The following is a 288,358-nucleotide window of genomic DNA, read 5'->3' as shown; positions in this document are numbered from 1 at the left end:
TTAGAACGGAATTCCCGAGTTTAGGTGAAGTTGGCTTGCGTCTAGTGAATGTATTAATGACGTAACTTCCGTCAGAGTGAGGGCATAAGGGTAAATCGATTAAAAAGCTAGGAAAACTTTTGTTTTTCAGCTGAGGATGGCAGATTTAACCACGCTTGAAAGCCTTTTGGAGATGGGCTTCGACCGGAACAGAGCGTGAGTGACCGTGAATTACTGTATTTGTACAGGTTTGTGGAGAATGATGTTGTGGTCGCTGTAGGTAAGGACCACCGCTTGTATGCTGGGCACTCTTTATTTTTCATTCTCAGTTGCATTCGGATTACAGCCTTTCAACTGTGTCTCAAAGATATAGCATTTCTCTTTAATCTAGTTCCGCCCATGTTACACTACAAGGACTGATCGAGCACAACAAAGGAGGAAAAAGAAAAGTCTTACACTATCCTGTCCTTTCAGGGAAAGGGCCGTGGCCAGCACCGGGAACCAGGGGATCGAACAAGCCATGGACTGGTGAGTCAGTAGCACACGAACAGAGTTAAAAATGCCCAAAGTAAAGGCAGTGTCAATGGAATGAATTTGGGAAGAGAACCCGTGTTTTCCTTAGGTTAATGGAGCATGAGAATGACCCAGACATTGATGAGCCGTATAAGCCTCCTGTTCTGGCAGAAACGGACGATGACCAGGCCGGCACGCAAGCGTCTACGCCGGGAGACACAGCTGGAGGTATGTGGCAGGGCGACCAAGTTATCCTTACAGCACACATTTAACTCTTTGGCTTAGTGACGAGATCTGTCGTTCACTTGAGTAAACGAATCCATTCGGGTTCGTTCAGTAAAAAGATTCGTTCAAACAAATCGTTCAACGAATCGTTCGCCCCCCTCATATCCCTCCCCGCCCAAATGAATCGTTCGGTTAGTGAACGGGAAGTGACGTTGCCGAACGAATCACCAAAGACCGCTTCGCAGTATAACTGAACGGGAAGTGACATTGCTTGGTCCCTCCCTCTCTTGCACACATTGACCACTCGTCGTAGTTTTAGAAATGAGTGACAGGCGATATCATTCTGCTTTCACAAACAGCCTCGTCTCCCTCCCGCTGCTGCAAAAGCGAGGGAGAACTTCCGCGTCGTCTGTCCTAGTTCAATGGGATTAAAGTCATGGCTCGTGCTTGCATTTCGATTTAGGACACGGTTAAACATTTTCCTTTTGTGGGGGGAGTGGGGGTTTGAGGTCGGGGGCGCATGGACTTTCTTTAGCATGGTCTTGATCACATATACAATGCTGCTGCTACCAGCCAACGCGGCATGCTTGCTGTCATGAAAATAAAAATAAGTCGAAAGTTTAACGACCAACCAACACATCATATTTACCTCTCGCTCTGTTGTATTTTAGTTTTTATGCCATCACTATTGTTTTTGGTCACTATTGTTAAAACTATAAAGTGTAAATAGCTAGTTGTCAAATGTTGCTGCTCTGATATAAAAATACTACATTTTGATATTTGACAGTTTAATTGCAAATCAGTATTAAGATGATCGTATTGAGTTTTTGCACTGGTATTAACAAATAAAATAATCCGGTCAGCTCCCCTGTCGTCCCCTCATCTCAGATCGTCAAATACTGACGAGAAATAATTGTTTGCTCTTTACGAAGTTGCCTTTCTACTCTCATTAGTCTGTTAAGAAAAATTGCGTTGTTTTTGGGCGCTTGAGTAGCACATGATGGACGGATGGACATAATTTATCAAACCAACTAACACCCGACACGAAAGAAAATAAAACAGTCGGAAAAATTGACATGTATATACAGTTTCATTGCAAATCAGTATTATGGTGATCATACTAAATATTTTTTCTGTGCACATATGAGGTAAATATCGCTGCCATGAAGCCGCCATACAATGACAGTTTTCTCCCCCCGCACTGCCGTCACGCGACCGCAGCTCAGCTTTTGCTTGCCTCGTAGCTACACACGAAAGTCTTTTAAACTACTGTAAATTTGATAGTATGTCATTATATGTAGTCCTGAGTCTGTTGAGAAAAGTAAGGCACTAAACCATGCTCGCTAGGTTTGTGTGGTGTTTTTGTCTGTTTGAGCAGCATTTGATAGGCTCCACATTAACAAATATGTGACAGCCATTTCCTTTCATTTTTTGACTCGTTCACCGCATTACTGCAAAGTCAAGTTAGCAGCAAGCTAGGTCAGGAACCGGAGCCTCCGGAGGACCGAGTCACTGAACGGGAAGTGACATAACTCAGTCTTGCCTTCCTGCCTGCACGCTGGCTGCTTATTGGCTACACGTGGAAGTGAGTGACAGACGCCCTGATTCTGTTTCCGCTCCCTCCCCTGCCCGCGATGAGGCTGGCGTCTGATTGGTCGCGTGCGATGTCAGAAGACGCTGCCGCTTGCTCAACGCCCTCCCACGCAGCGAACAAGCACCAACCTCATAGAACGAATCAGTGCAGATGGTGATTAGTTCGGTTTCGTTCACCCAAACAATGCGTTCAAAAAGAACGAATCGTTCGCGACCGATACAACACTACTTTGGCTGCCTTTGACGGCGCTAGAGGTGTAATCCATTTTGACTGGCGCAGGCGACCTTTCATTCATTCGCCTCTCCCAGTATAAATGGATTGGGCGTCTAGCACCGTCAATGGCACTAAAATTTTAGCATTCACAGCGAATACGCTGCCGCTTGCTCAACGCCCTCCCACGCAGCGAACAAGCACCAACCTCATAGAACGAATCAGTGCAGATGGTGATTAGTTCGGTTTCGTTCACCCAAACAATGCGTTCAAAAAGAACTAATCGTTCGCGACCGATACAACACTACTTTGGCTGCCTTTGACGGCGCTAGAGGTGTAATCCATTTTGACTGGCGCAGGCGAACTTTCATTCATTCGCCTCTCCTAGTATAAATGGATTGGGCGTCTAGCACCGTCAATGGCACTAAAATTTTAGCATTCACAGCGAATAAGGAGTATCAGATTTGGTCATATAATCAGATTCGATCCAGTATTCATGTGTTTTCGCTAACATTGCACTTTTCGGCTGCCATAATCTTCTCCGCTATGTGGAAATACTTCTTTTAAGAAACCAGTGATAGTGAAAAAGCATATTGTAATATTTGAAACAAAGCATTTCTAAAGTAGGCACAAGAGCGGCTAGATTTAATCCTAAAAAATATGATCAATTATTTACAGCGAAGTCATCCGAAAAAGTTAGTGCCAGCCTCTTTTAAGTGTTTTTCTTAATTTTTGACTGTTACGTCTTTTGTAAAACTGAGTTGTACAATAACTTTTGAGTTTGAACCATATGGGATTTATAAATATATATTTTTATTTAATGCATTTCTATAACCTGGGTGGCTGAAAAAATTTCTTGCAATACAGTCCTTTTTGTAAATCAAAATGAAAAGGACATACGTAATACTGTTTTTTTTTTTTTTTTTGCATTAGTTTTTATGGGCTTAAGTTTTTTGTTTTCAAATACCCCAAAAATAGTCACTTATCCTATAAAGGGGTTAATGAACAGTGTTGTTAATAACGGCGTTACAATATAACGGCGTTACTAACGGCGTTATTTTTTTCAGTAAGAGTAATCTAATTAATTACTTTTCTCATCTTGGCAACGCCGTTATCGTTACTGAGGCGGGAAAGGCGTGCGTTACTATGCGTTACTAAGTTGGTTGAATAAAAAAAAAGTCTGAGAGAAACGGACTCACGGGGACGAGAGCAGAGCAGGAGTGGGGAAGACGCCGTTGCAACCGCGATGCTAGGTGGCTCCAATAATACCTGACTGCTGCCATAGCCGACAAACTACACCCACATGACACGGTAGATATCATATTATAGAACTAGATGCAAATGACAGACACTGCTGCATTGCCAACATGTTTTAAGGACTACATGCGTTTGTAAACAGCCGCCATCTTAAAGCAGTAGACCTCTCAGGAAGGCCCTGATGTAGAGATCCTTCCTCGCGAACCTAAGTAATTTTTTTTTTAAATCTAAAATGCTCCTAAATCGGCAAAATCTTAACTTAAATCTATCTTTAAATGATTAAACAGTTTTTAAACTTACACATGTTTAAAGTAGACAGAAGGGAACTAATGCAATAACGGGAGAAATTTTAACAACTTTAACGATTGATTCACAACTTTAAATGACTTCCACACATAGCAAAGGTTACTAGCTAGTTATCGCAATAACCTTTTGTCTAGTTAAGTTGAGGGTAAAGAATTGGGCTAGGGCCAATTGTCCCCCAAACCCTTTAAGCTTCACATTGTGTGACCTGTTTTTTTTTTTTTTTTTTTTTTTTTTTTTTTGAGAAAAAAAAATATATATCACTAGTTACTTTGCCAAGTAACTAATTACTCTTACATTCAGGTAACTGAGTTACTAACGCAATTACTTTTTGGGAGAAGTAATTTGTAACTGTAATTAATTACTTTTTTAAAGTAAAATTAACAACACTGCATGGCACTAAATGCGTTAGTAGACAGCCGCCATCTTAAAGCAGTAGACTTTTTAGGACGGCTCTGTTGTAGAGAACCTTCCTAGCGAACCTAAGTAACTTTTTATCTAAAATACTTCTAAATCGGCAAAATCTTGACTTGAATCTATCTTTAAATGATGAAACAGTTTTAAAACTTTCATATGTCGAAAGTAGAGAGAAGGGAACAAATGCAATAATGGGAGCAATTTTAACAACTTTTAACAGTTGATTCAGGGTAAAGGGTAAATTAGGGTAAAGAATTGGGCTCGGGCCAATTGTACCAAAAACCTTCACAAAAAACTTCACATAGTGTGGCCAATTTTTTTTTTTTTTTTTTTTTTTTTTTTTTGAGGGGGAAAAAAAAAAAAGTAATTATCACCAATTACTTTGCCAAGTAACTAATTACTCTTACATTCAGGTAATTGAGTTACTAACGCAATTACTTTTTGGGAGAAGTAATTTGTAACTATAATTAATTACTTTTTTTCAGTAAGATTAACAACACTGTTAATGAAGCATCAACATTTCAACATTTTCCATGGATGCTATGTTTATACGTCATTGCATTGTAAAAGGTCCCCCTATTGTTGTCTTGCCTGTCCATTCACAATTCACATCTGTTCACTTAGTTGCAAGCAAAGAAGTCAGCCAGCATGGAGATGCCGAGAAAAAGCCCATGACAGAAGAGGAGAAACAACAGCAAGTCAAAAGGTCAGAGTGCACTCATGGGTCAACGTATGCTCAATGCCAATCACCATGGACGACTGCATAAGGTGTGTCAGAAAAACTCAGGCCCCGTTCCAAAATATAATTAAAAATCGCAACTACAAGTTTCGTTCTTCGGTGTGGCTAGCCCATCTTTCTAAGAGTCAACTGGAATGGCATGCCTTCAGTTTTAATCTTTTTAACTGATACATGCTTTCCGTCTGTAACAGGCTAGAGGAGCTGATGCGGCTGAAGCAGGCAGAGAGGAGAGAGCGGGAGCGTGCAGAGGAGCTGGAGAAGGAAAAACAGAGGAGGAAGCAGGGCCAGGAGCTGCAGCAGATTCGCAGTAAGCTGCAAGATGACGACATGAAGAAGCTGGCTGAGCTGCGAAAGAGAGAGAAGATGGAGGATAAGTTGGCCAGGTACGGTCCCCATTATCATCTTAGAAACAGGACTTGGTAATATTATGTTGTTTGACTGTGGTTTATCCCCACTAGGCAACGGGTTAAAGAAAAGATTGCACGAGACAGGGAGGAGAGAGCAAAAAAGGTATTTGATAATATCTAATGAAAGAATGTAGACGTGAATTTTGTCTTACCTTGCTGTTTTATAGTTCGGAGGCGGAGGAACTTCGAGCACAAGTACTACTCCAGTCCAGCCTGGTCCGCTGTCACCCACCAGTCAGGGACCGCCCCCCACTAAGAAAGAGTACGACGAGTCCAGGATACAGGTCAGGCCTTTATAAATACTGTATTTTTCAGATTGTAACTTCCACCAGCCAAAGAATGAAGAGGAAAAAACATGTGCAAGTTGTATTTATTGCGGGGGTGCTCTCGGCCAACTAGACTGTGAACAGCAGCAGGGTGGAACAGTTCGCGGGGTTGACAATGACAGGAAAAAAATCTTGCGACAAAAGTATTGTACTAAATCATAGCAAATGCACATGTAGATTTAAATACTGCATTATTTTTATACTGTATGCTTGGTGCAGCTGTTTAGAACCAGGAAGTGGCCAACTTGAGACAGCTTGGCCTGCTCAGAGCTTCCGATATAGGTAGGCATGGAGGAGAAAAAATTACTTGCGTAATAAGGCACAATGATTTCAAAACCTACTGTATGCAGAAAGATTTAAATTTTTAACGTGTTTCAATCAAATAAGCTAACTACACAGATAGACACACTTCGACCAGGGGATGCTCCCATTTTGTTCTCAATGTATGAAACAGTTTAAAATATTGGAAAATGACTTTAGTGCCTCTTTAATTGCACATTTGGGGTTTCATCTAGAGGTGCACGATAATTATCGGTCCGATAATAGGAATGATGACGTTATCCCAATAAAGCCAATAACATTATATATTATTATATTATTAAATTTGGCACTGTGTCGGCGGATTGGGATGTGTGCGTTTGTTTCCACTCCTGTTTTGCCAGTATGCAGTTTTGTTACTGTTCTAGAGGCCTTATTTTTCCATCACTGAGTGATGAACCTTACTATGACAATTAGCAAATGTTTGCATTTTACAGTGTTATGTTTACCAGTTATTGAGAGGCCTCTTGGTTATTGATTAGCTTGCTGTCCTATAAATGCCAGGTTAAGTTGTTTCATTGACCACGACGACAAAAGTCTCCTGTTGCACCAAATATTTTATCTGGTGACAAAGCACAATGCATGTTCGGTTTATGTTTGTTTTAGTTCTGTGCTTATTGTTCAGGGGAACACATCATCAATGATATTGACTGATTGATTGTGATTGACTCAAATTATATTTATTTGAAAAAAATAATATTGGCACTTTGTTATTCAAAAGTCAAAACTGTTGTTCTCTTTGTTTTGTTCATTATAATAATGTTCATGTCATCATGAAAATTCTGGTTAGGTCAAAGGCAAATCAATGCTGAATCCACCACTAGTATTTTTGACCTACAGGTGTTCAAAAACTCAGGTGAATATATATTATCAGCCTTAAGGAGCAGGAAGTTATCGATATCGGTTTCAAAAAATGGATATCGCGCACCCCTAGTTTCATCCATGCAAAAAATTCCTGGTTTTTATTTAATTAACCATCTCTTGTCATGCTGTTCACATCTGGACACCATTAGGCCAAAGACATTGCTTAAAACTCACGGTTTATAGAAATCACGGATCAAAAACCTGTTGCAATCATTCCCTATCCTTTAAAGGGAACCTCGAACTTAAAGACTTGTAGGTTCTAATGAGCCACGATTGTTCGCTTTTACTAAAATACGTTATTGGAAACATAAAATATTGTCATTAATTTAAAAATCTTCAATATTTAGTACATGTTTTGACCTACGGAGGGTGCCATGTTTTATGTGCGCAATGGAGGCGCGGGTAAATGACGTAGTTTGTCACTAGACGAACACTACCGGTTTACTGAAATTCCTTCTACGCGGCGACACAAACACATGCGCACATTGGTTAAAAGCATCGAGTACTTACTATGTGGTTTTATAGAGTCTTTTATTACGTTTTAATTGCCTCAAAATACTTTTTGCATGTGTTTCCCTCTCATACTTTTAAGCATTGTGTTCTCTTGTGGTAGCTGTAAAGCAGATTTTTGACTGGTGGCCACAATAGTCATGTAGCGTATTTAAACCACCATTATTTGATATTATTACATTTACCGTTAAGTATTTTCTTAAGGCATTTAGTATGTTTTGTTTGTATGCATCTGAACAAAACAAGCTGAAAGTGCACGGTAGTACTTTGGGTGTCAAATTCGCCTCTTGTCGCACATTTTAGCAGAACTTGTTTTTTTTCCCCCGCTACTCTCATCTCATTTCGCCTTTCCTGTTCATTTTGCTTTTGCTGCTCATTTTGTGAAATATTGACAGTGCTGTCATGCTCATTAATGTTCCTCTCAGGTTCAAATTGAAAGGGTTGAACAGATGACATGTTTCATACTCTGGAAGCCCGGCAGCGTAACCATGTGACGTCACTGCCCTGTGAAGTCAACAACAATGGCGACCTACTAGTTGAACTAATTTTACAAATTGTATAAAAATGAAAAAATCAGGAGGGGTTTCAGTACCAAATTATTGTAACTCATAATAGCGTTTATCTTTTAAGAACTACAAGGTCTTTTTATCCGTGGATCCCTTTTAGTGGCCCTGACAGGCATAAACCTTTTCATCAACATCATTGAGAGTTTTATGTTTGCTCTACACACTCAAAATATAATGTGCAATATTTAGTTTGCGCCCAGCCGTCGCACTTGTATTGTGCTCTGTGATGGAGCTGGTGTTTCTTTATTACTCAGGAGCAAAAGAGCATCAAAACACTACTGTGACTATTCATAAATGTCTTCTGCTCTTCTTCTCTCTGGCTCCGGACTCATCGTTGACTTTAATTTCTTTTCAAAAGTTTGTAGCAAGTTTATCTTTCCTCCCGTCCTTATCCCAAGCGCGGTAGTTGTCTAGTAGAGTCTCATATGCAAAACACTATAATATTCACTTTTCACTTTCCAAAGTACATTCAAACTCTGATAAAAATATCAACTCATGAAGGAAAATTTTCTTCTCTTAAGATGGCGCCTTGATGATGTCCTTTTTTCCATGTCAAATTAAAAAGTGAAGTTTGCACAAAATATTGATGGGGGTGCCACAGGCGCACAAATATTTTGACTGTGCAGAAAATAATAAATGAAAACAGCTGTCAATATATTGACATCAGTACTTTTAGATTCAAAATATCATCCACGGACCACGCATGATGGAAAAAAAAAAGTCAAATTTGACGTCAATGCTATCGACGAAAGTTTTTGCGTGTATGAACCGCTTTAGACAACAAGTTAACGTCCTACTTGTCGGTGTTAACAGGTGCGTCTACTTGATGGCTCCACTCTCACGGCTGTGTTCAAGGCCCAGGAGCCTCTGGCCGCAGTACGCGTCTACGTGCAGGTGAACGGCAACACGCCAGAGGGTCAGGACTTTACATTGCTGTCTCCTTACCCCCGTCACGTCTACACCGATCTGGATATGGAAAAGCCTCTCAAAGAGCTAGGTGAGAACCAATGACATGGATTCAGTTTGCTGTTCAGTTCACCTGCTGTTTCTTATCCATTTCCCCATAAATATTCTGTTTAGGGTTGGTGCCTTCAGCTGTGCTGGTTGTTACCAAAAAGTGAGTGACTTCAGGGGGTGCAATCTGCTCTGTGAGCCTACCTCACCACCGCCACTACATTTACTTAAGAAACAGACTTAACCGGACCCCACAGCTCTTTATGTCATTCTGTCAGTTTACTGGACTTAACAAAGGTTGAAGTTATGTCATTATCAGCTAAGGCTTCAACAAAAATGGTTGTGTGGCTGGTTGATTTCACTGGGTATGCTTTGAATGCAGTGACTAAAGATGTACATAGTAAATCTAGCTGTCCGATGCCAGGTGTCGATAAGGTCAACACAGAACACAATTACGTTTTAAAAGATTCTTCCATGTAAACTATCTTCACTTATTTAAAAGGGCCTTAAATTGAGTTCACAATATACTGTTTTGTGAGATTCTACTTTGCCAGTTTTTATAAGTCAGAATATACTGACAATTATGTCTGCACAATTTGACTTCAAGAATTGACTTTAAATAAAGCTGACTTGGAGAATTCCTGTGGTGTACTTTATCTTGGTGCTAATTGGACAAAAGGCGGCTGACACATCACATACACACAACTAAATATATTCTTGTACAAAACATAAAACAATAATATTGACATCAAATGCACCTCACCTTCAAATGGGATTTTTAACCCTATATAGGGCACTTATTGGCGATGCTAGTGTGTAGCACTTTCAATGGCACTGAAACGTGAGCATTCGCATCTAGACCTCCCAGTTCAAATTATTTGGATGTCTCGCGGTCAGTGGCAGGCAATGATACTTTGAAATTCAAACAAAAATTTTTTATTGAGGATTGTAACGAGTGTATTGCTGTTTTTGTTAATTTATATTTTTGAAATTTTGTTCATTTATAATTGTTTTTAATCATTTAAAAATATGTAAAAAATATATATATCACATTTTATGCCACACTTGTATACCAATTGTTAACATTGTGGCCTAAATGCCTTAATATGTGATGTCCACGTATGTGGAACCCAGGTCTTTATTGTTTTTTTGTTGTTGTTTTGTTTTAAATTACCGGTAAATGACTAAAAAATAGTCACTTGCCCCATAGAAGGTTAAAGATCCACGCACATATGCAGACCCATGAGACCTCTGAGACACTATAAACACTATGTACATCAGGGAACAAATGCTATGAAATCCCCTGTAAAAAAACTATTAAAACTTTCAAACCAAAATGAAAGTATATGGATATATACAAAAATACCTCTGCTTAAAACAAAGCGTCAAAGTCTAGCAAGCAATGCACTCGTGAGTTCTCTCGTTGCCTTACAAAACGGACGAGATGGTTTGTTTGTGTATGTGTGTGATGTGTGCCTGACCCCTTGCACTTTGTTGACAGTGATGAAAATCAGGAGGCAGGATGGAGAGGAAACGATACCGGGAGATCATTTGCAAGAACGTCCTCTGTTCACCGACTTGAAGGGGAATTGCTGTTATAGTCTTTTTTTTGAAGTCCTTGTCTACCACTCAGTTCTTTTTCAAAACTTTTAGCTGGGTGGATAGTATCCCTGGTTGTAGTTCCAGGTGTTTTGGTAGCCGTAACTGCTGTAATGCGGTTGCTGACAGAAGGAAAGGCAAATTACTACATAACAACAAAAATCAGTGTAAATCCAAAGGACAGATTTATTCATACCTGATACCAGCTGCTGTAGCCACTTGATTGGGCGCTTGTGTCCATGTTCATCTCCGGAGGAGGAGGCGGCACAGTGATTGGGACCTTAGGATCGGTGGCCGGAACTTCTGCTGAAGCGACATCTGATGATCCGTGATCGCCCTTTTTCGGCTTCTTTGAATCTTTGTCCCTGTAATTAGAGGAAGTGTGAACTTGAAACAAATAACTGGTTTAAGGTTCATCCTAAAATTTCACAAAAAAGCATAAAATCTAACATTTTATGTATTTTTCCTTATCCTCATTCTCAGAATAGTATGTGTTTCTTTTAGGGCTGTCAATTTTACCGCGTTGACGGGCGGTAATTATTTTTTTTAATTAATCACGTTAAAATATTTGACGGAATTAATGGAATGACCCGTTCATGCGTTGCCTCAAACAGTTTACAATGAGGCTGTCTCAGCACATTGAGAACGAAAAGGCAGAGAAATGTGAGTGGATACAGGCATTCATTGGACCGCGCCTTTTATTGGCTTAAGCAGCCACTACTAACAGTCATGGTTGCCCAATTTCCTATCATGCATTTCGGAGGACCAAGAGACGATCTTTTTCTTAACACGCTCAATTGAGCACAAGGCAGAACATATTGTACACCATTTGCAGCTATCGAATATTTTAGTAATCGAGTAATCGACTGAAAATTCTATCGAGTAATCGGATAAAACAAATATATTTTTAGGTGAACAGCAATTATAAATATATATGAGAAAACAAGACACTTCATCTAATCTTGAACCATTTTCAGTCAATGTCTTTATTTTCGATGTATATTGTTGAAAACAGCCAACAATTGCATCTCAGATGTAACTAGAATTTTAAAAATTTTTAAAAAGTAATTCAATGCTTTCACTGAAAAAACTTTTAGATCTTATTAAAAAAAAAAAAAATATATATATATATACGTATATATATCTTACCTAAAAATGCCGTTACGCTTGATAACACACATCACTTAAAAGTTAGGATTTTTTCCCACGTGTTTCAATTGAATTTCTATTTGTGTCAAGCCATTTTTAAGTTAGTCTAAACTGTAAGTCCTGATAGGATTTTGAGTTTTTGCAGTGTTCAAAATAAATGTATGATACAGGCTGTATTGGAGCACATTAGGGACCAGTGCTACTTGGTGTTTTATCCAGCAATGACTACTGAGCTAAAATTGGTAGTTAGCATTATTAAGTTTTTATTTTACACCCTCATCACTCCACAATGATATGTTATGTTAAAGCCTGTATGTAAGACACGTTAGCCACACATCAACAGTGGTCATAATTAATAGAAACATAGCCCTCCGCAGGGCTAACGTTACGTGAGCTAGTAGTGACAGTAACGTTAATCTTATTTATTAGCGCTTAGCGCACTTTATTAGCGCTTAGCGCTCTACTGCTTTAAGATGGCGGCTGTTTACTAACGCTGACCAGACGTCTGTCATTATGCATCGAGTTCAACAAACATGTGATCTCTATGAGACGCATCAGACGCTACCTGCTACAAACGTAGCATCGTGCAGGCTAGTATTTAGCAACGTCGGCGTCGTTTGTAGCGGCTGTCGGCTGCAGTAAGTTTTTTTTTTTTTTCCTTCTTCCTCTCCGCACGTGACATCAGCGCGTTGTCCCGCATTAAAAGTAGTCTGAGCAAAACGTGATGCTTAGAGCTGTCAAAATAAACGATTACTTGAGGTGAATAAAATTACTCTGATCAGTTTTTAAACTCGAGTTGCTCGAGTATTCGTTTCAGCTCTAACATATATATACAGTGGGGAGAACAAGTATTTGATACACTGACAATGGGAAAACCCACTGGCAGTGTATCAAATACTTGTTCTCCCCACTGTGTGTGTGTATATATATTTATATATATATATATATATATATATATATATTTTTTTTTTTTTTTTTAATGATTATTAAATTTATTAGGATCATGGAAGCTCCCACTTGGGGAAAATATATACATATATCCTGTATATACATAATATAATAAAAATATATGGAACCAGCACTGGCCTGCTTACTGTAATCCATGACTGCACTACTCTTAGTTTATATTATAAAGTATTATTGTGTATATACATATAGTAGTATACCATAAAATTAATACTATATATTTTAATTTTTGTTACTATGACTGTGTGTCTTTCATTCAGAATAATTGTGGTAATATTTCAGTTAAATTCAGTGTGCCCTCTGCTTTATCTTTTTTCAGGTTAAAACAAACAAAAGTTGAATTTGAATTGAAGTTGAATTGCGATTAATTAATTTTTAAGCTGTGATTAACTCAATTAAAAATTTTAATCGTTTGACAGCCCTAGTTTCTTTCCTTACCCATCTTCCGCTTCTCTTTTTGTTCCGCCCAGCTCTTTGAGCAGCTTCTGGTGTTCTTCATAGACGGACAGCACACTATGCACCACATAAAGGCAGATAGAAGGGCATTGTCAAGGTTAAAAGGAGAAAATATGTTTTTAGTGTGACTAATGAGAAACTGACTTCTTAATTGAGTTGCTGTATTCTTCCACAAACTGGAGGCCACGCTGCGAGAACTGGATTTTGGTTTGGGGTGCGAGAGGCGCCGCTAGAGCTTGCGTCACACATTGCTGCACCGCCTCTTCCGAGGACCACGTGTCAGCTGAGAGCTCCAACTCCAGCAGGTTCAGGTAGAGCTTGTCATTGTCCTGACAGTAAAAGCGAGAGAGCTTTACAATTTACTAAAAGTTGAAGACACCATTTTTAGGATAAACTCTTCATTTGGGTGATGCATGTGCAAAAGCTTATCCCAACTTGGCTTTCGGGGATAAGCGAGGACACCCTGGACTGGTCGCCAGCCATTCACAGGGTATATAGAAAATGTGAAAGGAAGCCCGACTTCCAGGAGAAATCTTTTACGAGATGTGCTGCACCTATATTTTATAATTGCTATACTGTATAAACAATCCTGATTGTTTAAGACTTGATGGACATCTGCACTGCTTGAGCTCTTTCATGAGGCTATTCCCTGAATTGAGGGACCAATTTTCCTACAGCTCAAGGAGACTTTTTTAAAAAGACTTTTTAATGCTGTTTGAAGTCAAATTTAAGACTGACTTGACAATAAACTGAAGGGCCGTTTACATGGTGACACTGCGACATCAATGATTGTGTTGCGGAATGGCCTCGCCTTTACATGGTGACGGCGAAAACGAAAAGCGAAGACACAAGCTTTTGATTCCGGCCTCCAAAGCGTAAGAATTCGATTGCGGGGATTGCTCCGCAACCATATGAATGGAACGCTCTCGCTCTGATGACATCAGCACTCACACACGTCACTTTGGGGATGTGCAGTCGCTTCTAGTAAACATTCAAAACAGCAAACATGGTGGAACGTCATCTTTAATTTAATGTTTTTATAACATTTTATCAAATATATTTGATGTTCGCGCTTCTGTGCTTTTAGAAGCAAAAGAAAAAAAACTCATGGACGCCATTGCTTGGAGTGGGCGGGTATGTTGTCTTCCGGGCTGAAGAGGTTGTTTTCAAGAAAGTGCATCAACTTATCACCATGTAAAACTCCACTGGCCCCTAGGGCCTGGCATGAATACTACACCATTTTCACGCAGGATTGTGACATAGTGAATGGAGATGGAACCATGTAAATGCAAACATGAAATGTGTCGTATTCTTGGAGCGTCACCATGTAAACGGCCCCTAAAACTGATATAATTAGAAGAAAAAAAAACAGGTCCAGTCATTAGTAAAAATGGAGCCATGTCAACAGCGCAGAGACGCAGGAAGTGACATCACTTAATCTATTTTAACTTCTGGTTTTGGAAAAGAGACAAACATCTACGGTAATTTACTGGAGCATTTTTCTTCGTATTTTTGGCTTCTAAAACGATGTTTGTCAACAATGCCATATTTTTAGGTTATATGGGATGAGAAAGTATACCGGTATGTGGGCTTCAAGGTCACATTCCACACTGTAATATCAGACTTTTGTGTGAATTTAAAAAATGGTGTAAAATGCACTTCTATGCATTCTTTCCTTATGGCTTGCTACCATCCCGCCAAATCATTTCTAAACAGAGTGATGCATCTGTCTTCCATTAAGACTAGAGTAAAAGACAAGGGATTTGCATTCACTTTTTTGTAATCAAATTATTTGAGTTAGTCACTCATTTTATCCATAGATTTAAAGGCTGAGAGGCTAAAGAAACATCTCATGTGCACTCACCGGACTGATCTCCAGGGCTTCCTGTAAAACATTTCGAGCTTTGTCAGGATTTCTGCCGAGCTTCAGCAGCAGCCGAGCAAGCTTGATGGAGTAGAAGGCGTGCAGAGTGGGCTTCTCTTTTGATTGGGTCACCGCCTCCCGCAGTAGGGCTTCAGACTGCTCTAGTTTGCCTGCCCTTCTCTCTAAAGCGGCTCTGCGGAGACAGACCACGACCAAACCCGGCACCTTTTCGTCCAGAGCCGCCAGCACTCGCCGAGCCGTGTCCAGGTCACCTGAAGGCCAATGTACAGTGCAGTGAGAATTAAAGGAAGATAAGCATAAACGACAGATCTAAAATTACAACAAAAGTTGCGCATGTAACTACGGTTCTATGGTTCTCGTATAACGACCCCTTGGTAGAACAGCAGCAGTCTTTAATGTCTTTTCTCTCACCGTGTCTTTCCTCGAAGGTGGCCCTTTGTAGGTGGATGTTAGGTGTGGTAGGCAGGTGGATTTCGCATGCTCGCTTGTAGACAGCCCGAACCTCATCCACACTGTTTTTCTCCAGGTAGCGAATGTACTGAATATCGTACAAAGCTCACGTGACGTGAAATCGGACACAACCATGAACTCTGCTCAAATTATGCAGAGCGTTTTGGCCACTGAGTGTATTTTCCTACCCTAGTCCAGAACTCCTCATATAGAGCACAGGTGATCAGACAGCGCTCAAAGAGAACGCGAACTCTGTGGTCATCCTGGGCAACCATGGCTTCCGCCATTCCTTGCTGAGCCTCCGTTACCTCTGCTGCCTCGTTGACATCTTTGTCTGTCTGGTTTGGATCTACACAGACGCAGTGTAAAATGAAATGTTAACAAATTCACATTTTGTTGGGGTGATGGTATCACCTTTGTTATTGTCTTGAGTGTCTTTGTTCAGTTGGGCGACCTCCCAGTCCAGATAGGCATGCCAGCCACGCAGCTGGATTTGATCCAGCGGCTTCACGTGGAAATAGGGACGTTTGATCTATAAATAATTTTTTGGAAAAAAGACTCAGTTGTGTGAGCAACATATAAACGAGGGAGCAAAATGAAATTTTGCTGGTCAAGCTCGTTACTCAATTTAAACCTACAATGAATCAATATAAATTCAGATTTAATTAACCCAGTTTATACACAATAAAATAGATGAGCTGGATTTATAAAGCGCAATTACCGTATTATCCGGACTATAAGTGGCTCTCGTCAAAAAATGGGTCAGACAAAGAAAAAACATTAAGTCATACCAGACAATAAGTCGAATTTTGAAGGAAAACGTACCACATGTCCGCAAGGAACTCAAAGGCAGTACTACTACTTGGGCAACTAAATAGCAGTCCAGATCAATTGAACAGTTGCCAAAACCACAGCATTGCCGCCGCGTTTCATGGAGTCACACACAACTAGTGCTACCATAAGCATCGTTTAGTTTAGCAAGCTACTACATTGCAGCACTTCAGCTCCAAAAAGGACACTTCGTCAGCTGTCTTAAACTTTTGTAGAATGTGCAGCCTTTTACTCACTGGTTTGGCTAAGCTGATCGATGGTCCCGTTAGCTTAGCTTAGTTGTAGCGAATTCCCATTCTCCGCAGTGGCTCTTAACTTCGGTTACTAGTTTCTAATGACCAAGGTTTCATCTATTTAGTGTCTAAAACATTCTGTATATCTTACATTCTCAGGCTACAAATCTTCCTTCACGTGGCTCCAGAGACCATTTAAGACTGTCCAGATTCATGTATCTACTTTTTTTCTTTTCTTTTTTTTTTTAGCTTAAAATCTATTTGAACACCTGTCAAAACCAATTAGGACGAACACAACTCCAGATTGTTCATATTTCCATTCAAAATAAACAACGTTCACAGACTTGTTTGCAGCAGCTATTGTTAGAGATGAACGTAAGAACTAGGAATGCACGAGAAATACACCGTAGTAAAGTACAGTACAGTAAGAAGCTATGATGAGGCCTAGCGGACTTGAGGCATGCAAAATTAACAAATTAAAATGAAAACATAAATAGAACTTCAATTGATTAAATCAAACTGCTCTAAATGGATAATTCTTTGTAATCAATTAGGATTTGGTTACATGTAAATGAAGCCAATACTATGAGAGCGCTAACATTTCTTGGCTTCTAAATCACAAGCCAAGGGCGCCCTGGTTATTGGTTACTGCATAGTTGGTCAGAATAACACTTCAGAACATGTAAAATTGTATATTTTAACATTATATAAGTCCCACCCGAGTATAAGCAGGCATGAAAATGGGTCAGGGGTTAAAAAGGTGAGAAGGGTGTGGAGGAAATATGTTCCCGTACACTGTACCACTAGGGCTGTCCCAAACGACAAATTTTCTCCTGATTAGTCAGCCGACTACTTTTACGGTTAGTCGACAAATCTAAAAAAATGCCCCCCCCCCCCTTTTTTTTTTTTTTTTTTTTTTTTTTTTTTACAAATTTTGCAATGAAATGTTTGATGACGCTTATTAATTTACAAAAACATTTTGGAACCCTTTAATTCTTTACTAAAGTACAAATAAACTTGTAAATAACAACAATAAATCACAAATAAACAATGAGGTCAAATGCTGATAGCATGAACTAGTGCAAAAGAATGGAATGTAAACAGATTCAGAACAGAGACTTTGCCTTTCGGCTTTCCAACATGATTCAAAACAATTCTTAAAAAAAATATCTAGCATTAATACTATAGTATACTATTATATAAAATAGTAATATAATAATTATCCATTGCCAATCAGATTTTTCATAAAGGGTGTCATTTTAAATCTATTCTTTGTGTAGAATCAGAATTCTGAAGTATGTGGGATTAACCCCAGAAATCGTTATTTATATGATGAACATGCCATGCTTTTATTTTGAAATGTTCACCGGAAGTACATTCGCTAAACTGCTAACCGTACGCTTTACACTCTGCAAAAAAGCTCTTTTTGTCATTGCATGTGGTGTCAGTAATCATTTTTTTTCATTTGCAAATGCCGTATACCAGCGATTTTTCATGTTTGAAGTGTCACCTTTTAACCACAAGTTTGCGTTTTGGAGAAGACTGCCAATGTTTTGTAGCAGGCTAAAATATAGGTTGTCTTTTTTCCCCATTAGCCTCAATGTAGCAATGCTAACATTTACAGTGTTTAAAATAGATGCGTTTACTTATTTTTTATGTCTGAACTTTAATTCTACGGTGTGTTAATGACCAATAAACATCTGTTAAAGGAACAGGAGTCTAATGTGCCATCAGCACGCATGCACAAACATATGTACGCACGTGCGCACGCGGCGATAAAACGCAGCCGTGAAAATTACCGGCCTCATTTTTATTTAGCGTGCAATAAATGAACTCATTGCATATCGCAACAGGCTTAGCAACTTCAATAAAACATGTCGTTAGTTAGTTAGATTGACTTACGATGTGCCAACTTGTAATTGTCTCCAGTCGTCTTCCAAAATTACAACTGTGTGACGCGCTTTAGGTGTTCATTCATGGCCGATGGGCAGCCAAGCTTGGCATTGAAGAGACAGTACACAACAGTGTACCCTCCTTTGTTCCGTTAAAATAAGTCACTGTTTTGATCACTCTGGTGCGCTTTTTTGGCTTTGTGCCGCTTTCCCCGCTTGCATACCAAGCCTCCGACATTAAAAAAAAATTCCCGACCTCCCCCTCTTAAAAATTTTCTCCTCGAATCTACACAATTCACGTAGGTCACCTTTTTGACTTCAAAATGGCGAATTTCACCGAAAGGTGAAAGCTTTTCATGCCTGATAAGTTGTAGTCTCAGCCAATGAATGAAAAAAGTGTCACTTATAGTCCGGAAAATACAGTAGGCCCACTATGTGTATGGAAAAGGCAGAAGTTACAAAAACAACTGTGCGCCTTAGCTGTGTACCTTTAATTAAATATTGGTTATCGATTATGTCTGACAAATGCCAAAAACTTCGAAGTTGTTTAAGTTTAGGCACTTCACGCCTGAACAGAGTATATTTAGTAAAGATACACGATAATATCGGTCACCGATAATTATCGGCCGATAATGGCAATTATGACGTCACACAGATAATCCAGATAATAAAAAAATTCAACCGATAATGCAATCCGATAATTATATACTTGATTTTGCCTCCAAATGTGCGCAACCGAAGAATTCAGCACGCCGCCTCCTCAACCCCTCCCCTCTCTGAAGCCCCTGAGGGAGTAGGGGTTGAGGAGGCGGAGTTACACAACAAGAAGTAGTTGAATATCATGGCGGCTGTTACTAAAAAAAACGACGCTCTCGCCATCTGCGAAACATGTACCGTAGAAGTTCCACGAGGCAGAAAGAAAGCGTCCTCATTCAAAACCACTAACCCAGCAGCCATTTAAAACTGCATCACAAAGATTTTTGGAACGAATACGAGGCTGCTGCTAGCAGGAATGCTAAGGCTATTGTAAACACAAGCTAAACTACGGGGCTTGTGACAATACAGAGTCGGGCTGTTTGGGAATGCAGCCCAAGGCGGGTGGTAAATTCGCATCTAAGGCTAAACACCGGCGCGACTGGATACCGATAGTCGGCAAGTAGCCGTCTTCCGACGGAGCCCGCCGCTCTGGCCGGTCCGGTAGGCCGCCGCCGCCTCGCCGTAGGCGGGCCGGGCTGAGCCAGGTGTTGTGCCGAAAAATAGCCTCCCCGCGTGAAATGTCCCCCCTGACGGGAACGCTTATTTATAACGCTTTATTAAGGTGAAAACATCAAATGTTTTCATGGACGCATTACAGTAATGGATTTACGACTGTAAAATCAGTTTTAAATAAATAAATTAGACAAAATACTAGTACTTTATTTTAGTAAAAAATCGTGGACTGCGTCACATAACCATCTTTGAACAGAAATGTATTAGTCTACAGGTTTTCACGACCATATCTCAATGACAATCACACAGGTATGACATTTATTAGTTCAAGCAGAGTAAAAAAATACATATTCACGGTACAAAAAAATCGTTTCCATGTCCATCGATTGGTAAGAAAAAGCTGTACGAGTGACGTCTCGGCACTCAAGAATGAAATAAATAAACAAACTAATCAAATAAACGCTCAATAAAGCGTTATAAATAAGCGTTCCCGTCAGGGGGGATGTTTCACGCGGGGCGGCTATTTTTCGGCACAACCTGTTGACAACACCGGTTCCCCGGCTTCGGGACCTCCGGCGAACACCCCGGTTTCTCGAGCGTTCCCCCGCTCGGCGTGCGAGCAGAGCCAGGACCCGAATACGCCGCGGCGAACCGGCCGGGGCGGGCGGATTATCCGGTACAAACGTAGCTGCCGCCGAGACGAGACACGTTTTTTTTTTTTTTTACCTAAATGACCTGAGAACCAAAACCCTGGATAAAAAAATAATGCAGTTTATACGACCACCATTCTTCATGAAAAAGCGATGTCCAGTAAGCAAGCTTATCATGACGGCACAGTGGTTAGATGATAATTTAAACATGGAGAAAACGAAGTCAGCCAGTCAATAATGCATTCAGTATGTAAAATGACGAGCGGTCAGATGACTTTGTAACGCTGCCTTTATTTTCGGCTTAACAAAACTTAGGCACAAAAGAACACGCACGCGGATGCGCATTTTCACAGTGTGCAACAAAGCATATAACATTAGCAATCACTTTTCAAATTATTTAACTTATTTCTCTGATCAATTACAGTCACAGTAGATAATCAAATTCTTAAATCAACATTCTGTAGCCACAAATATTATTCAAAATCTTTCCTCCTTCCAAGTTTTTTTTTTTTTTTTAGGATTAAGTATAATAATGTATTGCTTAAAACAAGGCTGTTAAGATTATTTTCAACTAGCTATTTTTCTTCCAAGAAATCTGAGAGAAATACACTTGAAGCGATGGCAGATAATATCACTTATTGCCAATACATTTACACTTAAAACTGACTAGTTTTAAGGAGGTGTGTTTGCAGTGTATTAATGTTAGGAATGGCTTACTTTTAAAGGCATTTTTGTGCGACTTAGGTATTTACTCTGTAAGTAATTGTTGCCAAAAGTTTACCATCACACAATGTCAGACAATCTGTCATTATTTAGATGTTCTAATTGACGACTTGTTCATATTTTATGTTGAAAAAAAGAGCAATAAATTATATTTTTGCACAGTAATATTTTCTTTTGTGTATACTTTAAAATTTTACATAAATCTTTTAATAGAATTATCGGCTTGACATTATCGGTTGGAATGAGGAGGAAATTATCGGTATCGGTTGAAAAATGTATTATCGTGCATCACTAATATTTAGAATAACATTTATTATTATTATGACTCACCGTATCCTCAAAATTCCATCTCTTGCGGACTTCAATTTCATTCTGCTGGTAAATTTTGTCTCTGCGGTTAAAAACTTGTTCTCTAATCCTCTGCATCAGCTCCTCCTAAAATAAAGTGGATATGAATACAACACTATTACCACTCATACTGATGATTTATTTTCCATGGTTGTACTATAAGTGCTGTGTAGTGAAAATCCCTCACAGAGTCTGTGCCCTCAGGTGTGGCGGGCTCTTCTTCGCCTGGCGGCCTCTCTTCTCCCTTATCCTTGGCCTGTTCGGTACGCTCCACTTTCTGACTCTCCCGGCAAAAGGCCCTCACCTCCTCATACTCCTCCAGAGAAAGTGCTTCTTTGGGCTCATTGCTGTTTAGATGTTTTTTTAACCTATGTCACAGTAATAAAAGTATTGTTTTTTTTTCTAGTTTTTTTTTTTTTTTTTTTTTTTTTTAAATCACAACTGTAAGCACCGGATCATTAGCATGTCTTACTTTTCGTAGTGGGCACTGTAGTGCTGCGTTGGAACTTTGAGGACTCTGTCTAGCACAGCTGTGACCTTCCTCATGTTGCCTTGCTCCTTCTCCCATTCGACATATAGATCCCACAGCCGGTCTGAGTGGAAGTCTAGACCTGCTGCAACAACTGCATCCTCAAAGACACTGAAAGTTGAAGATAGATAACCGTAAGACACATTTGGGTAAAAGACAAAGGTACGGTATCTCATCTAATAACACCCTCTGCTCTAATATAGGCTATACTTTGTCACAAAGTTGGTCATCTACTAAAAATTGACTTACGGCTGTGATTACTTTTACAATTACTAATATTGTAATTAGTATTGGTAGGCCTCTATCACAATGTACCATACCACACTACACACTTTCCTGTAAGCACATTTTTCTATTTTACAGCTCTGCATTTCTTTTATAGCACAAGAATCAAATAGTATATAGAGCATTTTTTGTAACGCTAAAATTAGTGTATTAAGAAGGTTAAATGCATTTGAAGTAGAGCTGCAGCTATCAATTATTTTAGTAGTCAAACGGTATAAAAAAAAGATCTATGTACAAAAAAAGAACAGTTGGCTAACTTACATAGCAAAAGTGCGCTAGCTTAAATGCTATAAAATGCTAACGTGTTTTTTTTTTTTTTTTTTTTTTTTTTTACAACGCTCTTAATAAATGGATCAGACACATATTTCCACACAAAATAGCTAAATATACCTATAAATTACGAATGCATTAAAAAAACAAAAAAAAAAAGCAGCTCAAACAAAAACTTATCTCATGTTGGTCTTAACAGGGTGCAGATGGATTCAGCCATGTGAAATTAGGTAGACGAGAGGGTTGTGTATCCACCCAAATCAATAAAACTAAATGCAAACACTTTCAAAACAAACCATCACAACGCCACTTTAAATTAACGAATACTCGAAGCAGTAAAATTGAATTTGAATCTTATTTTCTAACGGAATACTTGAGTTAATTGGTTAATCGTTTGCAACACTAATTTGAAGCATGTTAGATGTGCAAATCAATATATAAAACATGTTCTTATCATTTCTAATGCAGATTTTCATCTGAATGGTCCAAAACAGTTATACTGTTCTATTTAGCATTTTAATTACTGTAATTATTATAGTCATTTTGGTGACGTGTTTGTTCAAATTAAGTCGCAATCATAATAAATGGCTCATCCCCAACCAAACAGACACCCTGTTATCTTTGCAGTTCAAGAGGCCAAATCCAATTTTGAATGAGTATGTACCTGCGAATACGCTTGGGTGACTCGGGCAGGTTCATGTCCAGTGTCCCCAACAGCAAATTGATGTAGTGGATCCACAGATCAACACTCAGAGGTATTGACTGGAGACCCTGAACACACAACTAACACAAGGCACTCAAGTCAGCTCCATACCGTCATTAAAACAATACAAATAATATACAGTACTAACATGCTGCACATAAAAGTAACACTACAATAGTCCAGTATTCATGACAAGCTGGCTTCATAGGGTAATTTATTTCATTCTCTTTACCTCAGCTGCTTTGTCGTTGTTACCAGCACGGCGCTCCAGATCAGCAATTTTTTTCCAATAACCATAACAGAGTGGGTAGCGGTTGAGGAAGGCCATCAATGCTCTCTGTGATGCTGCCATGTGGCCCTGGAAGAAGTAACGTGTTGATGCTTCATGCAAATAGGTTGATGTGCCCTACTCTGCAACAGCAAAATATTTTTTTGTGTGAACTTAAAAGTTATCACCTCTTGCTCACAGTACTGCAACAGGTCAGTCCAACTTGTAAAATCGTGAGGGTTGTCACGTGCAGCATTCCATAGACGTTCAAAATCTGCTGGCAGATCGCCTCCCTCCTCTTCTGTGGCTGGAGGTAGCAAGGAGGAAGCAGCGTCTGGCTGCGCAGATGCCACAGTGGCTGAATCTGTGCAGTCGTTTTCATCTGACATCTCCGCCGACACTTCTGCAGCCTCCAAGGCTATGAAATGGCACATGATCGTTTTGAAAAAGTACTATTAAAAGTCTAATAATTGTTCAGAAAATTTCAGGTGTAAGCCTCCTCCAACCCATGTATGAAAAATCATCCTTATGCTGTTTTCACATTCCCATGAGTCATTTAAAATACACGACTTGGACATTTAGTATGTTATTATTTGGAAAGACGGACATGGAAATTCCACTGTTCCACTACAACGTTTTAGTAAGCAATAGTATTAAAGGTCACTTTGGGTAACTTATTTAGTTTTGAGAAATTTAGCGGATGTGCAATCAAGTTTTTTAAAAAAAGAAATCAAATTGAATGACGATATAACCAGAATGTAAGTGGTAGTGAGCTAAATGTAAAGATATCCAAGTGCTGTATCGTTGAACGTAAGATAAATGTATTGTCATTTTATTATTTTTCTCCTACACCAACACATAACGCAATTTATTTAGAGCAGGGCAGAACGACTGCTCTCTTGAGCGATACTAAAAGAAAGGAGTAAATGAAGCACTATTAGTGACAAGTGTATTTTTATTACATAAAATGGAAATATAGCCTAGCGTGGGCTAAACTCGGTTGTCCTCAAACCCACCGCCTTTGACGCGGATGATTATCTTTTGCTCATGTGGAGCTGACCATCACTCCAAACACTGTCCAACACGATGCGCAACATCACTTCTCGTGCATTTAGCATTGTTCAAAAGTACCTGAAAGCTGTGCGAGCTCCCCATTGCCGCTCATTTCGCCTTCAGCCGCCATGTTAGCGAACCACCGCTTGCGTCACTAAAGTGCGACGCATTTTGGTAACTTCGTTTTTACGTCACCATTGTACGCCGCCAATGACAGGTGATGCTGCTGCACGTTTCACAGTATTATTGGTAATACTACAAAGTCAAATATCTGAAGACCTACTAGCATATACAGCTGAGGCGCTTATAGTTGAATAAATTTGCTTTCAAATCCAGACAAGCTGTAACCAAATTCAATGTAAACCAAATCCAACAACAACAAAACCCAAAAACGGACTTCTTACACATTTGGTCATTTTTATTTTCACTTGGTCACATGATCTCTTAAAGTATGTCTGACAACGTAGAAAGCTAGTCTCCTTCACTTCTCTTTCCACTGTATCAAGTTGAATCCCCCCACCCAGAAAAAAAGCAGCAACATTTACAATCATAAAAACCAATTATTACAAAAGCAGATTTACACACTTCAACAGAGGACAAAAATCAATATTCCGGTGATCATTTAGTTTTGTGGACTGCAGCTGACGTTGGGACTGCCTATCAAAGGTCAAATTCAGAAAAGCACAAAGGATTAAACATTTTAGAGTTACATTTAAGAAAATTGGGCCCATAAAATTTGGAAATGTTGGATTCAAAATGGAAATCGAAACAACTCTAAAGGTTGCCAGAAGTGCATTAAAATTGACAGTACACAATGTGAATACAAACATGAAAAAAAAAAAATCTAACTTGTCAACAGGATGATCCACAAAGATCAGTGGTGCAGTAGCCTAAAGAACTCCTATCGCCAAGAAGCGGTTTAAGGGAGAAAAAAAAAAGCAGCTGATCAACATGATCACTTACTAGAGCGAACAGAATTCCTTCCTTACATACTATATTCATTCATTTTGAAGCGGCTAAGAATGCCAATTATATAAAAATGGCAAGGGACAGGATTACTTTCTTCTTGCTAGGTGAAAAATTTGGCTGAGGTTTAACATAATTTGTATTTGCTATGACAATTATATCCGCTCATGGGGCTCAGAATATGAGTTGATGTTTTACTTGTAATATCTACATACCATTCCTCACAAAAGGGGCACATGAGTATAGAGGCTTTGAGTTCACATAGGAGCATAGTGTGAGTACAGGTACTTGACATATGGGAGTGAAATGTGTATGTCTGGTTGGGTGCATTTATGTCCAAGTTTACACAGTGGGGAGTCCTGTTGCTCATTTCTCTTCTCTTCAGTCACTTGTTCCTACTGCTCCTTCTCTGCTGTCTTCATGGTTACTGTAACATTACAGTCCAGTCAGTGCCCGCATTCATGCCAGGCTTGCGGAGCGTCAAGACTGACGTGGCGGCATCGAAGTCAAACTCAAGCTGGCTTGTCTGACCATCTAAAAAAGGCAATGGTTAATGGAAACAGATTAGAAAAAAAAAAAAGACTGATCAAAATAGTGAGTGAAAACAGATGTGAGAGAGGGACTGACCCGCGGTCCTCAGGGTAGCCTTTCTGGGCTTACTAACTCCCAGTATGACAATGCGTTCAATGGTGGAGTGAGTTAAGAAGTGGGCCTCAGGGGAAAGGTTCCTGTGGGTCAGGACAATTTCATTAAAATGAATCTACCTAGGATAATGTTCTGAGCATATTTTTCATGATCAGTAGATTTGCTGGTATTATTTAGAATCTAATTCCCATTACGCATTGGAAACCCCATCTGTTCACCATTTAGGGAACTATGTTGTAGAGTGTTGAGGGGAAAAAAAGCACGCAAAATATTTTTCTCGAACTGACTGCAGGTAAAATTTAAAAAAACAACTTAACATTTCTTATATTAAAATCTGAATAGGATTTATGTTTACTGAAACTCACACAGAGGAGAGTTGGTTATTGGCAAAAGAAAGCCTTCTGTGAATGAACTCCTTATTCTCAAAGTTGAAAGTGTGCCCATCATCGATGTAGAGTTCTCCTTCTGCAGTTCTCTGTAGAAATGCAACATATCTCATCGTCACAGTCATGTCAGCATCAGGCAGAATTGGCTGTGTTAATGAGTTGACGTACCTGACGACTAAGGGCAACGTACAATGTGTAGGGGTCTTGTTCCATACAGCTGGAAGATCTGCGGACTCGAAGTTTTCTGGGAATAATGGAGCCACCACGCTGGAAAACTGGGATCTTGTAGTACAACAGAAAACACTTAGTGATTTCAAGTATAAAGGTTACACAGTAGCATAGTATGGGTGTGTGTGTGCGCCTTACAGAGCTCATAGTGACTGGAATGTAAAGGTTCTGGCCACCATCGTGCTTTTGGAATGTGTGGACATCAAACCACAACTGAGGAGTACACAACAGTTATTTCATCATGACTTGCACCACCAAGTCAATAAAGATTGTATGAGGGCATTAAAAAATAAATAAATAAACTGAATTGTTTTGTTGTACCTCATCTTTTCCTGGCAGGTATGCAGTTACACCAGTGGCTCCCTCCTCAGTGACTGGATGCACCAACAAGTCTCTACCTGCAGCAGAGCAGGTATGACTGAGCTTTCAGGTTTGATATGGAAAATATTTTAAAATTGCAACCGATTTATAAATTGAATGCCAAAATAAGGACAAAATTGAAGGCCTATATTAGTTTTTCACTTGAAAGAACTTACACGATGCAGTCAAACGGCTAACGAATGTGAATTGGGTTGCATAAAACTCGAGTGACTGTTGGAGGGCATTGTCTACCAACAGTACACCAGAGTTCAGTGCTTTGGGCACAGCCTTATAGCGCTCAGCAGGGATTAAATAGAACTGCAACAAAACATTTTTTGCCACTTCATCTCACCAATCAAGAACTCATCCTCCAGAGCGAATGTAGCTGGATCTTGAGGGTATTCCACCCATAGTGGTCTGCAACAGAAACAAGAAAATCAGCAGCAGTTTGAAACAGTTAATCCGCAATGGATTTAAAAAACAACAACAACAAAAAAAACCATGTGGGGAAGTATTTCTGCAAGTTCACTCAAATGAAACTATGAAGATAATGTATTTCGGTGGGATACAATTAAAACCCGACTGAATGCTCACCTCATGACAGGGTTTCCAGTGCGATATGTGTGGTAGAACTGCTGGTACCAATAGGGCAGGAGGCTATAGCGTTGGCGCACAGCTTCTCGGATCAAAGCGGTGTTTTCCGGACCAAAGAGCCATGGCTCCCGACGAGGCGTGTCCAAGTGGGCGTGGGCTCTAAAGAAGGGCTGGTAGGCTCCTGTCTGGTACCAACGCACCAGCAGCTCTGGGCTAGGAGACTTGAAGAAGCCCCCAACATCAGCTATAAAATAAGATGATGGGGAGAAGTTAAAGATCTTTTGACTCTTGCTGCAGTCAATGTGCAGCAAGTCTAATTTGTAAATTTGTTAAAGGATTGGAAAATTCTAAGTGACAAATGTGCAAAAAAATACCCCAAAACAAAAAAATAAAGGCTTTTGCTAGTGGATCAAATTTGATGTGATTTAATTCTGCGTAAAAATACTAATCCTTTGCAGTATATTAACTATTGAATTTTGACCCGAACAAAAACAATACAGGGATTAGTCATCATAAACAGGTACTGGATGAAAATATATGAAGAAGCTGTATAAAATACATTTATTTTAAGAATATCAAAGATGCTGATTGCATTAAAACTAATCATAATGAGAAAAATAAAACTGATGGCATATTTGAACTCAATGAGCAAAAAATATATATTCGGCCATTGAACTCACACCCCACACACTGGAGTATTTGTGTGTTGACGTGTGCCTTTCATTGGGGCGACTTAAGTGTTGAGAAATATCTTTAGAAGATGTCAGTGGACAGAGGTACATACCACCACAAAAAGCTATTCCAACTAGGCCCATACTCAAACACATGGGAATAGAAATTTTAAGGTGGCCCCATTCAGCAGCATTATCACCAGTCCACACAGCGCCTAAAGAAGCACAAAAACCCTTAGAATGCTTAGTCATGCTGCCATTGTAAGTTTGAAGGCTCACCATAGCGCTGTGATCCAGCAAAGAAGCCCCTAGTCAAGACAAAAGGTCTTTCAACCCCACCTGATCTCTGAACCAGGCCCTCTGCTGTGGCCATTTGCTACAACAAACACAGCAATTAGGAAAACAAATCAAATCCAAGCAAAGCACTTTTCACAAAGCAGATGATCTATAAGGTCATGTCCGAACGTTAACGCTGCACTCACCACATAAAAGGCATAAAGGTTGTGCAAGTCACGGTGCTCCCAGTCTCCATGCTTTGAGTCCTTGTGCATGGTGATCTCGGGCCCGTTGAACACTGAAGGTTCGTTCATGTCATTCCATGTGTACAAGTTCTCCATCGTTCCCTGGAGAGCAAAAGTGGTTCAGAAATGGTGGGCTATTTGAAGACCCGCCACAGTCAATCAATAAACTCTTATACTGAATCTAAAGCTGTACCATTGCTTACTACAAGTGACCTGACTGGTAAAGCAGTCGCTTGGCCATTTTTTGCTCGGTCTTGCAAGTAAACAGTAAGTGAGAACATTAACGTATTGCATAAAAACTGTTTGACAAAAGGTGAACTATTCTACCAAAAAATGGGCTTTGAACTGCTTATGACCACTCCCAGTTAAACATGTACCATCAACCTAAACAAAACAGAATTAATTAACTTCACATTAGCAACCATGAGTCTCACCTCATACTGGTCGAAGGCAAACATACTGGCCCACCAAGCTCTCATGTCTGCACGGCTGAAGTCTGGATAGCCGGCACTGCCTAACATCATTTAAATCCACAAAAAGAAACAGGATGTAATTTTCTGATGAATCCACATCAAACATTTTGTGTACTACAAGCTCATTTTCAATTTCAAACTATTTCTATATTGTGTCTTACCTGGCCAACACCAGCCCTCATAATCGCTGCCATCTTTAGTCTTTGTGTAGAAGCCTTGCGACTTGATTTCATTATGGATCTTGTAGCTGCTGTCCACTTTTATATGAGGGTCTACAATGGTTACCATCTATTATAAAAAAGAAGGGGAAATTCTTATTCGGTATAAAAAATCTGTTTGGATTCAATAATGCCTTGGGATGCCTGGGGTCTAATGCAAGACCATGGCACTTATTTTATAGTTCTGGGCCTGAACATGATATATGTAGAAAGAAAGAAAAATCCCCAAAATAGAAACAGTAGTTTGGCTGGGCCTGCGATTTGCAGTGAAGTGCGACATGTTATGTTTTTAAATTTTTTTCCCCACTCTAACCAGCAACAGACAGCTTTGTTTATTGTTAGGCTATAGTTATCCCAAAAACTGTTGATGTTCCGTTAACAGATGCCTATATAGCCTGTCATTCTCCATTTTAGTATTACTATTTTCACATGTTTTTTTTAAAGGTTTCTAATAAATAAATGAAAAATTCCCGCCAAAATGTGGCTTATACCCCAGTAGGACATGGTTTTTTTTTCTCTTCACTGTGCCTTCTTTGGCTGGTGCGACTTATACTCAACTCAGGTGTGAATTATATTTTGAAAAATAAGCTAGTTGTAAATTGGTTGTCTGATGGTTTTTGGCAGAATAATTTAGCAGATCGTCTTGCAAGGCCAAACATCTTTACCTTGCGCTTCTTATCCATGAGTCCCTGAAGCATTTCCTTGGGTGTGGGAAATTTGCTCGAATCCCAGGTAAAATAGCGTTTTCCATCTGTGTGCTCAATATCAAGCCAGATGAAATCATAGGGAATATCATGCTCATCAAAGCCTGCATCCACAGTCTTAATGTCTTCTTGATCATTGTAGTTCCAGCGGCACTGGTGGTAGGCCACTGCGGCCAGAGGAGGGAAGGCCTGGGTGCCTGACGAAGTTATAAAACATTGAGAAAGCCAGTCAGGATATGAAATGGGATCTACAGACAACTACTCCGCTATTATCGGCCATTAAAAACACACAAAAGTGAATATTAAAGCTCATCATCCTACCTGTCAGGGAGGCATACTGTGAAAAGACATCTTTTGGTGTGGGGCCAAGCATAATGAAAACATCAATTATGCCACTTTCTGAGAACCAACGCACATCTGTCTGTGGTGTCTCACTGGAGCCCTGCACGTAATCCAGCATTTTTCCAAACACAGTCTGAAGAGAACCAAGTAAATGTGGAAGGTTAAATTGGCTGGTAGCATATTGAAACCGAAACGTTAGTAAAATAATGAAATTATACATGGAAGAAAGCACAAACCTTCCCTGCAGTGTTGGAGCTAATGTCTACCCACGTTTCAGCAGCATTGAGCCAAAACATTCCTATTGTCCGTTGAGCATTGTGGGCCAACATGACAGGTACAGACCCATAAAGTGCCATAGGGTTATGCAGCTCATATTGGAACACATCCAGATTATACAGACGATATGGATCCCCATTCCTGAGATGAGGACACATCAAATATATGTAGCTCTGGCAAAAAGTACCACACTTAACAAGCATTTTTTGACCCAAGTAACTCCAGGCAAATTCATCAAAATTTTGTTTGCTACTTACTCTGTAGTTTTAAGCCGGAGAGAGTCTGCGTGTTCCGGGATGCCATAGACATGCTCAACCCCAGGCAATGAAAAGTCCAGCCCGACGGAAGTTGGGCCTGTGACACAAGAGTAACCAAATTAGAAGTATGACAGGAACGCAGGATTCTGTATTTAACATGACTCAAGAACTAGCGGACAAAGTGCTTCACAATGTAGCCCAAATCCCAAAGCACATAAATAGGCAAAGGCCACCACTATTCAGAAAATTAAATTAAGAAACTGATCCAAAAAATCCAAAACTGTAGCAGCAGACAGAACCGATTTTAGGAATTACCATTTGGCTTGCTGTCTGAGAATGATTTAAACATTTCATCCCACATCCCGTCTTCATCTTTCTCTTCCAATATAGCCTGTAAGGCAAGAGCAGAAAGAAGTGAAATATGATTAAAAGAATTTTCCTCGGAGGCAATCACAGCATGTACAGTACAATTGAATGTAAATGAGTAGGACCTCATTTTCCGGATCTGAGTCCTCAGCTTCTTGGTCTGCCTGTCTGCTCCATGGCGCAAGATTAAAAAACAGCATGAAAGAGGATATGGGGGAAAAAAAAAAAAAAAGATGTATCTTTGGAAAGGACATATTGTTTTGAGGGTATTAAAGAGCAAGTAACCTGTAGGTAAAGGGTGACACAGAGGATGACAACTGGCACCATACTCAAAGAGACAACGAGCGCTACAACAAAACCTCAAAAATAGCCTGCAAGTCCCTCGAATGACACTTAATATGTTGAGATTTCATTAAGGGAAATGTAAAAATATTCTATTTTTTTAAAACCCCCCTCTTGAAAAAGTCTTGCCACATTGAGTTGCGGCCATTCCTCAATCTGCAGCAGCCAGCATGCATGCAGGTGATACTTATGCTAATTCATCATCAAAAGGAGATGCAAATGCTGCAGGGGCAGAGTGCAATACAGGTGGGATAAAAGAAACATGTCCATCTCGGCAGTGTGTTCATTCTAGACTAATGCATTTTATAAAGCCAAGCAAGCAAGATGATATTTTTGTTTCCACTTACAAAGAAGTGCTATTTTGGAATAATCTTAGCAGTGATATTCACTTGCATTTTATCAAAGCTGCATGGGTTTGGGGTACGTGACATGGACAACGGCCACCTAAATCCCTGCTTGTTAATCCGTTACCAAGAGATCTTTTTTCCTTGCCCCCCCCCACTTTAATCATTTATATAATGTATGCATTTTATGTTTGATTTGGCTTAAACGTGTGCTATCGTCATTGATTTTGTTAATAAAGGAATCAAAAGGACAAATCTGTCAACATGACTAACTGGCTAGTCAAGAAAATTAACGAGCTTAGGCAAGTTTACTTCCTTCAGTTAAATGTCTAGTTACGTTGTAGGACAACTGCTGACACTGTGCATAGAACTATGTAGTACTGAATAGTTATTTGTTATATATATATATATATATATATATAAATAACTTGCCAGGCATAGGTCCCTCCCACAACCGCTATACTTTATTAGAACATCAGCACCTTCATCTACATCAATACAGTGAGCAGTTAGCTACCCAGCCATACCTACACCCTGAAATACATCTGGCACAATGTACAGAACTGCTAATTTTCCCCAAGTCTATGGAGGTAGATTTGTGTCTTTATCATTCAATCAAATAAAAAGTTGCTTCAATCAAACTATATACTGTATTTTCAATCGGAGAAAAAGTCACCTCAATCAAAAAAATGTTTGAATGCAAAAATAAATTCGAAACTCAAAAAAATGTATTCCAAAACTATTTTTCTTTGATTTTTTTTTTTTTTAAGTCATTTTTTTTTTTTTGATTGAAACAACTTTGATTGATGTAATTTTGCGTTTGGGCCACATTTTGGCTTGGACATTTGTGTCCATTATTCAATCAAAAAATAAGTTGCTTCAAACAAAAAAATATATATTTTCAAAAGAAAAATCACTTCAATCAAAAATTTAAAAAAGATCATAGAAAAAAAGGTTTGAATGTGAAAAAATATTTGAGACTCAGAAATTCGCATTTGAACACTTCATTTTTCATTGAAACTTTTCTTTGATTGAAGCAATCCTTTTTGTGCTTGAGCCATACTATGGCATTTGTGTCTAAATCATTCAATCCCAATAAAAGTTGCTTCAATCAAAAAACTTTTTAATCAAAGAAAAAAATCATTTGCAAAAATATATTTTTTTTTTATTATTTTTTTTAAATTTGAAATATTTATATTTTTTACCGAAGTGTCACTTTTTTTGAAAAGCAAAACGTTTTAAACTTTTTTTTTTTCCCCAAGTGGAAAAAGTTTTGAACACACGTTTTTTTTAAGTGGAAAAAGTTTTGAACGCACTTTTTTCCGATTGAATCATTTTGACACAAAGATTCAACTTCAACGCTACTTCCGACATGTTTGAGTGGCAGGTGACTACGCCAATGGCATAGAAGGATGAAGCAAGAATAATTGCCACCAGGGCTCCATCCAGCCATCGGACTCTGCTCCAGTCCAAGGCAAAAATAGGGCACCGGTACGGGGGTGTGACATCTGCATCTCACCGGAGTGCCAACGATGGTACGGTGCCCTGCTGCTTAATGTGATTAATGTGCCGCGACAGGGCAACGTACCGTCGCGGGTACTCCGGTGAGATGCCGATGTCACACCCCCATACTGGTGCCCTATTTTTGGCTTGGACTCTAGCAGAGTCCGATGGCTGGATGGAGCCCTGGTTGCCATTATTCTTGCTTGAAACTTTTATGCCATTGGCGTAGTCACCTGCCACTCAAACATGTCGGAAGTAGCATGGACGTTGAATCTTTGGGTCAACATGATTCAATCGAAAAAAAGTGCCTTCAAAACCTTTTCCACTTAAAAAAAAAAAAAAAACAGTTTAAAACTTTTTGCTTTTCAAAAAAGTGACACTTCAATAAAAAAATACATATATTTCAAATAAAATATTTTTTAAAATATGTTTTGCAAATGATTTTTTTCTTTGATTAAAAATAGTTTTTTTGATTGAATAGCAACTTTTAATGGGATTGAATGATTTAGACACAAATGTCCTACCCATAATATGGCTCAAACACAAAAAGGATTGCTTCAATCAAAGAAAAGTTTCAATGAAAAATGAAGTGTTCAAATGCGAATTTCTGAGTCTCAAATATTTTTTCACATTCAAACCTTTTTTACTACGATTGATTTTTTTTTTTCTTTTCAAATTTTTGATTGAAGTGATTTTCCTTTTGAAAATATATATATTTTTTGTTTGAAGCAACTTATTTTTTGATTGAATAATAAAGACGCAAATGTCCAAGGCAAAATGTGGTCCAAACGCAAAATTACATTACTTCAATCAAAAAAAAAATTTAATCAAAGAAAAATAGTTTTCAAATACATTTCCAGTTTCAAATTTATTTTTGCATTCAAACATTTTTTTTTTTTATTGAAGTGACTTTTTCTTCAATTGAAAATATACATTTTGATTGAAGCAACTTTTTATTTGGTTGAAGCAACTTTTTATTTGGTTGAATAATAAAGACACAAATCTACCTCCAAGTCCAATAAAGGAAAAGCATTTTATATATGAATTACATTAATGACTAGCAAACACACCGCACTCATTGCCATATGAGTTTGAAATGTGTTCAAATAATCTCCCCATCTAAAGCATTAGTACAATGAATATAATACACAACATTTTGAAAGTCTTTACCTAGAGAATACACCCTTGACATTATTCCACACACTAGCAAATTTGCTAGTTATTAAATAGGAGAAACTGGGGCGATAGGAAAAGAGGACAGAACGAGTCAGACAATTCTCAAAAATTCACTGAGAGAGGATGAGTGTAGTTTATAAATTAAAATAAAAAGAGTGTGTGTATGTGTGTATATATGTAAGCATGGTCCCTCACGTGTCCTTGCGTAGCCTTAAGTGCTCAAACGCCAAGAGGCCCCGCGAGTTTAGCGACAGCAACACATCTCGCCCCTCCATAATGTCCAATCGAAAGGGCCGCGCACTGACAATCACCCTCTGAGACTCTGCACCCAGAGACAGAACCACTCCGTTCTCATCCTGAGACAAGAGAGACAGGCTGGGGAAAAACAAGGCAATGCCAATATTAGGAGAGTTTATTTGATTGGGATCAAGAAAGCTAAAACAAGGACAATTGAAATGTACCTAATGTGGAAACAAGACATAAATATAGACACACATCAGGAATTCGCATGTAACATCTCTACAAGCCAAAATCACCCACTATGTACAAGAGGCAACCACCCGCAAGACACTTACGGCTCTGTAGGGGGCTCTTGGATGAGCACGTCTGGGACCTCATATCGAGGCTTCAACGGCTTCAGCTCATTAATCTTCACCCTCGTTATGTTTCCTTGAAGACGATAAAGCTCCAGCAGAAGACGCACCTACCAAAAAAAAAAACAAAAAAAAAAAACAGAAGAGTACAAAAACATTTAAATGCTTTTGAAGCCGTGGTGGGGGTGGGCCGCATCGAAGTCGAAAAGCCCCACATGTTGTGCCGCGGGGAAACTGCTTCATATCATGACTAATGAGAATTTTTCAACATTTATTTTTTCTAAAAAGAGCCATAACAAATATCTATTTAAAATATTTAATTAGCTTATACATCAAGGTCACAGTGTGTAAGTGGGACTCCACTGCTGCGAAATGAATGTTAAATTTAACTTGTGACTGAAAAACAAAAACAATTATTTAAATAAAAAATAATCAAATTCATTAGCCAGGCTAATGAAGTATTTCGAAACGTGACGGTCTCCATTTACGATGGAGTATTGAGGCAAAATAAAAATAAATACCGTAAATTTCGGACTATAAGGCGCACCTGACTATAAGCCGCCACCCATCAAATTTGACACGAAAAGGCATTTGTTCATAGATTAGACGCACCAGAATATAAATCCCAGCTTTCCTCACTGTATTATGGGATATTTACACCAAAAGGTATTAACCGGTCACACTTTATTTGACAGCCACGTCATAAGTCTGTCACAAGACCAAATGAATCACCATGAAGCTTCGAACCAATTGGCTGCAAAGCTTCAATGCTTCAAAAAACTTCATTTGGTCATCACTGCTCCCTTGAGGGAGACAATCAACCTCTGCTGCCACCTGCTGTCAACACTGTTGTTGTCCAACATGCTTCCTAGCATGCATTGCAGCGCTACAGATGTAAATAACAATTATAATTCATGTTCTGTGCTAATTATTTCTTCAGATACCGTTTCTGTCGTTTCATTAATTGCTAGTTATGATATTTGGTAACACTTTTTTTGACAGTGGCGCCATAAGACTGTCATAAGACCATCATACTTATGACATGACACTGCCATGAGCTTTAATGAATGCTTGTGACAGACGTCATTTTGTGCCATCCAGAAAATGTCTCACTTTTGAGATCCGAGCTGGACTTAAATAGAGTTAGAGACATAATTTGCCAGATGACACTTAATGGCATCTGTCACAAACATTCATTAATGCCCATAATAGCGTCATGTCATAATTATGGCGGTCTTATGACAGTCTTATAACGCAACTGTCAAAGTGTCACCTATAACCCAAATAAATCAACAAATAAGCTGCACTGGACTATAAGCCGCAGGATTCAAAAGTAGGGGGAAAAAGTAGCGGCTTATAGTCCGGAAATTACGGTAAATAAAATGACTATGAGATTAAATTTGCTTCAAGGGCAAAAAAGTTATTACGTAGGGGCAATTTAGCTGTAAGCATTAGCATAAATCATTCTATGGAAAATAATTTGATGTAGATGAGGTCAAGAGAAAAAAAGTCGAACTATTACTATGTGAATGAATGTTGATTTAATAATATGAGAATAAAAATCTTATTACTGCTTAGGACTTACATAGCTGAATACGCAGCTACGTACTTCACGTAGCGTGTTGCCGCCTCCATTAAAATCAAGAATATTGAAAGCATCTTGTGTTTTAGAATCGGTTTAACAAATAAGGAAATCCTTAATATTTTGCCTCATCTACATCAAATTATAATCAATAGAAGGATTTATACTAATGCTTTGTCATAGCTCCCAGCTACAGTACATGTACGTAAAATGCGTAACTGATTACAGCTACATTACTCCTACTTAATAATATGACAGTTTTTCCTCGTAGCAATAGAACGATTTACATCTAGACTTTTCTTTATTTGGCCCAAATACACACTACATTACCACAATAATAATAGTCCTTCTGTTAACTGACCCTCGTCCTTTGACAACGTCAATCTTTTCTAATTACTTCAAAGTACTCATCTGAAATTACTACCAGTGACATCAGCAACGAACAAATGCTATGCTAGGATGCGACGATTCGGGTGAAACGCGCCAAAAACAACCTAAACGTCATGTCAGCGTCAATATTAAGGTCGTTTTCTCAGGTTTAAACCAGAATTGCATTACCTTGAAATACCTTTCTGTGGATTTTTCGCCTGACTCTGCGGCAACATAGTTAGAGTCACGCTTGCAACAACCAATGTGATTTTCAAAATAAAGCGTGTAAAGTAACAATTTGTATTTGACGTGCCATTTCAGACGACTTCTGGCAAATAGTGCGTAAATAATGAGCTATAGATATTCATTTAGACGTACTGTTAAATTATACAAATTATAAATTAGAATGTATCTTTAAAAAAAAAAAAACATCTCATTTGCAATATGTGGCGGCTTTTATTTTGGTGTGGCGGTGCGCCACAGTGCTTTATATTTAGGGAAAACCCTGCATGAAACGTTTTAGATTTGATCCAGATAAGCTGCAGCCTGTACCGCAATCAAATTTAGTTGAACGTAAAAGCAATTTTCGTTTTGTAGTCTTTAGCCCAGAATATGGGTGGTTATCAAATTTTTGCATTATTCTTTTACCTAAGGAACCATTTATACAGAGCTGAAATTACAGAAGACACAAACATGTGCCTTCAGTGTTGGTTGGTAGCAACTACAATATGTTCCATTGCGTCAATACATTGTGGAAACTGTACATGTAACATTTTAGATTTGATCCAGATGCTACATATTGTGGAAACTGTACCTTGTTCTTGTCATTCTTGAGCTGCAAAGTGAGTCTTGTGCTGGTCAGCTCCATAGTCTCCAGGAGGGCTCGATATGGAGACTCGCCAGGAGTCAATGCACGCTGACGTCTGTTATTAAAATTCAAATGGAAGATTAAACCAACATTTTACCCAGGGGTAGGGATGTGTCATTAAACTAAGCGAGTAGCCTCTGGAAGCTCATTGAATGTATTAACTTACTTGCAGAAGGCACTCTGGTCACAGGTTTTAAAGTTGGCTCTGTCCACAGCCAGTGTCCCGCTGAGACAAACAACAAGCCAGAGCACAAGGGTAGGTGCCATCCTACAAGGGAAATTTAGATAAAGAATGAAGCTTCAAGTGGATTAAGTACTAATGTGAGTCACGTTGAAAGGGTTTTGTCTACAGCCCATAGGTTTAGCCACACATCTCCCAACCCTTCCTCCCCACAGTGGCTCCCAGTCCAATTGAAAGTCTATCCCTTCATTGAAAGCCATTTAAATAATTTTAGTGTTGTTTTCAGTAATAACAATTGAACATCGTTTCAGCATTGTGTATTAAAGTGTAGCCTTTCACAATAATTAGTACATCCAAGTTAGTAGCTTGGACTTAAAAAAAGGTTGCTACAATTCACTTTTCTTCTTGTACGGGCTGTTAAACGTTCCGAATCCCCATTCCATACTTGTATTACGGCATACGTTAAGCGCTGTGCAAATAGTTTCTATGAAAGCATCTATTTAAATAAACCATGTTTACTAAACCGGACTTTGTCCTCTTAGTAATAGTGTACGAGTGATATTGTCTTGAAAGCCTAAAGGAAATGTTCTACCCTGCTTAAAAAAAAATCTGACTACGACATACATTTTAATGTTCTACAGTTAATTTTAATATTTTAATGTTCTACAGTTAATTTTAATAGATCCTCTTTAGCCAGAATCCATAAATGATCGAATAATCTCATCGGACATTCATCAAATCACGTTAGCATCGACTTCAATACCATCGTTTTAGTTACAGCAGCAGATAAAGCTAGGTAGTCGTTCTTCGAACTTTTGTTCAACTATATTTAAAGAAAACAAACACAATGCAGCCAAAGACACAAAACGACAAACCACAACATAAAATAGAAATACGGGCACCTGACTGCCTTTATTATATATCTTCTTTGTCGCGCTAACAAGTTAGCAAGCTTCCTAGCAAGGTGCAGGTTGATGGACGAGACGCGAATTCAGTTGTGGGATTCTCGAATGGGTGTGAAGAATTATTTCTAGTTGTCAACCAACAAGTAGCACTATCCTCGGCTTCATGCGGGTGAAACCATGATGTAGCACAAGAAGATACATGATGAATGTCACGATGATACAGCGAGACCGTTAGTCTTACCTTTCAGTGAAGGCGGCCATCTTGATTCTGACCCTGGGCAACTCCGCCTCTTACACGGCAGAATAAACAGAAAAATGTGGGATTTTCAATCACAGTCTGAAACGTTCAAGTGTAATCGTACACGTAAAACGCGTAGGTCAAAAATGCAGCTGATTAAATTCTTATCAACACCGTCTTGCTTTCATTTCATTCATTCATCCATTGTTTCCGGATGAGGGAAGATTAACGTGGACGCGCCCGTATCCGCTCAGGCACAGACACGTCATCTCCAAAATCCAGAGCCAAGCTTTTTTACTATCTATTCGTCTTCAAAAAGACAAAGCATCATCGTGTGACATAACAGTACTACATAATATACGATATCGTTTATTAAAAAAAAATATATATATATATATATGATGAACTATTATATACTTAATTTAATCACTATAAATCTATTGTATTATTGTTTACTATTGTAATAATGTGACCTTCTTATAATAATGTCATTTCATTGGAATTATTAAAATTATTTTAAAAAAAAAAAAACCAAAAAAAAAAAAAAAAAAAAAAAAAAAATGAAGGTCCCAACCCCACTGACAGAGCAATAAATTCCACTAATACTGAAAAGGCATACCTGTGAAGTCAACCATTTTAGGTCATCAAGAGAATGGTAAGAGTGTGCAATAAAGTAATCAGAGCAAAGGGTGGCTACTTTAAAGATACTAGAATATTATACATGTTTTTAGCAGGGCTGTCAGTATACTTGCAGGGGCCCGGGGACAAGAGACCATTATAGCCTCCCGGCCCCTGCCACCTGCTTGTCACGACAACATACGCAGTACTTTTAACGCTTTGCAAGCAATTACAGTGTAAATTTTCAAATTATTTAATTTGAGATGGACGGTTAAATTTAACAGAACGTTATGTGATGTGACACAATATAAACAAACAATTTCCATTTATTGTCCCATGTAGGCTACAATACAATACAACTGAGAGTACTATGCCAGCCTACTAAGCAACAAAACAGTATAACTAAACATCCTGTGCCTGCCCCCTCCACATCCCTGGGGTTATCAAGCCCTCAAACAGTGATGCGCCTAGATTTTTTGACAGCAAAGTCATTTATAACATCAGTGAAATCCAGTTTTTTAAGCATGCTCACGCTCAATGGAGAGCATGGCTAGGTTGTTAAACCTGCCCTCAACCTAATGCAGTATTAGTGTTTGCTATAATACACAGTGGTTTGTAAACCAAAGATAAATCTAGCCGCCAGACCCGAGCCTGTTCAGCCTCACGCACCTGCTCCCCACAGACTAACATATACAGTATGCCTGATCTCCCATCACCTTCTCTCTCATCGGCTCAGCGCGAGCAGCATGTCTTGTCATACCCTTCATCCCCTCCATCATGTCTTGGCAGCTCAATAGGCTACAAGTGGCTGGTGACACTCGAATCGGCTTTGGTTAATGTGATTGCTAATGTAAACGTTCAGTGTTAACGGCTGTTGTTCACTTACCGACATCACCATCCACAGTCAACCCGAGCCCTAATTCTCTGGCTCCTTGTCCCCCTTTTAAAAACTTCATCATTTTTCTCGTTCACCTCTATGATCTTCATCTCTTTTTCTTTACTTTTCTGCGCACCCGATTTAGACGTCTTGCCATGTTTAGAGTTCCTAACAATGATAGATTTTAATTTCCCGCTTCAGGGCACATACGTAGTGTAGCCTTGAATGCGCAGAGCGGAGTCAAACCATTCTCTGTTAAGACAGAGGGGGTAGGGGGGCGTTGTGCAAAAAAAGGAAAAAATATATAAGTTTTTAAGTATATATCATGTAGTACATAATATTTAATCAGACAATGATTTAAATAAAAAGAAATGTATGAATGTAAAGAAAGAAATAATGAATTAAGGTCTTTTCAGGGGCTCCTATGGTCCTGAGGCCTGGGACAACATACCCGGTTGCCAACCTCTGTCGACGGGCTTGGTTTTAGTTATTTCACCGTTTTTGCTAAATACATAATTCCACACGTGTTCATAGTTTTATTACCTTCAGTGAGAATTTACACTGCAAATAGTCATGAAAATAAAGAAAACGCACAAATGAGAAGGTTTGTCCAAACGTTCTGCCTGTACTGTACTCATACCCAGTACTGTTTATATTAGTGTAGTTTACAGTCTACCCTGCCAATGATATTTAATTTAAACAAACACAATTGGCTGAGGACCCTAAGATGTCTCTTAAAAAATATTCATAACTTTCTATTTGATCAAAAACAATCCTTGTTTTTGTAAGGTGATTAAAAAGTTGAACAAGTTGAATCTATTACTGTTCTGAGTGCTTCTCATGCAATGGATTATTCAAGAGGTGGGCAATTGGTACCATTTATGGAGGGTCCCCCCCACTCCATAAATGGCCCCAATAAAAGGTTGTCAAGAGTCATCATGCCAAAATGTTAATCAATTGTTTCATTAAAAAAAAAAACAATTGTATTATTTGGGGAAAATGCTAGTGATGGAACTGTTATTATAACTAGAGATCTATTTATCTTCTATCCCGCTTGTCTTCACATGGTCACGGGATGCTGGAGCTGTGAACGGAAGCAGGGTGCACCTTACAGTGCCCTCCATAATTATTGGTACCCCTGGTTAAGATGTGTTTTTTATCTTCTAATATTTTTTTTTATTCAAATAATATGGGACCTTAACGGAAAAAAGAGAAAAATCCAACCTTCAATACAAGTGCATTTATTCAGGGGGGAAAAAATCCCACATAAAGAAATAATTTTTTGACATCAAATAATGTGTGTCACAATTATTAACACCCCTGGTGTTAATACTTTGTACAACCCCCTTTTGCCAACAAAACATCACCTAATCTTCTCCTATAATGTTTCACAAGCTTGATTTTGTGTCTGGTGAACCATTTCTGTGTAGATTTGGCCATGTGTTTAGGGTCATAGTCTTGCTGAAAGACCCAGTGACGACCCATCTTCAGCTTTCAGGCAGAGGGCAACAGATTTTGATTTAAAATGTCCTGGAATTTCAAAGCATTCATGATGCCATGCACCCTAACAAGGTTCCCAGGGGCTTTGGAAGCGAAACAGCCCCACAGCATTACTGACCCACTCCCATACTTCACAGTGGGTATGAGGTGCTTTTCAGCATGCGCATCTTTCGTGGCACGCCAGACCCACTTAGAGTGTTTGGTTCCAAAAAGCTCAATCTTGGTCTCATCTGACCGAAGCACACGGTCCCAGTTGAAGCCTGGGACAGTGTGCTCACGGTCTGTTGCCCTCTGCCCGAAAGCTGAAGATGGGTCGTCACTGGGTCTTTCAGCAAGACAATGACCCTAAACATATGGCCAAATCTACACAGAAATGGTTCACCAGACACAAAATCAAGCTCCTCCCATGGCCATCTCAGTACCCAGACCCAAAAGAGGGTTGTACAAAGTATTAACACCAGGGGTGCTAATAATTGTGACACACATTATTTGATGTCAAATAATCATTTCTTTATGTGGGATTTTTCCCCCACTGAATAAATGCACTTGTATTGAAGGTTGGATTTTTCTCTTTTTTTTCCATTAAGGTCCCATATTATTTGAATTTAAAAAATTATTAGAAGCTAAAAAACACATCTTAACCAGGGGTGCCAATAATTATGGAGGGCACTGTATACTGGTCAGCAGCCAATATTAAGGCATAGACAAACAGCCATTGATGCTCACTTTTACGCCCACCATGGACAATACAGTGTTCAAATAACCTACCATGCATGCTTTTGGGAGTTGGCTCAAAACCATAGCGTACCCACACAGCCACGGAAAGGTCATTGAAACCTTGTTCTCAGAGCTGTGCGCATGCCAGCTGTAATACTGTAATATTAAATCATGAGCAGTAATTAAAATACCATTATACTATACACATATTGATTGCCTATGATCAATGTACTAAAAATACTGTCAAAAGCATGCATTTTTTTTTCTATTTTTAAGAATAATCTGTTTGTATCTAATATTGAATTTTAAAAAATCCCAGTAGTGCACTTTACCCAAGATTACCTTTAAATGCAAATTGATAAAATGATCATTGTGCCCTACAACAACCGCCTTTCACCAGAGGTCAGCTGCGATAGCCTCCAGCACCCTGCGACCCTGGAAAGGATAAGTGGTGAAAATTGATGGATGGATAATTGAGCATTAATTCTGTAATAGAAATGTCATGGTTCTCAAGTATTGCAAATTAGTTTTGACAAGACACAAGTTGACTTAAGTTTTTTTTTTTTACACAATATAATTGATAACACTGTAACTACGATTATTCTGTACAATGAGCAGAATTGGGGAAGTGTTTCTGTGTTTCAGCATGCATTGTGCAGTCATAAGTTTCACTTCTTCGACTCCTTTTTGATCGCTAAAAGCTATAAAATTTTTGGTGTATGTGATATAAAATAATTCACTTCTTTAATTAAATAGACTATAAAGAGCATTGGGTAAAGTAGTTTTTGGCTCCTGTGGAGGGAGTTGAAAGTCTGTGTTGCCCAACGAGAGCCCCAAAACAGTTTTTGGAAACCTTTATTTAAAAAAAAAAAAAAAAAAAAAAGTACCTTCTTCAAGACTTTCTAGAAGGCTCTTTTGTCAGCTCTTCAAGAAAAACGGAATGAACAAGCTTAATGTCGCTATAATGGCAAGATCATCATCCAAGTCAGAATTAGAAAGAAGCCCTAATTATAACCTTGTCATAATGATGTCCCATGTCTCAAATGAAAATGCTTACGGGTCTGATTTCTTTTCCTGCTAGTTGGTAAAAACACAGGTTTGCCATTTGAACATTTTCAGACATCTGAGCAAAGTATGAACGATCAATTTTAAATTCAAACCAATGATCTATGAATGAGAGATTTTAATGAAATCTAAATGCTCCATTTGGTTGGATTAAGTGCATGTGAGTCACGGTTCAGTACACTTTTCTTTTTCACAGAAACAACTTTTTAGAAAAGTATAAAGATTAAAAATATAGTACAAAAGATATACACACATGCACAAAGCTACACTTAGGAAAGTAAATTCCAGTGACAGGAGTATTGCAGTTCACTTGTAGAGCAATGTAACACACATCTATTTTTCACTCTCTACTTATGTGCCAATGTTTCTCTCATAGCTGAAACCTCCAACAGAGGTGTCCCAGTCTGTCAATGTTCTTGTGCAGGACACTGTGAATCGGTGAGACGTATCGTGCCACATCACCGTCCCGAGAGAAATCTCTGTAGAAAAGACCCTTTTCGGGATTGAAGACAAATTTCTGAGGCATGGGACCATTGGCCCTCACATACTCCCACACTGCCAATAGCAGCAGCCTCACCTCAAAAGGTGCGAGGTGAGAGAAAGCCTCGTGAACATTAGCGAGCACAGGAGGTAGGAGTTGCCCCTCACCCATGCAGGACACCAGTACACAAGAGGCCCGGAGGTGCCAGGGAGAGTCTGTGGACGCGGCTTCACGAGAAGCCTCCCAGTGTGCCAGCAGGGTGGCCATTAGGCCTCTGAGCACAGCTGAGCAGTAACACAGAGCCGGCCGTCCTGCTGCTACTACCTGAAGCAGAGTGAAGAGCACGGGGTGGGCCTCAAAGCAGCGACGAATGTGAATGTCTCGTTCTACTGTGGTGCGGGCGTGCTCCTCTGGAGGCCAGGAAAGCTCCCCGTTAGCCACATCTGGACATACATTTTCCACCAATGTGGCAGCAACAACCTTGGCTGCCTCAGCATTAATAGGCGGTGGTTCGTCAGGATCGGAGGGTGATCGCGAGCCGTTGAGACCAGAAGAGCTACAACATTGGACCACGACAGTCAGAAATGTCTGGATGTTCTAAAAAAAAAATGAGGGAAAAAAATCGTTGGTGACACATTCATTTTGTACCATACAATTCAAAACAAGGTACGATTCTGATCTTTAAATCCTTTCCAGGTTTGCTTATGCACTGTAGAGTGTAGAAAAACTTACATTCAATTGAAAAAAGACGTAATTTGTGATTACAAAACGTGTTTAGCTAGCACAGGAGGTGGGAGCTGGCCCCTCACCCATGCAGGACAGTAGTACGCAGGAGGCCTGGAGAGCCACCATCATAGGTTCTGTGGGAAATTATCCAATTTTGTTGTTCAAAAGATATTTACTTGTAATTTTCAGAGTAAACCGGTACTTTTCCCCCCATGTTTTGAATCTTGAGGCTTCTAGTCCAGTGCGTCCTATTCATGGATTTTTATAGGCTAATGCACTGCATGTATATTGGTGTATGGATCTCATAATACAATGAGGACCCCTGCAAATTACAATCCAGGGCTGGCTTGGAGTTTGGCGATATATTGATATAAAAATTATACCGATGTATTTTTAAATGTGACATGGAATTAAAATACAGTGGTACCTCTACATACGATCACTTCGACACACGATCTTTTCGACATCCGACGTAAAATTTGAGCCGCCATTTGTTTCTACATCCGACGAGTTGCTCGAAATACGACGACATGACAGCACTGCAAACGAACGCACGGTGGATTTTCTTGTGTGAGAAATCAACACAGTTTTCAAAAAAAGTTGATACAGTTGGAGAAACAAGGAAAAAAGTGATGCTTACCTTTGAAATGAAGATGCAAGTTATAGAAAAATATGAGCTTGGGGTGCGCGTCCCTGAACTGGCTCAACAATACAGCTCCATGGTCCTCTTCCGACCACCGTTCGCCACTATTTATAAGTTAAGGTGACAATTATTATTGTGGTAACATTGCCAAGGAAATCGCCAGCTTCGTCACGTTTTTATCATTTATTTAAGAACTTATCCAACACAAAACGCCCATTGTCTTAAGCAGTTGACCGCTCTCAAGAAAACGAAAGTATTATCTCTACCGCACCGACCTATCTCACTGAGACGTCACCTTCGCGGTGCGTTCAGGGACAGTAAAAAGTGTCCGCCATATTAGAATCCGATTCGTTACATTATTTACAGGAATAATTATTAATTATTCTTCTTATTATTATATTATTCTGAATTATTTATTAATAACTTATTTGTTTTTCTATGTTTGCCATTTGTAACAGTGCCAGCAGTATTTATTAAGAATTTAGTGTATGTTTTTAGGCTTTGGAACGAATTAATGGAATTATAATGTATTCCTATGGGAAAATCCTGCTCGACATACGACCATTTCGACTTACAAACAAGGTCCTGGAACGAATTAAATTCGTATGTAGAGGTACCACTGTACATCGTATACAAGGTGCCCATATTGCCAAACAGTATTAGTATTTACAATTTATTATTTGCAAGACAGCATTATTTCATGAACCAGGTAAATAAAACTGTTGCTTATTTATGTATTTGACTTTGCCACTGTTCACTAAAATTGAAGGTTTCAATAAAATTATTTGTGACATGTAACATTTGGCTTTGACTTGGACTTAACATCTGCTCTCACTTTGCTAGAAAAATATTGGGATATATATTGTGTATATTGATATTCAGGGATATGATTTTTGGGCCTTAGATCAAATATTGTTTTCTTGTTTAATTTAGTAGGTGTGGATAATAATGTCAAGCGCTTCCACTGTACCCTAACGATGCCTGTCGCTGTGGTGTATGTGTGTAATATTTTTCTTTACCATAAAACTTTTTAAGTTAAGATTTTAATTTTTTTTGTCATAAACAATGACCACTAATGTTTTTTGTAGGTCCAAGTAGAAAAGTCTGTGGAAAAGTTTTGGTGGGAGTTGAATTTACCACTGAAAATGAATAGGACCATTAAAAATATGTGGGGAAGTTTTTGTTAAATTTTGGCAGAATCATATATGCCAAAAACAGGCTAAAGTGGAAATGTATATTTTAATGTCAAAATACCGTGAAACTGCAACCGGGAACACTCGGGGAACTCGAAAGAAAGCCTGTGTCGCATGAACTATTTGAATATTTTGAAGTTGGAACATTAATGCCAAAAAAGTGGACAGGAACATAAAAACTAAAATTATACGTGTAGAGCCTTTCATTGCAAAGCATCCCGACAATTATGAGCTGAACATGAGCAAAAATTTTTGAATGAGCAGCGACGTGCTGTGATTGATTTTCAACGCACCCAGGAAAACAAAAGTCGGACTTTTAAGTGATGAAAGCAGCCAGATCTGTTCGCATGGGACAGAGCTTGTGTGAAGTGTGGAGCGGTACAGCAATCGTGAGTTTTAACCCTGAAAAATAACCCACTACAATGCTGGAAAGGGCGGCATATTGTTTCCACGAAACGCAGTCTGCTTAAATACGAACATGTGGATTAGTTGATCTTCCTCAAGAAAAATTTGCCCTTCAAAAAAGATATGGTCAGTGATGAGCAATAAAAAATGAGGAAGCACGGGCATAAGTGAATGACTTTGCTGTGTATTAGGTTAAAGTAATGATTATTGACCTGTCTAAAATGCTATGTTTTTATTCCCCCGATTATACCAGTCGTAAAGCATAATTTATTATTTATTTATGATAACACTAGCAGGTTTAATTTTTTTTTCAAGAGCTGCTGCATATAATTAATATTTTTTGTTTGTAAGATGTTTACATTGAAAGTTTGCACTTAAATTACTTACCTCTTGTGTTAAAAACACCAGGAAATACAGTAATTGAATACTGCACTTTATTGTTGTCTGTGACTGGAGTTTTATTGTATTATCAGTCCCATCCAACAAAATGACGGTCATATAGTAAGCCTTATTTATTTTCTCATAAAAAATAAAACATAACATTGGTATCAAATTTTGTAAATTTTGCTATTAAAAAATATGGTCTTTTTTATATTTTTAAAATACTGTACGAACACACACAACAAATGTTTACTATCGTATCGTTTTCACTCTGTATCGAACCGTATCGTTCTTAAACTGTATCGAATCGCTGGGCCTTAAAAATGTATCGTTTTCACTCTGTATCGAACCGTATCGTTCTTAAACTGTATCGAATCGTATCGAATCGCTGGGCCTTAAAAATGTATTGTTTTTTAATCGAATCGTAACCTGTGTATCTAGATACATATCGAATCGGCTTCATGCCAGAGATTCCCAACCCTAATAAAAATACAGAGCTGAAACAAGAAAAACTATGCTGTTTGGTGGAAACGGTGCTTTTAAAAGTTGTGCTTCTATCATCAGAAATGACTTTACTCACCAGGGTGACCCCAGATGGGTCAGGCTGAGTTGTATTGGTACGCATCTTCAATCCTTTGCCAATCACCCCAGCATGAAACACAGACCACACGCTTCCCGAGAAGTTGACGGTCGTGCCAAACCGACAGTTGATGTCCAACAAAGAGGCTCCAATATCAGGGGATCCCGACTGGGATGCCACAGGCGCGCCAGACATGTCTGCAATCTGCCCTCCAAAGAGTCCAGCATTGCCTTTATGGAGCACTCCCTCCACTAGCTGCTGAAGCACAGCCTTGAGGATGAGGGGTGAGTATGCAGCAAAACGGGACAGCAACTGGACGGAACAGCTCACGGACTCAGCTGCCTGTCCTCCGTCTCTCCCGGCCTTGCCCACTTCCCCTCGCCTCCTAACAGCTATAAAGAAATGAGCGACAGCTGCACGAGAGAGCATAAGTAGGTGTGCCGGGGAGGAGGTGCGAGGCAGAGGACTGGCTGACAGAAGACGCACTGCAGCATGGGACACGGCTGGGTCCCCGTGGAGAAGCAGCGGGCTGAAATCATGGAGGTGCACGGACACCGAGGATCCCACCTGGACAGCCATGGTGGAGTGAGCATCCTGTGTTCCTTTTCTGTCTTCATCTTGACTCTGGATAACTATGGCCAGGTTTAGCAGCAGCTGCCGAAGTGGCCGGGATCCCAAGGTGTGTGTGTGGATCTGGGCAACACAGTGTGTCACAGCAGCAGGAATGAGCCCCGCCATACAGGACGAGAGGGTGTTATGGAGCTGCCAAGCCAGAGCCAATTCTTCTGGGTTGCGGGCCTGAGTGAGGAGCTGACAGAGAGCCTCGGTCGCCACACTCGGGCCACCGTACACAGACAGCAGGCAAAGTAACTGATGTAGCCAGAGGTGCCGCTTTCTCTCCAGCCTCAGCGTCTCGGCACACAGCTCACCAACATGCGTTTGCAGCTCCTCCAAGAACGGGATGACAATCTGCGGCTGGGGTGAAGCCGAGTGATGTGTATGTCCGTCTGCCCCGTCCGAGCGGTTGTACACCAACTTGTGGAGATGGAGAAGCAGCATTTGTAGGAGGCTGTCGCAACCTTCTCTGACACCTTCGTGAGGGGATGGCGTAGGACCGGATATGATGACTGAGGCCGGCGTTGCAGTGTCTGCTAGAAAGCGGAGGACTCGAGCTCCGCCTGATGGGCTTTGGCATATAAGGTGGACCGCGAGGCCCAGCATGTTATCCAGTTCGTCTCTGGGGAGCCCCTGCAACAAACTATGCAACTGAAGTAGGACAGGCGGACGCAGAAGCTCCACCAGCTCCGCAGACACGGCACCAAAAAGGTTTGGGGACATGGCAGCCAGTTGAAGGAGAAACGGTACCGCGGCTCGACGTAGCTGAGGGGAACCCTCCCACGAGGTTGAGGATGACGTAGGAGACATGGGGCTAGATGGGCTGAGGCTCTCCTGGAACATCCTGAGCAACTCTTTCCGGATGCTGTCCGAGTGGTGCGCTGCCAAGTGTCCTAAAATTCCCACCACTGAGCCGATCTTTGGCACTCGGCTGCCTTTGTCCACCCCGTTCACTACGAGTCCTTGGTCCTTGGCGCCATGGGAGCAGAAATCTTTGAGTCCGCATGCCAAGACTCGGCTGATAATGGTCCCTGGGAAGGCTGAGCCGATGTGAGCTACCACCCAGTCGAAATGCGGGGAATGTTGAACCGAGGTGTCCAACAATGCGTCGACGCAAGCATCAGGGCACCAAGCCAGCATGGCAGCCAAACATTGAGAGTAGGCTTCCATGAGGGAACGTGTGGCAGCACAGGACATCCAAAGCTGGAGAAGTTCATTGAGGCTGGAGGAGTGGGGGGCAACCCTTCGACCGGCATGCTTACTACTTAGCTGACCCAGTAAGTCCACAGCCCAGCTGGATACGAGCGGGGCCCAAGCTCGCGGGTTAAGGCGAATGAACTCTGTGAGTACGCCATGGACCTCCTATTGACGGATAAAAACCCAAATTCAGATTCAGAAAAATCTATTAATACAAAGATGGTTAGGGATAGATTAAAATCACTCTTTTTCGAGAGGGTTCAAGTACTTACATTTGAGAGTTCAAGTAACATTATTTGATAATGCATTATCTGACGTAATTTTAATCCCTACCCCCCAACCAAATATTGTTCAAATGCACAAAACACAACGTAAAATGCTAAAAATATGGTTGTTTGTGTTTAGCTCAACTCCCTGAGTCTGACCTATCTCCTACTCAGAAAGTATACAGTATTTTCAGGCTGGGGAGGTAAGCATCAGTATCAATCCCTGAAAGATGAGAATGGAAAAGTTCAACGATATCCTCCCACCTGAATGATGTCTTCCAGATTTGAGCTGAGCCCGGAATTGGCATCACCGTCAGTCTCGAGATTGTGCAGGAAGACGGAGACATGCTCATCATAGACGCCCCTCAGATGCTCCAACACGGCTCCTCGACAGGCCGGAACAGAGCGCAACAGTCGTATAGCGCAGCGTGCGTGTTCGCGGACACTGAGTTTGCGTCCTTGAACTGTGTCAACGCCACTGATGAATGACTTGATCTCCTGGGAAAGTTCCTGGCCACTTATGGGAGAAATAGGAAAAGAGAGTTAGGAAAGAATGAGGGCGTGTTTTTACAATGGTAATTATGATGCGCGGGAATTCATTTTTAGTACTACAAAACAGAAAACAAATTGTTACAAACTACTATTTTCCCTCGAGGTTCATGATCCCATTTCCTGGTTTTAAACATTTTTATAATCCATCACATGGTAGCATTAAAATGTTTCACTTCAGCACAGACCACAATTCCGAAAAGAACTTCTGAACACTCTCATCAAATATCAAAAGATGACCTCTTTTCTTTTTTTTTTTTTTTAAATCTGCCACCACAAAAATATTTTAATTGATAGGGACCATTATTCGATCATAAATAGGATATAAAGCTCCAATGCTAGTTTACTACTGTAGTTGTAACCCTGCTAACGCTTTATAGGGCAAGTGACTATTTTTAGGAAATAAAAAAATACATAACCCTATAATGACCTGGCGTGTTCTCCAAATACATGGACATATCTTTTTGAATCTTGAAGACCACAATATTATGATTTGGTACACAAGTCCATGTTTGGATTCTATTTTTGAATAATAATGGCGTTTGTTTTCATTATTATTATTATTATTTTTTTTTTTTATGAACAAATAAAATTATAAATTAATAATATGTTAATAAAACTAGAGGTGCAAGGAAATTATCGGTCTGATAATTATCCGTCCAATAATAGGAATTATGACATCATCCCAATAAATCCGATGACATTATTAATAGGCCGGATATTATATAATATTTTTGGGCACGGTGTCTGTGGATTGGGATGTGTACGTTTGTTTCCACTCCTGTTTTGTCAGTATGCAAAGTTTTGTTACTGTTCTAGAGGCCGTATTTTTCCATCACTGAGTGATAAACCTTACTATAGCAATTAGCAAATGTTTGAATTTTACAGTGTTATGTTTACAAGTTCGTGAGAGGCCTTTTGGTTATCGACAGGCTTGCTGTCCTTTAATTGCCAGGTTAAGAAAGTTGTTTCATGGACCAAGACCACAAAAGTATCATCTCCTGTTGCACCAAATGTTTTATCTGCTGACAAAGCACAATACCTGTTGGGTTTATGTTTCTTTTAAGTTCAGTGCTCATTGTTAAGCAGAACAAATCATCAATGACATTGACTGATTGTGATTGACTCAAATTATATTTATTTGAAAAAATAAATATGGGCAATTTATTTGAAGTCAAAGCTGTTGTTGTCTTTGTTTTGTTCATTATAATAATGTTCATGTCATCATGAAAATTCTGGTTAGGTCAAAGGCAAATCTATGCTGAATCCACCATTAGTATTTTGACCAACACGTGTTAAAAAAAAAAAAAAGAATATACATTTAAAAATTACATATATATTATCGGTTATCGTATCGGTATCGGCCTTGAGGAGCAGGAAGTTATCGATATCGGTTTACAAAAATTGATATCGTGCACCCCTAAATAAAACTGAGTAAAACAGTGTTAAAGCACCCAAGAACACTCTAAATTTAAAAAATAATTTCATAGTAATTAACTCAATGAATGACATAAACAACAATAGATGTACAATTCATTTTAAATGGGAAGACTGGCTGTAAATGCACCTCTTTCAATTCTATTTACGGCACTAGATGTTCAATCAATTTTGATCGGGAGGGCTGTCAGTGATTATTCATTGCTACACTCTCTGAGTAACGAATGGATTGGATGTCTACCTCTGTAAATGGCAGAGTTAAAGGTGATGACTTTCCCTTTCTACCCCCCATAGATGTGAATGGTTGTTAAGTTCATTTTTTTCCAAGTTTCTGTCAACTTTATCAGGTCAGCCCTTCCTTGCTGATTTTTCCGACAACAAAACCCCTTGTCAAATCGTATGGAAATATAGTTACAGTGATGCAATCATGGAATACAATTTCATTCATAATGTTCTTAATTTTGGCGAGTATTGGGAAGTTTACACAACGCGGCCCACATGCCAAATTTTGACTCACTCGTCACCGAGTGGTGCAGCGATAAGCTTTATAAGAAGTGGGAAAGAAATGTTTCATTGTCACAATTTTTTACTCGTTCATGTATTGCTTCCTTTCAACACGGTTGATTGTCGCTTACACATGTGCCGATTACCGGTTTCAAGGTATACCGTAGTATGAAAACGTCAAGGTTTAAAACCGCAAAACTTTTCAGTCATACAGTCTCAGGTATTAGTATTAGTTATTTTTTATTTCCCAAAAATGCAGGGCGAAATCCCTCGCTTGTATCTGTAAGGCTCAATCCTCCCCCACCGGTTGTTGCTCAGTGTCAGTGAGTCAGCTGTGCTACACTAGGGTAGGGGAGGTGAAACTCCTTAACTTTAACCCCCCTCGGAGAAAACGAAATCGCTGGTATGGGAATACCTCGGCTCCAGAAAAGTTACAGACGCCAGCAGCTTAGAGGAGGAGGATGTAAAACATCTGTGCGGAGGGTGGTTGCCGAGGAGGCAATACCTCGAATATGATTTCGCATTTATACAAAATTAAAGGTTAGTAAACACTGTCATGAACGTTTCCCACCAGTGGCCTATATTACGAAGCCGGTTTTCTGGCTTAGCAGGGTAACTTCGAGAGTAACTTTATCACGTGCGACGAAAGTTCGCGGCTATGCGAGACTACGAAAGGTGGATATGTTGGAACCGAGAAGTGTTGCCATGGCAACACACGCCACACGCCAAACCTGGTCGTGTCAGAGTTAGATCTTGCTTAACATCAGGATTCCAATTAACCACGCTCTATTTAAACAGCACTCCTCTGCGGACGTGTCCTCCTGACAATGACAGCGTACTTGGACGACCCATACGACATTGGCGCGCGGATTGTGAGGGGCTCTCTCCGGAGGGCACGGGTATTTCGGGACCGCCAGAATCCGCTGGCGTACCCGGACGATGTACTCCACGAAAGATATAGATTTTCAGCTGAGGGACTATGTTACCTGTGCCAGCTGATCGAGTCGGACATAACTAATGTAACCCGCCGAAGTCAAGCCCTCACAACCGCGCAGATTGTGTGTGCCTGTCCGTGCGCTCTTTCGCCAGGGACAATATATGTATTCCATCGGTGATGCTGAATATCTGCGTAAGAACACTGTATGCCGTGCGATTCGGAGTGGGGTATGGAAACGCTTCAAATTGATGCATTTATAATAATCATAGAAATATGTAGACTATTTAAACATTGAGAAAACTTGCGTTTTTTCTGCCAACTCGAGGAGATTAAATTAAATGTCAAATCCACTGATAGGACAGACGTACAAATATAAAAGATATAAATGTTTATTGAATATGCATCTTACAGTCTTGTTTAACTGTGAAAAATCGTTACAAAAGACGGGCTTTTATTTACGCAACAACGCATGGCATCCCCGCATTTTCTTCTTCTCCTGAGTCCTTACAAATATAACTTTTTTTTTTTTTTGTCGGGCTCGGGCCTGCAAATCAAGTTTATTGATCGGACTCGGGTCGGGTCGGACTGGATTTTTTAGGCCCAAACTAAAAAAAAGAACATACGTATTCAGTATAGTACAGTCAAGGGGACTAAACATACAATCATCCTGTTTCGTGTGGTGATGCGTGACAATTATTTCTTACTGTTAATGTACCAAATCTTATTTTATTGTCCTGACAGCAGGCTTTATTTCTTTTCATGGACATAAGTAAACTGGCATATTGACGCATTCACAAATCACACGATCTGTAAATTCGCTGTCAACAGACCCGTTGCGCTCTACTCGCCGAAGCGGTGTTGGATTTCGCGGTGAGGGTGGATTTTAATTCCTCATAATTCCGCATGATCATCGCGCATTCCTCCTCCGTGAAGTAAGGTGCCCGTGCCATCGTCACAAGTAGTGTTTGACTCTGGTCACCGCCCCCTTTTATGTGAATGCGCAGTAACTCTGACTGGGTTGACACAGGTTCGACTAATCAACCTCATAATCAGCGTCGTAGCACCGATTGACCACAAACTAGACAACCAGATTTTGTCAAAACCGGTTACCCGATGGTAAACTGGATTACTTCTGGGGAGGTTGAACTCGGTTCGTAGTATAGGCCACAGCTACGAGAGTTAACTCCAGCATGTTTAGTGCGTCTAGAATACACATGTGCTCATTATGGAAAATACTTTATTTTAGTTCTGATGATAATAATGTTGGGCTGTGGCTGTGGGTTTAGGCTCACCGAAAGGACAGCATTTATTTTAATTTTATTTAGAATATTTCAGGTATTTTTTTTGTTATTTTTCATTTATTTATTTGAACTTAACATTATACTTATGTTCCAATTTGCTAATATGTTTTGAAAAATAAAAATCCTGTTCAATGGATTTTTTTTTTAAACCCAGATATCTCAAAGTAACACATTTTAGAGCTGCAACTGGGATTTCGTAAAACCGTGATATTTTGGCTTAAGGTTATCATACGGTCAGAATATCAAACAGGCACATGCCTATTTGTCGCTACTCCTTGTTTATTACAATTGATCTGAGAATAAGCAAGATAGAGGCCTTTCCTGCCCACCACTGTAATGGCAGAATGAGTCATAAAACATCAGAACAGAAATCTTGGAGAATTTCAATGACACTCACTGACTAAAACCAAAACTAGCTCTACTTTTCGAGATTTTAAGGACCATATTTGATACTTGTGATAGAATGATTATATTAGTAACAATGGAATCATGCTTCCGCAGAGATTCTAATTATATCAATTCTGTTTACATTCTATAAATGCTATATATTTGGCAAATACCTACAATAAATCGTATATAAATTTAAGAAAGCCTTTAAATTACTTTTTTTAAATTGCCAATTATTCCATCCTCCCCTTTTCTAATTCTGGAGTGGCTCATCTGGATGTTTCTCTGCTATGAGATTGCCTCCAATGTTGGCAAGATTGAATATCTCTGCTGTTCATCCAACAAATGCATGTTTTTTACGAACACGGTCCCATTTAATACGGAAATTATGGACTTTCCGGCTGTAGAATGTAAGCTTCATTGACCTACCAAACACAAATAATGCTATGTTTAAAAAGACGTAGGAGTAGTAAGAAACCGCATTTGAGGACTATTTTGGTGAATGTGTCATTTGATAGTAAATATATGCAGTTTCAGTCAGGAGTGTGCCACAGTGAACCAGCCAGCCCCTTCCAAGCACCACTCCACTCACCTCAGGACAGTCAGCGGTGTGTGAGTGTGTGAGCTCTGCATCGCATTCGGCGGGCTCCCGTCAAACACCACAGGCATCGCTTGCTCGCGTAATATTTAAGTATAACATCAAAAAATACCCCGGGGCTTCGATGCTTCAATATGAGTAATTATTACACGCCAATCTTTTAATTCTCTATCAAATACTAAGAGGAAGAATATGCCGAAAGGGCGCTCCTTGGCCGGAAGTTTGTTCTTCTTCGACGGAGAAAAGGAAAACGATGATGACGTCAACTGAGATCGTCTGCGACATCTTGTGTCCATTTGAAGAAGCTGTGACACTTTTTAACATTGATAATACATACCTACATGCGAACGCCTTTAGAGCCAAACTGCTGTTTTTTCATAAACGTCAGGAATGCAGTAAATTAACCCTGCAACGGACGGCTATTCAAAAGTTGACACGAAAGACATTTAACCTTTTACAGTGCAAGTGATTATTTTTTGGTGATTTATTATTTTCATTGGCAGACATCTGCCATCTTTTGGTGCAAAGTACTTAGTGCAAAGTATTTACGTTGGCCAAACCGTGATTTTGGCATACAGTATGATATAACATAGTGTATATGTCACATGATACTGTACATACAATTTGCAATCCTTAACACCCTTCCGACCGTCGGGATCATATGGCGGAAGATTTTTGTCTTTATTATTCAATCAAAATATATATTTTCGATCAATATATATATTTTCAATAAAAAAGGTCACTTCAATCAAAAAATGTGTTTGAATGCAAAAATAAATTTGAAACAAAAAAATGCATTTGAAAACTATTTTCCTTTGATTTTTTTGATTGAAGTATTGTAGTTTTGCGTTTGGGGCCACATTTTGGCTAGGACATTTGTGTATTATTCAATCAAAAATAAGTTGCTTCAAACAAAAAAAATATTTACGTTTTTTTTTTTTTTTTTTTTTTTTTTTTGAAATGAATAATAAAGACACAAATCTACCTCCATAGGATCAGCAAATCATTGGCTGTCATTGACGGCGACAGACGTCAAAAACTATTGAATGATCACTGCCAAGTGCCAGTCCAAATTATTAGACATATATCGACGTGAATGGCACGGAAACATTCAACGCCAACGCTATTCAACGTCAGCCATCACTATTAAAACGGATTTGATTTATATTGCCGTCAACGGCAGTGAATGAGTTAAATGAAGACGAGACTCTTGATTAAAATTTCATCTCGTGTGGAAAAATTACAAATGATCTGTTTATTACTAAGATTTTGAAACGGATAAGAATAGCCAACTGCGCAAGACCACAAAACGCCAAAGGAATTCAAAATAAAATAACCACTAGGCATGCAAGGTAATAAATTTAAATCTGCTTTTGATAACTGATATTGAGCCTTAAATAATCATGCACGCACTCACAAAGATATACATGCATATATGTATGCACAGAGAAACAATGTTTTATTAATACTGTAGTCTCTTTTATACTGAAAGAGTCGGTCAGCTGATCTGTGACACCTGATCCCCGGCATTTCTCATCTCTCCCTCTCCTTTCTTCTTGCCGTGTGTTGTACTTACTGTAATTCACAATTTACAGTGAGTGATTTAGTATTCTGACAGTCCACAAAAAACTGTCGACAGACACTACCACGCAGTCAATTGAGGTAAGGACAACACGAAACAATATCACCCACTGACTTTAAAAAAAAAAAAAAATGTATGTTATCATTTTGCTAGTATGATGCTATGCGTAGGTTGCTGGTTCGTTGTGTTCGGAAATTTTTATGGGACTCTCCTAGTGTTGTTCTTTTCTTCTCAATTCCGATGGAGTTCATCCCAGTCAGTGATAGTCACGTTAATAAAAGCAATACTAATACAATTACCAGAAATAAGACGCACATTTAAAAGTGTCTTAAAACTAATGCTACGTAAAATACATTATTCCTTTGAAAAGGTACGTTGAGTTTTCATTAAAGTATGGAACAAAAAAAATGGCACAAAATATGGCCAATTAAGCATTTTTTGGAAGCTTCGAACCACTTGGGCTTCGAAAATAGGTTCATAACATGAAGCTTCCTTACCACTAAAACTGCAGCGGCTCTCAACGTCTCTTTCCTTCGAAGTTTCAAGTTTGATGCACACAGGAAAGCTGATTTTGATGTGCCATTTAGTCATATTGAGGAATAATTTCATTTCAGGGGAAGAATTTAGTGATCCATTTTACTAAGGATGTAGCCAATTTTAGCACAATTGGACAGCATCTAGAGGAAATGTGGAAGGAAAAAAAGTAAATATTTGTCAAAATATAGCTTCTGCGAATATTTCAAAAGGGTGACAATTGAAGTCAGTGTGCATCTCGCTTAATGCAACATTCTGATATCCTTGTTCACAAACATGACCATGAATGGAGTTCTTCACAGAAACTGCTGATAGTTACTTTCGCCTCAGATAATTATGAACTTTTATGACCACGAAATATCCCAGACACAGTCTGTCTAGTTTCTATATGTGTCAATGTATAACTGCCCATGCAGCAAGGTGTATGACCTGTTTTGAAAGAATTGCAAGAGAAGAACTAACCACCAAATTTTCCAAACACCTCCAAACTTGTATATCATTAACACATAATACTTTGCTTGTTGTGCATTTTTGTCAGTGCAGCTTGTCTGTAATTAAATGCACCCAGAAATTTCTGAAATTAAAACTGCGCAGTATTGGTCTCTTGCCTCCAGTCCTCATTTAACAATCCAGTCTAGCCATCTCACCTGAATTGAAAACGAACACGCGGAGGACCTGAAAGACTGCCTCCAACACAATTTACAAAGAGGAATGAATTACAAATAACTACTTATTAATGTGTGTTTTGTTTTATTAATAAGAGGAATGTGATGATGAATCGATAGAGGTGTTTCATTCAAGAAACAAAACAGTTACTGTTTCATACTTCATATGTCACGTGATTTGAAGCAAGCTCCTGAGAAGTGGTTCAATATAAATATACGTCACTGGTTTGGAGTACGTTTCGAAGATTGTTTCAAGCTGTTATCACTACTATACAGTATACTTAGAGTATACTCACAGTCTACTTTCTCAGAAACACCGATGCATGAATCCACACAGTATACACTGTATAGTTCCTTATTGAAAAAATTGAGAACACACAATTATGACATCTGGATCTTGGAATGATTGGAGAATATCAAAACACACCATTAACTCTAATACTGTAGTTACATTTACTGCATGGGACTGAGAAGGTCTATCAGCCAGCGCTGTGGCTACTATACGGACTTGTCCAAGGGCCTTATTGTCAGAAGAGTTTTCATACAATTTAGACTTTTGACACTTTTTTTTTTTTTTAGAATTTACGGAGAAAAACAGATATGGCATCCACACAGGTAAGAGAATCCTCTTCAGAATCATTCTGTATATAAAATTATGTAATTACAGTTAAAAATGTTGCTTTTTCGAGCAATTATTTGAATGTAAATGAGGACAAGGCACCCTCATCTACAAATGTACTGTGTTTTTTTGTATCGTTTCTAACTTGCTACTGTATTTTATAGTGTATTTTCATGGCCTACAAGTGTTTCATAAAAGATTAAGTTTAATTGTGACTAAATTCCTCAAGTAGAGCAATGGACATTATTAATACAGCTACTTTTAGATTTACAAATTCAGAAAAGTCGCAAGACTATTTGACTTCATATGATAATGACATGATGTGTCCATGTGACTATAATAACTGTTATACTGTTTGTACCTCCAACAAAGTATGATGAGAAACCAAAGCCTGGCGACCTGATAGAAATCTCCCGTGGCACCTACCAGCATTGGGCAATATACATTGGCAATGGCTATGTTGTTCATTTGGCCCCACCATGTGAGTTGTACATTACTAATTTTATGATTCAACTTTTATGATTGTAGTTATTCCTTTGGGGGAAGAAAACAGAGTTTGACCACATTGTTGTGAACTGAGTTTCCACTGTACCGCTGCTCTGACCGGTATATCATGTGTTCAATTTAAACCTGTAATGCAAATATTAACTTCTTCCGATGCACACGATAGCGGAGGTTCCGGGCGCGGGCATCAACAGCATGATGTCAGTCCTGGCAGACATGGCCATTGTGAAGAAGGAGGAACTGTGGGAGGTGATTGGCGAAAGTTTTTGGAAAATCAACAACATACTGGACGGCAAGTACGAGCCCCGCCCCGTCTCCATCATTGTGAGGGATGCCATAGAGCTTGTGGGCGAGGTTATGCCGTACTGCCTGATTCGTAGAAATTGCGAGCACTTTGTCACCCAGCTGCGTTACGGCAAGGGCCAGTCCCGACAGGTAAGTTGAAACATTTAAAATAAGAAATGCAGTGCATTCTAGAGGAAATAAAGCTGTGACCGACCGATTGATCTCTGCAGGTCCGTCAGGTGGGAGAAGCCGTCATGGTTGCAGGTGGACTGACTCTGGGTTTTTTGGGCATAGCAGCTCTGGCAGCAACTTTGTTCGGCGGCAACAAGGACAAGCACAAACAGTGACAAAAAAAAGGAAGACACTGCTGCTTGATTCAGTGACTCACCAGCAAAGCTTTAGTTATATTGTAAGTTGTCTTACAAACCATTCATGGATAAGCACACTGAGTTTTACAATGTTGCACTAATCAATGAGTGTTTGCAATTTAATTCAAATTAATCCCATCTGTACGGTTTTGATATATCTACTGTTTTACGAGATTTTCAAACCTTTTATCATTTTGTAAGTGGGTTTAGGATATTGATTTGATTGTTTATCGAATAAATTTTGGGTCAATTTCAGTGATAAGCCATGAAATGTTTAATTGACCTTTCGCAAACTCCGCCTCCTGAACGACCATAAAAAAATTTTTTTTAAATCACATCATAGAGACTTGTCAAGTGAGCATGATCCAAAACAACCTAATGATTCCACATTGGCTAATTTTACAAAAGGTCAATTGGTCAAATGTGGTGGTTTTTGCTGATTTGTAACATGAACAAACTATCACTTATTAATACAAGTGATACACATCATAATAATAGTGACATTTAAAACATTTCTACTGTCCAGTGTCTTTATTTTTCCTAAAGGAAAGGTTTTTCTTTCATTTTCTATCGAGAAATATCTACAAAAAAGACCATTTGTGAGCCATAGATCATTTAGAAAAAGTATTCATATAATTATTTTTTTGTTTCTTTAATGATTAAAAAAAAAAAAAAATTGCAAGTGTTTGGGAGAGGTATCTCTGCGTATTGTTTTTTTGTGTCTTCACAAATGAGCCTCTGAGATTGTCATTAAAATACCTGAATTTACATTTAACAAATTTACCGGTACATTAAAAAACATCAGGGGAATATATACATGAAAAAAACAAAGAAATATATACAATATATAAAAATTGTAAAATTATATATAAAAGAAATTAAAAGACTCAAAACAAAAATAGAAAAAAATACAGGAAATTAAAAAAATAAAAGATTTAAAAACCAAAATTAAAGATTTTTTAACTCACTGCTGTTCATTAAATGACCAAACAGCCGCTGCTCACACTGAAAAACAAATAAAGGGCAACCACGCCCAGAGTAAGTTTGGCTTTCCCCAAAATCCCCACACATAGTCCGTTTCACTTTCGCTTTGGAATACACACGCACGCGTACATAGTCCTTTCTAGTTTCCTTTTTTGGAAAACCCTCGGGGAATACACTTCAATGACATCAGGATTTTAAAATGTTTAAGAGAATATGAGAACAAACCAGTAACCATAAAAATATACAGGTAGGTTTATGGTGTGGGTCTGAAAAGGTCCTGCTGTCAGCAACAAACTACAAAGTTGTCAATAGGCCTGTTTGTCTGCAATGTGTGAATGGCGTACTGCACGCAGGCTATTTTTAGACCGTGACGTCGCATCATAAAGCGGAAGTAAAGCCGAAGTGGGACATTATAGACCTGCCCTCGCATAGACAACGTAATTTGTGCTACTTTTCTCCGGTCATCTTTCAAAAACAAACTTGCCGATCACGCATTGCTTTTTTGGAACTTGTAGAAACGACTCTAGACATTACGACACATGAAAGATGTTTTCTTCACACGTTTCCGGAAACCAAAAACTCGGGAGGAAAAAATGTGGCGACTGAATCAACTTGCGCGGACTTTAACACCAGCTCGGTGAATCCATTCACATTTCATATGCATTAAACATTATGTTGGGTTGGCATGGTCTTTCAGAGGACAAAGAGGTAAGCCATTTTTATATTTTTAACTTATTTTTTTAGCGTAACGTTGTGCCATACTGCTTCTGTCTGACAATGAATGACCTGAAAAGAATTACAATGGTATCTGACTGCCACTGTTACCATTTCTGTTATATATATATATAAAAAAACAACTTTAGTAAGGGGAAAGTGTAAATAAATTATAGAATTAAGATGTGTTATCAATGAAAAAAATTAAAAGTGTTCGTTGTCATTGTCAGTCGCATCGATAAAAAAGCTAAAACTATGCTTAGGTCGGCTCGTTTTTTTCGTCTTTTTCAGCCTTTGACACTCAAGCCATCTCTTTAACTGAACATTTTTATGTTCTTCCACATCTTTGCCAGTGAATTTGGCACCATGCACATCATTTTCGGAGAGAATTGGTAATTTTACCTCTGTAAACATCTCCTTCGTACACGATTTCCATTCATTCCTATTAGGGACAAATGGTGGCTTGTCCCTACTTAGCAACAGTAGCTAATGTCATGAATATTAATGAGCGGAAGTGACGTGTTGCTTGATGGCGTACCGCAAGCAACACAGTTTGTCCCTAATAGGAATGAATGGAAACCGTGTACGAAGGAGATGTTTTTTTACGATCGCTGATATTCTCCATAATTATTAAATATCAGCAGAGGTCCACTGGTTAAGACTATTCATGAAGCACTGTTAATTCAATCTCAGGAAAAATTCCATCAGCACTTAAAGTGAAGAAAATAAGTATTTGAACACCCTGCGATTTTGCAAGTTCTCCCACTTAGAAATTATGGACTGGCTTTAAATTTTCATGGTACGTACTTGTCCACTGTGAGAGACAATCTAAAGAAAAAAAAAACAGAAATCACTGTGTATGATTTTTTAACAATTTATTTGTATTATACGGCTGCAAACAAGTATTTGAACACATGTCTATTAGCTAGAATTGTGAGCCTCAAAGACCCGTTAGTCGGCTTTAAATAGTCCAACGAAAAAGTGGAGTGGAGGTAGACGTCATGACGTCATGGTTTAAAAACATGCATTGAACGGAAGGTTCCCCAGTTCAAACCAGCACATGTCCTGGCCCGTTTTATGTTTGCCAATGACCATTTGGATGATCTAGAGGAGTCATGGGAGAAAGTCATGTAGTCATATTAGCTCAGTACTTCTCAAATAGTGGGGCAGAGCGATGCCGGGGGGGCGCATGTGTCCTCGGGGAACATGCTTTTTTTTTTTTTTTTTTTTTTTTTTTGGCCGTACTGGAATAAAGTGTACTTGCACATCCACTCAGTGGGTGGCAGTGGCGCTCTCATTTTCAGAGTGCGTGCAGTATTTTTAAACTAAGGAAGAGCACTCAGCACACACAGAAAACATATGAAGAGCAGTGTGCCACCGCCGTTTTCGAAAGCAGTTTTCCGACCGGACTCACTCACGCAGCGACCCACTGTGTTGTCCGGTTCTCACGTCGCCGCTCGAGAAGTGCCATTTTCGGCTTGGGATCGTCACGACGACCGCCCTCACCTACGGTTCTACCTCGGCCGCCGAGAATGCGCTTTTTTCGTGCCGTTTGCCTTTTAGCTTTGACTTTTAATACAGTGGGTGATGAGGAAAGACCACTGTTTACTGTGTCTAAAAATAATTATAGCGGAATGCCAGAAGCCAAATCAATTAAGACGCCACTTAAAGACATTCGACCCCAATCTCATTGATAAGCCGCTTGACTGTTTTTCAGCGAAAACGTGCCGAATATTGCCAACAATCGTCCTGCTTTGTCAGTGTTATATCAGTAAACCAGTGAGCATTGTTAGCATGCTCATTGCAAAATGACTCCACACCATTGCAAAGGAGGTAATACTGAGTGTGAGCAGCAAAAATAAAAACTGTCCTTCTGTCCACGGACACTCTTTTTTTCCTTTATTCATTTTTGTTTTTTCGGTCAAATTTTTTGGCATATTGTCCTCATGAGTGAATGTTTCTAATCAATTTGAATTTGTTATCATTTATGGATTTTATTACATTTTATTTTTCTGTATCAAATGGTCAAAAATGTACCTTGAGTGTATTTTTACAGTTTGAATGTGACTTTTTTTTTTTTTTTTTCAAATTCAGGCAAATTGATGCACGTCAAGTCTTCTCTGTTACAAACAAAACAATGTCAATAAAGTTATACTTTATTATAAGTTGATCTATGTTACTTTTTTCTTTATTAGAAAAAAAGGACACAATGTTAGGCAGATGCGTATTTATAATAGTAATTTTATAGACAATACTATTTACAGTGGCGGCAGAGAGTTTGGGGGGGGCGCGAAACATTTACGTCTTGCTTGGGGGGGGCGTAACAGAAAATAATTGAGATGCACTGTAATACCTTAAAATTGAACTTTTTGGTCTTAATTCCACTCATAGTGTTTGAGGGAAGAAGAATGATGAGTACCATCCAAGAACCCCATTCCTACTGTGAAGCATGGGTGTGGTAGCATCATATGTTTCTTTAGGGGTGTTTTTCTGCACATGGGTCTGGACGACTGCACTGTATTAAGGAAAGGATGACCAGGGACATGTACTGTGAGATTTTGGAGAATCACCTCTTTCCCTCAGTTAGAGCATTGAAAATGGGTCATGACTGGGTCTTCCAACATGACAATGGCCTGAAGCAGACAGCCAGAATTACCAAGGAGTGGCTTCGTAAAAAGCATATCAAGGTTCTGGAGGGGCCTAGCCGGTCTCCAGACCCAAACCCAATAGAAAATCTTTGGAGGAGGCTCAAACTCCGTATTCCTCAGTGAAAGCTCAGAAACCTGATTGATCTAGAAAGGATTTGTGTGGAGCAGTGGTACAAAATCCTTCCTGCAGGCTGTGCAAACCTGGTGAAAAGTTACAGGAAACGTTTGACCTATGTAATTGTAATCAAAGGCGACTGTCCCACATTATTAACATTGATTTCCTCAGGTGTTCAAACACTTACAGGGGGGCAAATAAGTATTTAGTCAACCACCAATTGTGCAAGTTCTCCTACTTGAAGAGATTAGAGAGGCCTTTAATTGTCAACCTGGGTAAACCTCAACCACGAGAGACAGAATGTGGAGAGAAAAAACAGACAATCACATTGTTTGATTTTTAAAGAATTTATTTCCAAATTAGATTGAAAAATAAGTATTTGGTCACCAACAAACAAGCAAGCTATCTGGCTGTCAAAGAGGTCTAACTTCCTCTAATGAGGCTCCTCTCGTTACCTTTATTAATGGCACCTGTTTTAACTCATTATCAGTATAAAAGACACCTGTCCACAACCTCACTCAGTCACACTCCAAACTCCACTATGGCCAAGACCAAAGAGCTGTCGAAGTACACCAGAGACAACATTGTAGACCTGCACCAGGGTGGGAAGACTGAATCTGCAATAGGTAAAACGCTTGGTGTAAAGAAATGTACTGTGGGAGCAATTATTAGAAAATGGACAATAAACAAGACCACTGATAATCTACCTCGATCTGGGGCTCCATGCAAGATCTCACCTCGTGGCGTCAAAATGATAACAAGTACGGTGAGCAAAAATCCCAGAACCACACGGGGGGACCTAGTGAATGACCTACAGAGTGCTGGGACCACAGTAACAAAGGCTACTATCAGTAATACAATGCACCGCCAGGGACTCAAATCCTGCACTGCCAGACGTGTCCCCCTGCTGAAGCCAGTACACGTCCAGGCTAGAGAGCTGGAGGAGAAAGAATACTGAATTGCATCCGAAGAACACCATACCCACTGTGAAGCATGGGGGTGGAAACATCATGCTTTGGGGCTGTTTTTCTGCAAAGGGATCAGGATGACTGATCTGTGTAAAGGAAAGAATGAATGGGGCCATGTATGAGAGATTTTGAGTGAAAATCTCCTACCATCAGCAAGGGCATTGAAGATGAGAACTGGCTGGGTCTTTCAGCATGACAATGATCCCAAACACACAGCCAGGCCAACAGAGTGGCTTAGTAAGAAGCATTTTAAGGTCCTGGAGTGGCCTAGCCAGTCTCCAGATCTCAACCCCATATAAAATCTGTGGAGGGAGTTGAAAGTCCGTGTTGCCCAACGACAGCCCCAAAACATCACTGCTCTAGAGGAGATCTGCATGGAGTAGTGGGCCAAAATACCAGCAACAGTATGTGAAAAGCTTGTGAAGAGTTACAGAAAACGTTTGGCCTCCGTTATTGCCAACAAAGGGTAGATAACAAAGTATTGAGATGAACTTTTGGTATTGACCTAATATTTATTTTCCACCATGATTTGCAAAGAAATTATTTATGAAAAAAATCATCCACTTTGATTTCAGGTTTTTTTATTTTTAAGATTGTCTCTCACAGTGGACAAGAACCTACCATTAAAGTTTCAAACCCGCCCATCAATTCTAAGTCTGAGAACTTGAAAAATCGCAGGGCATCCAAATGCCGTATTTTCCACACTATATGGCGCACCCACAAGCCGACAGTGCCCCTTATAATCCGGCGCGCCTCACATATGAATCAATATTGAGCCGAAAGTTGTTTTTTTTGACAGATTTATGCAAATTTGCTAACAAAAACGGGCTTAATAAATTGCACCATTATAATAAGAAAACCACAAATAACACTTATAAATGCTCTGGTCAAATACAGTGCATACATTACAAAAAGTGTGACTGTGGAAAAGAAAAAGGTTCTCCTCCGCTATGTGATAAGTTACACTACATGTTTTACCTTACTGTTGTGTTGCTGTTTTGACGACGTTCCCTTTAACGTAGCACTGTCCAATGGATGGATAAAATAACCCCAGCCTCTACGATAGCGTTTATTCTATGCGCCTTATAATGCGGTGCACCTTATAAATGGAAAAAGTTTTAAAATATGTCATTCATTGAAGGTGCGCCTTATAGTGCGGAAAATACGGTACTTATTTTCCTCAAGGTATTTGCTGTGAAGCCCTTTGGAAAATTACTGTGATTTATGGCTATGTGAATAAAGCAAAAAATAAGCACATGTTTATTTTGTGAATTCCCTGTGTTGACAATTTTGCCATTAACTAGATGGCTGTGATTGACGATGATGGATGTCCAATCCACGGACATCTGTTGCCCTATGACAGCCAAAGAGTTAAGGAAAAAAACATTTTTATTCATACTTTCTCATACATGTAAATTGTTTTCTAAGTTTTCACTTTTTGAATTAGAATTCCAAAAATGAGTTTAAAATGGTGGATTGTGACGAGTTCAGTTGTCACATTCAGACATGTTTACGAATACCGACAGTAAATAAATCAAAGTAAGAATGATGATTCTAGTAGATCTAAAGAAATGTCGAACAACAAAAAGTGCAATTGGTGCATGACTGGCCAGTTAAGGCATTTTTTTTGTGTTGTACATAAGTTCAGTGCAAACTCATCAACCCCACACTCTAATGACAAATTTGGGTTCCATTTGTTTTTTTTAAAGATTTTATTTTATATATCAAGATTTGACACAATGTCTTGACCGGAACACTTTGAGGCATTGATATATTGATTTCAGAAAAGGCCACATGCTACATGACTTGGAATCTCCTTTTTTATTTCTTCTAACCAGTCAATCCCTCTAATGTATGATATTTATGGTCCCAGCAGCAACATCATACTGGCACTAAATCCAGCTGATGTTTTTTTTTTTTTTACAAATGTAAAAATCAAAAGGCAACATGAAATCTGACAGCGTTCCGTTGTATTCAAAATTGGAATGCGAGCCAATCGTCAAAGTAAGAGAGCACAAAAAAGTAAAAGACAATCAGATCTCCGTTACTAAGGAACAGAACCAGCACATTGGGTGCGCTGAAAATATAAGGCTCCATTTTTTTTTTTAAAAGGGAGAAAATCCAGAATTGTATAATTTCTAGGAGAAACACACATTTGTAACCTTCTTTCTGTGCTTTAGTTAAGGGCAAGGAATCCGTTTGACACAACTCTCCACTAATCAGGACTGTACTTGTACGGTACCCTGTCAAATTACCTCGGTTCCAGTGTTCCTGAAATTATTATTGGTCAAAGTGCATGCATTGACTGAATAAAACTGTACAGTGTGTTTGTGAGCTTACTTAAAATTCATAAACTCGGTCATATATAGTTTTTCAGTTTGAAAAAGTGTCATTATACGATGAGATGCTCCATTTTATATACATTTAGTTTACAACTCTTTTTTATTAAGAGCACATGGGAAGATTGTTTCACCGATGCCTGCTGCTTTTTTAAGCTTTTCTTCCCATTCAACCATCCACAATATTACAATGTCAGGCAACCTCATATTTCTGTGGGATGATCCACAAATAATTCAAAGCTATGTTGACCAAGTGAGTGACAGTTTGACCTTTGAGCTTTACGTGCAAAGAGGAGCCTCCGTCTTGTGGCCCTTGTTCAGTCAAATGCAGGTCCTGGTCCATAACTCTCGTGAAACGCATCATCAGTCAAGTTTGCGTGCACCCAGTTTGAGTGGACCTTTGGCTGCCTTGCGTTCTGCCCGTTTGGCCTCCAGCTCTTTCCTTCTCTCCTCTCGTTTTTTTTTGGACAGCTCGGCCTTGCTCAGACCTGTTTGCCAATAAGCAAATAGTTTTTAAAAACGTACTCTTTATAAACATATATATTAAAAACAAATAATAATAATAAATAAATAAAACACTCTCACACCTTGATTTCCGTCCAATGCCTCCCAACTGTCTTCAGTACCCCAATCTCCTGTTGCCTCTGTACCCCAGCCACCTGCAGGCTAAAAGCAGGAAAACATAACCCATATTACTATACACAGGAATTTTTGTGGATGTCTGTCTGTATGTATGTTATTCGGAAACTACAAACCCTAGCAAAAAGTATCATGGAATGACCAGTCTCGGACGAGCACTTACACAGACATTTTTTCATGTAGAACAAACTCAGATAAAAATGATGAAAGTTCAAAAGTGCAACTCTTTAGCATTCAGAAACACTAAAAGAAAAATGAAAAAACATTGCGGTGGTCAGTAAATGTGAATTTTATAGCGCAAGCGCAGGGAAATATATATGGAATCACTCCATTCTGAGGAAAAAAATATGGAATCATGAGAAACAAAGAAATAATCAAAACATATCCCTATTATTTAGTGCCACAACCTCTGGCTTTTATGACAGCTTGCAGTCTCTGAGGGATGGACTTGATGAGTATTCATCATCAATTTGGTGCCAACTCTCTTTGATTGCAGTTGACAGATCATCCTTGCAGGTCGGAGCCTTGCTGTGGACCTTTTTTTTTTCTCAATTTCCACCACAGGTTTTCAAAAGGGTGGAGATTTGGGCTATTTCCATGACATTGACTGGATGAGTCTCTCTCCAAGAAATGCTTTAAAAGTTTTAGCTCTATGACATGGTGCACTGTCATCTTGGAAAATTAGAAACATATTTTCAATTGAAGGGATAAGAAAGCGGTCTAAAATTTCAATGTAAACTTGTGCATTTATTCAAGATTTAACCACAAACATCTCCCCAATGCCTTTGCCTGACATGCAGCCCCATACAGTGCCTTGCAAAAGTATTCGGCCCCCTTGAATCTTGCAACCTTTCGCCACATTTCAGGCTTCAAACATAAAGATATGAAATTTAATTTTTTTGTCAAGAATCAACAACAAGTGGGACACGATCGTGAAGTGGAACAACATTTATTGGATAATTTAAACTTTTTTAACAAATAAAAAAACTGAAAAGTGGGGCGTGCAATACTATTCGGCCCCTTTACTTTCAGTGCAGCAAACTCACTCCAGAAGTTCAGTGAGGATCTCTGAATGATCCAATGTTGTCCTAAATGACCGATGATGATAAATAGAATCCACCTGTGTGTAATCAAGTCTCCGTATAAATGCACCTGCTCTGTGATAGTCTCAGGGTTCTGTTTAAAGTGCAGAGAGCATTATGAAAACCAAGGAACACGCCAGGCAGGTCCGAGATACTGTTGTGGAGAAGTTTAAAGCCGGATTTGGATACAAAAAGATTTCCCAAGCTTTAAACATCTCAAGGAGCACTGTGCAAGTCATCATATTGAAATGGAAGGAGCATCAGATCACTGCAAATCTACCAAGACCCGGCCGTCCTTCCAAACTTTCTTCTCAAACAAGGAGAAAGCTGATCAGAGATGCAGCCAAGAGGCCCATGATCACTCTGGATGAACTGCAGAGATCTACAGCTGAGGTGGGAGAGTCTGTCCATAGGACAACAATCAGTCGTACACTGCACAAATCTGGCCTTTATGGAAGAGTGGCAAGAAGAAAGATATCCATAAAAAGTCTCGTTTAAAGTTTGCCACAAGCCACCTGGGAGACACACCAAACATGTGGAAGAAGGTGCTCTGGTCAGATGAAACCAAAATTGAACTTTTTGGCCACAATGCAAAACGATATGTTTGGCGTAAAAGCAACACAGCTCATCACCCTGAACACACCATCCCCACTGTCAAACATGGTGGTGGCAGCATCATGGTTTGGGCCTGCTTTTCTTCAGCAGGGACAGGGAAGATGGTTAAAAATGACGGGAAGATGGATGCAGCCAAATACAGGAACATTCTGGAAGAAAACCTGTTGGTATCTGCACAAGACCTGAGACTGGGACGGAGATTTATCTTCCAACAGGACAATGATCCAAAACATAAAGCCAAATCTACAATGGAATGGTTCAAAAATAAACGTATCCAGGTGTTAGAATGGCCAAGTCAAAGTCCAGACCTGAATCCAATCGAGAATCTGTGGAAAGAGCTGAAGACTGCTGTTCACAAACACTCTCCATCCAACCTCACTGAGCTCGAGCTGTTTTGCAAGGAAGAATGGGCAAGAATGTCAGTCTCTCGATGTGCAAAACTGATAGAAACATACCCCAAGCGACTTGCAGCTGTAATTGGAGCAAAAGGTGGCGCTACAAAGTATTAACGCAAGGGGGCCGAATAATATTGCACGCCCCGCTTTTCAGTTTTTTATTTGTTAAAAAAGTTTAAATTATCCAATAAATTTTGTTACACTTCACGATTGTGTCCCACTTGTTGTTGATTCTTAACAAAAAATCAAAATTTTATATCTTTATGTTTGAAGCCTGAAATCTGGCGAAAGGTTACAAGGTTCAAGGGGGCCGAATACTTTTGCAAGGCACTGTATCATCAAGGACGGAGGGAATTTTGATGTTTTCTTCAGGCAGTCATCTTTGTAAATCTCACTGGAACAGTCCCAAACAAAAGTTCCAGCATCATCACCTTGTCCAAAGCAGATCCTTGACTCTTGACAAGACAAAAGACTAACATTAAGTTGCTGGGTCCACATGGCTGAATAGATCCTTTGGTTTGTTTCAGAACAATGATTTCACAATGCATTGTCCAGCGATTGTACACGATGTAAATCATTGATGACTTCAGAATAAAATAAACTAGTCTTGTACATTTGAACACTCACCGTGAGAGCCACCGTGTTTCTCTGTGCGACACAAGCGAAGAGGTCGCTCTGACTGGCACCTTTGCTGTCCCAGTTGTACTCGCTAGCCAAGCGGACCCCCTCGGGCAGTTGTCCGCTGACCACGTCTGTCTCGTCCTCGGCCCATTCGTTGCCCCAGCCCTCCTCGCCGGCGGAACTCTGGCCCTGGCCCTCTTTTTCATTCGACCAGCTGTCGTCAGCGTCCCAGCCTGAGCTACTCCAGTCTGAGCTCTGCTTTTTTACCGCCATGGTGGATAACGACCTTCCCACCTACATGTGTTGCAGGATACAGTCCGTGCGATTGAGTTTAAATTCAAAATGCTTACTGTTAAGGGAAAAGGGAACCTACTCCTTGTTCACCGGTGTTCTTTTTGGATGATGTTGTGCCTGACCAGTCAGTATTCCAGTCATCCTTTTCAGACCGCCCTCTCTCTGAATCCTTGTGGATGAGGAAGGGTGGCGCCAAAAGGTCAACAACAGAAACCTTCTAATAAAAGTATAAACATTTAAAAGAGCATTACCTCTAAACTCCCCCAATCCTCTTCGTCATCCCAGCGATCTCCTGGCTCCTCATCATTTTCTGTCCCTTCAGGAGTCTGCGAGTGATTCGCAGGGCTTGGAGCAGTAGAACTATATGTCAGGGAGTTGTGTGGACCTTTTTCTACAGAACCAAAAATGAAAAGAAAAAAAAAAATACTCAGGTTTTTGCTAATTTAGGTGTCATCCGCGCCTTACCGGGAGCTTCATCAGTGCTGCCTGGAGCCACGCTGGACGCGTTTGAAATCCCGCCACTCTCAGCTGCTCCACCCGCCACGGTCCCTGGCGTGTTGCGAATCAATTTGGACGTCAGCGAGGACATACCGGTCACAGCCCAGCCGGTCCAGCCGGAAGAGGTGCTGGGTGGTTGAGCACATGACCCAACATCCTTTTCTGAGTAACACAAGGATTTACAAGTTCATGATCTTTCTTAAAGGGAACCACAGACAGAAAGACCTGTAGTTCTTAAAAATGTTAGTATGAGTTATAATAATTTGATATTCAAACCCCTCTTAATGTTTTCGTTTTTATGACATTTGAAAAATTATTGTAACTAGTAGTTTGCCATTGTTTTTGATGAGACAATGCACTCTGGGTGGTGACGTCACTATGCAACGCTCCAGTGTCAATCGTCAACTACTTAAACATGTCGTCGGTTCTGCCCTTCCAATTTGAATCCGAGCGGAAAGTGATATATACACGTTTGCATCTAATATTTAGCCAAAATGATTTGGTTTAAAAAAAAAAAAAAAAAAAAAAAAGGCAGCAGTTTCATACCTATCTCTGCAAGCTTGGTGGGATCTTCTGAAACTGCTTCCAGTTTGGAGATAAAACTTTTGATGGCTTTGAATGTCTGATAGAGAGAAAGCATCAGAAGAGCACATTCAAAGAGCAAACAACATCTGAGACTGAACCATGCATGTTATCTTAAATGTGTACTAAAAGTGAAGAGAGTACCTGCTCCCTGACGCTCTTGTCGGGATCGACAGTGATAGCACAGAGCGTAGGCAAAATACGTGCAGCAATCTCTGTGAGGTTGTAGTAGTTGTGTGTTGCGGCGAAGCCGAGTACGCCAGCAGAACGCGACGCTGCGAAGGGGTCCTTTGTGGCTCGTGAGAAGGCAGATATCAGAACTCTCTGCCTGGTCTATGAAGATGAGGATTCATTATTATTATCATTATTATTGAGTGTCTTGAAATACATGGGAAAGACATCAATTTTAAATTGTTTGATCGCAAAACCTTTTGCAATGTAGACACTATTCTAATGAAAGAGTTTGGTAGCAACCTGTTGGTTCGTTTGTATTTTTAAACAGTGACACCTTTTTAAAACAATATATCGATTCTCGGGAGCATATCAATAACCTTTTGGACTACAAAGTATCGCTATATATCACCTTTTCAAAATTATATTGTCATTGTTTCTGTCCCCCAAAGGGTGATTTAAAAAAAAAAAATCTATAATATTTGACCCTTTGGCTACCAATGACAACAATCAACATCCAAGTCTTTGAATGCTCATCTTTCAGTGCCACTGACAGCGCTAGACATTCAATCCATTTTGACTGGGAGAAATAGCAGCAATCATTCAGTTAAAATGTGACTTTAATCATGTTAAAACGTGATATTCACCTACAGTCACTTCCTACTATGGCTTACCCCAGCATTGAGGTAGGAAGCGATCTTTCCCAGGCAGACAGTGGTGTTGCATCGGATTGGCCCCTGCTCATCCCTGGCCTGCAGTCTAGCAAAGTGGCGCATGAGCTCCTGGTTTAAGTTGGCCTCGTTCAGTTTGGGAGCCAGCAGCAACATAGACTGAGCAGAGGGAAGGTGGGAATTGCTGCTTAAGACAGACATGGATAAACCTCAAGTAAATATTTGGTTGCATTTTGACTGAGCACGTACCTTAACTGTCTGCTCTCTGATGGCTGGGTTGGTATCAGTAAAGCCGTGAACCACATGAGGGAAAATCTGTGAATTCACTGCTGCTTCGTTAAGATACTGAATGAACTGCTCCATCTAGAGACACAAATCAGGGTGAAAGACTATTAAAGGGTGGGTTATATTTAAAGAGCATATGACACGAGAAAAAAAGTCTAAAATGTCATTATTATGTGAATTAGAATCATATTTTGAGACGATTCGACTATATACAACAATTTAGCAAAGCACAGATGACGAGAAATTAGTCTTTTAATCTGCCGGTTAGCCGCGCCTACCATTATAGGGCTTTAGCGTCCCCAACAGGTGGATGACGTCAGCGGTAGACTTGGCTCATCGATTTTACTATTCAGCCCATTGAGGGGAAATTATTCAGAACGAGGAAAACGCGACGAAGAAAGCCGCAAAATGTCATTGTTTCGGTCTCTCTACTCCAATATTTTTACAGGATATTCTTTTTACCCAAGTATTTTTCCCCAATAGCTATGTAAATGGCTTGAGAAGGACCAGTCAGCCTGTTGAGGGGGAACTATTCACGACGAGGAAAACGCGACGAAGAGAGCAGCAAAATGTCATTGTTTCTGTCTCTTTACTTCAATATTTTTACAGGATACTCTTTTTATCCAAGTATTTTCCCCAATTGCTAAATAAATGGCATGGTCATGACAAATAACAGTCTTGTGCTGAATGGAATATGAAATAATAAAAATGCATTCATTCAGGACGACATGGCAAAATTACTCCATAATGGTCAAAACTGTCGACTTCACCTTTACTGTCGCACCTCCCGAACGATATTTTATGACACCTAAATCGGACATATGTCATTTCCCTTCCCCGGCTTCGGAGAATGTAAACAAACCAGAAGGCGTGACAGCTAGCCGACATGCTAACCCGAACCGAGTGATGTTTCAAAGTCTTCAAAGCGGAAAATCACACATAGCTATCCTGGATTATTTGACATGACGACCCGGTTGTCGAATGTCTTAGCGGATCGGCAAACCGCCCGGCGGAGAGCAATTTACAGTTCGTTCCCCGGAGGAGGGTGTCTGGAGCTAACGCAGCTAACGTGCTGCTGCTAATGCATTAGGAGAGCTTTTTACATGCCTATCAATGATCAAACGTAAGTAGTCCTTCATTTAAAGGAAGTTTGTAGAGTTTACTTTGTAATCGCTGTATTCGTATTTGACATAATACAAAACAAGATGTTTACTCACTTCCTCGTAAGTCCAATGGTCCCACAGTAAATATCCACGGTGAATGGGAACCTTTTGAAACTCCAAAAAGGCGCATACGCCTCTCCCTCATACAGAAGGATTTTTCTGCAGCCGTTTGGCTGGCATGATGCGAAAAATAAACGTATTAATCCGCAAAATCGGCTGAATCCTTCGTCCTCATACACAACAGTACACTGTAGCGTGAAGAGGCCGTCTTCTACCGTACACGTCACAGCGCCCTCCTCCTTAATGCAAGACCAAAGCCAGAAGTCACTCATTTTTCTGGCGCGGGATTCAAAAAACTAAATAAATATAGCGATCGCTTCCACACACATCCAAGCGGTCCATATCATTCAGGAGCATAAAATACCGCGTGTATTATGAAATAAACATGCTTTTTCGTGTCACAGGCACTTTAAGGCCACACTGACCAATTAAATAATTTTATATTAGCTCTTCAAAATAATCACGATTTAAGAGCCGATATATGCTTGAGAAGGGATGGGCATGGTGTAAATCAATGATCCCGAACCACCGGGCCGGGGAACGGGACCGGTACCGGTCCGTGTTTCATTAGCTACCTGGCCGTAGAGAAAAAAATTAATACTTTGTTCACGACCACAATCTGGCCTGTGCCTCTTGACACATCAATATGCCTGTCTACTCTATTAACTAATACGAGTAGAGATTTGTGTAGGTCGCCATCCAGTGGCTGGCAGTCTTTACTGGGATGTTTGCACACCAATAGACCCTACTCACATGACGTCACAACCACGCCTCCGCGCCATATTGTCCGTCAGCTCGTCGGGTTTAAGCATTACCGCTATGTAAATTCCTCCTATTATGGTGTGTTTTTCTGCTCGTTAACATTAATAATCAGAATGGTGAAGGCGTGTGTGGCGGTTGGTTGCAATAACAGAGAAGATAGACGGAGAGACTTGAAATTCTACCGTATTCCGAGAGAGCCGGAGAGGAGAGCGAGATGGACTGCTGCAATTCGACGAGAAAACTGGGCACCAAACGATCACTACAGATTATGTAGTAGTCATTTTATAACTGGTAAGATGCATTTAATATATATTTAGAGGGTTTTGGGCTGACAACCACAATTAAGATCATTGCGAGGCTAATCGTCGACAACATACAGTTTCAAATTCAAGATGCTTATTTCTTCCACCATCATTATTTTTTGAATAATATTTAGCTGGTACCAAGTGAAAGAAGTTAAACAGGTGTGTCCAAACCTTTTGCAAAGGGGGCCAGATTTGGTGTGGTAAAAATGCGGGGGGCTACCTTGGCTGATTTACATAGAACAATATATTTAAACAAATTTTAGCAAGCCCTTCTGTGTGTCACATTTGCTTTATAATTTTTTTAATTCATAATTTCAACAATCTCGTCTTTGTGGCGTTCTCTTTCGACACTCGGGCTCTTGCGAAATACTGCTGCTGTGAAATTTAACTAGCTTCAAGTTGCTATAATTTCTCTCTGCATATCTTCCCTGTAATGTTGTCGTAAATGTCAGCGTGTCTTGTTTGGTAATATTGCGTCACATCGAACTCTTTGAAAACAGCGACTGTCTCTTTGCAAATGAGGCAGACACAGTTGTTGCGTGTTTTATTGAAGAAATAGTCTAATATCCACCTATCCTTGAAGCGTCGGCCATCGCAGTCAACTTTTTTTTTAATTGATTGTCGCCATTTTAGAAAATTGGAAGTAAAGGGTCACACGGGGTAATGTTGGTTAGAGTGTTGCTCTTAAAGTTTTTCAAACTTTCGTGAGAATAGGCTGACTTTGTGTGGACAAGATAGTTGTAGATATCAGGGTAGCAGATGTCAGGCAGAGATGGCAAAGACAGGGGGTTGAAAAATATTGATTTAGGCATCAAATATGGATCTGGTGAATGGATAGACTGAAGCTTTTCCACATAACGCCTTTTATGCAACGCATCCAATGAGTTTACAGCGTCTGAAAGCACCGGAGCTTCCATGAATTGCACGACAAATTGAAACCATTGGAAATATGGATAAACACTGACGGACAATATGGCGGCCGGATACAGCGACACGTAATTCTGTGATGTTGGTGAGTAGGGTCTATAGCAGCCCAGCGTCAGTCAATGTAAACAGTAACATTAGTTTTATGGGGAAAATGCCACCTGCTGAGCCAGAAAAGGAGCCTATAACCAAGTCCATTCTGCATAATATGTGGCTAAAAGCTAGTAAATGAGGCAACAAAAGCGAATGCACTGAGAGCATCATGCCTCGTGGCGAACCGTATTGCTAAAGCCAAGAAACCTTTCACAATTGAAAAAGAACTCATTATTTATGCCTGCGACCAAAGTTATTTGCCGTCAAGTTTTAGGAGAGGCCGCTGTTAAAAAAGGTTTACTCAGCATATGGCAGTCCTTCGCAAATAGTGGGGTGGGCCCCCCCAGGAGGGCGCAGAGCGATGCCAGGGGGGCGCATGTGACCTCGGGGAAAAAACTTTTTGCCGTACTAGAATATAGTGAAATTAATCATCCACTCAGTGGATGGCAGTGGCCCTCTCATTTTCAGAGTGTGCATAGTATTTTTGGACCAAACAAGAGCACACAGCAAACAGCAGGAGATGATTTGAAGAACTTAGATGAGGAAATATGACGAAGCGTATGTGGCGTTACGAACAAAAATGTTGAAGAATAAGTATATTGTAAGTTGGTATGTATTACTTTTTTTATGTGAACAACGACAATGCTATGCAGAGGTGTACTTATAATAATTGTATATATATAAAAATGAAAAATAAATGAAATATAAAAAACCCTTTTACAGTGGCAGCAGAGTTGGGGGGCGCGAAAAGTTTGCGTCTCCCTGAGAGGGCGTAACTGAAAATAATTGAGAAGCACTGGCGTATGGTGAGTTACATTTTCCCCACAATTAATGTTCGTTTTCAGCCTCGTCATGTTATTTTATATTTATTGTAATTTTCCGCCACACATTGCCGGACCGTGAAAAAAAGGCCAACATTACACTGGTCCGTGGTGCAAAAAAGGTTGGAGAGCACTGCTGTAAATGACACATTTGGCTGTCAGAAAGTTTTTTTTGTGCAAATATCAGTCTTCTCCATCCTCTAATATGGCAATTCAGATGCAGTTTATACAAAAAATATATACAAGGTGTGTCAACGTTAAAAGCATTAATGACGTATTCAACGGATTAATCACACAATTTTATTACAATCCATACAAGCGCCTGTATTCATTTCGAATGGTTATCAGAAACGCAGGACATGGAGAGTGATCAGGTTTTCCCCAATTCTAGACATCAGAAAAACTAAATTTAGTTTCTTTTTAAATTAGTTAAAGACTACATAATATGCATGATCATTATATGGCTTTATCGAGGATGAGGAACCTTTTAGAAGTCGGAAAATACAAAGAAAAATGGTCCAGTGACTTTAGAAGATAAAATAAAAAAACAAAAAATAAATTGGGTTAAATAAAAGTATAATATGTGGGCTTTCAACAAGATTATTTCCACTTTGTTGCACATAATAAATGTCTTTTGGTCTTTCCCTTTAAGAAATATTCTCATTAAAAAGTAACTAGCCAGTGAAATTCCACTGTTCTGCGTATGAGAGATTTTTCCATTGGAAACTTGCCACGTATGAATACCTGCTGGAGCAGTCGTATCCTCATGGCCCGGTCTGTGGATGAAAACATCTTCACGATGACTGGGATGATCTTCTGCTGGTATTCTTCTGCAGATAGAAACTTCCCCACCTAGTTTACATTTTTAAGACATTTGAGGGCAAACGTTGGGTTGTGTTTTAAATGGGGTCTAAATATCAGTTCACCAAAGACTAATAGCTGGGAAAAGCATTTCTTAGAATGGAATTTAAGGTCTAGTAAAATTATTTTGATATCTTTCCAAATACATGGAATATGTTTGAAGATGAGTGCTGAAAATTTTAACAACAGAAATAATTTCATGATGAATTTCTGACTTATTAACAGATATTTGAAAGCGACAAAAGGACTAACCTTGAAAAGAGGCGTGAGGACCACAGCCCCAGCATTCCCAAACTCAAATGCAGTTAGCAGTTGAGGCAGGACCTTGTGTTTACAGAAGTCTTCCGGGAAAGAGTCCAGGTTGTCACTCAGATCCTGGAAGAATTGCTGCTTCTCGGCCGGCTCCTTGATCTGAGAAAAAGTTATTGCTCATGTTATCCCAAACGTTTTTAAAGAAGACATTCCAATTAACCGTAATCTAAAGATTGCTGTGAATTTCTTGAGCTGGCATCACTACAATCACTAGTCATTTTACAAATATATGAAACTTAATACTGAAACAAGTTATTGTTCAAAATGAATGGCTGCTTTAAATGAGCGTGCAGACCTGGATTTCCTCTAGGAACAGGTTGCTCTCGACAAAGCTGTTACTGAGGAACCCTCCGGGACTTCGGCAGTTCTGGAGGAAACGGGCTGGATTGGGGCGAGCTCGCGGGTTAGCAGCCACCAGCTCGCAGTAGTGAGGAACCAGGGCCTTGGGGATCTGTGACCACAAAGACGAGCATCCAGTAAATTACAGCACCAGAGGAGGGTATGACGGAGTCGTATTCTGCCCAGTACAATGAATGTGTCTGATGATGTTGGAGCTTTTACAATATTCGATAAAGGTGGAGCATATTTTCCCAATTTGTATCTGATATACATTTCATGTTGATTGTACACGGAAGTGTGTTTTTTGTATCCAGAACAAAGAAAAAGATTTGTGTGTGTGTTTGTTTATTTTCGTGCCTTATTGCCAATGATACATTGACATCGCAGCTATAAAAATGAAACCAAGAAATATAAAGTGTTATGACCACTACCACAACTCAGTAAATAATCCTTAATTACATTGAAGAGATCAGTTCAATAAAAAAACAAACACCTCAACATAGGTTTAAAAAAAACATACTTTTTAAAATCACAATATTTTGGAAATTACTGTGATTATAAAAATTATTTTACAGAATCTGTGAGAACTGCTTAAAATTTGAGATTTTACTAATACATGATTAAACAATGGAATTTGTATGATTTGGAAGCCCTGTTTTGTATGTGTGTGTTCATATAAACATTTTAGAAAAGTGGTCCTAAAACGATTTACAAAGCGTGAAGGACACAAACAACGTTTTCGTTGTAACAAAATGCAGTATTTCTTTTTTACATTTATTAGATTATTTTATTCAAGAATACATTAATTATTACGAAAACACGCAACACTAATAATAAGAAAAGAACAGTGTTGTTGGGACTAACCTTTCCTAGTGAACGAAGTGAAGCTGTTCTGCCGAGTGGCCCATTAAACACTTCCCAGATGAGACAGCCTAACCGCCACACCTCCGCACCCCTGCAAAAAAAAAAAAAAAAAAAAAAACATTAAAAAAACATCTTTGGACAAATAGAGGACTACCGTAATTGCCAGTTTGTCATAATTTTCTTGTTACGGTCGTGATGCTACCTCTGCCAAAATTTCCCCAAATTCCTCCGTACAATTACTCACCATTTCTCCCCACTGCTATTGGGCATCTCTGGTGGGTCGTACTTTTCCATATCTGGGTAAACGGCCTTCGGATCAGGAAGCTGGGCCCCGCTTGGGTCACCCTGTTCTGGGGCAACATGGTCTAGGGCCCCCAGCTTCCACTCTCCTGCTCGATCAACAAAGATGGCCCAGAGGCCCAGGTTGTTATGGAGCAAGTGACAATCATTCACCAGGAAACTTAGAGCTTTCTGGAAAAAAGCAAGAAAAAAAGTGGAGCCTAAATGAGTAAGCAATTGAAGAAGGGTGACACAGGTGATCCATAACTACATTGTATACATACATTTATGTATACATGTATGTGTCTAACGGTAATAGAAGAGAAATTCAGCAACAAGTTATGATGATAATGAGTTTGCCTTTTGTATCTTAAGAGTAGTTATTACTAGAGGTCGACCGACGGGACGATATATGGACTTTTTTCCAACATCAGCCGTTTAACAACAACAAAAAATAAGCTGAGAAAAAAAGGATTTTGATCAATTATCTGTGTGGGCAACTGCTGCCGCCGCTGAGTGCTAACTGACGGTAGGACCCTGGAATGACCCTGCTAAAGTAAGCTTCAGGCTTGCCTATTTTGCAAATATTGCCAGATTTTTTATGTTGCATGAGCGGATATGAGATGTTCCTTTAGCCTTTTAAGGTGTTTACGGAGTGATCCTTACATTCTAAAAGTAACTTCTAGCGTTAGCATAGCATTCCCGTTAGCATTAGCATGGCAAGCTCCCTCTTCAAGGGTGGCAAGGGCAGCACAGAAGATCATTGGCTGTCCTCTCCCTTCCCTGATGCTCATCTGACCAAAGCACATGGTCCCAGTTGAAGCCTGGGAGTCTGGGACTGTGTGTATTTTTGTGTGAGACCAAGATTGAGCTTTTTGGCAACAAACACTCTCAGTGGGTCTGGCGTGCCACGAAAGATGCGCATGCTGAAAAGCACCTCATACCCACTGTGAAGTATGGGGGTGGGTCAGTGATGCTGTGGGGCTGTTTCGCTTCCAAAGGCCCTGGGGACCTTGTTAGGGTGCATGGCATCATGAATGCTTTGAAATATCAGGACATTTTAAATCAAAATATGTTGCCCTCTGCCTGAAAGCTGAAGATGGGTCGTCACTGGGTCTTTCAGCAAGACAATGACCCTAAACATATGGCTAAATCTACACAGAAATGGTTCACCAGACACAAAATCAAGCTCCCCCCATGGCCATCTCAGTCCCCAGACCTTGTTTTGTTGGCAAAAGGGGGTTGTACAAACTATTAACATCAGGAGTGCTAATAATTGTGACACACATTATTTGATGTCAAATATTTTTTTCTTTATGTGGGATTTTTTCCCTACTGAATGAATGCACTTGTATTGAAGGTTGGATTTTTCTCTTTTTTCCATTAAGGTCCCATATCATTTGTATAAAAAAAATATTGGAAGCTAAAAAAACACATCTTTTTTAGGGGTGCCAATAATTATGGGGGGCACTGTATGTATTTTGTATTTTTCGTTTGAAAATGTAGGGTGAGGAAAAAGAAAATCATGAAAAATCAAATCAATTGTTTCTTCTTGAAAAAAAGAAATGTAACAGGGATTTTATTTGTAGACCATAATGCCCAGCGCTGCTTCATTGTAACATAAATAATGAGGTAACTCACCACTATCTGGTGCAGACCCCAGGAGACCTCAAGTTCACCAGGATTTCCCTTCAAGTGAACGGCCAGGGGAGTCACTGGTTCAGTTACCAGGTAAAGGCTCTTCTCCGTCTGGAATGAGATTACCACTAGACAAATCTCAACCAAAAAAAAAAAACTAACTAATCAAAATAAAAAATATTCTACCAAAAGAAATGAAAAGGTTTGACGGCTCTTTGTGTGCAGTTTCACGACAACATACATAAATCATTTACCTTCAAAGGGGAGACCAGCCCCATGTATCTGACTGCAGGATATGCCTAATCAAGTACGACTTTTAGTTACCATGATGACCTGTGGGCTGGCCTGTTTTGAGTTACACTTCAGAAAAGTGACCAGAAGACTCATAAAGATCATAAAACCATTACTTGTACTCCCACATGGGAGGAGCATTTCATCATTAGCAACAGCATTAAACTTTTATTAGTATGCGGATTTGTGCATGTGGCAGACAAATACCAAACCTTTATTTTATTGTTACCTTTCACATGTAATACAATATTTGTCAGTTATCAGAAGCGAACACTGATAACGATGTTAGATATCCAAACTTTATCTGTACATCCAACAACAGTGGGACTTTGCTTATACACAGGGGTGCACATAAGTGGTCCACATGCGCGCATGCGTACTGGACGTATACAAACGCGCTGGCCTTCAACGGCTTCCATACGCTTTTGCGTACCGATGGCTGACCACTCTATTTGCGGCGGACACGAGATAATCACTTCTCAAAATGTCGGAGGCAAGCCCCACTGAGTAATTATTTCCGTGTTCCTCCACCCCCGTCAAAGGACAGACGGACGACAGAGACGTCACCGGAGCTACCGAAAAAAGGACTTTTGCTGAAAAGCGGCTGCAGGAGGTACCATGGCTAGAAGCAAATGATGCTCGCACGGATATGTGGTGCAAAATTTGCCGTGAGAATCCCATTGTCGCTGATAGGAGCCTAGTCAAAGAATTTCAGCCATCCAAACTTTGAAAAGCACGAAAAAAACAGAGCACGTGGCAATTAAGGAAATTATCGATGTCAGGCAGCACCCCACTCGCCCTATGGACAAGTGTCGGAATAAAGTTAATGAAGAGCAGCGCCATGCACTGACAAACGTGTTTTTGCTCGCATTTCACAAAGCTAAACATGCACGTTCAATGAGCTCTTATGAGGAGGAGGACATCCCACTTTTACAAAGGCTTGGAGTTAATGTAGGAGCCGCATAATGTCCTTTTTATTTTGAATTAGTACTGCTTTTATGTTTATTTATTTACATTTCACTTCAAAGTAATGGCAATTTTGTTGTGCCAGTTGATGTTAATCAGGCATTAATTGTTAATATAATTAATTAAAGGTATTTGGCTCTAACTAAAGCTTGTCATAATTTTATCGCATCAGGCGGGTCGGCTCTCAAGCTCAATGAGGACCAAGTCACATCTCCAGGTCCTCCTCTGAGAACCTAGGCAAAAAAAATATGTGCACCCCTGCTTATACATATGCATGCTAGGGCTGTTCCAAATGATTATTTTTCTCCCGATTAAAATGAGAGAATTATTTAAACGTGTTAATTATTTTGACATTACCGTGTTAATTAGGAGTAATTAATCATTTTCTAAATTCGGATTAATTAATGACAAAGTCGCGCGCTTATTAATTAGACAACGCTTATGGTGATATACTGTACTTGTATGGCACTTTTCCACCTTTCAAGGTGCTCAAAGCGCTTTACACTACATTGCCATCTACCTACTGGCTTATGCAGGAAATTTGTAACAAAGCAAAAAAACTAGATGGGGTTGGGATTTCTTGAACTACTACTAATTGTGATGTACTGTATTGTAACTAAATGGTGCCAACATGATCTACAACTTTACGATCAATGCACTATAGTGATACTCACCTCTATCTGAATGCACGAAAAAGATTTTTAAAGATTATTAAAAAAGGTTCAAGTTTACTCCCTTGCCAACATGCCAAGAGTCAAATGGAATCCATCACACTACATTAAGAGGTACCTTAAAGTGCCTGTGACAGCAAAACGCATGTTTAGTTCTTATTTCACGCTGTATTTTATGCTCCCGAATGAAATGGACCGCTTGGTTGTGTGTGGAAGCGATCGTTTTATTTATTCAATTTTTTAAATCCTGCACCATGAAAATGAGTGACTTCCGGCTCCAGTGTTAGGTTTAGGACGAATGCGAATGTGACGTCACCCGGGTCAGCATCTCACAATACAGCATTGCTTTATAGCATGCAGATGGACTGCAGATTCATCTGATTTTGCGGATTAGTTTGTTTATTTTTTGCATCACGCCCGCCAAATGTGCTGCAGAGTTTTGCTGCTGTACCAGGGAGAGGCATGTGAGCCTTTTTGGGTTTCAAAAAAAGTTCCCGTTCACCCCGTGATTGGCCAAAACAAGTCCGACAACTGTGAGACCATTGGACCTACAAGGAAGTGAGTAAACATTGTGTTTTGTATAATGTCAAATACTAGGATCATGGCAAACGTTTTAATACGAAGGTGGCTTGCATTTTGTGGCTGACAATGCTCCTTGTCCACTGAGAATGCCACTCGGCCGACGACCGGTGGCTTGTCGCACCCCCCCTCGGTCCTCTTCGTGTGCCCACTGGTAGAGCACTATACAGCGATCCCTCGCTACTTCGTGCCCTCAGTCTATCGCGGATCTGTGTCACTGTCGCTCCCTTTGCTCTCTGATTCCCCAGGCAAGCACTGCACGCATTGGAGTTGCTTATTGAAGTTAATGATGGTGACAGATGATTGCGTCGCACATGTCAATCATCGTTTAACAGCCAATAAATGTTAACAAGTTTGATCTCTGTGTGCATAAGCCGAACTAACTTCGGTGGCATAAAATATCGTTCGGGAGGTGCAAGTCGACAGTTTTGACCATTATGGAGTAATTTTAACATGTCGCACTGAATAAATGCATTTTTAATATTTCATATTCCATTTAGCACAGTACTTCTCAAATAGTGAGGCGCGCCCCCCTGGGGGGGTGCAGAGCGATGCCGGGGGGGCACATGTGACCTCGGGGAACATGCTTTTTTTTTTTTTTTTTTTTGCCGTACTGGAATAAAGTGTACTTGCACATCCACTCAGTAGGTGGCAGTGGCGCTCTCATTTTCAGAGTGCGCGCAGTATTTTTGAACTAAGGAAGAGCACTCAGCACACACAGAAAACAGATATGAAGAGCAGTGTGCCACCGCTGTTTTCGAAAGCCGTTTTCCGACCGGACTCACGCAGCGACCCACTGTCTTGTCCAGTTCTCACGTCGCCGCCCGAGAAGTGCCATTTTCGGCTTGGGATCGTCACGACGACCGCCCTTACCTACGGTTCTACCTCGGCCGCCGAGAATGCGCTTTTTTTCGTGCTGTTTGCCTTTTAGCTTTGACTTTTAATATAGTGGGTGATGAGGAAAGACCACTGTTTACGGTGTCTAAAAATAATTATAGCGGACAGCCAGAAGCCAAATCAATTAAGACGCCACTTAAAGACATTAGACCCCAATCTCATTGATAAGCCGCTTGATTGTTTTTCAGTGAAAACGTGCCGAATATTGCCAACAATCGTCCTGCTTTGTCAGTGTTATATCAGTAATCCAGTGAGCATTGTTAGCATGCTCATTGCAAATAACTCCACACCATTGCAAAGGAGGTAAATACTGTGAGCAGCAAAAATAAAAACTGTCCTGTCCAAAGACACTCTTTTTTCCTTTATTGAGTTTTGTTTTTTCGGTCAAATTTTTTGGGATATTGTCCTCATGAGTGAATGTTTCTAATCAATTTTAATTTGTTATTGTTTACTGATTTTATTACATTTTATTTTTCTGTATCAAATGGTCAAAAATGTACCTTGAGTGTATTTTTTACAGTTTGGATGTGACTTTTTTTTTTAATTCAGGCAAATTGATGCACGTCAAGTCTTCTCTGTTACAAACAAAACAATTTTAATAAAGTTATACTTTATTATAAGTTGATCTATGTTACTTTTTTTCTTTATTAGAGAAAAAAGGACACAATGTTAGGCAGATGCGTATTTATAATGGTAAATTTATAGACAAATGATACTATTTACAGTGGCGGCAGAGAGTTTGGGGGGGGGGGGGGGCGAAACATTTACGTCTTCCTTGGGGGGGGCGTGACAGAAAATAATTGAGAAGCACTGATTTAGCACAAGACCATACCATTTATTTAGCAATTGGGGAAAATACTTACGTAGATAAATATCCTGTAATAATATTGGAGTAGAGGGATTGACACAATGACATTTTGCTGCTCTTTGTCGCATTTTCCTCGTTCTGAATAATTTCCCTCTCAATGGGCTGAATTCTAAATTAGATTAAATCGTAACCCTGCCGATGTCATCCTCTAGCTGGGGATGCTAGAACACTATAATGACAGGCTGAGGCTAAACGGCAGATAAAAAGACTAATTTATCGGCATCTGCGCTTTGCCAAATTGTTGTACTCGAGTCGTCTCATATTCACAGGCACTCTAACTTGCTTGGTCGATTTTTTGCTTCGTATAGAAAAAATTTTACTGTAGCTATTTTCTTTAAACGTGTAGCAATTAAAGGTGGTGTTAAATGGCATTTGAATTTATTTCAATGGGGAAAATAGATGTGACCTATAAAAGTAACTCCTGTTATGATCTTGGTCACAGATCAAATTAAACTAAGTAAAAGTACCACAGTCCAATAATAATAAAATATATATATATATATTTGCATGGGATTTTTGCATCATTTCCTAAAATGGCCCAATTGATTGTCATCACATGTGGTAAATATGACCCTTTTAATGTTCACTCACCTCCAAGCCATCAACATATGCCAAGATGTTGGGGTGGCGAAGGGTTTTCATACGCTTGAAGGCCGCCTTTGCCAGCTGAGTCTGCTGCTCCAATCCTTGAACCACCTCGTGCACGAACACCGACACCGGATCTCCATTGGACTGAGGATGGTGTGAAATTAATAAGAACTCCCATTAAGTGAGGCGTACTTGGGTAAAAGTTCAAGATGAAGCTTAACCCTTGAGAGTCGAAGGACGCGCCGGCGCGTCCTCAGCGCACGTCGTCTTTGAAGCGCCCTCACGTTTTAATTACGTCACCCACATGCCGTTGGTTGGTCTCGTTTTAAAGTGCGGAAGTTGCGGTTTACTCTCGTTATTATTTGAAGTCAATCGACCAACTAGAACGTGAGATATTGTCATTTAAGTTTTATAGTTTTATTGTCCTCTCAAAAAAACATTAAAACGCTGCATGGATCATTTGTTTATGTCTATATTTCCATCATTTCTAGTCCTTTTTCAAAACGGAAGCTCCATGAAAAAAACACAAATCAAACGAACCCTTTCGAAGTCACAGTGGAAGCACAAAATGCGTTTTTTATTTATTTATTTATTTTTATAAATATAACTGCGGTGCGAGGTTCAACCGAACGAGAGGGAGGAGGAGTGTTCTGAAGCAGCGAGGTGGCGAGCGACAGCCAGTTGGATACTGCTGGATCGAGCAGCGACTTTGTGTGACTTTGACAATGAACGGAAAACTAAATTTAGCGCAAGCAATTGTGCTTCTGATCAACTTGAGGAAGAGGATGGTCCAAATTCGTCATCATCGTCTTCTTCGGAAGAGTCCTCGAGTGAAGATAGTGACGGATTTGAACACGTGGGTGACGCCATCGACGAGCAGAGGTAAACCAACTCACTCTTTTTTTTCATGCTGAAAACGTTTCTTTTGAAAGTTTCTTTTGATATTGCAAGACAAAGTTAATTTTGATGCAATATAAGTGTGTGTTTGTGTATATAATAATAAAATGTGCATATCAGATCAAAGTCGTACGTGCACTGTGGGTATCCCAGGCAGGAATTTATAATTTGTGGTGTTCTTCTTTCTATATGAAGATTAGGGATGTAGCACATATTCAGCTATGGTATTCTTTCTATTGTCATACATATAGATTTCCATTATTATTTATTGCTGTATATATTTTTATTTTATACTTTATTATTTTCATAAATACTGACTTATTTTCATGTACATTTATAGTGACAATGAAAGCAAAGTGAAATGAAAATGGAAGGGTGGAAAGACGACCGACACCCCATGGAAGTGTGAGCTGTGTGATGTAGCCGTGTCTAATTCCAGGACGAAACTGCTTTTTGGAGTGGCATGACTGAAAAAAATTTAACTTGTTTATTGTAAATATTTTTGAAAATGCTTTTTTCCCGCCAATGTTATATATATATATTTTTCCCACATCAATCTTCTCAATTTGTGTATATAAATGTGTGTTCAAGAAGCTTGATTGTGTGTACATAGTTTTCATCAGGCGATTGGCCGCAATACCTAAACTCATAAAGAGATGGCCTCTAAACACTTTTTGTGTTAGATGGTATATATTTTTTCACTGTTCTTCACTGTTAGGTCTGCTGTATATAACCTGTTTTGACTGGAGCATGTATAAAGGCAAAAAACGCCTATGGCTATACCTGTTGTTTATGTTGAATTGTCAAATATAAGACTATTTATTCTAAATTTTTTTGGTTGAATGTTCATCCTAACATGTTGAATAAATATTACAAAGTTTCAAAACGGTTCGTTACGCATGTTTGGTTGTCAATTGGACATCAATATTAAAAATTTTGACAAAACGATTTTGGAATTTTTGGTCTTTTTGGGCCCAAAATGATGATTTATAATTGATCAGTGAAGGAAACAACAATTTGGACATGAAGTTCAAGGTGTCACAAAAAAAGGGTCCAAACCAGGCCATCGTAAACAATTCTTTCTTTGAAATATAAAGGCAACTTCAAAGGCATGCAAAATCAGACAAAATAGGCCCAGACCTTAAAGGGTTAAATGCCTTGATATCTCTACAGATCAAATTTATTTGACCTTACTTAAACTTTACCAGCATTGATCAAATGAATGTTTGTGTTTCTTAAACAGCAAGTTTTATTCTTTTAGAGATTTCTTTAAAAGGTAGCATTGAAATATTTAATGAAATATTTAACCCTTTATATGGCACTCATTTAACTCATTGGCTGCCTCAGACGGCACTATATGTCCATTCCATTGTGACTGGGAGAGACTAGCAGCAATAAATGGGTTGGAAATCTAGCGCCATCAACACTAAAAGACGAGCATTCAAAGCCATTCTTCCTTGTTTAAATTAATTGGATTTCTGTCATTGTCAGCAAATTAAATACTGTTGTTGTTGTTTTTTTATCAACTAGTGTTATCGGGGGCCAAAACCAGAGTGTATTTCAGTTTTTATTCAATTTCTTCTAATTAAATACATATGTTAATACGTATACATGTATGTAATAACTTTATTCGAAATAATAATCACCAGATCTCAACCCCGTTGAGCTGTAATGCCAGTATGGTGTGTCGCAACCTAATGTGAGTACCGACAGGATGTGAGTCTATGAAATTGTGCTTGTATGAGATTATGAACACGTTTTCAAATAATGTAAACAGCTGAGTACATCCCTTTACATTTCCACAGGTATTTAATTATATCTTTTCATGGGACCACACTAGGCATGCAAAATGTGTTACTTTGAGATATCAGGCTTAATAAAAAAATAATAAAAATAAAAAATATCATTGAACAGGATTTTTACTTTTCAAAACAAGTATAATGTTTAGTTGGAATAAATTAGAAAATAATAATAACAAAAAATACCTGAAATATTCTAAAGAATAAAATAAAATAAATGCTGTCCTTTAGGTGAGCCTAAACCCACAGCCCAACATTATTACCATCAGAACAAAAATAATTGAATTATTTTCCATAATAAGCATATGTGCATGACTCCTATCGTGTTTACATTATACACACACTCTTTCTCAACACAGACAGTTGCCAGAGAGAGAGAGAAAAAAAAACGTGCTTTACCACTGCTAGACACACTAAACACTCTGGAGTTAACTCTCATAGCTGGTGGGAAGCGTTCATGACAGTGTTTACTAACCTTTAATTTTGGATAAATGCGAAATCATAATGGAGGTATTGCCCCTCAGCAGCCACCCTTCGCACAAATGTTTTACATGTCAGTTGGGCCTCCTCCTCAAAGCCAAGGCCATCTGTAACTTTTCTGTAGCCGAAGTATTCCTACACCAGCAATTTAGTTTTTCTTCGATGGGGGAAAAAGTTTAGGAGTTTCATCTCCAGCCATTGCGTAGCACAGCTGACTCACCGACACTGACAAACAACTGCTGGGGGAGGATTGAGCCTTACCGCTTAAGTGAGGGATATCTCCATGCATTTTTGGGACATAAAACATAGCTTCTCCCTACAGACAGTAGGACTGAAAATTTGGGGGTTTTGAAATCTTGACGTTTTCATACCACAGTATACCTTGAAACCAGTAATCGGCACATGTCTAGACCACACTGTAGATATGACTCTTACACAAGTAATCAGAGTAGGCTATAGCTTACATAGCAGCGTAACTGTATTGTTCCCTCAAAATAACTAAAAATTTAGCCATTATTTTTAAGACTAGTCTAATAATCGAGTATTGATAAACTTAAAAAAAAAAAAAAAAAATCCCCGTAACACATCACATACCGGAACTTGTCGTAAAAAGGTCGCAAATCAACGCATGCACGGTTAGCTTGTGCATGTACTACGCATGCGCTTCTCACATCCTGTCGGTACTCATATTGGGTTGCAACATGGTGATCCAGAAATACCCAACAAGCCAATCCAATTTATGGAAAGGGCATCTGTGAGTGTGAGGTGAAATTTCTCCTAATTACCTTAACAAATTAATTGTTAGAATGGCAAAGCGTTGATATGTTGTATTAGCTGCAAATGGAGTATTCTTTGCCAAAAGGAAAATTGGAAGACAAAATTATTTCAAACTTTTGAACGGTTAAGCATGTGGACATCAGGTTTTAAGGGAGTATAAATTGTTGTTTTATTCATTTATTTATTTACTTTTAAGTACCATTAATAGCAGGGGTGAAAGTGGGCGGGAACGGTCAGGAACGCGGTTCCGGTATAAGATTCAGGGCCGGAATGCTGTTCTGGTATACGGTGCTTTGATTCCGAAAATATGCCGGCAACTGTCAAAACGCTATGTAAAAAAAATAATACAAAGCTGCCACACATGCATTTCATCTCCAAGAAGAAAACAATCTACCAACATCAGATTTACATACACAAGTGTGAACAACAAGCATAATAAAGTGCTTGTGTAGCGTACTCCGTTTCCATCGATATTTATCATTTATTTTATTCCATGGACGGCATGGAGGTTTCCCCAGCTGCTGCAGTTATCGGAGTCTGACGATGACGAGTCACGTCAATGTGCGAATGCAATGGATCAAATCTTTAAGAGCAAGGAAAGAGTTGAGGAGGCTTATTTATCATATTTAGTTTTATTTGCTCTGATGGGGAGGTTCAGAACATCTTAGCTGTCAATGTGCACTTTGGACTTATATTTGTTCAATTATTTTAGGCTACTTATTAATTTTTGTGCGATCCTCAAAATATATTCCATTTCACTCTGTATAATAGGAGTCATTTGTACTTATTTTTCTGAATGTATGTTACTTATATCTTTATTATTAAAAACCCAACAAAAAGTAAATGTTTACATTATCTTCAATTTTAATATACTAGTACATCCTATGTTCTTAAGTGGTTAAAATTCAGATTTGGCATTTAGTATGTGAGGAAATGAGGGAAAATAAAAATTAGGAGATGGAGGTTGGTGTTATAGCTGTTTTTGTTAACTCTTATTTTGCAAATCATTGAAAAAATACAATTTTGAATGAAAATCAGTTTTTGTATACGTTATAGAAATAACTGACCAAAACAGTTTTCTTTGCATTTCAGTAGTTTTCAGTAGGAACATAAAAGGTTAATAAAAGTGTTTTCGTCTTGGTCTCACGTCACAATAATGTGAAAAACATGGTCCAGAGGACCGTTTAAATAGCAATTATAATCGAATCTGGTAATGTATTGGTCAATTCATGTATCATAACTCTGTTTCCGACATTATGGCGTCACGTGAGCAGCGACGATGACAACAACGGGACACCGGATGACACCGACAGTACAAAACCCCTAGCTCGGTGATTACGAACTAGACCGTTGGCTTTGTTCGGAGAAAATCGTTCACCAAGATAAACATAAATAGAAAAGCACAGCGAGAAAAGTGTAACAATCGTGTCTTTTTTTTTTTTTTTTTTTTTTTTTTACAATCGTGTCTTTTAATGCGGATAACACTGTGTGACGTGGCGACAAATACGTGTGCCGGAGCACGGTGGCGTTTCGTCAAACGCTGTTGACACAATATGACGTCGAAAACTGAACATTAACGAATGACAAACCCCAAATAGCGAAACAATATGTGTCCCTCAACAATAATTCGTCAATTAAAGAAAGTGTGCGCCAATAGGCCAAAACTAGCCGAGCGTTAGCGGTGTATAGGCGGAGGTTTGCATCTTTTTTACCTTTCGTTTCCCTTTGTGTAACGACCATATTCCAGACTTCTCTTGGCTGTCGGGAATAATTTCATAAGCGAAGTCTTTAACGGGATCCCTGGCAAAAAAGGACCACATTTCCGATTGAAACCTCTCAACTCATCAAACAAACATAGTCACTACCACAGGAAGAAGCTTGGAAACTGAACGGGTGGTAAATACATCCGTAGAAACACGACACGAACTTTGGTTCCGCGGATTAAAATACAATACGACCTCATGATAAAATACAGTACATGTATTTGATTATTGAATACAAAATAATTCATGTAAAATGACATATCGTGATACGTTATATCCCAAAAGGTTATCGATATGCTCTTGCAGCGAATCTATATATCGTCGGGGCGCTTACAGGTCACTTTTTGTTCATTTTAGGGCATTTACAGGTCACTTTATGTTGAGTTTGAGTCATTGCCTATTTATTTGGGGAGAATCTTGGGTCACATCCTGTTCCGCAACCCAAAATAAACCAGAAGTGACCCATAAGTGCACCAAAAGCAACAGGAAGGGAACCATAAATGCCCCCAAATCAACACGAAGTGACCAAAAGTCAACAGAAAATGGCCTGAAATGCACCAAAATAAACTAATTGGTTGCCATGACCACCATAGACCTCAATTACGTTTGAAGTGAGAGGGTTGGCAGCGATTGTGTTGTGTGACATGTTTTCTGGAACAGCAAAAGAAAAAAAAAAAAGCTTGTGCGACAAAAAAAGGGCAAAAATGGATCAAATCTTTAAGAGCAACGAAAGAGTTGAGGAGGCTTATTTTATTTATCATATTTAGTTTTATTTGCTCTGATGGGGAGGTTCAGAACATCTTAGCTGTCAATGTGCACTATGGATTTATATTTATTCATTTATGTACGGTTACTTATTCATTTCCTTATGATTAAAAAAAAAAAAAAAAAGGTCAATGCGCGATCTTCAAAATATATTCCATTCCACTCTGCATAATATAAGTCATTTTTACTTATTTTTCTGAACGTATGTTACTTATATCTTTATTATTTTAAAAAAATTTAAAAAATAAAATAAAAAATAAGAGTAAACGTTAAGTAGTTAAAATTGAGATTTGGCATTTCGTATGTGAGGAAATGAGGGAGCTCCTGGCTAGACTGAAGGAGATTGTCTCCTTCATAATTAATGTGTACTTCCCAAGTGAAGGTCAACAACAGCTGGGTGGATGGTCCAAGGAATGTCCTGTTTGAGCTGTCTGTCCTGCCTCCGCACCCAGCCCAAGGTAGTACAGTTGACCGTCATGCCGACTGTCCGGTCCTCTGCATGGTTTGCTCACTCTGAGGCAATCCTGGTGACCAATTCATGCCCAATTCATGCCCCCTCTGTTCCAGGAGAAGTTTTCCAGAGCCACCTGGAGTTTCCGTTCTATGGACTTGTCTGTTATGGTGACCGGGGGACTGAATTGAGCATTTGCCCTCTGCCAACAGCCCACCAACTCCACCCTGACATCCTTGACCAGCTGGTTGATGCTGTAGTTCCTCCTATCCACCCCATCCTCCAACAGCCTCTTTTCCTGCAGGTAGATGCCATGCCTCAGGACACCCCGGAGAATAGGGAGTTCAGTTTGTATCATCGCTTCTCCTGGACCTGTCACATCAGCCAGGTCTTGGGACCCATCTCAATAGGAGTTATCAATAAAAAGGTTCGACAGTTCAATTCAAATATGTTCGGGTACAAAGTGTTCTCTTAATGATCTGTGATGGCCGGCAGCATGTCTTGGCATGTTAGAAGAGTAAAAGTTTTATTGGAAACTAAATAAGTTTAATTTAAAGGACCATTTTTTTATTTTTAAAGGGACCATTTTAAACTGTAGTAAAATCTGGTTTTAAATGGAGATAAATCTTGCATAAAAAATTACATATCTGAAAAAACAGGGTTTAGGCGGAAATGGTCAAAAAATGCAAAAAACGCCCCCCCAAAAATGCTGTTTTTTCAATCAAAAAAGGGTGTAGGTAAATTAAGTCAAAACTATTTTTTTGCTTTTGATTATGATCAAGTATATCATAAGACAACTTGAAAACATAGGGCCCCCTCTCATTACTCAACTTTTTATTTCTTGACACACCCTAAGATCTTGCATGGAGCCCCAGATAGAGGGAGATTATCAGTGGTCTTGTATGTCTTCCATTTTCTAATAATTGCTCCCACAGTTCTTTTCTTTACACCATGCGTTTTACCTATTGCAGATTGTCTTCCCAGCCTGGTGCAGGTCTACAATTTTGTCTCTGGTGTCCTTCGACAGCTCTTTGGTCATGGTCATAGTGGAGTTGGAGTGTGACTGACTGAGGTTGTGGACAGGTGTCTTATACCGATGAGGTAAAACAGGTGCCATTAATAGAGGTAACGAGTGGAGCCTCGTTAGACCTCGTTAGAAGTTAGACCTCTTTGACAGCCAGAAATCTTGCTTTTTTGTAGGTGACGAAATACTTTTTTCCACTCTAATTTGGAAATAAATTTTTCAAAAAACATTGTTTCTCATGGTTGAGGTTTACCCATGTGACAATTACAGGCCTCTCTAATCTTTTCAAGTAGGAGAACTTGCACAATTGATGGTTGACTAAATACTTAATTGCCCCACTATACATTATATCCTCTGGTTGTCTTCTATTTTTGTGTAGCAATTTATTTTTTTCATTAATAAAAAATCTTGATTCTATTATTTACACTTCCCCTCACTAGTTTATTTTTTAAAACAAGATTCGGATACCATTTTAATTATTTTCAGGTCATTCACTGTCAGACAGAAGCAGCACGGCAAAACTCCACGCTAAAAAATGTAAAAATATCTAAATGGCTTACCTCTTCATACTTTGAAGGACCATGGCTCCCAACAAAATGTTTACTGCATATGAAATTTGAATGGCTTCACCTTGCTGGCGTTAAACTGGTGTTTTGGACGTCTGCATTGAAGTTCCATAGCAGCAGTGTTTGATCGGCATGCTCTCTTTTGAAAGCTTACCGGAGAAAACCAGCAGAAATATGGTTTGTATGCGAGGGCGCGTCTATAATGCCCCACTTCCGCGTTACGATGGAGACGTCACGGTCTAAAAATAGCATTCATGCGTTATGCTATTATCGATACATTTGTTAAGAAAATCATTCAAGAATATTCTACAAAACTACTAATAGGAAAAACAAGCTATTTGCAGCCTTCTATTGTGATTTTATCACTAGTAGATGTCCAGTCCATTTGAACTGGGACGTGGCAGCGAATGAACAAATGTTCATTCGTCTATGGCGGTCAATGGTAACCAATGAGCTTAATTTGAGAGCGTTTCAGGGTCACGTCTTGCTGATTTTGGGGCATTTATGTGTCACTTCCTGTTGACATTTGGTTACAGAACAGGAATTAACCCAGTACTCTTCCCAAATGAATAGACTGACTCAAACCCAACAGGTAAAGACCTGCAAATGTCCTCAAATTAACAAAGTGGCCTGTAAATGCCCCAAAAATCTGAAAGACTGTGTGCAAATGCTTTGGTTTCAAATGAACGAAAGTTCATTTACCCAGACACTATTATAGTGGAAGATTTGGTAGCAACTTTTTGGTTCCTTTAAAAAAAAAAAAAAAAAAAAAAAAAAAAAAAAGACATCTTTTAAATACATTTTGTCACACCCAGACATCAAACCATTTGAACTGGGAAGGCTGGCATTGAGTGATCATCCATTGACAATAAATGTCCAATCCATTTTGACTAGGAGGGGTTGACATTACGGGGATGATGTTGAACTGCCTTCCCTGTCAAAATGGATTAAACGTCTATCGCAGCCAATGAGTCAGCAGATCTTTTAACCCGATTACGATCCTAATTTACGAATAAAAGTGGATTCAAAGTTGGCCTTTGCATCCTTTGATTTTTCTGAAAGTGGCCCTTGTTGGGGGTGGAGACCTCTGGTTTAAGAATATTTCCATGACAAACTTCAGTCTCGAAGAGGCCTTACCAATTGCCAATTAATGCCTGCTTCACTTAAGACTTTCACAGCTACAGTTGAGCTTTCGATATCCGAATATACAGTATCTTAAGAAAAAAAAAAATTAAAAGTGTACATTCAACAATTCAAAACAAAATTCTACATAAAAGATTTTTATATTTGAATGTTTAAAACTATTTAGCACAGTGGTTCTTTTATATTTGAATGTTGAAATTTTAGCACAGCGGTTCTTAACCTGGGTTCGATCGACCCCCAGGTGTACAGCGAGTAAGGGGTTTGGCGAAGGCAAAGAACCCGTGTATGTTGATTTTAAGTGGCTTTTTAGACTAGTTTTTGGACCGTTTGCTCCCAGTTAAGACAATCCATTTAACTGCTAGTCCTCGATCGGACGGGAGGAGGAACTGGTTTGCTCAGTGGGAGGTTGATTCGCTCTTGGTATTAGGGGAATACAACAGACCAATGGGCAGCGTAGTCTCAAATTTTGATCTGTTTATCAAACATGCTGTCAAAATAAATTTTGAATGGGAAATTATTAACTTGCAATCTTGGATAGGAGTTTTGAATTTGAAAAAAAAATGCTTTATCCAATTCCGAAGTGCTCGGGTGAATCCACATGTGAAACTTTAGTGGTTCTTAACCACTAGATTTAGCATTAAAAAAAAAAAATTGTATCTAAATTTAAAATACTATTTACTATGCTAAAGTATCTGCTTTTTTCACATTAGAGAAATGTTAATTCAAGCATCAAATGATCAAATTGCTGCAAAAGACGTTCAAACAATTCAATTTGAACTGGGAGGGCTGGCAGCGAATTAATGACCATGCCCCAGATTCCACAGTATTTCAAGACAATGTACTGTAATTAACATTTTTCAACCAGTTGATATTAAAATATTTCATTTTCTTGAGCTAAAGCATAAGGTGAGCTAGTAAGTGAAAAAAACTAAATAGCAAAAACCATTTTAGAGGGAACCCCAATTGGTTCGACCTGCAGATTGTCCGCTTGTCAGGTCAATGTGCCTAACCAAACTTTACACCTACTGTAGTGATTAAATCCAAGAAACATTCATTTCAATGTCATAATGAACTTTTGGAAACTTTTTACTTAAGGCAGTCACAAATAAATAAATAAAGTTTTTTAACTTTTCAAAATCTGAATTTATTGCATTTTACACCAACATAAGCACAAGAGATTAGCAGTCATCTTAAACTTTATATATTCGCAGAAAGAAAATGCACCCGAACCTTTTGCACAAAAGACTTAAGACTATTCATGAGCAATTCCTTTCAATTTGTTTGATAAAAATATGTTACTTAAGACTATTCATGGGCAATTCCTTTCAATTTGTTTGATAAGAGTATGTTTAAGTTCACCCACAACAAACTTAAAAAGCAAGACACCGCAGGGATTTGAACCCCGTCCCAACACAAGTCGGGAGTGCCACCACCGGAGTCTTTTGCTTTTTGTAGTTAGTTTTGCGGGCAAAAGCAAAACCTGGAGGAACAGAGCCAGAAGCTTGTTCCTCCAGGAAAAGAAAACCCATGAAGACCTGGTCACTATTTGATCTCGTCATCACACTGGGTTAGGTTCTGGACACGAGGCTGAAACTAGAAGACAACTGGTTGCCCCCTCCCCTTCGGACCCCAGCATTTCCCGCAACTCCAACTTAAGGCTGATGATTGATTTCCTAGTATTTGTTCAAACACGATACCAGCTTCTCTGGTGGTACTCAAGTTCCTCACGAATGATTCTGGACATGACGCTCAGGTCAAATGAACTGTCACTGCTGTAGTAGGAGGGTAAAAAAACAGGACAATTTGAGGTGAACCCCCCCCCCCCCCACCGATATCCCCAAAAACATTTACCAATACTCATCCCAAGATATATATATGAATGTTTACCGCCAACAGTTGAAACTTCCTTAAATCACACCAGCTACATTTCCTCAGTGAAGAACAATTCTTCCAAATTAAACTAGGCAGGCAGAATCAAGGCATCCAATGACCTGGCGCTGAGGGTTAAGTTGCAAGTCCGAGAGATTTATGCTGAAAAAAATTCTGAAAGACAAGAGATTGTTGCGCCCCGACCCCACAAACTCCCAAAAGCTTGGCATTGCAACTAAATGTTACGCACATAAAGTATAAATGTTATGCAGAGCTGATGTGCATGCAGCATAAGTAGTTACAATTTAAAGCCATGGCATGAAGATTGAGGGAACTGAAATTACTTAACTTTGAACCCACGACAAGTGATGCATTAGGGGGAAACAAACTTTGCAGCTGTTGATCTAAGTGACTGGATTCACGGTTCCATCACGGGTTAGCCCATCCCAGACGGCAAATTTGAATTTTGTTTGGAAATTTGACCTGAGAAACCAAACGTAAAGAGGCATACACATACACAAACACACGGAGAGAGAGAGCAGGGCTTCTGCGAAGGACATCTGCTTTAAGCTCAAGCGTACAGAGGGTCGACACTTCATTCGAAGGGGCTAGACAAATTCGTTGACAGCTTCCACAGATGGCTTTGCATTCAAGAGGCGGGCGAGGTCGGAGTGGACAGACGAAAACAATCTGAAACAGAGTGATCTACACAACACACCCAGCACAGAAAACTCAAAATTTCTACTCATCTTAAGTTTAAGATGCAAAGCAAGGGCGCCCATTGGCCAAAGAGGAATTCTCGAGTAAAGCATTATTATTGATTTGAGGTTAACATAAAGCCAGTTCCAAGATGTCTTTTTGTAAACTACGGTTTTAATTTGACAAATAAAAATTCAACATCTTACTAGTCGCCGGGTTAGTTGATATTTCAGCGGCAGTCTCACAACCTGAGCTCTGGAAAGAGAAGTGCAAGGATACGAAAAACCATAACCAATGCAAGCTGCAACACATTTGCGTTGCATTGCATACGTTAATCTAACTGCACAATGCGCAGCTTTCCTCAGCTCCAAAATTTAACAATTTCACACAGTTGCGTGATGAACACAGAACTACTTTTATTCATAAGACTTGCCACAAGCACAGTTGCGCAAGGGCATGAAGCTGAGGACTAATGTTGTAAACTAGGTAATTAGAACCTGACATTATGAGGGAGATTTCATTTGGCAGCAATATTCTCATGGAGAGTGCGCGTCCTTCCTTTGTAGACTGCTCTAGAATCAGAAAGGCAGACAAACCCCCCCTACAATTCCCACAAAAAAATCGTAGAACTGACTATTGTTATCCTTACCGGAATGCTTTACTGCAGATATGACAATCAAGGCCCATCAAATCTGTCTATCTTAGCACAAGAAGACAAAGCAATGCTATGTATGGAGTTGTGTATAGCAAGTTGCTTTTGAGATGAGGGTAGCGGAGCCCGTTCAACATAGAACCAATCATCGGGTTTCCGGAATTAGCTGCTTTCCAACATCAATATTTGATGGATTCCACTTATCTGCCTTTAATTTCCACTTTGAAACGGAGCATTCAAGCCCTGGTCACATCCGTGCTCTACAAAGCTCCAAGCTTAAATACCTGAAAAGCACAAGAAGAGCTCGCCCACAAAAGCCCCCCCAAAAGAACAATGCATACCAATACTGTATTCAATCACAACAAGCTATGCATTTATTATGCAGGTAGAAAAATCCTTTACAAATAGTTCACGCATTGTATTAGCAATACAAAGGATTTTAACTAATTGCAAAGGAATTGCAATGGAAGTTTACCAGACAATGAACGTTAAAAAGAATGAATACATTTAATGACCTTACGTGAAGCTCGAAGCGCAAGGAACGTGTACATACAATGAGTTAGGAGACTTCCAGTTGGTCTCGGGTATTTGGAAAAGCGCACAGGACACGGCACACTGAAAAATGCAAAGAAAAAAAAGCCTCTCCCCCACAGGATCCCACCCAAAATACAAAGCAGTGCAAACTACAATACATGCTATGTTGTCCACAGACAACTACAAGGACTAAGATTTTGCCAATGATAATTCAATACCGCAGCTGTGAACACGAGGGATTTCCACTTTATGCATTGACGTGCAGGCATGGCCTTGTAGTTTACTGAAGGGCTGGTCTAACTTAATCTGCAAAAGTAGCAAAGACATGGCCCCATCCCCACCCCACAGCAAATGTGACTTCTAATAAAGAGACTTTTACCGCATTCCGAACGCTCTGGCTACACCAGTTGACTACGTTATGAGGGCTGCTATCCTGCGAGGCAAATTGTCCACTTGAATGATGTTTGGCTCGCCAGGATGATTCTTATTCAAGCCATTGCGAAGGGAAACTTGAGAGCTGTGAATTCTAGGAAGACACTGGTTAACACGCCCTGCCCCCCTCCCCCCATCAGTTCCCCAAATATATGTATGCACAAAAACCCAAATGTAGACAAACTTCAGGTAGGCCTAGCGAACAAAGGACTGCCTCTCCCGCAGGCTGGGGAACTACTTGTGTTGGCAGGGGGTAGAGAATTCCAATAAAGCGCTCTTCTCGCCACCGCACTATCAAGGCATTCGTCCCAGTGGACACCACCACGCAAGTCAGCACGCAACAGGAATGTTGATCAAGGTACGAAACTTTACAGAGATAGCCTGAAAAAGGGAAGAGAGATCTGTGCGAGACATTTGGTCCTATAAAACGCTGGTGTAAAGATTATTGGATTATATAGGTCTTGTTACAGATACCTCTACCATCATACAAACCAACACTTTGTGATTAACTCGAACGAAGACACCTGCGCCCTTTCCAACCCTGTTGGCTGGCTTGCTCTGGATATGCTGAACTGCTTGAACGTCGGACTTTCTGGCTCTACCCTCCCTCTGGCTCCATCTGGTGACCGCTGCTCGGTTGCTGCCTGCTCTTTTGGACCCCTCTGATCGACCTCTGCGCGCTCTGGTCCTGTCCTGCCCGGTTCGCCCTCTGGTTGCACCGCGCGTTCTTGTCCTGTCCTGCCCGGTTCGCCCTCTGGTCGTGCCGCGCACTCTGGTCCTGTCCTGCCCACTTCGCCCTCTGGTCGCGCCGCGCACTCTGGTCCTGTCCTGCCCACTTCGCCCTCTGGTCGCGCCACGCACTCTGGTCCTGTCCTGCCCGGTTTGCCCTCTGGTCACACGAAACACTCTGGTCCTGTCCTGCCATCGTCATCCCCGCGTCGGCCTCACTCGTCGCTGATCCCGTGATCTTCTAAAGACTAAGTCCATTTTTCCCCGCAACAACTAAGTCCATTCCTCCAATTAACTCAGTCCATTGAAAAAAAAAAAAAAAAAAAAAAAAAAAAGTTCAAAAAAATAATCTTTGAAAACAAACTGATCTTGATAGAAAATTTGCGCAATAAAAATCTCAATATGAAACCTATCTTAAATTTCCTCAGATTAACAGCACTTGATGTAAGCAACTGTACAAACTTTGCAAAAATGAGGCTTAAGATTTAAAAAAAGACCATCTGGAAAAATGCCTTTGTAGTTCAAAACCGATGGTACTGCCATTTACAGAACCCATAAGAAGCCACAGTGTTTTGAAAATGTTGCTGGCTGCCACCCCCCTTTAGTAGCATGACTCATCTGCCTCCATTTGCATTTAAAATGGCTGCTAACTTGGTTGAATGAATCACTATAATTTGATTATTGGCCGTTTCTCTAGCTTATCTTGTGCCATTGCTCAACTAGTAATCAACTAAGGAGCACTGTCATTCATGGCTGTTTATCTAGTTTAACTTGTGCCATTGCTAAAGTAGTAGTCAACCAAGAAGCATTGTCATTCAAATGACAAGAAGAAAAAAAAGTTCAAGCGTTTAGTTCAAAGCTAGTTACAATACCAACGTTTGTCAATGATCGAAACAACTACAAAAATGTCCGCGCCCAACTTCGTCAGTGTGACGTCAGTCAACTGATGTGGGGGGGGGGGAAATTACATTTCAAAAACAACCAATCGCAGGCTGCTATAAGAACTACGTCACGGCGGCCATCTTGAGCCAATGAGCACTACAAAAAGACAAAAGTACTAAAAATGCCACGTCGAAATGAACATTATTCACAATTTAAGGAGTAACAATGCCGTTTTTCCAGTAAAACCGACATCTGCCAGGAACAGAGCCACCAAAAGAGCAAATTTGCGAACATTACAAACGAAAAAAAGTTCCCTTCCATTCACAAATGGCGATATTGGGAATTAAAAAGGAGACTAAATCACAGTCTAGACCGAGCTAACGTTTTCAGATTATTTAAAAAATAAAAATAAAAATGGGGATGGGGGAATATTCGGACAAATATCTGTACGGCTACCATAAATTTCCTGCCAAACAACACAAATTCTACATGAAAAATCTAGTTGAGCGGAGCTCTCAAAAACTACTTTTGGCATCTGAACAAAGTAAAGTCGAAAACGTAAAAATGCTTATCTATAGATATATAAAAAGAACGGTTTCACCTGAGATGTAAGAACGCAACACGACGAAGATTCGAAGCAATGTTGGGAGGGAAGAGAAAATGGCGTGTATTTATACGCTTCGAGTGATTCGGCCAAGGGTTGGGCTGAATACTCATTCGACAGGAAAAGTAGTTCTTCTTGCAAGCTGTTCTTTTCAATACTGCTATTTGTTTAAGGTAACTAGAACGTTATATAACCGGCATCCCTTTTTGGAAAAAATAGTTGAGAATAAAAACGGTAAGAAGAGTGGTATTGTTCGACCTGTTTCAACAGCCTTTTAGTATGTTTGAAACAAAACAGCTGACGTCACGCTCAACGGTCGCGCGGATTGATTTTACCGAGCTTCTGGCCTCTAAAACTGGATAAATCTAGAATGTGGTCGGATCTACTTTTCAATTGCTGCAGTGAAATGGTGAAATATCTGCTACTTTGTGGTGGTCGGAACAATATGAAACCCCTATTAAATGCAACAAATTGAACAAATTAGGTGATGTATTTGCGCGGGTTCTATTTCATTAAGAAATACTTTGTCATTTTAGCTTCATATTAGTCGGACACATCAACCACCCGCCTTGAAAATATTTACAAAGCATTTAGTTGAATGATGCACCGAAATTCACCACATTTCCAGAAACATCGAGAACGACTTGGAACCTCAGAGTGGAAAATTACCAGCGCTGTGGGGTGGGTGCCAGAGATACAGCCTCGTGTCCAGAGCAAACACTGGAATTTTTTTTTTTTTTTAATCCTTGACAAATGTTACACTAACCAGTTATTTTTTGAATACGTTGAACTCCACTGAGCTACACACGTCATCCTCTTTATGTGTTTTTCTTTGTTATAACGCTCTCATAAAGCTTTCTGATATATCTGTACGTCACATAAATCACACATGGCCTCCGTTTTTGATAATCATCCCTATTAAACTATCACATCTATGTCTCATTATACGTAATGCCAAAATCAGAAAGAGAATACGCAGTGTGACTCAACAATATAAACCACCCAACACAGAAACAATGCAAATGTAGTTTCCAGTGTTGACCAACAGGTGGCGCAGCGTCAGCGTGACTCATTACCAGTCACGTCTGTCACGCACGTTTGTCAGAAATCCCCACCCGCTTCACTTCAATAAAATAAAATAAAATAAAATAAGAACCTCACCCTCACTTCACACCACACGCTTCAATAGCAACTACTGTCTGGACTGTCCTGGATATGTTTGAACAAAACCTTTTGCATAACTGTCCTTGTCACTACAATGCCCAGGGCAGAGATCAAACACATCCTGCCTGGCACCCTGTCCTACCCACAATGAACAAATTGATTGATTTAGCTGTTGAAAAGGATGCAGGCAATCCACTCACAAAAATCAAAAGTCACGTGACAACCAGGCAAAAAGAAATAATTTATTCTAATTTACTTGCTATTAAAGGTCTTTATGAAGGGGATACATCTACTTGGCTGTGTAATCACACTGGATCCCTCTCATCCACTTCTCTAGTCATTAGAACTCTAAACGTATCAAGTCCCTCTGGGCAAAAAAAAAAAAATTGCGGCAAAATCTTTTTTCCAACTGCTGTAACCATCCTAAAGTTGAACACTTAGAACAGTGGTTCTTAACCTTGCTTAAGGTATCGAACCCCATGAGTTTCACATGTGCATTAACCGAATCCTTTGGAATGAGAAAAATCTTTTTTTTCCAAATTCTAAATCGATTTATCTAAGCTAGCAAGCGAAAACCCAAGTGAATTTCCATTCAAACTTCTTCTCATTTAGAGACCATGTTTTTAAACAAGCCAAAACGTATGTTTTTATCTTAATGCCAACAGCATCATCAGACCACTCATCTATAAGACTGGCCCAATGCGTATATCTTAGAATTTTTCATTCACATTTGGAGGAATATATCTTATGTCCAAGCATTAACCTTGACCGTTCAGTTTCCATCATGTCTACATCTCAAATGACATCAAATATAATGAAAATACCTGCACATAATGATTGCCAAATTTTTACACAGTTATTATATTAAAAAAAAATAATCATGAATCTTCTCATTAATCCATTAAGCAGTGTAAATTTACAACAAATAATTTGCCTTTTGATTTGCTTTTCACAGTGGAAAATGAAATGAAACTGGATTAATCTCACAGTGTTTCTTTTTTTTGTTTTTATGCCGACATGGTCATTCTATCAAATCCTTGCCGTACATTCTATTTTCATGGCGTAAAATGTGACGTGATTTTTTTATTTATTTATTTTTTTATGTTAACGCAGTGCACGTTACCCGTAGGTCTGTTGTACTTCCTCATACCAAGTGAGAGTCAACCTTCCACTGAGCAAACGCATTTCTCCCCCCATCAGATAGAGGACTAGCAGTTGAAAGAATTGCAATAATTCCTGTAAAATGGGGACTAACCAGTCCAAAACCTGGTCTAAAACGCCACTAGAGGACTAGCAGTTGAAAGAATTGCAACAAAGCCTGTAAAATAGGGACTAACCAGTCCAAAACCTGGTTTAAAACGCCACTTTGCCCAGTCCAATGAGTGAGCGTCCAATACCAGGGCCCTGCGTGTCTTAACCTTCACAGAACCCATTAAACTGACTCACCGAACCCCTGGGGTTCGATCGAACCCAGGTTAAGAAACACTGACTTAGAAGTATGTTGCAAAGTACATTTTTCAATTTGCATGTTTCAACAGCTTTGTGTTTGTGTTTAATTTTAGTTTTTTTTTTTCCTTTTGTGAAATGTGCCTTGATGGCAATATGTGACTTGGTTTGTAAGCCCTGCCAAATAATTTCTATTACCGGTGGGACAGAGAATAAAGTATTCTATTCTATTCTATTCTATTCTATTCTATTCTATTCTATTGTTCTAATGTCAACTAGCCCTTGAATACTCCCTAAAATTACACCATCCATCCAGACTACCCCACACTAACTAACTAACTAACTAACTAACTAACTAACTAACTAACTAACTAACTAACTAACTAACTAACTAACTAACTAACTAACTAACTAACTAACTAACTAACTAATCAACCTATTTTAAAAATGGATTTTGAAATTAAATGATTACAGTGCAAATATATCCTATCATGGTTTTTAGGCCACCACTAGTGAATGTGATTCGTTATGTAGTTCAGCATAGAACACTGATACACTACACACACATGACAATGTCTAACATTAATAGAAATACCTAAATGAAATTTAGTAGTAGTAGTACATAGTGTATTTTTTAGTAATAGCCGCGTTGATAAAAGCAGGTTACATCATTCCGCTTATTGAACCCCTGTATAGATCATTTTTCCAAAGGTCTAAGTTCGATTCGCTCTTCGATTGAATGCCCTCTTTTAGCCAATCTAACGAGCTCCCTGTTACATCATTCATGATATAAAATCAAGCCGCCGTACATGGACTAATTCCACCATGTGTGCTCATAAGCTGTGATTCACTTCCTCTGCTGCCAGACAATGGAGACAAGCCTATACACAGTAGGTTGACACACTATTTACAAATTGGGCCTTCATTAAAAGAAAGAAAGAAAAAGAAAGAACAAAAAAGCTAGACTGTTCGTGTTGGGATGCGCCAGACTCTACAATCTGGTCTGAAGTAGGGTGTTGTTTCATAGAGATAACAATTACGAGTGAGAAACTGGAGTTTCAGAGTTGCGGAAACACAGATCACCATCGGTGGCCTCTGTACAGTCAACTTAACCAAGGCGACGTCGACAGCCTACCACCGGGGAAGAGACAGGTCATGGAGAAGTTTTTTAGACCTGTTCACAGCCCCTCTGATCCAGCTGAGATGAAGCTGCGGAAGCACCACCATCATCTCCATCGTGAAGATCCAGACTCACACAGGTAGGAAGGTACTTCTGAAGGCTTATGATTATAGTGATTGTTGAGGGAATAATGTTTTTGATAGTAAAGTATTGTCAGCCCAATAAGCTGAAGCTTCAGTATACCAAATGGTTGCATGGGTGCACATAAACATGACACATTACAAATATTGGCCTTCCTATGCGAAGTTTACATGTTCTTGTGGTTATTTTCTCTGAGTTCCTCCCACCTTCCAAAAACATGCACAGACACTCTAATCTAAACTGGTCATTGGCGTGAATGTGAGCGTTAATTGTATTTTCTCCACAGATGCTTCTCAATGACAGAACATTTTAGGAAGGTTAATTTGTTTCAGTAAAAGTCAAAAATAGAAAACAATGGATTTATTCATTACTATATAGCACGGATAAAATATATTTCATTTTTATGAAATTATTGTTGCTTGCAGGTAATGAAAGAGCATAATTACTACAAGGTTTCATAGAAGTAATAACCCATATTTATTTTAATGTAGAAATTAGGGAGGAATTGGCTTCCTCCAAAATATTTTCCTCAGTATTTGATGACTGTTATGTATATATTACGTTTTCACTTCAACGACTGAAATAAATGTACTCTTCTGCCATATGTTAATCTGAGATGCTCCCGTTTATGTCACCCACTTCTTGCCCAAAGGCAACTGTCATAGCCACCACCTTGCCCACTACCCTAATCAATACAAGAGACATAGAAACCAGACTGACAGATAGGTTGACAGATGGATGGTGAAGTACAGTATGTTGAAATTCACTATGTGTTTGTGTCACAGGTTTACACTGTTTCATGACAGTGATATAAATTCAGAAGAAAACCAAGGGCACCAATATCACCCTCTCCATGGTCACTATCTCCACGACCCTCAAAATGGCATCCGCCATCACCATCAAATGCATCAAAATCCCCACAACGAAGAAGATGAAATACTGTACAACCACAATACTCCTGTAACACTATCTCGAGCTTCATCCTCTTCTCTTTCCTCATCCGCTTCTTCTGTCTCCTCATCGTCCTGGTTTACAGAGGCAAGTGGAAATGATCCCTTCTCTCTCCGCCATGCAGAACGTCCACAACATTCTTTGTCCTGCTCAAATATTGCGGATGTACGCCGGGAATTTCGGGAAGACGAGAACAGTGAGCCTATTGTCTTTGCCACGGTCACGCATGGCAGCAATGGTGGTTCTATACATGGCAGCACACAACAGCGAGGCAGAAGTGTTTTTTCATCCCTTGACCGAAGTCATAGCAGAAGTGAGGAGGGCCTCCTGAAGGCTAACGAAGGCCATAATGGCAGAAAACAATTCACGGCACAAAATACCGAGCAATTGTACAAGACCTCTCGTTTAAATCGAAGCCTGACTTTCAGTGATGAAGACCTTCTTTTAGGAGATTCTCGAGGACCAAAGAGAGCAGTGTCATCAAGTCAGCTTCCCAGCAAAGGAATCCTAAAGAATAAGGAGCCTAATGTCGACATACGCAAAGCTAAATCGATGGAAGTGATATCACCAAGAGTTCCCAAACGACAGGATCCCAGTGGGCAGAAAGGAAAAGTGATCAACCAAGCTGAGGTGGAGCAAGCCAAGGCAGATTTCTTTCAGGGAAAGCTGCAATTCTCAGCTTTCCTGGATGAGATAACAAAACAAGTGATAAGTCCGTCTCATCTCACTCTGCTGGGTGTCAACAATAAAGTCACCAGCAAGCCTTGTGCACCAGACCTGACACTCGACCCAGTCAAACCTGAGCTCCCACCTAAAAAGCATAGGAAAAGCTCTGGCTCCGAGAGGGAACAGTGTCGTAAACAACAACAAAACAGGCAGGAAAAAACAGTATGTGCTGTCTCGCGAAAACAGTCAGATGGCTCCAATTCAGATAAATTGATTTCATATGCTGCTAGAAACCACCAGGGTAGCCCCCCACCTCCTCAGTATGACCCCAATCGCAATGCTACCCATGGACGAAGCCGTAAAGGCAAGAGGCTGTCACCCATTGGTGGCTCTTTGTCAGAGGACAGGTATGGCCGATGTGGCTCGCAGCTTACCGATGGAACCAGCACCAGCCCTGAACTAAACCAACCCAAACTGCGGCACCACCGGAAGCAGCAGACCCATGCCTTCTCCAGTCCACATACCCAGAACTGCCCTCAGCCACAGCCTAAATATGTGCACACAAGTGCAAGCCAGCGACGACCAAACACCTCACCACCTCCAACTGCTCCGGGTGCAAGAATGGGCCTCGGTTCAGAGTCTTCATCCAGTAAATCAGACTCACCCAGGACCCGTGACACCACCTCCACCACTACCAGTCACAGTTCAGAGCAGAGTGTGCGACATCACTCAGTGCATGTGGGGACCTCCAAACAATGCAGAGTGAGTCCAATTCAGTTCTTCCGTTTGTGAATCAAATGTATGATAAGGTATAAACCATTGATTCTCAAAGTGTGCTACTGGTACAACTAGGGTACCCGGGTTCCCTCAAGTGGTACGCAAAAGATTGACTAAATTAAATTTTCAAACAACTTATTTCAATCCACTACCTTGCATTAATCAAGTACAGTTCACCTGACATTCATTCATTCATTCATTCATTCATTCATTCATTCATTCATTCATTCATTCATTCATTCAACTTAAACTACAGTTTTTCAAATTGAAACTGTTCATTTTCAAATGCCGAGTAACAACATCCATGGGTGCAAAACCATTTAGGTAAATCCTTAAGTATGTTGCAATTTCAGTATTTTTTTTTTTCTAAAACTGAGAGCAGTGCCCATTGCCAAGGTAGTAGTTCAGTGGTCTGCATGCCCTGATGGAATTTCAGAGGCCTGGGTTTGATTCCTGCTTGTTAGAGGTGTCCGACCTTTTAACCGATAACCCATATTCCGATATTGTCCATCTCAAAAAATCCAATTCCGATATCAAGCCGATATCGATATATGCGGTCGTTGACTTAAGAAATTATGGCTAATTTTATTGTGATGCCCATGCCAATTTGATATAATGGTCTGCTCACACAACAAATCCCAAGCATCTTAGTTTGGAGACATCTAATGGTCAATAATCATAGCTGCTGTGCTAAGCAATGACCAGCCATTGCACAAAGGTAGAAGGCTTATACGTTCACTAACCGATAATGAAATACCGATGTCGATATTATCCGATATCATTTTAAAATGTATTATCGGTCGATATTATCGGCTATCCTATAATATTGGACAACTCTACTGCTTGTGGGTTGCGTCAGGAAATGCATCCAGCATAAAAAAAAAAAAAAAATGGTGTACCAAATCTATTTGCAAATCGACTGTTTTGCTGTGGCGACCCCTGAGGAGATAAATACAAAAAGGAGGATGGATGGAGTGAAGAGTGTTAATGTTCAAACTGTCGCTTATAAAAAAAAACAAAACAATGTTTTTTCTACTAAACTAGCATATTTTCGGGTTCCATCATGGTGGTACTCAGAATCCAAGTATCTTTTGAGGTGGTACTTTCTGTAAAATATTTGAAAACCACTGGTATAAACAGTTGCAATTTCATGGCATGACTTATAATAAGAATTAAGAGGTTAATTCAAGTCAGAAAATTGAAATCAAATAATGCTTTTACATGTTACATAACAAGACCATTTCTATAAAAAAAAGATCACATGAAAATGAATTTAGGTGTGTTATAACACTGAAACACAAATGACTTTGCACGTTGCACACCTCCACTATAGTATTTACAATTATGTCATTATCCTGCATTCTTAGCATCTCATGTGTCACACAAATAAATTTGAAGTCCCTGTGTGATTAATTATTCTAATTATAAAATGAGAAGATAGTAAAGTTGATAAAGGCCTCACGGGAAATGGGGGAGGTTTATGCACACAGCAAATGGAGTCGCTGTTCTCCTGCAGAGGCAATGCAGCTGAGTCACTGTGAGGGAAGTGTGAAATACCACACGCGCTGAGTCATACCCCACCAATGCAGCAAAGCTCAATGGTTTGAAGGGAAACTTTGACATCACAATAATTGCTTACTTCATGCCTTTTGTATGTAATTAATCGCCTAAACACAGATTTTTTTCTGTGTGTATAAGTCACAGGACATTTTATGGATCTTTTTGTTCTTAAACATTTTGGCTTGCGGAAAATAAGAAATCGATTTGTAAAGACTGAATAGTAACGACCAGCTCTGTCACAAATCACGATGAATAGTAAATCTTTCATGTCACTGTAGAAATGAAGCAAGATGTGCAAAGCTCACCAAGTAGTCTAAAGGGGTTGTGTCGGACTAAAAGCGACAGCTGGATGGTTTTCGTGCTCAGCTTTTTATCAAATTTGTTGAGTCATTTTAAATCGACTCTGGCTGTTAACATTTTCATCACTGATGGCATAGTAATCTTATGTAAGATTATGTAATCAATATTTATTCCAACCAGCCATAGAGTTAAATTAATGAACTAAAATATAAAAATAATGTATTGTGTTATCTAATGTAACTTAATATTTTCTCTACCATCACATCATAGGACAGACTGTTTGATGGTGAACAACTTAAGTGAGTATGAATATATTTTTCTAATTTTCATGTGGTAATGGTTTGGTGCATGTATATCTTCATATAAAGATCATCACTAAAACCGTCCACAGTGACATTTTTACTCAGTGGCTTTCATAGACGTCAAATATATTTTAAATGGGAGGGATGGCAGTGATTGAGTCAAACCATCTGGTGCCATCGAAAATAATACACATCACTTCCATCCCTCCCAGTTAAAATGGATTTGACATCTATAGCCGTCATTGTCAGCCAATGAGCGAACAATAGGGATGCAATTTCATTTCATTCTTTCAAAAATAATTTTCATTGCAAACAGAAGCATTATACTGTGTGCTCAGGGTGCTACAGGAGGAGAATTCAGATCTTCATCAGAACTTGTTACAGACAGTGGTCTGCATTGAAAGTCTGGAGTCGGAGCTGCAGAGGACCAGGGATGAGCTCAGCAATGTCAAAGACAAATATAAAAGGTTTGGAATAATCAACCAGCAAATGCTTATAACACTGAGATTGATGTGACCACAGAGGTACACTCTAAAAGCAAAGAAAAAACCCATTACATTTACGGTAAAATAATGGCATCTGTTGTTACCAGAAATTTATTGTTAAACAAATAAAATTGGGAAAGTAATTGTTAACATGACAACAAACTATGGTAAATAGACATTTTTTTCCCCTTATGTTTATCCTTTTCATGCACAAACTTGTTTTTATTCATATATGACAGGAGACTCAAATTTGCTGGCCAGGAGCTAATTGTGGCCTATGGGACAATATTTTGCGGCCCCTACTTATTGTGTTAGTGTTGCCTGAACGCATTTTGTGATGGGCAGTAAACCCCCCCCCCCCCCCCCCAAAAAAAAACAAAAAAAACGAATGAAATAATTAAAGGATATATTTTTGGAGAAAAAAAATGAAGTATAATATTTTAAAAATAATAATAATAACAAAAACGCTACTTAAAAAGCCATATGTAATATTAATATATTAATATTAATATAATCAATTCTAAATGAAAGCATGTTAATTAAAAAAAAATTACAACAAAAAAGTCTAAAATGAACTGTAATATATTGGGGAAAAAAAGAAGAAAAATATAATTTCATTTAAAAAAAAAAAACAAAAAAAAACAAAAACAAAAAGATAATTTCAAATAAGTGTGGCAAGTGTGTATTTTGCCCCGGGAATTCTTTTTATTCATTTGTTTTTGTTTTGTTTTATCTATTTCTTGTGACCTCACCTAACTTAACTCTTTATCTGCTGTTGCTGTCAATAGACGCCTTCAAAATGGATTTCCCTTTTTTACTAACTACCACAACACATACTCTGTGACGTGGGCTGGCAGTGAACGAGTTAAGCTAATGATAGCTTCTGAATAGATGTCCACTGAAGTGATCACTGTCACTGAAAGGGTTAACATTGTTAAGATTAACTTACATTTTTTTTTTTTTTTTTTAAAGGTTTTCCTATGTTTAAATTCCTTTTCCAACTTTGCAAGAGGGCCAATACAAACATCTCCCAGTATGTTGTACTTCAGTAGGACACCATCGCAACATACAAAAATAGAAAATACTGTATTGTTAAATGATTATGGTCAATCAAAATGTGAGCATTATCATCTTGATAAAGACGTAATTTCATAATACTCTAGGCCGGCGGTGGAGTGTTTGTATCAATGTCAAACTGTGAGGGTGCACCAGTGAGTGTCTTATTTCAATGCTTAATCCCAGTCACATGTGATGCAATGTGAGGCTCACTATAGCAGAGCAGTGCTTCGGGCTCACACATTGATTCCATGGAGAGCCATTTTAGCTCATGTCCCCCTTGTGATCACTCAGTATCTTGTCATCCTATTTGACATAACAGTTGGTATAGATTTACCGATCTATGGAACACAATAATTGTACGAGCCAGTCAGTTCATCTGCACAAGTGCATTTCGGTTTATGTTTGGAACCATGTGACCCTTTCACATAACCAGTAGTGAGAAATAACCATGTACAAACACTTTAATGCAATACTTAAGCAGATTTTCCTGGTATCTATAGTTTCAGACAAACTGTTGTTTTTATTCCTTGCATTTGGGAACTGATAACTGTACTTTCTATACCTCACTTTTTTAGTTTTAAGAAATCCTCCGGATGATAAAACATGGTTAAAAAACAACACAAAAAGAGTAGGCTAATTGGAGAGAGTTCAAGTCAACTGTAGTTGATTGATCTTGGGAAAAAAAACAAAGATAGAGGAACATTAACCAGGGAATATTAACGTCGACAGCAACATTTAGAGATGCAAGATATTCTCTCTCCATACTAGTGAGATTTCAGTGTCTGTACTTTTTTTACTTTTACCACATGTACAGAACCACTACTTCTATTTTGACCTGTATTTATTTTTACACAAGTATTTCAATACTATTGTTTATCTATTATATACAGGGGTGAAAGTGGTTAGAATTTCTTGCTGGAACTCCCCGACGTGAAGGTCGCCATGGAGCCAGAAATTTTATTTACCGTAATTTCTGGACTATTGGGCGCCCCTGATTACAGGCCTCACCCAGTACATTTTTAAAGGAAAAACCATTTTGTACATACATAAGCCTCTCCTGCCTATAAGCCGCGTGTGCCCACTTAGTAAAATGAGACATTGACAAAGAAATACAGTTTTCAAACGTTTAATAACACACCTTAACTTTTCGTTCCAAACAGCGCCGGCAAACACGGCAGTTATATACCAGCGGCACGGAAGTTGCATAGCATCAGCATGGCGGTGCAGCACTAATTGTGCTGGTTATTAAAAACATAAAAGTCTTTGTTAGCAATCTTCATCTTCTTCCTGTGCATTCAAAAAATGAAAGTCTTCACCCTCAGTGTCGGATATGAAGACGCTCAGATGCACTTCGCCACGCACGCACCTACTCAGTCTGTCCTTCGCATCGCCTTCAATGTCTCCCATAATGAGGCATATTCACTCCCAGCCTGTGCCGTCCTCCTCGCAGCAGACTGGCCCCTAAAAGCCCACTGGTGATGGCGGACTCTTTCACAGCGCTTCACGATGCTAGGCTCCCCAGAAGCTGCTCTTCGCATTTGGCGAGTCTTGGCAAACGATCTCTTGCCGCTCATCATCAAAGCGTCCCATACAACTCGGATGGCCAATTTAATTTCTTCTAGCATTTTCCATGATGCAGGTCTGCCAATTCTACTCATGCACAAAGACGAGGGTTCGCCACCTCTATTCATGCACAATGTACAAAGTTAAACTACCGGTAGTAGTGCAAACTAGCGTCTTCCTCGACACATGTATTCCACGCGTCTCACTCCCACATTTTTTCGGACTATAAGTCGCACCGGAGTATAAGTCACACCAGGCATAAAATGCCCAACAAAGAGGAAAAAAACGTATATAAACCGCACCGGTGTATAAGTCGCATTTTTGGGGGAAATTTACTTGATAAAATCCAACACACAGAACAGACAGATATGTCATCTTGAAAGGCAATTTAAAATAAAAACACAATATAATACAATACAATAAACATACTGAATAAGTGTACAGTATGATTATGTAACATGACGCATGAACAACAAAATGTGAACGTGGCCGGTATGTTAACGTAACATAGCTATTAAGAGTTTTTCAGATAACTATAGCATAAAGAACATGCTAACAAGTTTACCAAACCATCAGTGTCACTCTAAAACACCAAACTATGAAAAAAAACGGCGACTTATAGTCCGAAAAATACGGTAAATAGGATAAATAAGCCTCCTGAACTCTTTCGTTGCTCTTAAAGATTTGATCCATTTTATGTTGCATTGCCCTTTGTTTGTCACATCAATTCAACAACCTTTTTTTTTTTTTTGCCGTTTCAGAAAACATGCACAATCGAGCCATTCAGAGCTAACTATCTCTAGTGATCACATGTCAGTATGTCAGTCAATTGAACGGATAAATGAGTCCAGGCGTTTTGCTTTGCTGCATGCATTCGCACATTGACATGACCCATTATCATCACTCAGACTCGGATAACTGCAGCAGCTGGGGAAACCTCCATGCCGTCCGTGGAATAAAATAAATAATAAATTTTCATGGAAACGGATGACGCTACACAAGCACTTTATTATGCTTGTTGTTAACACTTATGTAAATCTGATGGATTGTTTGGATAGACTGTGTTTTTTCTTGGAGATTTAATGCATGTGTAGCAGCTTAGCATTTTTCCCCTTTTTTTTTTACAAAGCGTTTTGACAGTTGCCATCATATTTTCGGAATCAAAGCACTGTGTACCGGAACAGCATTCCAGTCCTGAATCTTATACTGGAACTGTGTTCTGGTACTGAATCTTATACCGGAACGGCGTTCCTGACCGTTCTGGCCCACTTTCACCCCTGATTATATACTGTATAGAAATAATCAATAGATTATTCTCTCTCTAATTTTTTTACACAATAGGCTACTGTATTTACTTCTTCTCACTGAGAAAGTGGGGTGTGAGTACTTGCGGCGAGTTGGCCCTTGGTTAACTCCTTACACCTGTGATGTCATTTCACACTCCTGAATGAGTGTTTTGTTATGACCCCCTTCAGCCTGACAAACTTGGCCCTGTATTTATCAGCACACAACTGCTACTGCCCACCAGCAAATGCTTCACAAACAACCTGGAGCAAACAGCTGTCATTTTACTCTGAGCAGATGCTCTTAAATATTTCTTCAAGGTTTGTGAATGCCCCAACAACAGTGCTTTATTGCTTAATATTGCCACTTGCCAATCTATTTGAAATGGGAGGCCTGGCAGTGATCATTCACTGCCATTCATTTTAGTCACTTGAACATGAGCTGATGTTAATGGCGGAGAACGAATTAAAGTGGGACACTTGAGTGTTGACTAAAACGTGATTGTTTCTCATTTGCAGCCTTCTGGAGTCACACACTGGAACCAGGCAAGCTAATAATATGCTGGGAGAGAATTTACACATTGCGGTGAGAAAACCTGCAAGGCAAGAATAACTCAAAGGCCTCTTTTCTTGCTTTATTTTTTTCCAAATTATTTTTCCTTCCCAACAAACTGGCTGTACCCTTTGTGGATATGTTCTGTATTTTTGTGTTTGTGCACAGTCGGAGAGTATAAGCAGTGAAAGGAAGTACCTCCTGACGCGCGTGACACAGCTGACCTCAGAACTGGAAGACGCTCACAGGACCATTGCTGCACTGGAGAACATAAATGTGAGCACGGCTCCCTCTAGTGGGCATCTAAGCACACAATCAAACATGGCTCCGCAGCTGATAGTCACAAAACATACAGTGGCAAAATCAAATGTCCGCCATTGCAAAGAGACAACCACAACAAGCATTCTTAAATTTAGAATAGAATAGAATAGAATAGAATAGAATAGAATAGAATAGAATAGAATAGAATAGAATAGAATAGAATAGAATAGAATAGAATAGAATAGAATAGAATACTTATTTATTGTCTTTGTCAACAGCAGAACATTGTGAACAACGAAATTGGACGTGGCACTCCAGTATAAACATATGTATTTGATAAATAAAATAGAAAAATATATGCTCTAGAGCTATAAGTGCATAATTATAGCTTACTTAGACTGAAATAAGTACATGACGGAAATAGTGCAATGCTCTCCTAATTTTAGCTGCGTCATTTGTGCATAAAAATAGAATATGAGTTTAAAAAAACATTCTATAAATAGAAAAGTGGTCTGAGTAATGTGCAGGTTCATGGTTTAACCAAGTTAAAAAGTGTTTAAAAAATGTTTCTTAGGGGTTCATAGATTTTTTTTTTTTTTTTTTTTTTGTGTTTAAGTTAGTAATGGCCCTGGGAAAGAATCTGTCTCTCAGCCTTTCAAATTGATAAAAACGTATTTACACCTACTTTATGTATGCATAATCTTGGATGGCATAAAAAATGCGCAAGTATCATAACCAAATTGAAAGGAAAATTATTTGTCTTTCTTGCGACCGATACAAATTCATACTGTTTGGCCATTGTCTACATTTTTGTCTAAACTGTAAAAAAAAAAAAAAAAAAAAAAAAAAACGTGGAATTTACAGTAAAATACTGATAGCTGTGGTTGAATATGAATTACAGTATAAAATGTACAAATATTAAAAATTCAAAATAATATTACTAAAGTAAGAGTAAAAGTAGTCATCCAAAAAATGTACTCAAGTAAAAAAAGTATCCAGTGAAAAGAGTACTCAAGTAATGAGTAACATTTTGAGTAAAGGCTTATTTTTTTTTTTTTTAAAACTATGGTTTTTATTTTTTTCTCTCAGCACAAACTTATCTCTATGAACTGTTGTTATAATGATACTGTACAATAACCTATTACATAACCACATTAGGCCAAAGAAATAATTTATAAAAATCATTCAAGCGAAAAAAAAAAACCCAACAACAGTAATGAAGCATTATTCATCCAAAGAGCATGAGTGCCCTGCCCCCTAGTTGAGAAATAGTTCCTAGTTTGAATAGTGAATACTGTAGTTCCTTCATAGTTACTTTTATGAAATTAAAAGGATCATATCTCCGGGTTTCCGAGGTCAATTGGTGCCAAATAAAAACTGGGAGAGAGTTTTAAATTCATGCTATCGAGGAATGCTGAGGGGAGCGCTCTATGTCAAATACTTCATTTGTTACATTGCTTTAAAGACACATGTGTCTCATTGGTGAAATTAGTAGCGCTACTCTTGGCAATAGCATCGCTAGCAAAAAAAAAAAAAAAAAAATCTAATATGTAGAATAAAGAGGAAAAATGTAACGACGCTTGTGTAGTTCAAAGTAGCGGAGTAAGAGTAGCGTTTTTTTCCCCCAACAAATCTACTCAAGTAAAAATAAAAAGTATGGCGTAGATAAACTACTCTTATAAATACATTTTTCTCAAAAAGTTACTCAAGGAAATGTAACGGAGTACATGTAACGCGTTACTACCTACCTCTGATTATGCATAAGTATTTTTTGTGAATAGAACAACTGATATTAATCATGATAAAGGTCATTAATGCAATACATAAAATCACATTTTCTCATCTTTGAATGTGTGGTTGAATCCATTTTAAACACATGTTTCACCCTCAGCTCCCCTGCTTGATAAAGGATTTACTGGCGAAGCACTTTAATTCATCTGAGGCCGTTCAGAAGTTTCTAACACCTACTACTGTTGACAGCTTGTCCGCCAGCTCTCCACCATCAATCAAAACACCTCACACTCCTAAATCGGAGGAAACAGGATACAAATGGTTAACGGAGTCGGAAACTGCAACAGCTTTTGTCCCTTTTAAACAGGAAGCGCCCAAAACAGGAGTTCAAGTTTCCCTCCAACGCCCCCAGTCCAGCAATAGCCCACCTTTCTCAGTGGAGGACATCAGCACCACAATCTATCAGAAAATATTAGCCAATTACACTGCCAAGCCACAAAACTATCAACAGCAGTCCGCCTTAAGTGTTAAACACAATGAAAGCCCCCTAAAGCCTCAGCAGCTTCATAGTGCGGAGCACTTGGATGAAAAGGGAGAGCTACTGGTGACTCTGTTGGAGCAGGATGCTGTTGAGGTGGACTCCGTGTCAGCCCAGCAGATCCTGGATGAGTTTTTGCAACAGCTGCACACTCGTGAGAGGGTGGGTGAAGGTAAAGAACAGGATAAGTAATTGGTGGCACTGGAGCAAAAGGGGTAGCGTTAAGAACGACAACACACCGTGTGACTGGAATTTCATTGCAAGAAACTAAGTGATTTGTATTCATGCTTCATCTGTCTTGAAAATATAAATTAATTATTTTGCCGGGTTGTGTCTATTTTTATATTACTCTGACAATAAGTGATGTATTACTTTTAATTGAACAGAATCACACAGAGTGTTGATGACAACCCAATTATTACCCTGCAAAATGTGATTGTTTTACTTCTCCAAGCAACTTTTGCCAAAAATAATACAGTAAATTTTATTTACAAATATTAGGTATTTAATGTATTTTCTTCATCTTTTTAGTGTAGTTATTTGTCATTGTGTCATTATTTAGCAAAAAGGACCCTGAGGTATTGTATATAGTTTCTTGTTTCCGTGTATGTATGTTATGAAAAGACAAATGTAATATTAAAATGTACGATTTAAGGAGTTAAAAAAATGAAATAATCCACCCCCCGTATTTATTAAACATGTATGACCTTACATGTGTAAAATGATCTGTTTAAAAATAATAATCAGCCCTTTCTGGCTCACCTCTGTCTTGTTTTGTAAGAAACCACCACGACATGTCAACCATTGTTCTGTTCTCAAATGTCAATGTGGTCGCACGCTGACCTGTTACGCAGATCATTTTACTCATTAACTACTTGCAGGTCACACTGACAGTTTTTGTCATTTATGGTAAAAGTTTTGTATGTTTAAAAAGTGTATGTGTATGTTTAAATTCACAAACTCTCTCTTTAATGTTAGTGTTTGGGCAAATATGACTGTATAAACAATTTTACAAAAGTCTAATAATTGTTGTGTGGATCAAGAACGTTCATTGATGTCATTTGAATCTGCACCCACAATAATGATTTGTCAACATAGAAACACCCCTCATGTCAGGTCAACATGTATATCGTATTTCTCCTTTAATAATAAAACAAGTTTTAATTAGGTTATTGCTGATCATCTCTGTGCTCTTTGGGGCTCATTAGAACATTTCAATTAATGGCTTCAAAGAGTAGGGTGATGGATTTACTTTTCCCACTTTCATAATGCAAAAAAAGAGTGATGTTATATTTAGAGTCATCTGTTTCCTGATGAGTGTCTTGTAAGAGGTGGTTAGCAGCAACCTGACTATCATTGCATTTGCAATTGCTTGCAGGGTCAGAGTGTGCTTGAGGCTGTTCCCACACAGATACTGGGTGAGAGGAATTATCCAGTCAATGACAGGGCCGATATCTGTTGACAGAATTATACGCACACAGGGTAATTTTACAATTTTCATCAAGCCAAACTTGCATAATTTAGAGCAGGTGCATAAGCGGATTTTAAGGGGGGGGGGGGGCAGGGCCGAAAGGTTTTATTGCATTAAATTGACTTTTGTATATATATAAAAGTTTATAAAACTGCTACAAAAATAAATGAAATGAACAAAAAATATATTTTTTATAATGGGTCAAAATTATTTTGTGGAACAGATCATGTGACTAGCACCTTAAACAGGCATTTGCTTTGCATTTAATTTTCAAAAAAAAAAAAAAAAAAAAAAAAAAAAAAATTAGGGGAGGGCAATTTTATTTTTCAAATGATTTTGTTTTTTTATTGAAATGAAATGAAACAAATGTCCTACCCATTATATGGGTACACAACCCACAAAAAGGACTGCTTCAATCAAACTTATTCAATGAAAAATTAAGTGTTCAAATGCAAATTTTTCAATCTCAAATGTTTTTTTGCATTCAAAAGCATTTTCTATGATTGATTTTTTTTTGAGCGCCTTGAAAGGTGGAAAAGCGCTATATAAGTATAGCACCATTTACCATTTCTTTTTTTTGATTGATTTTTGTTTTTGAAAATATATTTTTTGAAGCAACATATTTTTTGATTGAATAATAAAGACAAAAGCATCCTAGCCAAAATGTGGCCCAAACACATATCAACATTACTTCAATTAAAAAAGTTGCTTCAGTTAAAAATATATATATATTTTTGGGAGTTTCAAATTTATTTTTGCATTCAAACAATTTTTTTTTTTAATTGAAGCGACTTTTTTTTAAATTGAAAATAAATATTTTGAATGAAGCAACTTGTTTTTTTTTATTGAAGCAACTTTTTTTTGATTGAATAATAAAGACACAAATCACCTCCATATGGCTACGCCCAGGGGATGCAATTTTTGACTGGGGTAACTACATTGGCACGACACCGGCGGACGTACCATATTCAGTGGATGACGATCTTGGCGAAAAGTATTGCCTAAGCAGCCTGATTTAGAATTCCCCTCAAGAATGATGGGAAACAAAAAAACACTTTTTTATTATAAATATTCTTGTAAGTTAATTTTATTGCTGACACTGCTATTTGGGGTCATCAACATGTTGTGCCCCTCCTGCCTCAAAAGTCAAACTGCGTCTATGAGCAGGGGTGCCCAATCCCGGTCCTCGAGAGCCCCTATCCAGATTGTTTTCCGTGTTTCCCTCCTTTAACACACCTGAATCAAATGATCAGTTCAGCTCATCAGCAAGCTCTGCAGCAGCCTGATAACGATCCTGATTAGTTGATTCAGGTGTGTTAGAGGAGGGAGACATGGAAAACAAGCTGGATAGGGGCTCTCGAGGACCGGGATTGGGCATCCCTGACTTAGAGTATCTGTGAAGGCCTTGGTACACTGTGCCACTTCCAGCTTACTGAAGTTGTCATAATACTTATCATAACAATCAAATCCAATTGATACTTCTCCACCGTGTAGGCACCATATCACACGCATCATACTTATGAGGCAGTCTATTAAAGCCTAGGAATGTTTTTGTGGAAAAACACTCACTAAAATGTTGTCGCAGAAATTGTAAAATACATTGAATGCATAACGAAGAGTAGGCTTTTGTTCGGTTCTCAAATCAGAAGGCTGGGTACCATGGTTTATTGCTGCTTCTTACCTTATGTACAGTGTATCACAAAAGTGAGTACACCCTTGCATTTCTGCAGATATTTGACTATACTTTTTCTTGGGACATGGGGATCAAAAAGGCAAGGTTCAAACAAAACTCAGAAGTACTAATCAAAACTGTTTCAAAACATATTAAATCAGAGGAACAGGAACACGAGGTCTTGGATAGGTTTCTGACATTAAAAATGACCCACCAAGAACAGAGCACATGAGGAATTTAAATGCAGACATGGGGTAACGAGACAATGGGGCACAGGTGGGTGACACAAGAGGAAGCGGATAGTTGGATACACAAGAATCAGGCACAACAGGTGAAACCAATGGATATCACATGAAAAGACAATCTAGGGCACAAACCTAACACAATTTAACTCAAGGCATGACAGAAATAGTTTAAAAAAAATGTATTCATTTACTTTACCAATCATTATATTATTTGAACTTAAAGTTATCAAACAGCTTGTACATTGCTAAATGACCTTAATTCCAATGAAAAATGCACATATTGACAACACTGTAAAGCTGAACGAATGTTAAATTAGACCATGTTCAAGTTTTCATTAAACATCTTCAGGGTTTTCTTGGGTGTACACTGTACAGTATTTGTCAGATTTGATTTTAAAATCATTAAAACTAGCACTTTCCTCGGATGACGTATCCAGATTGAAGGAATCTGATTTTCTAGCTAGACCCGCGCTGGCACAGATCCAACGAGCCGGGCCGGCGGGAACCTGGCAATCTGGCCAGAAGGCCAAACTCCGCTCGTTCACCTTAGTCTTAAGCCTCCATTTTGAAAGGTTTAAAGAAGGTTTACCGGGAGCAACTTGACAATTTATCCGGGTCGGCAGCGATCAAACAGAAAGGCGAAACAGACACAGACGAGGAAGCAAACTCGTTCCGAGTTCACCATATCAGAAGTCAACAAAAGGTTCACAAGAAAAATGACAACACTTAGTTAAACATTCAGTCTTTTAAAGGTTCTCGTGGGGCGGGCCGTGGGCAGAAAGAAGGGTGTGTTTGGGATCATTGTCTGTTTGTGGATTGGACAGGAGGATTCGGGACTTAATGTTGTCAGGGCAATGAGGGTTGTGGATTTTGCCACCTCAGCGTCAAAGGGGCTCTGGGAGTCTTATCAGTGTTATCCATTAGATATCGGGTGTTCTCCGGTGTTCCTTGTGTTGGGACAGGGCGTCCCGCCATTTGTTCTGGACTGTCCGGCAGAACTGATTGCGAGAGTTGGTGGTGCAGATGTGGGCTTGTCAGGGTCAGTCTTGCTCATGACGCACATGTTGGGCATCCGTGATAAAAAGGCGTTGTGTATCTTTTATGCCCTATATTCTGCTTGTTTTCCTTAAACTATGGTATAAGTGGTATTTATTTTATATCAAGTGTGTTAGAGTTAAACAAACAGTCAAACAGTAAATACGAGTAATGATACCATTCCCTGATTGATTATATTAAGTGTGTTTGAATAATGCAAACAGTAAGACGGTGCCTATGAGAAAAGGTACTATCTCCTTCAAGGGGCACTGTAAAGGGGGAAAAAGTAATGGTGATTCGGAAGGTCCATGAATGATATAGTTCCTAGAAAATGGTTACTCCGTATGTAAAGCAGTGGTGCATCTTTGATGAGCTACTGTCTCAGTGATCTTTTCTCAGGTTGCCTATGATATGAATGGCAAGCGATTAAAGCTGTCATAACATTTCAATCGGCCCTCCCTTTCAATGTGTCCATCAGAACAACTTTGCTGATCAGACACTGGCCTGCTTTTCCATTGGCCACTGGATCCTAATAGGATCCAAGCGACTCTGTTGGCGGGATTAGGGTTCCAAACTCTCCACTTTGCCCATTCTCTGTGTCCTCCAACCATGGGAATGGCGGTTTAGGGGGGCACTGCACATACACACACCCATCAAGGCGCTATCAAATGACAAGATCACCAACAGGAGGACATCTTTGATTCCATTTCGGAAGGAAGCGGGGGTTGACCTCCAACTGACCGATTGCTTGAGAGGAAAACGGGGAATTTCAACGAAAAGGAACAACCCCTACTTTTTTAAGCATTTGTAATATTTCTTCACGCTTTTTAAATATTTCGGATTATACACAAATATCAAATTCGTTGTGAAAGTGAATTTGTGCTTTTGGATTATCATCTCAGACTGTGTCCTCTAGCATTCAAGGGATCTCTATCTGCTTATCCCTTTCCACCTGGAACAACTTATATGAGCTCAACCTGCTAATAACTCACCAGAAGAGGCCTGCTTTGACCACTGGATTACTGGACAGTCTTTGAGTGTTTTCCTTTTCATGCAATCTGGCCACCTCTGGATTCACAAACCATTCCTAATTGGAATTGTCACTCTTCCTGACCCTCAAGATATAGTCCTGGTCATCTTTCCTCTTGTGTTTGGAGTTGAAGTGTGCGCAGTAAGGAGCCATGGTGCTGCTGAAAATGAAGTTCACCCAGCAGAGGCGGGTTCGTCTGGCGCAGGGCCTGTGGCTCTTGTCCTGGATGGCGGTGTTGTGCGGGTCCTTCGTATTTTCAATGGGTGTCTATCTTAAGATAGAGCTTCTCCGTCGGGCCGAGGTAAAGCTGGACAAGTCTAATGCATAATAGATAGTCTAAACATAGTTGGCAAGCGTAGTCACATACGACTCAATTTGGCAAGCATTTCTCTTACCATATTTAATCATTCTTCTTACTTTGAATACTGACTTCAAAAATGCAATGTAACCTCACTGATGTCCTATAGACTGGTATTGATCGCAAGCATTGATAAGCAGCTGACAGCACAGGACAGCTGCAGGCTATCAGCATGCACCCTCTGCAATATTATCGATCACCAGCGTGAGCGGGTTCACTGCAATCCATTAGTCGTGAAGCAAAGTGCTATTGATTTGTAGTGGAGATGCGTCAGAGTAGCACTGACTGATGCACAAAGAATACAGCATGAGAACAACACTTGCTTTAAGAGTCTAAAGCCTGTGCGCCCAACATGAAGATCGATTCACTATGTGATTCGCAAGTTGTACTTGCCCAAATTATTCCAATTCGATTTTGCTCAGCGAGGCCCATTCGAAGGGATACAACACGAATAGTGCAATTTTATGAACAGTGTGTTAAACATTGATGACAAATGTGACTATTTCACTTTACATTATGAGGATGAAAGATGGGTTGGTATGGACCACCAGACTATAACAATATGCAATTGAAGTCGAAATGAAGAAATGTAGCATTCATTATTGCACTCCCCTGTGTTCTTTCTTTGTCGAGGTGATGGATAACACAGAGATCCACGTGGTGCCCAACATCCTGATGTTGGTGGGGCTGACCTCCATCGGCACCAACTGGGTGGCCGGTCGAGTGTGCCAGGACTCTTTGGACCCGAGTCGCTTCCCACGCTGGAAGGTTTTCTTGCTGGGCTGGTACACTGTTGCGGCACTCCTCTGTTGTCTGCTCATCGCTGTGGTGGTACTCAGCTACGCACTGCAGGGGCGCCTGGAGGAGTCCCTGAAGGTGGGCTGACAAAGAGTGGTAACAGGCACCACACAGCAAATTGAACAAATGGGATCCAAATAGCATCAGGCCCCAGATACTAATTAATTCTGATTGGCAGGTTGTTCCAAAATGTATTTTACACTATGTATCTAGAAGTGGACACTGATGTAATGCACCAATATCAGTTACAAACACAACAGTAAATGTATTTTAATGATGAAAAGAGTCACTTTTTTTTTTTTAATGTAATATAGTACTTGATTATAAAACATGAAATATACTGTATTTCATCCTTTCATACACGGATTAAGATTTTTTTTTCTTAAATATCCTGCAACCCAGGGGCTAATTGTGGCCTATAGGACAATATTTTGTAGCCTCCATTTGTCATCCAAATGTAGTATTAGTGTTGCCTACATGTTATTTTGCGAGGGGCAGTAAAAATAATTACATAAATAACGATAAATAATTTTTTGGGGAAGAAAATCAATTATTTAAATAGCAACAAGTTATAAATCTAAAAAAAAAAAAAAAACCCACAAATAAAAAGGCAACAGTGATAAAATATGTATAATTCAAAGTGAAATAAGATACATAAAGACAATTAAAACCTCAAGAAACAAACAATTACAAATTGTAATATATTGAAAAAAAAGAAGAAGAATAAAGATAACTTTGAACTTAACTCTTTGGCTGCCATTGAGACAAATAGACGTCCAACCCATTTTAACTCGGATGGGCCGGAAGTGATCAAATGAATTGGACGTCTGTTGCCTTCAGTAGGTTTTAAATATCAATTTCTATCTTTTACTAACTAAAACAATACATACTCCATGGCCTGGCCTGGCAGTTAAGCTAAAGGTAACTTTTGAATAGATGCCCACTAGTAATAGTGGCTACTGTCCCTGAAAGGGTTAACAATATGAAGGAATTCATTGTGTGATTTTGAATCTTTTAGGCAGTGGGTTTGACTTTTGCTTTTTTCTGAAATAATTACAAAGAAGGAAAATAAAGAAACCTGTTCTTTGCGGCTATGTATCCCCCACCTCAGGTCGGTTTGAGGAATGGCATCCGTTTCTACAAAGACACCGATGTTCCAGGCCGCTGTTTCCAGAAAGAAACCATTGATCGTCTGCAGATGGAGTTCCGTTGCTGTGGAAACACTAACTTCAGGGATTGGTTTGAGGTGCAGTGGGTCAGCAACAGATACTTGGACTACACCTCCAAAGATATCAAGGAGTGAGTGCATGATGATACTGCAAAGACCGAGGCAAAAAGAGTGATTTATTGGGATGGATATAAGAAATGGAAATAAGCTTCGATTTTCATTTCTCTTGTGGAAGCAGACATCAAAAAGATTTAAAAAAAAATATGAATATTGTGCCTTTATTTATTGTTAAAAGGGTGGATTGTAAGGAAACAGTAACGTTGGTCTTCAGTGTAACTATTGAAAGTATACAGGCACTCAGTTTTACACACTCTAAAAGTAGAGTTAATATCAGTAGAGATTTTGAAATTTTGGCATGCTCCACCAATCCTCTTTTAACTGCAGTATGTGAAAAATGGTTGAAGGGAAGTTTTTATAATTTTTAAATGGTTTCATTTCAACCTCTTTCAGGCACCTAATGAGTGTTATTTGGTCGTTTTCCAGAACAAGCTGAAACAATGGCTAGCTTCAGGATAAAAAGTAACACTTATCTTTTGTAATGTTCATCATTATACACGAGTACTTGCATGTTGTCATGCTTAACCTTTCCATTCTGTCATGGTAAAATTTCAATATAAAAAATATTTCAGAAGTTTAAAATAAAATTTTAATTTTAAAGTCGTCTTACTAACTGATCATGTTGCCTACGAAATGCTAACATTCTCCAAAAATGTCCACCCTTTTAGAGAGACCACATAATTCGCTATGTGCTTGCAGTTAAGATTTTTTTAAGCAAGTGTGGGTGAATGACCAATTTGCGTTTTCAACAGCATAATATCCACATAATATAATGACTATGACATTCAATGCAAAATCCTGAATATATTTTTTTAAAGGCTTGATCTCCAGTAGTATTTGTGGATACTGAGTATAGGATAAGACAAAACTAAAATAACAGAATCTTTTCTTGCCTTTCTTCTCTTATTCTTCACACTGCCAATGTTTGCCCTCCATCCCCAGCCGCATCCGGAGCAACATAGATGGCCGCTACTTGTTGGATGGCGTGCCATTCAGCTGCTGCAACCCCGCGTCCCCTAGGCCCTGCCTGCAGTACCACCTGACTGACAACAGCGCTCACTACAACTATGAGTTCCAGAATGAGGAACTCAACCTGTACAACCGTGGCTGCAGGGAGGCTCTGATCAACTACTACATGGACCTGATGAATTCAACTGGGCCTGGTGTGCTATCAGTCATCATGATACAGGTGAATCATACTGTCCCTACAAAGCTCACAAAAGCAATATAGTTTAATATGGCCGAACAGTTGAAACAATGTACAAACATTGAAGGATTAATATCTTCAGTGAGGCAGAAATGGTGACAGTGATAAATGCTAGTGATCTTATTGATATTTTTTAGGGCTGTCAAACGATTAAAATTTTTAATCGAGTTAATTACAGCTTAAAAATTAATTAATCGTAATTAATCGCAATTAATCGCAATTCAAACCATCTATAAAATATGCCATATTTTTCTGTAAATTATTGTTGGAATGGAAAGATAAGACACAAGATGGATATATACATTCAACATACGGTACATAAGGACTGTATTTGTTTATTATAACAATAAATCAACAAGATGGCATTAACATTATTAACATTCTGTTAAAGCAATCCATAGATAGAAAGATTTGTAGTTCTTAAAAGATAAATGTTAGTACAAGTTATAGAATTTTTATATTAAAACCCCTCTGAATGTTTTCGTTTTAATAAAATTTGTAAAATTTTCAATAAAAAAATTAACTAGCAGCCCGCCATTGCTGATGTCAACAATTACTTACACAATGCTCATGGCTGCTGAAGCCTATAAAATCAGTCGCACCCAAGCGCCAGCCGAGGGCGGCAAAACTCCATAAAACACAATTAACAAGTGGGCATTTCACTGTACTGTCATTTAAATCTGTCTGAGCGGGGCATGTGCGTTAATTGCGTCAAATATTTTAACGTGATTAATTTAAAAAATTAATTACCGCCCGTTAACGCGATAATTTTGACAGCTCTAATATTTTTATTTGGTTAGGTATTATTGAACGGTAAGGTACTTGTTATTTGATCCAAGAATGTCCAACCATTAAGCAAAATTGTACACATCTTCTCTTCATTTAGTTAGAATGCTTGTAATCCAACCATAGCCACTTTTATTCTCAAAAGTAGCATATCTTATATAAATTAGCCAACACCCCATATTGCCATTAAATGTACCCAGTGATTGACTAGCAACCAGTCCACGGTGTAGTCTGGGTGATATCAATACTAATTCTAGTTCTTTACTAGTACTAGTAAAGAAAGAATGATGGATGTATATGATATGAAGACTGTCATTGCAATATATTAATATTAGGCATGTGCCGGTACGATATTCTGACGGTAGGATAACCTTAAACAAAAATATCACGGTTTCACAGTATCACGGTATTGCAATCACAGCTCTAAAATGTGTTACTCTGAGATATCTGGGTTTAAAAAAAAAAAAAAAAAACTTTTTCCATAGAACATAATTTTTATTTTTCAAAACATATGAGCAAATTAGAACATAAGTATAATGTTAAGTTAAAATAAATAACAAAAAAATAACCGAAATATTCTAAATAAAAGTGAAATAAATGCAGTCCTTTAGGTGAGCCTAGACTCACAGCCACAGCTCAACATTATTACCATCAGAACGAAAATAATTGAATTATTTTCCATAAAAAAGCCTGTCTGCATGACTTGTATCATGTTTACATTATACACACACTCTCTTTCTCAAGACAATTGCCAGAGAGAAAAAAACACCACATTTTACGACCGCTAGACACACTAAACATGCTGAAGTTAATTGTCATAGCTGATGGGAAATGTTCACGATAGTGTTTACTAACCTTTAATTTTGTATAAATGCGAAATCATATAGGAGGAATTGCCTCCTCTGCGGCCACCCTCCGCAAACATGTTTTTTCATGTCGCTTGGACCTCTGTCTGTAACGTTTCTGTCGCTGAAGTATTCCCATACCAGCGATTTTGTTTTCTTCGATGGGGGAAAAAAGTTCAGGAGTTTCACCTCCTCCAGCCATCACGTAGCACAGCTGACTCACTGACACTAAACAAAAACCGGTGGAGGAGGGTTTTCATACCACGGTGTACCTTGAAATCGGTAATCGGCACATGTCTAATTGATATATTATTTAATGACAAATAGTATTATAATTTTAGTTTGTAATGGATTACAATAGTGCATAATCATCCTGTGAGCTGTTTCTAATATTTTGGTTCCTTTACTATTAAAAAGGGGAACACATTGTTATTAGCTCTCAGTTGATGCACTGGAGTATATATATTCCTATTAAACTGCATAGGTCAACCTGCTAGAGTAGAATAAAGATGTCAAGGATGTGCGCACACATGGCAACCAGAAACACCTGTATAAATCTTAAAGCACTCTGATTAAAATAGATTGTATTATATTCATTTATGTATCTGTCAGTATCCATGAGTTTATGATGATGATTCATACTTCATGCAGAAACTTTTCAATTCTTTCTTCTTACCCATGGACAGATGTCAGTCTTGTTGAGCCTGCGCTACCTGCAGACTTCAGTGGAAGGGGCCATGGCGCAGGAGCAGCCGGATGGTGACAGCGAGGGTTTTCTTCTGGAGAAGGGAGTGAAGGAGACCTTGGAGGAAGCCAAAGTCAAAATCCTGCTCATGCTGAAGTTTGGCCAGGTTGATCCCAGTGCAGCTGAAGGCTCCCCTGATGCAGAAAAGGCCCCGGAATCTTCCAGTTAAAAGACGATAGAGTCAAATCAGAAGCAGAATCATGCTGAAAGTTGGGAGTGATGTATACATTTTCTTGGTTGGGTATAATTCGGTGAATTCATTTGGCGGGTGGTGGGTACATAGAACATCTCATTTGGAAACATTAGGTCTGATTATTGCTCCACCAGTACAGCACCCCCCACCCCCACCAAATAAAGTGGCACAAAATGGAAGGACCGAAATGTGTGACCGACATATGTTCAGTTTACATGACATTAGTACTTTTTGTTTTCACTTTATCAACAGGTCTAGTCGACATTTCGACCTTTATTGGGTACTTTGAACCTCATGTCATAGTTCATCCTGTGTGCACTGTATTGATTATCTCACAGCATTAGTGTTTTTAACAAACTGCAATGAAATGCTTTGGAAACTGTTTAAAAGTGGCAATGCACATATTCTGTAGTGTATTAAAGTTAGACATTTTTAACCACTTTGTAGTGTCTGCTTCCATTTGTAAAAGCAAAGATAGAAAAGAAACAAACTGTGGGTTATCTCAGTGGGGATGGATTAAGTGTGCATGTGTGTGTGTGAGAGACTTCGGTGCCCTATATGAAGCTGTCATCTTGTCTATGCAGCTCAGAAACAATAGGATAATCCCGGGTGTACTTTATCCAAGAAGTGCTGCACAGGCATTATCTGCACACACAGCAACACGCTATGCCATACAGCAACTCTAGTGTTGGATGATTTCTTTTCCTTTTGCATTAAGAAAAATGGTTCAAAATGCAAATAACGTATGACAATGGTTGATTTTATAATTCCAAAAGTTCCAAGTATGCGCTCCTTCCCCCCCCAAAGTCTGATAAAAAATATTTGGTTATGTTCTCATGGGTAAATTTGCTTTAAATGCCTGTAAAAATATGATCAACAGACAAAGAAGAAGAAGACATTTAAGACTGGTCAGAGTTTAGATATCATACCTTAAGACATGCCTTTCACATTGATGCAGTTAAACGAATATAATCCCTCACAATTGTCAACCTTTTCAAGGACAGTGGTCACTACAGTGGACAGCTATTCAAAAGCTGACCCTCAATTCATTCATTCATTCATTTTCCATACCGCTTTTTCCTAAGACCTTTAAATCTTTATATGGAAATGACTATTTTTTAGCTATTTATTTATTTGGACACTTAAGAATGATTATAAGAGCTAAATTAATTCATTTAAAATGAATAAAAACAGAAATGAATGAATGAATGAAATTTATTGTCATTGTCATCATCATCGGTATCAATGACAGTTACTGAATGTGGGATAGTTTGGCCAAGAAAGAGAATCATTGACAGTCACAGAATATGGAATAATTTGCCCGAAAAGACGATGACAGACAAAGGAAGACGGGAAAAAGCATATGCTTATCAATACCCGTCCCCCAGCAGCCCGGGACGCACAGTCTAGCGTGTTAGAGTTGCATAGTCCATTTTTTAACTCATATATCTTCCCAAAAGTCATTAATTGCCATGGCATTACGCAATATTGTCAATTTGAGTAGGTTCATTGGATAGGCTGATCTTCAAGTTGGTGTAGGGAGGGATGGCCGGGGGTGTCATGGAGGCCCACGTCTGCTGTATCCGCTCCGGAAGATTAGTCATCATCCGCCCTTGCCCGGTTCCTGCGAGCGAGCCTTTCTTGATCCCGGATCTCCGTGATGATTTTGGTGACCATTTGAGCGGTGGCATCACTTAACGCTGCTTGTTCCTTCCTCACCTGGGACAATTTGTCGCCGTTGTTACGAGCAATCTCCATTGCCTCGTTGAGTTGACTCTTCATTCTCATCGAGAATCGGTGTACCCAGAGGGCACCAAGCTAGCGGCCTCGGCAAATGATCTAGGCGTACACTTGGGTATTACCCAAGTAACACTCTGCAGTCAACAGTATTTTACTCATTGAATGCCATAGACCGCAATAAATGTCCAATTCATTTAAACTGGAAGAACTGGCAGTGAATACTTACTTTTGAGTTCCATTGACGGCGGTAGACGTCCAATCAATATCAACTCGGAAGAGCCAATTGGACGTCTAGCGCCATCAGTGGGAGCTAATGAGTTACATGAATGCCTTGTAGGGGTGTCAAAATAAAAATAAGAGGTCATAATTTGTGAATAAATGGTTAAAATAGTTCACACTGAGATCAGAAATTAGACCTTGAAAAATATATCTACGTTAATTGTTCGTAAGAGAACCACATTGGGGAAACTCAAGGTAAAAAAGGATTAAACTTTTTTTTTTGTGGAGTTCAGAAGGAGGGAAACTACTTGTAAAATATAAATAATTAAAAAAAAAACACAATCCAAGGATGACTCACAGCAAGACAAAGAATATTACTGAGAAGTGCTTAGAATTGCTGATATTGTTCTTCAAACAACAAAAATTGCAACAATAAATACAACTGAGATCCAAAACAAGAAATGTTTCAGTAACCTCACAAAATAATATTGTACTTTGTTTCGTTCGTTTATTTGTTTATGTCAGGCATGACTCTCCTTGTCGAAACAGCAAATATATAAAACTCATAACAAAAAAAAGAGCAGCAAAACACATTAAGCCACATTGCAACATTAACTACATGCCTGAAAAGGAGTGGGAAAAATGAAAACTTATTTAATCCCATCCCTATTGTCATCTAATTAAGAACAAAAAAATTCTTGCTACTTCCTTCCAAAATGTAGGCAACTAAAAATTCAGTTCAAACAATTTAGTTCATACAACTACCTAAAAGTAAAAAAAAAAGAAAACTGTAGTTTTGTGATTCTTTCAAAGAGTAGTAACATAAACGGCAAGAAAAATATGTTGCTACCATTATACCCTACAACAAAAAAATAATAATAGGAGGAATGGTTAATAATTTGGAGCATGCATGGGTTTTCTCGCTCTGAATATAATTATGAATACCCAGGTTTGGTCCTAACATTGGTAGGGATAACCTGCATGTACACATTTCGCTGAGGACGGGACATTAATAAGACCAAACAATGGGTGAACAGGTTAGGGGGTCAGGGCTACATTTCTCGCGAATATGAACCTAATTTATTAATAGGCTAAATGATGGATGCAAATACAATTCTGTAGTGTTTTATATTAACTTTAATATGTAACAAATATAAAAATGGAGTCATCCTTTAGGTAAAACACCACTGCTTTTGTCCACAAGCACAGTCAAACTCAACAAAAAAATGAAAGCTCCTAAATTTGGGCCACGTTAAGACCTCATAAATAAAATGAAAATTAGGGAGAAGGGGGTAAGCTTTGGTTCACTACATTTCTCACAGTTTAATTAACGTTAACAGTAGAAAACACATACGGGAGGATAATTCTCTCTAAGCAGCTTCCTCCTCGAGTTTGTCAAATTCGCACAGATTAATATCATGCTGTGCAACTCTAATGCAAGTCGGACTCTCAGGAGAGAAAACTTGTGGTGTGTTCCCCACATCCACAACATTGATGTATTTTTACATTACTTACAGTGGCTCTTGCTTCCCCCAAAAAAACTTTGAACATCCCTCCTCTTCGAATGGGGCGGAGGAGGCAGCATGTTGTCGACATGTATTTCTGTCGGGGCAGTGAGTGTGTGTGTGGGGAGTCATCAAACGTACATTTGAGGGGAGAAAATGGGCTGGCACATTCAGCATTTGAAAAGGGATAAATGTAAGTCTGAACATAATGAAAATAATTCACTTAATAATGGTAGGGTCAGTTCTATCCTTACAACATATGGAAAGACAATCCAAATTACCTGTTTAACTGAAGTCATTATATAATGCAAATAAGATTGCTTCAAAGTTGGTGGGGGGCAATTTGAGCATGCTGAAAAGTCGGTAGTGTTATGTGTTACCGTTCCTATGCAAACCTACGCCCTTGATAAATACTGTTAACCCAAATCAATGCAAATTTGTATTTGTTTGTCTGTAACCACTAGAGAGCGCCAACGTACCAAGTGTAAATGCAGTTTCATGGGCTGAAATAGCAGTCTAAATATTATTCGGTTCATACTACCGTAAAATGGATTCATTGAAATGCCCCATATAAAACCAAGTTATCAGAAGAATTATTCCTCATATTCACTTCAAAGTCTACATTCCCTCTGCTACTACAAAGACACATTTTACATACATAAAAATGATTAATATAACTTACAAAAAGGATAAGAATGGTTTTGTTTCTGGTCACACTTGAGGAAATAAGGCCGGCTCATGAGGTCCCAGCACATGATTTATCAAATAACCATATGACATATGTTGTGACTTATTTGAATAATAGGAAAAATGGTAGATGCAAGGGTGTGGAAAGAATGCTGCTTCACGAATGCAACCCGAGCCTTTTGACAATTCCGGTGTGGTTTTGCAATGAAACAGGGCGTCACATTCAGAGAGGAAGACACTCTGACAAGGAGGAGGGGACGGGCCTCGCAAATGTCAAAGCACTTCACTTGACAGAAGATGGACTCTGTGAGAGTCACTACATTAAAGCACTGATATTGTTTGTTAATCATCTGCCTGACTGCTGGAGTGTCGCTCATCTATTGTGGCACTACAATGGACTCGAGCGTGATGGAGATAATAGAAGAATTCATGGAGAGTGCGTTGGTGCACTGGGTATGTCATTTAACATTTATCACTCTGGCCCAGAGAAAAGGTCATCACTTTTTCGTAACAATGCAGTGTAGAAAGTGAAAAAATCTCATATGGCTTTTGGTGTATTATCTCCATTATCTAGCCCATTCAAATACATTGATGGTGACTAAATAGATCATTTTTTCTGTTAAGCAAAACAAACAGCCTACTTCTCCTTTTTTGAAGCTTCCTTTGGCCTTTCATAAATGTTTTTCAGACTCAACACTTCTACATCCTTGGACGGCTTCCTTTTTGCTTTTCAAAAAAATAGCTACATTCAATTTGCCGGAACCCTTTAATGCACAAACTGTTTCCCCCCCCCCCAGCTTTATTTTTATTACATTCATATACTGTACGACAGGGGTCTCAAACATCTGGCCCACGGGCTAATTGTGGCCCATAGGACAATATTCTGCCCCAAATTTGACATCCAGTTGAAGTATTAGTGTTGCCTGCAGGTATTTTACAATGGGAAATAATAATAATAATAACAATAATAATAAAAAGATAATTAAGAAATATGTTCTAATATATGGTAATAAATTGACAACAGAGAAAAGAAATATTCAAATGAGCGTGGCCAGTATGTACTTTGCTCTGGGAACTTTTCATTTTTTTTTGGTTTTGTTTTGTAAATCTCTTGTGACCTCACATCACCAAACTCTTTAGCTGCCACTGACGGCACTAGATGTCCAATCCATTTTAATTGTAAGGCGATGGAAGTGATCGAATGATCGCTTCCAGCCCCTCCCAGTTGAAGTTATATTATCTAATTCTTATTTATTGCCATCAATAGGTTTTTTGAATACCAATTTTCATCTTTTACGAACTACTACAACACATATACTCTGTGACCTGGGCTGGCAGTGAATAAGATAAGAGAATTATATTTTTTGAATGGGCTGGCAGTGAATAAGATAAGAGAATTATATTTTTTGAATAGACGTGCACTGCAGTAGAGATGATACCCTGAGCCACCTGTATTTGTTCTTTTTCTTTCTGCTTGTCACCCATGGCATTATGTTGGATTTTTTTTTTCTGGGGTACATTGATATTTAGCATGATAATTAAGAGGACTTGCTGATTATCTAGCAATATGAGAAAACAGTTTACATTAATTCCCAAGTCAAACTAAACTCTAAACTGTGAGTGCAACTTAAGTCAAATTATAAATTCACTTTAAATTGATAATAACTATGATTCAATTATTATGCCAATGAAATATGTATTCTTCTTTATATCAGGGAGTATGATGTTTATCTTGTTAAATAACACAGTTTGCAATGGAAATGTTTTCGTAAAAATATTTCTCATTTGTGAACCTCAGCTGTTTAAACGTTTCTGTTACATTATGTTTCTGTTTTCAGAACTTTATAATTACTTTAAAAAAAGGAAGAGATTTATCTTAAATTCAGCATTCACATTAACCCTTTCAAGCACATATTTAACTCATTGACTGCCATTGACAGCATTAGACTTTCAATCAATTTTGACTGAGAGGAGAGAATGAACTTTCATTCATTCGGCTGTCATTGAAAGCATTAGAGGCCTCATCCATTTTGACCAAGAGGTGTGAATGAACGAATGTTCAGTCAAAATGAATTGGACGCCTGTCACGATCAATGGCATGCAATGAGTTAAACGTTATGTAAAAAAACCCACAAAAAAACAAAAAAAAAAACCCAAACAAAAAAAACCCAACAACTTTATAGTGTTACTTGGGGCCGTAAGCAATGTGTATTTCTGTTTTCAGACATATTAATTTTATTAATTTACTTCTTTATTACCATTGTATTAATTCACATATCTATTTAAAATGAATATATATATATATACATGGTGAAAAACACTCAGGTGACTTGAAGTTCCGCTCTGTGAACCCCAGTTTGGCCAAATTTCAAAATTGTCCTAAATGCATGTGTGATAGATCATTGGAAAGCTTAAAATCTAAATTCTGGGGGAAGAAAAATTTTAAACAGGGGGGCATTTAGAAAAATAAAATAAAAAATAAACAGCAAAACCCTAACTGGAGAGGAGCGCATGAAAGAGCATAATTAAAGACGCTATGATTTTAACGAGACATTATTGCGTACTTACCTTTTTTTCGATCCAAAAACTCCATGTAGCATGTATGACCAAGTGTCAAGACACAGCTGTAAATGGCCACAGCAGGATCTTTTGGGGATTTTATGGGTGAAACATGGTCATATAACAAGGGTCGCAGATGCAGAAATCGCAGACATCAAGGAGTGGTCCAGATTTTCTTTTTCATATGTTTACCCTTTTAAATGATTTTTTCCCCATTTTTTTGTCTTTGTTTGGATCAATTATTTATCATCTAAAATATTGGGGAAAATGAGACAGTAACAAAAAAAATTAAATACAAATAAGCGATAGTTATGAGGTAGATAGATATCCGTGACTTATTTACAGACTAGGAGTGGGAACCTCTTGGTACCTCACGATACGATACGATTTGAGATCCAAAGCTCACGATAACGATGATCTGGCGATATGGTGATATAACGATTATCGATACATTGATCAGAAAATCATTCTGGGATATTCTACAAACAACCAATAAACAGAAAAACAAGCTTCTGCTGTGAATTGGAATGAGTTTATCACTAGTAGACGTCTAATCCATTTGAACCGGGAGTGTGGCAGCGAATGAACATCCATTCATTCGCTGCCATCCCTCCCACTTCAAACGTATTGAACGTCTATGGCCGTCCGTGGCAGCCAATGCCAGGCAATGAGGTAATTTTGGGCCATTTAAGGTCATTTACCTCTTGATTTTCAGGTACTTCCTGTTGATTTTGGGGTATTTTATGGGTCACTTCCTATTTATTTTGAGTTACAGAACATGACGTGACCTGGGAAAAACCCAAATGAATAGGCAGTGACTCAAACTCAACAGGTAACCTGTAAATGCCCTGAAAATCGGACAGAATGACTGAACGCTCTGGTTTTGAATGAACGAACGTTTCCAGTCTAAATGGATTGGGCGTCAAGCACCGTCAATGCAGCCTTAGAGTTAATTGAGACCCTATTATGGTGGAAGATTTTGGTAGCAACTTGTTGGTTCATTTTTATTTATTTATTTTTAGACATTGACACCTTTTTAAAACGATATTTCGACTCTTGGCAGGAGCATATCGATAACCTTTTGGGATACAAAGTATCACGATATATCACAATTCCGATATATTGTCACACCCCTATTACAGACACAAATTTTTTCATTGTGACGTAATTTGTATAAAGGTTTAAAATATGCCAGTGAATATTTTTTTTAAGTCGTTTTTTTTTTAAAAACTAAATATTAGACATCAATTAATGATTCTAAGCTAAAAATGACAGACATTTCGAATAATAAATAAATATAATTATTTACCTTCTTTTTATGGATGGGTTGAAACAAAAGCGGTTGCGCGAAGTCTGTAAACGGGAGTCCTCAGGGTAAAACGGACAAATTAAAAATATCTCGGGGGCCCAATGTGCCATGAATCCTCTATGGCAGCATATAGACATATTGTTCTATCAAACACAACAGTTCTTTTGGCTTAAAATGCAGCAGTTTATTTTAAAGAGGGGTGCAAGAGCAAAAACTGCTTTTTCAGTCTTGACTGTGTTTTCCGCCATATACATATAATACAATAATGATTAATAATTAAGAAAAAAAAAAAAAAAAGAAAATGTATGATTATAATAACAATTGCTCATATTTAAGTTTTTTTTTTTTTTTAAATGACCAGAAATAGTCACTTGCTCTATCCTTATAGAGCAAGTGACTATTTCTTTTAAAGGTCTTAAATGTCAACTTTTAAATCTTCTTCTTTTTTCCTTTCGGCTTTTAAACTAAAACTAACTTGTAAATAGTGAAACCATCTTCAAACTCTCAGTCCATGTTTCTCTATCCCATGCTTACTGGTAGAGAGTCTTTTAATGTTTTAATTGGGCACCGGCAGAAAGGGCACTTTTTTTCATCCAGGTTACAATAAGGCTCACGTACCACTTGGGGTTTATAAGCATGTGACCGATGGTCAGTCAGGCTCTTAAGAATGTCACATTCTTCATTGCGCCTGCAGCTTAAAGACATTGTGCATCTTCCTTGAGGGGATTTTGTCAATGTACTTACTCAGCAACATGGGAGCTGTCTCCCTGCGAGTCATGTGCCAAATGACGTGCACCAAGTTGTTTACACTTAAGGCCTCGAGCGCATGGCATAACCTCACATGCCCAGCCACGTCCAGGCAGGGGCTCTGTTTGCCGACAGTGCAGGTGGAAATAAACTTCATTATACCGCCATTTGCATTTGGCAGCCCTTCTTAGCAGAGCTTGAAACATTGGCTGCGGCCCCATTTGGCTGCTTGTCACTAGCACACCAGTCCCACCTGGCCACACAGGTGGAAGCGACTTCTGTGTGGCAGTTTGTGTGAAAAGGCTCCCCGTCTCTATTGTTGTCACACTCAGGAGTCATTCACTGATTGCTGACTGAGGCCCATCAGGACCAAAACCATGTTTTTTTTAAACCCTGGTCCCATGATTTTATTAATCTATAATATAATTCAGATTTCAATTGTTCTTCCACAATTTAATTCACAAATGCCTCAGTTGTTTATGTATATGCTATTCATATTATTTGTTTGTATAGACATCTGACACGATGGCTGTAAATCATCTTAAACATACGGTTAGAAATGGAGAAACTGCGTTAGATTATGTGGGAATATTTTTATGCTAGCTGGTGAAATTTGGATTTTGGGCATAGGCGAAGTTTGACTTTTGTGGCGGGGGTGGGGGGGTGGACATGTTGACCCCGAAACGCGCTGTCAGCAATAAAATTAACTTACAAGATATATGCTCGGTTAGTAGCTTAGCCCATGCTCGTAAATACAGTTATGTGCGTGTGTGCGTGCGTGTATGAGCGTGCTTGTTTTTCTGTGGAGAAGTAGACACCGATTTTTGCGTTCCAGGGAGAATTCAATGTTTTTCCAGTCACTCACACCTTTGAATATGGTACATCTTTAGTGGACATACTGAAACGCATTTCATGGTCCATATCTTCAATCCTTGGTTCTTGCTCAGTAGTTGTCGCTTTTGAAAGCTTAGGCTACATAAAACTCTACGTATATCCATATTGTTTCTTCTGTCCTTTGGTGGTTTTGGCTAAGCAAAGTAAATGAACATCTTTAAGGTGCTAGTCACATAATCTGTTCGAAGATTTTGACTCATTATAAATTTTTTTTTTTCGTTCGTTTAATTCATTTTTTTTGTTTGTTTTATTGCTTTGCAACTTTTATATATTCATTTACCAGTAAAGTCTTAATTTTAAATCCATGTATTGGAAAGTCAGTTGCATACAATGACAATTTCGGCCAACAGGGGGGGCTATACCCGGCCCCCCATTAATCTCCGTGTATGATTTTGGGGCACTTCCTGTTGACATTGCTGTGTTACTTCCTCTTGATTTTGGGTCAATTTCTGTTGGTTTAGGATCAAATCCGGGTCTCTCCATGTTAACTTTGGAGCAATTTCTGTTGTTTTTGGTACATTTTCAGGAATAAAAAAAAAATAAAAATAAAAAAATAAAATGTGTACATATACACACACACACACACACACACACATATATATATATATATATATATATACACACACACACACACACACATATATATATATATATACACACACACACACACACACACACACATATATATATATATATATATATATATATATATATATATATATATATATATATATATATTAGGGCTGTCAAAATTATCGCATTAACGAGCGGTAATTAATTTTTAAAATTAATCCCCTTAAAATATTTGACGCAATTAACGCACAAATGCCCCGCTCAAACAGATTAAATTGAGAGCACAGTGAAAGGTGTACTTGTTGTGTTATTCAGAGTTTTGCCGCCCTCTGCTGGTGCTTGGGTGCGACTGATTTTATAGGCTTCAGCACCCATGAGCATTGTGTAAGTAATTATTGACATCAACAATAGCGGGCTACTAGTTTATTTTTTGATTGAAAATTTTACAAATTTTATTAAAACGAAAATATGAAGAGGGGTTTTGATATAAAATTTCTATAACTTGTCTTTTAAGAACTACAAGTCTTTCTGTCCATGGATCGCTTTAACAGAATGTTAATAATGGTAATGCCATCTTGTTGATTTATTGTTATCATAAAAAGAATACAGTACTTATGTACCGTATGTTGAATGTATACAGGTATATCCATCTTGTGTCTTATCTTTTCATTCCAACAATAATTTACAGAAAAATATGGCGTATTTTATAGATGGTTTGAATTGCGATTAATTGCGATTAATTACGATTAATTAATTTTTAAGCTGTAATTAACTTGATTAAAATTTTTAATCGTTTGACACCCCTAATATATACAGTATATATAAGTTATACAAGTTCAAATGGTTGAAATTGCTCCAAAAAGTTTTTTTCTTTTCTTCCTGGGGCCTAGTCAAACGTCAAATATGATAACATGGGAATTCCTTTTTTGTAATTATATGCTGAAATGTGAATGATGTGTATTTACATACATAGTAGTGTTTATTATTATTATTTTTTTATAGGTTCAGCTTTTTGAGAAGATGGTGGAGATGGAGAACAGTTACCCACTCTACAGCCAGTATATTGAAGTAAACCCGGTGTCCCATAATTCCCGAGACTGCTACCTCAGACTTACGAATGGGATTTTCCTCAATGAGGTCATGAGGATCATGTAAGTCTTGTTTACAACTAATTACTGTCACGTTAATATATGATGATTCAGAATAGTGGACAGATGGTTAGCATGACTGCCTCACAGATCTGTTCAGTTCGAAATTTGAATCTACAGTATCAGAGTGAATGTGCGTGGAAATAGTTGTTTGTCTATATGTGCTCTGTGATCACCTGTCAGCTCGAAGTCAGTCCAAAGAATGATTATAAGTGATGCAGAAAGTAGACAGTATACATGATTTGGTGCTAATCTGATGAAAAGAGTGAACGTATTCATCTCTTAAAGGTTAACAAGGGTAACATTGCAATGAGATAAGAAAAATTGCTGCACTAATGCAATATGAACACATGAAATTGAATCTATGAAGCATCATTCGAATTAAAATTACTTTTATTGTCTTGCATGATCTTAACATAACATTTATCACACTCACATTCCTAATGCTTGCATTGTTCTACAGTCACTTTGATAAATGGCATCAATGTGGGTTCCATTCATATTTGCCACAAATATCCAGTGAAACATGAAATGAGTTCTGCATATACTGCGCCCTGTTAGTCATCTCCGCTGAATTCGACCTCATCGTGTTCATTTTTAACCACATTCGAGCCGTATCTCTCACAATTGACAAGACGGGATTTTCGGTCAGCGGTTGGGCAGAAGGCTGATTAATTTGGCCTGACTTAACCTCAGTTATTTCAACAGCTAATTGCATGAGGATTCTCACTGGCAGCGTGGAGGGCTCATTAAAATTTTATTCACCGGCTACAGAACTCCACCACTACATACAGATTTTTTTCTCTATCTGGGGGGAATTGTGGCCGCGCTGTTTGATCAAGCTGCAGTAAATACACTTCCATGTCTATGTGACGCTTGCGTCTGTGTTTCCCAGAGACCCCAATCCAAGGGTGGAGAGGTTGTACGACAGTGATACAGATGACTACATGCAGAGAATACAGAACTTTTCCATTTTAAATCGACACCTTCGAGCATTCTACCAGGTAGGACGTGAGTCACCGCTAGGGAACAAGAGAAGTTTTGGGTTGTTCCACAATTTGAGGACATATTGGCATCAAAATTCGGAAAAAATAGGCCTTCACTTTTCTAACTATATACTACAAAATCTTCAATAATATGTAAACCTGGTAGGAGATTGATTAGTTTATCTGACAGCTCAATGATGAAAAATTTATGACGTGGTTTATTTGATATTTACAATATTTGGTATAATCACAGTAACAGGATTGCAAATCTGTAGGAGTACTAATTTAAGGTTTTTTTTCTAAGGAGTCAAAGGCTAGGTTCACACCGCATGTCTTATTGCACAATTCCGATTTTGTGTCTTATCTGTTTTTTGGCGTACCCGTTCAGACTGCCTTTGTCCTTTGAGCCCGTTCAAGTATTACACATGCGCACTATCTAAAGTCCGACACGCGCTGAGCAAACTGATCCGCATGCACAGAAGCATCAAAACAAATGACTACACATGCTGGATGTACGTCATTCCAGGGTGATCATATTTTATTTCCCAAAAGAGGACACAAATAACAGACATTAATAATGAAAGATTAGTCTTACTGTATATTCAAAGTTTATATGGAGTGATGGATGATGATTGCATGTTGCTCACACAAATAAGCCTTATGTGTGTGCGTCAGTTTGCCCTGACCACATGCGAAAGTGACCCAGATTGGATTTGAAATGGTCCACTCTTATGTGACTTGTCACGTACAGACCGTTAATGCTTCACTCGAGTTGGAAAAACATGAAAAAATCCGATTTGTACATTAAGACCTGCGGTCTAAACCTAGATTTACCTATCCTTGTGGTCAGTAGTAAACTAAGTAGTTTATAGTAGTAAAAGCTAGCTTTTACTACTGACCACAAGAATAAGTAAATAAATCAAAATTAAATTATTAAAAATTAATTATGTTATGTTTATATACAGTGATTCCTCGTTTTTTGCGGTTAATGGGACCAAAACCTGTCGCGATAAATGAAAAATCGTGAAGTAGCGAAGTAGCAAAAAAAAAAAAAAAATCAATGTATCTATTCAGATTTAGCATTGGAAAGATACATAAAAGACATTTTTCCTCCTTTTCCCCCCAAAGTATAATTAAAAAAAAAATCTATATTTTTTTATAAATGTTTTTTCAAATGTAATAATTTTGTTAAATTTTCAATTTATTACTGTCCAAGCGAATCATTTTTAAAGAAGAATAAAGAACTATAGTAAAAAAATGTTTGGCTTTATTAAATGCTTTATTGAGTGAGTCCACTCACTCCACTCCGCTGCTCACATACACACAATGAGTTGCCACAGCAACTGTTTAACAAGTTAAACGATGATTGACACATGTGGCATGTCTGAAGTTTGTGACTCTGGCAAGATATGACACAAACATCTGTCAACATTGTTACCTTTAAAAAACAACTCCAGTGCTTGGTCTGACGAACAAAGAGTAGGGAGAGGAAGGGAGGGAGCGAGAGTGAGACTACGCGACCGGCTCAGGACAGCTCATCTGTTTTGTTTTTTTTTTTAATTGAAAAAAAAAATCTGCGATGGACTGAGGGTGCGTAGTTTGAAGCGCAGAGTAGTGAGGGATAACTATTATCATTATTAAAACAAATGTTTCCACATTTACATGAGGGCTCGATGAAACAAATCAAAATATGAAATTAAATTGAATCAACATGAAACATAATTGTTGTATTTGAGATACAATTTGGTGATCAGATTAAGAGAAAATGCCATTTTAGGGGATATTCTAGACATATTCAGTGTTTATAAATATTGAAAATATTATTTTCACTTAGGGATTTTTATATATTCATTTTTAATAAATTTGTTTTCAGGAGAAGTGAATAACTCAGAAACTGAATGTTTGAGTACAAAGTTTTTTAGTTTTTTTTTTTTTTTTTTTTTTTTTTTTTTTTAAAAAAACGTGGATTATATAAAATATCAAGGGCGGGATGTAAAATCCAATCGGGAACGAACTTTTTAGTTTGTTTGTACTCTTTACAACATTGGTTCGAATTATTAGTATGACTGAATTTCATGAGTGTTTTTAGAAAAAACTTCAAATGGATATGCCAATGAATATCGCGGAAATATACTGCTTCGTATTAGCTGTACATCAACACAACAACAACGAAAAACTACTTACTCATTTAATACTCACGTTAACCCTCAAAAGTGTAAACACATACACTTGTGTTGTCACTGTATCAAACAGTTTTTTTTAAAAATATGATTTGATGAGTGTTGACACTTGAGCAGGGTGTGATTTCATTAAATTGAGCAGTTTTTCCCAATATCGAGCCACATTTCTGTGCAATTTTGTAATCATTATAATTTGGAAGACTTCGCTTAACTTCATCTCTGGAGTGTCAAATCAACAATACATTTATTTTCACTTTACAAGGATTTAAAAGATTATAAATCGCAAACAATGGGTAATTAGTTGTAAAAATCTAACCCAAAAGAGCTGCAAGATTTGCTTTGCCTAAAAGCCCACAAAATAAAAGATCTAGATGAAAGAGAGGTGCAATGGCTATTTTGGTGCAAGTACCGAAACAACTTCCAGCTCATTATAAATAGAAAAGCCTCTTAAAAGGCAGATGCATACTTCTACTAAAACATCACTCAAGGCAACAAGGAAGAGAAAGGAATGAAGGAAGACGTTTCTCGCTGAAAGGTTGCAAAAACAGAGAACAAAACGGAAAAGTGAGGCAACTATTAGTCTCAGTACAAGAACATTCCTCCTAGGGATATTGTAAATAGTTGAAAGTGCACTCAGGGGATGGCGGCACATTTGCACGAACAAGAAGATGAAACAGAATATTTCCTTCCTCTATTATGAAGCAAATTGGGTGATTTTCTTTTAGACGCCATTGTAGTTGGCGGTGGGGAGATATTTAGGAGAGGAGCAGGCAGTCTATCATACAAGTTGCATTATCATTTTGTGCTGTGCATATGGGCTGGTGTCACTTGAGAAAATTACCCACTAGTTTCTCTCAAGGTGGATAACCAAAAGAAAAAAGTCTTCACGAGCACTGTCAGGTGGAGTCGCTAGTGACACACACAGCAACGGCTGTCTTTCAGGTTTCACTTCCCCATTTTGAGTGAGACGCTCGTGTCCTTGAAACCTCAGAGCAGAGCAAGTCATACTGACACTGGTGTTAATTGATTCACACCGAGTTAGTGTGAGACAACTTGTGAATGTGTATTTGACACGAGGCACTCATGCAGACAAAGACGCTTTTCCTACATAAAAAAAATGTGTTTGGGATAAGTAGCATTTTATTGCTACATGTGGGATTCATTATAAAAGTTCACAAGTGAACTGAAGTTTTAACAGTTGCATAGACTGCCAAAGGAGAGTCAAGTATTATCAGCTTGTGGATGGCGTGGCTCAGTGGAAGAGTAGTTGTCCCCCAACCTAGAGGTTGATGGTAACACTTTATAATAACTATCTGTTTTACTAGTTAATAGATCATTAGTAAACTGTTGATAAATAATTTATTGTTGATTTGTGAAGTATTTGTTAACAGTTTGTTAAGCATTTACAGGGTGTTCTTAACCTGAAACACAGTTTGTGTAGAAACGTTTCAAGTTTTTGTGTGTAACGTTTGGCATTTCTATCTTTTCAGGTTAAGAAATGCCGTTCACTTCAAAAGAAAAGGCATTTTGATAAGGCATTTTGCAGGGAGCGCTCATGTTGCACATTTATGAAAATCTGCCATAGAACCAACAAACATTTGTACTTTTCTTTGTATATTTAACCAATAAAACATATGACCTTCAACATAAAGTGTATATAGTTTTATTAAGATCCATCAACTAGCATGGGCATTTAGAATGGGATCAACCATATTGGAACACCCTGTAAATGCTTAACAAACTGTTAACAAATACTTCACAAATCAACAAATCATTTATCAACAGTTTACTAATGATCTATTAACTAGTAAAACGGATAGTTATCATAAAGTGTTACCAGGTTGTGGGTTCAATTCTCTGCCCTGATGAACTTGCCTAAGTATCCTTGAGCAAGATACTGAACCCCACATTGCTCCTGGTGCTGCATCATCAGTAGGTGAATGGCGATGTAGTGTAAAGTGCCTTGAAAGGTGGATAAAGCGCTACACAAGAATAACACCTACCTACCTTGAATCCAGTAGAACTATTACAACCAACGGGTACACTACTGAGCCTTTTTTAAAGCAAGACTATTACAAACTTGGTATAGAATGAGCCACATTTTTTAATACGTATGGAAAGACAGGAATAATGGGATATGAATCCAGCTCTCTTCTGTGGTTACTCTGACTCATTGGTATTGTTCCGCTAGGGTAAAATTCAGAGGCTCGAAAACAGTCGCTGTTTCAACCATAAACAATGGAAACTACTGTAGTAATCCAGCAGCGTTTTATGCTATTTAATTAGACTCCACATGAGAAACCTCACCTGAATTGACAAACTGATAGTTCTTTTCTGCGGGTGGTAGTGCACGGCTGTTCTTAGGCGGTTGAGTGAATTGTCTAAGTAAATCTGGATATGTGATTGTTTGATGTAAACATCAGACTGAAGCCCCACAGATGGCTAACATCGTGACAGAAAATAATTCCTAGACTGCGTGGGGAGTGGGAAGTGAAACAATTTAGAGGAAAGTAAAGCTGAGCAACCAGGGTAATGTAAGAGACCAGACCCGCTTGAAAGTCATTAGTTGGATTCCAAGGAAGAACATTACTATCATTATTCTACCTATAATGTACCTTTTATTTTCACCAAAGTTATTACTTATTTGCACTATATAATGATTTCAGTTATACAATTTAGGTCTTTAGATTTTCTTTCCATATGTTGTATGGATAGAATTGACCCTACCATTATTAAGTGAATAATTCCCATTACGTTCAGACTTAGATTTACCCCTTTTTCGTGATGAATGTGTCGTTTGATTGGCTGATGACTAGACCCCCCCCCCTTAGTCCCCCTCCTACCACAAACGCACACACACACAACCTCAACAGAAATACATGCCGCCTCCTTCACTTCCTTCGAAGAGAAGTGATATTAAAAGTCCTTTTCGGCCACCACCAGCAGCAGCAGCAGCAGCTACCACTGTAAGTAATGTAAAAAGACATCAAAGTTGAGGACGATGGTAACACGCCACTAATTTTGCTAGTGACAGTCCGACCGACATCAGAGTTGGCATAGCATTAAACTGTGTGAACTTGTTAACCTGCGAAACTTGAGTACCCTGCAAAAATACACCTCCTTAAAAAGAGTTAAATTATCTTGTTTTCAGTGTAAATCTACTAGAAATAGTATAAGACCGTGTTTTTTGCATTGAAATAAGACTGAAAAAAAGGGAGTCGTCTTATATTCGCGGTCTAGACGTTATACCCATTCACGAAACTAGATGGCGCCAGATATCATTGAAGCGATGTTCTGTCATGACAGATCTCAGCTACTCTCAAGTTTAACCAGTTTACATTGTTTTATTGCAATGTTTTTCCTTATTCAGATTTGTTTCAAGACTAGTTACAGTAAGACTTCACTTTGATGGTTAATGCAGTTATTGCAATTTTGCTGTTTTATCACAATAGATTGGTTTATTTACATTTCAAAAACAAGAAGCCATTCATTTACGAATGTGAATGCACTTTAGTTCACATATTTAAATGTTCACATTTTAAGATTTGAATGAGGCAAAATAACATGCTTTTTCTCTCAAATATATTGTAATAATCATTTGTTTCGGATGTACTGTAGTTATTTTCTGTATAAAAATTAATTTGGTGTTCAAAAAGTCTTTTTTCAAACTTGAGTCTTGAAAAAGAGGGTATCGTCTTATAATCAGGACCGTCTTATATTCGGGCCAATACGGTAAGAGAAATTATCTGCCAGTGCTTCAAATAAATTTTACTCAGATTTCTTGAAATAAGAAAAATACCTAGCTTAAAGTAAGATTGACAGACCTATTTATGGTCTAATTATAAACTTGCAGTGCATTTATTTATTGAAAAATATTTTTATTTGCATCTTATGCAGACATTTTCAGATAATCATACATTGAGCATAATTGAGATAAAAGTTTAATCCCGATTGAGAATTTTTTCCCCCCATAATTGCTCAACCCACTGCTGCACTTCAGAGATGAAAATAAGGGAAAAGAAGATGAAAGAGGCAACCAATTGAATCAACTTATTACTCTTGTGGTGAAGGACAATGTAGACTAACATGTATAGGTTGAGTAGTATCTCCCCAAAAAACAACCATGTAAATTTCCTTTAAATGAAGCAGGGAGAATTCTTCTATTTTGAAAAATGACTTTCTCCCATGAAGATAATCATTTGAACTTTTTTCATTTTTACGTAGGAAACACCTCAGCATATTCGTGGGAAATGTAGCCCTGACCCACATTCACCTAATCTGTTTGGTCTTATTAATGTCCTGTCCCCGGCAAAAAGTGTACAGGCCGGTTATGCTGTTATAGCGTCCCTACCAATGTTGAGACCAAACCTACTACCTTGCACCAAAGTTTGTGGGTTGGCGTGATAATGAGGCCAATTTTAGGAAAAATAAAAGGTTCAATACAAAAAATATTCACTTTAGTTTTTCTAGGAATCCTGTATTTCATTGATTGGCAAGTGACTTGTATTGACTTGAAATGGTGATATATCGTGACACTTTGTATCCCAAAAGGTTATCGATATGCTCCTGCCAAGAATCGAGATATCGTTTTGAAAAGGTGTCAATGTCTAAAAAAAACAATAATAAAAATGAACCAACAAGTTGCTACCAAAATTTTCCACAATAATAGTGTCTCAGTTAACTCTAAGGCTGCATTGACGGTGCTCGACGCCCAATCCATTTAGACTGGGAACGTTCGTTGATTCGAAACCAGTGCATTCACAGTTATTATGTTCAATTTTCAGGGCCATTGCAAGTCACTTGCTGTTCATTTTAGGGCATTTACAGGTCATTTTCTGTTGAGTTTGAGTCACTGCCTATTCATTTGGGGGATTCCTAGGTCATTTCCTGTTCTGTAAATCAAAATAAACAGGAAGAGACCCATAAAATACCCCAAAATCAACAGGAATTAACTGAAAATAAACAGGTAAATTACCTTAAATGGCCCAAAACTACCTCATTGCCTGGCATTGGCTGCCACTACCTACCATAGACGTCCAATCCATTTGAAGTGGGAGGGATGGCAGCGAATGAACGAATGTTCATTCGCTGCCACCCTCCCAGTTCAAATGGATTGGACGTCTACTAATGATAAACTCATTCCAATTCACAGCAGAAGCTTTTTTTTGTTTATTAGTTGTTTGTAGAATATCCTAAAATGATTTCCTGACCAATGTATTGATAATCGCTGTATCGTCAGATCATCGTTATCGTGAGCCTTGTATTGAAAATCGTATCGTATCGTGAGCCAAGAGGTTCCCACTCCTATTGATGTGTATTCCATATGTTTTACATATGATAATGCTGTGCGTAATTTATTTATCTGTGTTGTTGCAGACCACAATAAATGAACGTGGAATATAAGCCGTGCTCTTAAGTCGGAACGCCACCTTCGATACCTTTTGCCACTTTAAACGAACTAGTTAGAGACATCAATCACCCGTCTTTTACCCTCTGCCTTTCAATAAAAGAATTGTTATTTAGGAGCAGGAACAGAGCAAAACAGACAACTCTTCACCATAAAATACCTAAAAAAAAAAATCTGGAGGCGGCACCACTGTCTCCAGTTATAAAACTAACGAGCATCCAAAGTGACATTTTAATTCAGTTGGATAAACTACAGTGGAAATCTGGTGTATAAAAGTGCATCATTCTTGACAGCTTACAGCCAGTAGCAGGCCAAACAGAAGACTATGAAATATGGAAATCATAATGTTGCAGATGGGTTTTAATTCTCTTCACTAGTCCAGCCAGAAGCCTGGTGGAAACGTTGCTTCCTGAATGCAGAACTTTAAAGCGGTTGATTATTTTCAGAGGCAGACTTGTCGAGAGATCAGGACTAATTCCCAGTCCTTTGCCATGGAAAACATTGCATTTTTGCTAGGAAGGCAGGCAGGGAGAAGCTGGCATGTAGTGCAACTACAGATAATTGAACTTGTGTCAGCCATGCCGTTAATCTGCGGAATAAGCGGCGTATTGATGATGTTGCCAAAATTGTGACGTCCGCACTGCACATTTCATTTTTCTTGCCCATGAATTGGCCATTTGGATGACAAAACAAAAAAATTGAATTTCCAGCAAGCTTTTCGGGCAGTGAGTCACTCTCTTCATAACACACCAGTACTGAAGAAGCAGAAGCCTCAGGTTGGCGGAAAACAAAGGATCTCTGCCCTCCGTGCGTATCCTCTCCAACAGCGCGCACTTAAAACCTGCAGGATGCGGCAGAGTGAGCTGTAATTGGGACACCCCCCCACCACCACACCACTCTGCTGATTGTGTGTCCATGGATACAGCAGGAAAAATGCGAACAGGTGGTAGAGCAGCAAGCCAAAGTCAGTCTGTGGCTCCGTGACAATAAACATTTTTTGATTAACAGCAAAATAGTTTCGTCCTCACCACTGAAGCCCATACATGGTAAATTAGCAGCTTGGAAGGTGGCATCATTTGCCTGTCTTATGTGTGGGGGGTGAGGAAAAGAAAAAAAAACAACAAAGGCTTATGCTGTTCCCGCCAGAAATGACAGATTTCTGGACAGGCAATATCTCAGATTGTCCAGTTGGATTCATCATTAATCAGAACTTGATGCAAGATCTGTTCAAGTTGTGGTTATCTCTCTCTCTCCCTCGGTCTCTCTCTCTCTCTCTCTGGTAAATATTTCTGAACAGAAATGAGTTTGTTTGCGCTGTACAAATGTACCCGTGGGAATGAATGTTGAACATTCGCCACATGCTGGCTCATCCTGCATGTCTGGTCTCAGTGAAGCGGCATCGTCATCGCCATCATCCAAACTTTCCACCAGCTTGTTTGTGTTGCAAACAAAGGGAGCAGCTTTTGCTCCTCTAAGTTTTTTTTCTTTTTGTTCAATGTCTTTTTTTGTTAAGTAGAGCAGATTCTTAATAGACCTAAGTGAATAACATTCTGTTGTAAAGAGAAAATCAAGATCTCATTAAGGTAAAATGATCCGTAACAAAGTTGCTTTTGTGTGGTGATAGCAGAGTTTGTGTCAAGGCAGAGGCAACAGTTGAACTAAGCTACTGTACACCTTGCGTCCGGCTCTATTGATGTTATTTACTGTACATTTGAGAAGTGAACAATCACAGCCGATGCGGGTAAAGAACAGAGGGAAGGTTTCCACTCCAAGCCTAATGTTTGCTGCACCCAAATGATAATTATAAAGCAATATTTACTAGTTGCATCAAAGAAAACAAGTGGAGCCCTTGGCCTTTTTCACTTCCTATTTGACTATGAAATGATTTTAATTCAAACATTCTGAAGATTAGTTAAGAATTTGTTTTTTTTAAAAAATCCCTTTCTTAATTCTCTACAGATGATGTACTTGCAGCGGCAGAACTGCTTTTGTGTGTGCTAAATAATTTGTAAAATGAATAGAGAATGTTGAATCTTGACAACATATTAGAGAAGAAAAATATGAATGTGGTGTGTGGGTTGGGTACTGGTTTGATGAAGTATTACATCATGCATTAGATGACTACATTTCATTGATATAAATAATTGAGATATTCAGGAGTGCAATCATTTTGAAATCATCTTTTACTTGAAAATGTAACCTACTTTTAATGCGCAAGCTCAGATACATTAGTTGATGTTAAGTAATGTTAAGGAATTATTGGATAATGATGAGTTTATATTAGCTAAATATGGTTGTGATCTTTTAAACATGTGGGAGGGTGACCTTGCAGGGAATAATAAGATGCAGTTAACCTGGTGGAAATTTGTCATTTATGGGGTTTGTGATTTGATTGCAATTGCTTTTGTAAGTCAAACTGGTTAAATCGGTGACATTGTAACATCACATCCAGTGTTGTTAATATTACTTTGAGAAAGTAATAAGTTAGAGTTAAAAATTACTACTCCCAAAAATCAGGTTTATATTAATTGATTGAACTGAACTGTCTTTTTCCCCCAAAAACATAGGTCACCCTTTCAACATAAAAAAAAATCCTATATAAGAGTGTAATGGTATACAAACTTTAACTTTCAAATGCTGTGAGAAAAAAAAAAGCCTTTTTGTTTTTCCTGTTGCACTGAACCCGCACCAAACCGTGACCCCCGTACCCAGGTTCATACTTGTGTCTTCTGTCACACCTCTAATATATATAGATATATTTTTCAATATGCAGAGGTTCTGACTTTTCTCCCTCTTTCATCTTTGCTCTAGTTGTTTTGATTTTGATTAAAAAAAAAATAAATAAAAATAAATCACGGTTTATGAATACGTAATTCAAGAAAAGTTTAAGGGAAGTGAACATTTTTGTTAATAAAAATCAAATCTACTTATTCTTATATTGGAGCATCTACAAGGACAACACCCACTTGGTGATGATCATGCATACTGAACAGGAAAACAGTCCATTAATTTCAATAAATTGTACCCACTTGAGCGCCACAAACTGGATGTAAAAAAAAAAGTTGCCAGAGAGTTTAAGATGACGCTCGCCATGCTAAATGCTAATGCTACCGAGAATGCGAATGCTATCCTAAGGCTCCCAGTCACCTAGCATCGCATTTGCAACGGTGTCACACCCCCATTCCCTGCCTTCTCCAGCTCTGATCTCTCAGCATCTCCTGCGTCATTCACCCAAATTATAGTAACGCGAGCCTTCACATCCTTGGTAACGGTAACGGTGTTGCAAGGATGGGAAAAGTAATTTATTAGATTACGCCGTTAGTAATGGCGTTATACCCTAACTCCTTTATTAACAACACTGATCACATCACACATAACCCTATCATGCAAGTACCTGCCCACTGTGCTTTCCACAGACCCACTTGGCAACGGCCACGCTTAAAATAAACACTTGCCAACTGACACACATTAAATATTCAAATTTGATCCAGTCGGCCACATATTAACTCATTTGCTCCCAAAAATGTATAAATACGTTCTATTTTTCATTGTTTCAGTGTCCCAAAAACGTATTTATTTTCTTTTACGTTTTTTTTCACAAGAGACATCTGTAGGTTCTAATGCAACTTCCCTCCAAAGCTGCTACAATGCTGAAAATGCATTTTAAAGCAATAAAACTGGCCACTAGAGGCCAGTCGCGCATTTGGTTTGACCCGCAACCTGATTCAACGGAACGAACGGCCGGGCCGCACGGCTGGGGAACCGGCGGAAGACGACCGAATGGACGACCAGGAGGACGTCCGGGACGGCAGGCGACTAACGACCAAGTGCGACGACCAGGAGGACGTCCAGCATGCCAGCCGTTGGATGACCGAGCAGAACGACCGGGACCACCAGTGCAGCGGTCGATGCCGTTGAGTCCGTGTTGCTCGCCGAGCAGAGCCAGCGCCGTGCTTGGCCGCTCGCGTCCCCCGCGATCCTCCAGTGTCCCGCAACTCAGCCCAGAAACACGCACGGCCAAACCAGTTCCCTCTCAGGAACACAACATGCCCTACACAAGTTCCCCAGGCGAAGTCCGCCACGAGCCAGTGGTCACCACAAAAGAAAGACAAAAAAAAAAAATCCATCTTGATGAGACAGGTGGCGATGAGGGAAAAGTTTAACCCGGCTTTCGCAGCCACAATAGCGTCATCTCTCAGTTCAGTAGTTTAGTTATGTGTAAATAAATTGTTACTTTGCTATTAAAAGCTCTATTAGTCTTATTGTTTATGTTATTTTGTAGAAGGAAAACATTATTCAGATGTTTGGGATGTCACAAAAGCAAAAAATAGCTGTGTTAAAGTCAAAGTTATGTTTGAAATGTATGCTTTTACAAAAAGCTAAATTTCTCTGTTTTTTTCATCAGAAATTGGAAAATTGCTCAAACTAAGCTATTTTCTAATGCTGATTTCTAAAGAATGGAAAAAGATATGAACTAACATTTTTTTACTGCGGAAAGAAGAGATTTTAATCTTTCTTTTGGTGGGTTCCATGTTTATATAGCAATAGAACTGAATTTTCTGTGGGCCTTGCAAAATCAGTCAAAATCCAGTAAAACGGCCGGGAGTGAAGGGGGCTGCACCGGTGAAAATGGCTGGGAGTGAAGGAGTTAAAGAGAATCTAAGCTGTTTGCAGAGGCAAGCAAGAATGACTGACTAGAAAAAAATACCCCTGATGAATTGACATCACAGGTTATGAAAATGACAAAACTACAAAAATATACAAAGTCACCTTTAATTTCATCTAATAAATTGGTTACAACGTGATGTTTTTTTTTTTTTGTAGGAGAACCTGCAACAGTTGATATTGATGCCGCTACCAAATGTTGCCATTTTGGGCCAGGACTCTTTTACAGGTACTTGATAATCATGTGATCTGATTTTTGTGGCAGATCTTCTTCATATACCTGACCTTATCTGTGCAAAGCATTGGAGGTGATGACAGCAGCTAGCCAATGATGGTGATGATAATGATAACACTTACTCCTTGTGTGTGCAGAGGCAGCCGTGGAGGAACTGAGGCGCTTACTGCTTCTCCTTCTAGGATGTGCAGTGCAGGTGAGACAAACACTGTTCCGTTGAGGCTTTAAAAATTGTCACTGGCAGAAACAAGTGGAACTGATTGGCTCACAATTCTACTTCCAGACAGCTCACACTTTCAGAGCACCATACCAGTGTTAAACTGCCGAAGTTTGAGTAGATAATAACTTAAGAGTTCAATTTTTGGGAAGGTAAAGCCCCATAAATACATATACTGTATATTATATTGAAATTTTTACAGCCTGAAAGGCTCCATGGATAGAAGTATTGTAAACCCTGGTCATTACTTGTGCAGAAATTAAAAAGACAATGACACTTTATTTGGACATTTAGAAATGCATCTTTGGGAAGAATTCAAAGAAATTGGAAGTGAAGGAGGCGCTATATGTGTCACCGTTATTAGCTCGTTCCAAAGGTCTTTATGTTTTCAAAGGGAGACAATTATGAGAAAAATGATGCTAACGCTTCCCGAAAGTACTACTTTCTTTAAAAAGTACAATCCTGACTTCATTAAGTTAAACTTTCTAGGGGGAAATGAGGCAGAGATGAGAACCAAGTGTGTGGCATGTTTGCTCAAGCTATCCAACAAAGCACTGAAGCCTTTCCTAACATTTAGAAACTTGCTGCTCAACAATCGTAGAAGAAACAGTGTGTGTGTGACTTTTGTTTTCTTTGAATAAACTAAAAAAAAGAAAACTGACTTCAGACACAAAATCATCTTGTTGAGCTCAAACTAAGCCTGCTGAACAAATTTTCAAATTCATTCATTTTGTAGACAACAAGGGTGTATTTTTGAATTTGCACTAAAATGAAAATATTTCACCCAAAGTATGTTTGTTGTTGTATAATTTTGAGGATAAATCTGTATTTCTTCTCTTCAGAAATCCAGTACTGAGCCATTTACTAAATGCTATTAAGCCTAACTCATAGACTCCACTATCAGTTGACAAGACAGCTCCCACAGACATTGCGCCACGCCTTCCCGTAGGGGGCTGACCTAGGCAGAACATTAAGTTGGCTTTCACTGCGATAAACTCAAACACACGCAGCACATAATGCTGGATTTAGGTGGAAATAGGACCAAGGTTTTACTGCATACAAGCAGGCAGCAGTGTCTCAAGAGTGATTTGGTCAAGGATTGTAGGTAATTATCATATTAAAGACAAAATGTGAAGTAATTTCATAACATGCAAAATAGGGTCACAATTAAAGTAATTAAACATTGTCCAACAAATAAGGCATGAAAAAAATAATTTATATGTTGTATATTTGACAAAATAATCGCGTTTCCGAAGTTCGAGCCTGAAAGTGGACGAACCCGGAAGTGATACTTCACACCGAGAACAGCGATGGCAGCGCTCCATATGGCCGCCATACAAAGCCCTTCAAGTAATGATTCAAACAGCGATATAAGCGATAGATCGAGCGCAATGGAGGAGATCCAAGTTTTTGAAGAGTTGGAGGAAGAAGAGGAGGTTGGAATTTTATGTTGGACCTAACATGTATTAGCCAGACGCTAATCAGGATGCAAACAATGTGCCTAGACTGCATGACATGGAATGGAGACAAGACCCATCGAGATAACAAGATTAGTAAAGTATAGGCTGTTATTATTTTCATGATTTGAAGATGCAGGCATTTGCAAATAATTTTGTGTTTTTGTCTATCTGATCACATTGTTTAAAAAAAAAAAAAAAAAATCAGTCTTCATGTTCATTTTGGCAGATCTGGCAGCTCTCGTGCATATAAAATAACAATATAAAAACGTTGGGGGGAAAGAAGGAGATGAGTCGTTGATGGCGTTCTCCATTTTTTTGTGGCAACAATAAGAAAACAAAATAATAGCGGACTGCCGCCACATTCGACCGCAAAGTTTTGCTTCTCGCTCATCTCTCCTCCTCGCCTCCTACTACAGCTCTCCAGTCCAAGAGTCTCTTAAAGGGATCGTGCATAGTGTCTTGTTATGAGCTTTTTGTTGACAAAGGTACACACAAAAAAGAACACACGACGTGCTGACAACTTTGTTTCTTTATTAACACATGGAGCTAACAGTACGAACACAGCTTGGGGCTCTCGGCAGGCTGTGCAGAGCGATAGATAGAGCCTGTAGAAGTGGTGTCTAATGGTGTGAGGAAATGTAATTTTTTCACACAAGCGAACAGATTACAAAGCACCACTTCAGTGTTGTCCCGAGACTAAATTTCCCATGATTCACTGCGTGACCTGCGCCGCTCGCTGATTCGCTGCGAGATTGACTCAATGGCTATGCTAAACCAACACGCTAGTTATCAACTGTCACTTGTCAGCGGCTCTCGTAAAACACAAACTAGAAGGCTATCATGCGATCACCGTGAAAGAAACGCCGAACCGTCCAAAAGCAATGCAATGCTTGAAGCATGAAGGTGGAAATACATAATACAAATACAAATAAATGTGCACAAACTCACCAGCGTTGTGTGTCTCTTACGGCAACGTGACCGTGAATAACCGCGACGCCGACCCGCTTATATGCACATCCACACCCCTTTCCCGACTGACAGTGGATTAACCCTTTCGGACAAGATCGTAAATGACGCACAATTTAAACACGCTTAACCTAGCGAACGCAACAACAACTTTGATCGGGGATTGCCACGATTTAGCTTTCGGCTAACGTCGCTAGCTTCTGTTCATTCCACAACAGTTGGCAGCTCTGCTTTGACAAAGTCATCAGTCATCTATCCAAAAATCACACTTACTTTTTGGCAAATCCTTGATCATAAGCAGACTGGTTGAGGAAGCAGGCATCTTTGGAGTCTTTGTAGCAGAGAACACGACTCGATGATGGCTTAGTGTGAACAAAAGATGTCCATTTACGTGCCCTGCTTTCCTTCAGCCACTCATACAACTTTTCTTTAGATTGAGAACAATACATCGCCAAACACCGCTGTGGCATCTTACCGAGAAGCAATGCAGCAATACTGTGTGTATGGCGGACTTCCCTCGCAGTTCTCTGTGTGACGTAATTTCAGAAGATTTCCGAAGATTGTCGAAGAAACGCATTTTCGTTGTCAAGGGCGTTGCTATGGGTTAAACAAAGAACCTGGAAGGGTTGCGTAAAAAAAATAACGAAAATATGCTTATAATTGTTTAGCCATTGATATTATTCAAAAACATGGTTGGCCAACCTTACTTCACATTTGGTCTTTAAATAGCACCATGCATGCACTTTGAAATGTTGTGAAAAAAGTTAATGGATAAAATTAGTGTAACTATAATTTTTTTTTTTAAACTTTAAAACGAATGATAACTGCCCGTTTTTTGCTTTTAACCAAGCGTGTAGACTGTTTTACGTTCATATCTATACAAATTCCGCGATTTAAGCATTCATGTACAAGAATTTTCAACTTAAAAAGCTCTTTGTTTTGTGACGGCCGCCATGTTGGATTACACAATACCATAACTTTGGCTTGAAATATTTTCGTAAAATGAACGATAACTGCCCGTTTTTTGCTTTTAACCAAGAATCTAGACTGTTTTACGTTCACGTCGATAGAAATTCCTCAATTTAAGCGTTTATTTACAAGAATTTTCAACTTAAAGGGGTCTTTGTTTTGTGATGCCCGCCATGTTGGATTTTATATCTCTTCACAATAGTGGAATTCAACCAAGATAAGTTGTGATTGTATATAGAAAAATGCAAATTTTGCTTTTGTTGAGTAAAATTACGATGATTCTGCATGCTTTCCTCAAGTATTAAGTTTCTGATGTGAAAATTTATTAGCTGTTGAAAACTTGCACTAAATAAAAAAAAAAATTAAAAAAATGAAGTTGCTATTTTGGGCAAAAACTTATCTGATATGTTAAATATTACTATTGATCCTGAAAATATAGCTGATGATCCCTGCATTTGGGGATTTTTGTGCATCTAGCGTAAAATTTGAGAATTTTATAGCCATTTTAAGTTTTGTTATACTTGTGTAAAAAATAATTAATCAGGATTTGATTAGGGAACAACTTTGAATTTTTTATGTCGCTGCTCATGGAGACTCATATATCCCTACGGGAGGTGCCTATTTTGGTTTTAGGTCGATAGCGGCTTTGGTTTTGAAAGTATTTGAATTTTAAGTTTTTGAAATCAGCCCCCCAATACCTCCCACGGAGGTCCCACCTACAGATTGGCCCCGAGCCCGTCATCTGATAGTGAAGTGTATGCCTAACTTAAGACTGTTTATTATTGTTGCTTGGTTTGTTCCATTAATGTTTATAGGGTAACCATTTTGTTTTTGTTTGCGCGTTATCAGCTTTTTATTGTATATCATATGGTCACATTCTATCAATAATGCTTGGTACCAGAGTTGTTTTTGGCAGTCCTTTTAATTTGATGATAATACACTTAGCAGGAAAAGTAGTACATTATTTTGAATTACAGTAATTTTTGGACTAATAGGCTCACCTGAGTATAAGCCGCTACCCACCACATTTGACATGAAAACGGCATTTGTTCATGGATAGCCGCAGCTGTCCTCACTGTATTATGGGATATTTACACCAAAAGATATTAACCGGTAACACTTTATTTGACAGCAGCATCATAGGACTGTCATAAGACCAAATGAACCACTATAAAGCTTTGAACCAATTGGCTGCAAAGCTTTATTCCTTCAAGAAGCTTCATTTGGCTGTCACTACTCCTTTGGGGGAGACAGTCAACCTCTACTGCCACCTGCTGTCAACATTGTTGTCATCCAACATGCCTCCTAGCATGCATTGCAGCGCTACAGATGTAAATACCAACCTAAATTCATGTTCTCTGCTAATCGTTTCATTAGTTCCTGTTCCAGTTGCTTCATAAATTGCTAGTTATGGTATTCAGAAACACTTTGTTTGACAGAGGCACCATAAGACTGTCATGAGACCAAATGAACCACCATAAAGTTTTGAACCAATTGGCAGCAAAACTTCATTGCTTCAAGAAGCTTCATTTGGCTAACACTGCTCCCTTGGGGTACACAGTTAACCTCTGCTGCCACCTGCTGTCAACACTGTTGTCATCCAACATGCCTTCTAGCATGCATTGCAGCGCTACAGATGTAAATAACAATAAAAATATATGTTCTGTGCTAATGATTTATTCAGTCACTGTTCCAGTTTCATTCATTGCCAGTTTTGGTACTTAGTAACACTTTATTTGACAGTGGCGCCATAAGACTGTCATAAGACCATCATAATAATGACATGGTACTGTCATAAGCATTAATGAATGCTTATGACAGATGTCATTTTGTATCACCCGGCAAAATATTTTACTTTTGAATGGATGTAAAAGATCTGATTCATAAATGGAGTTAGTGACATAATTTGCCAGATGACATTTAATGACATCTGTCATATGCATTCATTATTGCCCATGACAGTGTCATGTCATAATGATGGCAGTCTTATGGCAGTGTTATGACACCGCTCTCAAGTAAAGTGTTGCCTATTAACCAAAACAAAAAACAGAAAACAAACAAAAACAAAAAACAAAAAAAAAAACAGCTGCACTGGATTATAAACCGTAGGATTCAAAATGAGGGGAAAATGTAGGTAAATGCACCTAGAAGCCACGAAATGTATGTAAAATAAAGTCGTCTGAGCATTTGAGAGGATACGCTCCACGCAAAAGTTGATGCTAATGCTAATGCGAATGCTAGGCTAATGTGACGAGTTACATTTAGTGTGTGATAATCACTCAGCATCGACCTTTTAAGGCTAAAGCAACATTGCATATTCTCTTTTGCCAGGATAAGAAAACAAATTTTACCATTTCAAACAAACAAGATGGAGCACAGCCTAGCTTGAAACACATTCTAAACTCAGGTGAGGAGATTGAGGGAGAGGTGCAGCACATCTCACATGAGTGACACCACCCAAACACTGTTATGATACAAGCATTCGTAGTCCACGGACAATATGAAAATGTCACGCATTGTGAACGTATGACAGAAACTGTGTCGCATTATCATCTCGTCAGACCAAAACTGGCATTCGCCTTCTTATGTTGTAGTCTCCCAAGCCATGTTTTTAGCTTGTCATGGTCATGAAAAAAACTGTTCGTTGACGAAATTTTTTCGCTGTTTCGCTTGTCATTGTTGACGAATACAACACTGGTTCATACATAATAAACAGTAACCCCTTCTAACACACATACCCAACTGATGATTGTTTTTTTTTGTTGCAGTGTGAACGTAAGGAGACATTCATTCAGCAGATCCAGTCTCTGGACATTCAGACACAGGCTGAGCTTGCCGTCTGTATTCAACAGGTGCGTTCAGGTGGAAGCTGAAACTAATCCACAATGACTTTAATATTATTCACAAAGTGACCCTCAGTTCAAAGAGATTTTCTATGGGGATTTTTATTCTTTAAATGGATTTAGCAAAGAGTTTTTTTTAACTGTCGACTGAGTAAAGCGTGAAAAGGAGCTATTCTGTGTCCTGCCGCAGCTGGAAAGGACCTCTATCTCTGTTATACACCAGCCTCTCTGCCTGCTCTCATTTTCTGTCAAAATGTCCCTTTCAATAACGCATGGATGACAATTGAACACATAAAAAATATGCCCCGTGAATAATTGCCCACATTACAGAGACAGCATGTTGTAGGGCAGCATGACTGAATTACAGTAACAGCATGTCGCCCATGATTCTTTTTCTTTCCGGGCTTCTTTGCCTCATAAATCAGAATGGTGAGGAGGTGTCCTCCCTGTGTAGATAGATGCACCCCTGCTTGCTGCTAATAACTTCCACCTGAGGACATTCTGTAGCAGACCTTCCAGGCGATTGTTGCGTTTACATACATGAGTGTGCTTTTTATGAACGTACACATTTTTTTCAATATAGAAAAGGTTAATCTTACTTGGCCTTCACACCGCTCAATGAAGGATTATCTCTGCCATGTACTTGCTTGTCACCGTGACTTCGCTGCAGGTGACTCAGGATCCCCGCTCGGTGCTGCCGCTCCAGTGGGAAGAGCTGCTGGAGGTGGAAGGTGCAGATCTCAAGGTCGTGTTTGGCTCCATGGCCAAACAAATCCAAAGCATTTTGGCCCAGAGAGACACACACCTGGAGGTATGCAAACATGACATAAATGCCACATCAAACTGCAACTGCACTAAAGTAACAACGTATAGCCTTTGCACCATTTTGTGAGATTCATCTTCTGAACCGCTCATCCTTACGAGGGTCGTGGGGGTGCTGGAGCCTATCCAAGCTAACTATGGGCAGGAGACGGGGGGTAAACCCTGAACTGGCTGCCAGCAGAGGTGGGTAGAGTAGCCAAAAATTTTACTCAAGTAAGAGTAGCATTACTTCAGAATAATATTACTCAAGTAAAAGTAGTTATTCAAAAAATGTATTCAAGTACAAGTAAAAAAAGTATTTGGTGAAAAGGCAAGGCAAGGCAAATTTATTTATATAGCACAATTCAACACAAGGCAATTCAAAGTGCTTTACATCACATGAAGATCATAAAAATCACATTTAAATCAACACAACGTAGAAACGAAGACAAAAGATCGCATTTAATCACAGAATAAAAATAAATAAATAAAATAAAAATAAAACAAAAACTACTACTAATAATGATAATTGAAATCAGCAATGGAGATAAAAACAAGAGGAATAGAAAGCAGGTAGATTGAAATATATAGACAGTTATAGATATGCAGTGCTAAACAAAAGCGTTTTTAGCCCTGATTTAAAAGAGCTAACAGTTTGAGCATACTTCAGACGTTCGGGTAACTTGTTCCAGAGGTGAGGAGCATAATAACTAAATGCTGCCTCACTCTGCTTGGTTCTTGTTCTTGGAACATGCAGAAGACCGGTTCCAGACGACCTTAGGGGTCTAGATGTCTCATAGGACTCTAACAAGTCAAGCATGTATTTTGGTCCGAGGCCATTAAGTGTTTTGTAGACGAGCAGTAGTATTTTATAGTCTATCCTTTGACTTACTGGAAGCCAGTGTAGCGATTTCAAAACTGGTGTAATGTGGTCCAGCTTCCTTGTATTTGTGAGGACTCTGGCTGCAGCATTCTGTACCAGCTGCAACTTCCTGACTGATTTTTTCTCAAGACCTGTAAATATACCGTTGCAATAGTCCAATCTGCTAAAAATGAATGCATGCATAAGTTTTTCCATGTCTTGTTGAGTCAGAAGCCCCTTAATTCTGGTTATATTTTTTAGGTGGTAATAAGCAGATTTAGTGACGGACTTTAAATGGCTATCAAATTTTAGGTCTGAGTCAATAATTACGCCAAGGTTTCTGACTTGATTTGTAGCTGTAAGTGACATTGTGCTAAGTTCGCTGCTTATCTTTGACCTTTCCTTTTTTGGCCCAAAAATGATCACCTCTGTCTTCTGCACATTTAACTGGAGAAAATTCTGGCACATCCATTCATTGATTTGATGAATGCATTTGCTCAGGGTGACTAAGGGACTATAATCATGTGGGGACACAGAAATGTACAGTTGTGTGTCATCTGCATAGGCGTGATAGGAGATGTCATACTGTTCCATTATCTGAGCTAACGGAAGCATATAGATGTTAAATAAGAGTGGTCCAAGAATTGACCCTTGAGGGACTCCACACGTGAATTCGGTTCGTTCTGACTGATGGTTTCCGATTGACACAAAGAAATCCCTATCATGTAAATAGGATGTGAACCACTGAAGAATAGTGTCAGTAAGCCCTACCCACTGTTCCAATCTGCTGAGTAGTATGTTGTGATCAACCGTGTCAAATGCGGCGCTGAGATCCAATAGTAGCAGAACAGATGATTTGCCTGCATCGGTATTCCGACGAATATCATTTAGGACTTTGATAAGCACAGTCTCGGTGCTGTGTTGTGGTCGAAATCCAGACTGAAATGAGTTAAAAAGATTGTTTTGCATCATATAATTCTGGATCTGTTCGAACACAATCCTTTCGATAATTTTCCCCAGGAATGTCAGATTTGATATTGGCCTGTAATTACTAATGGTTGAGGCATCCAGATTAGGTTTTTTTAGGAGAGGTTTTATTACTGCAGTTTTTAAAGTCTGAGGAAACTCTCCTGTTTGGAGAGAAGTATTTATAATCTGACGTATGTCTGGGGCTAAGCAACGAAAAACAGTTTTGAAAAAGTTTGAAGGAAGGATGTCAAGGCAGCATGTTGTGGGCTTTAATTTCGACACAATTTCTGTTAAAGTGGCATAGTCCAAGAGGCTAAACTGTCTAAGATTGACGTGGGGGACATTTTGGGAGGCATTTAGTGTAACATTTGTTAATCTGGAGTTGCACACAGTCTGTCTAATCTTTAGTATTTTGTGTGTAAAGAATGCTGCGAAATTATTACAGGACACCTCAGATGCCAATTCCTGAGGTATTGATGCTTGTGGGTTTGTCAGTTTGTCAACAACAGAAAATAGTGTGCGGGTATTGTCAGTGTTTCTATTGTTAGAAAAGAATACTCAATTAATGAGTAACATTGTGAGTAACTGCTTACATTTTTGTTTGTTTGATTTTTTTTTTCTCAGCACAAAGTTATCTATACCAACTTGTACTGTTATTATTATACTGTACCAGAAGTCTATGACTGTACAATAACCCATTATATAACCACATTAAGCCAAGGAAATGCAAAAAACAACAACAACCAAAAAAAAAAAAAAAAAAAAAAAAAATTTGAATTCCAGCCAGAGAAAAAAAATGACAGAAATGAAACATTATTTGCCCAAAGAGCATAAGTGCCCTCTAGTGGAGAAAATAGTTCCTAGTTTGAATAAAAGGGGAGTAGATTCAACGTGACGCGCAACCTTCATAGTTACCATCATGAAATTGAAAAGATCATGTCTACGGTTTTCCGTGGTCAGTCGGTGCCAAACAAAAACTGGGAGAGAGGTTGAAATCTGTGCCTTCGAGTGATGTTGCGGACAGCATTCTATATCAAATACTTCATTTTTTACGGTGCTTTAAAGACACCATGTGACTGAAAAGGCTGACAAGATCATAAAACGGCAAGCTTGCGTCTGATTGGTGTAATGGAGTCATGTGATTATTGATGCGACGTCACATTGGTGAAATTGGTAGCGCTTGTCTTGGCATTTCTAGCAAAAACAAATCTAATATGTAGACTCTTGTGTAGCTCAAAATAGCGGAGTAGGAGTAACGCTTTTTCTTCACAAATCTACTCAAGTAAAAGTAAGGCTTAGTAAAACTACTATTAGGAGTACATTTTTCTCAAAAAGTTACTCAAGTCAATGTAACGGAATACATGTAACATGTAACTACCCACCTCTGTTTGCCAGTCAATTTTAGTATTCTGTGACATTTTGTACGGCAATACAGAATGTTGAAGACAGGGGGAAGAACACTGACAAATATACAAAAAAGTGTTATGTGCTGTACTAAAAAAGTTATGTTCTTGTACATATTATTTGCCTTCTTTGATTTGCTTTTCCCCAATTATATTGTCTTTATTTTCATCATCATTCACTTTCAGGAGTCATTATATTTTACCTTTTTAATTAACTTATTCTTTTGCACTGTCCCGAGCGATGCTGTTGTATCAATTTTGCTGTGCTCCTGCTCAATTAGGTGGGAGAATTTTCTGAAGACCAGTCCAGCATTGACCTTGTCTCTTGCCTCAATTAGCCAGGATAGGCCCAAACTCCCCTTTGATAAAAGCGAGGATAAGCAAAATAAAAAAAGGCTACATCGATAAAATGCTGCCCATAATTCTGTTTTGTAATATATACGCAAATAAAGATAGAAACACAGCAACTAAATGTACTCAATATTAGATTCTCACAAACTGGTCATTGTGTTTTTCATGATGGTCCCTGCACACTGAATTTCTCACACTTCGTCTCTGTGTCCCTTCCCATATTCTTGCCACTGTCATTCTGCTGCTGACCCGGACCCAGCGCATTGCCGAGTTGTGTCGAGAGCGGGAGGCGCACGCTGATTCACCCTTGCCGCCCCTGGGCGGTCACAATAGCGAGCTTCCCCAAGGTCTGGCACTGCAGCTGGTAGACAGCAAAGCCAAAGTCCGCCGCCTGAAACAGCAACTGTGAGTGTGTGTGTGTGCACACGCATACATTAAATGGATGCACCTGCAGGTGCTGCATCACTGCCAGAAATAGCAATTTAGTAGGAACTCATATGAAAAACATTATGTTCATAATGGAAAATACACCAACAAAGCTTTTACATTTTTGGTTTAAAAAAGAAAAATACTGCAGGGCATTACTTTGTGCAAAATCCCACCAAAATGGGCAGCAGGCCAGCATGGCTGCTCTCATTGATCAACGTTGACTGCAGTTCAAATTAATTACCCCTGGAAAAAGGGTAATGTGTCCATTAGCGTGGGTTTATTTATTCATCTTCTTGTTACTTACATCACTGATTCCCATCTACTGTGCCACCAACTTCACTTACTGTAATTGGTCATGCACTTCGGCTTCTCTTTTCACTTGTCAGTTCCACCATTCTGCCTAAAGTGCAAGAGACGTCAGCAAAAATCTGACCGCTCTACTTTCTCTCTCTCTTTTAGGGACGATAAAGGTGATCAGTTATTAGACTACAAGCAGGAGATTCAGATGATGGATGAAGAGCTCAAAAAGCTTCAGAAAAAGGTTTGTGTTCTACGGTGGGAGACCATTTCCAACGTGAGCATTGCACAGAAAAGTACTACATCTTTAACAGCAATACATAGGCCTTGCTGTTGTCACACTAGCCAAGTTTGAAGCATGATCCACTTGGATGAGCTGTCAGAAGTCAATATGTTTACACGCGTTGGAAGGAAAAATAATTATGGAGTTAGGTCAGCTCAAACTTTATCGTCTGTTCCGTGTCAGGCTGTTTGTAGAAAAGAGCACGAAGAGAGAAAAAAAAACTTGAGGTTGATCCCTCCTGCTGTTTCTCTTGTTAGAAAAACACCTGTTAACAGTGGCATATTGGGTTTATAACTCGAGTTATCAATTCGAAATTTTTAGAGGTGCTTCTGCTCATATTAAAAAAGATGCATGGTAGGTTATAATAAGTGAATGCAAATTTACTATTTGCATGGGGATGCAAAACTGCATGAAACAGCCAATTTGCCGATGTCGTATGCATGCCCAATGGTGGCAGAATAACCAAAAGGTATAAATGTTAGGAGTTACAGTGGGGCAAATAAGTATTTAGTCAACCACTAATTGTGCAAGTTCTCCCACTTGAAAATATTAGAGAGGCCTGTATTAGTCAACATGAGTAAACCTCAACCATGAGAGACAGAATGTGGAAAAAAACCCCAGAAAATCACATTGTTTGATTTTTAAAGAATTTATTTGCAAATCATGGTGGAAAAAAAGTATTTGGTCAATACCAAAAGTTCATCTCAATACTTTGTTATGTACCCTTTGTTGGCAATAACGGAGGCCCAACGTTTTCTGTAACTCTTCACAAGCTTTTCACACACTGTTACTGGTATTTTGGCCCATTCCTCCATGCAGATCTCCTCTAGAGCAGTGATGTTTTGGGGCTGTCGTTGGGCAACACGGACTTTCAACGCCCTCCACAGATTTTCTATGGAGTTGAGATCTGGAGACTGGCTAGGCCACTCCAGCACCTTGAAATGCTTCTTACGAAGCCACTCCTTTGTTACCCTGGCTGTGTGATTGGGATCATTGTCATGCTGAAAGACCCAGCCATGTTTCATCTTCACTGCCCTTGCTGATGGAAGGAGGTTTTCCTGCAAAATCTTGCAATACCTGGCCCCATTTATCCTTTCTTTTACCCAGATCGGGCATCCAGGTCCCTTTGCAGTAAAACAGCCATAAAGCATGAGGTTTCCACCCCCTTGCTTCACAGTGGATATGGTGTTTCTTTGGATGCATTCTTTCTCCTCCAAGCACAAGAAGCGTTTCCACCAAAAAGTTACATTTTTGGTTTCATCTGACAATCTGACATTCTCCCAGTCCTCTTCTGGATCATCCAAATGCTCTCTAGCAAACTTCCGATGGGCCTGGACGTATACTGACTTACGCAGAGGGACACTTCTAGCACTGCGGGATTTCACTACTTGGTGGTGTAGTGTATTACTGATAGTAGCCTTTGTTACTCTGGGTCCAGCTCTCTGCGGGTCATTCACGACGTCGCCCCATGTGGTTCTGGGAATTTTGGTCACTGTTCTTGTAATCATTCTGACCCCACAGAGTGAGATTTACATGGAACTCAAGAGCGAGGGAGATTATCAGTGGTCTTGTATATTTTCCAATTTTTAATAATTGCTCCCACAGTTCATTTCTTCACACCAAGCTACTGACCAATTGCAGATTCAGTCTTCCCAGCCAGGTGCAGGTCTACAATTTTGTGTCACGTGTCCTTTGACAGCTCTTTGGTCTTGGCCATAGTGGGGTTTGGAGTATGACTGTTTGAAGTTGTAGACAGGTGTCTTTTATACTGAGAATGAGTTGAAACACGTTTCACTGGTGCAGGTAACGAGTAGAGAGGACAGAGGAGCCTCTTAAAGAAGTTACAGCTCTGTGAGAGCCAGAAATATTGCTCGTTTGTAGGTGACCAAATACGGTACTAGTTTTCCACCATAATTTGCAAATAAATTCTTTCGGACAAAGTGATTTTTTTCCCTCATTCTGTCTCTCATGGTTGAGGTATACCTACGATGACAATTACAGCCCTCTCTCATCTTTTTAAGTGGGAGAATTTGCACAATTGGTGGCTGACTAAATACTTTTTTACCCCACTGTATAAGCATGGCCACAAGATACATAGCAAGTCAGTCTGGAACTCAGTGGTTTGGGCTGGATTTCAAAATCAATGCTAGAGGTTGGGCTAACAAGCACAAAATCTGAAAGAACCAATCACAGAAGCACGTGTGATGTAAACAGAATGCCACTCACGCTGTTCTTTGCTGTCAATTTGTACTTCTCAAACAATCAAGGCATGCAGTCACGATAACTGCTGTTTTTATGTGAAAACTCAAAGTACATGGTTGACTGTTGTGTACAGAGAGAACAAATGCTAAAAGTCAGTTTGAAAGATTTGCAGAGTTAGGTCTGCATTTGACTCGGTCTCGTGTGTGCAAAGTTTGGTGTTACTTTGTACAAGCAACAGCACGACGCTGACAAAAAAGTGCCACGAGTCCATAGCAGCCTCTTTGTTGGATATCCAGGAAAAAAAGACACGAACACACAACAAAACAAATCTACCATGAGTGTAAAAAAACATTTGCCATTGCTCTCCTTACGTTGCCTCACAAAGCAGCAACTCGCGCACTGTGATTCATCAGTCCATTTTGGACCAGAGTGGAAATCCAATTGAGACAACAGAAGACCAGACTGCAGTGGCGTCATTAGGCTTATTTTAGGGCCACCCATATTTTATTTAAAAGAACAATGTTGATATATTCGCTATGAATTTGCCAGAATATTAATTTAAATCAATAATCATATAACCCGTCATTGTAAACTTCAATATGATCATAAATCTGTCAGTTTCTCACTTCATAGAGTAAGGTAGAGAGCCCCTTCAGTGTGTCGTTATCCAATCCATTCCACTTGTTCATATAGAGAATGCCCACATCACTAAAATCCAATATACGTTTTCCCTGTGACCTTGCTTGTACCGGCACCGTGTGTGTGTGTGCATACCTCTGACACACACAGAGCAGAGTGTGAACGTGAATAGACAGATGGACATAAGAATGTTTTTCAAGAAAGTGAGTATATATCACTGCTGGTAGTAACAGTTAGTTAGCTCCAGCCCCCAGCTAACAGCAGAAAGTCCCATGTAATTAATAAACCAAAAGTGCCGTGTTTGACAAATAAAAACCTGGCTTGCACGCGACAATCTCTGCGCACATCTTACCTTTATTGTTTTGTGGTCAAAATTTACATTCCAGCTCTAAAATAACACTGCTGCTTAGCTTAGTCTGAAATGCATTGTGAAGGTCCAGGGTGTGTATAAAGTTAAGTCTTTTTACCACTATCTTTGGGGTGATTTCCTTCTGGAGCATCAGCAGTGTTTCTCACTTTACGCATAGATGAGTACAGGAGCTCAGCTCATTCACATACAGTACAGGCCAAAAGTTTGGACAAACTCCATTCAATGCAACATAAATGATGGTCCTAACCCCGAATGGAAAGAGTGTGCAAAAAGGTAATCAAGGGTGGCTACTTTGATGATACAAGATACAGTGGTATGAAGAAGTATCTGAACCTTTTGGAATTTCTCAGATTTCTACATAAAATCACCATCAAATGTGATCTGATCTTTGTCAAAATCACACACTTGAAAATACAGTGTCTGCTTTAACTAAAACCACTCAAATATTAATAGATTTTCATATTTTATTGAGGATAGCATGCAAACAATGACAGACGGGGGGAAAATAAGTACGTGAACGCTCTGCCAAAGGAGACTTAAAGATCAATTGAAACCAATTTTTACCAAGCATTTTAAGTCAGGAGTATGCCCAATCACTGATGAGTGGTTTAAAGCTGCCCTGCCCACTATAAAACACGCACCTTATAAGAAATGTCTTGATGAGAAGCATTGTCTGATGTGCATCATGGCTCGGTCAAAAGAGCTGTCTGAAGACCTGCGATCAAGGATTGTTGATTTGTATAAAGCTGGGAAAGGATACAAAAACATCTCTAAAAGTCTAGATGTTCATCAATCGACAGTCACAGAAGTTGTCTGCACGTGGAGAGAATTTGGCACTGTTGCTTCTCTCCCGAGGAGTGGCAATCCACCAAAGATGATGCCAAAAGTCCAGCGCAGAATATTCAGAGAGGTAAAAAAGAACCAGATAGTGTCTGCTAAAGACTTACAGAAATCACTGCCACAGTTCAATATTTCTGTGCACAAATTGATTTTTTGTAAAACTATGGCCAAGAATGGTGTTCATGGGAGGACTCCACGGAGGAAGCCACTGCTACTTAAAAAAAAAACACAGTTGCTTGTTTAATGTTCGCCAAAAGGAACTTGGACATTCCACAGACGTTTTGGCAAAATATTTTGTAGACTGATGAAACCCAAGTTAAATTGTTTGGGAGTAACACACATTATGTATGTATGTATGTATGTATGTATCATATGTAGAGGAAAAATGGAACAGCTCAACAACATCTACACCTCATTCCGACCATGAAGCATGGTGGAGGGAGCATTGTGATTTGGGGTTGTTTTGCTGCCTCGGGGCCTGGACAACTTGCAATCGTTAATGGAAGAATGAATTCAAAAGCTTTTCAGGATGTTTTGCGGGAAAACCTGAGGCCGTCTGTCAGACAGTTGAAGCTAAAAACAGGACGGATGCTGCAACAAGACAAAGGACCTAAAGACAGCGATCTATGCCAGACATCCCCAGGAATTGGACTGAACTACAGCAGTTTTTAGAGAAGAATGGGCCAAGATTAGTCCTGATCGATGTGTCAGACTGAGCTGCAGCTACAGGAAGTGTCTGGTTGAATTTATTGCTGCCAAAGGGGTGGGGGCACAAAATATTAAATGTGATGGTTCACTTACTTATTTTTCCCTCTTCTGTCATTGTTTGCATACTATTCTCATTAAAATGTGTTAAAGCAGAAACGTTTTTTTTTTTTCATCTGTGTGATTTTGACAAAAATCAGATTACATTTGATGGTGATTTTATGCAGAAATGTGAGAAATTCCAAATGTCTGGTTGAAGTTGTTGTTGCCGAAGGAGGGGGCCACAAAATGTTAAATGTGATGGTTCACTCACTTATTTTTCCCCTTTCTGTCATTGTTTATTTACTATCCTCATTAAAATCTGAAAACACTGTTTTTTTTTCTTTTTTTTTCTTTTTTAAACCTGTCCTGTTCAGCTGTTTGACATAGAGAATGGAAGTTTGAGTGCCCGGAGAGTCTGAACAGTTTTAATGTTTCACATTGAGAGTCTGACACACTCCTATTCTGATCATTCAACCTACCTCGTTTATTATGTCGAAGCAGCGAACAGGAAGGGGTTATAGGTGGACAGAAAAAAGAAACAAGAGAAGACAGAAAAGAAACACAAATTACAAGAAGAAATACATTGAACGTCTAGACTAACTACTAATATGTTGTGCTATCTTCAGCTAGATGTATTTCCGGTTGACACCATGTGGGGGGCCTGTTGACCAGGGAAAGAGGGGGACGAGGGTGGGAGTGTCTATAAGCTAAGTGATTGAAAGGGGTAGAGTGTACACAAATCACCTCTGTAATCTAGAACCCAGTAATCGTGTGAATCCTTTGTGAGTGTAAGCCTGTTGGCGACCGACCCTACCCCGCCCAATTGCCAATCCCGGCACCGGCACCCCCCCACCTGAGCGCGCCCGATCACATCCCGCCGCACGTGAGCCCCACCAGGCGCGCGACAGCCACGCAGACGAGCAGAGACGCCACGCGGGCGCCAACCCAGGGCCCCGGCCCCCACCCAGCCAGCTCGGGGAGGGAGGCACAACACTGTTTTTTTCACCTGTGTGATTTTAACAAAGATCAGATAACACTTGATGGTGATTTTATGCAGAAATGTGAGAAATTCAAAAAGGTTCAGATACTTTTTCATACCATTGTACATTTTTTTTGTTATTTGACCTTTTTTTGCTAAGTAGTCTTTGTTAGCTGTTTGTGAAGTTTTGTGCTTGTACGCTACGTTCACTTACATCCTGTGCAACTCCAGAACCCCCCCTGTTTTTAAAAGCTAGTGACGCCCCTGCCAGACTGACAAGCCATGTATCTTGCACCTTCCGAAAGTCAGGCTGGCTTGCCTAGCCTGAAGCAAATTTGCATGTATTCACAATGACAGTGAGCCATACTCCAGTGCTTTCAACTCTGTCAGGTCTTTTGCCATTTTCAACAGTCGACCACACAAGAAACAGACGACACTAGTCAGATGTCAGCTAAACAATTATCTGACCTTACAGATCCACTCTATGTTCTGTGTGTACGTGCACGTCTGCAGAATCGCTCTCTGCAGAACGAGTCGAGGGGCCTTCGCGCTCTGCGGGATGAGCTGGATTGCACCCGTGAGAAAGCTGCTCGGGCCGAGCAGCTCCAGAATGAGCTTGAGAGTTGTAAACAGCGACTGCGCAGCCTAGAGGTGACACGCACTCAGCTCAAGGTAAGCACTCACACAAACTGAACAACAAGCACACACCTCTGAGTGGACCATTTACACCAAAGGGTGAGCAAGCAGAGCGACATCATAACATTGTTTGGCAGCAAAATTCATTCCATGAAGCTGCTTAACTGGAACAAAAGCAGAAGAGAGTATTTGGTTAGAAGAGCTTTTAGTCACACATGAGATTTACTTGGCTATGCTTTAAATCAAGCGCTCACATCCCTGTGAAACAGCACGCTGAGTCTGCTGCCACCTTCTCACTCCGCTTTCATTCATTCTGCCTTGGCTCGGCATGCCTGTGGCAGCCCAGATTAGCTCAAAGGATGTTTTTCCTCTATGTTTCTCTTTAGGATTCTTTCTCCACAAGCGTAAATTGAAACATTGAAGATGGCATGATATTTATAGGCAGAGGTAGCCTTTTAAAAGACAGGCAATCAGTGCTTGTCCAAAAGACTGATATTGAATGATATGAGCGCTGGCAGCACAGTAAAGAATGTGGTTAGTATATCCGCCTCAAGGTAACGAGTCATATCGTAGATATCTGTGTGGGATTCCAGTGCTTACATGGGTTTTCTCTCACATTCCACTATGATAGGTTAACTCATTCCCTGCCATGGAAGGCCCCGGCTGTCCAATCCATTTGAACTGGGAATGGTCACTACTAGCGCTCCCAGATTTAATTAGTTGATTAGAAATTTTATTTGTCCATAGTGGAATGGTTGTTTATCTTTATGTGCCCTGTGATTGCTTGGCCACCAGTCCAGGGTTTAATCAAGGGTCCATTGTCGGACCACTTTTATTTAACATCTACTATATATACTTTCTCTAGCTCAGATTCTGGAACAGTGCGACTTCAGTCTTCCCACATGATTATAGCCCCCTAGTCTCCCTGAGTAAATGCGTTCATCAAATCAATGAATGGTGTCAGAATTTTCTCCAGCTGAATGTGAGGAAGACAGAGGTGGTCATTTTTTGGGCCAAAAAAGGAAAGGTCAAAGATCAGCATGCACCTTGGCACAGAAATCTTGGGGTAATTATTGACCTAGACGTAAAATTTGACGGCCATCTAATGTTCGTCACTAAAACATATGGCCAGAATTAAGCAGCTGTTGTCTAAACAAGACATGGAAAAACTTATCCATTCATTCATTTTCAGTAGATTGGACTATTGCAACATTATATTTACAGGTCTTACAAAAAAACAAAACAAAACAAAACAAAACAAAACAAAACAAAACAAAACAAAACAAAACAAAACAAAACAAAACAAAACAAAACAAAACAAAACAAAACAAAACAAAACAAAACAAAACAAAACAAAACAAAACAAAAAAACAGCCAGGAAGCTGCAGCTAGTTTAGAATGCCGCTGCCAGAGGTCATGAACTCGTTACACTGGTTTCCAATGAGTGCAAGGATAAACTATAAAATACTGCTGCTTGTCTACAAAGCACTTTTAATGGCCTCGGACCAAAATACATGCTTAATTTGTTTGAACCCTATGAAGCATCTAGACCCCTAAGGTTCTCTTGAACCGGTCTGCTGTATGTTCCAAGAACAAGAACCAAGCAGGGTGAGGCAGCATTTATAGTTACTATCCTCCTAACCTCTGGAACAAGTTACCTGAAGGTCTTAAGTGTGCTCAAACTGTTAGCTCCTTTAAATCAGGGCCAAAAACGCCAGTGTTTACCACAGCATATTCATAACTGCCTATACAGTATATTTCAAATTTTACGTGATTTGCGTTTTACTACTTTTTGGTTTTGGTTTGATTTTTATGCATCATTTTACTTCCTGTTTCAATTGTCTTTGTTTTTAGCTTCTTGTTGATTTAATGTGACTTTAACATATCATTTTATCTCTGTAGATATTCATGTGATGTGAAGCACTTTGAATTGCCTTGTGTTGAATTGTGTTCTACAAATAAACTTCCCTTCCCTTACCTCAACATCCCACGTGGCAATAATCAACAGTAATGGACTCAAGTAAAGAGTGACAATTTTTTTTCCATCAGAAATTATCGCGATAAACAATTGCACTGGTGATTTTACCCCTCAGCTTGGATGACACTCCAACAATATTACAACGTATATATTAATCATCACAGAAACACTTGAAGGTCATGAAAAATTAGCGATTAAATGATCTTTGACGTTAACTCCCAGAGGCCTATGAGTACGTCGGCGCAATCTGATGACTCGGCATCTTTGAAACACCGTAAAAAAAAAAAAATGTTCCAAGTGTGGCACTGCCGTCAATATTCTTTGAAAGTGCGGGATTTAAACTCTCTTGTAGTTTTTATTTGCCACTGATTGACCGTGGAAAACTAGTGATACTATATGATTGTTTTTAATGGTATCTGTATCAGCAATACTAACCCTGTGGTCACTTGGACCAAACTGATGCCAAATATGCAGTATTGCACACCATTATCCTCCACACCATCTGTGCGTATATGCGTGAGTCCCATCTCCAGCAGAGAGCTACATCCTTCACTGATTGGGAAGTGAGAGAACAAGGCAGCGTGAATGAATGTTGATGACACGTAGTACACCCTTAAAAAGAAAATCAATGTCCATTTTATATATCGGACAATAAGTCTATATAGTAAGAACTACAGTTTCTCATTTTATATATTGGACGAAAAGTCGATACAGTCAAAACTATAGTTGGACATTTTACCCTATACTGTATATTAGACAATGAGTTAATATTGCAATTATTGTGACAGGCCTAGTTCCAAGTCCAAAAACTCTTTAGACATGTGTCAAACAACACAGATCAGTCTTCCACTCCAGCTAAACCTATTACAAAGTGGATTATCAACTGCTTCTAAAAATGTGACAAAATGACTAAAGTCGCAAAGTGTTTTTTAAGTAATAGAAGCAGCATCCATGCAGTACAAATTCATTTGGTAATGTCTATATCCAATTAGGTGACTACTGAGGTTTGTAGTTTTCAGTGCCCATGAAAAAAATGCAACACATTAATATTAAGACCAAGCCATTGTTTCCTTTTTTAGCATCTTACCATTGAATTGATTGTCTTCTCTTTGCATGTGCATGGTGCAGGAGCAGCAACAGCTTTGTGCAGCTCTGCAGGAGACCAAGGATCTTTTGGAAGAACAGCTGGCCGATGCGAGGACCCGATGTTCTGCGTTGAGGGACCTGGAGAGGGACAACCTTTTGCTGCGTCAGCGGATTATAGACGTAGAAGCGGTGGGTAAAGCCAGAAAGTACTGTATATGAGCCATTCCAGGATTGGAGACATTTGAAGCAACAGGATTCAAAAAAAAAAGTTTGAGCCTTTTATAATCAAATTTAAAAATATATTTGTTGCTTTTGGTTCATTTACATTAATTGTACATATACAGTGTTGTGAAAAAGTGTCTGAACCTTTTGTAATTTCTCACATTTCCGCATAAAATCACCATCAAATGTAATCAGATTTTTGTCAAAATCACACAGATGAAAAAAAAACAGTTTCTGCTTTAACACATTTAATGAGAATAGTATGCAAACGATGACAGAAGAGGGAAAAATAAGTAATTGAACCATCACATTTAATATTTTGTGCCCCCAGCCCCCTTTGGCAGCAATAACTTCAACCAGACGCTTCCTGTAGCTGCAGATCAGTCTTACACATTGATCAGGACTAATCTTGGCCTATTCTTCTCTACAAAACTGATGTAGTTCAGTCAGATTCCTCAGATGTCTGGCATGAATCGCTGTCTTTAGGTCATGCCTAAGTATCTCAATGGGGTTCGAGTCTGGAATTTGACTTGGCTACTTCAGAACGTGTATCTTGTTCTTCTGAAACCATTGTGAAGTTGATTTACTTCTGTGTTTTGGATCATTGTCTTGTTGCTGCATCTATCCTCTTTTTAGCTTCAACTATCCGACAGACGGCCTCAGGTTTTCCTGCAAACCATCCTGATATACCTTTGAATTCATTCTTCCATTAATAATTGCAAGTTGTCCAGGCCCTAAGGAAGCAAAACAGCCCAAATCAAGATGCTCCCTCCACCTCAGATTACATTTGATGGTGATTTTATGCAGAAATGTGAGAAATTCCAAAAGGTTCAGGTAGTTTTTCATACCATTGTACATACATATACTCCTATATTTGGGAAACAGATAGCCAATACCAATTCATGTAAAACTGCAACCGTGATGGGATAAATACAGTATATACATAAAACATGACATTGGATATTAATCTGTTTCTACAGTGACCATATCTGGAATTGTAGGTGTGACATTTGTGCTTTCTTTGTGGTTTTGTTTAATGTATTTTGTCTTGAGTGATCAATATTGATGCAGTACTAATTATGACAATCGTGGAAGATTAGCAAGGACAGCTTTTGCCTAGTGACAGATATTTTCCCACTCTTTCCTCAGTTATTTGTGGTCCTTGGTTAAATAGAGGGAACAATTGTTTTCTGTTCTACTGTGGCAGTTCACAGTGTTATATACACACAAAGTAGCTGCAAAACTAGAAATTATGTTTACAAAATGATGTTAAAATGACCAAAAACTATCAAAAATCCATACTCAGTCATGTCTAGCCTTTTATGGCAACAATTACAGTGCTTCTCCTAAAATCGGACACATTCATTGTTTCTCACTGTTTTTTGTTTTTTTTTGTATTTAATTTAAATTGCAGTGCTGATGAAAAGCTTGTCAACAATCACAGCAGTCATTACCACTCCCACGGACATGCACACTTGCACTGATTGAAGGTCGCCCCCTTTGAAATGGTGACCTTTTGCAGGCGAAGAACATTAATTACCAGTAGATTCCAACTGATGCTGGCCGTGTGTCCTATGTTTGGAATAATCGATGACTTTTTTTTCATAAAGGCACAATGCACTTCTAATCTGTGCTGCATGGGGATTACTGTATATAATTCATGAATATGTAATGTAGAATTGTTTATAGTGTAATCTATTCTTTGTTTAATTGGCTGCATATATACTTTGTCAACAGCTTTGTGAATGGGATTTTGTATTTAATTTCAAGGGTGAACTTTGCACAAGCCAGCATGGTGAATGAGTTGTTAGCCTTACGCTCCATGGTGGATGGTTTTATTTTTTTTTATTTTTTGTACTCTGGCTTCCACACACATTCTGTAAACATGCACGTTAGCTTTTAAAATATGAATTTGACTGCGAATGGCCATTTGTTGCCCTGCAACTTGTTAGCGAGCAGGACATGAAATCACTAAAGAAGAATAAAGAATAAATTCAATTCTTATGTTTCAGATGTAATCGCACAGCCCAGTGCGGGTATTTTTTTTTTTTTTTTTAATTACCTTATTAAAATGCAAATCCTGATTCTTAGTGTGGTCTGAGTACCCCCAGTAGTACTTTGGCTCCCTCTGGTATGCAAAACATTGACTGAATTAAATGTTCAAACAACCATTTTTTAAACCATTATAGTGCGTTTATTAAATAGATTTCAGTTATATTCAACTTAAACTACAAAAGATTCACATTTAATGTGGAAGAACTGCTCCTTTAAAAAAAAAAAAAAAAAAGAAAAAGGAACATCTCAGTGTAATACTTAAGCAGTGGCGTCACGTCCCATTGGGCAAACTAGGCAATTGCCTAGGGCCCCCATCCAGCAGGGACCCCCCAGAGGGCCAACAGATTTCGCACACGCAGCTTTACTGCACTGTCGTAGCGACAAGTGTGACAGTGCCAGTGAAAGCCTCGTGTCTGGGTTCCCTGATGGGGGCCCCTTCACTCGCTCTACCCCCCACCCCCCCACCCCCACCTGATTCAGAGTGAGCGGCGATTTGGCTTTCTTTAAATTGGGGTATATCCAAAATGAAGAAAAGTTGAAGGTGACAAAAGAAAGAAAAAAAGCAGAAGAGGAGAAAAGGAAGCAAGACAGCGGTGAGTGTACTATGTTACTGTAGTTTCATATCCTAATGTCGTAGAAGCCGGGCACTTTGAGTATCCTAAAAAGCGCTCTATGAGATGGAGGAGAAGGCGTTTTTCAACGATTCAGGTTTAAGTGTGGATCTTTCAAGTGATATTGTCGATCCAGAGGAAGCCTGTGGCATATAGCCATATATATTTGACTCGTATTTGGAGGAGGAGGATGATTCAGAATGACAACAAACACAAGGCAGATGACTAGAGCATACTGAAAAATGTCATTGTTTTTTCTTTCTACTCCAATATTTTTACAGGATCGTTTTGTATCTTTTGGATCTTTCTTTTGTAATTTTTCCTGATTGTTAAATAAATTGGATGGTCATGAGAAATAACACGTATGTGCTAAATGGAATATTAAATATCAAAAATGCATTTATTCAGTATGACAGGGCTAAATTACTGCATAATGGTCAAAACTGCTGACTTCTTAAACTTCCTGAATGGTATTTTATGCCACCGGAGTTTGTCCGGCTCTTGTCATTTCCCAGCAGGGACTCTGAGACGGAGGAAAAGGTGTAAACAAAAGAGGAGTGTGAGAGCTAAGCCACATGCTAACCCGAACCGAGTGACTCTTCCAAGTGTCTGCCTCGCCTTTCGAACACGAAAAATCACACAAAACTACCCCGACTTATGTCACACACGGCGGCTCGGGTGATTGTCTTCACCGATTGGCCAGCCCCTAGTGGCGTGCAAGTTTTGGCTAGTTGTTCCCCTGCTGCGGCCCCGGCAGGCAGGCAGTGCTCGTCGCCTGGGACGAAGCAGGGGAATGAACGCTGAAAACGGCGCATTCTCGGTGGACAAACCAGGCGACGTTGGAGCATGTGGCTGCCCGAGCTGAAGATCGCACTCTCAGCGGGCACATGAAGAGGGCCGAGAGGGGTGGAGGTCTCTTTACAATCGAGAACAGCAGACGAGTATGCGTGGCTGCCCGAGCGCGGGCGCTCAACGGCCGGTGACCATGGTGTACGACAAGCTACCAGTCCTCGACCGAGGGAGGCGGCCAATCCTGCCTTCTCGTTGGACAGGGAGCATTGTCACCTACAAAATGCAAGCCACCTCCTTATTAAAATGTGTGCCAGGATCCCAGTATTTTACATACTGTAATATAAAACAGGTAGCTTACATACGTCCGTCCAATGGTCCCTCGATTGTCGGACTTATTTTGCCCATTCTTCACGGTGAACAAGATCTTTTGAAAACCTAGAAAGGCTCACACCACTCTCCCTGGTATACCAACAAAAGCCTGCGGCTTGACCCACCTTCCTCCTCAATCCGAGTCTTTGGCCAGAAGTCTCTCATTTTCATAGCGCGGGATTAAAAAAATTGAATAAATATATCGATTGCTTCTGCACACATCCAACTGTCCATTTCATTACGGAGCATAAAATACCGTGTGTAATATGAAATAAACAAGCTTTTTTGTTTCACATGCACTTTAACACTTCATTATTTTTTTCCCTAAAATCGAGTTTCAATTTTATTCCTCAAACTGCAAAAATATCTAAATTGTTTGCCTTTCCCCCCAGAACATTTTGGCCTACTACGTATTTTAAAAAGGTGCTATGAAATGGTGACCGTGACCATGTCAAAAAAATGAATGACTGCACTAATGTAATTTTACACGTACAAAACAAATTTGGCACTCAAATCTGGCTCTCTGTTACCATTTCATAGTTATGCCATCATAACAATGCATCATGGAACACCCGCGTTTTTCCCCCCAGCAATTCTGTGTGTGACATCACAACCAGAATTGGTGATTATTCCGAGCTTTCCAGTGCCGCGCTAGCCAGTACATGTTGACAGAATGGTCATGGTGCAAAAACAGAATAGAAAGCCTATGGATAGCATGCTAGTAGACTGCGAAAATCTGCAGCTTATTTTGGGTGTGACATCATATTCTGTTTGGAGATGTTTTAGTGGGTGGGGCCAATGCAGCTGAGAAAGGAAGACTAATTAGGATCTACTTTCATTATTAAGCCTTTTCTATCACTTTTTTGATGGATGTGTGTCCAAAATATGGTCTGCTATCATTTTAAAGTCACTTCATGTAGCCTTTCACAGCACCTTTAATGCTGGCCCTGATGATGGTACTCAGAGTCATGTAGGCCTATTCTTTGAGTTGGTAATTGCTATAAAATTCTCTTTTTGTAAAATTTTATTTTTCTTCTTCTTCTTTATCACTAACTCCACTTTTAAAGTAAATACACTACCCTTGCGTGCTGTTTATAAGGCAATAAATGTGTTTGTGGTGCGTGCAGGAGCGTGACACCGAGAGGCAGCGTGTTGACGAGCTACTGGAGCTGAACATCAGCCTGGAGGCGGACCTGCGGCAGTGCGGCAGCAGCGGCGGCCTACCTGCTCCGATGGCTGTGGCACACAACCGCTTCCTCCAATCAGAAGGGGACTCTGACGAGGAGCTTAGCGAGCTGATTGGTCATAGCGCCTGCTTCTCTGCACCTTGTCATATAAGACATTTTAATTAACTGATAAGAGAAAATATGTGGGGCTATCCATCATTAAATAGAAAATAGCATAATATCGTATATCAATTTCTCCACTTTTCCCATATCAGCTCTTTTGATGCTTTTCCCCTATACTTTTGATGTATTCAGACCATAAGCCTTTGAGTGTGGAAGTGGGCGAGGCATCTACGCTGAGGCTGCTGGGAGCAGAGCAGGAAAACGCCCGGCTCAGGAGACGGCTAGAGGAGCTACAAGCACAGCAAGAGGTCAGGAGTCAAGAGCATTGACTTTTGAGCACACAAGTTTCACTGAAGTCAGGGAACTTGAGTGTGAATAGTCATTTGTCTTTTTTTGCCCAGTAAAAGGCCAACGACCAGTCCAAAGTGTACACAACTAAGTGAAAGATGAAATGTTCGGAGACTCGGGAAAAAAAATAAAAAGATATATAGTAAAAAAAATAAGAATATGTGAATAACCGTCTTACGCAGTCACGGGGCATTGTATGTGCCACTGTTCAAATTTTAAATAAAGTACTCTCCCTGGCCACACGCACTCTGGCAAAAGTAATAATAATGATAATCATACTATGATTGTCCACCCCAAAATATTATGTTTTATGGCATTTGAATAAATTCTCTTCATCTGATACAGTGGGGCAAATAAGTATTTAGTCAACCACTAATTGTGCTAGTTCTCCCACTTGAAAATATTAGCGAAGCCTGTAATTGTCAACATGGGTAAACCTCAACCATGGGAGACAGAATGTGGAAAAAAACCCCAGAAAATCACATTGTTTGATTTTTAAAGAATTTATTTGCAAATCGTGGTGGAAAATGCATATTTGGTCAATACCAAAAGTTAATCCCTTTGTTGGCAATAACTGAGGCCAAATGTTTTCTGTAACTCTTCACAAGCTTTTCACACTCTGTTGCTGGTATTTTGGCCTATTCCTCCATGCAGATCTCCTCTAGAGCAGTGATGTTTTGGGGCTGTGGTTGGGCAACACGGACTTTCAACTCCCTCCACAGATTTTCAATGGGTTTGAGATCTGGAGACTAACTAGGCCACTCCAGGACCTTGAAATGCTTCTTAAGAAGCCACTCCTTTGTTGCCCTGGCTGTGTGTTTGGGATCATTGTCATGCTGAAAGACCCAGCCACGTCTCATCTTCAATGCCCTTGCTGATGGAAGGAGACTTTCCACTCAAAATGTCTCGATACATGGCCCCATTCATTCTTTCCTTTACACAGATCAGTCGTCCTGGTCCTTTTGCAGAAAAACAGCCCCAAAGCATGATGTTTCCACCCCCATGCTTCACAGTGGGTATGGTGTTCTTCGGATGCAATTCAGTATTCTTTCTCCTCCAAACACGAGAACCTGAGTTTCTACCAAAAAGTTCTATTTTGGTTTCATCTGACCATAACACATTCTCCCAGTCCTCTTCTGGATCATCCAAATGCTTTCTAGGGAACAGCAGACGGGCCTGGACGTGTACTTTCTTCAGCAGAGGACACGTCTGGCAGTGCAGGATTTGAGTCCTTGGCGGCGCCTTGTGTTACTGATAATAGCGTTTGTTACTGTGGTCCCTGTTCTCGGTAGGTTCACTAGGTCCCCCCGTGTGGTTCTGGGATTTTTGCTCACCATTCTTGTTGTCATTTTGACGCCACGGGGTGAGATCTTGCATGGAGCCCCAGATGGGGGGAGATTATCAGTGGTCTTGTATGTCTTTCATTTTCTAATAAATGCTCCCACAGTTGATTTCTTTATACCAAGCGTTTTACCTATTGCAGATTCAGTCTTCCCAGCCTGGTGCAGGTTTACAATTTTGTCTCTGGTGTCCCTCGACAGCTCTTTGGTCTTGGCCATAGTGGAGTTTGGAGTGTGACTGACTGAGTTGTGCACAGGTGTCTTTTATACGGATAATAAGTTAAAACAGGTGCCATTAATACATGTGATGAGTGGAGCTTCGTTAGACCTCGTTAGAAGAAGTTAGAACTCTTTGACAGCCAGAAATCTTGCTTGCTTGTAGGTGACCAAATACTTATTTTCCACTCTAATTTGGAAATAAATTCTTTAAAAATCAAACAATGTGATTTTCTGTTTTTTTTCCCACATTCTGTCTCTCATGGTTGAGGTTTACCCATGTTGACAATTACAGGCCTCTCTAATCTTTTCAAGTTGGCGAACTTGCACAATTGGTGGTTGACTAAATACTCATTTGCCCCACTGTATGTTCCATGCCACCAGCTCACCAAAATAATAAATATTTGTTAAGGTATCATTTTAAAACCCAATAATATGAATCTGCGCTCTTCAAAGTTTCTGTACATGTGAATGTTGTCAGATCTACAGCTCAATGTGTTCCTCACATGTGAACCCGGAAATGTATTTTCAGCATGAGTCTGAGCATGGAGTGACATCACCGGCTTCTGTGCGCGATGACTGGTGGAGTTGGAAATTATGTATCACTTGTATATATTACTCGATTATGGGGCCATTTGTTGACCAATTGCCTAAAAAAGAAATTTGTTCTTCCTCTGGCCAACATCTCTCAGCAAGTTCATGTTCACACTATTGGTAAATTCTGATATGCTATATATTCATGCAGTATCAACAGCTCACTTCCAATTTTTTACAGTCCGACCTGGGCCTCTTTTTAATGTGGATAGAACTTACAATAAAGTATGACTTTATTAACATTGTTTTGTTTGTAACAGAAAAGACTTAAAGCGCATCAATTCTCCTCAATTAAAAAAATAAAAGTCACATTCAAACTAAAAACACAACCAAGGTACCTTTACGATCATTTGTTTCTGAAAAATAAAATGTAATAAAATCAATAAATAATAATAAATTTAAATTGATTAGCATTATGGACTCATGAGGACAATATTCCAAACAATTCGACCGAAAAACACAAAATTAATAGAACAAAAACTACAGTGTCATTGGACAGAGGGACCGTTTTTATCTTTGCTGCAGGCAGTATCAGCTCCTTTGCTATGGTGTGGGGTTATTTTGCACTGAGCAACTTGGTATGCCACCTTATGTGATGCTAACAGTCAAAGCCCAAAGCCAAACGCTCATATTTCCTTGTCTTAGCTCTTCAACTCTGTAGTGCTCTGTGCTGTGTGCTCTTGTTTGGTTCAACTGAAAATCAGAGCGCCACTGCTGTTAGATTTTGTGTTGGTTTTCTCCTAGTGTGACTTGTCCCTGTGATTGCCCATTGATTTCACCTGTTGTACCTCCTAGTGTATCCTCCAATCTGCATCCTCCTGTGCCCATCTGTTCCTCGTTGTCTCGTTACCCCTCGTCTCTGTGTGTGTTTATAAGTTCCCAGTTTCTTTGTCATTGTCTATGTCAATGTCGACGTCGAAGTCCTGTCCAAGCCCTCGTGTATTAGTCCCTAAGATAAAGTAAGTTTTGTTTGAACCTTGCATTTTTGATCCCCAGTACTTTTGGTTGTACTTTGTGCTTTTGTTAGTTATTATTAAAATGTTTTTTGAGTTCACCGCCACCTGCCTTGCTGCCTTTTGTTTCCAAGCATTTGGGTCCACACCACCTGCCTGGCCGGGTGTCCTGACAACTGCCCCTACTTTGTGGATGTGCAATTACACTTTATTCTAGTACGGCAAAAAATGTTCCCTAACCTTAAACCCTAACCGCTTTTCCCCGTCCCACACCATAAAGGGGCCTGGAAGGATGAGCGACTACTGCAGGCAGCAGCTGGACCTACTTGATATGATCGACTACACAAAAATATTGGAATTAACAAAAAAAAATTAAAAAAAACAACAACAACTAATTGGGCATCACACCCTGCAGTGTGAACATAGACATACTCTCTGAATAAAGCTAGACATACAGAAAAAGGGCACAGAGAGCTTCTTGCAAATTATAGTGTGATAAAATTGTTCGCTACGGGTACATAAGTATTGCTCTGGCCTCCTTGCTATTCAACTGGATAGAGTGCATCTATGCATTTTAATTCTACGTATCCTCTTCATCCTCTTGTTTCTATGGTTACAATAGCTCTACTGAACACTACTTTCATGACATACCCCAAAAGATCAGTCCAAGCTGACTTCAGACATTTAAAAAATATTTTTTATAAATGCCAAACATGTAGGAATACTTTCAAGATTGGTCCATTAAGGCAGTATTAAAAAAACCTGCAGAAACATAGATGATTAAAAGACAATTATTATCTCTGACAGTTCTCCTTTGCTGTGATCCCATTTTATTTTCCAGTTTCACAACCTGAAGAATGAAAATGCTACTTTGAAGCTTCAGTTGGAAGAGCTAATGACTAACCTGCAGCACTCTGAAGACAAACTGGACGATGCAGGAATGAAACAGTCGGGCAAGGAAGACGAGCAGAACGTCGAGAGGGGTGTCCAGGGATCTGAATCCTGCAGAGGCGAGGGTGAAGGAATGGTGAGATTCATGGAGGAAAGAGAGCGCAGACAGGAGCTCATCGTGACACAAAGAGAAGCAGGGGTTGGGGAAGAGGTTCTCCAAGTTAAAGGAGAGAAAGCAGAAGCACACGATGAGGAGATCCAGCCCAAAAGAAGAGAAGAAGCAGAGGGGGACCAAATCCAGGAGCAAAATCTAAAACCAGAAACAGACACATTAGATCTCCAAAATAAAGGAACTCAAGACACAACTGCAGAGCAAGCTGTGTCCGGCCTTTCTGGTGGTGATGCTGCTCTGACTAGGTGTCTCCATGAAGCACAGGAAGAAGCTGACAGGCAGGCCCAGGCAGCTCAGGACCTGCGCTCCAAGTTGGGGGAGCAGAGCAGGAAGACATGGGACGCCGAGCAGCGGCTGACACTCTTGGAGGTCGAGCTACAACACCTGAGGAAAGCCGCAGAGAATCTCGGGGAGGCCCGCAGGCAGATCCAGGTAAGCGAGTGATGGAATGAGGGGAGAGAGGTGATGTGAAATTGGATTTCAGATTGATGGAGGTAATAATAGCAATCAGGAGACCGTGTGGCGTGTAACTGGGATGACAAATGGACAGATGCACAAGAGTGTGCATGCATTTAACAAGCAATCAATTCGTTAAAGTGGACAAAAGTCATGGAAAAAACACACGTGCAATTGTGACAATAGACATTTATCATGATACATGTACTCAAGGATATTCAAGAGTTCTTTTTATTACAGCAACACTAAGTAACTTTTCAGTTTTGGTCGATTTTAGCGACGCCGGTGGACAAAAGCGGTAGTGTTTTGCCTTAAGGAAGACTGCGTTTCCCATGAGCACCAGCGCATACCCGCACAGTGTCGTAAAATCATGATCTACCAGTCGCCTGCAGATAGATTAAACAACATTTCTGTTTCCAGTGGCTGTGTGAAGGATAAATAGTAATAACAGAATGAATCCAGTTGTGGCTAAACAGTAGCATATGACAGCAACCGTGTGGCTTTGTGGGGCTAACCTTGAGTGGGGGTGTCACGACACGCATCGACTTACATCTTTATAATGAATGGGAAATGAAGGGGGGAATTGACGTAGACAGTAAAGGAGTCAGCACATTTGTAGTTTTTTTGTGTGGCAGGTTTCATGGCACCCTCCTCAAAGTTAATTGGTGCTGGTGAAAGCGGTACAGACCCCCTCAAGATCTAAAACAGGTGTCATTCAACTCGTTGTTGGTCGATGTATCATCACAAATGTTATGAAAATATTTTATAAAGGTTCAAAAGTTACAGACTGTTGATTTAACTGTATTTAAATTTTTTTATTTTTTTTAATGTGGTGGCAGGTAATGAATTTCACATCTAGGCCTTCAGTGATGTCTCACATTGTAAACAAAAAACCCTCATAATACAATCATTTATGACACCATGGCCTAAGAAAGTTGCTCGCCACTGGATATTTCATCATCTCAATCGTAAAAATCAATAAACACAGACTTCATAATGATATTGACGGGTCAGATTCAACCTTCACTGCGTCACACCTTCAAGTAGGGAAACATCCCACAATCCGCTTCAGTTATTCGCAGTCGTTCGCAGCGGCACATGCAGCGATCCAACGCCGGATTTATGTTGGAAAAAGTATGAAAGCTGTACCGCATACAAACAGGAAGGATTGTCTCGGGAGTGATTTGTTCGAGGATTTAAGGTAATTATTGTATTTTTCGTACTATGCATGCATTTTGAAATGTTGTGAAAAAAATCAGTGGGAGAATTAGCCGCTACAACATTGGCATTATGCTTCGCAATATTTGCGTAAAATATCGTATTGGCCCGAATATAAGACTGATTATAAGACGACCCCCTCTTTTTCAAGACTCAAGTTTGAAAAAGACTTTTTGAACACCAAATTAATTTTTATACAGAAAATAATTACAGTACATCGGAAACAAATGATTATAACAATATATTTGAGAGAAAAAGCATGTTATTTTGCCTCATTCAAATCTTAATATCTGAACATTTAAATATGTAAACTAAAGTGCAATTACATTCGTAAATGAATGGCTTCTGGTTTTTGAAATGTAAATAAACATATAAATACTCAATAAATAAAATCGTGATAAAACAACAAAATTGCAATAACTGCATTAACCATCAAAGTAAGGTCTAACTGTAACTGTAGTCTTGAAACAAATCTGAATAAGGAAAATCATTGCAATAAAACGATGCAAACTGGTTAAACTTCAGAGTAGCTGAGATCTGTCATGACAGAACATTACTCCTCAAGTTCAGCATTCGCTTCAATGATATCTGACGCCATCTAGCATTGTGAATGGGTATAATGTCTAGACCACGAATATAAGACGACCCCCACTTTTTCAATCTTATTTCAATGCAGAAAACACTGTCTTATTTTCGGGCCAATAAAGTAAATGCTACCAGCACGGTTTTTCTGCTTTTAACCAAGAATCGAGACTCTTTTACGTCCATAGCTAGAAATAATTCAGACATTTAAGGATATATTCACAACAATTTTCAATGGAAAAAGCTCTTTGTTTACATATGGCGGCTGCCACATTGACTGACAGACTGGCATCGTACTTCGACATATTTACGTAAGATAAATGCTAACTGCACGTTTTTTTTTTTTTGCTATTAACCAAGAATCGAAACTGTTTTACGCCCATATCTATAAAGAATTCAGGGATTTATGCATTTATTCACACGAAATTTCACCAGAAAAGCTCTGTTTACATATGGTGGCCACCACATTGACTGACAGACTAACATCGTACTGTACTTCAACATATTTACGGAAAATAAATGCTAACTACAGGTTTTTTTTTTATTTTTTTTTTTGCTTTCAACCCAGAATCGAGACAGTTTTATGTCCATATCTATAAAGAATTCAGGGATTTAAGCGTTTGTTCACAAAAATCTTCAACGACAAAAGCTCTTTGTCTGTGATTCCACTCGGTCAGCTTTGACGGCCACGCCAACAATGCAGGCCCCCTATTAATCAGCCCCGTGCCCTATGTCCAATCAATATCAGTATGAAGTCTATGCAATAAACCCACCTCAGAAATGAAAACATACCACTATGAGTGGTACTGTCAAACTTACAAATAAAAAGCAATTTGAAATTGTTTCTCCCAAACATTCTGAAAAGTCCACCAAGAATTGGCAAGCTTACCAACAACACAACGAAACAAGTCTCTATGGTTAGTGTTACCTCCCGGCCCATTTCCCCTCCCAGACATTTACACCAGATGTCTCAGGAAAACAAAAAAAATTCCTGTGACACAATTTGTCCCGTTTTGTAAGGAGACATGCCCTCACCCCAAAAACCTATTGATTGATATCTTTCTTTATGGCATACAACCGAAATGCCTAACACAAATGAATCGTGAGCCACTGGTAGATCTGAGAGACTGTTTTGGTCGATTGCGTCCTTATTTTGGGGAAAAAAATCCTAAAACAACAAAAAAGTTAGGTAACCTGTCACCCATCCTTGCTATTCGAGTTTAGAGTTGCAGAAGGAACCAATGGCAGCGCTCCATTAGCTCACCCGACCACACACGTTAAAATTTAGCAATATTTCACAGAGCGGCAGACGTTACAATTGTAAACATTATGTAAGTCACAAAAGTATGAAAATACCCAACAAGTAATGACCATGAATGAATTTCTACTAAAGCTGCAGCGTCTGTATTTGTGTTGTTGTTTTTGTTTTTCATGCTCATCAAATGATAGTAGGCAATGACTTGGTTCACAAAAGGATGAGAGGAGATGTCAAAAATGTTTTCGGAGGATAGATTGTCCCATTTAGTAGATTATAGTGAACTCTAAGGTGAAAAATATCAAAGGGAACCTCGGACTTAAAGACTTGTAGGCTTTGATCAACCACAATTGTTCTTTTTCACTAAAATATGTTATTAGAAACACATAAAATACTGTCATTGATTTAAAAATCTACAATATTTAGTACATGTTTTGACCTACAGAGGGCGCCATGTTTTAAGCACGCAATGGACTCTCGGGGTGATGACGTAGATTGGCACTGTCACTCAACGAATACTGCCGAGTTACTGCAATTACTTCTACCTGGCAAGTAGTCCAACACATGAGCTCATCGGTTAAAAGCGGCGAGTACTTACTATTAGTTTTTTTATTGAGTGTTTCATGACCTTTCCATCGCCTCAATATATTTTTTGCATGTTTCCCACTAATACTTTTAAGCACTGTGTTTTCCTGTGGTCGCTTTATACCAGATAATCTGATAAGATCTGTTGACAACATTATTCACGTCGCATTTTTAAACCACCCTTATTTTATATTACTACATTGAAGTATTTTCTTAAGGCATCTTTAGTATGTTCCGTCTGTATGCATCTAAACAAAAGCTGAAAGCGCACGGTATTACTTTGGATGTCAAATTCACCTCTTGTAGGCGTGTCGGCGATGTAGCACATTTTGGCAGAACAGTTTTTTTCCCCCATGCTGTTGCCGTGTCTCATCCCGTCTTTCCCATTAAGTTTGCTTTTGCTACTCGTTGTGTGAAATATCGACAGTGCTGTCATGCTCATAAATATCCCTCTAGGGTTCAAATCTAAAGGGTTGAACATATGATATGTTTATGTCGCTACAGTCATACTTTGGAAGCCCGGCAGCGTAACCATGTGACGTCACTGCCCTGCAACGTCAACAACAAGGGCGACCTACTAGTTAAACTAATTTTACAAATTGTTTAAAAACGTAAACATCAAGGGGGGATTTCAATATCAGATTATTTTAACTCATACTAACGTTTATCTTTCTATCTGTGGATCCCTTTAAATAAATTCCTTCTTTTGAACTGTTACCAAAAGTGAAAATAGTTTAATGGTCATTTGCTTGTCCATCTGTTTGTTAGTCAGCAGGCCACTCCCTGGTTCATGGAGGATGACAAACAGATGGATAGTTCCATTACGACTAAAAAAACTGTGAAAATAAGCTCATCGCTAGTGGTGGTTTTGCCTTTATTGTCACACTTTGCTGTCCCCAAATTTCTGTACCACATTTTCTCGCGTAAAAAAATAATTGCTGAATGAGCCGTCTGTCTGAATCTACAACAATGAAAGTAAAGCCGGAACTTAGAAACATTAAATGGAGTCATTAAAACTATGCTGATTTTACATTAAAGGTTAGGAATATGGTGGTACCCCGATTAACGAACATGTCGACATCCGATCCCCTCGACATCCGATGTTTGACTTGGCATTTGCCTCTATATATGATAACATGCTTGAAATACGACGATTTATGACTGTCGCAATTTCATTGTTTTCTCGCAAGACGACAGCAAAAGATGACGCTTCCCATTCAAATTAAGAAGGAAATGATAGTAAAATATAAAATATTAGGGTGGTGTGGGCGTCTGTCAACTGGCTCGATAATACGGCCGGAATATGTTTACGATCTTGACGGTCCTCAAGCAGATGGAAGCCATCCAAATGGTCAAAGCATCTAAGGCAGCGGTCTCAAACCGACTCCACAAAGGGCCGCAGTGGGTCCTGGTTTTTGTTCCAACAGATCCAGCACAAACAGTTCAACCAATGAGGTTTCTACTAACATAAGCAGCACCTGATTGCAATCAACTGATTACACTTGTAAGAAACCAGATTGGTGAAAAGGTATTTGTCTCGTTTGGTTGGAATGAAATCCAGTACCCCCTGCGGCCCTTTGAGGACCGGTTTGAGACCACTGATCTAAGGGGATGATTATTCTCTCATAGCACATGTCGTAGCACAATTTTGGAGGCGATGGAACGCCATTTGCTGATATGGATTAAGGATTAAGAGACGTCCACCCGCCGTCTCCTCCGACCTCCGTTAGCCAGTCTCATAAGTTAAGGTTGTAGCGCAAAGCAAGGATGGTAGTCTGACGTGGTGGGTCAAAATAAGCAGCCAAACTGCGATGCTTTATTGACATTCCGTCAGCAACATTACACACAAGTCAACCGGCATGGAGACAGGTAAAAACTAACAATCTCAGGCTTTTTCTTTAGCCAGAAACGTCCCCCGCGGAATATCATAACCATAACTATAGTACCGCGGGTGAATAATGTAAATACCACTACAAGGTGACATTAAAAATGTTTTTCTAATTCCAATTTAATGTTATTAATATGACAATTTGTATTTATAATTTATTTCTTTTGTTATTTGTTAGTGATGCATGATAATACATTTTTCAACCGATACCGATATCCGATAATTCCCTCCCCGTTCCAACCGATAACCGATAATGTCAAGCCGATAATTCTATTAAAACATTTGTAAAATTTTAAAGTATACACAAGAGAAAATATTACTGTGCAAAAATATAATTTATTGCTCCTTTTTTCAACATCAAATGTGAACAAGTAGTAAATTCCAACATCTAAATAAAGACAGATTGTCTGACGTTGTGTAATGGAAAACTTTTGGCAACAATTACTTAGAGAGTAAATACCTAAGTTACACAAAAATGCGTTAAAAGTAAGCCATTCCTAGCATATAACATTACTACACTGCAAAAACACACCTCCTTAAAACTAGTTAAATTCCCTTGTTTTCAGTGTAAACCTATTAGAAATAAGTGAAATTATCTGCCAGCACTTCAAGTACATTTCATTTAGATTTCTTGAAGAAAAATAGCTAGCTGAAAATAAGCATAACAGCCTAATTTTAAGCAATAAATTATTATATTTAATCCTAAGAAAAAAGTCACAAATGTTCAAAAATGTTCTAGAATAGGTATGGTTCAAAACATTATTTGAAAGCATTTTTTTCATGATTTAGGTGAAAAATGACTTTTTTTTTTTTTTTTTTTTTTTTTTTTTAATTATTATTAATAAGAAACAATGGCAATATTCAAGTAATTGGAAAAATCTCAAGCATTCATCTGTTAATTAGTCTTTAACACTCAAAACAAGATGGGAAAAATTATTTGACTAGATTTAAGAAGAATGATCTGATTAAGACGTCATAAATTTACAGTGTACTGAATGCATTACTGACTTCTTGTGAGTGGTTTGGTGCATGTTACAATTATCATCTAACCACTGTGCTGAAGCATGCTTACTTGCCATCACTTGTCCAAATGTCTGTGGTGAAACTCATGTAATCGGCATGTTTTTCACGAAGAATGGTGGTCGTATAAACTGCATTATTTTTTTATCCGGGGCTTGGGCTCTCCAGTCACTTTGGTAAAAAAAAATGTCTCTCGTCCGGCATCCCCTCCCGCCTGTGCCCTTCAGTCCGTCCGGCCGCCGTAGTGCACGATGAGTTGAACCGGAGATGAATGGCGGCGGCAGCTACGTTCGTACCGGTGTTATATCCGCCCGCCCCGGCCGTCTTGCCATGGCGTATTCGGGGCATGGCCCTGCTCCGGACGGAGGCATGCGCTTCGCGTCCCGCACACCGTGGGGGAATGCTCGAGAAACCGGGGTGTTCGCCGGAGGTCTCGCTGCCGGGCAATCGGGCTCGGGCCGCCTGCCCGCCTCGCCGGCGGCCTGCCGGACCGGCCAAAGCGGCAGGCTCCGTCGGTAGACGGCCACTTGTCGACAATCGGTCTCCTTGCCGGTGTTTAGCCTTAAATGGAGTTTACCACCGGCTTTGAGCTGCATTCCTAAACAACCCGACTCCGGGAAGGGAAGGCTGCATTGTCTCTCTCTCGTCACGAGCCCCATAGTTTAGCTTGTTTATGTGTGTTTAGCTGTAGCATTCACACTAGCAGCAGCCTCGTATTTGTTCCAAAAATCTTTGTGATGCAGTTTTAAATGGCTGCCTCGAGGAACTTCTGCAGTGCATGTTTTGCAGATAGTGAGAGCGGCATCTGTTTACCACACGGAAAACAACCCATGTTAGTGAGATCCTTCATAATATTGCCTCAACTCTGTTGTGTAACTCCGCCTCCTCTATGACGCCATACTCCTCGACCCCACCCCCCTCAGGGGCTTCAGAGAGAGGAGGGGTTGAGGAGGCGGCAGTGGAGAAGTGGACAAAACTGCCTCGTTTGTGCACATTTGGAGGCTAGATCAAGTATACAATTAGCGGATTGCATTATCGGTTGAACTTTTGTTTATCGGGATTATCTGTGTGACGGCATAATTGCCATTATCGGCCGATAATAATCGGTAACTGTTATTATCGTGCATCTTTATTATTTGTAATTGTACCTGGATTATTTATGAGGGATTTAGCATAGGTTTTTGGGCTGTATGGGTTTAATGTATTCTAATGGGAAAATCCCGCTCGACATACAACCATTTCGGTTTACAAACCAGGAATAAATTAAATTCATATGTCGAGGTATCATTTTACTGTAATTCTGTCTTTATACCTGCATCCTTTGTGAATCTCTTCCTTTTCTTTCACAAATGCACCTGATGCCATTGACCTTTTCCTCTTCGTGTTTATGACACTGTAAAAGAGGCTGCAAATGTTCCTTTTTAAATGTCTATAATTATGTAGTTCCATTACACAGTAGAAAAACACTTTATGTAGTGTTTGTTTTTCATATTTTGGGACGATCAAACCATGGCAATGCAGCCCGGTGTGGTTTTACATGCCAGAAATTCACAGATTTTTTTTTTCATTGTTAAAATAAGGTTTTGTGAAAATGTGTTATGTATTTTGGCATAATCCAACAACAAAGCATGTGGAGTTTTGCACTATACTGAGGATGTGTGCACTGACGATGGCACAGTTGACAGAATTGTCCTACCGCGTCTCTCGCTCGCTCTCATCTCCCATACATGTGTCAGGCTCTACAGTCTGAGGCCGAGTCCATGGAGGAGGAGCTGTGTCGTCTGCGGAGTCAAGCTGAGCTTCACAGCATGCAAACCACAGTCATTGCCAGCCTAGAGGGGGAGCGGGCGGCGCTGGAGAGAGACAGGGACACGCTACGAGGCACCGTGGATGCCCTGCGCACCGCCCAGCGCAAGGTTGGAGAGTATACACGCGTACAATACACTCTTAAAAACAAATATTACATCAGTTTGATGACTATTTCTCTGTCAAATAAGAATGACATAGAAAAGATCACTAAAATAAATCAAAGAAGAGAATGTTTGAAGACTTTTTGACTATGGATTTTCCACTCTCTATATTTTATATTCCTCTACCGAACAAAGACACATGTAAAAGGGTGCACTTATTTATATGGTGACAAGAAACTCCACACTCACAAAAGGTCACTGCACTGCTTATTACGTGCACTTTTGCTTGGTGTTTCACATATCCCCACACCTTTTGAAGGATGTGAAAAAAGACAAGAAAAGAAAAGTGGTCCAGAACAACCGTTTGTATGCTGTTTGCAGAAGAACTGTAAGTCATCAGAGAAATTGCAAGATAAGGAAAAGAACAGTGCTTAGTCAGCATGAAGAAAATACCGTAAAAAGGATCCATGAATACCTTCCATTTAGAAAGTTGCACCTTGGCTTTTTCCCTTGAATGCACAATAGTGATATGACATGGAATAGAGGGAGATAAAATGAGATATGGATTGAATTTGTACTTTATTTTGGACTCTTGCAGTTACTATAATTGTTTTTTTTGACAAATAAACCATTAGATCGTAAGACTCGGCGAATTTCTAAGTTATATTTATAAAGCATAAAATAATATTGAACAGCCTGTTACAGTGCTATATCCATAAATTAAACCTTTCAGGGACAGAAGACACTACAGTGGCACCTATTAAAACTTAGCATATAAGACCTTTAACTCTTTACAGGGCAAATGACTATTTTTGGCTATTAAAAAAAAGTAATAATTATCAATTATTGTATGATTAAAAAAAAAACAACAAAAAAACATTTATTCTTTAATATTGTTTTTTTTTTTATCATTATAAATAAATGTATAAATGAATACAATGTTAGTAAAACTTTAATTATTGAAATGAAAATGAATAAAAACAGAAATACACACTGGTTATCACCAGTGTTGTTTTCGTCAATGACGACGCCAACGTGAACATTTGGTTAACGAACATTTTTTTTTCATGACGATGACGTAACGTTGATGAGCTGAAAACGGCATCTTGGTTAATTGTAACATGACGAAAGATTGCCAATTTACGTCTGAGGAGACGAGAACGAGATGAAAATGCACCATCGTACCACTCATATGTTCACAATGCGCGACATTTGATAGTTGTGCATGTATTTATTTTTTTTTGTGTGTGTGCTTATAGTTGATAGAAACATGCTCATACAACAAAAACCTTATGCTGCTTTTATATTTATTAATTTTTTACAAGAAAGTGCAAAAACATTAACCATTTTATAGAGAGTAGTTATTTCTCTTAAAAATACAATACACTTTACACTGGTGGAATGAATTCCACATTTTCTGGACACAAATAAAGTGTCTTTAGAAATAAGACTTCTTTTAACCAGTATACTTTGTTTTCACAGTGTTACCTCCCTTGTGTAACTCTTAGAGTGACAAGTGGAAATCACAACTGCTCTTGATCACTTTTAACTTGTGGCGTTTATTGCCGATCACATAAAAAAGTCCGGCAGCCTCCAACATCGCCACATACACACTCAGTACAGCGCGTGCACTTTCTTCTCTCCCTGCCCACCCATGCGCACACACGCTTGTCCGCCCCCAGGCAGCACTTGCAACAACAGATTTCTGTACTATTTCGCATGTTTGTAGTGTTACCACTGTACTTAGTCATGGTTTTACACGTTCTGCAAATGAAATACACGTTAGCAAATTAGCTAATTAGCTTAGCGCTCGGCGCTAACTATTAACATCTCAAAAACAACAACAATAAAGGCTAAACAGTACAAGAGGCTTCGTGTACTCACCCCTTATAGACGCACACAGGTCTTAGCAACACACTCAGGACATTTTTCAATTGAAATGCCTTAAAACTACAGCTGGACATCTGAAAGACAAGGGGCAACGAACTATCTCTCTTCACCTGTCGCTCTAAAAAATAACTTGCGCACAAAAGCGCGACCGCCTGTCTCATACACAAATTTATTTTCCAGTCTTTTAAAAAGGAGTAAATCTCTCTCCCAGTAACCAGAAGCATCCATCATAACGTTGTGTGTGCGTCTATTAACGGTGTCCTGGCGTGTCTTGAATTTCGTTAATTTCTATGAGCGGCTGTCATAAAGTTATGAAGGAAAATCATCGTTTTTGAACCTTGAACCTTTGAATCGTAATCGAATCGTCACGTGTCGAATCGCAATTCATGTAATAATCGATTTTTTGGAAGTCGTTTAAGCCCTCTCCCCCTATCCAGATTCATGAGGTGAAATGCTTAAAGAGAAGAAGAACAACAACAGGATACAGTCGTTTAGTCCAGCAGCTTTTGCCACAGTGTTTAAGAAATTCGCTTGCGCTTTGGTTTGGGTGTACCGGGCTAGCTGCTTCCACAGTTGAGTTACTGCAGTGCAATTCAATTTGGACTTGTTCTGAGTGGGCCAGGAGTTGGTTATTAGTACTGTATTGTTTTACAGTTATCCGGCTTTGGCCTATTTTAAGTTCCAAACATGTTATGTATGCTTTCTTAAGTTCCTTATAAGTTGTAAGCTACATATGACTTGTACCTCCCTGCACAACAGGAATTTTATCTTAATGCATATATTGTGCAAATTTCACCAAAATAAAGCCAGTGTTTTGAAAATATGTCACTGTCAATGTTCATTCGAAATTGCTGGAAACCTTGATTGTTATTTATTTTATTTTTTACTAAAACCATTTGTATCCGACAACTAATACTAGACTACAATTTTCTGAGTTTTCGTCAACTAAAACTAGACTAAAACTTGTTTAAATATTCGTTGACTAAAACTACACTAGAACTAAGACATTTTGAAATGACTAAAACATGACTATGGCTAATAAGTATTTTCAACCAAAAGACTAATACTAAAATTGAAAAGGCTGCCAAAAACAACACTGGTTAACACCCTGACAAAAGTTGATTTTTCATCATATTTAACTCGCTGCATGTCATTGATGGCACTAGATGTCCAATTCATTTAAATCGGGAAGACTTGGTGTATACACTGCTGGCCAAAAGTATTGGCACCCCTGCAATTCTGTCAGATAAGGCTCAATTTCTCCCAGAAAATGATTGAAATTACAAATGCTTTGGTAGTAATATCTTCATTTGTTTTGCTTGCTGTGAAAAAACACAAAAGAGAATGAAAAAAAAATTAAATCATTATTATTTTCCACAAAACTCCAAAAATGGGCCAGACAAAAGTATTGGCACCCTCAGCCTAATTCTTGGTAGTACAACCTTTAGACAAAATAACTGTGAACAACCAACCGCTTCCGGTATCCATCAATGAGTTTCTTACAATGCTATGCTGGAATTTTAGACCATTCTTCTTTGGCCAACTACTCCAGGTCTCTGAAATTTGAAGGGTGCCTTCTCCAAAGTGCCGTTTTCAGATCTCGCCACAGATTTTCTTTGAGATTCAGGTCTGGACTCATTGCTGGCCATTAGAAGTCTCCAGTGCTTTCTCTCAAGCCATTTTCTAGTGCTTTTTGAAGTGTGTTTTGGGTCATTGTCCTGCTGGAAGATCCATGACCTCTGAGAGAGACCCAGCTTTCTCACACTAGGCCCTACATTAGGCTCCAAAATTTGTCGGTAGTCTTCAGACTTCATAATTCCATGCGCACGGTCAAGCAGTCCAATGCCAGAGGCAGCAAAGAAACCCCAAAACATCTGGGAAACTTCGCCATGTTTGACTGTAGGGGCCGTGTTCTTTGAAGGCCTCGTTTTTTTCCCTGTAAACTCTATGTTGATGCCTTTTCCCAAAAAGCTCTACTTTTGTCTCATCTGACCAGAGAACATTCTTCCAAAACGTTTTTGGCTTTCACAGGTAAGTTTTGGCAAACTCCAGCCTGGCTTTTTTTTTTTTTGTGTCTCTGGGTCAGAAGGGTTACTTCCTTTTCATTCAGACGCCAGCGGATAGTATGGGTTGACATTGTTGTACTCTCAGACTGCAAGACAGCTTGAACTTGTTTGGATGTTAGTCGAGGTTCTTTATCCACACAATCTGCACAATCTTTCGTTAAAATCTCTCGTCAATCTTTCTTTTCCGTCCACATCTAGGGAGGTTAGCTACAGTGCCATGGGCTTTACACTTATTGTTGACACTGCGCACGGTAGACACAGGAACATTCAGGTCTTTGGAGATGGACTTGAAGCCTTGAGATTGCCCATGCTTCCTCACAATTTTGCTTCTCAAGTCCTCAGACAGTTCTTTGGTCTTCTTTCTCTTCTCCATGCTCAATGTTGTACACACAACGACACAGGACAGAGGTTGAGTCAACTTTAATCTATTTTAACTCGCTGCAAGTGATTTAGTGATTTAGTTATTGCCACCATCACAGGTAAGTCACAGGTGCTGTTAATTACACAAATTAGAGAAGCATCATGAATATTCAAAGGGTGCCAATACTTTTGAATGGCACATTTTTGGAGTTTTGTGTAAAATGATCATGATTTCATTCCCCCCCATTATTTTTCATGTTTTTTGATTGCAAGCAAAATAAATGAAGATATTACTACCAAAGCATTTGTAATTGCAATCATTTTCTGGGAGAAATTGAGCATTATCTGACAGAATTGCAGGCGTGCCAATACTTTTGGCCAGCAGTGTAGTCTTCCCATTGGACATCTAGTGCCATCGATGACATGCAATGAGTTGAATAAGATGAAAAATCAACTTTAGAGTGTTACTCAGGGTGTTAACCAGTGTTGTTTTTGGCAGCCTTTTTTGATTATAGTCTTAGTCTTTTGGTGCCATTGATGGTGTGAGATGTCCAATCCATTTTGACTAGGAGGAGCACATGAACAAACTTCAAATATTGTTTAAGTGTATTTTGCCCTGGGAAATGTATTTATTTATTCATTATTGGTTTTATTTTATAACTTTCTTGTGGCCTCACATAGCTTAATACTTTAGCTGCTATTGACCGCAATATAAGTCCAATCTATTTTAGCAGGCAGGGCCCCTCCCAGTTGAAACTGATTGGACGTTTGTTGCCGTCAATAGGTGTTTTCAATATCACTTCCCTGTTTTACTAACTCCCACAACACATACTCTGTGACCTCAACTGGCAATAAATGAGTTAAGCTTTTGAATAAATGTCCACTGTAGTAACCACTATAAAATTAAATTAAAAAATAATAAACAGCACAAATAAACGTAGTAAGTATTCATATGTTCATATGTCTTGTGCTTCTATCCTGACAAGCAGGGTGAGTAGGAAATACGGAGAATTAATGGCGACTCAAAGCGTGTGTGTTAAATGAAACATGAAATACGATCGGCTCGCCTCAGCTGCAGGGAGTTGTACACAAATGGGAATAAACAACTCACCAACATCCTCTCTGCTTCTTCTGTTAACTCAAGTCTCCTACAAAGAAAAACAACAACATCACCACATTTGGTCATTTCATTTGCGGTGATATGACACAGTAAACTGATCTTTTCACAGTACTCCTCTAGGACATTATTAAAAGAAGCCTAACATGAGATTCCTGACCCAGAGTCAAAGTTTGTTTAGTGTTGGAGTCTATAAAGAATCTTTATTGACTGGCCGAGAGCTAAGAATTTTTAATGCCTCTTGTTGTTCCCTCGGCCGTGCAGTTTGCTTTTGTCTCTTGAGGCTCGGCTTGTATTTTTAGCATCACTGACAAGGTGTCATTAATGCTTTATCTACTCTCATATTCACATAACGCTTATGTTGTTTCCTTCAGGCGTTAAAGATAGAAAGCAATGTGTTTTTATCTTGCGTTGTTGCCTTCATTTGTCATACCGCTACTTTTATCTTTGTGAAGTGACAATACTATCAGATAATAAATACGGTTCTAACAAGTGGCCAATAAAATGCTAGTGTCCCCCAGGAGCCTTGTGATTGGCTGCCAACTTGTCGGAGGTGTATTCACCTCACCTCCTGCTCTAATGAGAACAAATGTGATAAAATGGATGGATGCCCCACATGAACGTTTATTTGCCCCTCCAAGTCAAGATGGACTGGAGGTCCAGTGCTGTCAAAGGCACTGAAAGATGCGCATTCCTCCCAGTCCTCCCAGTTTTAATGAATTGGATGTGTATTGTCTCTAATGGCATGGAATTGTTAAATACAGTGGTACCGCGACATGCAATCGCTCCGACACACCATCTTTTCGACATCCGACGTAAAATTTGACTCGCCATTTGTTTCTACATCCGACGACATGCTCGAAATACGACGATTTATGACAGCGCTGCAGTTTGTTTTCCCCTAAGACGGATGCACGGCGGATTTTCTTGTGACAGAAGAATGTTAGTGCAGTTGGTAAAAAAAAAGAAAAATGTCATGCTTACCATTGAAATGAAGATGGAAATGATAGAAAAATATGAGCATGGTTTGTGCATCCATGAACTGACTCGACAACACGGCCGTAGAATGTCTACTCTGGACGGTCCTCCTCCGACCTCCGTTTGCCAGTCTTTATAAGTTGTGACAATTTTTTAGGGGTTAACATCACCCCCAAAAAAATCACCAAATTCAGCAGTTTTCTAATGATTTATTCCATCAACTTGTGCAACACGACACACCTTCTGTCCGCTGCAGCTGAACATGAAAATGAAAGTAAAAAGTCCTGACGTGGGGTTGGTGGTGCGTCCCCTCCTTCCATCCCTGAAGGCCGGTTGATGGGTGCGTGCGCGGGTGGCCCGGGGGACCACCCTGGATCCCGGGGGGGGGACGATGGCTCCTTTGCTGGGCGGCGGGAGGAGGGATGGGCTGCGCTTGACCCCCCAAAATCCCCCCGCCCGCCCTCCCTCCCCGGGCTGGCTGGGTGGGGGCCGTGACCCTGGGTTGGCGCCCGCGCGGCTTCCCCGCCCGTCTGCGTGGCTGTGGCGCGCCCGGTGGGGCTCACGTGCTGCTGGATGCGGTAGGGCATGCTCGGGTTGGGGGTCCTGGTGCCGGGATTGGCGATGGGGTGGCGTAGGGTTGGGCGCCAACGGGCTTACATTCATAAGAGAGTCACATGATTACTGGGTTCTGGATCACAGAACTGATTTGTGTATACTCTCTTTCAATCACTTAGCTTATAGACACCCCCACCCCCATCCCCCTCTTTCACTGGCCAATAGGCCCCCAAATGGTGTAAACCGGAAATACATTTAGCTGACGATGGCACTAGCATATTAATAATTAGTCTAGATGTTCTATGTATTTCTTGTTGTTGTTTGTGTATGGCTTTCTTTTCTTTCTTCTCTTGTGTTGCTTTTCTTCTGTCCCCCATAATCCCTTCCTGTTCGCTGCTTTGTCATAATAAAAAGGTATTTTGAATGATCACAATGGGAGTATATCAGACTCTCAATGTGAAACATTAAAACTGTTCAGACAACCCGGGCTCTTAGACTTCCATTCTCTGTGTCAAACAGCTGAACAGGACAGGTTAAAAAAAAAAAAAAAAAAAAAAAAGAAGGTAAAAAGTAGCAACTCTAGAGTAGCCCAAAGCAGTGGAAAAAGAGTAGCATTTCTTCTTCATGACACGGATCAGAGAACAAACGGACCCAATAATGCAGTGCTCAGAGCAGATTTATTAACAAGGGTTCGGAGAGGAAGAAGTCTTGGCCCTTGGAGAGGCACGGAAGGCTGTTCGAGCAGGGGGGGACGAGCAAGGCGAAGGCCCAGGCAGGATGCGTCTAGAGCCGGTCCTGTAGCAAGGTTCAGGTCACAGAGAAAAGGCAGAGGCACAGACGAGGAGCAGGCTAGAGGCAAAAATCCACAAGGTCAAAAATTGTATCAAAGGCAGAGGCACAGACGAGGAGCAGGCTAGAGGCAAAAATCCACAAGGTCAAAAAGTGTATCAAAAAACCGGCAAGACAAGGTAACTAGGAACGCTCGTAAGTTGCAGTGAGGGCTAACAAACTCGCAATGGCTTAGAGGACTGTGGGTGTTTATGTAGGGAGGCTGAGGTAATGACCAGGTGTGCAGGACAGGTGTGTGGAATTAGTGTTGATGACTGGGAGGGAAAAAAAAAGGAAAAAGCATACAGGCCTGCAGTGGGTTCTAACACTTCACACATCTACTCAAGTAAAAGTGTTAAGTATGGCATGGTAAAACTATTCATGGAAGTCAATTTTTCTCAAAAAGTTGCTCAAATAAATGTAACGGAGTAAACGTAACATGTTACCTTTACCTCTGCAAGTAATACATCTAATAAGTATACCAACATCCCTTTTAATCAGAGCGAACAATTGGCGTCAACTACTCAGGCCCTCAAAGCCGAGCTGGAACGTCAGGGTCGCACCTTGGAGACCTCCCGCCACCGGGAGGAAGAGCTGGAGGCGGAGGTGCGGGAGACTGGCCTGGAGGCTCAAGCCGTAGGTCGGGCTCGCGACCAAGCTCTGCTGGACGTGTCGCGCCTGGAGCAGGAAAAAGAGGCGTGCCAGTCAGAGCTGGACGGCCTGCGGAAGGAAGCGAGGCAGCGGGAAAGGGAGGTGGCCAGACTCAGGCAGCAGCTGGAGAGCACCAATGTGGCTTTGGAGCACAGCAACCAGCGAGGAAGGGCATTGGATGCTGAGCACAGGTACACACACACAAGCCAATAGCTATTGATTTGGGAAAAAAAATGGAGAGTTCTACGGCCCATTGAATATTCACATTATTACGAGTCCTTGTAATACTTCACTTTTTTTCAACCTCATTCACAAATGACCTTGTCCATCTATTATTTTTGAAACTCAATAGAGTCACAAAGAGTTTCCCCGCCCATTATATATTATACAATGTTCTTTAAATGGCCAATGACCAGTGTTTTTTTCAAGGCCACGAACAAGAATGGAACAAGAAATCACAAAACAAAGAACACTAATGCCAAGAACAAAATTGTGTTTCTCTAAAATCGTGTCCAAGACCAAGACCTTTAAAATGTGGCCTTAAACCGGTCTTGTCAAGGGGAACAAATGAACAATATGAGAATAAACAAAATGAACCTTCATCCCAAAAAGTGAGCTTCATTACTCTCCATATCTCTATAAACATATGAAAATGAGGAACAATTTTAAAAAAGAAAATATTGTTTTATGTCTGACAGCAGTTTTAACTAATTTTGGGTGCGGAATCCAAAACTGTTTTTCTCAATCATGTTTTTCTCCTACAGTTTATCTACTTACTTACTATGTTGTTACTGCTACGTGCACACAAGTAGCCTATCCTTTGTAAAAACATAAAAGTGTCATTTATCATATGGCATATTTCACTGTGTGTCAATAGTTGATTATTGTTTATTTATTTATTTATTTATTTATTTTTAATAAAACTAGCAAATATAATGTTAAAGGGAAAGCTCAGGATTTTTGACATCAGTTTAATTCGTCAGTGGAGTTGATTTAAGCAAATTCCGTGTAGTTTGTTAGTTATTTGTTAGTTTCCGGGCTCTGGAGTGGCTAAGTTATTGCGACTCAATTGGGCCTTCTTAGCATGCCAATAGTGTTGGCTATGTTTTCAGGATAAAGTTATTAAAACTTACCATTGCATGCCAATAATTGCAGTATGAACAGCAACATTTGTAATCCAGAAACTCTGCAGAGGAGGAGGGTGGAGTGATATCACATCACTTTTTTTTCACCACTGATTTTTTAAGTCGTAGCCAGCAGCAAGTAACCAGTTTATATTGTTCCTCCTTATTCATAGGGAATTTGTGGAAACTTTCCTTTTACCCATTTCTTCTGTTTCCACAGCGTCTAAATGCACATTTCGGCATGTTGCTGACCGTCAGTTACCTCAGCAAACTGATTCTGCATTCAAGGAAGGTGGGAGTTTCCAACCTCCGATCTGGAAAAAAAATCATTATAATGCCTCCACTCTTTGATCACTTACGAGAAGGCAGGCTTGCTGGAGGTCAAAAAGTATTTTGATGGCCAAAATAAAAAACAACTTGTCGCAATCAGCTATCTTTGCTGTTTGCATTCGCTTGGAACGCTTTGATAATGCAACTGGTACACTGCGAGTAGGATAAGTCCGACTTCCCACCTTTCTCGAATGCAGCGTGAGCACGAGTGGCCGAAACACTGTTCTCTATTGTGGTTGTATTACGCATCAAAAATTATAGTCCTGCAGAAGGAAATGAATTACTTCTGTTTGGTGTGACACTGTTTTGGCCGTATGGGTGTTTTGGAAAAATGATGTGTATTTTGAATTTATTTTACTATGTTGGATCTGTTCGTAGATCTACAGTGCCTTGCAAAAGTATTCGGCCCCCTTGAACCTTGCAACCTTTCGCCACATTTCAGGCTTCAAACATAAAGATATAAAATTTTAATTTTTTGTCAAGAATCAACAACAAGTGGGACACAATCGTGAAGTGGAACAAAATTTATTGGATAATTTAAACTTTTTTAACAAATAAACTGAAAAGTGGGGTGTGCAATATTATTCGGCCCCCTTGCGTTAATACTTTGTAGCGCCACCTTTTGCTCCAATTACAGCTGTAAGTCGCTTGGGGTATGTTTCTATCAGTTTTGCACATCGAGAGACTGACATTCTTGCCCATTCTTCCTTGCAAAACAGCTCGAGCTCAGTGAGGTTGGATGGAGAGTGTTTGTGAACAGCAGCTCTTTCCACAGATTCTCGATTGGATTCAGGCCTGGACTTTGACTTGGCCATTCTAACACCTGGATATGTTTATTTTTGAGCCATTCCATTGTAGATTTGGCTTTATGTTTTGGATCATTGTCCTGTTGGAAGATAAATCTCCGTCCCAGTCTCAGGTCTTGTGCAGATACCAACAGGTTTTCTTCCAGAATGTTCCTGTATTTGGCTGCATCCATCTTCCCGTCAATTTTAACCATCTTCCCTGTCCCTGCTGAAGAAAAGCAGGCCCAAACCATGATGCTGCCACCACCATGTTTGACAGTGGGGATGGTGTGTTCAGGGTGATGAGCTGTGTTGCTTTTACGCCAAACATATCGTTTTGCATTGTGGCCAAAAAGTTCAATTTTGGTTTCATCTGACCAGAGGACCTTCTTCCACATGTTTGGTGTGTCTCCCAGGTGGCTTGTGGCAAACTTTAAACGAGACTTTTTATGGATATCTTTCTTCTTGCCACTCTTCCATAAAGGCCAGATTTGTGCCGTGTACGACTGATTGTTGTCCTATGGACAGACTCTCCCACCTCAGCTGTAGATCTCTGCAGTTCATCCAGAGTGATCATGGGCCTCTTGGCTGCATCTCTGATCAGTTTTGTCCTTGTTTGAGAAGAAAGTTTGGAAGGACGGCCGGGTCTTGGTAGATTTGCAGTGGTCTGATGCTCCTTCCATTTCAATATGATGGCTTGCACAGTGCTCCTTGAGATGTTTAAAGCTTGGGAAATCTTTTTGTATCCAAATCCGGCTTTAAACTTCTCCACAACAGTATCTCGGACCTGCCTGGTGTGTTCCTTGGTTTTCATAATGCTCTCTGCACTTTAAACAGAACCCTGAGACTATCACAGAGCAGGTGCATTTATACGGAGACTTGATTACACACAGGTGGATTCTATTTATCATCATCGGTCATTTAGGACAACATTGGATCATTCAGAGATCCTCACTGAACTTCTGGAGTGAGTTTGCTGCACTGAAAGTAAAGGGGCCGAATAATATTGCACGCCCCACTTTTCAGTTTTTTATTTGTTAAAAAAGTTTAAATTATCCAATAAATGTTGTTCCACTTCACGATTGTGTCCCACTTGTTGTTGATTCTTGACAAAAAAATTAAATTTCATATCTTTATGTATGAAGCCTGAAATGTGGCGAAAGGTTGCAAGATTCAAGGGGGCCGAATACTTTTGCAAGGCACTGTATATCGTTTTTTATGAGCATGCTAGGAAGGTGCCAGTGACTCGCACTGGCTTAGCCACTCCTGAGCCCTGAAACTAACAAATAACTTCCAAACTGCACGGAATTTGTTGAAATCAACTCCACCAACTAATTAAATAAGATTAAGCCTGATGTCAAAAATTCTCAACTACTGCTTTAACTAATCTACTACAAAGATTTATAAACAATATTGTTTACGATGTTCATCTGGTCATGACTAAAGAACGAAAACGAGTGGAAACAAACTTGTTTCATGATGACATATGGCAATCTAATCTTTCTTTTTTATAGGTATCTGATCTTTCTTTTTGTGAATTCTGTGTTCATTTAGCCATAGAACACAATATTCTATGGCACTGGGACATGATGTTTGGTAGTGAATGAGTTCAGTAAAATATTTGTATTTTTATGTTTTTCAGAAGAAAACAAGGCTCCTTTAATTATTAAAAAAAAAAAAAAAAAAAAAAAAAAGAATTAATTAATTAAAAAAGATTTAAAAATTGGCACGATACAGAAAAAACTGGCATCAGGTTAGGGCTCCACACACAAAAATCAGTCAAAAGTGATTTTAAACCTCAAACAACAAAAAATAATCTTCCCTAGTGTTATCAAAGTTTTATTAATGTAAGAAAGTATCTTGAATATGTCGGAGATGGGAGCCTAAACACAAACTTGGTGTTGAGGGTTGCATGATTTTAAAAGTCAGCTTTTACAGACATTTTAGTGGACGCATTCAACTGTCATATGACTTGTTCCTAGAATGTTTATGTGTTTTTCTGCGCATGTAGGTGTGTGTGTCAACAACTGTCTGAGTCCAAAGAGCTGTGCGCTCGCCTACAGGATACGGTGAGAGAGCTCGACACTCGATTAGGCAGCCTGGAGGACAGTAAACAGCAGCTGCAGGAGCAGTACACAGATGCACAGGCCAAGATTCAGTCACTATTACAGGTATGTGTGATATACGTAGGAGATGTTCAATATTTAAAAAAAAAAAAAAAACAACTAATAGATATACACAAAAAAGACAAAGCATTTCTAAAATAATGAGATTAATAACAAGAGCTAAAAAAAAAATCCTGTTTGATAATTACGCTCAGTGGAATTAGCAACTGAATTAATATTCAGTGGTTTTTGTTTGTAGTCGGGGTAAATTCCACTGCTGTTTCTCGTACGTTGCTCATTAAAGGAACAAAAATTGACAAAGGTGTGTTGAAGTGCCTCATTCAGTATTTAAAAAAAAAATAGCGGTGAAATTGAAGGCTCGGATTTCCCAGATGGGATTGTGAATGCTTTTTATGCGTCTTGTTTCATGTCATTTAAGATTACCAAAATTATTTTATTTTTTCCAAAAGACAGAAGAATCGCTTATTTACAAGTCAGACATTGATGTAGAATAAAATTGCTATGCCAATTAATAAAAAAAAAAATAAAAAAAAAAAATAAAAAAAAAGGGAATTCCCAGATGAAGATGTTTTGGGAAGGCTGTGTCTTTGAAGGCAATCCTGAAACACAATGCTACTTTACGTAACGTCATGGCAAAAGAATATGGCAAATACAATAGGAAGAAAATTGGGGACTTTTCTTGTTCATCACTGGGTTTAATGTCAAGAGGACTGTTCAAATAATTATGCAGATCAGTACACAAATATAAAGTGGATGGGAATATCAAGCCATTTTACCACCCAAAAAGGAGTTTCTGTGTGCTAGGGTTCTTTGGTACGAAATGTGGATATAATTCCAAGAACAAAAGCAAAAGCCATATGAATGTGAATTTGGTTAAAACTCCTAAGAGTAAAATGGCCACAAAAAAAAAAAAAAAAAAAAAAAAAGAAGACACGCACAAAAACTTTAGTTTTTGGAAATGTACTTTCCATTAAACTAATATTAAATGGTCCAACAATAAAGAGCTTAGTCGCGTTTGGAAGAAGAAAAAAACATGGAAAGAGCTCACAAGCCAGAGAACAGGTGCACTTTACACAATACTGCTGCGTGCGTTCTTAGAAAAGAGCATAATGCGAAAATTCTGAAGCAACATCTCAACACATCCGCCAGTAAAGCTTTAAGGAAAATGCATCATCCAAATAAACAATGAGGGAAGAAAAAGCCCACATCTTTTTATACAGTACTCTATATGCCATAGTGCATAACCTTTTAAAATAATGACAATGCTTCTGTCTTTTGGTTGTTGTTAGGACCTGTCAAATGAGCAGACGCTTTCTCGCAGTCTTACCACCGAAGTCCAGCGTCTTAGCCAGCAGCTCCAAAAAGCTGAATTTGAACTGAAAGACGCAACCGACACTCTTAACCAATTACCAGACCGAGCGGAGAGACCCACTGGCCCTTTGACTGAACGTGGACCTCATCTCCAGTTGGAGAAGACAGACGGGGATCATTCTTCAAGCCAAATGCACATTTGTCCAACGGACCAGCAGGAGGCATCGGGGCGGGATGGAGACAAAGGTCACAACTTTTCGGATGCCGCTGGGGATACAGAGCGAGAGCTCACTCGTAGGTTGTTAGAGCTGGAAAAAGAGGTGTGTGTTTGGAGTTTAACATTTTACACTCACTGTTGTGCTTTGGGCAGAGGGTAGCGAGAGTTTTGGATTAATCTGCAGGACGTCTGAGTTGTTTATTTGAAGGATAATGATCCATATTATGTGGAAACTCTTTTGCCAGAGGGCTTCTTGTTGAGTTTCCACTCACAATAGTGTCCACTTGCCGAGCGTAACGCTTTATTTTCCCAAGCTTTATCTCTCTTCATCACTTTCCATAATGTCACCTCAGCGACTCTTCATCTTCCTTATCTCAGCAGCTTCCCTCTTACTTTTTTCCTCTTCTGCCGTCGACACTTACTCTTAGAAAAATATAACTAGCATTGTTTGCAAAGCCCTCAAGGTCAGGAATCTTTTTCATTTATTATTACTTGCAGGATTACCAACGTTTTCCATTCCTACGCTGGCGACGTGACCCAAATTTCCGTGTAAATCGCAATTAACCTTTTACATACCCCTAATTACCCCCTAAATCTCAAAATAACTATCCAAAAACATGTATTATACATCATTGTACTGTCCTTGCCAAGATGCTGGAGCTAAGTCCTAGCTAAGCTCCGAAATGACGATGTCAGACGTCCGTGTGGTTTACTGACTTTATTCAGCGTCTCATAATGAAACTGAAATAAAAATGAAATTAAATCTGTAATCAATTGAAATTTGCATTTATAACTACAGTGAGGAAAATAAGTATTTGAACTCTCCCACTTAGAAATGATGGGCGGATTTGAAATTGTCACTGTAGGTGCTTGTCCACTATGAGAGACGATCTAAAAAATAAAAAAATTCCAGAAATCACAAAGTATGTTTTTTTTTTTGGTTTTGTTTTTTTTAAACAATTTATTTGCTTAATACTGCTGCAAATAAGTATTTGAACACCTGAGAAAATCAATGTCAATGTCAATATTTGGTACAGTGGCCTTTGCTTACAATTACGGGGGTCAAACTTTTTTTACCAGGTTTGCACACACTGCAGCAGGGATTTTGCACCACTGCTCCACTCAGATCTTTTCTAGATCAATCAGGTTTCTGGACTGTCACTGAGAAACACCGAGTTTGAGCTTCCTCCAAAGATTTTCTGTTGGGTTTAGGTCTGGAAACTGGCTAGGCCCCTCCAGAACCTTGATATGTTTTTTTATGAAGCCACTCCTTGATTATTAAGGCTGTCTGCTAAGGGCAATTGTCACGTTGGAAGACACATTCATGACCCATTTTCAATGCTCGAATTTAGGGAAGGAGGTTATTCCCCAAAATCTGACAATACATGGCCCTGGTCATCCTCTCCTTAATACAGTGCACTCGTCCAGTCCCACGTGCAGAAAAACACCCCTAAAGCATGTTATCACCCCCATGCTTCACAGTAGGGACGGTGTTTTTGGATGGTACTCATCATTTTCTTCCTCCAAATACAACGGGTGGAATTAAGACCAAAATGTTTTGATCTCATATCATATGACCACATGACTCCTCTGGATCATCCAAATGGTCATTGGCCAACGTTAAACAGACCTGTACATGTACTGGTTTAAGCAGGGGAACCTTCCATGCCATGCATGATTTTAAACCATGACGTCTTAGTGTATTACCAACAGTAACCTTGGAAATGATTGTCAAAGCTCCTTTCGGGTCATTGACCAGCTCCTGACCATTCCTGACCATTCTTGGTCATAGAGCACCAGTTCGAGAGAAATTGACACTCATATTTAGCTTCTTCCATTTTCAAATAATTGGTTCAACGGTGGATATTATATCACCAAGCTGCTTGGCATATACTCAGTAACTCTTTCCAGCCTTCTAGAGGTCTACAGTTCTGCCTCTGGTATCTTTGGACAGCTCTTTCGGGTGTATGGTGTGGACAGGTGTTTATAAACAGCTAACCCCCTCAGACGGGTCAAAAAGTCAGACTCAAAAAGTCCACCTCCACTCCATTTATTTAGGAGAATAAGTGGAGTGGAGTTGGACTTTTTAAAGGTGACTAACAGGTCTTTGAGGCTGACAATTATGGCTAATAGACTGGTGTTCAAATAATTATTTGCAGCAGTATAATCCTAATAAATTGTTAAAAAAAATCTCACACTGTCATTTCTGGAGTTTTTTAGATTGTCTCTCCCAGTGGACAAACACCTACCATGAAAACTTCAGCCCATTATTTCAAAGTTGGAGAACTTGCAAAATCACAGGGTGTTCAACTACTTATTTTCCTAACAGTAGCTGCTGATACAGCAATAATAATCCACACAAACGATTAGCATGTATCCATTAGCGTCCGCACATCATCAAAAACAATCACATAAACTCGCCCCAAGTATTCGACCACTATTGAAAACGCACAATAAATAGTACAAATGGCGTTATATAGCTATAGGTTTTGAATCTGTGAATGCCTCACAAGCAACAACTGTGCGCGCAGGCTTGCATTTGTCGCCCCCCCCCCCTCCCTCCGCTTCGTGGGAGCAAATGCGCCCTTCTTTGGATGTGCGCATGTGCTCTTCTTCGTGTGCGCAAAACGGTTCTTCTTCGTGCCTACATGCACTCTTACTATCGTGCCATTAGCACTACCTGCTCTATGCACTCCGGCGTCATAACTTGGAGACTACCTGTAGTTAAAAAGCTATAGTACTGTATATTCTGCTTCATATTAAGTATTTCTTTAAACTGCAATAATACTGTATTAGTCATTTAAATACAGTAGCCATTATGCGCCAACAAAATTGGTTCCCACTGATTAAGCACAACCAAAATTCATATATAAGGCGTTCTGAATTATAAGGTACACTATTAGTGTTGGGGAAAAATAAAGGATTTATCGCACCGTGGAGTCTGAAGAAAAAATGAAACGTTAAAACAGTAAATCCTTCATGTACCGGCATCATTGAAGACTTTTGGGTGAATCACAAATACTCTGAAATTAAAACAAAACAGTCCAAAATAATACCTTTAAGACCATTCAACAACAAATCACACTCTTGGAAAACTGAGTATTTTGTGTTCCAATTTAAGTTAGAGCCATCTGATTATTGTTTTTCTTTTCTGTTTCAGTAGAGGTTTTGACAAATATGTTTTATTCATTTAAACTCTAACCAACCCAATTTTACACATGCCACTCATACTAAACAGTAATTGAAATATTGTGCAGGTGGCAAGAATTCAGTTGTTCTAAGTGTATAAATTGGAGACAGATGCAGACTGAATTCGTTTCATACCACGCATTCTGAATGTAAAGTATTTTCCATTACCACTTGAAAGCACTTTGAAGGGTCATCTGCACATGTAGCAGAAGTTCAAATTATATGGTAATTTTTGTAGGTGTATGACAACCAGACAGCACTGAGGCAAGACAGTGTCTACATACTTTAGGAAGATGAATCATTTACCTCCCCCTCCGTCTTTGTTTTCTTTCTCTGATCACATCCGCCTCAGAAAGCCGTGGCGCTTGCAGGACAAGAGGCTTTGTTGTCGCGTCTGTCTCAGTCCCAGGAGACGTGTGAGCACCTGAAGGAGCAGCTGGAGGCGCTACGCCGACACTCGCTCAGCCTGCAGGAGTCGTGTACCCGACTGCAGACGCTCAACACTCAGCTACAGGTGAAAGAACACACAAGCAAGATGGAGGGGATGTGTCATTTATCAGAATCATCAGTCAAGACTTTTCTAAGGTTATACAGTGGGCGATTCTGTACAATTGACAAGATAAATCGTGCCACATTTTGAATGATAAAATGTTATTTTTAGCTTGACCGGGTTTCTGAGCGTTCTTCATACAATACATTCCAGCACATGTATCAAAATGAAGGCCTTGAAAGACTAAATGATGATAGGCAGATGTATACTATGTGAATGTTTTATTAGAATGCACGTTATATCTGTTTAGGCTTTTACATTAAATATGAAATTGCAAAACTATAGCACTGTAGCAACACGACACACAATACCACATTTTGTTGCGTCTGTTGTTTTTGGCAGTCCTCTTAATTCTTGTCTTATTCTTTTAGACGAAAATACTTATTAGTCTTAGTCATATTTCAGTCATTTCACATTGTTTTTGTCTTGGTCTAGTTTTAGTCGACAAAATCTCCTCCAAATTTTGTCTCGTTTTAGTAGAAAGTTACTCAAAATGTTTTAGCTTTAGTCCAAATTAAATAAAGCTTTCCAACTATTTCGAATGAAAATCGACAGACGAACACATATTGTAGCGTCTACAGGGACAATGCCAACTTTGTGATGATAATACACACTCACAGGAAAAGTAGTGCATTATTTTCATTTAAACCTACCTAGCAACGACGCAACGAACTGTATGTAAAAAAAAAAAAAAAAGTTGTCGGGGCATTTAACATCCTCTAGACTAACAGAGCAGAAAAGCCAAGTGGCTCTGCTTTAGACCGGCCAGTGTTATTTGCCTGGCACAGCCAGACTATTCTCCCTGTATTTTTCCAACACTGTCAGAAATAGTCTGGGACCGAGCCCATTAACGGCCTCTCGAGCAAGGTACGAAATCAGATTCGTTTATTTGCGTCACATGTTCTTAACGAGTAACGTCACTTCTGCGCGCCGAAAGTCGTGTCTACAACAACACGGATGGCGAACGGGAGAGCCGGGAATATGTTCCAATCCGTGGTAAAACCAGTTTTAAATGACCAAAAACACACCGAAACAAGTCATTGACAACAGTCAACATGGCTCGCGCTAGTCATGTTGAATAAACTTCTCCATTCTCCGCTCACGCTAATTACTTGTTGCTTTAACAACGTCACGTCTGCCCGTCGCTGATTGGTCCACTCCGCTGTCTGTTTGTTGTGGCTTGCTCTGCCCTCGGAATTTGATCCGCAGGACGGTCGCCAGACTCAATCGCAGGAACAGCGGTGAGTCTGGTATACCAGGCAACAGTGTTATAGGAGGACGCTCGCCATTCTGAAGCAAATGCTAACATGAACGCGAATACTACCGGGGTAACGCTAGGATTACAGTTAGCATCGAATGATCACTCAGCGCAGACCTTTAAAGGCTAAAGTAACATTGCATATTCTCTCTTGCCATCATAAGAAAACAAATCTTACCATGTTTCCAAACAAGCAAGATGGAGTGCAGCCAACTTGAGACACATCCTAAACTCTGTGAGGAGAGTGAGAGAGAGGCACAGCACATCTCCCATGAGTGACACAACCCAAACACTCCCACGATCCAAGCTGACGTACTCCATGTACAATGTGAAAATGTCACGCATTGTGAACATATGACAGAAACGATGTCACATTTTCAAATATAGTCGTCTCGTTAGACAAAAACTGGCATTTGTTTCGTTATGTTCTAGTCTCCCAAGCCACGTTTTTAGCTCGTGATCGTCAAGTCGCAGTAATTAAAAATTGTTCTCCGACTAAATAAATAAACTTTAATCATGGGTTGTGTTCAAATCGCAGAACCTTTAAACAACATGGACACACACATTAGCTCGGCTGATGGCGACAGAAATAAAAAATGAAATTAAATTTGAACATTTCATCAATCCATAGTGAAAAAAGTTTGGGGAAAACCAAAATTACAGAACCATTTTTGTCAGCTAACAGCTGTTTTGTTAGGTTTTTAGCGAGGTAACTGTTTTTCCACTGTTTTATGTTGTAACTCAATTAATAACAATTTCTGATAGTATTTTATTTGATTTATTCATCTGCTAAAATTCCTTCAAATTAAAAAACAAGCTTTTGGGAGAAATATTGCTATACGATTAAATGCGATTAATCAAGAAGATTAAGTAATCAAAAAGCCTCTAATTGTTAGTTTTTTAAAATTGAATTCTACCCAAAAAGTGTAATGGATTTAAGGATTACGTTGTTCCTAAAAATGTGAAGAAAAAAAACAGTTGTATGAATTTTTTAGTGTAAGTTGAATACAATTTAACTGTACAGTATGTGATAAATGTACTGTAGTGGATTCAAAAAAAAAAAAAAAAAAAAATAACATTTAACTGTCAATCTTTAGCGTACCAATAGAGCTAGCCTGGGTACCACCAATGGGAGTCGTACCACACTTTGAGAACCGCGTCACTATGCAATGATATAAAATTAGAAAATAGTACTATAGAAAAAAGTTGAGGGTAATATAAAAAATTTGGGCAGCGTGGTGAGGGAGTGAAAATTGTATGTTTTGCCCGTGCTTGAGTGGATTCCTCCCACAATGCAAAGGTACACTTATAATCCTTAAAGCTGATATTTTGGTAAAATCTATCGCAAAGCGTCACATTCAATAATTTTTTTAGGTCACTTTATCATGACCAAGTCACTTGGACAACTGAGAATATTTCAATTCATACTATTAATAATTAAAAAAAAAAATAGAGAATGTATCATTGCTGATTGCAGCCTTAGGGGCATGAGCAGCTACGAGAGGGGAGAAAGAAAAACAAGTTAGTAGTGCACATAAACAGCATTATGGATGTGAACAGATAGTGATTGAGAGGACGGTGTGTGGAATCCCCCCGGCGGTCTCTGGGCCTATGGCAGCATATAACTAAGACATGATTCAGGACACAGCAGAGCTAGCCATCACCATGTGCTCTAATAAAAGAGCCCTTTATTAGTCCTCTAGTAGGGAACTTTAATGTGTATACTTTTATTGAACATGCTACAGACTCACAGGCTGTAAGTTGACATATGCACTAACACGATCCTTCAAGTAACTACCATAGTCTGAAAACTATTAATTTTAATTTTCGCAAGCAGTGGATTTTAAATTGAGGTTCGAGTTCCACGAATGCTACACAGTCACCCTATAATGGTACGCAAAGGTTTGACTGAATTAAATATTCAAACAACTGTAAGAATGACAGTATATTAACCAACTTTAGTTCAATTGAATTCTACTTGAAGGAACCTGACCTTTAAGACAGATAGCCGGAATAACGCCAGCCGAACCGCCGGAAACCGCGCTAGTGCGATTCCAACGACCCGGGCCGGCGGAAATCCGACAACCCAGCTAAAAGGCCAAACTCCGCGCATTCACCTTAGTCATAACCCCTTGTACTGACTCCATTTTAAAAGCTGGAAAAAGGCTTCGAAACACAAGTTGACAATTTATTCCAAGTCAGCAGCAATCATAGATCGCAGAGAGACCCAGGCGAGGAGGCAAACGGGATCCAGGGTCACCATATCACAAGTCAAAAAAGGATTCCCGAGAAAAAAAGACAATGATTACCTAAACATTCAGTCTTTTAAAGGCTCTGGTGAGGCGGGCTGTGGTCTGGAAGAAAGGTGTGTTTGGGCGTTGTTTAGGATTATTGTCTGTTGTCAATTGGACAGGAGGATTTGGGCGTTACTGTTGTCAGGGCAACGAGAGTTAAGGATTTTTCCATTCTCAGCGCCACCTGAGTGCTGAGTGTTCACTTCTCGGTCACGGGTTCCTCCGTATCAGATGTTCCTTGTGGCAAGACAAGACCACCATTTGTTCTGGACTGTCCAGAAGAGTTGATTGCGGGATTTGGCGTTGCAAAAGGGGGTTTGCAGATGTCTTGCCTATCACCTGCTTGTCAGGGTCAATCTTGCTCAGTCAGCTGCATGAGCTTACGTGGTCAGAAGGCGTCCTGTATCTGTTCTGCCCTTGTCTGCTATGCTTTTCATTGTCTTGGCGCTGCAAATTCTAATCATTTCAAGTCAAACTATTCATAATTTCAAAAATATTCTGCTTGTTTTTCTTAAGCTATGATATAAATGCTATTTATTTTATATTGGGTGTGTTAGAGTAATACAAACAGTCAAACAGTAAATATGAGAAAAGATACTATTCCCTTCATACTTAAAGGTGCACAATATTGGATTTGCACTTCAATTATTATTGAAATGGCCAAAATAGTTGGCTTGATATTATAGAAACATGTTTATGAAAATACTTCTAAAATGAAAATGAATAGTTAAGCGGAGATTTTCCCAATTTAAAAGACAATTTACACGGCACAAATTTGTTTCTGTTTTGCTTCGGTGTTCGTCTTCAGCCAATCACGAGTTCAGTTTCCAGTCTTCGTCCACGTTACCACTGTTCTGTACCGGGTACTTCAAACTAAGGCTACGCCAACTTTGAGAAATAGTCTATATTATGCTACCACTCAAGAAAAAAAACGTCATAACGAATCTCAAAGGATTGAAGAGAACAAGCAAAACAAGGATATGCATTCATTTGGCGTGGTTGTGCTATTTTATTTAGCATGTTGATCCATTGACTGATGCTACGTTATTTAGCATATGGATCAATTGACTGGGGCAAAACGTGTGTATATACTTTATTTAGTCAGTAATTGAAATTCAAATGAATGAAGCAATTAAATTGTCTTTGTGGATGCAGTCAGTGCATTACCAAATTATAAATTTCTTTGCCAGTGTGCTTATACATTGAGAAAAGTAGCCCTCACTTACTTTGGTCATGGGGGCATAAAGTAATTTGGACCTCGCATCACGACTCTTTTAATCGTCATTACTAAATGTTGGCGTTATTACATTGAAAACATCTTGCATAAAATTAAAAATAAGATCTATATTCTGCAGAGGACTCGTCGCTTACCACTTAGTTCTTTTCCTGCAGGCTCTCCAATGGGAAGCGGTATTCTGGCAACCCGAAGATGGAGGGCATTTTGTGCTGGTCAATATTTTGATCTAGTTGCAGTACCATTTTTGGCTATCTATCCTACATTTAATTTACATTTAATGTAAAAATGAGGGACAACTTTAAAGTCTTTGCCATTTTCACGGAAGATTTTGGGCTAGTACACTAACACGTTTAAATTCCTTGCCAGCCTTTGACGGTGATAGACGTCCAATTCATTTCAACAGGGAGGACTGCTTTTGAATGCTCATGTTTGAGTGCCATTGACAGAACTAGATGTCCAATTCATTTTGACTGGGAGGGGCGAATGAACGAATGTTATGTCAAAATGGATTGGACGTGGAGTGCCAATGGAAGGCATTGAGTTGGACTATATGGTGATTTTAATATGCCTGACATGCATGTTTTTAGGCTTCCAACAGGAAGGCCTGAGGCTGAGCCTCACAACTGTGTGACATATGTGCTAAGCACCTTACTGTCACAAACTGGCACTGTCTTCTGTAATTGGCTCACAGCAGGTAGTACGTCAGTCTATGCAGATAAGCAAATAAAAATCTTGAAATTTAGTGGCTCTTCAGATGAGTAGTTTTACTTAAAATTCCTTGCATAAAATCATGTACAACTTGCACTCTCAACATTAATACCTTGCAGTCTTTTGTTCTCATTGTATTGTATGTTGAAGATGTACTATACAACGGGCTGACTGAAAAAGTGCGGATTTACCCAATTGTAATCAATCTAATCAAGTTGCAATCATCAAAACCATCAGTATTGTACAAAAATTGGCTATACTAGTAAGCAGCTGGACTAAACTACTATTGGTTTATCACAAAATACTTTTATCCTAAAGTACATCATATTCATCAAAGCAAATATATTAATGTGAACAGAATGACTACCTGTGTTTTGCTAGTCACATTTGGGTTGCTCTCTTCAAACAATCTGTGGGGGGAAAAAAATTCTGATGATATTACTAATAGTTACTCGAGATACGAATTGGACTCATCCGAAACCACTCTACTTTCCCAAAACATTATCTCTCACCACTGAAATGAATTGAAAGGTTCCCCAGAAAAAATCCAAATATATGTTTTTGAAACATCCATCTTCTTCCACTTTATTCATTTATCCAATCAAATTCAAAAAGATTGACTGTCTACCATCCCTAATAGCACTGAAGTCTGAACATTCATGAATTAATGCTGTATGACTGCCAGGAAGTGATTGTCCTTACACTGTAAGGAAAACATTGTGAACTGATCTGAAGTTAGCCCCCACCATCTATCAGTAGAGGTCTGAAGTGCACTCGTATCTCAAATTTTACTTGAATCTCAAATATGTAAATTAGTCATTATCTTGAAAAATGTCAAGGGACGCATATCACAACGATGGATTGCTACATCGGCCAGCACAGGATGGCTCAGCTCAGGTGTTGGGCAGATACAGTGCCTTGCAAAAGTATTCGGCCCCCTTGAATCCTGCAACCTTTCGCCACATTTCAGGCTTCAAACATAAAGATATGAAATTTAATTTTTTTGTCAAGAATCAACAACAAGTGGGACACAATCGTGAAGTGGAACAACAGGAAGTCCAAAAATGCGTTGCTCAAACAAGGAAAAATGCTCAAAGGAACAAATGTCTATGTGAACGAGCACCTCACAAAGAAAAATGCGTACATTTCCAGAAGAGCACGAATCTTGAGAAGACAAAGAAAAATTCAATCAACATGGACTGCAAAGTCCTTTATTAAGCTGAATGGAGCTCTGGAAGATGCCAAGGCGCTTGTCATCAAAAACATTGAGGAGTTGGATAACTATTAACAACACAGCGCCACCCTCATGTAACCACAGGTCATAATCAAATGAATCAAATGAATAATTAAAATGAACATACAGTGCCTTGCAAAAGTATTCAGCCCCCTTGAATCTTGCAACTTTTCGCCACATTTCAGGCTTCAAACATAAAGATATGAAATTTAATTTTTTTGTCAAGAATCAACAACAAGTGGGACACAATCGTGAAGTGGAACAACATTTATTGGATAATTTAAACTTTTTTAACAAATAAAAAACTGAAAAGTGGGGCGTGCAATATTATTCGGCCCCTTTACTTTCAGTGCAGCAAACTCACTCCAGAAGTTCAGTGAGGATCTCTGAATGATCCAATGTTGTCCTAAATGACCGATGATAAATAGAATCCAACTGTGTGTAATCAAGTCTCCATATAAATGCACCTGCTCTGTGATAGTCTCAGGGTTCTGTTTAAAGTGCAGAGAGCATTATGAAAACCAAGGAACACACCAGGCAGGTCCGAGATACTGTTGTGGAGAAGTTTAAAGCCGGATTTGGATACAAAAAGATTTCCCAAGCTTTAAACATCTCAAGGAGCACTGTGCAAGCCATCATATTGAAATGGAAGGAGCATCAGACCACTGCAAATCTACCAAGACCCGGCCGTCCTTCCTAACTTTCTTCTCAAACAAGGAGAAAACTGATCAGAGATGCAGCCAAGAGGCCCATGATCACTCTGGATGAACTGCAGAGATCTACAGCTGAGGTGGGAGAGTCTGTCCATAGGACAACAATCAGTCGTACGCTGCACAAATCTGGCCTTTATGGAAGAGTGGCAAGAAGAAAGCCATTTCTCAAAGATATCCACAAAAAGTCTCTTTTAAAGTTTGCCACAAGCCACCTGGGAGACACACCAAACATGTGGAAGAAGGTGCTCTGGTCAGATGAAACCAAAATTGAACTTTTTGGCCACAATGCAAAACGATATGTTTGGCGTAAAAGCAACACAGCTCATCACCCTGAACACACCATCCCCACTCTCAAACATGGTGGTGGCAGCATCATGGTTTGGGCCTGCTTTTCTTCAGCAGGGACAGGGAAGATGGTTAAAATTGACGGGAAGATGGATGCAGCCAAATACAGGAACATTCTGGAAGAAAACCTGTTGGTATCTGCACAAGACCTGAGACTGGGACGGAGATTTATCTTCCAACAGGACAATGATCCAAAACATAAAGCCAAATCTACAATGGAATGGTTCAAAAATAAACGTATCCAGGTGTTAGAATGGCCAAGTCAAAGTCCAGACCTGAATCCAATCGAGAATCTGTGGAAAGAGCTGAAGACTGCTGTTCACAAACACTCTCCATCCAACCTCACTGAGCTCGAGCTGTTTTGCAAGGAAGAATGGGCAAGAATGTCAGACTCTCGATGTGCAAAACTGATAGAAAAATACCCCAAGCGACTTGCAGCTGTATTTGGAGCAAAAGGTGGCGCTACAAAGTATTAACGCAAGGGGGCCGAATAATATTGCACACCTCACTTTTCAGTTTTTTATTTGTTAAAAAAGTTTAAATTATCCAATAAATTTTGTTCCACTTCACGATTGTGTCCCACTTGTTGTTGATTCTTGACAAAAAATTAAAATTTTATATCTTTATGTTTGAAGCCTGAAATGTGGCGAAAGGTTGCAAGGTTCAAGGGGGCCGAATACTTTTGCAAGGCACTGTATGATTAATATTGCAGCCCATAGAGCACAGGTGTCATACACCAAATGTGGTCCACCACATCATTTTGTGTGGCTTTCGACACAAATCATGTGCATCGACTTGATGTTTCTTGCTAAAATATCAAAATTGCATGTTATCTTGCCTTTAACCCCTCATAGGGCAGGTCATTGACGGCATCAGATATCCAATCTCTTTTGATTGGGAGAGTCTGGCAGTGAATGATCATTGATTTTTGATCGAGTGATGATTAAAAAAACTAATATTTAAGGTTTCCACATTGTATTATGGGGTACTTACACCAAAAGACATGCAGCTAATTAGCTTGTTTAAATAAAAAAAAATTAAAAAATCCAAAAAATAAGCCACACTGGACTATAAACCACACGGTTCAAAGCAGTGGGAAAAACTAGCAGTTTATACTTGGAAAATGTGTTTTGTATTATTTATTTTTTATTTTATTTTAACTTTTCAAAACCAAGTATCATTAAATTTGTTGTCTATGTGTAACAATGTATACATCTAAATGGGTCTGTAGTCATAATGGGCCACCGGAGGGGAATTTTAACTATTACATTACCTGTGAGAAAATGGAGTTTGACACCCTTGCCATAGAGACTGACATGCATATTGAAATCAGTGCAGATAAGAGAAACACTACGAAATTAAGAAAATAGTACAGGGCTCCAGACTGCAACCAAATGGTGGCATTTTGCGACTAAGATTAGAGCCAGTGTGAGTATTTTTTTTTCGCCGGGGGAAACTACAACAGAGGAAAAAGGTGATGATGTGTGAAGTAGTTGCGGCTTGGCCAGCGGCGGGTTTAGCCCCTCCTGATTCGACGCCGAGCGAACTGGAGTGTATAAAAAATGCATAGGGGAAAATTAAACTACAAAAGGAAACAGCGTGGAATACACAGGCGTGCAATCACTTTTATTTTGTGACTTTTTGGACTGTCAAACTTCCACTTCCAGGAGAGCGAGACTCACGAAACGGGCGCCCGGAGAGGCTCTGCCTGTCTCGGCCACTGTTATGCACACGTCTCCCTGCTCGTCTCCGGTTGTGGTTTCGCTTCCAGGAAATATATGCGACACCACACCATGTTTCAATTTGTTATTTTCCAAATGCTGAGTGCGCAACGATTGTAACCCAAGTAAATTTATAATTTCAATCGCAACTTGGCACTGCTTGTAAAAGCAGAGCGTGACCATGCTCTCCCTCCTGTGTGATGCAATCAAATGCATTCACGAAAGAAACAGTGCTCACAGGTTAAAAAAAAAAAAACAGTATTCACAAAACGGACTTAAAAAGGATAAGCTGTCAACAGAACATAGAATATAGGGCACATACTGTATAGTGACATGAAGTTCCGCTCTGAGACCCCAATTTGTCCAAATTTCAAAATTGTCTGATTTGCAAGTGTGATACATCATTGGAAAGCTTAAAATGTCAATTTTATGGGGGAAGAAAAATTCTGAACAGGAGGGCATTTAAAAAAAATATATACTGTATATATATTTTTAAACAGCAAAACTCTAACTGGGGGTGAGAGCACGCGAGAGCAGAATTAAAAACGCCATGATTTTAAAGAGATATTATTGCGTACTTACCTTTTTTCGATCCAAAAACTCCACATAGCATATAACATTGAGTGTTAAGACACAGATGTGAATGGTCACAACTGGATTTTTTCGGGATTTTATGGGTGAAACATGGTAATATAACAAGGGTCGCAGATGCAGAAATCGCAGACATCAAGGAGTGGTCGAGATTTTCTTTTTCATATATTTACCTTTTTAAACGATTTTTTTTTCATATTTTCTTTGTTTGGATCAATTATTTATCATCTAAAATACTGGGGAAAATGCGACAGTCATGAAAAAAGATACAATTAAGTGATAGTTATGAGGTAGATATCCGTGACTTTTTTACAGACGCCAATTTTTTCATTGTGATGTAATTTGTTTAAAACATTAAAATATGCGAGTAAATCATTTTTTAAAGTCTTTTTAAAAATTTTTTTTAACGAAATATTACACATCAATTAATGATTCTAAGCTAAAAATGACAGACATTTTGAATAACAAATATAATTACTTACCTACTTTTCATGGCTGGGTTGAAACAAAAGCGGTTGCACGACGTCTGTAAACAGGGGTTAAAAATAAATATATACAGTATATACATATATTTATTTTTTGTCATGAGAGGGACACATCGCATCCATGTTACAGCTGGGTCTCCCTAAAAAAATCCCGCATTAACCTAATTTCTAAGCAGTATACTGGTTGATGTCAAAACTGATAGAGAATAAAATATAGATTCATAAGTCAATATTAGTCTGAAGCCCTGTAGTAGTAAATTTAGATCACTGCTTCTGTGGCTACATGACTGCTTCATATCCCATTTCATCGCCCAAATACATAGGTAGAGCAAGTGGACGTGAACTCGCAGCTAGCAGCAGCGCAGACACGCCACAGTGAGAGCGAGGCCCGGTGCGCAGCACTGGAAGCTGAGTCAAAGGTGTGGGCGCGGGAAAGGCAAGAATCGGCGGCCCGGATGGAAACCCTACGGCGGGACCACGAGCGGCTGACAGCACTGCAGCAGCGTCAGGAAACGGAGCTGGACCAACTTCTAGAAAAACACTCTCGTCTTCGGAGCAGCAGCCGCAGTCTGGAGGGGCAACACAGGGAGCTGGAGGCCAGGTACACACCATCAAAAACTGCTGCTAACTGAGAATACCCCAGACTGCTATCTATTACCCAAGATAAGGCAATTGAAAGGAGATTCTCTTTTGCTTTGCTTACCACGGCCCTTCTAAATGAACACCTGCTAATGCGTATGAGACGTTGTTATCACTCCAATTCTTTGAGACAAGCACTTCACCTATTGGGTGAGTCCAAAAAACAAGTCATTTCAATGCCAGGAAAAGCTTACACACTAAAGGTATTGTGTGTCGAAAAATGCTCCTCTCTCAGTTTTATTGCGCTTTCTAATTGTGCTGTTGCTCAATAGAACTGATTTGTTTTCTCTTCCCAGTCCACACACTTATCTTTTCCAAAATGGGAAGGCAATGACGCAGCAATGTCACGGCATCACCTCAAATCACCTACATCCAGCTTCCAATTAGGTTGATGTCATACCCATGCTGTTGCCATTGCGATGATATGCTGTGATGCATTAACCCGTGTTCAGTTCATTTTCTTGAGCATTTTGGCCCCGTGACAGCATTTTTTAAGCATTCACATGCAATTGCACTTTCTGCCAAAGTGTGTTAATGTGTGCGTATTGTGTTGTATAGCTACAAAGAGCTGCTGGATGCTAAAAGCCATCTGGAGGAGAGAGAGCGAGAGATGAAAATGGAGAGAGAGGAGATGGAAGCAGAAGCTCAGAGGAGATTGGAGCGAGAACGAGAGCTGGAGAGGTTGAAAGAAGACAGCGAGAGGTGACAAATACTTATACAAAGAGTCAGCATTGAACTCTCCTCCTGCATACGCTCGCTCACATTTAAACTCTGACATTACCGCTTTACTTTGGATCAGAGGATACAAAATAGGAGGTGGGTTCAATGCAAGTGCAAAATAGTGTGAATCGCTCATGGACATGGCACGGAAAAACAAAGCAATTGTGCAAGAACGGGAGAGCAAAAAAATTACAAATGATTTACCCACGATTTGGAAAGGTAGTTTGCATCTGTTACATGCGTTATATGTATGGCATTTTCACTTTATGCTTAGGGCCAAACCTTTTATGAAATCACATTATGGGTTTTCACTATCCTATTGACTGAACTGATTAATGACACCTTACTAATGACAGGCTGCTAAGCTGAAGAACAGTGTCATTATGTTTTCGTGGTGAGTGGTATTTAGCGAAAAGCAGATTTGCAGTTCCAAATGTGCCCCTTAGTCTTGTTAATCAGCATCCATTTTCATAATCAATGATGGAGACTTTAAATGGTCCACCCATCCATTTTCTACAGCAGGGATTAGCAACCACTGTGCAGGGAAATTTTTACATTTTACTCACTATTTTTGAGACTATCAATTATTTCCTACAAACTCTTTGTCCATCTATCAGTGCCAGTCACGTTTATATATATATACATACTTTAAGATACGAGCATATTGAGTTACCAGATTGGCCTCGGAATGAAATAAACTCAAGGCATTGATTGTTCAAAATTTTGATTAAACTTAAAGCTAGGTTCATACTACAGGTCTTAATGAACAAATCCGATTTTTTTGTGTTTTTCCGACGCCAGTCAGGCATTAACTTGACGGTCTGAACGGGACAAGTCGCATAGAAGTAGACCATTTCAAATCCGATCTGAGTCACTTTTAAAACCTTACATTCCCTCTCTCAGCAATTAAAATTAACGTGGGAGGCAATGTGAGGAAGAAAGGTGGTAGTTGATCATTTTCTTAACACCTTATGTTCTTTCCCAAAGCAGAGAAGATATATCAATTGGTGCCCCTACGCACAGTCATGGTTGCACTTCCCATCATGCATTTGGGTTGAATGGCTGCAGTATCATTTACTGAAAGCTCAACAAATACACTAGATGGCAATATTTAGTCATAATATACAAAGTTACATTTATCCTTTAAGAATTACAAGTCTTTCTATCCGTGGATCCCTCTCACAGAAAGAATGTTAATAATGTAAATGCCATCTTGGGGATTTATTGTCATAATAAACAAATACAGTACTTATGTACTGTGTGTTGAATGTATATATTCGTCAGAGTTTTATTCATTTTTTCCTAATGCATTGCCCCAAATGTATATGATCGGGAAAAATTATCGGGAATGATTGGAATTGAATCGGGAGCAAAAAAAAAAAAAAAGAAATCGATCGGGAAATATCGGGATCGGCAGATACTCAAACTAAAAGGATCGGGATCGGATCGGGGGCAAAAAAACATGATCGGAACAACCCTAGTGTCCTGTATTTGTAGTTTGGAATAGTAAGACTGGGAACACAATTTTTTGTTGTTTAGGTCTGACAGCTGATTTTAAATCACTTTTGGGGTGTGGAATCCAAAACCAATCTTTTATTTGCTAGCACTTTAACTTTTTGAACCATGGAGCCACATTTTCTTTAAAAATTATTTACAGTATTAAAAAAACAGTACTTAACAGATATTAACATACAATACAATATAAAAGAAACAGGCAAGACTGCAATGCAAAACACGATAATATTTTAACAAAGAAACTTAGCTAGCATGTCGTAACAAGAATTGTAGGTTAGCTGTGGAGAAAAACCATGCGTGATGAGAAAAGATGAGAAATGAGAAGATGAGGAAAATGGAGGTGCTTTGGATTCTGCCCCCCAAAAATGAGTTTAAAACAACTATCAGACCTAAAACAACAGATTTCACCTCCAAAATATTGACGGTGATAGCATCAAATCCATTTTGACTGGGAGGGCTGGATGCTATCGTTCGTGCCACTTGTGGTTTTGCTTTCAGGTAGATGCTAAATTAAGTTGAGACAGTTAACTTTATTTGACAGTGGCATCTCAATTCCGTCATAAATATGACGTGACATTTCGCATGTATGACATTCTGCTCTAAAGTGTGTTACTTTGAGATATCAGGGTTTAAATAATTGAACAGGATTTTTATTTGTCAAAATATATTAGTAAGTTAAAGTAAAAAAAATTTTAAAAATGAAATAAAATAAAATATTCTAGATAAAATTAAAATATATGCTTTAGGTGCGCCTAAACCCACAGCGCAACATTATTGCCATCAGAACTAAAATAATTCTTTTCCGTAAAAAAACATGTTTGTATGTTAACATTATACACACACTCTCTATCTCAACACAGACAGTTGCCAGACAGAAAAAAAACAACATGTTTTACCACCGCTAGACACTCTAAACACGCTGGAGTTAACTCTCGTAGCTGGTGGTAAACGTTCATGACAGTATTTACTAACATTTAATTTTGTATAAATGCAAAATCATATTGGAAGAATTGCATACCTGTCAACCTGTGGCTGTTGGCAATCTTACAAATAGTGACGTATGCCCATACAAATTGGTGACTAATATTACAACGGTGTATATAGCGTGCAATATGAAACAAAAATAAAACTCAATTTTCAAAATAGTATGAAGTTATTGGTAATATTGTTATATATAACCTTGTGCAATCATAGAACAATCTATATGTTCAGCTACATCATGATTACTAAAATTTAACAGTGATTTTTGTGTAAATTGTAAATAGCACTTTTGGCAATTTCTATCATGTCCTGATGGCTGCACTTCATGGCACTTCAACTCGCAGTTTAATTTGACTTGAAGGTAGTTTGTTAGTGTGTTATATTGTAAATTAAAAAGGTCAATTGATAAAATTAACTTACCGATGCAATCTTTGAGTCAACGAACATTTCTTTTGCTAATTCTGAGAAGTGATCAGCAATAGTTGCAGGCAAATTGTGTTCGGCAACAAATTGGCAGAATGAAATCTCTGCTTTCGTCACTTTTCATTCTGCAGACTTCATCTTTATGACCAGTGTTGTTAATCTTACTTTTAAAAAGTAATTAATTAGTTACAAATTACTTCTCCCAAAGAGTAATTTAGTTAGTAACTCAGTTACCTGAAGGTAATACTAATTAGTTACTTGGCAAAGTACTTGGTGTTACCTTTTACCATGTTTTTTTTTGTCATTCAACAAAAACAAAACAAACAAAAAAACAACAACATACAGTGCCTTGCAAAAGTATTCGGCCCCCTTGAACCTTGCAACCTTTCGCCACATTTCAGGCTTCAAACATAAAGATATAAAATTTTAATTTTTTGTCAAGGATCAACAACAAGTGGGACACAATCGTGAAGTGGAACAAAATTTATTGGATAATTTAAACTTTTTTAACAAATAAAAAACTGAAAAGTGGGGCGTGCAATATTATTCGGCCCCCTTGCGTTAATACTTTGTAGCGCCACCTTTTGCTCCAATTACAGCTGCAAGTCGCTTGGGGTATGTTTCTATCAGTTTTGCACATCGAGAGACTGACATTCTTGCCCAGTCTTCCTTGCAAAACAGCTCGAGCTCAGTGAGGTTGGATGGAGAGTGTTTGTGAACAGCAGTCTTCAGCTCTTTCCACAGATTCTCGATTGGATTCAGGTCTGGACTTTGACTTGGCCATTCTAACACCTAGATACGTTTATTTTTTAACCATTCCATTGTAGATTTGGCTTTATGTTTTGGATCATTGTCCTGTTGGAAGATAAATCTCCGTCCCAGTCTCAGGTCTTGTGCAGATACCAACAGGTTTTCTTCCAGAATGTTCCTGTATTTGGCCGAATCCATCTTCCCGTCAATTTTAACCATCTTCCCTGTCCCTGCTGAAGAAAAGCAGGCCCAAACCATGATGCTGCCACCACCATGTTTGACAGTGGGGATGGTGTGTTCAGGGTGATGAGCTGTGTTGCTTTTACGCCAAACATGTCATTTTGCATTGTGGCCAAAAAGTTCAATTTTGGTTTCATCTGACCAGAGCACCTTCTTCCACATGTTTGGTGTGTCTCCTAGGTGGCTTGTGGCAAACTTTAAACGAGACTTTTTATGGATATCTTTGAGAAATGGCTTTCTTCTTGCCACTCTTCCATAAAGGCCAGATTTGTGCAGTGTACGACTGATTGTTGTCCTATGGACAGACTCTCCCACCTCAGCTGTAGATCTCTGCAGTTCATCCAGAGTGATCATGGGCCTCTTGGCTGCATCTCTGATCAGTTTTCTCCTTGTTTGAGAAGAAAGTTTGGAAGGACGGCCGGGTCTTGGTAGATTTGCAGTGGTCTGATGGTCCTTCCATTTCAATATGATGGCTTGCACAGTGCTCCAATGAGATGTTTAAAGCTTGGGAAATCTTTTTGTATCCAAATCCGGCTTTAAACTTCTCCACAACAGTATCTCGGACCTGCCTGGTGTAGTCCTTGGTTTTCATAATGCTCTCTGCACTTTAAACAGAACCCTGAGACTATCACAGAGCAGGTGCATTTATACGGAGACTTGATTACACACAGGTGGATTCTATTTATCATCATCGGTCATTTAGGACAACATTGGATCATTCAGAGATCCTCACTGAACTTCTGGAGTGCGTTTGCTGCACTGAAAGTAAAGGGGCCGAATAATATTGCACGCCCCACTTTTCAGTTTTTTATTTGTTAAAAAAGTTTAAATTATCCAATAAATGTTGTTCCACTTCACGACTGTGTCCCACTTGTTGTTGATTCTTGACAAAAAAATTAAATTTCATATCTTTATGTTTGAAGCCTGAAATGTGGCGAAAGGTTGCAAGATTCAAGGGGGCCGAATACGTTTGCAAGGCACTGTAGTAACCTTTGCTTTATTCGGAAATCGTTTAATGTTGTGAATCAACTGTTAAAGTTCCCTTCTGTCTACTTTTGACATGTTTTAAAACTGTTTCATCATTTAAAGATAGATTCAAGTCAAGATTTTGCCGATTTAGGTGTATTTCAGATAAAAAGTTACTTAAGTTCGCTAGGAAGGCTCACTACAACAGAGCCTTTCTGAGAAGTCTACTGCTTCAAAATGGCGGCTGTTTATTAACACCGCCGTCTGTCATTTTGCATGCAGTTCTACAAGGATTTAATATCTAGGCGTAGATTGTAGGCTGTCCGCTACAGTCAGGAAATATTGGAGCCACCTAGCCGAGCATCGCGTTTGCTACAGCGTCACAACACTCTTCTCTCAGTGTCATTTCTCGCTTCATTCAACCATTGTAGTAACGCATCATAACGCATATTGTCTCATTGCCGAAATGGTGACAAAATCCAAACGGAGAAAAAAAACCGTAATGCACGAAAAACGTACAGATTTTGAACGTACGGCGTACACATTTAAAAATCAGTGATCACTTGTACAAATTACGCCAAAACCGCACAACTTGACAGGTATGGTATTGCCTCCTCGGCAGTAACCCTCCGCAAACATGTTTTACATGTCGGTTGGCCCTCCTAATCTAAGCAGTGGCCATCTGTAACTTTACTATAGCCTAATTATTTTCATACCAGCGATTTCGTTTTCTTTGATGGATGAAAAAGGTTCAGGAGTTTCACCTCCTCCAGCCATCGGGTAGCACAGCTGACTCACTGACACTGAGCAACAACCAGCGTAGGAGGGTTGAGCCTCACAGTTGCAAGCGAGGGATTTCTCCATGCATGTTTGTGACTTAAAAAATAGCAAATACCTTAGGGACGGTATGAAGGAAAATTTTGCGGTTTTGAAACCTTGACGTTTTCATACTACGGTATACCTTGAAACCAGTAATCAGCACATGTCTACGTGACACTATTATGAGTATTAACAAATGTTTATGACAGATGTCATTAATTGTCCGGCAAACCATGTCAATTTTGAAGGATGCAAAAGATGCGGACTGGACATTAATCGAGTTAGTGACAAAATTTAAACACTGTTTCGCTGTAGAATTACTCAACGGTTTTAGTATATCATTTCTCAAGCGACATGAAATGTATTTGCTCATAGTTTTGTAACTTTGACTTGTTTTGTTATGTAACAACAAAATAATGGGTTTCATTTAGAGAGCAAATGATCTGAGGCACTCTGCAGGACATAAGCAATGACAAAAGCCCTTGCTTGTGTGTGTGTGTTTTTGTGTCCAGGCTTCATGGCCAACAGAAGGAGTTGGTCGCATCCCAGGCAGAGCTGCTGGCTCAGGGCTCTTTGCTGAGGGGGGAGCTGAGCGCCTCCTTGCTGGAGAGGACTCGACTTGAGGGGGAGCTCAGCATCCTAAGGGAAGCCAACCAAAATCTGGACCTCAGTAATGCCCGCCTCACCAGCCAGTACCAGGTAGCAAACCAACACATGTGCATACTTTCACCAGCCTTTGCTTAGATCAGTGGAACGGCAGATGCCAAGGCCGAACAATCCTTAACGTTTGATTGATGCTGTTCCACTCCCGTGCAAAATGAATGCTTTCTGCCATAGAAATGAATGGAAATACCCATTTTTTGGGGTGTAATGAATGCAGTGTTGTCCAATATTATCAAGAAGCCGATAATATCGGCCGATAAAAGCATTTTAAAATGATATCGGATAATATCGACATCGGTTTTGGGCCAATATGCATATGGCAGTGCTGTGCATGTCCACTTATGACCGGCCTGTGTTTCTGGTGTTTTTTTTGTCGCCCCCTGATGGCGCTTAGGTGTAACTAGTTTTGATAACTTTCAGCACTTTCTGCTGATTTAATCGTATGTCGATACGAGCTCATTGAGAAGAGTGAGAGCTAAATGGACGAACTAATGTCAGCAGCCAATGTACCACAGCAGCTCTTGCCATCTCACCGTGTTGTTTGTGCCTTATGCAAGCATCACTTGTTAGTTATATTCTTCCTTTGTTTTATATTCATGAGCGTTGCGTAGTATATATTGGACATGTGTATACAGTGGGGCAAATAAGTATTTAGTCAACCACTAATTGTGCAAGTTCTCCCACTTGAAAATAGTAGAGAGGCCTGTAATTGTCAACATGGGTAAACCTCAACCATGAGAGACAGAATGTGGGAGGAAAAAAAACAGAAAATCACATTGTTTGATTTTTAAAGAATTTATTTGCAAATCATGGTGGAAAATAAGTATTTGGTCAACACCAAAAGTTCATCGCAATACTTTGTTATGTACCCTTTGTTGGCAATAATGGAGGCCAAACGTTTTCTGTAACTCTTCACAAGCTTTTCACACACTGCTGCTGGTATTTTGGCCCATTCCTCCATGCAGATCTCCTCTAGAGCAGTGATGTTTTGGGGCTGTTGTTGGGCAACACGGACTTTCAACTCCCTCCACAGATTTATATGGGGTTGAGATCTGGAGACCGGCTAGGCCAATCCAGGACCTTGAAATGCTTCTTACGAAGCCACTCCTTTGTTGCCCTGGCTGTGTGTTTGGGATCATTGTCATGCTGAAAGACCCCCGGCACGTCTCATCTTCAATGGCCTTACTAATGGAAGGAGATTTTCACTTAAAATCCCTCGATATATGGCCCCATTCATTCTTTCCTTTACACAGATCAGTCGTCCTGGTCCCTTTGCAGGAAAACAGCCACAAAGCATGATGTTTCCACCCCCATGCTTCACAGTGGGTATGGTGTTCTTCGGATGCAATTCAGTATTCTTTCTCCTCCAAACACGAGAACCTGTGTTTCTACCAAAAAGTTCTATTTTGGTTTCATCTGACCATAACGCATTCTCCTAGTCAAAAAAGGTGCCATTAAATCAGGTAACAAGTGGAGCCTCGTTAGACCTCGTTAGAAGAAGTTAGACCTCTTTGACAGCCAGAAATCTTGCTTGTTTGTAGGTGAACAAATATTTATTTTCCACTTTAATTTGGATATAAATTCTTTAAAAATCAAACAATTTGATTGTGATTCTGTTTTCCCCCCCCCCACATTCTCTCATGGTTAAGGTTTACCCATATTGACAATTACATGCCTCTCTAATCTTTTCAAGTAGGAGAACCTGCACAATTGGTGGTTGACTATATACTTATTTGCCCCACTGTAATTAGATTTTTTTTGCATTTGTGATAAAATGTGGTTACATTATTTTATTGCTTGAAAGCTGTGGTACGAGTCGCTATTCAAATTTACATGTGGTGTATCCACATGTGGTGTATTTGCTTTATCTCATATAATTGACACAATGTTTTGTTGTTTTCAGTTTTACAAAAGAGTATCAGTGCTCTTGTCAAGAGAAAGATGACCACTGGGAAGCCAATTCAGCTTTACTCCGTGTCTGACTTCTCTTTAGAACCTGATTTGTTCACTGTCTGTTGATTTGTGTACACACACACACATTGATGACAGAATAAGTGCTTTATTGGCACTTTGCACTTGCACTACTTGGATTTCGACTACATACAGTGGTGCAATATAGGTACTTTTCCCCATAACTTCAGTTGAATTTGTTCTCTCATTTTTTACAGAATGTTTATCTGGAAAACCTTGAAGTTGTTACATTTATCATTAGTAACGCCTCCAGTGGGGCATCACAGTACAATTAGACATAGTATGTTAGATCCAAAAATGCATATATTGCTATCGGATTTTTTCAGTTGGACAATATCTGGATATCGGTTATCTGTTAAAAGTCATTATCGGACAACTCTAGTTGTCATGACAAAAATAGCTCCCTTTGGTACGAAATGTTGTCTGAAAAAGCAAGTATTAAAGAAGGAGTTTGTGTGAAATCAATCCTCATATAAGTAGAAGAATATTGGCTTTTCGATACAGATTTAATGGCAACGTTAGAAGATATTTGTTTTTACGTAGACACACAATCCTCTTTAATTTTCACCCCATGATCTTTACCAGTGATGAGGGAGAGCAATGTCAACGCTCTTCCACTAGTTTGCAAAAAGTAAAAAAAAAAATTGTCCAGTTCTCTACAAAGTTTAGCAAAAATAGGTTCTCCAGTTTTTCTACAGTCCTCACGAGCAAACAAACTGACTAATGATATTTGGCTTTCAGTTGCAAAATACAAACACAATAATAAACCTATTAAAAATCCAACAGACATAACTTTGCTATCAATTGAATTATTCATGCTGGAAACACTAATTGTACCCTCTGCGGGGAGCGCCATTACACAAGCCAGAAAATAATTAAAAGGCATCTTTTTCTTGAGCTGTTCAGTAGCAAACGTCTGAACAATACATAAGTTGTCCCCTTGTAAATAAGAGGAATGCGGCGAGGCCGCCATTGATTTGTATTGACCACTAAAGTAAATTAAACTTCATGGCTGTAGGGGGAGCCCCAGAGTAATACAAACACCCACTTAGACCTTACTTCTATTTGCCCGCTCGATTTCAGTCTTAACTAAAACAACCATTTAATGTGTGGGCTCCACTCTTTGCTCCTCGTAAAGCTCACATAACCCACAAGTGTAGTAAAGGAAGCTGGAGAACACACTCTTTCTAACCTGCAGTCGCAATCGGATGTTTAATAATTACGGTTTCCGAGTGAACATTTGCATGCAAAAAAGAACTTAACGCTTCATGATGGAGACACTTGGAAACATTACACTCTTGGAATAATAAAGCTAATTTATTTCAAGCATTATTGGACCATTAAACCCAGCATATTAGACCTTTATGGCAAGTTTTAGAGGCTGTTCTACATAGCCGTGGTGAGAACAGAATCATTAGCATCTCATCAGATGTGACTTCAGATATAACACCCGATAGAAGCGGACGTCAGTTTAGTCACATGAGGAAAAGCGATTTGTAGAGCCAACTTCAAATCAGCCTTAATCGTCTGCGTGCCGCTGTCAAACTCTGGCTAAGTATTGAAAATACTCCTCGCGCACCAAAGTTTGAAGTTGCCCGAGGGATTACACACGTGCAAATTGACTTTCCATAAAGAAGCCAAGCGGGAGATGTTTTGATAGGCTGCCTCGACCTGCCTCTCTAATGAAGAACATTTGGTGTGCTAACAGAGAAGAAGCACCAAAACTATACTGGGATTGGGCACGTTTTTCTGAATTATTCAAACTGACCAATAACCCAAACTTGGCTTGTCAAACTCGACAAATTAGCGTCTGTATTAATCAATTGGAGTTGCCTCCCAGTGCCACATAGCGAGCAGTTTGTCATTCACTTTATTCATTGAATTATCCCTATCAGCTCTATTTTCCTTATTTTCAACGTTTCCATAATGCATGACGGAAAGCCAATAAATAGTGGCAGAGTGCGAATGAAGCGCTGCTTTTAATGCAATGTTCGGAGCGTGTCAAGACTCACAATCAACCTGCTGCAGTGCTGCTAACTGTCAGAGAGAAAAGTGGGAATGAGACAATCATCAGCGCCATAAGACGATATGGTTCATTCCTCCCAAACACTGAGGAGGTTGTTTAGACACGTTCATCTACACTTAATTAATACCATAATTAAATAAGGGAATCTCGTGATTGTATCGTGTATTGCTGAGAACTACTGACCTGGCATGTTCTATATCTAGGCCATTGATGTGTAAACATACCCTATATGCTGTATGAAATGACGCACACTACCACAGTATAGCATTTCTTCACGTCGTGGCTACAAATGTGTACTTTGTATTTATAGAGAATAAAAGGCTTCTGTTGGGGGTAGGACATTTATGAGCAATGTCCTACTCAAATCAATTTGAAATGAATGAAACAAACCCTTGTTTGTTTTCAGGTGTTCTACACAAATCATGCTTAAAAACATATTGTAACTAATTGTTCACTATAATATACAACAGCGGTGTCCAAAGTTCAGCATGTTGCAAGTCTAGTCACCATGCCATGTATTTTGAAAATTAAAAAAAAAAAAAAAAAAAAAAAAAAGGACTACATTGGTACGTTATCTTCTTCGCCTTTCTGCAACATCCAAATTCTTCTTAAAATGCAACTCTTTTATGGAGGTAGATTTGTGTCTTTATTATTCAATCAAAAAAAAAGTTGCTTCGATCAAATAAAAAGTTGCTTCAATCAAAATATATACTTTCAATCGAAGAAAACGTCACTTCAATCAAAAAAAATGTGTTTGAATACAAAAATAAAATTGAAACTCAAAAAAATATATTTGAAAACTATTTTTCTTTGATTAAATTTTATTTTTTTGATCAAAGTCAAGTTTTTTTTAATTGAAACACCATTTTTGATTGAAGTCATGTAATTTTCCGTTTGGACCACATTTTGGCTACGACATTTGTGTCTTTATTATTCAATCAAAAAATAAATTGCTTCAAACAAAAAAATATATATTTTCAAAAGAAAAATCACTTCAATCAATTTTTTAAAAAAAATCAATTGTAGAAAAAAAGGTTTGAATGTGAAAAAATATTTGAGACTCAGAAATTCACATTTGAACACTTTATTTTTCATTCAAACTGTTTTCTTTGATTGAAGCAATCCTTTTTGTGTTTGAGCCATATTAGGGGTAGGACATTTGTGTCAAAATCATTCAATCGCAATAAAAGTTGCTTTAATCAAAAAACTATTTTTAATCAAAGAAAAAAATCATTTGCAAAAACTTTTTTTTTATATATATATATTTTTTATTTGAAATATATATATATTTTTTTTAATTGAAGTGTCACTGTTTTTGAAAAGCAAAAAGTTTTAAACTTATTTTTTTCAAAGTGGAAAAAGTTTTGAACACACTTTTTTTTTTTGAAGTGGAAAAAGTTTTGAAGGCACGGTACGGTACGGTGCCCTGTCGTGGCACACTGGTCGGACCCCGATATCACCCCCCAGGCGCGGAGGCCGGCTGTCGAGTGGACGCCCCGCGAATGACACGGCACTCATTCAAAGCTGAAGCGATGGGGCTGCCGGCGTGGACGCCGGCGACTCGCCGGTAGTCCACTCGCTTACTGGGCAGGCTAGTGTCGCACCACTCGCCGACCACTCCCGTACCGGCGCGTCGCGGACACTCCGGTTGGAACCAATTGCCAACCGTCACGTCAGGGCAGCGGGTGAAGTTCGCCGTGTTAAATCACATTAAGCAACAGGGCACCGTACTCCGGTGAAATGCCGATGTCACACGCCCGTACTGGTGCCCTATATTCGGCTTAGACTCCAACAGACTCCGATGGCTGGATGGAGCCCTGGTGGCCATTATGCTTGCTTCATACTTTTATGTCATTGGCTCAGCTACCTGCCAATCAAACACACCGGAACTAGCGTTGAAGGAGAATCTTTGTGTCAAAATGATTCAATCGAAAAAAAGTGCCTTCAAAACTTTTTCCACTTCAAAAAAAAAAGTGTGTTCAAAACTTTTTCCACTTTGAAAAAAATAAGTTTAAAACTTTTTGCTTTTCAAAAAAAGTGACACTTCAATAATAAAAAAAATATATTTCAAATAAAAAATATATTTAAAAAAAAAAAAAAGTTTTTGCAAATGATTTTTTTCTTTGATTAAAAATAGTTTTTTGATTAAAGCAACTTTTATTGCGATTGAATGATTTTGACACAAATGTCCTACCCCTAATATGGCTGAAACACAAAAAGGATTGCTTCAATCAAAGAAAACAGTTTGAATGAAAAATAAAGTGTTCAAATGCGAATTTCTGAGTCTCAAATATTTGTTCACATTCAAACCTTTTTTTCTACGATTGATTTAAAAAAAAAATTTGATTGAAGTGATTTTTCTTTTGAAAATATATATTTTTTTGTTTGAAGCAATTTATTTTTTGATTGAATAATAAAGACACAAATTTCCTAGCCAAAATGTGGTCCAAACGGAAAATTACATGACTTCAATCAAAAATGGTGTTTCAATTAAAAAAAAACTTGACTTTGATCAAAAAAATACAATTCAATCAAAGAAAAATAGTTTTCAAATATATTTTTTTGAGTTTCAAATTTATTTTTGCATTCAAACACATTTTTTTTTGATTGAAGTGACATTTTCTTCGATTGAAAGTATATATTTTGATTGAAGCAACTTTTTATTTGATCGAAGCAACTTTTTTTTTGATTGAATAATAAAGACACAAATCTACCTCCATACTCTTTGCCCTGATTGGAAGCCAGTGGAGCGGATCTGCTGGTGAGAAGCTCGTGGGCACTGGAAATGCATGTGTGTGTTGTCCAAAGTTTATATTAGTAAAATTACACTGAAATCTGAAAGCTCTTCAGCTACCATTTAACACACTGCAGGACGAGGACTGCAATCGTTCTTCAATGAAAACAAGCTTCGCTATTTCACAATTATACAAAAATAAAATATATTCACTCACTTCAGGATGTTTCTGTGTCTGCGTACGTAATTTATATTTTAGCCAGGTGGCAAGCCTTCGCTAGGACTGGTCCCAAATGCTTTGATCAGTGGTTCTTAACCCTGTTAAAGGTGCCGAAACCCGCAAGTTTCACATGTGGATTCACCGAACCCTTCGCCGAACCATTCGGAATTCGATAATCTAGCATTTTTTTCAGCTAGCAAGCTAATAATTTAGCAAATTCCCGTTCAAAATTCTCATTTTGACAGCATGTTTTATGAATAGACCAAAATTTGAGACCATGCTGCCCATTGGTCTGTTGTATTCCCTCACACCAAGTGTGAGTCAACCTTCCACTGAGCCAACCAATTCTTCCTCATATCAGGTCGAGAAATAGCAGTTAAAAGAAATGGATTAGGCCTGTAAATTGGGAGCAAACCAGTACATAACCTGGTCTAAAATGCCACTTTGCCTAGATTTACTCAGCACACATGTCTTTACCTTCGCCGAACCCCTTTCTCACCGAGCGCCTGGGGTTCAATCGAACCACTGGCTTAGATATTCCTTATTTCTACTTAAATTTAAAAATTCACTTACGTGACACTGACACACTTAAACGGTGCGTCAAGACTTGAGGTCATCTTTGTATTGAAGAAGTTCAGAAGGACGCACAGGAGATAGTGAAATAGTGGTAAAGTTGGGTTAAAATAATCCAAAATAGGTTCAAATATAGATCTAAATACTGTATTTTCTATATACTATATGTTTGGTGTGGCTCAATTAAGAAGCAGGAAGTGGCAACCTTCAGACGGCTATATTCCCGATATCAGTGGACATAGCGAAAGAACGTAGAGGGTAATTTCAAAACCTACCATTTGCAGGACGAATTCACCTTCAAACACGATTGCAATCAAATAAACTACATGGATCAACCAGGGCACAGTCTCATAGCTTATGCATGAAAGCATGACAAATATTGGAAAATGTCGAGTTTAAATTAGGGCTGTCAAACGATTAACATTTTTAATCGAGTTAATTACAGCTTAAAAATTAATTAATTGTAATTAATCGTAACTAATCGCAATTCAAACCATCTATAAAATCTATCTGTAAATTATTGTTGGAATGGAAAGATAAGACACAAGATGGATATGTACAGTACATTCAACATACGGTAAGAAAGTACTGTATTTGTTTATTATAACAATAAATCAACAAGATGGCATTAACATTATTAACATCCTGTTAAAGCGATCCATGGATAGAAAGACTTGTAGTTCATTAAAGATAAAAGTTAGTACAAGTTATAGACATTTTATATTGAAACCCCTCTTAATGTTTTCTTTTTAATAAAATTAGTAAAAATTTCAATCAAAAAATAAACGAGTAGCCCGCCAATGTTGATGTCAATAATAACACAATGCTCATGGGTGCTTAAGCCCATATAATCAGTCGCACCCAAGTGCCAGCAGAGGGCGACAAAACTCCAAAAACATTGCACATGGACACTTGGACATTGCACTGTGCTGTCATTTTAATCTGTTTGAGCGGGCATGTGCGTTAATTGCGTCAAATATTTTAACATGATTAATTTAAAAAAATAATTACTGCCCGTTAATGCGATAATTTTGACAGCCCTAGTTTAAATTTAAAGAAAATAAATAACTAAGAATAAAAAATGTTTAAGTTACAAGATACCACTAATTATGTATTTTTTTTTTTTTTAATCAAACAAATAAGTTTAATATTCTGTGATTACACTTTTTTTTTTTTTTAAATTAAAGCAATATCTAAATGCAATACACACACACACACACATAGATATATATATATATATCTATGTGTGTGTGTGTATATACTGTAAAACATTTGGATAAGGCAATAATATACCTTGTGACTGCAAATTTAAATACATAAACGAATGTTTGTTTTTAATTAAAGGCAATGACTTGCTCTCTTCACAGTTTTATATTTTTCTCTACATTTATTATGAATCTTATGAGTGTGCAAATTATAATTTCTATCTAGTTTAATAAGATTGACAGCGACAGCAGAAATTCGTACCTTAACAGATGAAGGCAGTTTTCCTACAGCTGTTAGTTTATCAATTGGCGAATGACATCTATATACAGGAGTACAAAGGTATGGTCGAAATGTGCCACATTTAATCAACTTGCTTTACTTAAGTTGTAGTCGCTCTCTTTGTCTCTCTCTCTTTCTGGCTCTATCTCTTGCTCACTCTCTCTCATCAATACATACTCCCAGACTCCATATTTATATTATTATGCACACATTCCATACACTCTCCGTTCGTTTAACTGCTTCTTTCCACTTTCCTGTATGTGGCTGCTCTGTGAAAAAAAAAAGTTTCAACATCTCTGTTGCACGTTCTATTTCTACACAGCATCTGTCACTCACCAAAATGGTAGACTATGTGACTTTACTTTCCGTAATCATTTTTCTAGACACTATTTTGTGTGTTGGTCCCGCATCAAATAAATCCACTTTAAAAGCTTTTCGTCTAATTCCTCTATCCCTCCAACGAAGCACGTGCTTTCCCAGTTAGCGTGACTGATTGACTGAATGCATACAGCAGCACTTTCACATTCAACACCAAACTCATCGCTGCTCTGTGGGCTCTGCACATTTTGGAAAACACCGCAACAAATGCAGTTATTAATTATTTGTTGGACTAAAAATGCATTTTTTTTTTTATTCTTAATTTTTTGAGCCTCTTAATTGCAAATATTCTCTCATTTGCTGTTTGCTTTTATTATTTTTATTTATGTATATTCTTTATTAAATAAACACAAAGGGGAAAAACTGATTTAAAAGAAATATCATTTTAAAAATCTGCTTATTTAAAAAAAATGAAAAAAAGGAATATTATTTTTATATTATGTATTTTTCAGTTCTCATTCAGTTTTTCATTATTTACCATTTGAATAAAAAAACTGATAGAATATGGATTGTCTTTTTAGATGTTATAAACATATAAGAACATGTAAACATATGTTTTATTCATATTGTTTTTTTTTGTTTTTTTTTTTACTAAAAAACAACATAGAAAGAAAAAACTAAATATCATTTTATAATTTTAAATGTATATGTAATGTATATATTTATTTTAAAAAATGTTAAAAGTTGGAAAAATCCTGTAAAGTCTCTTATATCTGTAGTAAATTTATTTAAATTTTATTTTAGTGAAAAACATGAAGTAAAGCATAAAATTTCCTTTCCCTGGCCAATCAAAATGATCCAGAGGGCCGGATCTAGCCCCATGGCCTTGAGTTTGACACCAGTACTCTCATGTTATGCAAAAGAGTGACTATATTAACTTTTCAAACAACCTATTTTAATCCACCGCGATGCATTATTCAAGTATAGTTCAGTTGAATTTAACTCAGTCACAATCAATGTTTAAAAACTCATGTTTTTCAAATATTTAGGAACAATTCCTCAGTGTAATACCATTGTACTCAATCCTTAAAGACATTAGCATGAAATCTAAGTGCAGTGTTCATGCTAAAACTATAGCTTATGAATAAATAAATAAATAAATCATCAGCTTTTTTTCTCTTTATATTTTGGCCTATTATACTATAGCCTGAGTTATGCTTCTGCATTGCGGTGACGGCGTAGCGACGATGGAGATAGAGCTGAAAAGAATACTCAAGCAACTCAAGTAACTCGAGTTTAAAAACTGATCCGAGTAATTTTATTCACCTCGAGGAATCATTTATTTTGCCAGCTCTAAGCATCACGTTTTGCCCGGACTACTTTTAATGCGGGACAACGCGCTGATGTCACGTGCGTAGAGGAAGAAGCAATTAAAAAAAAAAATCTTACTGCAGCCGACAGCCGCTTCAATGAATGCCGACCTTGCTAAAAACTAGCCCGCATGATGCTATGGTGGTAGCAGGTAGCGTCTGATGCGTCTCTTAGATATCACATGTATGTTGAACTAGATGTGAAATGACAGCAGGTATCATACTGTAACGTTGACAAAGAGTCAACCGCTTTGTTAGGTTGCAATTATTTATTTTTTGGGAACTTGTGGAACAACTACACGACTGCTGTCTGCCGACGCACACGCACCTGCCCGAACGACAACAACAGGAAGGCACGTCTGTTGCTCTCCCGCACCTCCCTCACCCCCACACATCATGCACATTCAGGAATGCATGCAAATATCCCCGCCATATTATAACCTGATATGTTACAATATATTTATTTTGAACACTGCAAAAACGTAATCCTTTCAGGACTTAGTTTAGACTAACTGAAAACCTAACTTGAACTTAAAAATAGCTTAACACAAATGGAAATTCAATTGAAACACGTGGGAAAAACACCTAACTTTTAAGTGATGTGTGTTATCAAGCGTAATGGCATTTTTAGGTAAGAAATGTAATATATATATATATATATATATATATATACATACAGTATGTATTTTTTTATAAGAAAGACAAAATAACATTTTTTTGAGTGAAAGCAGTGAATTAGTCTTTTTATTATTTTAGTCACATCTGAGATGCAATTGTTGGCTGTTTTCAACAATGTACATTGAAAATAAAGACATTGATTGACTGGAAATGGTTCAATATTAGATGAAATGTCTTGTTTTCTCATGTATATGTATAATTGCTCTTTACATTAAAAAAATGTCTTATCTGATTACTCGATTAATCGATAGAATTTTCAGTCGGTTACTAAAATATTCGATAGCTGCAGCCCTAGATGTAGATCCTACGGCAGACATGTCCAAAGTCCGGCCCGGGGGCTAAATGCAGCCCGTGGTCAAATTTCATCTGGCCCCAGCCTATGTCATAAAATTATAGGTCCGATAATAGGAATTATGACGTCATCCGAATAAATCCGATAACATAATATCTTATCGGCCCTATGTCGGATTGGAATTTGTGCGTTTGTTTCCACTCCTATTTTTCCAGTATGCAAAGTTTTGTTACTGTCATGTTATGTTAATGTCATCATGAAAATTCTGGTTCGGTCAAAGGCAAATCTAAGCTGAACCAACCACTAGTATTTTTGACCTACAGGTGTTCAAAAACTCAGGTGAATATACATTGAAAAATGATATATATATTATCGGCTATTGTATCGGTATCGGCCTTGAGGAGCAGGAAGTTATCGATATCGGTATCAGTTTCAAAAAATGGATATCGTGCACCCCTACATAAAATCAGTAACGTCTGGCCCGCACACAGACTTAATAAATTGGTCGGCAGTACTACTACCAGCATATCAAGTAGCTTACACACTAAATGCTGCTCCTCATTTACCCACTAAGCAACATTACCCCGTGACCCTTTACTTCCAATTTTGTAAAATGGTGACAATCAACAAAAAAAAAAAGGAAGTCGACTGCGACGGCCGACGGTTCAAAACATAGGTGGAAATAGGACTATTTCTTCACTAAAATACGCAACAACAGTGTCTGCCTTTTGCAAAGAGACAGTCGCTGTTTATAAAGAGTTCAATGTGAGGCGATATTACCTAACAAGACACACTGACATGTACGACAAGATTACAGCGAAGATTCGCAGCGAGAAATTGAAGAACTTGTAGCTAGTTCAATTTCACAGCAGCAGTATTTCGCAAGAACCCGAGAGTTGAAAGAGAATGCCACAAAGGCTAGTTGCAAGATTGTTGAAATGATCAATTAAAAAAAAAAATAAAGCAAATGTGACACACAGAATGGCTTGCTAAAATTTGCTCAAATATATTGTTCTACGTAAAGGACGTCAGCCAAGTTCGGCCCCCCACATTTTTACCACACCAAATCTGGCCCCCTTTGCAAAACGTTTGGACACCCCTGTCCTATGGCGTCACTGAGCATTCGATAGTTCTGTGGCAAGGGAACCCCTTGCTCTGTAATTCACTGCCAAGCCACTAGAGTGGTGTGCCATCGTGTTTGTACGGTTTTGGGGGACTCTTGTCGACTTCCTCTAGTTTTCTTCCGGGTACACATCAATGCCAACTGAGATGGAACACTTGAATGTGGATCTTCAGCTTATCAATATTGAACATTAAATGTTGATCATACAAAAGTTGAGGTGCAGGCAACGCAGAAGACTGTTGCGGAGGTGGTCTGTCCGACTGTTGATGCCACACAGAGACTGGCAGTCACATTACGAATTCTAGCATCAGGTGGAAGCCAGCAAGCTGCGTTGTCCAGCGTTTTGTCCGATTTCTTTGCCGTGTCCTGCAACCAGCCAGTGGGAAGCCATCGCAGATATGGCTATGGAACTTCCCAAACAGTGGAAGCTTTGATTGTAAACACGTCATTATAAAAGCACCGAGGCACTCTCAATCAGTGATGATGAATCAAGTGTGTGAGCTGTCTGTTGTTGATAATTAAACATCAAACCAACTCTTTTGACACCAAACCTGTGCTTTTTTTCTTCATATTTTTGAAGCGTACGATGTACAGTAAGTAAGTCACAGACTCACGGCAAACATATGTACACAATAAATGCAATCTTTATAATGTTCTGATGAGACATTGTAGTAGTTGTCGTACTAGCGGACCTCTTCGATGATACTCTCGTCAGCTTGGTCCATTTTTGCGTGTAGCACAACAATGTTTGAAAATGGCGGTGATTTCGCGCTGAACCGGAAACAAGAGTCTGAGCGGACCAATCACAGTCCATTTGCGTCACGTAACCACGCGTTGACGTGACGCTCAGTCAGGAATCTGTGGAGGTGCACGTCAGGGTACAGCGGAGGGTCGTAAATTGGGTCTGCCTTGACGGCGTAGGTTTGCCGCAGAAGCTTAACTCGGCCTTAACAGGTTTTAATTCACTGCATCGACGATGAGACATCCAATTCATTTGAACTGCGAGGACTGGCTGTGAATGCTCATGTTTCAGTGCCGTTGATATGTATATATTTATATACATATTATGTATAGTGTATCACAAACGTGAGTACACCCCTCGCATTTCTGCAGATATTTAAGTATATCTGTTCATGGGACAACACTGACAAAATGACACTTTGACACAATGAAAAGTAGGCTGGGTGCAGCTTATATAATAGAGTTCATTTATTTTCCCCCTCAAAATAACTCAAAATATAGCCATTACTATCCAAACCCCTGGCAACAAAAGTGAGTACACCGCATGGGAACTACGTACATCCCTAAAAGTTCAAATTGAGTACCGCTTGTCATTTTCCCTCCAAAATGTCATGTGACTCATCACAGGAGTGCTGTCAGCATTGCTGCAGAGATTTAAAGAGCATACGACACCAGAAAAAAAGTCTTAAATGGCATTATTATGTGAATTAGAATCATATTTTGAGACGATTCGACTATATACAACAATTTAGCAAAGCGCAGATGACGAGAAATTAGTCTTTTAATCTGCCGGTTAGCCACGCCTACAATTATAGGGCTTTAGCGTCCCCAACAGGTGGATGACGTCAGCGGTAGACTAGGCTCATCGGTTTTACTATTCAGCCCATTGAGGGGGAATTGTTCAGAACGAGGAAAACGAGACGAAGAGAGCTGCAAAATGTCATTGTTTCAGTCTCTACTCCCAATATTTTTACAGGATATTCTTTTTATCCAAGTATTTTCCCCAATAGCTATATAAATGGCTTGAGAAGGACCAGTCAGCCCGTCGAGGGGGAACTATTCACAATGAGGAAAACGCGACGAAGAGAGCGGCAAAATGTCATTGTTTCTGTCTCTTTACTTCAATATTTTTACAGGATATTCTTTTTATCCAAGTATTTTTCCCCAATAGCTATATAAATGGCTTGAGAAGGACCAGTCAGCCCGTCGAGGGGGAACTATTCACAATGAGGAAAACGCGACGAAGAGAGTGGCAAAATGTCATTGTTTCTGTCTCTTTACTTCAATATTTTTACAGGATATTCTTTTTACCCAAGTACTTTCCCCAATTGCTAAATAAATGGCATGGTCATGACAAATAACTTGTGCTAAATGGAATATAAAATAATAAAAATCCATTTATTCAAGACGACATGGCAAAATTACTCCATAATGGTCAAAACAGTCGACTTTACCTTTACTGTCACACCTGCCGAACGATATTTTATGACACCTAAATCGGACATATGTCATTTCCCTTCCCCGGCTTCGGAGAATGTAAACAGACCAGAAGGAGTGACAGCTAGCCGACATGCTAACCCGAACCGAGGGATGTTTCAAAGTCTTCGAAGTGGAAAATCACACATAACTAGCCTGGATTATTTGACATGACGACCCGGTTGTCGAGTTTCTTTGCGGATCGGCAAACCGCCCGGCAGAGCAATTTACAGTTCGTTCCCTGGAGGAGGGTGGCTGGAATTGTTGTGTAGCTAACGTGCTAACAGCTAACTGCTAATGAGCGTGAGGATAGCTTTTTACATGCCTATCAATGATCAAACGTAAGTAGTCCTTTATTTAAAGGAATTTTATAGTGTTTACTTTGTAATCACTGTATTCGTATTTGACATAATACAAAACAAGATGTTTACTCACTTCCTTGTAAGTCCAATGGTCCCACAGTAAATATCCACGGTGAATGGGAACCTTTTGAAACTCCAAAAAGGCGCATACGCCTCTCCCGCATACAGAATGATTTTTCTGCAGCCGTTTGGCTGGCGTGATGCAAAAAATAAAAGTATTAATCCGCAAAATCAGCTGAATCCTTCGTCCTCATACACAACAGTACACTGTAGCGTGAAGAGGACGTCTTCTACCGTACACGTCACAGCGCCCTCCTCCTCAATGCGAGACCGAAGCCGGAAGTCACTCATTTTCCTGGCGCGGGATTCAAAAAACTAAATAAATATAGCGATCGCTTCCACACACATCCAAGCGGTCCATATCATTCAGGAGCATAAAATACCGCGTGTATTATGAAATAAACATGCTTTTTCGTGTCACAAGCACTTTAAGAAGTGGGGCGTGAGCCTGTTAGTGCTCAGACCATACGCTGTATTCTACATCAAATTGGTGTGCATGGCTGTCACCCCAGGAGGAAGCCTCTTCTGAAGACGGTACACAAGAAAGCCTGCAAACAGTTTGCTAAAGACATGTCAACTAAGCACATGGATTACTGGAACCATGTCCTATGGTCTGATGAGACAAAGATTCATTTGTTTGGTTCCGATGGTCTCAATCGTGTGTGGCGGCGACCTGGTAAGGAGTACAAAGATAAGTGTGTCCCCACCTCTTCAATGTCAGCAGCAATGCTGACAGCACTCTTGTAATGAGTCACATGACATTTTGGAGGGAAAATGACAAGCAGTACTCAATTTGGACATTTAGGGATGTACGTAGTGCACATGCGGTGTACTCACTTTTGTTGCCAGGGGTTTAGATATTAATGGCTATATTTTAAGCTATTTTGAGGGGAAAATAAATGAACTCTATTATATAAGCTGCACACAGATGACTTTTCATTGTGTCAAAGTGTCATTTTGTCAGTGTTGTCCCATAAAAAGACATACTTAAATATCTGTTTAAATGCGAGGGGTGTAGTCACTTTTGTGATACACTGTATTTTTTAAGACTCAGTGTTTTATTCTTCCTGGTGTGTGTATGTGTGCAGCTACTGACCCAGCTGAAGGGGAACACAGAGGAAGAGAACCGACATTTAGCCGAGCAGAACAGCAGTCTGCTGAAGGAGAACCGGGCCTTACTGGAGCAGAGCCTGGAGCGCCGTGACCAGCACTATTCGCAGCAGAAAGAATATCAGTTAGTGCACTCATAGCATGAGCACATACACACACGTACACCGGCCTGACAAGAGAGGATCAAGTGGATTGAAGAGTAAATCAGGTCTTGTTACTTGGGCTGCAGGGCTTCTTAACAGGATTGACAGAATTAAACCTACAAGCAGGAGCAAATACTAGTACATAACGTGTGAGGGGCGATGGATGTGTAGTGGTTTTGTGTGTGCGTTTCCATATGTGGCACAGACTACACATGAGGGGTTCTGAATGCGTAAGGAAACAGTTTCACAGTCCAACAGCCCTCAGCAGTGGTTCTTTTAAATGTTAAATAGACTGCTTACAGATTATCCAGAACTAATAGTGATCATGCAGAGCTGCTTCACCCTTTAAGACTAATGAGTCACATTGCTCCCAAATTACATTATAGCCCTCCCAATTTTTTACAGCCGTGGTTATTTCTATTTAAACTGTGCTTCTTTGCAAAGCCTGATTTTTCGATTATATCCTAATTTTTTACGCTAATAATACATGAGTACAAGTACTGAACTGGACTGAAAAGAGGTTGAGCAATACTTGGGTCATTCCAGAATTCGGACTTGATCATTCTTTTAAAATTGTTATGGTTTTTTTTGCTACATATTCTTTAATAATCGACAATTCTGTATGTCAAAGACTTGATTAGCTCATGTTACAGATGATTTAATTGATATTACAATATTTGGCATTGTCACAGTTAGGGATGATGTACGCAACTAGTCGTTTAATCGTTTAACCGCCTACTCATAATAGCGTACCGCACGTCACCTTTGCTCATTATTATTCTTGACGTTAGCAACTGTTCCTAGGGGGTCAAACTTGCGTTTGTCCCTCATGCTAGATGCATGTAAATAGTGTACAAATGAGATGTTTACTGAGCTAAACCTACCAATTCTGTCCGAAAATGATGTCCCTGGTGCCAAATTCACTGGTAAAGATGTGGAAGAACATATTAATGTTCGGTTAAAGAGATGGCTTGAGTGTCGAGGGCTGAAAAAGATGGGAAAAAGAGCCAACCTGATCCAGAGAAAGCTTTTTTACTGACACCTTTTTCTTGTGTGCATTGCCTTACGCCACTGGCAATGACATTCTCTTGTTTCAACAAGCTATCCTTTACCACCATGTGCCCTGTCTTTCTTATATAATATATCCCCTGGTTGTCTTATGTCTCTGACCGTTCTTGGGGGTAATTTATATCGCTAGTTTTGTGTAGCGATCGCAAATTCTACTCAGTGACAGCCAACGAACACTTTTAATTTTTTCATGAATAACAAATGTTAATTCTATTAATTTATTTACACTTCCTCCTTACTAAAGTTGTTTCTTTACAACAGAAAAGGTAACAACAGAGGGAGTCAGATACCATTTTAATTTTTTTCAGGTCACTCATTGTCAGAAGCAGTATGGCATAACACAACGCTAAAACATTAGTGTATAATATCAATATGGCTTACCTCTTCGGGGCAGGCTGTGGCAGACAATGGATCAGCATCGTCATCTGTAGGACCATGGCCCCCAACAAAATGTTTACACATATGAAGGTGAATGGTGTCACCTTTCTGGCGTTAAACTGGTCTTTTGGACATCCGCACAAGTTGATCCATTGTTCACATTTTTTCCTCTGAGTTTTTGGCTTTGGGAAACGTGTGAAGAAAAACATCCGTCATATGTCGTAATGTCTAGAGGCGTTGTTACAGGTTCTCTAGCAGCAGTGTTTGGTCGGCATATTCTTCTTTGAAGGATCACTTCCAGAAAAAAAGCAGTACTAGCACGGGTTGTATGCCAGCGCACTTCTATGTTGACTCCCTTCCGGTTTATGATGGTGACGTCACACAGCCTTGCGGTCTAAAAATAGCATTTGTGTCGTACGCTATTAAGCATTTCGTATTTTACTACTCGGTTAGATGCAGTGTCATGTATCTTATGCCCCTTTCAGACATACACTGAACTCTGAACACTGAACACTGGCTAAGTCATGGGATTTAAACAGGTAGCCCTGATGTCTGAAAGCAATTTCCCGGGTCAACTGACACGGAGATGACACAGACATTAACTGGATCGCGGTATAGTATAATGTCTTTGACTTCACCAGGATGCGGCATGCATGAAAGCAGCCGGTTAATTCCCTGGTCACAGCGCGAAGGCTGATGACGTAAAAATCATAGAATGCTGATCATCTTTTCCTTTCTTTGCAGTAAGACGAAAAGCGCTACGCAAACATCGCAATTATCAACATGACAAACTGAAAAGATAGCTTCTTTTTTTAATTGTCTTGTTCAGCTGCTTGACACGGAGAATGGGAATCTAAGTGTCCAACTGGTCTAAACAGTTTTAATGTATCACATGGGAATATGACATACTCCCATTGTGATCATTCAACGTACCTTGTTTATTAGGAGAAAGCAGCGAACTGGAAGGGGTTATAGGGGGACAGAAAAAGAGAGAGGAGAGACAGACAGAAGAAGCACAAATACCAACAAGAAATACATTGAACACAATAACCATGAATATGTTGGTGATATCGCTAGCTAGTTGTATTTCCGGTTGACACCATGTGGGGGGGGGGGGCCTGATGACCAAGGAAAAGAGGAGAGGGAGAGTAAAAAAGATAAGGGGTGAAGTGTACACAAATCAGCCATGTGAGGTGTCAAACCCAGTATTTGTGTGAATCCCTTCTGAGTGTGGATATGTTGGCATCCTATTCTATGCTGCCTGATCGCTAATTCTGACACCGAGATTTGCCTACTTTAGTGTGTCTAATCGCACCTAGTCACGCGTGAATCCCATTAGACATGTGATAGTCACGCAGACGAGTGGAAATGCCACGCGGGACCCGACACAGGGCCACGGTCCTTTCCCATCCAATCGGGGGGGGCGAGCAAGCGCAGCCCATCCTTCCTCCTGCAGCGCCAGTAAGGGGGCCACCCTCATCCCAGCTGGGATCCAGGGTAGTCCCCCAGACCATCCGCACTCCAATCAACCGGCCTTCAGGGATGGGATGAGGTGACACGCCACCACCCACCACGGCCAACCCCGCCCATCCACGAGCCACCGCCGCAACCTCCCAACCGACAATGCGCACCGCGGGACCCCCACGGCCCACTAAGCCCAGGGCAGGACAGGACCGTAAAGATAGCAAAACTAAACTCTTTTCTTGCTTATAGACTAGTTAACTAGTGGCCAATACAATCTCTGACTAGTCGGAAGATAAATTAGTAGAAATTCCCATCTCTAATCACGAGAACAGTGTTGTAGCCTGGTAAAGCAGGCTGACTTTTGCTACTATATACAAGATCATTCAAGCAAGTCTGTCTGGTGTTGAGTTGGGCTGGATTTCAAAATCAATGCTAAAGATGGAACTAACAAGTAGACTCCATCTGAAAAGACAATCACAGAAGCATGAATGTGATATAAAGGCAATGCAACTCACGCTGTCGGTTGTTGTCAATTTGTAGTTCACAAACGATCATGGCATGCAGTAGAACTGGAGGAGACCACCGGTGAATAAGAATTGCTGTTTTTTCTTGGGCAGAAATTTAAGTACATGATGTATTGTTGAGAATGGTACTTGTTTTTTTAAGCACGAATAAAAGCTAAAAGTCTGTTCAAGAGATTTATAAAAGCAGGTCTAACTTTGACTCAGTCTCTGGCCAATTCGAAGCAGACCATATGGGCAAAGTTTGTTTTAGTGTTCTCTTGTGCTTCCAATGAGACCTTACATTAACATGCAATAGCAGGGCGCTGAAAAAAGTGCCACCTAGTCTCCTGCAGTAGCCTCTTCAGTGGATATACGTGAAAAAAAGATGAGCATGCAAAACTCCTAGGGGTGTAAAAAAGATTCGTCGTTGCTCCCCTTCATGATGCATCACAAAATCCCGCCTCGCATGTTGTGATTTGTCCGTCTAGATTGGAGTGGAGTAGAAATCAAATTGCAACCACAGAAGACCAGACTGACTTGCCATAAATCTTGTACATAGTGAAAGTCAGGCTTTCTTGCCTGGCTAATAGGGCTGCAGCTAACATGGTTACGAATCTCTATTGTTCCTAGATTTTTCTCAGTACTGTAGCTACACAGCTGTTTAGCTACCTGTTACAGATGTTCAAGGGGACAAACTAACTAATCTAAATAAGTCAAGATGTTTTTTTAATAATGGTCTTCCTCTGCTCATATACATAACCGGGTTGCATGAGGCAGAGTGAGAGATTCTATCAAGGCTAACAATAAAATTACAAAATGAAAAAAATAGATTCAACGACAAATACCATGCATTAAAGCCATAATTTGTGTGTTTTGTAACTCGAAAGAGTGCAATAATACAATTGATAAATGAAGGTACTGGTGCAAAACCTTTTGACAAAGTTTTTGTTTTGGACTTGGACAACTGTGTGGATGACGTGGATAACAACCTCATGCAGCTGTTATTATAAAAACAATTTAATAGCAATTATCCACAGTATTTCATTCAATATTCAACAACACAGAAAACAAATTAAATCTCTCCAAAACAACAATGAGAGACAAAGACGATTATGTTCCAAAAAACCTAATTGCATGATGATTTGTTTTCTTGCGAAAAAGACAGCACCCTTTTAAAGTATTGCTATTATTTGTGATAAAATTGAAAAAAAAAAAAAAAAAGGGGTTAAACATTAAAACACAAGTTGTATAGAGGATTACCTACCTTTTTCAATGAGATAGCATTGTGTTTTTTAGTCCACCAAAAGTATTGGAACACTTAAACTAGACGGGAGTATGACTTGCTTCATGCATCCCATGCTGCATGAGCAACAGATCTCGCAATCTGTTTGGGTACATCTTTCTTCAAATTGGCAGAGAAAGTGTTTTGTTTGCTGTGCCCTCAAGTGTTATATCAAAGTAGATTAGTGTGCCACTCCCAGAAGAAGCCATGCAAATCAGATTCATTCAGATTTAGAAATGTTTATCCCCGCGGGCAATTAACGGTGGCGAGAACATCAGTTCAAAGCATAAATATGTATAGAAACAGAATAAGAACGACTAGAGGTCAGACTTAGAAGAGTTAAAACGAGATTTCATATTGATGCCTTGAATGTCAGGAAGAAAATGTTTGAGGTGTTCCTGCAGGATCAGGGCAGTTGTGCTGCGAACCTGCTGCTCATAAATACTTGTCAGGAAGTGAGTGGGAAGTCCAATGATCCTGGAACATACTTCGACTGCGCCGCGTAGGTGGTTAGTCTCCTGCAGGTTGATGGAACTGAACCAGCAGACCATTGAGAACAACACGACAAGCTCGATATAAGCGTGAAAGAATGTCAGTGGGATTTTGTGGCTGACAGAGAAGGAGTTCAGCTGCCTTGGCGCACACATCCTGTGCTGGTACTTCCTTAGGATCACCTCTGTATTGGAGGAGAGCCTCAGGTGATTATTGAAAACGGTTTATAGAATTTTGTAATCTGTCAGTCGCAACCACTGATCTGTGGACAGTAGTGGAGATGCAGCCTGCCCTCTGTGTCTTTTTGAGAAGGTGTAATTGACCATCTCCTTGGCCTTGGCCTATGTTCAGTTCTCACCAGGAGGTTTCATACTACTGCTACGAAGACAGGAGCTTGTCAACGCAGTTTAGGCAGTTTGTTGTCATTGCAGAAAACGAGCTTCCAAGTTTTTTTGCTTTTGAGCCTTTATGTTCTGGATCATTTGTCAGGAAACGGGCAGGCAGGTGGTGTGTGGACCCAAATGCAGGGAAAGGGAGGGGAGGCAGGACGGTGCAAAAATGATTTAATTAAGGCAAGCAAAAAAACAAAGTATCAACAAATAATGTGGAGAACCCAAAAATGCAGCAAACAAAACTCAGGTCACTAACAAAAGGCTGGGTATCAAAAACTTACTGAGGCAAACACGAGCGCTTGGAGAAAACTGACGAGAACAGGTTCGGACGTGTACATGGACATTGACAATGACGCAACAAGGAGTGAAAAGAAACTGGGAGCTTATATACACACACACAGACAAGGGATAACGACACAACGAGGAACAGGTGAGCACAGGAGGATTCAGGTTGGAGGATACACTAGGAGGATGCACCACAGGTGAAATCAATGGGCAACCACAGGGACTAGTCACACCAGGAGAAAACCAACACAAAACTTAACATCATTAACAGAAGATCTAAATAATCTAAATAAACACTAATTTTTTGTACATTAGTTGTTTCAAATTTCTCTCAACATTTGAGGGTTATAGCGTCTCATCTCTTGCTACTAGAGGCAACATGTCCAGTGAATGAGGGTGTGTTGGCCAGTGTTGTTAATAACGGCGTTACAATATAACGGCGTTATTTTTTTCAGTAGTGGGTAATCTAATTAATTACTTTTCTCATCTTGGCAACGCCGTTACCATTACTGAGGACGGAAAGGCATGCGTTACTATGCGTTACTATATTGGTCGAAAAGTCTGAGGGAGACGGACTCACCGAGACGACAGAGCAGAGCAGGAGCGGGGAGGAGGCAAGAAAGTTGTGACGCCGAGCAAACGCGATGCTAGGTAGCTCCAATAATACATGTTGTAGCCGATAGCCGGACAAACTACGCCCGCATGTTATGGTAGATATGGTAGACATGGTAGATATCCCATGTGCTGTATATAGATATAACTAGATGCAAAATGACAGCCGCCATCTTAAAGCAGTAGGCTTTTTAGGACGGCTCTGTTGTAGAGAACCTTCCTCGCGAACCTAAGTAACTTTTTATCTAAAATACTTCTAAATTGGCAAAATCTTGACTTGAATCTATCTTTAAATGATGAAACAGTTTTAAAACTTTCATATGTCGAAAGTAGAGAGAAGGGACCTAATGCAATAATGGGAGCAATTTTAACAACTTTTAACAGTTGATTCAGGGTAAAGGGTAAATTAGGGTAAAGAATTGGGCTCGGGCCAATTGTACCAAAAACCTCCACAAAAAACTTCACATAGTGTGGCCAATGTTTTTTTTTTTTTTTTTTTTTTTTTTTGAGGGGAAAAAAAAAAAAAAAAAAGTAATTATCACCAATTACTTTGCCAAGTAACTGATTACTCTTACATTCAGGTAATTGAGTTAGTAACGCAATTACTTTTTGGGAGAAGTAATTTGTAACTATAATTAATTACTTTTTTCAGTAAGATTAACAACACTGTAAGCTACCCCTCTACTTCGCGGATTTCGATTATCGCGGATGTCCCATTAACCGTGGAAAACGAGGGATCACTGTATTTTATATTTTTGTCTTTACTCTGTATGGTAAAATAATACATTAAATATAATCTTTTCATTTTAAAATTTTAAATTAAAAAATATGTCTTCTGATTTGCTTCAACTTCAAATTTTATCAATTTTATTTGGAAGAAAACCGCTCAGCTAACGCTCATAACCAGTGTTGTTAATAACGGCGTTAAAATATAACGGCGTTACTAACGGCGTTATTTTTTTCAGTAGTGGGTAGTCTAATTAATTACTTTTCTCAACTTGGCAACGCAGTTACCGTTACTGAGGACGGAAAGGCATGCGTTACTATGCGTTACTATATTGGTCGAAAAGTCTGAGGGAGACGGACTCACCGAGACGACAGAGCAGAGCTGGAGTAGGGAGGAGGCAAGAAAGTTGTGACGCCGAGCAAACGCGATGCTAGGTAGCGCCAATAATACATGTTGTAGCCGATAGCCGATAGCCTGTTATGGTAGATATGGTAGACATGGTAGATATCACATGTACTGTACATAGATATAACTAGATGCAAAATGACAGACATGGCACTAAATGAGTTAGTAGACAGCCGCCATCTTAAAGCAGTAGACTTTTTAGGACGGCTCTGTTGTAGAGAACCTTCCTAGCGAACCTAAGTAACTTTTTATCTAAAATACTTCTAAATCGGCAAAATCTTGACTTGAATCTATCTTTAAATGATGAAACAGTTTTAAAACTTTAATATGTCGAAAGTAGAGAGAAGGGAACTAATGCAATAATGGGAGAAATTTTAACAACTTTTAACAGTTGATTCAGGGTAAAGGGTAAATTAGGGTAAAGAATTGGGCTCGGGCCAATTGTACCAAAAACCTTCACAAAAAACTTCACATAGTGTGGCCAATGTTTTTTTTTTTTTTTTTTTTTTGAGGAAAAAAAAAAAAGTAATTATCACCAATTACTTTGCCAAGTAACTAATTACTCTTACATTCAGGTAACTGAGTTACTAACACAATTACTTTTTGGGAGAAGTAATTTGTAACTATAATTAATTACTTTTTTTCAGTAAGATTAACAACACTGGTGTTGGCGCAAGGCAGCTAGTAGTACTTTTGAACAGCTAACTAATGTGATAACCTCAGCCAATGCATCGCTGATTATGGTTTTTACTTGTCTTGGACAAAAATAAATTGAGAGACCACAGAGTGAAACAATGAAAACAAAACCATTCCAGTCTGTCAGCGCACGTTAGACTATACCTCCGCATCTTCACTTAACCCGCGTTATAAAGATCTTTGCTTGGATGTTGGACGAAAAAAGCATACTGTACTTAACAGTGAGAGAGAGACAGTGCTGCAGCTTATGTTTGTATGTTATGGACGACTGCCACTGCCACCTGGACAATAACCTACTTCTTCACCTTCAAACATTTCAGATTTAGATTTCAACCCCGTCATTGCCTATCCATCATCCAGCATCTGTGGGACCATTTCAGCTGTGTCTATAGCAGACCCAACGCCTTGGATAAGGAAACGTAACAGTAATATTCAGTATGTAGCTATATAAATAAATTTATTTATTTATTTTTTATTTTATTTTCCCTTCAGGCATGACAAATCCAAACATACAGCATTTATATGTGTTAACAATTAATTCAACCCGAAAAGAAAAGGGCTAACGGGAGAAGTCGAAGCTTATCGAAACCCGTCCCCAGTATACCATATAGGACGCAGAAAATATCGAATATCAATATTTGACATTAAGATTTCGTAGTGATTGCAAGTTTTTTTTTTTTTTTTTATAATAACCATCCTCTCTGGTTGTTTATTTTCCCAATAGTCCATTGCCTATCGTGGCAATGTGCTTGTTATGATGATTAGATCCAGTAGATTAGTTCATAATTCAGTACTTAGTTTATTCCGTTGATTTGATCCAGAAGATAGGGAGTAGCTGAAGACCGATGGTAGGCCGTGTCGGCCACCCTCCTTTTGTCGACTTAATCCTCGTCGCAGTTGTCGTTCCTCGCTGACTCCCGACGAACATTCATCTCAAGGTTGGGCAGCTTCGTAGTAGGTTGTATCGCCATTCCGGTTGTGGACTCATGGCCTGGGGGACTGGCGTCGCTAGGTCCTTCAGTAGGGACCGTCCCAGCGATCACTGTCCCACCTGGCACAATCAGGAGTAGCAGCCAGCAGCGCATCAAAAGGAAACATCCTCGATATCGTTACACTTTGAGTGTGGTCAGACACAGCGGCCGCCATCTACCCCAGCTATCCTCCACAATATCCAGACTTTAAGGTGTTTTCCGGGAAGGCGCGTTGTCCAGGTTCTGACCGCATTGTAAAGCTCTTGGGCAGGACAGTGGCCAATCGACCAGTTCCATGTCGTTACAGAATTTGAAGTCACTTGTCTGTGCATTTACAGCCAACAGATGATATGTCCTTGTAAGTTCTGTTTACATTGGCTTTGAGTCACCTTTGTTTTAATTTATTTATTTTATTTATTTATTTCCCTCTTTTATTTTTGCCTTCCATTGTTTTGGGTACACTGGGTTTTGCCTCAGGTTTGAGTTGCCACCCAGACATTATTTAACATTTGTACAGTTCTTATTATGTCCAAGAGTTAGCTTGAGTCAGCAACATAATTATTTAATAAGGTTTGTTTATACTGTACCTCCTCTTAAAAACAGCCAATGACCCTGAGCTGGTCACTGCAGAATCTAGTTTGTTCCAAAGCTTTATACCAGAGTAAGGAACCGAAAATACAGGCATTTTGGCATTTCCTTCTCCCCGGTCTTCCTCCAAACTCTGGCACGTTGATTTCCAAATGACATGCAAAATTTGCTTTCATCTGAAAAAAGTACTTTGGACCACTGAGCAACAGTCCAGTGCTGCTTCTCTGTAGCCCAGGTCAGGTCGCTGTTTCAGGTTCAAAAGTGGCTTGACCTGGGGAATGCGGCACCTGTAGCCTGTGCACGGTGGCTCTGGATGTTTGTACTCCAGACTCAGTCCACTGTTTTTTCAGGTCCCCCAAGGTCTGGAATCGGCCCTTCTCCACAATCTTTCACAGTGTGCAATCACCTCTTCTGGTTGTGCAGCGTTTCCTCCCACACGGTTTCCTTCCCACAGACTTCCCACTGAGGTGCCTTGATACAGCACTCTGGGAACAGCCTATTCGCTCAGAAATGTCTTTCTGCGTTTTAGCCTCTTGCTTGAGGGTGTCAGTGATTGCCTTCTGGACAGCAGTCAGGTCGGCAGTCTTGCCCATGATTGCGGTTTTGAGTAATGAACCAGGCTGAGAGTTTTTAAAATCCTGAGGAATCTTTAGCAGGGGTTTTGAGTTATTTCGTTGTATCAGATGATTAGGTTAGTAGCTTTTTTAAAGTACCTTTTCATGATATGCTAATTTTTTTGACATAGGGATTTTTGGTTTTACTTGACTTTTTTGCCAAAATCATCAATATTAAAACAACAAAAGGCTTGAAGTACTTCAGCTGTGTGTAATGAATCTAAAATATATTAAAGTCTAATGTTTATCAGTACATTACAGAAAATAATGAACTTTATCAAAATATGCTAATTTTTTTAAAGGACCAAATATAATTTCTTCCTGAGAGGTGACACCTAGTCTGTGTTGTCTACAGTTTCTATTTTTTCCTAACAGCCAAAGTTGATAATAACTACTAACTAGTGTTGCACCAATACCATTTTTTGGGCCCCGATACCGATACCTGGCTGTGCAGTATCGGCCGATACCGATACCATACCAATACCACCCGTTTATTATATGTAGTATTTTTTTTTTCCAAAAAGCTACACACTTGGATGTGAAATCATTGCTATCATGGCTTTGTCAGGCTGCTGCTTACCTTTGCGGAATAGAAAGTGGCGAATAGAAAGTGAATAGTCTACTAAACCCGAGTAGACAATAGTTATATAAACCTTTTGCGCTCAAAGGCCAAAATAGAGCTACATTTGTGAAATTAAAACATGGATAATACTAGCCCCACAGTAAGAAAGTAAAATGAATTCATAATAATAAACTCTGAATGAAAGGCCAAACAGTGCAACTTTCATGAAATTATTGTCACATTCTGCTGCTGGTTAGATTGTGTTTTGTGGCAGAGCTGGTAGTGGGTGCGTTCCAGACGTCGCGCCTGAATCCAATGCAGGCTTATCAACACGGCATTTAAGCACGGGTGATCTCAAAGAAGGCTCCCGAGATATTTGCCTTTAGTCCCGCTACATTTGCTTGGTACGCATTGGGTTTTTTCTGTTTGTGTGCTGCTCTCGTTTGTAACCGCTACCTTCTGCAGATATTTTAGTGCTTTTATTTTGGCTTTTTGGGTCGCTGCCTATCGTCTTAGTTAACCTTCGAGTTTGTGGTATTGAGCCCCGTCGACCTGCTGTCACGGACCCCTTTTGTAATTTCTACTATTCCGCGATCGCGTGTTGTTTTTTGTTTGCAATTATCAATACCTTGTACGCATCCCCCACTTGTTGACTGCTTCAAGCTCCAACTTTGTTTCCGCATTTGCGGACGCTAACAATTATAAGTAATAATAACTGACCACAACATTCTGTCTCTCTATCAGCTTCCTTCTTTCGTCGCGTGAACGGCTTTGGGCAGGAGGTGGGAGTCCCTTATTTCTATTTCTGAAAGGTGGCAACCCTACTTTGCAAACAAGTCCCACATTTCTGCTGGATTTCTTTCAGTAAAAGACAACAAAAGTAAATAACTGACCACAGATTGTTTGTCCTGTCCAGCGCCCTTCCTCAGGATAGCAGTCCTGCTGGAGCAGCCTCAAACTCTATGTGTTCGTTCACGTTTCGTCTTCTACCGTTTTATCAGGTTCGAGGTATTGAAACTGGCCGATTTAACTCCACATCTCGAAACTTTCAGGCCGCAAATCTTGCATGCAGCCGTTGATTGTAATCGACGGGATTTCTATGCTGAAATATTTCCCGACCGCTGCCATTTCTCCTTGTTTGTTTTTCCTCCATAAGAAAAAGAGGCCCCGGCATTGGTCAAGAATGGCAATTGGCCCGCTCTCATTGGAGCAGGCCAATAGCGATAGCTGCTTGGTGTTCACGTGTCATCACACATGTCACAGAGACAGGAAAAAAGGCTGCGGTCAAATGCTATAATACTGGACCGGTGAATGGTATCGGCGTCGTCTTTGTTGGTACTCGTCGATACCGATACCGCCATTTCGGCTCCCCCTGCCTTATACTAGTATGCATCTTTAATAATAACCAAAGGTTCCCATTGGATTCCATAGAAAATGCATGTGGGTCATTTTTTAAAAATTACAATTTCTTCAAATGTATAAGAGGTATATTAAAAATGTGAATAGAATTATATCAAAAACATGTTTTTTGAGGAATACCTGGAACATGGAACGATAACATTTTTTTATTACAAAGATATTTCAACAAAACAAACTCACGGGGTCATTTTTGAGCCACTTATGCATCTTTATAGTCTGAAAAATACAATGTATATTATTCATATCCCAACATTGGCCCCAATATTTTTCATTTTATAGATGTTTTAATCTATGTTTTAATCAGCTTCGAACATCTTTCTCACTATCGCGTAAGCAGCTCATGCATACATAGGTTCGGAAGTTTTAGCACTCCAATGAAAAATTATGAAATAGAGAAGGAATTTAATTCAGTTGAAAAACTCAACAGAATATTTAGATATTACATACTATGCAGATATTACCATGTTCAATTTTCTGAGCATAGAAGGGAGCGTATAAACTATTTTTAAAGGATATTTTGAGGAGTCGAGTGTGTGTAGTGTACACAAGAAAATAGTATACCCAAGAAATTATAGCATTCGTGTATTTTATTCAACAACAAAACACAAGTCATGTGCCAGTTTTTAAACACAAGTAATGGTTTGAGTTAAACAATTGGTACTTGCTTACTGAACTAAACATTGTTGTTGTTTTTTTTTTGTTTTTGTTTTTTGTTACAAATATTGCTGTCTTCTCAGATGTGTATTAGATGCAGGCGTTAAAAAAAATCTGAAGCTAAAAGACCAAATTTCCAGTATATTGAGTGTTTTGGGGGCAAAATTTCACTGCTCCAGAAACTGTGTTTTCATAAAATGATTTTTGCTTCCCTCGATAAAATAGAAATAAGTAGCAGACCAGCAAAGTGTACTTCATCCTGTGGGAAAAATAAGAGTCTATAAATGTGAACTCCCACTTACGTTCCAAACGGCTGACATTTCTCACAATAGAGCTGCACCGCTAGCGCAAGAATAAACGGGCCTGGATACTAAACTTTACGTTCCATTTTCCGGCGCTGAACCCCGCTGACCTCTCCTAACGTGGCCGAGCTTCTCCGCCCACGGTCGAGCGTCGGCAACTAACAGTCAGCCGGGAGTGTCAGCGACTTTTTGCTTCACTATTTTTTATCCTGGGCCGTTTATCATCCAAGGCAGGTCTGCAGTTGCAGGCTATTTTTCAGCACTGTTCTGCTTTGTGCGTGCCTGAAACCTTGATCAGCAGCACTAAGCCAACTTTTATTGTGTTCTCCCGTCTTGCAACAGCACAGCAAAAGTCATTTGATCGACGTTATTGACGGGATATTGCCACGGATGATATGACAATAAATGCATGTAATGTTGCAGTGATGTTTTGTGTACTCCTACAGAGAGAAGCTCAGTGAGCTTCGCCGGGAGAAGCAGAAGCTGGTGGAGAAGATTATGGACCAATACAGAGTTCTGGAGCCCAATGTGCAACCTTCGCCTTGGAAGGCCAAGTACAGTTTATTAATGCATTTGAACACTATACTGTGTCTAGCTTAGGTAACACTGAGGCAATTGGCTTAACAGAGGAAAAAAATCAACATTTAAAAAATTGTAATAGTATCCACATTAAAGTACCAGCAGTTTGTGTTTATCAATTGTCTGTAAGTATTAAACATAGCCGTACAAAAGATTAAACAAAGCTAAAAATTTAAATTAGTAACACTTTAAAAATGCCTGATGAAAAAAACAATGGGTTTGGGCAAAGAATTTTACTTTTGACCTCATGACATTTTATTATCATTCATTAAATTAATAAACATGTGCTTCATTAGTGTATTTACCTTAGCATCTGCTAGTTTGAAAAGGGTTCTACAGTTTAACATCAACAATTTATTGCTTTTTTCAGTGACTTATGTTATCGACAGAAAACCACAGCAAATAGAAAATGAAAGCAGAACCATTCATATAAAAAGCCCAGGGTATACATTTTATTTCAATGGTTCTACTTTTATTTTGTTCTTGTATTATTTTTATTGCCTGGCCCTGAATAGCAATACACTTTACTGAAAGGTATTCTGTAAAAGAACATTCCAGGCATTATGGGAAATGTTGTTTGGTTAGCATCGCAGTCTGTGGTTAGCAGTTTGTCGGCTAACATGAGTCAGGATCCAACATGGAGAAATGTTGAGACTTAAGCCCCTTTCACACACGCCGAAATACTGTGGGAATCGCGGGATTTAAGCGGGATGCCCTTGTATGTGAACACAATTTCCCGGGTCGACTGACACGGAGATTTTGCGGACATTTTACGGTTCGCCTCCCCATGAAAGTCCCGGGATGAGGCTTATGCAAAAGCAAGCGTTAAATTCCCGTGTCACAGCACGATGGCTGGTGACGTAAATATTATGGCGGGGGCCGATCGTTACTTCCGCTTTCTTCGCAGTAAGACGAAAAGCAGTAAACAAACATCGCAATTGTCAACATAGCAATCTGGAAATAGCTAAATCAAACTGAAAACATGACAAAATTAAATTGCTACTAGATTGTAGAGTCGAGGAAGAGAGTCCATCCGCCATCTTTGGAAATGTGTGGTTTATTTTGTTGCCGATCACAACTAAAGAAACAAGGTTGTACCTCAAAGCACAAAACAATGGAAAGATATGTTCAAGGGTTTATTAAATACAAACAAAAACATGCGATCGCCGAAAAGGGGGAATAACACAATGGGTCTGTGAGAGTAGGTCGACGGGGATCAATAATACTAACCTCGGCAGTAGGCAAATAGCCAATAGAACAACAAAAAAAAATACACTCAAATACCAGCACAAAGTAAGGGATGTCAAAACAAGGGTGGCAGAGGTGTCGAATGGCGCCCAGCAAGTTAATATCTCGGCACCCATCTCTTGGATCACCTGTGCGTAAATAGAGTCTGGACGAGCTTGAATTGACTTCAAGTTATGATGTCGGGAATGCTCCCAGTGGAAAAAAACACGATTCGACCAACACTGTGACAGCCGATGCCGAGCAATAATGACGTAATGTCCGGGTTATAAAATTGTGCCAGCAGCCCACCCCGTACAGAGAGCACCATTGGTCAACACAGGACAAGTGTGTGAAAGTGTCCAACCTGCTTTATTCTCGGGACATGTGTGAAAGCAATGAGACGAGTAAATCCCGCGTCACCTTACATGGGAATTTCAGGGGATATGTGTGTGTGTGAAAAGCGCTTTAATGTCTTCTAATACACAGAGATTGATGTTATGCAAGCGGGGCAGTGCCCGCCTCTTTGTGGCCCATAAATATCATTGCATATGATTGACTTTCCGATATATGAATTTAAAACAAAGACTTAGCCGGTATAATGTTGTCTATAAAGGTATATAGCAATAAAACAAACCAAAAAATGGATGAAAACAACAAGAATCCTACAAAGTATTTTAATAAAGATTCAAGATTATTTTTCGAACATAGCATGTGACTAGCACCTTAGAGACGGTCCTTTGCTTTGCTTAGCCAAAACTACACTTGAGGACGTAAGATGGATATTCAGAATTTCTTTAAACCTTAACTTTCAAAAGCTTCAATAACAAGTGAGCTTGGAGCGAGGATTGAACACGAACAGCGTCAAGATGTATATACATACAGTATATATCTTGTAATTTTATTTCTGACACTGCATTTCAGGGTCATCAATATGTTTTGTCCCCCCCTCCCACAGAATTCAAACTCCATCTATGTCTAAGATATAAAAAAATATGCTGGTCAAAATTTCCTGCAAAAGCTTTTAACTGGCTCAAACAAATCATTATGAGCCGAGTGTTGCAAGCCGGCGCTCCATGATGGTTTACTTCCGTATTTTAGCTTGTTACCCCGCCCAGACCGTTTTGTCCAATGACTGAACAATGTTTGCACATGGGTAGGTTTGTTGTCAAATTCTGGATCGCTTCCTAAAGTTGCAATGTGAAAAGGAACCGTGCCAAAAAAGTCTGGACCAAATGTATTTTCGTGCGGACCAAAGAATGTGAACTATGGACTTTACTGGTGTGAATACGCCCTGAGAAAATTGGTTTGTGGAATACTTGAGTTGGCCTGGACTCTCTCTCAGGAAGCCTCTAGAAACGTTGCGTTTGAAACCCCTGCTGTAGACTGAATCTATAGGTCCCACTTCGGGAATGATGTATGACTAGTTTTTACAATAAACGTAGCGCATTTCAACAAATGGATTGCCTGTCGAGAAGAAGGTTTTTATTTTCTTTCAAACACGCGATTCTTTTGTTGTGAGTTACAGAATGTACTTTACACTCTGACAAGGTTGTCACCTTCCAAATTTCAAATGCAGATAAATGCAGATGTAAATGGATATTAACTGTGTGTGGGGAGCGCTCCACCCCACCCCATGGACACCAGTGTCTGTATAGTGTTAAATCTATATAAAACCATAGCTTCAAAAAACAGCTACGGAGCAGTGTATATATGAATTATTTTACTTATACTATAAACACAACTTCACGCTGTCCGCTGCATTGTATGAAGGCCATCACTCTGCACTCTGTCCTCCAAGGAAATCTAACTGGATTGCCGACCGGATGAAGAAGCTCATCAAACCTCGCGGAGGAGCGCGAGAGGGACGCGGCCCCGTCACGGCCGCTGGCAGCGTGGAGAACCTGGCCGACAGAACCCAATTCACATCGGACACACCACAACGCGGTGAGGGCCCCTTTTTTTCTAACCGCAGCACGCTGTCTGCTTTTTGTGAGGATATTGGAAATTGCTGGCCTCTATCAAGCAAGGCCGCAGGCATGCATAGACATCACCTCATGACTAGCAAGTGAGCTGGGCACCCAAAGCGTTCCTTTCTCCTTAAATCTTTCTTTTGCGATGTTGCCTTTTCGTTGCTAAAGCAGAAAGGGAAGCATCTGAAGCACTTCATTCTTGTATAAATGCACTCTGACTGTGCAATGCATTTGCAAAGATTTTCAAAGAAAATCTGCTGGCAATGTTTTAAGTGTACTGTATTATCCTCACTGTTCTGCTGGAAATGACTACTTCAAACCTGATTTTCTCTGCTCAGTGTCTTTGCGTCTTCCTCAGCTGAGCTCTTTAATGCTTGCCTGGTCATTCGTTCTCATTCTTTTTGTCTGCAGTAATAAAGGACTACTTCATATCCAAAGATTTCTCCATTCATAGAATGTAAATAATATGACACAAGTAAAGGGAACTACAGTCCTATATAAATAAATTAACACACCGCATTATGCATAGTAATACCTACAATATCATTATGAATCCAGTCCGGCAATCACACTTACTCACATTAACTGAGTTACTGAGAGCTGAACATGGTCTGCATGAAAGACCAACAAAACCTCATTTGGTTATGCATAATCCACTTACCACACAGTTATTGTAAAAATAGCAATAACATAATGATGGTAAGAAATTATAGGACACGATAAAAGGATGGAGGTTTGCAACATGGCTTATTTGGTCTGTTAGGTTTCATTATGCCTAACTCGGAGGTCTGCAACCTTCAGTTCCAGCCCGATCACAGACATATGGATCTTTCATCCACCTTATGGGGATGAAACGAAGTTTGTTATTTTGCTTTTCTAATATCATTTTAAATGTAAACGTTAGAGCTCCTTTGACATTAAAATATCTTTTCCCCCCTTTTGGTCACACAAACGATCTGTCACAAGCATCAATGTGCAATACTTGGTGCTGAGTTTGAGTTATTTAACCCCTGGAAAGCTAACATGAGTAAATTCGAGAAAAGTCTTGGTCACGTGTAGGGTTGGGCATTGTTTGAAAGTGAATTATTCCGGTTCCGATTCCACGTTTCGATTCCAGTTCCGAACAATTCTCGATTCCGATTCTTTTAAGTGGCAAGGTAAAAAAAAATGCAGGGTAAAAAAAAATGCATAGTTTATATTAAAGTCTTAACTTCTCGATGTTTTTTTTTTTTTTGATTAAATGAACTTCTCACAGGGCTAATTTTAATTTGTATATAAATACCAGTCTCTGAATTTGAGCAATTTTTTCCCCACTTGTCGGTCAGAGCATCGAAACGAGGAATCAAAATTTAAAATTTTGAACGATTCCGGGAGCATCGGACTATTAGAACCGGTTCCCATCGATGCTCGATGCCCAACCCTAGTCACGTGTGAAATAATTTTGGGCACTCTGGGTTAAATACAAAAGGAGGAATACATATGGTTGCTTAAATAAATTCTGAATGGTGACACATTAGTGACAAATTAGTCTCTATGTGTTGACTAAATTGTTATTATATTTTTTAGGATACAGACTTCAAATATTGTTGGAAGAATGATTAAAACAAATACAGTGAAGAAAATAAGTATTCAAACTATTTCTAAGTTCTCCCACTTAGAAATCATGGAGGCATCTGAAATTTTCATTGTAGGTGCATGTTCACTGTGACAGGAATAATCTAAAAAGAAAAATCCAGAAATCACAATGCATGATTTTTAAAAACAATTTATTTGTGTGATACAGCTGCAAATAAGTATTTCAACACCTGTCTATTAGCTCGAATTCTGACCCTAAAAGACCTGTTAGTCCGCATATTAAAAGTCCACCTCCACTCCATTTATTATCCTGAATCAGATGTTTGAGGTCAATAGCTGCATAAAGACACCTGTCCACCCAATACAATCAGTAAGACTCAAACATGCAACAAGACCAAAGAGCTGTCCAAAGACACCAGAGACAGAATTGTACACCTCCACAAGGCTGGAAAGGGCTATGGCGCAATTACCAAGCAGCTTGGTGATTGTTGGAGCAATCATTAGAAAATGGAATAAGCTAAACTTGACGGTCAATCTCAATCGAAGTGGAGCCCCATTCAAGAAATCACCTCATGTTAAACCTCAATGATCCTAAAAAAGATGAAGAATCAGCCCAGAACGTCACGACAGGAGTTGGTCAATGACCTGAAAAGAGCTGGGACCACCGTTTCCTAGGTTACTGTTGGTAATACACTAACACGTCATGGTTTGAAATCATGTATGGCATGGAAGGTTCCCCTGCTTGAACCAGCACATGTCAAGGCCTGTCTTAAGTTTGCCTATGACCATTTGGATGATGCAGAGGATTCATGGGAGCAAGTTTTGTGGTCAGATGAGAGCAAAATAGAAGTTTTTGGTCTTAATTCCACTCATAGTGCTGGTAGGAAGAGGAATGATGAGTACTATCCCAAGAACACCATCCCTCCTGTGAAGAATGGGGTTGGTAAAATAATGCTTTGGAGTATTTTTTCTGTATATGGGACTTGACGACTGCACTGTGTTAAGGAGAGGATGACCAGGGCGATGTCCTGTGAGATTTTGGGGAACAACCTCCTTCCCTTAGTCAGAGCATTGAAGATGGGTCGTGGCTGGGTCTTCCAACATGAAAATGACTCGAAGTACACAGCCAGGAAAACCAAGGAGTAGCTCCGTAAGAAGCATATCAAGGTTCTAGCATGGCCTAGCTAGTCTTCAGACCTAAACCCATTAGAAAACCTTTGGAGGAAGCTTAAACTCAGTGTTTCTTGGCGAGATCCCAGAAACCTGACTGATCTAAGGAAGATCTGTGTGGAGGAGTGGGCCAAGGTCCCACCTGCAGTATGTGCAGACCCGGTAAAAAAACTACAGGAAAGCTTGGACCTCTGTAATTGCAAACACAGGCTACTGTACAAAATAGTAACATTCATTTTCTAAGGTGTTTAAATATTTATTTGCAGCTGTATCACACATATAAATCATTTTTTAAAAATCATACATCGTGATTTCTGGATTTTTCTTTTTAGATTATCTCTCTCACAGTGGACATGTACCTACGATGAAAATGTCGGACCCCTCCATGATTTCTAAGTGGGAGAACTTGCGAAATAGCAGGGTGTTCAAATACTTATTTTCTTCACTGGATGTAAAAAATAATATTAAGCTTGTAAATGATTAAAGTTTTCATCTAATTTTAGGAAGTGGGAAGAGGCAACAAATTCCATCTTTGAGTGTTCTAGGTAGTTCAAATAAATATTTGGAATTGTATTACAATTGTAACTTTGCAATGACATCAACGTGCAGGACAAATTTTCCTGGTAGAAAAAATTCAAACATATCGACGTGCAGGACAATTTTTTTTCTGGTAGAAAATGTCTTTTACAGTTAAATTCCATTCTGCATTGATATATTTGATTTCCTTTGGTTGCAGATTCGTTGGAATAGCTTGGATGTTTTTAAATGGACACATATATACTTTTTACACTCCATTCACCTGAGATTTTTCAATTCCTGTATCAAAATAATGGCACTTGTTTTTTGTGTCACAGTAAGAGCCCACCTGCCTGTAAGAATAGTAGCGTGATCAATTTGATCCGAAATGGCCTCAGTCCAAACCTGGCAATTAACGTAAAGAGCAAGGAGGGTCCCTTAAGGCTCTAATAGCAGCAGTTAAGTCTGTCTTTGATAAGATGAGAGGGTTGAGTCTTTGTATAAATAAACCTCCCTGAAGATCAATGTTTGATTTATTATTAGCTTCGAATGTTTTAATCTTTACCTCCTCAACCGTGTGTACAATTGACTTTTTATGAATTAATGCTGCGCTTTCAAAAGACAATGCATCATATTGCCCGTTGAATGATGCTGATTACACATTGGATTGTTTCGGGAGGAGCAACGGTTTGACGACAGGGGGGCAATTGTGATGCATTGAAAATTAAAGCAAAACCTCCAAACTGATCAAAAGGGTAGGCTATTAAATCATTGTTTATATATATTTGATTAATTTTCAATTAGACAGTTAAAAACTATACTTATGCTTTGTGTGTCACCCTTATTCATCCGGCTCTCTTTAATCACCGTCATGGTAACTAAATGCAAATTATTTGAAGACAGTGCAATTTAATTTTAATTATAGAGCAGAAAAATCTTAGCAGAGTTTATAAGGGCATTTTTTTTTTCATGTTGCGCAGGTTTTTGTAATACAGTACTTCACACATTCATTAGCAATCCCCTCATGAAAAAGCACTTTGCTTAGTGGCACAATAAACTCTGGAGAGGAGGGGTTGAGGGGGAAACTTCCTTAAGTAGAGCTGGACTCTTGGGGGGGCTTCTACTGACGACAATAAGGGGTTGGGGGAGAGCTTTGCATTCAATGCATTTTTCAAACAGATGTATTCTCGGCGGACGCCACATTAAGTACAACTGAACAGTCTAAAGGGAACCAATATGAGAGCGGTGTCAAAAAGTGCTTCTTCACAAAGTCAATATGGTTTAGTTTGGATTCACACAACACATGAATTATTAACTTAATGAAACCTGAAAACTTGAATTGGGAAGTTTGTGTCAAATGCTTGAAATGTTAAATTCTGTGAGACACTGTCAAAGGTTGTTTTTTTTTTTTCCCCGTCATGAAAGATCAACGCTTGTCTGTTCAGTAGATTTACCGGTGAAACTACACCGCAGCCGTCTGCAAACAGCTGATTAAGCTAATAGCTAAGCAACAACTACTGACATGGCGCAAAAAGCAAAACTAGGTGGGGATCACTCAAACCCAGAGGTGATGGAAATAAAGAAATCACTGACCTTTTTAACCCACAAAGTTGCCACTATATCAGCTCAACAGAAGCAAATACTGGAACTTATGGGCAACATATAAGAGTTGCAAAGACAAAACAAGGAGAAAGATCAGAAAATTGCCCTACTGGAGAGACGCTTGGATGATCTCGAGCAATATTCCCGCATGAACGATGCTATCGTGAGCGGGTTGGAGATCAGGCCCCGTTCGTACGCCCGCGCCGAGACACCAAATGGCCACTGCGAACAGGGGAGAACCAACCGAGACCGAGGCAGAATCGTTGGAGCAACAGGTGATCGCCTTCTTGACCAACAAAGGCATCTCCATCAGTCGATCTGAGATCGAGGTCTGTCATCCTATTGCCAGGAGAAGAAATTATGCTAAACCAGCGATTATAATCCGCTTTTTCAACAGGAAGTCCAAAAATGCGTTGCTCAAACAAGGAAAAATGCTCAAAGGAACAAATGTCTATGTGAACGAGCACCTCACAAAGAAAAATGCGGACATTGCCAGAAGAGCACGAATCTTGAGATGACAAAGAAAAATTCAATCAACGTGGACTGCAAAGTCTTTATTAAGCTGAATGGAGCTCTGGAAGATGCCAAGGCGCTTGTCATCAAAAACATTGAGGAGTTGGAAAACTATTAACAACACAGCGCCACCCTCATGTAACCACAGGTCATAATCAAATGAATAATTAAAATGAACATACATGAAGACATTGATCCTGATTTGAATTTTTTGGACCAGTTATGCAACAAATGTTGCTACTATACAGAAGTCAGTTTAAAAGATCATTTTCTCAAGAGGATGGACTGTCAATACTCCATTTTAATGCAAGAAGTTCGTAGGCAAATTACCAACACATTAAAAGTTATTTAAATAAGCTATAAAGACACTTTGGTGTCATAGCAGTTTCAGAAACTTGGATCACCGTGGGAAAAATGAACCGATAGCCACATTTTCTAAGCAGAACAAATAAAAAAGGAGGAGGTGTTGCATTGTACATTGATAAACATCTTAAATATCAGGTATGAGAAGATATGACACTATTTCTGATGTTATAGAATGTTTGACTGTGGAATTGTATTTAGAACAACAGAAAAATGTGATTGTAAGCTGTGTGTACCGTGCGCCTAATTCAAATATGGACATCTTCAGGAACAGTTTAGAGAATTTTTTTTCCACAACAAGCAAGGTCATGTTTCTGTGTGGTGATTTCAATGCTGACTCGTCCAAAGAAGGAAAACATAAAACAATTTATAGAGACCATTTCTAGTATGGGGTTATATCCACTGATAATAAAGCCTACCAGAAAAACTGCTCATAGTGCAGCAATGATTGACAACATCTTCACTAACCACATGGGAAGCAGTCTTAACTGTGGATTACTGATCAATGATATTTCGGATCACGTGCCGATCTTTGTTATATATGACTGTGCTGTACTGAAACAAAAACAAATAATTAAATATTCAAGGTGTAGAACAGAAGAGACCATAAATTCTCTAAAAAATGAGATGCAAGAGTTTAACTGGGAATTTTTATATGGCAAGAAAAATGTTGATGAGGCTTATGAATACTTTTTACAGGTATTTATATCTTTATACTACAAAAACTCTCCAATAAGAAGAAATAAGTTTAATTTGAAACATGATAATAAACCATGGATCATAAAGGATCTGAAAAATGCTTGTAAGAAAAAGAATTTCCTATATAAATGTAACACCAGCACCGTACAACAAAAAAGAGCTTTTGTCCTTCAATTTGTGGTGTGGACTTGTGGAACAAACTTACCGAGGACCTAAAGATAAGCGCTAATTTGAGCGTGATTAAGAGAAAATACAAAGATCTTGTTTTCTGTAATTTTAGAAATGAATGATAGTATTTATGTTGAGAAAATGTTCAGTGATGCCAACCATTGTTCTTAAGGCATTATTGAACTGTCATGAATTGTATTTATTTTGTCTGATTCATGCTTATGATTATGTAGCGGACAAAGGGGTAGGATTCATATTCATAAGTTGTTTTGTTTTTTTTACTTCTTCCTACTCCTTTTCAAGTCTTATGTTTTGTTTGTATTCTTGAATATCCATAATGTGATGCATGTTTTCGAAATAAATTCAATCAATTAAAGAAAAGAAAAAAAAAGTACATCCTATCAGTTAGGCTGTTCAGCTCAGTCGTCTATGTATTGTGCTGTCATTGAGAAAATCCAGGTTTTAATCTTGATTGGATTAACTAATTTCATTCAAATTTAAGTAAATTTTACTTCAAATAAAAAATAATAAGAATAAATTCAATTTCCATCCAAAATTCCAACAAATGTTCACTTAATATTTTGAGTTTTTGGTGACTTTGACTTTGTAAGGTTTCCATCAAAACTTAAAAATTCAGGTAAAATAGGCTGACTTGCAATTTCTTCTTTTTTTGATGTTGTTGTTGTTGTTGTTCACGCTCAAACTAACAAAACAAATCGACAACCTTCCTACTCTTCTAATACAGTATAGGGTGACCTAACTTTTGCCCGGACATGTCCACTTTTCACATTCTGTCCGGGGTGTCCGGCGGGGTTTTTTAAATTCATAAAAATGGTAAATGGACAGTACCTATATAGCGCATTTTTCTGCATGGTTACCATGCCCAAAGCGCACACATTTATTTACCCGTTCACGCACACATTCAAACACCAATGGGGCTGCTGCCATGCAAGGCGCTGTCAACCCAATGGAGGCAAATCAGGGTTCAGTGGCTTGCCCAAGGGCACTTCGACAGTGGGCGGTCATAGCCGGGAATCGAACCGCTAACCCTTCGGTCCAAGGACAACTTCAGTTACCAACTGCGCCACAGCCGCCCTAATGTCGGGTTTAATTTGACTGACGATTTGCACAGAATACTACGGTACTGTGCGGCCTGTGATATGTTCCCAAAGAGCCTGCCTGCCCAGTTGTTAAGACTTGTGTTCGATACGTATATAATTAAATGCTCATGTACCTAAAAGTTGAAAATACCTTTATTCTACTGTGGATACAAATTTGAGCATGCGTGCTCAGTCACAGACTGGCTTTATCATGGTGTCAACTGTCAATTCTCATTCACAAACAAACCTTCGCGAGTCGTGACGAGAGGAGCTCACAGGCTATCGGTATGTACACTTGCTAAACCTACCTTTCGACAACTGTTGACTTCTGTCTGAGCTTTGTACTGGTATGATCTGTAAAATCTCGTTTGGTGTCGCATCGTTACGCTGCCGACTATTGTAAACTTTTATAGCAATGTTGGACTTTTGCCTCGGCTACCGGTGCTAGCTGTCAGTGCGGTGAGCTGCGCTTGGCATTATGGGATACGTAGTTTTGAACTGCTACACTTGGAAACAGGTTGAAAAGCTGGTTGAATTGTTTGTCAGGTTATTTCGGTTATTGTTTGTGTGCAATCTAGAACACAATGAGAATAATAATTGAGTGGGAATAACAATTTATCAATGACAATTGTAGTGATAGTCTTGAGGCTATGGTTTGATTTACATTATTTGTCTAGAGAGAGAAATGAGCTTTTTGCTTGTTGTTTTGTTCTTTGATTTTCTACAGAAGAGGTATTATTTAGAACATTGTTTCAGTTTATTTATTTGTTCAGTAAGAATGGAAAAGACAGCTATTATTTTGTTCAAGGATTCGCCAATACAGAGGAGGCTTTTTTTTTTTTTTTTTTTTTTTTAAATCACTATTTAATTCCAGTGGTTTTTTTGGCATCTTTTTTTTTTCAAGGCATCTTTGAGTGAACTTAAAAAAATTTAAAGTATCTCGAGGCCAGGCTGAGTGTCCTCTTTTTTGGAAATCAAAATATGGTCACCCTGTTCTCACGGCTTTAATGTTAGAACTCATTGGCTGCACTGACGGCGCTAGATAGATAATTAGAGTAGGAAGGACCTCCTACTCCAAATGGATTTGACATCCATCACCATCAATTGCACTGAAACATGATCATTCAATGCCATCCCACTTAAACTGGATTTCATGTCATGGAAGTGAATGTGTTAAGTGGGAAACAGAATGGCAATCAGTTGGAATGGATGAACTTGCAATTTGAGAAATTGTAGGACAAAAACATCTTGCAGCAACCATGATTGATGATTGAGTTTGTACAATTCTCTGCTGTTTCCTACATTATCAGTTGCATCTGTCAGGATGGTCAATATAAACGATCATGGGTCTTGAATAGTCTCACCACCCACAACATTTTAGGGGCCGTTTACATGGTGACTCTCCGAGAAGACAAAAAATTTCATATTTGCATTTATATGGTTCCGTCTCCATTCGAACAATATCGCAATTCCGCATGAAAAAATTTTAGTATTCATGCAAGGCCCTAGGGGGCAGTACAGATTTACAAGGCGATAGCGAATGATGCACTTTGACCTCCTCAGCCCGGAAGACAACATGCCCGGAGTGTCCGTCCACTCCAAGCAATGGCATTTTCTTTCGTTCAAAAAGGCACAAAAATGGAAACATTCAACATATTTACATTAAAAATATTATACTGTAAAAACAGTAAATTAAAGCCGATGTTCCGCCATATTTGCTGTTTTTAATGTTTAGTAGCACCGCTGCGCACGCCTAATGTGACATGTACGAGTGCTGATGTTATTGGCGCTGTCCCGCGCCGCGGGAGCTTTTAATATGCATGCGGAGCAAGCCCCCCTCAATCGAATTCTTCCACTTTGGAGGCAGGATTCCAAGGTTTGCGTCTTTGCCTTCCGTCTTCGCCAAAACCATACGAATGCAAGGCCACTCCACAACAGTCATTGCGTCTTCGTGTCGCAGAGTCACCATGTAAACTGCCCCTTAGTCATTACTTTATTGCATAAGTCTTTACATGCAAAATGGATGCAAATGTTGTCAGAATATGTCAACATGTGTGTGCTTATGTCAGAGCATTTTTGTTACTTATTTTACATAACTTATTTTAACCTGCCAAAATTTGTGATAGTTTGGGACAATATTGGTTTCCACCACTCCAACATAATCAGGGATTGGGTTGCAACGCACAACCGAATGGTAATTGAGTTTCTCCCACCATACTCTCAATTCCTCAATCCCGTAGAAGATTTTTTCTCCACATGGAGATGGCAAATGTATGATTGCCAACCTCACACTCAGATGACTCTTCTGGATGCCATGAATGCAGCATGCAGTGACATCACAGCAGATCCCTGCAGAGGCGGGATAAGGCATACAAAAAGATTCTTTCCATACTGTATAGCAAGAGAAGACATCCTTTGTGACGTGGATGAAAATTTGTGGCCCAACAGGGAGAAATGTCAAGATGACATCAACAATAATCGATACGGCGATGCATCCCGATGCGGGGCAGGGACGATTCGATTCGATGCGGGCAACACGCTGAATCGATTCAGCGCATTTTAAAATATATAAGTACATTCAAAAATCTTCCCTGCGCAATTCCGGTGATGCAATGGATTTGGTTTCCCCATTTGTATTGTTATTCTCATGTTTACCTGTAGAGAGAGCTACTTTACATTCAAAGCAAGCTTGTAGAGGTTAGATCGGGCCTAAAAAAATTCCAGCCCAACCCGACACGGCCTGTTGGTATTGAAGCCCGACCGGCCAGATCAATTAACTATAGATTTGCATGCCCGAGCCGAGTGATGCGGAAAAAAAAAAAAAAAAACGCAGCAGCAATTTATTTTCATTTCTTCAAGTTTTCTTACTGTTTAAATAGTCTACATATTTTTATAAGAGTTATAAAAGCCTTTACACAACGAAATAATGCTGGGAAAGTTTAATATAAAAAAAAAAAACATGGTTTTGCAGACACACAGAGGAGAAGATTCGAAAGGATCGCATTTGCCTTTGTGTGCATAAATAAAAGTGTCTTTCCTAACAAATTCTCAGTTGGCAGACAAAAAACGCAAGTTTACTCAATATTTAAATAGTCTACATATTTCTAAGAGATTTATAAAAGCATTTACTCAACAAAATAACGCTGGGAAAGTTTAATATTTAAAAAAAAACATGGTTTTACAGACACACAGAAGAGAAGATTCGAAAGGATCACATTTGCCTTAGTGTGCATAAATAAAAGTGTCTTTCGTAACGAATTCTCAGTTGGCAGGAAAAAAAACGCAAGTTTACTCAATATTTAAATAGTCTACATATTTTTGTGAAATTTATAGAAGCATTTACACAACGAAATAACGCTGGGAAAGTTTGATTAAAAAACAAAAAACAAAAAACACGGTTTTACAGACACACAGAGGAGAAGATTCAAAAGGATCACATTTGCCTTTGTGTGCGTAAATAAAAGTGTCTTTCGTAACGAATTCTCAGTTGGCAGGAAAAAAACGCAAGTTTACTCAATATTTAAATAGTCTACATATTTTTATGAGAATTATAAAAGCATTCACACAACGAAATAACGGGAGGAGAAGAAGAAAAAGAGGGCTGCTCCACAGCCCTCTGCGCATTTTTTTTTTTTCTTTTTTAATAATTTATTAGTCCGGCGTGGCGGCCCGACCCGACCCACCGAAACGTGAATGCTTAACATTTCGGGTCGGGTCGGGTTCGGGCACAAGATCTAACCTCTACGCAGGGGGGACGAGGAGCCCAAATCCGCTTCCTTACCGGAGTAACGTCACAGACAAGCACAGTTGTAATCGAGAGAGCAGAGAGATAGGACATAACATAACAATGGCTGAAACAGAGAAAGAGGGAGCGAGAAATATTATAGATATAAGATAGGCTAGGCCTACATTTTACTTTTGTTCTACATTGCAATTTAGTTGATGTTTTGTTTGCAACTGAACTGATCCCTGGATTGATATTGTGATAAAGATGCTGCTGCACTAGAATATTTTCTTTGTCGTTTTCTTTAATATTTACTTGAATATTTTTATTGATGGGTCGTTGTGACTAAAATACAGTGACTGTTATTACTGATTTTGCACAGGAGTTCAGATGTTGCACTGTGTGAAAGGCTGCTACTGTGTGTAAAAAAAAAAAAAAAAAAAGAGAAAGAGAAAGCCCTGGTCTCATTCGAACCGAATCGAATCGTGACCCTCTGAAACGAATCGAATCGAATCGAATCGAATCGTGGCCTTCCGAATCGTAATCGAATCGTGAGGGCGGTGTCGATGCACACCTCTACAAGATGTGTAGAAAAAAATGGGGAAAAAAAATCCCGACAAGTACTGTAGCACTCAAGTTTAGTTGTGCCGATTGTCTTATATTCACATTTCTAATGTTGGCTTTTTTTTTCTTTGTGACACTCTGTGCTTTTTTTTTTGCTTTCTGTATCGCAGTAACATGGTCTGTCAAGAAATTGTAAATACAGTAAAAGTGTAAACTGAATCTTTTGCAATCAGTTTCCCACACACAAAGGTGTAACTTGTAATTTCCATCAAAATTTACGTACACCATCTTCAGCATCACAGCCTTCTACCAAAGTAACTGTTCAATTGAGAGTATGACTTTGCAATTTGACTGTCTTGTCTATACACAATGAAACAACGACTTGTCATTCTGACAGCACTGACATGTTCATTGACACAGGAAGTTAATTTTGAGCGATAGACTCAAAAAAAAAACAAACAAAAACTGGCTTTTGCAGGTAAAACATGTTGTTGTGTGACATGTTGTGAGGATTGAACAAGTAGTTTTGAGAATTTCAATTCTGACCTAAGAAACGTACCATAGCAAAACTGTGATGGCGGTCATGCATCAGAATGTTTTTTCATGTACAGCATATTGTTTTAATAAAAATGTTTCTTTTTCTTATGTACAGAAAGTCATTGCACACATTGTACATAATAATACAGATATAGTAAGAAGAGTGGTGGCAGTCATAACTCAAGTTAGTGATAGATAATATTGAGGTGAGTTTGGGTAAATATGTAGAGGGGAAAGAGGAGGCAGCAGCTCAGTGCATCATGGGAAATCACCAAGCAGTCTCTGCATACAGTCGCATAACTAAAGCACGATTTACACGATGGTGAAGCCTTCTCACCGCCGCCTTGCAATACGGATTTGCAATATTGCAGCCTTGTTATGAGAAATGTATGCATTTTATGGTTTTAAGACTGAATGTGCCTTTTGCCTCAAGTCCATACATTGCGCATAATATGGATTTATGTAAATGTAATGTATTCTGATAAGATTAGTAAAATGGCATGCCATTGGACCATAGGACACAGAATCATATGCCATAGGACCAGGGCTGTCAGACTCACTTTGAATGTTGACGTGGTTATGAGTGTGAAAACCATCCTTTATTGAGCCAAGGCGTGGATTTTTTATTGCGTAAAAATTAACAGGTCACCATCTAATCTCACTAACCTTGGATAACCAAGTTAGTTGCCATTGAATGGAAAAGCTTTTGATTGTTGTTCCTGTCTTAGTCCCAGGCATGCATACAAGCCCCCCTGTGTTTGCATTTTATATTCTATATAAGTATATATTTTTTAGAAAAAAACATTGGAAACACTTTTATAATAATTATCCGTTTTACCAGTTAACAAATCATTAGTAAACTGTTGATAAATGATTAATTGTTGATTTGTGAAGTATTTGTTAACAGTTTGTTAAGCATTTACAGGGTGTTCCAATATGGTTGACCCCATTCTAAATGCCCATGCTAGTTGATGGATCTTAATAAAACTATATACACTTTATGTTGAAGGTCATAAGTTTTATTGGTTAAATATACAAAGAAATATAAAATAAATAAATAAAGACAAATATTTGTTGGTTCTATGGCAGATTTTGTTTAGATGTGCAACATGAGCGCTGCCTGCAAAATGCCTTGTCAAAAGGCCTTTTCTTTTGAAGTGAACGACATTTCTTAACCTGAAAAGATAGAAATGCCAAACGTTACACACAAAAACTTGAAACGTTTCGACACAAACTGTGTTTCAGGTTAAGAACACCCTGTAAATGCTTAACAAACTGTTAATAAATACTTCACAAATCAACAATAAATCATTTATCAACAGTTTACTAATGATCTATTAACTAGTAAAACGGGTAGTTATTATAATGTGTTACCGAAACATTTAAAATCTGTTTTTACGTGTGACTGTACATTATTGTGTTATTCAAATTTAAAGGGAATTTAAACATGTTTAAAGTGTAGGAAAATTGCAATTTTGGTTGAGGTTTTCCACTACAATAAATCCACCTACACTGATGGCCAAAAGTAATGGCACCTCTGCAATTCTGTCAGATAATGCTGAATTTCTCTCAGAAAATGATTGCAATCACAAATGCTTTGGTAGTAATATCTTCATTTATTTTTCTTGCAATGAAAAAACACAAAAGAGAATCACCATCATTTCACACAAAACTCCAAAAATGGGCTGGACAAAAGTATTGGCACCCTCAGCCAAATACTTGGTAGCACAACCTTTACACAAAATAACTGAGAACAACTGCTTCCGGTATCCATCAATGAGTTTCTTACAATGCTCTGCTGGAATTTTACACCATTCTTCTTTGGCCAACCTCTTCAGGTCTTCAGGTCTCTGAGTTTTGAAGGGTGCCTTCTCCAAACTGCCATTTCTTAGATCTCTCCAGTGGTGTTCTATGTGATTCAGATCTGGACTCATTGTTGGCCACTTTAGAAATCTCCAGTGCTTTCTCTCAAACCATTTTGTAGTGCTTTTTGGGTCATTGTCCTGCTGGAAGACCCATGACCTCTGAGGGAGACCCAGCTTTTCCACACTGGGCCCTACATTATGCAGCAAAATTTGTTGGTAGTCTTCAGACTTCAAAATGCCATGCACATGGTCAAGCAGTCCAGTGCCAGAGGCAGCAAAGCCACCCCAAAACATCAGGGAACCTCCAACATGTTTGACTATAGGGGCCGTGTTCTTTTCTCTAAAGGCCTCGTTTTTCTTCCTGTAAACTCTATCTTGATGCCTTTTCCCAAAAATCTCTACTTTTTTCTCATCTGACCAGAGAACCTTCTTCCAAAACGTTTTTGGCTTTCTCAGGTAAGTTTTGGCAAACTCCAGCCTGGCTTTTTTATGTCTCTGGGTCAGAAGTGGGGTCTTCTTGTGTATCCTACCATAGAGTCCCTTTTCATTCAGACGCCGACGGATAGTACAGGTTGACACTGTTGTACGCTCGGACTGCAGGACAGCTTGAACTTGTTTGGATGTTAGACGTGGTTCTTTATCCACTGCTGAAATCTCTCGTCAATTTTTCTTTTCCGTCCACATCTAGGGAGACTAAACACAGTGCCATGGGCTTTACACTTATTGATGACACTGCATACGGTAAACACAGGAACATTCAAGTCTTTGGAGATTGACTTTTAGCCTTGAAATTGCCCATGCTTCCTCACAATTTTCCTTCTCAAGTCCTCAGACAATTCTGTGGTCTTCTTTCTTTTCTCCATGCTCAATGTGGTACACACAAGAACACAGGGCAGAGGTTGTGTCAACTTTAAGCCATTTTAACTGGTTGCATGTGTGATTTAGTCATTGCCGCCACCTGTTATGTGCCACAGGTAAGTAACAGGTGCTGTTAATTACACAAATTAGAGAAGCATCACATGATTTTTCAAAGGGTGCCAATACATTTGTCCAGCCCATATTTTTGATGATGACATGATAATGATTTAATTTTTTTCCCCCATTCTCCTTTGTGTTGTTTCATTGCAAGCTAAATAAAAGATATTTCTACCAAAACATTTGTAATTGCAATCATTTTTTTGGGAGAAATTGAGCATTATCAGACAGAATTGCAGGGGTCCCAATACTTTTGGCCAGCAGTGTAGCAACCAAATCAAGTTGACACACTTAGACTGTTGTAGTGGACCACATAAAATGATGCATCCCCAAACCCCGTAGCCTTGAGTTTGATACCTGTGCCCTACACTATACTGTATGTTGTCATTAAATTACACTTTTATGAAGAGTTGACTTCCAGTGACTTTTACATATTTACCGCAAAAATCATGTTTATACGGTATATGTAGTGCATAATAAATTTTTCCTCACGTTTTCCAGATCCGTGCAGCGCTCCAGGTTCTCCATGTCCGCTGAGAAAAGCACCACTCCATACAGAGCCGGAGATTTCTTCTCCCACAAATCTGGCCCCTCGCCCCGGCTCCGGGGGTCGCCGTAAATTGGGGTCCCGTCACGGTTGGGGTTTGACCAGAGGTGGCGCCGGAGTCTCTCAATCCTTTAGTCCGGGCGACCAAAAGACTGCGCCTCGCCACCGGCTTTTCTCGGGTCAGAACACTACCACGGTCCTCTGGGAGAGAGAGAGAGGCGAAACAAATGATCACCAGTGCACAGCAGAGGTCAACGCGAGCCCTGAGCAGGAGACGAATGATGGTAAGGAGGAAAGAAGGACACGAGGTGAAGCCAGCAGGTGATGAAGTTGAATATTGTGCAATATTTACACACATTTTCTGTCTTGCAGATAATCAACATTCCAGCAATGACACCAGAGAAAGAAATGCTTCACAGACTTGACTTGCTTAAAATATTACTTTTTGTACTCATAGACTTCTGTAAAGTTTACTGTTTCAAATGTAAAGTCTTCAGTGTTTTGAATACAAGTATGATAAAACCAAATAATTGATGAGCTTTTAATGTACTGCACTCTTCCAAAACACATCGAGTTGGCCTGTATTATATTTTTTAAAAATTACTTCCAAAACAATAAATAAATAAAAGATATACAGTGGTACCTCTACATACAAATTGTATTCGTTCCAGGAGCTGGTTTGTCAATCGAAATGGTCGTATGTCAAGCGGGATTTTTCCATAAGAATACATTATAATTTGATTAATTCGTTCAACAGCCTAAAAACCTACGCTACATCCTAAATAAATACTGCTGGTACAATTACAAATAGCAATTACACATAGCAAAACAAATAAATTATAAAAGCAAATCGGAATAACAATAATATAATAATAATAATTATTATTATGTGACGAATCGGCTTTTAATGCGGCGGTTGTGTTTTGCATGCTGTTCCTGACTGCTGTGACTGATGACAGAGCGAGAGACGAAGTGTTTTTACTTTATCTTTTCATGTTCTGTTGTTGTTGACGTTGGCTACGGTGGACAGTAGCAGTTTTGTTTTGCACAAGTTCTAAAATAAATGATTAAAAACCTGACGAAGCCGACGACTTCCTTGCCCATGTTACAATAATTGTCACCAAAACTTATAAATACTGGCGAACGGTGGTTGAAGGAGGACCGTCAAGATTATAGACATTCACTGACACACACACCACGCTCATATTTTTCTATCATTTCAATCTTAATTTCAATGGTAAGCGACACCTTTTTTTCACCACCTGCACTAACCTTCTTGGGACACGTGTTGATTTCTCTCACAAGAAAAGACCGTCTTGTGGGAAAACAATGGAATTGCGACGGCATCATTAATCGGCGTATTTCAAGCATGTCGTCATATGTCAAGACAAAAGACGCGTACAATTTTATGTTGTATGTCGGTGCGATCGTATGCCGAGGTACCACTGTATACAGTAGGCCTACCTGCGCAGAATTTTGCCTTGACAATCGACATTAAAAGAAGCATTACCTTAACAAATATCTCACAATTTTAAGGTTTCGTGTTTGAATCTGGGTTCTCAGCGACTTGTTAGAGGAAGAATCTCGTGCTTTTGGACACTACTACATCGTAGATCATAAATGCATTCCTAATAAACTGTCTTGATCACAATCTTTTGACAGATTCCTTCTACCGCAGCCTACGGTATTCTCCGGACTATAAGTTGCACTTTTTTGGCTAGCCCTGCGACTTATTACAGTTTGGAGTCTTGCGGCTTATGTTTTTTTTTTTATGGTCACAGCCACAAGATGGGCGCTCTAGGTGTGCCCTCCATTTCTAGAGTTGAAGGAGTTGTTTAGAAACGATACCGAATATGACTTTAAAGCAGGGGTGCCCAAACTGGTTTTGCCGAGGGATGCTTTCAGAAAAATCAAAGGATGCAAGGGCCAACTTGAAATCCACCCACTTTTATTTGTTTAACAGAGGAAAAGGTAAGGTAAAAGGTAAAAAGGTTTGCGTTTTGAAAATGTATTTAAGTATTAACTCATTAGCTGCCATTGACGGTGATAGATGTCCATTTTGACTGGGAAGGTTGGTGGGAGTCATCAAAAGATTGCTGCCAGCCGTCTCAGTCTTTGCAGAACTATGAAGAAAATGTCTGGCAACCAGAAAAAAAAAGTCCAGAAAATACAAAAGTTAGCTCAATTCACCACGATGGATTATTTTTAATACAATTTTATTTATGTAAAACAAAATACTGAAATCCTACACAGTTTCCTACATTGACTTTAACATGTCCGGTTTTGACCCCTGAGCTAATGGAGAGGCACTGTTGAAGTGAATAGCTCCATCTGGTGTTAAAACTGAGAAGTGCAACAGAATGTCGGCTGAACTCTAGCTTCTTTTGCAGGCCATATTCAATGATATTTTCATCATTTGGTATGGACCAATGAAAATTGGGCAGCAGACTGCCGTTATCACGCGGACTGTAATTTGGACACCATTGTTTAAAGGATTTGGAAAACAAGTTATGTTGCCTTGTTTAGATCACTTATCTTTCATAGCACCCCCCTTTCTTTTGTCATCAGGCCACCAAAATGGTGTCAACTGGAAATACAATTAGCTAACGATAGCACCAACATATTCATAGTTAGTGTAGGCGTTCAATGTGTTTCTTGTTGTTGTTTGTGCTACTTTTGTCTCTCTCTCCTTTTTCTCTTCTGTTCCCCCACAGCCCCTGCCTATTCGCTGCTTTCTCCTAATAAACGAGGTACGCTGAATGACCACAATGCATGATACATGATACATTAAAACTGTTTAGACCAATCGGACACTCAGATCTCCATTCTCCGTGTCAAGCAGCTGAATAATAATAATAATAATAATAATAATTTATTAACTTGCAAATTTATAAAGCGGCATAATCTTGTTTCTCAAGCTTTTCAGTTGTTTCCTTTCATGTTACATCCTCCGTAGACAAGCCGAACAATGGTTTGCAAAAGGGAACCTTCAGCGTTTGAAGTGGCATTTTGGCCGTTAAGAGCCGTCAAGCGTCTCGTGCTGTAGCTAAGAAGCAAGCGATCAAGTGGAGTAGACGAGTGCACTTAAGCAGCACCACGCTCGCCCTGCGTCATCTCGTCCGCAATAAACCTTTATTGGATTATCTCAAATGCCCCGACTGCTCCCGCTGATTGATCTGCTCCGAGTTGGCTCACTTAAAAGGTAAAAAGGAGAAGACCATTAAAGCCGAGGTGCTTCCCTCGTAATGTGGGGTATTACCTCAGAAACAAGGAGACATAAAGATCTGCAAAAGTGACACATCAAATAACGGTTGCCCCGTGTCTTTCAAATGTGTCCAGCCAGGCGTTACAGGAATAGATGCATCTTGTCCTCGCCTGTTTTTGTGCTCTTGTTGGATAAAGAGGGAGAAACCTGGGCCATCTGACTCACATGTGGTTCATTTCAGGGATGCTGTGAAGTTAGTCTGTGGACTAAGGCTAAATGATCTAATAGCTCACTTGCATCAAATGGATCCAGTGAAGAGCTGACACTCAGACAGATGTATGAGAGAAGAGGGGTTATTATGGATCTTTACATCGGAGGGGACCCTTCCCAAAGACAGACGGTTTTGAAGATACAGTGATACCTCTAGATACGGATTTAACTCATTTGCTCCCAAAAACCTATAAATATGTTCTATTTTTAATTGTTTCAGTGTACCAAAGATGTACAGTATTTATACGTCTTTATGTTTTTTTTTTTTCATAAGAGACATTTCTGATTCAACTGAGTTCCAAAGCACAAAGCTGAAAATCAATTTTAAAGCAGTAAAACTGGCCACTGGAGGGCAGTCGCACATTTGGTAAGACCCGAAACCCTATTCAACGGCAATGAACAGCCGGGGCGCCGGTGGAAGGATGCCAGGCGGCGGACGACCGAGCAGAACAACCCAGAGGACGCCCGGGATGTCAGGCGCTGGACGACCGAGCAGAACGACTGGGACCACCAGTGCAGCGGACAATGTCGTTGAGTCCGTGCTGCTCGCCGAGCAGACCCCGCAGAGACTCAAAAAAATCCATCTTTATGAGACAGGCTGTGATGAGGGAAAAGTTAACCCGGCTGTCGCAGCCACAACAACTTCATCTCAGTTAGTTATGTGTAAATAAATTGTTACTTTGCTATCAAAAACTCTATTTGTCTTAATGTTTATGGCATTTTGTAAAAGGAAAACATTCAGATGTTTGGGATGTAACTAAAGCAAAAAATAGCGGTGTTAAGGTCAAAGTTATGTTTGAAATATATGCTTTCACAAAAAGCTCAATTTCTCCGTTTCTCTCATCAGAAATTGGAAAATTGCTCAAACCAAGCTATTTTCTAATGCTGATTTCTAAAGAATGGAAAAGGATAAGAACTTACTTTTTTTTTTTTTTTTGCTGAAAGAACAGAGTATAATCTTTCTTTTGGTGGGTTCCACGTTTATATAGCAATAGAACATAATTTTCTGTGGGCCTTGTAAAATCAAAATCCAGTAAAACGGCCAGGAGCAAAAGGCCTTGCTCCGGTAAAAATGGCTGCAAGTGAATGAGTTAATTCGTTCAAGGACCTGGTTTTTTTAAGTCAAAATGGTCGTATGTCGAGCGTGATTTTCCCATAAGAGTTCATTATAATTTGATTTATTGGTGCCACAGCCCAAAAACCTATTCTAAATCCTTCATAAATACTGCAGATACAATTTCAAATAGCAATTGCACATAGCAAAACAAATAAATTATAAATACGAATCAAAATAATAATAATAATATAATGTCACGAATGTGGTTCTAAAGTGGCGGCTGTGTTTTGCATGCTGTTCTTGAAGAGCGCACCATGCAACTGATGAGAGAGTGAGAGAGGTGGGGAGGAGTGGGAAATTTTTACTTTCTCTTTTCATGTTCTGTTTTTGTTGGCGTTGGCTACGGCGGACAGTAGCCGTGTTGTCTTGCACAGGTTCTAAAATAAATGATTAAAAAACTAACGAAGCCGGCGACTTCCTTGCCGATGTTCCAATAATAATAATAGCTTAACTTACAGAGACTGGCGAACAAAGGTCTGAGGAGAACCGTCAAGATCGTAAACATATTCCAGCCGTATTGTCGAGCCAGTTAACTGACTTCTTAGGACCCATCTTGAAGAAAATCCGCAGTGCTGCCGTTTTGCAGGAAAACAATGAAAATGCAATGCTGTTGGAAAACATCGTATTTCGAGCATGGCGTCATATATTGAGACAAATGACGAGTCAAATTTTACGTAGGATGTCGAAAGGATCGTATGTCGCAGCGTTCTACCTGTAGAACTCTGGTATTAATGACGTCACCAGGAAAGTCGGTTATTTTGGGATGTGCTCATTTGATTGGCTAGAATA

The 288,358-nt window shown here is 39.2% G+C and overlaps 9 protein-coding genes across 18 annotated transcripts in view; 5 read left to right on the top strand and 4 right to left on the bottom strand.

Moving 5' to 3' along the window:
* The window catches only part of ubxn1 (UBX domain protein 1), a 21,007-nt gene extending 8,322 nt beyond the window's left edge, over positions 1 to 12,685 (top strand). For 5 of the 7 annotated variants that reach the window (XM_057849701.1, XM_057849703.1, XM_057849706.1 and 2 more), the window contains exons 2-11: positions 131 to 195; positions 454 to 507; positions 602 to 720; positions 5,123 to 5,204; positions 5,429 to 5,620; positions 5,696 to 5,747; positions 5,812 to 5,928; positions 9,042 to 9,225; positions 9,309 to 9,345; positions 10,684 to 12,685. In XM_057849701.1, coding sequence (XP_057705684.1) covers positions 131 to 195; positions 454 to 507; positions 602 to 720; positions 5,123 to 5,204; positions 5,429 to 5,620; positions 5,696 to 5,747; positions 5,812 to 5,928; positions 9,042 to 9,225; positions 9,309 to 9,345; positions 10,684 to 10,783 — 1,002 coding nt within the window. In that variant the 3' untranslated portion in view covers positions 10,784 to 12,685. Of the gene's footprint in view, positions 25 to 130; positions 196 to 453; positions 508 to 601; positions 721 to 5,122; positions 5,205 to 5,428; positions 5,621 to 5,695; positions 5,748 to 5,811; positions 5,929 to 9,041; positions 9,226 to 9,308; positions 9,821 to 10,683 lie in introns of those variants that run through there. The other 2 variants (XM_057849704.1, XM_057849707.1) reach the window with 2 other exon arrangements.
* si:ch211-114c17.1 (pre-mRNA-processing factor 39) lies at positions 10,203 to 24,841 on the bottom strand. Its single transcript, XM_057849698.1, has 15 exons — positions 24,760 to 24,841; positions 23,817 to 24,046; positions 23,593 to 23,718; positions 23,322 to 23,440; positions 22,046 to 22,213; positions 21,761 to 21,941; positions 21,556 to 21,660; positions 16,102 to 16,219; positions 15,876 to 16,036; positions 15,649 to 15,775; positions 15,217 to 15,488; positions 13,497 to 13,681; positions 13,335 to 13,409; positions 10,978 to 11,146; positions 10,203 to 10,903 (listed from the first exon to the last, which is right to left on the bottom strand). Exons 1-15 carry the CDS (start codon positions 24,809 to 24,811, stop codon positions 10,832 to 10,834), a joined length of 2,160 nt encoding a protein of 719 aa, XP_057705681.1. The 5' UTR covers positions 24,812 to 24,841; the 3' UTR covers positions 10,203 to 10,831.
* A 589-nt stretch (positions 24,842 to 25,430) lies between these two features.
* Positions 25,431 to 40,044, bottom strand: ganabb (glucosidase II alpha subunit b). Of its 3 annotated transcripts, none has more exons than XM_057851102.1 (25): positions 39,793 to 40,044; positions 38,632 to 38,733; positions 38,412 to 38,520; positions 35,629 to 35,756; positions 35,249 to 35,428; positions 35,048 to 35,113; positions 31,814 to 31,856; positions 31,638 to 31,713; positions 31,323 to 31,419; positions 31,026 to 31,206; positions 30,769 to 30,922; positions 30,409 to 30,644; positions 29,687 to 29,813; positions 29,487 to 29,566; positions 29,014 to 29,154; positions 28,811 to 28,907; positions 28,645 to 28,746; positions 27,861 to 28,104; positions 27,619 to 27,683; positions 27,228 to 27,304; positions 27,045 to 27,119; positions 26,847 to 26,960; positions 26,658 to 26,767; positions 26,275 to 26,375; positions 25,431 to 26,181 (listed from the first exon to the last, which is right to left on the bottom strand). In XM_057851102.1, the coding sequence occupies exons 1-25, from the start codon at positions 39,810 to 39,812 to the stop codon at positions 26,072 to 26,074; spliced, it is 2,835 nt and encodes a 944-aa protein (XP_057707085.1). In that variant the 5' UTR covers positions 39,813 to 40,044; the 3' UTR covers positions 25,431 to 26,071. The 3 variants fall into 3 exon arrangements, with proteins under 3 accessions (XP_057707085.1, XP_057707086.1, XP_057707087.1); XM_057851103.1 differs by lacking the exon at positions 39,793 to 40,044 and adding an exon at positions 39,549 to 39,706; XM_057851104.1 differs by lacking the exon at positions 35,048 to 35,113 and having other exon boundaries at positions 39,793 to 40,043.
* Positions 40,045 to 44,317: 4,273 nt separating this feature from the next.
* On the bottom strand, positions 44,318 to 57,308 carry ints5 (integrator complex subunit 5). Its single transcript, XM_057849303.1, has 4 exons — positions 56,761 to 57,308; positions 51,318 to 51,570; positions 48,976 to 50,952; positions 44,318 to 45,644 (listed from the first exon to the last, which is right to left on the bottom strand). Exons 1-4 carry the CDS (start codon positions 56,835 to 56,837, stop codon positions 44,937 to 44,939), a joined length of 3,015 nt encoding a protein of 1,004 aa, XP_057705286.1. The 5' UTR covers positions 56,838 to 57,308; the 3' UTR covers positions 44,318 to 44,936.
* Positions 57,309 to 57,864: 556 nt separating this feature from the next.
* Positions 57,865 to 61,838, top strand: LOC130924332 (phospholipase A and acyltransferase 4-like). Its single transcript, XM_057850804.1, has 5 exons — positions 57,865 to 58,428; positions 60,127 to 60,162; positions 60,539 to 60,647; positions 60,837 to 61,105; positions 61,186 to 61,838. Exons 2-5 carry the CDS (start codon positions 60,148 to 60,150, stop codon positions 61,300 to 61,302), a joined length of 510 nt encoding a protein of 169 aa, XP_057706787.1. The 5' UTR covers positions 57,865 to 58,428; positions 60,127 to 60,147; the 3' UTR covers positions 61,303 to 61,838.
* Positions 61,839 to 63,565: 1,727 nt separating this feature from the next.
* scyl1 (SCY1-like, kinase-like 1) lies at positions 63,566 to 94,393 on the bottom strand. 2 transcript variants are annotated; one of them, XM_057850801.1, is made up of 18 exons: positions 93,891 to 94,391; positions 88,229 to 88,369; positions 83,369 to 83,476; positions 81,693 to 81,919; positions 81,449 to 81,539; positions 80,541 to 80,696; positions 80,186 to 80,344; positions 79,817 to 79,924; positions 74,909 to 75,022; positions 74,663 to 74,818; positions 73,962 to 74,150; positions 73,782 to 73,857; positions 73,203 to 73,397; positions 72,989 to 73,128; positions 72,817 to 72,906; positions 72,450 to 72,737; positions 69,679 to 69,757; positions 63,569 to 69,579 (listed from the first exon to the last, which is right to left on the bottom strand). In XM_057850801.1, exons 1-18 carry the CDS (start codon positions 93,996 to 93,998, stop codon positions 69,455 to 69,457), a joined length of 2,550 nt encoding a protein of 849 aa, XP_057706784.1. In that variant the 5' UTR covers positions 93,999 to 94,391; the 3' UTR covers positions 63,569 to 69,454. The 2 variants fall into 2 exon arrangements, with proteins under 2 accessions (XP_057706785.1, XP_057706784.1); XM_057850802.1 differs by lacking the exon at positions 83,369 to 83,476 and having other exon boundaries at positions 63,566 to 69,579; positions 93,891 to 94,393.
* Positions 94,394 to 107,742: 13,349 nt separating this feature from the next.
* si:ch211-276i12.4 (uncharacterized) lies at positions 107,743 to 121,520 on the top strand. The gene is made up of 7 exons (XM_057850800.1): positions 107,743 to 108,160; positions 108,948 to 110,541; positions 112,687 to 112,715; positions 113,057 to 113,185; positions 117,628 to 117,694; positions 117,830 to 117,937; positions 119,814 to 121,520. Exons 1-7 carry the CDS (start codon positions 108,057 to 108,059, stop codon positions 120,381 to 120,383), a joined length of 2,601 nt encoding a protein of 866 aa, XP_057706783.1. The 5' UTR covers positions 107,743 to 108,056; the 3' UTR covers positions 120,384 to 121,520.
* Positions 121,521 to 125,186: 3,666 nt separating this feature from the next.
* Positions 125,187 to 132,312, top strand: rom1b (retinal outer segment membrane protein 1b). Its single transcript, XM_057850803.1, has 5 exons — positions 125,187 to 125,945; positions 126,636 to 126,878; positions 127,912 to 128,099; positions 129,028 to 129,274; positions 131,610 to 132,312. The coding sequence occupies exons 1-5, from the start codon at positions 125,796 to 125,798 to the stop codon at positions 131,835 to 131,837; spliced, it is 1,056 nt and encodes a 351-aa protein (XP_057706786.1). The 5' UTR covers positions 125,187 to 125,795; the 3' UTR covers positions 131,838 to 132,312.
* A 3,992-nt stretch (positions 132,313 to 136,304) lies between these two features.
* ccdc88b (coiled-coil domain containing 88B) lies at positions 136,305 to 284,584 on the top strand. The gene is made up of 27 exons (XM_057850799.1): positions 136,305 to 136,465; positions 143,097 to 143,245; positions 144,138 to 144,246; positions 156,640 to 156,709; positions 156,853 to 156,911; positions 163,096 to 163,179; positions 163,841 to 163,981; positions 167,816 to 167,961; positions 168,445 to 168,526; positions 174,856 to 175,014; positions 178,085 to 178,231; positions 183,219 to 183,393; positions 183,573 to 183,688; positions 187,673 to 188,326; positions 196,635 to 196,814; positions 205,104 to 205,444; positions 209,504 to 209,663; positions 210,908 to 211,249; positions 214,688 to 214,849; positions 225,795 to 226,072; positions 226,669 to 226,812; positions 233,037 to 233,223; positions 249,705 to 249,850; positions 263,730 to 263,837; positions 266,888 to 267,033; positions 282,932 to 283,261; positions 283,350 to 284,584. The coding sequence occupies exons 1-27, from the start codon at positions 136,406 to 136,408 to the stop codon at positions 283,400 to 283,402; spliced, it is 4,728 nt and encodes a 1,575-aa protein (XP_057706782.1). The 5' UTR covers positions 136,305 to 136,405; the 3' UTR covers positions 283,403 to 284,584.
* Positions 284,585 to 288,358: the final 3,774 nt, after the last annotated feature.

Source organism: Corythoichthys intestinalis, chromosome 11 (genome assembly GCF_030265065.1).
Source record: "Corythoichthys intestinalis isolate RoL2023-P3 chromosome 11, ASM3026506v1, whole genome shotgun sequence".
Taxonomy (NCBI): Eukaryota; Metazoa; Chordata; class Actinopteri; order Syngnathiformes; family Syngnathidae; genus Corythoichthys; species Corythoichthys intestinalis.
Note: the sequence above shows the minus strand (reverse complement) of the source record. Positions and strands in the feature narration are given on the sequence as shown.

Coding starts and splice junctions, on each gene's coding strand:
- si:ch211-114c17.1 (XM_057849698.1), bottom strand. CDS start 24,811: ATGGCGGCTGAAGGCGAAATGAGCGGCAATGGGGAGCTCGCACAGCTT. Junction 16,037..16,101: donor CACTCAAGACAATAACAAAG/GTGATACCATCA, acceptor GCGTCTGTGTAG/ATCCAAACCAGACAGACAAA. Junction 15,489..15,648: donor CACCTTCGAGGAAAGACACG/GTGAGAGAAAAG, acceptor ATTGGCCTTCAG/GTGACCTGGACACGGCTCGG.
- ganabb (XM_057851102.1), bottom strand. CDS start 39,812: ATGGCCGCCTTCACTGAAAG. Junction 29,567..29,686: donor TGAGGGCTGGTGTTGGCCAG/GTAAGACACAAT, acceptor AAATGATGTTAG/GCAGTGCCGGCTATCCAGAC. Junction 27,684..27,860: donor ACTGGAAACCCTGTCATGAG/GTGAGCATTCAG, acceptor TTTCTGTTGCAG/ACCACTATGGGTGGAATACC.
- ints5 (XM_057849303.1), bottom strand. CDS start 56,837: ATGCCTGTGGTGTTTGACGGGAGCCCGCCGAATGCGATGCAGAGCTCA. Junction 50,953..51,317: donor ATCTGGAAGACATCATTCAG/GTGGGAGGATAT, acceptor ATCCGTCAATAG/GAGGTCCATGGCGTACTCAC. Junction 45,645..48,975: donor ACCCATCTGGGGTCACCCTG/GTGAGTAAAGTC, acceptor TTTTTTTTTTAG/AACATCCAGACATTTCTGAC.
- LOC130924332 (XM_057850804.1), top strand. Junction 60,648..60,836: donor TGTTCATTTGGCCCCACCAT/GTGAGTTGTACA, acceptor TGCACACGATAG/CGGAGGTTCCGGGCGCGGGC. Junction 61,106..61,185: donor GCAAGGGCCAGTCCCGACAG/GTAAGTTGAAAC, acceptor TGATCTCTGCAG/GTCCGTCAGGTGGGAGAAGC.
- scyl1 (XM_057850801.1), bottom strand. CDS start 93,998: ATGTGGTCCTTTTTTGCCAGGGATCCCGTTAAAGACTTCGCTTATGAA. Junction 79,925..80,185: donor TCCTCACGCCTCTTTTCAAG/GTTAGTCCTTTT, acceptor AATGTAAACTAG/GTGGGGAAGTTTCTATCTGC. Junction 73,129..73,202: donor CAGCACTGATGAAGCTCCCG/GTAAGGCGCGGA, acceptor TTGGTTCTGTAG/AAAAAGGTCCACACAACTCC.
- si:ch211-276i12.4 (XM_057850800.1), top strand. CDS start 108,057: ATGGAGAAGTTTTTTAGACCTGTTCACAGCCCCTCTGATCCAGCTGAG. Junction 108,161..108,947: donor GAAGATCCAGACTCACACAG/GTAGGAAGGTAC, acceptor TTTGTGTCACAG/GTTTACACTGTTTCATGACA. Junction 110,542..112,686: donor GGACCTCCAAACAATGCAGA/GTGAGTCCAATT, acceptor ATCACATCATAG/GACAGACTGTTTGATGGTGA.
- rom1b (XM_057850803.1), top strand. CDS start 125,796: ATGGTGCTGCTGAAAATGAAGTTCACCCAGCAGAGGCGGGTTCGTCTG. Junction 126,879..127,911: donor GCCTGGAGGAGTCCCTGAAG/GTGGGCTGACAA, acceptor CCCCCACCTCAG/GTCGGTTTGAGGAATGGCAT. Junction 129,275..131,609: donor TATCAGTCATCATGATACAG/GTGAATCATACT, acceptor ACCCATGGACAG/ATGTCAGTCTTGTTGAGCCT.
- ccdc88b (XM_057850799.1), top strand. CDS start 136,406: ATGGACTCGAGCGTGATGGAGATAATAGAAGAATTCATGGAGAGTGCG. Junction 196,815..205,103: donor TGCGCACCGCCCAGCGCAAG/GTTGGAGAGTAT, acceptor CCTTTTAATCAG/AGCGAACAATTGGCGTCAAC. Junction 211,250..214,687: donor TGTTAGAGCTGGAAAAAGAG/GTGTGTGTTTGG, acceptor CATCCGCCTCAG/AAAGCCGTGGCGCTTGCAGG.